This window comes from Pelophylax lessonae (genome assembly GCF_965119305.1).
Source record: "Pelophylax lessonae genome assembly, chromosome: 10".
Classification (NCBI taxonomy): Eukaryota; Metazoa; Chordata; class Amphibia; order Anura; family Ranidae; genus Pelophylax; species Pelophylax lessonae.
Genome location: NC_138777.1, coordinates 94,702,178 through 94,990,535, shown reverse-complemented (window position 1 = coordinate 94,990,535; position 288,358 = coordinate 94,702,178). Strand labels below are relative to the sequence as shown.

General features: G+C 44.4%; 2 protein-coding genes across 4 annotated transcripts in view; both read right to left on the bottom strand.

Annotated features, from left to right (window-relative positions):
• Nucleotides 1–22,776, bottom strand: part of LOC309565748 (malignant fibrous histiocytoma-amplified sequence 1 homolog) — a 40,767-nt gene extending 17,991 nt beyond the window's left edge. Inside the window, exons 1-4 of the mRNA XM_082270730.1 lie at nt 22,736–22,776; nt 9,072–9,945; nt 6,285–6,579; nt 4,782–4,968 (exon numbers count right to left, since the gene is read on the bottom strand). Of these exons, the coding sequence (XP_082126856.1) occupies nt 4,782–4,968; nt 6,285–6,579; nt 9,072–9,945; nt 22,736–22,748 (1,369 nt within the window). The 5' untranslated portion in view covers nt 22,749–22,776. The remainder of the gene's footprint in view (nt 1–4,781; nt 4,969–6,284; nt 6,580–9,071; nt 9,946–22,735) is intronic.
• Nucleotides 22,777–63,538: 40,762 nt separating this feature from the next.
• On the bottom strand, nt 63,539–182,718 carry PHRF1 (PHD and ring finger domains 1). Of its 3 annotated transcripts, none has more exons than XM_082270216.1 (20): nt 182,625–182,718; nt 148,031–148,147; nt 144,834–144,920; nt 135,319–135,527; nt 131,954–132,037; nt 128,770–128,888; nt 116,239–116,333; nt 114,756–114,922; nt 111,832–111,964; nt 111,372–111,466; nt 102,786–102,973; nt 102,338–102,457; nt 101,588–101,742; nt 87,869–90,618; nt 76,476–76,731; nt 72,803–73,137; nt 71,621–71,798; nt 68,723–68,778; nt 66,412–66,540; nt 63,539–64,208 (listed from the first exon to the last, which is right to left on the bottom strand). In XM_082270216.1, the coding sequence occupies exons 2-20, from the start codon at nt 148,122–148,124 to the stop codon at nt 64,059–64,061; spliced, it is 5,400 nt and encodes a 1,799-aa protein (XP_082126342.1). In that variant the 5' UTR covers nt 148,125–148,147; nt 182,625–182,718; the 3' UTR covers nt 63,539–64,058. The 3 variants fall into 3 exon arrangements, with proteins under 3 accessions (XP_082126342.1, XP_082126344.1, XP_082126343.1); XM_082270218.1 differs by having other exon boundaries at nt 76,620–76,731; XM_082270217.1 differs by having other exon boundaries at nt 182,643–182,692.
• Nucleotides 182,719–288,358: the final 105,640 nt, after the last annotated feature.

The following is a 288,358-nucleotide window of genomic DNA, read 5'->3' as shown; positions in this document are numbered from 1 at the left end:
GACAGAAGGTGGAGATAGAGAGCAGCAGGATCAACCAGGTTTTTTGTAAAATACAGAAAATGAATTCCATAGTGATTGAGTGAGTATGAACAGCATGTAATACAGCATTTATTGATCATTTTTTTTTATGATGTGGGTTTAGTGACACTAAGTACAGAACAGCTGCAGTTTCATCCACAAATTGTAGGACTAGCATAGTTCCAGAGTGTATTGCAAATAAATATACCATATGACCAAATGTTTGTGGTCACCTCACCTGACCATCACATCTAATGGGGGACTTGTGTTCCACCCAGTTCGTTTAGATCAGTTTACATCTTTTATAGCAGATTAACTCTTTAGTGTTCCTTTCCATCACCAAACACACAACAAAGTTATTGACCCCTGTACCATGGAAGGTCAAATTTGCATATGTTGTACATTCTCCAAGGCAGACTGCTTTTTGGTTCCTAACCACATTTCTCTGCATCTTGGACCCCGTTTGAACCATAATTAGCTATTACCCTATTGCAGATAAAGGCTGCATATAATGTGCTGCATATAATGTGCTCAATTTTATTTTTTTAATAAACCACCTTCAAAATTAAAAAAAATCATATTTTCAGTTGCTATTGATATCACTTGTCTAAAATATCATGCATCCACCTCTCTGCTTTTGCTGGCAGCAGTAGTCCATCCTACCCATCAGTACACACTCATTATTTATTCAATAATATCAAACACTGCTGAAGTGTGGACTTTTCATGTATTTATGCACTGCATCTTAAAATGTTATTATACCCAAAAGCAAACATTTATTATTTTGTAGCCTAACAATTTGTAGATGTGATGGCTGCATTTGTTTTCTTTTTTAGGCTTTCTTTCTTCTATTTTTATCTGGTGATCTGGCCAAAACGTCTGTTGGTTTTAAAAAGAAAAAGCTCTCTTACAGATTTATCAGGTTACAGGGCTGAAACAAACTATTTAACACTAACAAGGGTGCTTACAATGATCAGCTTTTATTTATGTAAAACCTAAACCCCAAAAGGGAAAAAAAAAACTGTTTGCTGTAACTGATTATAAAGGATTAGCAGGAGTTCAGTTTCAATTTGTTATTGAATCTAAATCTGCCAGTACATATAATACTCCCCTGCCCCTAGACTGACAAAACTGCTATCTAAAGATACCCCCTGTGCTCATTCATCCAGAGTGGGAACACTCTAATACAGGTGGTGTGTTACTGTCCAGATCACCAGGTGAAAACAAAGGGGAAAAGCCTAAAAAAAAAACGAATGCCGCCGCTAAACATCTAAGGACTGGTAAGCTGCAATATATTTTATTTTTGAAAAAAAAAAAAAAAAAATCTGATGTAAAGCCGCCCTTACCCTATATGAAAAAACCGTGCAAATCAAACAAATAAACTAAAACAATAATTAATAAACAAGAAAAAGTCCATAGAATATTATAATAGTTAGGATATGCAAATTAAGCAATATCTCTCAAAGTGCCAGTGCTCAGAAAATGTCAGTGTTTCGAAAATGTATTTATTTTATGACAAAGTGCCACACTCATCACCACCCGCATTCCTCTATGTGCAAATAGTGCCCTTTCCCTGATGGGACCTTACTCACCAAATGGAGGTATATATATGGGCATATACCAAGGTAGGTCTCAAAGGCTTGTTCCACAGCTCTGCTGTGCGTGGCAATATCTTTTACTTGTTGCAGCCTTTATAATAGATTGGTACCGCGGATTGGAACGCACACTCCAGCTACTATACTTGCAGTGGCGGCAAGTCCTAATATTAATGTGGCTGTGTTTTTAAACTTTTGTACATGTGGATTTTAATAAATGTTATGCGCTATGAATCCTATGAATCTTTGCTATGAATGTTTAAATCCTTCCAAGTATGAGAGCCGTGCAATGGACCTCTATTATAAAGACTGCAACAAGTAAAGGATATTGTCACATTCAGCATAGCTGTGGAACAAGCCTTTGAAACCTATCTTGGTATATGCCAATAGAGATGGGCCAAATGTCCCCCTGTTTGGGAGTTCTGCTGCGAAAAAATTCTAACCCGAACAGCGAACCCCATTAAAGTCTATGGGAGCTGAACAGGAAAAATCAAAAGTGCCCATTTTGAAGGCTAAACTGCAAGTAATTGGCCATAAAAGGGGTATGGGAGTCCGGGTACTCCCCTGGGGGATATGTATCAATGCAAAAAAATGTTTTTAAATCTATTGTTTTTTCAGGAGGATTAATTTTAATGATGTCTAAAGTGCAACATCAAAAATTAAATATTCCTTTAAATATAGTGCCTGGGGGGTCCCCTTAGTCTGCCTGTACAGTGGCGCATCTGTAGCATGCATAGAACATGCTGCAGCAAAAATGACATTTCTAAAGAAAAATAAATGAGTCAAATCACATTTAAATTCACTCGCGGTCAAGAGAAAAATGGAGTGGGGTCCCCCCAGTCCATACTAGACCTTTTTGAGGAGAACCTCATGCCAAAAACTGCTCCGCCTTCTATAACGTCTGTTTGCCGAATACCTCCTCCGCACTTTGTTAGTTCTTATATAGGTAAGGGCAGGGCCACCTGGCAATGTCACCTGGTGGCCCCGCTGACTTTTTTTTTTTTTTAACCGTCACTTTTGTTTTTTTGTTTTTTATTCAGCTGTCAGCTAGGAAACCCATTGACAGCTGATGACTCGTCAGTTGTTCAGGATGCTGCGGCTCGCTTCCCAGCACCGCTCCTTAACTACTTGCCTACTGTGCACTTAAACCCCCTTCCCATCCAGACCAATTTTTAGCTTTCAGCGCTCTCACACTTTGACTGACAATTGCGCGGTCATGCTACACTGTACCCATATGAAATTTTTATCATTTTTTTCACACAAATAGAGCTTTCTTTTGGTTGTATTTAATCATCTCTGGGTTTTTTATTTTTTACAAAAAAAAAGAAAAAACACAGAAAATTTTGAAAAAAAAAAATTTTGAAAATAAATTTTTCTCCTTCACTGAAGGGCGCTGATGAGGCGGCACTGATGGGCACTGATAGGCTGCACTGATGGGCACTGATGAGGTGGCACTTAAGGGCACTGATGAAGTGGCACTTATGGGCACTGATGAGGAGGTACTAATATGCCGCACTGATGAGCACTGATAGGCGGCACTGATAGGCGGCACTGATGAGCACTGATAGGCGGCACTGCTGGGCACTCAGAGGTGGCACTGGCAGATGGCACTGATGGACACTGACGGGTGGCACTGATGAGCACTGATGGGCGGCACTGATGAGCACTGATGGGCAGCACCATCAGTGCCCACACTCAGTGCCCATAGTGCTGCCAGTCAGTGCTCATCAGTGCCTAGATGAGCAGGCACTGATGGGCACTGACTGACAGCACTATGGGCACTGATTGTGGGCATTGATGGGGGGCACTGATGGCGGGCACTGTGGGCACTGATGGTGGCAATTTGTGTATGTGTTTTACCTCTAGTAATCAGGGCACTGGTGATCGGTGCCCTGATTACATTTCCTCTGTGTCCTCGGCGCTGTGAGGCTCCCCCTCCTCCCTCACACTGCAGGCTCCGTGTGAGGAAGGCGCGCTGGCAATAAAAGATGATCTCATATGTTTACATATGAGATCATCTCTCATTGGACGGTCCGATCACGTGGTGAATGGCCGCTGTTATTGGCCATTCACCACGATCTGTGATCGGCTGTGTCCAAGGGACACGGCCGACACAGATTTTCCCCGATGCGTGCTTGCGGGAGCGCGCGGGGAGACTGTTTCTGGGAGGCCGTATAAAGACGGCCTTCCGAAAATTCAAGTCCGCGCTGCAGCCGTATATAGGCTCAGCGCGGATGGGAGGTGATTAACAACCAGGGCTCGCAGCAGCTGGTGGTGACGGAGCCGTCCCCGGAAGTAACGAGGGTCCGGAATTTTCACGGGTCCGACTAAATTTTAGAACACCGGAACACAGTGCAGTATTGTACAGTATTGTGCTACATAAAGTTTATACCGCACATCTAGCAGCCTTGCATGTTAGTGAGGGACATAGTTCATTTGGGCCAGCTTGGCCCAAATAGACTATGTAAAGTGTATAAAAATCTGGAGTTCAGCTTTAACTTTTGAGCAACTCAAATTCCAGGTTTGCTCCCCTTAATAGAAGAACTAGTAGAAGAGGGGCCTACCCAGCTAGCGGAAACACATTCTTAGCCCTCCTTTCACACAGGTGCAATTTGTCATAAAATTTTACAGTTTCAAATAGCATTACAAGTCACACCCTATTGCTGGCAAGGGGACTGTTCAAACTTTTAAATGGTTCCTACTTTTTTCTGATTTCATTGCGACTTGCATAGACTTATGTTAAATAAAGTTGCAAGCTGCAATGGAGGTGCAAATCGCACTGATCTGCTGCTTTGAAATTGATCTTATGAAGTGTTCTATAGAGAGTAGCAGAAAACATGAAGACTCATTTAGGCTTTATGTACACTACAGCTTCTAAACTTAAGTTTAGGAGATTTTGGCATTCTTTTGGTAAAGATCCTATACTCGACTCCATAAAAGCCTATGTGTCCATGTACGCATAGGCTTTTAGGATAGTTTAGGAGCTGCTGCGCTTAGGGGAGGTTCAACCTCCCTCAACCTCCCTCTCCTGAACGTGGAAGAATCGCTTTCAGGATAGGAACGTTTTTACCGCTTTTGTGTTTCCCTGCCGCCAATGGTCATAATAGGCTATGTGAACATGAAGCCTTATGATGCCTGAGTTGTTGGTCAATATGATGGACTACTTACCATGTTGAGGACTGTCTTCACTTTGAATCACCTCTTGAATAGACTGTTCCACTGTTTTGTAGACAATAGGCAACATTTTAATAACGTTAGGAAATAGTTCCACTTTTCTCACTGAATTCAAGATGTGGTGTTGCAGATTTTCTATGTCATCATAGCTGTTGCTGTCAATGGTAATAATTGGAAGAACCTAAAAAATAAGAAGTATCAAAATCCCAGAATGCATTTCTGGCAACTGGATGATTTGTGACTTTCCTTTCGTGCTGGAGGGTTGCAGGTTACTCAATTCAACTCATTAGAACACTTGTCTGACTTCCCTACTATTTGAGTAGAATAGCAAGGTCACAAATGGACTTGACCATTGGTCTATGACCAGGAAATGAGAGACAAATGCAGCACTCAAAACAAAGGAACCATTATGCAAACTAAAAAGAGTGGAATCCAGAGGCGGTTGCTCTGGCTCAGATGTTCCTCAAACATCAATCAACAGTGATACTTCAAACGAAAGATAGAGCTGGCAACTCCAAAATCCATGCAAATTTCTTTATTTGCTTACATGATAAGAGTATAAAACAGGGGCTAATACATTTGGCAGGAAGCCTTGATTACAGCACATGTAAGCAAAAAAAGAAATGTGCATGGATTTTGGAGTTGCCGGCTCTATCTTTCGTTTGAAGTATTACATTGTTCTATGACATAAACATATTTTTGTTTTGGATAGGTTGTGGAAGGAATACCGTTCTCTGTCAGGATTTTACTGATGTCTGTATCTCCAATGGGGAGATTTACCCTTTCTAATTGTTCTGATGACCAAAAATACAAAGATGTACATCTCACCAGAACAGGAAGTTAGGGGAAATCCTCCAAAGGGAATACTTGTTCTGGTGACAACTGTCTAAGTGGGGATTTCCCCTATCTTTGGAGAGATGGCCTTTCACTAACGTTTGTCTCGACAACAGGGACTTAGGGGAAGTCTCCATAACAGGTCACAGACAACAAAAAATAAAATGACAGTTTTAACCACACCCTACTAGAAAATGGAGATTTAGATATAATTTATCACAGGACATCCTTACTTCCTCAAAAATGTTTACTTATGAATTCTAAACTCATTTAAAGCTGCACAATTGTCCCTCATTAAAGTGTATGCATATATTAATTTGGGGGTATATTAAGAGTGGGGAAGGGGTAAAACCCCTGGCAGTATATTTTTTGGTGTCTGTGTGCCATTGGGAAAATGACCATTAATTTTCTGTCCCAGTGATGCAACAGGAAAGGAGAGGATATCTTCAAAAGTAAACTGAATTCCCTTCTTGGAAAGTTGTCCCCAGAACAGCCATCCAAATATTTAATTGTACATTATTTACTGAATTGTTATTTTAAAATGTGTTTAGGTTAATTTTTTTGCATTTTGCTCATGTCTATAATGTCATCTGTTCATTTTATTTTTTGTTTAAAAATAAATCCTCCCAAATACCCATGCAACATGAATTTTTTTTTGCATACATTTATGGTACAATTAGATATCTCTCTCAGCTTTTCTGCCTGCTCAAGGTAGAGCTCAGAGTCCTGACGTTCCCCCAGATTGTTGATGAAATGCAAGAGGTTGGCTTTATGCTGATCCAACATGCTGCAGATCTTCTCTTGAATATCTCTACTCTTTAGTTCCGCTTCCTCTGGATGGCATAGGTCTTTGTGAGTCCCCACGGTAAGAACTACAGAATCGGGCACTCTCATGAGCAGGTTGTTAATCCAGAATCCCACCAAGTCTATAAAGCACTGAATATTATCCATCTGGTACCTGTGTGAGTAGATTAAATTGTAAAGTTTTATAAAAAGTAAAAAAATAAATCAAAAAAAGATGGAGAATGCTTGGAGAACTGGTCGATTTTTGCAGATATCCACAGAAGGCAAAGCAGACTGTATCAGTTGATCATATCAACTATAGCTGTATATATAGCTGTATCAGTGGTCATATGAGGTAAGCGACCTATAGTGCACATTATATTACAGTCTCATAACAACTAAAATTCTTTAACCCCTTCAATAACTATGAACTACAAATAGTCGTAACTTCTGCAGCAGAACAGACTACATAAACAATTTCAGATGTATGAAACACCTGCAGAAAACCTGACCCAGCAAAGGGGACAATTGTAGCCTATAGGTGATAAATGTACATGTATAGATGGTGATATAGTAGACATATAGAAAATGCAGATGAGTACCATGTCCTTGTGTCACTAAAAAAAACTCAGTACTGCACTATATAGTGATACCTTTTTACATTACATGTTCATTTTCCAGGGAGGAAAATGGGAAAAAAAGTAGAAACAAATGGGATAGAATGGATATAATAGTCACTAAGTGAAGGTTTTGGGCTAGGCTCCTCTTCATAATGATAGTAAATAGCTAGCTGCAATTGTTGAGACTCAGCATGTAGTTGGTACCTTGCCAAGGGGGCCCACTGGCAAAGCACCTTGTCCCCACATCAATTGGTAAGGCCCCTTTCACATGGAAGTCTGTCTGCTCAGTGAGGAATTTGTCCGCTGATCCCCTCTGTGTAGGCAAATTACTTGTCTGTGTCCATTCCGCTTATGCAGAGCGGACACATCCTGCTGCTCTCCATGGGCAGTCGGATGTAAATGGACCAGCTTGCTGGCAATCCAATCCGCTAGTAGGATGGGGAACGGATCCCCATCCATCTGTTTTTAATGGACAGGATCTGATCAAACGTCAGTGGGTTTAACAGACATGCCTGTTAACACCTGCCGCTCCATAGAGGGCAATGGATGGTCTGATCTGGTCCGCCTACAAAAATTAACAGGCAGACCTGATCAGCCCGCCCATTTGAAAGGGGGTACATAATATCTCTACCCATTCAGAAAAGTCAGTGGTAAAAAAACACACACTTTTTGACAAGTTTCACAGACCCACATGGGTGGGTAAATACCGATTCAAAGTAGCATCAGCATTTACAAGAGTATGGCCACATACAGGAATTCACTTGTATGGCAGATTGTTCATGGCACGTGCAGCTCTCTAATTGCGGGAAAGCACAGGGAAATGTATGCTGGGCACAAAAAATGTATTTAATAGCCCCTGTGCACAAGGAATGCAACAAAAATACATTGTCCTGTAGTCCTAACACATTTCATGTACTATGGTGACTGCCCCTCTATGGATACAACAGTATAGTGATTATTGCCACCCTAGGACAGAATGTGTGTTGCTGGTATGATCACCAGGTAAAAATAAGGGGGAAAAAAAAAATAAAAATATCCTATTCTGAATTACAGAATACCACATGTAAGAACTGGTGAGCTGAGCTATAGTATATCACAATTGTGGTCCTTATTTACTTGACACAACATGCATTAGCTATAGCATGTTTGATTTCAGACCTATGCATTAGGGTGACACGTGGTAAGATTTAGAAAGGCACCCCAATGCAAAAAACTGCATGCTGTAGTACACAGCATTAAAAAAATGCTGTAGGTCCAGTATTTAGTCCATTATCTAAGGGCCAATTTATATCTATTTTTTTTTTGGTGTGTGCGTTAGTGCATTGTGGTGTCATTCATTTTCAATGGTATTGCAATGCACTAAAGCAACGCACCTCTGACGCACATGCAGCACAGTGCACCACAATGCACAGTAATGCACTGCAGTGTGTTGTGGTACATTACATAAGAAAAAAATTCTGCATGTCCATTTTGTGGGGCGTTTTGCTGCAGTGCCTGCCCATACATTTGAATGAGCTGCCTTAACATACGTGTGTTATGGTAACACACCTGAAGCAGAAGCGTAAATGGGCCCTAAATAAATCAGCTGCATTAATACATTGCACAATAAAGTGTGAAATACTATACATTAACCCTGATGTGGTAATGCACTGCAACAAACTAGGTCTGAAGGGGCCCCTAATAAGATACCTACAGAAGTTATCAGAATGAGTTATTTATTGTTAAAATAATGTGACTTTTTATCTTTTTTATAGCAGCGAGAAGTGACAAGGGTTAAAAAAACAGGATACTGATGTGAACACTGAAATGTACAGGAAGAAATGCTTTTGGGAGAACTGTTTTGCAGAAACCCTAAACTGTAGACATTGTATACAAGCTATTCCGCAAAGTGGTTTGCAGAAAAGTTAGTTATACAGGTATTTTAGCACTGGAAAATTCCCAAATGTACATTTGTCCCCACCTATATCCGCCTAGTTACATTTTAAGAGATTTTTTTCCAATCTCAATTTTTCATCATAAGGCCTTAAAAGAGGATATCTGAACTCACCTGTGCAGGTCAACCACTAGGATGACTAAAGCATGTGGTGTAATAAAGACATGATGAGTGACGTAATACTCCAGATGTCCAGCAAAGTCCCAGAAGAGGAAAGTAAAGTCATTAATTTGGAATTCACTGATCTCTATTCCAACAGTCCTGTCCTCCACAAAGACTGGCATTATCTTGCCTCGACTGAGGCTCCGGCTTATAGTTGTCTTCCCAGCCAAGCTAGTACCAATGAAGATTACTTTGACTCTCTTCTCCTCCTTCGCTTGCCCCCTCTGGAGTTGCCCGAAATAGCTCCTGATCTGCTTAAGCCCACCTGCACAGACCTCGTCAGGTGGTTCCTTCAGGTGATTGTAGGAAGCATTGAACTTTTTTAAGGAAAGACTAAGAAAGAGATCTGAGGGGAGCTTTTGCAACTTATTGTTATTCACATAGAGTTCTCTCAAATTCATCAACGTCAGGATAGATTTGGGAATTTCTGTAAAAAGATTGTGAGCTAAATTTAAGTACTGGAGTTCAGAACAAGCTGATAAGTCCTTTGGTAAGTCTGAGAGGCGGTTGGTATTTAGTTTCAGATATTTGAGGGCCTTAAGATTTGGAAATATACCACTAGGAATGGTCTCAATTTTGTTCTGGTTGAGCTCAAGCCTTTCTAGGTGGATCAAATATTGGATATGCAAGGGGAAATCATTTAATTCATTTTTTGAAAGGAGGAGAATTTGAAGTTCTTTAAGACAGCCAATCTGTGAGACACTTCGAAGTTTGTTGCGATCAAGCTTAAGGATCTGAATTTCGGTCTCTAACAGAACCTCAGATGGGATAACCTTCAGTCTCTTCAATGACAGGTCCACCTGCCTCAGGGGCAGCACCTCCTTGCCTGTTTAGTAGAAATATATGTTATCAATATATCATATTGCAAAAAAGAATTTATTTTGTAACAAGCAGAATGTAGCAGTTTAGGCTGTATTCACACCTAGGCAAAGCAATTTTCAGGAGTTTTTTGAGCATTTTTTGCAACTGTATACAGGCATTTTATTAAGTGTATTGCAGGCATTTTACATATATATTTAGGCTTCAGGTTTTTTTTTTGTTTTAGCCAATGAAAATCACTCAGTTAATGTAGGATAAAATATGCCAGAAAAAACGCTTGTATCAAGTGTTTTCAGGTGTTCTCATTGAAGGCTATAGGGCAAAAATGCTCAAATTTGCCTGAGGAGTACCTCATGTATTTTTTTGGAGTGACAGGCATTCAGCTACAATGGAGAAAGAAAAGGAGGCGCAACACCTAGTACATTACCCATGGTCACCGTATAAAATGTTTTATTAAAATTCCAAATGCATACTCACAGACGAGAAGAATATAAAATTGTATTAAAAGATTCCACCACAGATTAACCACTTACCGCCCGCCCGCCGTCATATGACGGCGGGACGGTGCGGCTATTATCCTGGGCGGACGTCATATGACGTGACCCAGGAAATGCACGGCAGGCCCGCGATCGCGGGCGCGCCGCCGTGCACTGCCGGTGTCGGGGTGTCCCCGGGACACCCCCCGTCACCGGCAGGGGGGAAACAGCCACTGGGCGTGGCTGTTTCCCACGTGATCGGCTGTGTTCTAATGACACAGCCGATCACAATGGAGGCGGCCGGGAGATGACCGCGCATGCGCGATCGGGAGCGCGCAGCGCGGTCATGTCGGTGGCACTGTGTTCCGTAGGAACACAGCTGTCACCGGCAGTAGTAAACAGTCACTGATAGTGACTGTTTACTATGTGATCGGCTGTGAATCCATTCACAGCCGATCAGAAAATGTAAACAAAGAGAAGTAACTCAGTGTTACTAGCTCTTCTCTCCTCATACAGTTTCCAGTATGAGGGGAGAAGAGCTAGAAACATTGAGTTACTGCTCTGTGTACCTGTAAAAGTAAAATCACACTAATAAAGGTCCCCCCACACAGTCCTCAGCCCCCCCCCAATGTCACCTGTCACCCAACAGTCACCTCATCAGTGCCCAGAAATTGACACCCATAACGTTCACATGTGAGCGCAGCGATCGCGGGCAGAATCACCGCGATTCTGCCCGCAATCCGGAAATCATTGCAAATTGCGGGACGCCTGTGCGTTGCCCGTTTTTTGCAATAGCACCCCAAACGCTGTGCGACGTTGCCGCCATTTCCGCCTGCCGAATCGCGGTAACATCGCGCAAACAACGCATGACGCCCAAAAAAGGTACAAGAGCTTCTTTGGGGCGTCATGCGTTGTTTGCGTGATGTTACCGCGATTCGGCAGGCGGAAATCGCAGCAACATCGCACAGCGTTTGGGGTGCTATTGCAAATCACGGGCAACGCACAGGCGTCCCGCAATTTGCAATGATTTCTGGATCGCGGGCAGAATCGCAGTGATTCTGCCCGCGATCGCTACGCTCACATGTGAACATAGCCTAAAATTCACCGGTCACCAGAGACTGCCATCAGTACCGCCGTGCACCATCGCCCGTCACCTGTCACCCATCAGTGACCATCGCCCGTCACCTGTCACCCTATCAATCACCGTCACCTGTCACCCCATCAGTCATCGTCACCTGTCACCCCATCAGTCACCGTCATCTGTCACCCTATCAATCATCGTCACTTGACACCCCATCAGTGATCGTCACTTGTCACCCCATCAATCATCGTCACATGTCACCCCGTCAGTGATTGTCATCTGTCACCCCATCAATCATCGTCACTTGTCACCTCATCAATCATCGTCACCTGTCACCCCATCAGTCATCGTCACCTGTCACCCCATCAGTCTTCGTCACCTGTCACCCCATCAGTCATTGTCACCTGTCACCCCATCAGTCATTGTCACCTGTCACCCCATTAGTCATCGTCACCTGTCACCCCATCAGTCATCGTCACCTGTTTGCCATATGCATGCAATCACTTACTGACCGCCTAACGACTATATGCGTCGGCCATTAAAAGCTAAATACTGGGGTTATGGCAGCAGATAGCCCCCATAACCCCGGTATTTTTTGAAACGGCGGGCGGTCGGCTTTCAGATAAGGGTGGTCCCAGTGGCGGATTCGCTGCGGAATTACCCTTACGGTGCAGGGGAAGAGGTGCCCCCCCCCTCCTGCCGCGTCCCAGACGTTTTCCCAGCTTACCGGACCCGCCAGCAGCAGGGAAAACTATCCGGTCCCGGATCCTCAGAGACAGGAAGTCGAGTGAGGGCAAGATGGCCCTCACTCAACTCTATGGTCTTGGAGGACCGGAGCTACGTCAAAAGACGTTGCCTAGCAACCGGTTTAAAGGGCCGCTTTTTTTTTTTCTTTTTTTTTTTCCTCTTTCAACAATTTTTTTTTTCTTTTCTTTTTTAGTGTAGTTGTGAGGTGTGAGGTCTTTTTGACCCCAGATCTCACAATAAAGAGGACCTTTCATGCCTATTTCTATTACAAGGGATGTTTACATTCCTTGTAATAGGAATAAAAATGATCAAAACATTTTTTTTTTTTAAACTGTGTAAAAATAAAAAAATAATAAATAAAATAAATAGGAAAAAAAAAAAAAAAATTAAAGTGCCCTGTCCCCGTTAGCTCGCGCGCAGAAGCAAACGCATACGCAAGTCCCGCCCACATATGTAAACGGTGTTCAAACCATACATGTGAGGTATCGCCGCGATCGTTAGAGCGAGAGCAATAATTTGAGCCCTAGACCTTCTCTGTAACTCTAAGCTAGTAACCTGCAGAAATTTTTAAAATGTTGCCTATGGGGATTTTTAAGTACCAATGTTTGGCGCCATTCTGTGAGCATGCGCAATTTTGAAGCATGACATGTTGGGTATCTAATTACTCGGCGTAACATTATCTTTCACATTATGGAAAACAATTGTGCTAAATTTACTGTTTTCTTATTTTTTAGTTCAAAAAAGTGAATTTTTTTCAAAAAAATCGCATCTGGAAGACTGCTGCGCAAATATGGTGTGATAAAAAATATTGCAACGATCTCCATTTTATTCTCTAGGGTCTCTGCTAAAAAAAAATATATAATGTTTGGGGGTTCCAAGTAATTTTCTAGCAAAAAAAATTATTTTAGCTTGTAAACACCAAGTGTCAAAAATAGGCCCAGTCTTAAAGTGGATAAATGGACAACTTTGTGTAAAGCGCTACTTGGATGTTAGGCCTATGTGTGTGGCCAGGCTGTGAAAAAGTGTTACACATGTGGTATCGCCATACTCAAGAGGAATAGCAGAATGTATTTTGGGGTGCAATTTTTGCTATGTACATGCTATGTGTTAGAAATATTGCATAAATGGACAGCTTTGTGTAAAAAAAAATGTGTTTTCATTTTCTTTCCACATTTTCCAAAAACTTGTGGAAAAAAATGACATATTCAAAAGACTCATTATGCCTCAAAAATTATACGTTGGGCTGTTTTCTTTCCAAAATGGGGTCATTTTATGGGGGTTTCCATTGTCCTGGTGCTCCAGGGCCTTCAAAAGTGCGATAGGTTGTCAGGAAATTATATGTGTAATTTGTGCTCCTAGAATGCCGGACGGGGCTACTTGAATGTTAGGCCTCTGTATGTGGCCAGGCTGTGAAAAAGTCTCACACATGTGGTATTGCCATACTCAGGAGGAGTAGTAGAATGTGTTTTGGGGTGTAGTTGCAAGTATACATGTGCTGTGTGAGAGAAATAACCTGTTAATATGGCAATTTGTAAAAAAAAAAAAAAAAATCTTCATTTTGCAAAGAGTTGTGGGAAAAAATTACAACTTCAAAAAACTCTCCATGCCCCTTATTAAATACCTTGGAATGTCTACTTTCCAAAAAGGGGTCATTTGGGGGGTATTTGTACTTTCCTGACTTTTTAGTGTCTCAAGAAATGAGATAGGCCTTCAGTACATCAGGTGTGAGCAAGTGTGATCAATTTTCAATGATTCGCACCATAGCTTGTGGACTCTATAACTTTCACAAAGACCAAATAATATACACTTACTTAGGTTATTTTTACCAAAGATAAGTAGCAGTATAAATTTTGGCCAAAATTTGTGAAGAAAAATGACTAATTTGCAAAATTTTATGACAGAAACAAAGAAAAATGCGTTTTTTCACGATATTTTCAGTTTTTTTATTTATAGCACAAAAAATAAAAAACCCAGTATTGATCAAATACCATCAAAAGAAAGCTCTATTTGTGTGAAAAAAAGGACACAATTTTTGTATGGGTACAGTGTTGCATGACTGAGTAATTCTCAGTCAAAGTGTGAGAGCGCTGAAAGCTGAAAATCGGTCTGGGCAGGAAGGGGGTGAAAGTGCACTGTAGGCAAGTGGTTAAATGGAACACGTCCTTGTAGATGAGACCGCTAACGCTTTTCGGGAGTCAAGCTCCCTTCATCAGAGCTCTGATAAGCTCTGATGAAGGGAGCTTGACTCCCGAAACGCGTTAGCGGTCTCATCTACAAGGACGTGTTCCATTTCATCTGTGGTGGAATCTTTTAATGCGATTTTATATTCTTCTCGTCTGTGAGTATGCATTTGGCATTTTAATAAAACATTTTATATGGTGACCACGGGTAATGCACTAGGTGTTGCACCTCCTTTTCTTTCTCTTATGTATCTCAGTTGGAGTTCCCCGCCTGAGGAGAGCAGCACGCCGGTCTTCCCCTTTGGAATGAGCGCTTGGCTGAATTGATTATTCAGCTACAATGGACAGGATGCTTTAGAAGTGAATGAGGGCTTAAGCCAGGGCTTGACAAAATTTCCTAAAATCTAGGAGCCAGCTAAAAAAGTTAGGAGCCAGTTTTTTTTTTTTTTTTTAAACTAACAACCAAGCTTTATTTAATAAAACGGATACTAAATTTACACATAAATACGACTAGAACCCCACTCTCCTCTAGCGTAATTGGATGAAAACAGACTGTCTGTCTCTTTCCATCAGATGCCATCTGATCCGATCCACAGGATAGATAGAAAATAGAACCACCATCCGTCTGTTTTTGGAGGACAGGATCAGATGGCGGCAGATTACTGCTCCATAGAGGAGAATGAAGGGTCCGATCAGGTCTGCCTGAAAAACTGACAGGCGGACCTGATCAGACAGCCCGTGTGAAAGGGGCCTTTGGCTGTGGCATGGTGATGAGGAAAAAAAAAAAAAAGATATTATATATATATATATATATATATATATATATATATATATATATATTATTATTATTTTTTTTTAATAGTAATAATTGGAAAAAAAAAATATATTTTTTTTAATAATTAAAAAGAAAAAAATATTATTTCGTTTTTACATTTAAAAAAATAAATTAAATTAATAATAAATAACCACACTCCCTGTCAAAGGTAACTAACTGGACAGGGAGATGGTAATGCATTGTGAACAATCAGGCAGTGGAAACAGTAATTACAACAGTCATTACTCCCGGCGCCAGTTCCCCATTGGAAGCCTCTCATCTCAAGTAGGCCGAAAAGCCGGGGCCTCAATTTTCGGACGGCCTAGAAGTCCGTGCACTCCGTGCGTGGAAGTCCATGCAAAAGGGACAGGACACCTTCTGCAGGGCACCCCAGGCGCCAGGTCGCTAATTCTAGTGGCAAATGCGACCTGGCACCCGGGTTTTGTCGAGGCCTGGCTTAAGCAGTGTAAATAACATTTTTTTTTTTTTTAAATTTAATGCAAACACTCTAAAATTGCAAATTAAAAATAGTCCATGCATGGGACACATGCACACAGGGACCAATGAGAGACATGTCCTAGGTGAGCTCCACACTTCATTGGCACAGGACCATATATATCACCTTCCAGAGATGTTTGATCATTCGCTCCCAACTCATAATTCTCACAGGCCAGAATGGTGCCTGTGGAACCTAAGACCACTACCTAACAAGAAGCTGCACTCCTTACCCTAAAGGAAGATGAGGGAGACAGCACAGTGAGCTCTCTTCCACCATCTCTATAGGCTTTAGCCTCTTCATAAAAAAAAGATGCCATGATTCATAGAGTTCTGCAAATAACTGGCAGCTCCCTAGAGAGATATGTGAGTTGGGCCAGTGCACAGTGGAAGCAAGAATGAATGATATTTACATTCTGATAGATAACCAGGATAAAGAGCTTGACATGCTCAAAGAAGACATACCATGTATTACTTTTAGTCTTTTTAAATCTACTTATTATTGTATATTTCATAAAGGGGAAAAAACATTTCTAAAAAAAAACCCCCTGTGCACACCCCTGTACATTTCTTTTATACAGCTGCAGGCTTTTTTGCAGCCCTCTTATTACATATTGGGTAAGATAAGGTTAACTGTGGCTCTTTAGAATGTGTGTGTGCATATATACACCCGATTGTTAGAGCAGTATTGCCAACCGTCAGTATTTTTACTGGCAGCCAAAAAACAGCCACTTTTCTCCTGCCAGTAAATGCCAATGACAGGAAGAGGTTGACAATTAAAAATATGGCTGGGACGCTCGGCTCGGAACTGCGCATACATTTTTTTGCCTCGCTTACTCCCCCCAACCTTCTTTCTTTTGCAATGTACAGGTTCCCAGCCAGCTTGGAGAGGCAACCTTCCCAGCCAGTCAGTTTAGTGATTATTTGTTACAGACTCACACTTCCGGGATTTCAACATTTATGTGTTTATGTTTTCATGCTTGATGCACGATTGATACATTTTAACTTTGCTTCATCTACTGTGGTGCCATATGTAGATTTTGGTAACTACACATAGCTAGTTTCTTCCAGATTCCACGAGTTGATCTATAGCCCCACATACACCATCCTACCAGATTATACCAAAACTTTTCTCTTACTTGTACAATCACTGTAGTGCTGAGTGCCACTATCTTATCTATCAAAGAAGAAAACAAAAACTATAAACTTGAGGACTTGGAGAACAGGTCACAGAGATATAATCTCTGCATTCACTGTATACTGGAGACAGTACTAGACTTCCAATCCACCATAACTGCCATCTTCCAACAGATGATATTGGCTACTCGAAAAGGCTTCAGTATGAGCACATCCACCGGGCACTCAGCAGAAAACCAAAGTCAGGCTCTCCCATAGACATCTTTGTAAATGATGCTATTACTACACAAAGGAGAGCATTCTTCAAGTGACCCATGGTATGCCCCTACTCTCCTTCCAGAGTTATACCTATCAAATACATACAGATTTGTCTCCCTTGACCATCACCGCAGAAAAAAGCCGACTTTAGTGCTCCTGCAAAAGCATTGCATCATATGCTGGCATTTACTTTTCGCAGCTGCTTCTACCACGGCACCACCCTGACTGAATGCAACAGTGATGTGCCGAATGGCTCTAGGTTTGGGTCAAGCAGGGTTCGGCAAAGTTCAAAGTTCAGATGTCGAATCCAAAGCCTAGTAAAACCTATAGGAGCTGAATCTGTCCAATGGCCAAAAACTGGCTATTTTCTGGGCTAATAGGCAAGGGGGCGGGAACACGTACCAAAAAACATATTTTTTTTAAATTCCATGAGGCCAGGAGCAAATATTTTTTAAAGTGCTGACATTTCCAAAAGAAAAGATTGTTTTAAATTGACAGCAAATGACATCTCCCTCCTGGCTTCTTTTTTTTTTAAAGAAAAAATGGCACATCTAAAATACTTAGCAGGTCTTTTGGAGGGGTCTGTGTGTTTTTTTTTTTTTTTCCTTTTTATAAAAAGTCAACAATTAATTTTTATTTGCTGGCAATTTAAAGAGGAAGTAAACCCGCTTAAAAAAAGTGAAAAAAAAACCTGTAAAGACAAAGGCATAATGAGCTGGTATGCATTGCATACAGGCTCATTATGAAGTACCTACCTAAAAACGAAGCCCCCTCAGTGCCGACAGGACGGCCGACATGTTAGGCCGTCCTGCTTCCTGGATCCTGTCCTCCGGCCATCTGATTGGCCGGGGGCGCGATAACATCACTCCCGCGCATGTGCGTGGGAGCCGCCGTTCACGGCCCTGGGATCTGAAAGAACAGCACGGGTGGCCGTTCCTTCAGAGGCGCATGATGGCGTCATCGGCTGCATGCAATGTAAATATCTCCTAAATGGTGCAAGTTTAGGAGATATTTATAGCACCTATTGGTAGATGTAAACAAAGTGGGTTTACAACCTCTTTAAACTGTTTAGTATGGATTTTCTAATGCATTTGCCCTCAATATTGGGGGGTGCCTTGCTTGGGGGGGACCCCCCTGCATAGAACCATGTACCCATGTTGATGAGGACAAGGCATCTTACCTACCACCCTGGCTGGTGGTTTTGAGGGTCTGCATGCGGGGGGGGGGGGGGAGAGAGCTCATCAGGATCTGGAAGCCACCTTGCCACCAAATCCCTCACCCCTTTCCATCCCAACTCAAGTGGCATGGCACCATTGCCCTCCCCCTTTACCCCAAGCACCATGTTACATCACTTCCAGAAGTATGGATGGAGGAATGTTTTTTTTTTAAAAAACGACCCATCTATGGCCAGCTTTAAAGGGAGGTGCAAGGGAGGGAGCTGGATCAAGCCAAGAGGTCATAGACAATCCTAGATCTTGAATATTAGCTGGGAAACATACTTTTGCAGGTATGCATACATCCCCTTTTTTTTCACTTGCAATTTGAGTGTTTGCTTTAAAATAAAATGTTAGCTCTGCTTTATGGTTACATGGTGATTTTTAGATATTAACCTGCCTCTCATGGGATAAAAAAAAAAAATAATAATTTAAAAAGATAAGCACTGGTGTTGGTCTTAACAGTCAATGCACGTGGAATGCTCTGCATCAACCGAAAATGTAACGAATCTAACATTTTCAAGTAAACTTATCGTGGAACCGAAAGGGATCAAAAGCAAATTTAAATAAAATCAAAATCTGGAGGGGTCTGTCCACACACAACTTCAATTCGACTTTTGAGTGGATATTGTAGGGTTAAATCATCCATTGGCATCTTATATCTCTAGGAGGCTAGCAAAAAGATCTCTGTATCAAAGTCCTAAGTTTGACCCACATGCCACAGCCATAATGAGAGATTCTTACTCAGGGAATTCAATTAATAACCCTGCAGTACGAATCCTCCACCCCAACCATCCTGCAAGGGTTAAAGTGTTTGTTACCCCAACACTTCATATTCCTGATATGTACCTGCTGTAGCATGTACTTGTATGAGAAAGTATCCTTTTCTCTTTGTATTGCTTCCTTTATGTGAAATCCCTGGTAATCCTGCCAGTCCCTCTGCTTCCTTATTAAAAACTGGCTACACTAAGCAGGAGAGCACAGCGTGGTCAGTTCTCTAGCTATGCAGGGAAATCAGCCTGCTCTCCTCCAATGATCAGACTTGTCCTGGCATGCCCCCACTAGCACAGCCATTCACTGGGAAGCTCAGTGTGCCGCTGATTCTCCTACCCCCAGCTCTTAGGCCACTGAGAACAGAGGAAATGTGATCACTTATAAAAAAGGGTATTCATAATTTTATAATATTTTATATCTATACAAAAATGTTTTGCCTTTCATTCCTATTTTAAACTAAATGGGTTGTTTTACATTGTGATTGTTTGCAATTACTTTAAATGCTTGTTTATGGATTTAAGGTACAAGTAAAAAGCGTTTTTACAAACCTCATCCTTTTCTCCCCCTGGAAGCTGGCGCTCAACCCTTCTCTATATTGCTGCAGCTTGTGTGTGGTCCCTCAGTGTCCTTTATGTACAATGCAGGGCTAATAGCCCCCACATTGTATTTAATGACATCAGAGTGCCAGCAAATGCCAGAGCGCCTTAGAGAAGAAGCTGAGGTACCCAGTTTTCTAGCATGGAGGGGGCCTGGGTGAGCGAAGGATTCACAAGTTTGTCCGAATAGAAACCATTTGTACATTTTGGGTGAAAGTTGTGTGAAAAGTGTATAAATAGACCCCATGACTAATCTGTACACCTAGGTAACATTTAAATATACTTTTAAGGACATTTTATTATAGACCACACATTACAAGGTTGCAAAGCATTTTCTTTTCTACTTTTCAAACTTTTTTTTTTTAATTGTATTACTGCAATTGTATCTGACAACAGTTACGCTATTATATAGATGGTTCTAAAGATGAACACTGCAGCCTGAGGATGGCGGTGTTCATCAACAGGCTGAAAACGTACATTTTTATCAATGAAGCCCCCAGTCTGCCTCTGATCACTATGTCCGAGCTGATGTAGTGATCACACGAGCAGGAACCACTCTGACTGATTCTTGGTTGTCAGTTGGGACTCTGGCTGACAGCTGGGATTGAGAGCCTGAGAAGGTAGTTTAGGAACGTATCCTGGGAGCATGCATTGTGCTGACTAACATTAATAAAGAGATTGCAGATGGGAAGGGGTTAATCAGACAATAGGGAACATGCAGCAAGGGGTATATGATACTCTACTTAATGAAGTCATTATGAAAAGCAGAGTTGGGAATGCAAGTTCCTGAGTGATACAATTGTGTTCAAAATAATAGCAGTCCAACATCACTAAACCAGATCAATCACTGTTTTTGGTATAAATTATATTTCTACATGGCAAATAATTTACTAGTAGGTGTAGCAGAGTAATAGAAAATCAACAGACCCAACAGTCATGACATGTATAAAGCTGATTCTGTGTAATTGGATCATTAATTGAAAGGGGCGTGGTCAGGTGTCAAACAGGTGGCCCTTATTTAAGGACAAAAGCAGCAAATGTTGTACATCTGAGTAAAATTGGTCATTCCAGACATTGTTCAGTAGAACAGCGTACTGAATTAAAAAGTTGATTGGAGAGGGGGAAACATAAAGTGCAGAAACTGATAGGATGCTCAGCTAAAATGATCTCAAATGCTTTAAAATGGAAACCAAAACCAGAAAGACGTGGGAGAAAACGGAAAACTACCATTCCAATGGATCGAAGAATAACCAAAATGGCAAAGACTCAGCCAATGATCAGCTCTAGGGTGATCAAAAAGGTCTAAAGTTACCTGTGAGTACTGTAAAAAGCAGAAGACGCCTATGTGAAGCCAAGCTATTGGGTAGAAGACCCAACAAAGTTCAATTGTTGAAAAAAACGGCATGCTGAAGAGGTTACAATTCGCCAAAGAACACATTGACTGGCCTTATCAGAAATGGCATAACATTTTGTGGACTGATAAATGCAAGATTGTTCTTTGGGTCTAGAGTTTGTCGGACGATCCCCAAACACTAAATTCAAGCAAGAGTACACTGTGAAGACATGGTGGCGCAAGCATCGTGATATGGGGATGTTTCTCATACTATGGCGTTGGGCCAATTTATCGCATACCAGGGATCAAGGATCAGTTTGAATACAGCAAAATATTTGAAGGGGCCATCAAGGTTTCAAAAAGACAACGATCCCAAACACATCAGTAAGCAAGCAGCATCTTTGTTCTAGACCAACAAGATTAACGTTATGGGGTGGCCAGACCAATCCCCGGACCCTAATACAATAGAAAACTTGTGGGGTGACATCAAAAAGGAGGTAAAGCCAAGAAATGCAGAGGAATTGTGAAATGTAATGCAATTGTCCTGGGCTGGAATACCTGTTCACAGGTGCCTGAAGTTGGTCGACTAATTCTGAGAACTACTTCACATCATGCAACACAGATGTGAAGTAGTTCTCAGAATTAAAATATAAGTTCAGTGATTCACAGGAAAGCTAAATCTTCAAGCATTTTTAAATTTATACAGTAAATGTTTGGGTTTGTAGAGAAAAATGCAGATGCTATTTTTTTGGAAAAGCCTTATACAGTAAACCCCCCTCCATCGCGGGGGTTACGTTCCAAACCCACCAGCGAAAAGTGAAAATCCACGAAATAGAAAAACCCTATTAAAATACACTGTAGGCATGTTTTTTTTTATCTGTCACTGTACTTTTAAAAGCATTTTAAGGTCTTTAAACACACTTTTAAAACAATAGAAATTAATTTAAACACATAAAAGATAATGAGAGACAGAGCAAGAGCTATGGAAAACACAAAAATATTTCATTTTCAATGATTTAATTAGTAAAATAACATTACAGAAAAAAACGCAATATACCGGGACCGCAAAAACTGAACCGCGATGGAGCGGGGGTTTACTGTACTCCTTTTTACTCACTTTTTGTAAAGTAATAAATTTGTCGCATTTTTCTTCATGTTTTGATTTGGAATAGACTGTGCAGTGTTCCCAATGCATTTGTGTGTATGGAAATAAAACCTATTATAAGGATTTTAAACTTTACTCAACACTGCTATTATTTTTAACATAACTGTATATGTAAGAAGATGATTTAAAGTGTAACTAAGCCCAAGTACAAAAATGAAACATTGCAGCTTACCAGCACTTAGATAGGGTGGCTGCACTGCGTTTCTTTTTTCAGGATTTCTTTATATTCTTCTTAAATGGCACATTTAATACCCTTTAAATGGCACATTGAACAGGCCAAAATTGAAGGGTTCTTAGGGTTTACACATACATTAACTCACTTGCATCAGCTCAATCCTAAAATCCAGTAATAGGCAGACTTGGCATTTAATGCACAGTTCATAAACTGTACTATTCTGCATAGAATATATAGACTGGCCAACATCATTGTGTTGTAACTATTGTTTCTTATCCCTGGGGATATGTTTTTAATAGGTTAGTTAGGTAAAGAATAATTGCCATCACAAATATATTGTTTGATTACTTACGTTTGTCTTCCATGGGTGAGGCTCTGCCTTCAAATGAAGCAGTTTCATTTCCTTATACTGTTGCTTCTTTTTTCCTGTGGTCATTTGCTTGCATCATCAAAGCAACAATAATCAAATTTTTACTTAGATGTCAAGATGTTAACATGTCCAAAGACTTCTTGCCAAATTGCTATCCTTGCCTTGAAAAAGTATTCATACCCCTTGAAATTTTCAACATTTTGTCATGCTACAAACAAAAACCTAATGAATGAATGAATGTTATTGGGATTTTATGTGATAGACCAACACAAAGTGGAAAATGATAAATGGGTTTCAAAATTTGTGAAAAGAGTGGCATGCATTTTTTTTCAGCACCCCTAAGTCAGTACTTTGTAGAACCAGCTTTTGCTGCAATTACAGCTGCAAGTCTTTTTGGGTATGTCTCTATGAGCTTTGCACATCTAGAGAGTGACATTTTTGCCCATTCTTCTTCTTGCAAAATAGCTCAAGCTCTGTCAGATTGGATGGAGAGCGTCTGTGAACAGCAACGTTCAAGTCTTGTCACAGATTCTCAATTAGATTTAGGTCTGGACTTTGTCTGGTCCATTCTTTTTTTTTTTTTTAATTCATATTTCATTTATTTATCAATAAGCATATATATTTCCAATACATTCACATTTAACATTGCTTCTAAATATTGCATATATAAATATAACCATCATAATATGCCCTCCACCCCATCCCTTCTCCAAAGAAAAAACAATTACTTAACCAAATCCCCCCCAATTCTCCCTTATCCTCCTACCATTTCCAAAATCCTAATTCTTATACTTTGCCCTAGTCCGGACCTCTAAAGTCTAGATTACTTATTTTCCTAGGTCTTTACACCCATCTACTCAGCTATCCCACAACTCTATATAGTCCTCCGTTTCTTTAAACTTCATCCATTTTCCCCCTATATCTGAAAATTTCCCACAAGAATCCTCCGCCATCGATACCATTTTGTTCATGGATCTCACCCATTCCACCCTTGCAGCCCAATCCCTCATGCTCGTGGCTTCTGGGGATCGCCAATACGCCTGTATCAGGCTTTTAGCTGCATTCAACTAGTTCTTGTTCCCATTTCCCTAAATATGATGGGTATACAGGTTCGAATTCTCTAATTAGAATATTATATATCTTTGATATGCTATGTTTAATACATGTAGGAGAGCTGAACAATTTCTCCTAAGGTCTCATATTGTCCCTCCCCTGCAGAGGCTGCAGTAGGGAGTGCACAAAGTGTTGCAATTGTGTATATCTCCATTTATCAAGCGGCATATTTCCCCATTTTTGTCTTACCGTAAAATCCTTCTCTCTGATGTTCATTGACAGACACAGCTCCATATCTTCTTTGACCCGTGGGTTATGCTGCTCTTAGGAGTAGGACACTAGGCGGAAAAAGGGTTAACAAAAGTTAAGAAAGCTTAACTAGGCCCATAGGGCAGTCCCAGGCGGTATACTCACACTTCCTGCTCTAGGATCTCAGTTTTGTAACAAGCAGTGTCAGAAGAATACATAACCCAACTTCACAGAGGGGTGGTTGCTATGTCTATCAATGGAAGTCAGAGAAAAGGATTTTACGGTAAGACAAAAATCCAGTTTTTTCTTTCGTTCATTGACAGACACAGCTCCATATCTTCTTTGACCTGTGTGATGTCCTAAAGCAGTGTCAATATGAGGGGTGGGAAGAACACAACAATAAATATACTTCCCTAAAGCTAGACGTAGCCAACCAGGTAAAACAGGAGCTCAACCAGGAACAACTGGAGCTCACCTAACAAAAAAGTATCCCTCAAAGAGGACTAATCCTCTCAGAGAGTGGCATACAAACCCTTGCAACCAAAAGGAGGCATCCACCTTAAAAAAATTGGTGAAAATGTGCACGGACGACCAGGCGACCGCCTTGCAAACCTGCATCACTGACGCCTGATGACAGAAGTCCCAAGAGGCACTAAACGCCCATGTAAAATACACCATAACAAGGAAAGGAGGATCCTGACCCTTAATGGCATAGGCCTGCACCACCGCCTGCCTATCCAACTGGAAATGGTCGCAGCAGATGCGGCCCCTAACAGGGTCCATCCGTAAGGACACATAGGGGATACGAGTTTCGGAACGACTCAGTTGTTGCCAGGTACACCCTGATTGCCCATGCCACATCCAAAGAATGTAAGGCAAGCTCTTTAGGGTACTTAGGCTTTTATGTAAATGAAAACCAGAAACGACTTTAGGAAGGAAACGAAGCACCACTTTATCTCTGTGAGCCACCAAGTAAGGTGAACAACAAGACAAGCTGCCAGCTCCGACACCCTACGTGCAGAAGAAAAAGCCACCAAGAAGACTACCTTCTGGGACATGTAAGCAGAGGAATCTCGTGAATATTTTCCAACAGCGGTTACTGAAGAACCGACAGCACCAAGCAGTGGCGGCCGGTTTGTTAGGGGCGCAGGGGCGCCGCCCCCCATCCATGCCCTATTAGAGCCTCTGGCTATAATCAGGTGATGCAAAAAAAAAAAATCCCCATTGAACTCCATGCGTCCGGCACCCCTGCATGCAGATTAGGGAGCCGGACGCATGGAGTTCAATGGGGATTTTTTTTTTTGCATCACCTGATTATAGCCAGAGGCTCTAATTGGGCGATGCAAAGGGTGGACCCGGGGCGCAGAGCAGTGCGTCCTGAGCCCACCTATTGTGTGACAATAGCGAATGAAAATTCGCTATTGTCACACCGATCCTCCTCCTGGCCAATCAGGAAGCGCGTCCAATACGCGCTTCCTGATTGGCCGCAAGGCAAACCCCATGCCATTGGCCGAGGAGGAGGTGGGAGCGGAAGGACTGGAGGAGACGCTCCGCTGGGACCGAGCAGAAGCCGCTGTTCAGGGGACTGAGGAGAAGCCGATCGCCGCCGCCGCCGCTGCTGCTCCAGGTAAGTAAGGGGGCACGCACGCTGATCTCTGCATTGGGGGAATGTAAAGGGGAGAAGAAACGTTGGCGACTCCAGACACAAAGTCCACACGCCCCCTTACGGAGCCGGCTGCTTTACATTGCTTGATGCTGCTTTGGACAATTGCGGGACGCCGCTACCTGGTCCTGGGAACAGCACATTCTATGTACCTGTTTTTTACCTTCTCATTGTGAGTAGTATTCTTTTAATAAATTGGATTTTATATGTTACGGAATTACGCTATGGGCTTTTATTCTTTTTATATACTCATGCATATATGATGGAGTGATTATGAAGCATTGGAGCTTGACAACCGCTGGTGACATTGGTATAACATCTTGCTGGGAGAGGCTGTCTCATTAAATTGAGTAGCCAAGGAGTTCTGGTAAGCTGCTTGTGATACTTGTGCACAGAGGTGTCCCCATCCTTCACTTTTTCCTGGGTGTCACTGAAAAGGATTGTTCTCCTCAATACCTTGCATGCGGATTCATTTTCATTTGCATTTTTGTTTTGGGACTTTATTCAGTATTTTGGACACTATTTTGCTTATATTGTATATGTTTTTTTTGTGGTTTTCCACTTGCCACATTATTATTCAAATTACTTTAGCGCTGCACTTTTTGTAAAGATTGGGGGAATGTATGCTGGTCACTACATTGGGGGCACGCACGCTGATCTCTGCATTGGGGGCATGTATGCTGGTCACTACATTGGGGGCACGCACGCTGATCTCTGCATTGGGGGAATGTATGCTGGTCACTACATTGGGGGCACGCACGCTGATCTCTGCATTGGGGGCACGTATGCTGGTCACTACATTGGGGGCATGTATGCTGGTCACTACATTGGGGGCATGTACGCTGGTCACTACATTGGGGGCATGCACGCTGATCTCTGCATTGGGGGCATGTATGCTGGTCACTACATTGGGGGCACGCACGCTGATCTCTGCATTGGGGGCATGTATGCTGGTCACTGCATTAGGGGCATGTATGCTGGTCACTACATTTGTGTGCACGCACACTGATCTCTGCATTGGGGGCATGTATGCTGGTCACTACATTGAGGGCACGCACGCTGATCTCTGCATTTGGGGCATGTATGCTGGTCACTACATTGGGGGCACATATGCTGGTCACTACATTGGGGGCATGCACGCTGGTCACTGCATTGGGGGCATGTATGCTGGTCTCTACATTGGGGGCACGCACGCTGATCTCCGCAATGGGGGCATGTATGCTGGTCACTACATTGGGGGCACACACGCTGATCTCTGCATTTGGGGCATGTATGCTGGTCACTAAATTGGGGGCACGTATGCTGGTCACTACATTGGGGGCACGTATGCTGGTCACTACATTGGGGGCATGTACGCTGGTCACTACATTGGGGGCACGCAATCTGATCTCTGCATTGGGGGCATGTACGCTGGTCACTGCATTGGGGGCATGTACGCTGATCTCTGCATTGGGGGCATGTACGCTGATCTCTGCATTGGGGGAATGGTATTCTGGTCACTGCATTGAAGGGGGCATGTATGCTGGTCTCTGCATTGGGGGCATGTACGCTGATCTCTGCATTGAAGGGGGCATGTACGCTGGTCACTGCATTGAAGAAGGCATGTACGTTGGTCACTGCATTGAAGGGGGCATGTACACTGGTCACTGCATTGAAAGGGGGCAGGCTGGTCACTGTGCATTGAAAGGGGGCACGCTGGTCACTGTGCATTAATGGGGGCATGCTGGTCACTGTGCATTGAAAGGGGGCACGCTGGTCTCTCTGCATTGAAAGGGAGCACGCTGGTCTCTCTGCATTGAAAGGGGGCACACTATACCTTAATTAGTGAAGGCCCCTTTCACACTTTTGCAACCTCAAAGTCACGCAATTTTTTACAGCGTTTTTTGCCGCAAAGTAATGCCTATTACATTTTTCTGTTTGCGCCCCCCAAAATTTTTGAGCACCAGCCGCCACTGGCACCAAGTGGATATCTCACAAGGACAATGGAGACCGCACTGGGGGAGCCAAGTGGCGAACCCCACGAACAAAGGTGCGAACCACAGAAAACGTAGCCAAAGGACAATGAAAGGAAGCCGTCAAGGCCGAACATGGCCCTCGGTGGTACCCGAGACCAGATGCTGCTCCACATCTCGTTGGAGGAAACCAAAACTCTGAGTCACCGAAAAGAAGCAGTGGTGAACCCCAAGAGCTTACAGCAGCGTTGGAATCACCGATTTAGCCAACCCTCTACCCTTCAGTACCTGGCTTCTGACAGCCAAGCCATTAAAGTCAGCGACTATAAAGCAAGATGGAAGATTGGCCCTTGAGCCAGCAGATCTGCTCTAAGAGGAAGTCTCAAAGGAGCATCAGTGACCTACCGTATCAAATCTGCGTACTAAGACTGGCTAGGCCAGTCTGGAGCCACTAGGATGGCCATAATCCCTTCTGCCTCAAGCCTACGCAGGAGTCTTGGCAGAGGTTCTAGAAGAGGAAAGACGTATATCAGACGATACTGAACCCAAAGGAGCCACCAGTGTGTCTGTGGCGTTGGCCAGAGGAACCCGAGACCGGGCCACAAACCCAAGCACCTTCCTATTGAGACGAGAGGGCAACAGGCCAACCTCGGGAGTTCCCCACCGGAGACACAACTAATGAAACACTTCCGGAGGAAATGTCCAGTATATTGATCGGTAGTCTGGATTCTTCCAGAGTCCAGACCCCCTGAGCACATTCCGTGCCAAAAAAAGCCACCCCACTTGGACAGGCTGGCATCTGTGGTGACCACCATCCAGTACTGGGGAAGGAAGATTTACCCTGTCGAAGAGCCGGAGAGCGAAGCCACCGAATCAGGGACCATCTCCTACCCTGGCTTAACAGGATCTGATTGTATAGAGACTGTGGATTCTTGCCCCACATGGCAAGAATCTCTCCTTGCAGAGGTCTCATGTGGACAGATTATTGAAACTCGTCCCATGGGAGTAACACCCTGGCTGAGGCCGAGTCCAGAACAGACCCAGATAGTCCAACTAGGTGGACAGAACCAGAGTCAATACCTGGAAATTTAATTTCCAACCAAACTCCTTCAGAGTCCCCACAGTAATCTCCAGGTTGTCCTTCAGATCAGTCGGAGACTATGCTTGCAGAAGAAGATCATTCAGGTACTCCATTATCGCAATTCCCCGCTGGCACAACAATGCCAACACCGAGGCCAACACTTGCGAAAACCAGGGGGGTTGAGGTGAGACTTTTTTGATAATGCTCCTTGCCCACAGCAAGCGGAGGAAGCGCGGATGACTGACATATATCGGAATATGAAGGTAAGCATCCTTACTATCGACAGAGGCCAGAGGATCCCCCTTATGTAGGGATGCCGCTACCATATGAATGGACTCCATTCGAAACATCTGTACCTGCACAAAGTGGTTCAGAGCTTGAGGTCCAAGATTGGACCAACCTCCCTTTCCTTCCTGGGAGCTGCAAACATGAAACCGAAACAATCACCCCGAAAATGTGATCTTTTAGCCGGACCAAATCAGCTTGTGGACCCACTTGTCTTGAATCAGGGAGATCCACGGGTCCGGACAGAAACAAAGACGTCCTCCCCCACCCCAGATACGGGTGAGAGCACCCCTTCAGGCAGAAGGGGTGTTTGTCTGCAGGTCCTGGAAGGACCTGCTCTTGGCTTACCAGAACAGGTCCTCAGGGAGGCTCCGAACAGACAATTCCCCACAAAGGGAAGATCACATAAGGCCATGTGGAAAGTCTGGCTGCTTCACTTCGCTAAAAAAAGTGCAGCACCCCCACGGCGCCCCCCGATTCATATCCATACCCCTGAGGGGGATGGGGAGGCGGACACCTGTCCGCTGCTCCATCAACCCGGTCAGCAGTGGTTATCAGCTCGGACAGCCTGGCCAGCAGCTCAGACAGCCAGCTGCGAGTAGGCCGCAAAGCCGTGTCCTACATTTGGGGCCCGATCTGGCCATGTGAGTCACGAGTCCGTCGGCAGCTCTCTTAGGGGGATCAGCACCTCGGACAGCTCGGTTAGGAGCTCGGACAGCTTGGTCAGTTACCTAGACAGCCAGCTTCGTCAGCCGCGTGTAGCACTACCCCTTGGGGGTTGCTGTTAAGTATATGTTCTTCTGCACTGCTTTCACCCTGTAAACTTTCCAGCCCTCCTGACACTCTAGGTTCAGACATGTTGTATATAAACCTTTAAGTAATACACTGACACAGTATAAATGAGCTTTAACTTTACTTAAAAGATAAACTTGTAAAATTGTATTAGTCAACTAGACCCTGGATAAACCTCCAGGGTTCAGCTGAACTGGCATCAAAAGGACAATGAGGAAACAGGTTGTGATAACACCAAATTATATTAATAGACACAATCTCTGAGCATATGCACGTAAATCTCTCAAATAGCTGTATATTATCACTCAGGCTAAAGGGGAACCCCGGGCTGACCTATACCACCTGTATCCTAATGAGAGATAGGGTAATGTAGATACCAGTAAAATGTCCCCTTTAAGAAGCAATAGTATAATAATGTCCTACTTGCAAGGCCTTGCTAAAGTCTTCACCGGCAGTTGGAGCCCATGAAATGAATAGTTTTCAATACAACTCAGTGTATAGCAAATAATGAAGAGTAGTTGATTATAATCCTAAGTAATCTGATGGCTGACTCATTTGCAGAGAGTCTGTGTTCAGTGTAACTAGAACTGTAATAGTTTCGATCTGAACTCTGAGCAGGTGCCCTCTCACCAAAGTCTGACGCCCATTAATGAGGGTCCTAGGGAAACAGGCAATAGCAATCCTCAATGCTCTGTGGCCTCAAGATGGCTGCGCTCTGCTGTCTCAGGGTGTCTCGTCGACTCCACCCAATCAGCAATGCTGCCAGGATGTCTGCAATGCTGCGATGAACATCTGTTCCGCCAGGGCTAAGTCTGCTGGCAGATGAGGCGGTGTGCAGTAGGCCGCAGTCTGCAATCCCGCTCTCTGTACAGCAAAATGATGTGCACAGGATGGGTTCCAGGAAACAAGAGGCCCCAAATCTGTTCAGCTGATCCCTTTATAGCCTCTCCCAAGATGCCACTCTGTAATCCAAAGCTTGCTGGGAAATATAGTTCTTTTTTTTTAAATCTCTTTTTATTAAATTTTTTATAACCAACAAGTCATTCAATCATAAAAGGAAGAATAATCACAGTATCAACAATCTATGCTCTATAGTAAAACGAAGAGAAAGAAAAAAAGAAAGAAAAAAAAAAGGGAAAAATATAGTTTCTCAACATCTTAACATAGGCTGGTCCGATTGATTAATTTTTGTTTTTTACTATTGCTATTGAAGATGGATATTTCCATGTATATCCTAAAGTGTTGGTCCGTCAACACTACATACATCCATATAATGCCTTAGTATAAGCAGAGAAAAAGTCAGTAAATCAATTTAAGAAAGAGGGTGGTTGTATTGTTCAGGCCTACGGATCACTTATCTTTAATTTTCCCAGAGTTAGTTCTATTTCTGCCTTTAAGTACCAGTCCGTGTATCTGAAAGGTTTCATAAAGTATTGAATGTCCACGTCCACGAGTTCTTGCTCTATAAAGGATTGCCATTTGTCAAAGAACATTTTTGTAGAGATATAGGGCCTGATTCATAGTACGGAGAATTGGCGTTTCGGCGGGATTTTGCGAACCGGCGAATTTTTAAGTCTGAAATTGGTATTCAAAGAACGGCGGGCGGAAAATAACGCCAACTGTGAGATTCATTAAGATCAACTAATGTCAGGACTGGACTTAAAAACAGTCCAGCTAAAAGGTGGACTAATTTTTTCAAAATCACAAAATATGGCAGGAAAAAAATAAAAAATGTGTGGGAAAGATGTGTTATATGATTTTGAGCTAAACTGCTTTTAAACTGTGTGAAAATGTTAAGTAGAAAAAAAGATATTAATAAAAGTGTAAAATGCAAATATAGCTCCAGAGTCAATTTCTGGCAGATAGCCCATGTGAGCATGCTCCAAACCAAAAACAAGGCTGAAAATAACGTTTTTGAAAACGTTAGTGGGAGTTTTATTGAATTTGCGGCAAATACCGCCGCAAATTCGCGGTAAAACGGCGCTATTCCGGCGCTAATAAATTTTTTTTTTTTAATTTTTTTTTTTTTTTTTTGCACATATCTATGTATGTCTATATATATATATATATATATATATATATATATGAATCACAAAAATATATATATCTATACATAAATATATATATATGTGTGTGTGTGTGTATATATATATATATATATATATATATATATAAACACACACACATATATATGTATATATATATATATATATATATATATATATATATATATATATAGATAGATAGATAGATAGATAGATACCCAAAAATAATTATATGTATATATATATATATATATATATATATATATGTATATATATATATATATATATATATATATATATATATATATATATATATATGTTTTATTTATTGATTTGCCTATGTGTATATATATATATATATATATATATATATATATATATATATATATGAAAAGGAACACTAACACGGCTCCTCCCCAAAAATTAAACATTGTATATGTGTGAAATTAATATATTTTTGGGTTGGTTAGATATAGAATGTAACAATAATATATGTTTTTTTGCATATGTGTATATATATATATATATATATATATATATATATATATGCAAAAAACTATATATTATTGTTACTTCCTATATCTAACCAACCCCAAAAATATATTAATTTCACACATATACAATGTTTCATTTTTGGGGAGAAGCCGTATTAGTGTTGCTTGTCATATATAACAACATACAGTTGTAGGTAGCTCAGGGATTCGAACACCCAAATACACTGTTGCAAGGCAGCGGTGCTAACCACTTAACTACCTAAAGCTAATGACATTTTTTTTAAATTTTTTGATGGACTTATTGAATCAAACTATATTAATTTTTAGAGCCCATTCACATTAGCGCGACTTGTCAGGCGACTTGTCAGCCTGACAAGTCGCGGTATGTCGCGGACCATTGAGTAGTACAGGACCCGTTCTAATAGGAGCGACACAAGTCACTCCGACTTAGAAAAAGGGTCCTGTACCACTTTGGGGCGACCTCGGAGCGACTTGCATAGACTTCCAGTATGTGAAGTCTCTGCAAGTCGCAGTGCACAGTGGTGCACGCGACTTCACAGGTCGCCCCCCCGAAGTCGTGTCGCCTCAATGTGAATGGGCTCTTAAGGTGCCAGTGCATGTATGCTTGGTATAAAGATAACAAGAAACAACAAAAAAAAAACCTCAGAGACCACAATTCCCAAATAATTAACCTAGTTTAGTGAAACTGTATAAAATCAACAAATTTTTAAAAATAATCCTGCATGCTGGAAATTATATATAGGTGTTTAAAACATTTATTTCTGTGAAAAATTTGTATTTTAAATATAAATTGATAGGCTAAGAAACTATCAGTGGCATATATTATGAAATAAATGTAACAAAGTGATTATGTTTGTGTAAATTGTGTTTTGCAAAAATGTTGCAAATATGTATTGAGCTTGATTAAATAAACAGACCAAAATATCCAAGTGGTTAGCACAGCTGCCTTGCAACAATGTATTTGGGTGTTCAAATCCCTGAACTACCTACAACTGTCTGTTGTTATATATGACAAGCAACGCCCCAAAAATAAAACATTGTATATGTGTGAAATTAATATATTTGTTGAGTGGGGAGCCATATTAGTTTTGCTTCCTATATAGAGCCACATTACACTCTGAAAAATAGCAGTGTTTGAGCTTGCAAATCTGAGAATTTGCAAATTGATTGAACATATGCAGTGCAACCCCAGAACTCAGAATTCAACAACCCAAAAAAAAAAAAAAAAAAAAAAAAGATAGTGTGTATGGCCCATTAGACTAATGGGCCATACACACTAAGATTTTCTGAAGATTTTTTCCTTTAGATTTACCAAAACCAGATAATATGAGGTCAAACCTAAACACTTTCAATTTGTATGCAATCTGGCAGGCCCTTGCACTACATAGAAAAGGTAAATCTGAAGGAAAAAGTCTTCAGAAAATCTTATAGTGTGTATGGCCATACAATTTTCTGTCCAATTTTCTTGAAATTTACCTTCAAGTATGTAGTACAAAGGCCTGCCTAATTGGATACAAGTGGAAGTGTTGTTTAGCTTTGACATCACATTATGTGGTGTGTGGTTAATCTATCAGAAAATTGTACAACAAAAATTGAACATGTATGGCCATACACACTATAAGATTTTCCGAAGACTTTTTCCTTCAGATTTACCTTTTCTATGTAGTGCAAGGGCCTGCCAGATTGCATACAAATTGAAAGTGTTTAGGTTTGACCTCATATTATGTGGTTTTGGTAAATCTAAAGGAAAAAGTCTTCAGAAAATCTTAAGCCCCGTACACACGTACTGATCGTCGGCCGAACGATCGGCTGTCTTTTGTCCAGGGCTGTCCTGTCTGTTGAAAACTGCAAAAGACTGCACACGAATTTTGTCAGCCAACAACAGACGACTGCAGAAGTGATGTCATGTGATGGTTAACTTTCCCTGTGTTTTTTCTTTTCTGAGCATGCCCAGTCTTGCAAATCAGCTGATTGTCGGCCGAATTCTGTACTGACTGGCGAACAATCGGCCGTTCTGGTGTTGGCCAATAAAAATTTTAATGCCTGCACGACAGATTCTGTTCGGCCGAAAATGCGCTGTCGGCTGTCGGAAGCATCATACTAACAAGCCTACAATCGGCCGATCGGTCGTCGGCCGAATATTTACGGCCGAAGATCGGTACGTGTGTACGAGGCTTTATAGTGTGTATGGCCCATTAAGCTGGCCATACATGTTCAACTTTTGTTGTACAATTTTCTGGTAGATCTACCACAAACCACATAATGTGAGGTCAAAGCTAAAAAACACATTCACTTGTATCTAATTAGGCAGGCCTTTGTACTACATACTTGAAGGTAAATTTCAAGAAAATTGGACAGAAAATTGTAAGAAAATTGGAACATGTATGGCCAGCCTTAAGCCTCGTACACACGTACCGATTGTCGGCCGTAAATATTCGGCCGACGACCGATCGGCCAATTGTAGGCTTGTTAGTATGATGCTTCCGACAGCCGACAGCGCATTTTCGGCCGAACAGAATCTGTCGTGCAGGCATTAAAATTTTTGTTGGCCAACACCAGAACGGCCGATTGTTCGCCAGTCAGTACAGAATTCGGCTGACAAACAGCAGATGAGCAAGACTGGACATGCTCAGAAAAGAAAAAACACACGGAAAGTTAACCATCACATGACATCACTTCTGCAGTCGTCTGTTGTTGGCCGGCAAAATTCGTGTGCAGTCTTTTGCAGTTTTCAACAGACAGGACAGCCCTGGACAAAAGACGGCCGATCGGTCGGCCGACGATCGGTACGTGTGTACGAGGCATTATGCCCCATACACACGTGCAGATTATCTGCAGACTTTTGTCTGCAGACTTACCAAAACCATATAATATGAGGTCAAACCTAAACACTTTCAATTTGTATGCAATCCGGCAGGCCCTTGCACTACATAGAAAAGGTAAGTCTGCAGACAAAAGTCTGCAGATAATCTGCACGTGTGTATGGGGCATAAGTCTAAATGAAAAAGCCACTTTGTGCTCATGCTGAGATTATTGAAAGCATTTCTTATGTGTGTTGACTTGTAAGAAACTTGAATCATGGATGGCCAGCCAAACACTCATGCATTAGTGAACTGGTGATTTTGGTTTAGGAACCAACAGACCCAATTAATTACTTTGCTGGGCGTTTCCTATACTGGGTGGGTGTAGTTTAACCAAGGTTATATAAAGGGATGTATGAGATCATGTCATTTGGCCTGTGGAAGGGCCACAGGTCTTTATGTCCGAATTTGCTTTTGGGGGTGGGGGGTTTGCTGGCATGCCATGCCTAATGATCCATATTGCAGTAAGTGTATTCTGTTGGATGAATACTTTTCATGCTCTAACTGTTTGGTATAGTTTTTGCAAAGTGTGTCTTTATGTACTCTATACATGTTTTTTTTTTTATTTTCATGCCTCTGTGTAGCTGTATGTTCTACTGATTTGATGGTATTTAAATGAAAAGGCAGGCTCATGCAAACAATTAACATAAAAGTATGTTGGGTATGTTTTATGCTTAATACTAAGGTGTCTACAACTTATTTTGCTTGACTTTTGGATATTGTAAGCTCTATCTATCCATCATATGTTGTATCTTTGCACTGTAATTTGAATAAAAATTACTTGATTTGGGGGTTTTGGGGGGGGGGGGGCATTTCACATGCTTGCTTGAGTGCTTACTGATGTTTTATACATGTTCAATAAAACTTATTCATTTGTACACAGCTCCTGGTTTTTTGTTTTCTTGTCTTCATATTTGTCTAGATGTAATTCAGATATCTTTTGTGTCTATTGAATGTAATCCATTTCTTGTATTTGTGTGTGTGCAATGGCAGTACAGTATGAACATGGGTAGGGTTTCTTCCTTTACTCCAGGGAAGTGTGTGTGTGTGTGTGTGTGTGTGTGTGTGTGTGTGTGTGTGTGTGTGTGTGTGGGGGGTGTGTGTGTGTGTGTGTGTGTGTGTGTGTGTGGGGGGTGTGTGTGTGTGTGTGTGTGTGTGTGTGTGGGGGGGGGGTGTGTGTGTGTGTGGGGGTGTGGGTGTGGGGGGGGGGTGTGTGTGTGTGTGGGGGGGGGGGGGGCTAAATTGTAAGAAAAAATGTAAGTGTTTATGTATATATTTAGCTAAAAATATATAAATTAAGGAATAATACAAAATTTCCATTCAGCCGCTGTGGATGAATGTAACCAAAACATTTAATAAAAAAATCACTAAAAATGATTACTAAATAAAAGATTGCTACAGCGCTCACTCACCTTTTTAGTTGGCTTAGGTCAGTGATGATGAACCTTGGCAACACAGGTGTTTTGTAACATTTCCCATGATGCTCATCTACACTGCAGAGTACATGAGCATTTTGGGAAATGTAGGGCAAAAACATCTTGGGGGGGGGGGGGGTAAGGGTTACCATCACTGGCCTAGGTAAAACATTTCCAATACATTTTAGTTGTCTGTGTGTGCCATTTTTAAAATAAAGCAAAATCTCTTTACAATAAATTGCAAATGGCACATTGGCGTTCACCCTGGACCAGAAATGACACCAAATTGGCTTGCACACATTCCAGCAAGTGGTCACAATCAACTGGCTAATCATGGTGAGGGCCACTTTCAGCTGTGAAGAAATGGCATTCATATGCAAAGTAAGTGTGTGTGTGTGTGTGTGGGGGGGGGGGGGTCTGTGCTTGTAATCAGAGCATTGATTACCAGTGCAGACCCTTGGGGGATGCCACTAGAGCCACCAGGGATGCCCACCCATGCCACCATTGATGCCAATCAGTGCTCAGGGAACCTGTTAGTGCCCTCCTCATCAGTGCTGCCCATCATTACCATCTTTCAGTGCTGCCCACCAGTGCCAATCATTGCCCATCAGTGCCACCTATCAATGCTGCATATCAGTGCCACCTATCTGTCTATCAGTTCTGCATATTAGTGTCTCATCAGTGCCTGCCAGCGCAGCCTCATCAATGCAACAAAAAACATATTGATTTACCAAATTTTATTACATAAACAAAAACACATTATTTTAGGGGTCAAACATTTAGGTCTTCTTTTTGCCAATAGAAAAAAACCTTGCAGTGATCAAATACCACCAAAAGAAAGCACTATTTTTTCATGAAAATACTGTCATACATTTGTGTTAGGTACAGGGTTGTTTGACAGCGCAATTGTCATTCAAAATGCAACAGTATAAAAAGCTGAAAATTGGCCTGGGCAGGAAGGGGTGTAACTGCCCTGTAAGGGAGTGGTTAACTATTGAAACATGGGAATAAATATTCCAGGGGTAATCATGCTCAGCTCAATGGTTTAGTGGCTAGTGTTCCTGGCTATAAACACTGAGAGCATGAGTTCAAATCCCAAGTGTGCCATCACCTTCTTAAATTTTAGACAGCTATAAATAAATACTGAAACTTGGCAAATGCATAATTGCACCCTGCAGATATGCATGTTTGTTTCTTGAATATACATGGCCATTGACATGCAATTTTAGATGATGTAGCCAATGTATTACTACGTGGCCAAAAAAAAATGATGGCACACAGGGTGTTATCATGGTCTGGCCTTGAACTCATGACCTAGCAATCGTTGGCTGTGAGCTTAGCCCACTACACCAAAGTGCTGAATACAATCGACATGCCTGAAAGTTTCAGATGAATAAAGAATGAAGACTGCTAATTAGCCAGCTGTGTAGTCTGCTATTAGAAAATCTAAAGGTTAAAACACATAAGATACATAACTATACCTTAAAATTAAAATAAACCATATTAGATGACATTGCTGTGTAATAGTGATTCAGAATAGACAAATTTCCTTTTATGAAAAACACAAAGGGAATTTGGTTAACTCCAAACTCAAATTCAGCCTAAGTTAACTCCAAACCCGAATTCAGTCTAAGTTAACTCCAACTCCGAATTCATTAAAGCATCTAGTTGATGGTTTAACTCCAGCCACTTACCTAATTAGGATGCAATGAGTTTAGGCTGGAGTTATTTCTGGAGAAGTGAGCAGCTCTACTCCAAACTTATACTGAATTAGGCCCATAATGTTGTAGGACTGTATCCATACGTTCCTTATACAATAGTGACCGAAGCTCCCCTTTAAGAGCAGATAAAGTAGGGGGACTAGGCTGGATCCATGATTTTAAGATGGTCCTCTTAGCCGCCAAAAAACATAGATGTGTCCACGGGGGGACAGTGGGTGGTAGGTTTGCCTGAGCAGTATTATTCGGCAAGTTAATTCCAAATAGCATAAGGTGCGGAGATTTCCATAGGTCGGTATTCATTACCACATTGGCATAGTGCGCTACTCTATCCCAGAATGTAATCTCTGGGACAGTACCAAAATCTATGAGCCAATGTGGGCCTCATTGACTTACAGAGAGGACATATAGCTTTAGTTCTCTTGTCTTTGGTGAAAAGAGCTGGAATATAGGCTTTATGGATAAATTTAAATTGAGTCTCTCTCCATATTTCATTCACCGTAAGTGTGCTGATAAGCCTATAGCCCTGAAGTATCAGATGTGAAAACTCTAATTCAGGAAAATCTATATGCCACTTTTCAAAAATTCTATCTGTAAAAGGAGGAAGCAATTCATCTTGTAATAGTTTAAATATTGTAGATATTGAATAGGACCTCTGTGGTGTCAAAGTGTCAATTATTGTATGTTGAAACCCCTCTAACAGGCTTGGAGCACATGACGATATATACAAGGTTGCTTGATGGTAGGCCAGGAAGTGAGATTTAGGGAGATCATATTCTGCAGCAAGATCCTGAAAAGATTTAAATTTGATTCTGGAAGTCCCACTTTCCATTTGTATCAGAGAGTGTGCTTTCACCAAGCCCTTAGATTTCCAATATTCAAAGGCTAGATGATCCCTTGCCTGAGGAAACATTGGATTTCCCACCAATGGTAGATACTTTGAAATGCCTAGTGGTACATGTAATTTCTTGCGGGGTTCCCTCCAGGCTATAAAAGTGTCTCTTAGCAAAACGTGTTGTATAGTTTTTGGTAAAGATGAAAATTTGCTATGCAGAATGCCCGCCAAACTCAAAGGATAAGCTATTTGTTCCTCCAAAGCGTTATTAGTATAGCAATTTACCTCCACAAGCCAATCCAGCCCATACCTCAACAGACATGCAAGATTATACAGTCTAACATCTGGAAGACCAGCCCCCCCTATGTTCTTCGGGAGATGCAACTTTTCCAGTGAAATTCGCGAGCGTTTGCCTTGCCAAATAAATTTTGAAAAAGCTCTGTCCATCGTTTGAACATCTTTATGCTTCAATAGAAGCGGTATAGTTTGTAACTGATACAATAGGCATGGGAAGCTGATCATCTTAATCAAGTGGCATCTCCCAAAGAATGACAGGGGTAATTTATGCCATATACGCAATTCTTTCTTTATCTTTTCAAACAATGGAGTAAAATTTAACATATACAGTGAAGACAGATCTCTGCCAATTTTATTTCCTAAGTATGTAATATATGACTGTACGAGAGAAAAAGGACAGGATGTATCCCAGTGGAGTATAGTAGGAGAAGTTAGCGGAAGAACCTCACTCTTATTGTAATTTACTTTAAGACCTGTAAGTTTTTAAAGTCGTTTAAAATACTTTGTATGGTTTTTAAATCGGCCTGGGGGTTAGTCGTGAAAATCAGCATATCATCGGCAAATAGTGCCGTTCTTATTTCTTCGCTCCCTATTTGGATACCCTGTATTGGAGCCTGATCCAGAAAATATCTAGATAAGGGCTCCAAGGCGAGGTTACCTTTATGTAAAGATATAGAGGCAGACATCCCCGCTGAGGATACAATTCTAGCTGTTGGTTTAGCATACATAGCTCGCAGAAAATCCCAGGCGCATCCTGAGAAACCCAGTCTCTTCAAACTCAGAAACAGCCACTTTGCCCTTTTTGGGGATAAGTTTAATATATGATTCGTACCCTGTTGGAAGATATGTGCCTTTCGTCCATTGTTCATTAAACAGAGATGTAAGATGGGGTAGCAGTCTATCCGACATTTTTTTATAAAATTAATTCGTATAGCCATCAGGTCCCGGGGCTTTTTCATTCGCTAAAGTTTTAATAATGTTGTTTATTTCGCTTTGAGATATCGGTGCGTTAATCAGGCCTATTTGATCCTCTGAAAGGGAGGGAAGATTTATGGTATTTAATAATTCCACTGCTGCCTCCGAGTCTATAGAGCCTCCAGCATATAATTCTGTGTAGTATTTCTCCAATATAGCCGTAATGGCTGCAGGAGAATGAGTGACTTGTCCTTGCAGATCGTAAAGAGAGGTTATTTGTGTAGTGGAGTGAGGCCCCTTTATTAATCTAGACATTAACTTACTAGGTTTGTTACCAAACCGATGAAGTTTGGCCTCTAAATATTAGTGCTTTGTTTGTTCCACCCTTTCTGCCCATAGATCAAAGTTTTGTTTAGCATTATGCCACTGATTTATGTTTTCTGAGGTGTTGAGCTGTGTCATGTTCTGTTGGGCTGTTCGTAGTTGTTTGCTAAGTTGTGTATAGGTCGACATTAAAGTCTTTTTATATCTTGTAGTATAGGATATAATATTGCCCCGCAGAACCGTTTTACCCGCCTCCCATAATAGTATGGGGTCAGTACATTCTTCCCCATTAAATAGTAGATATTCAGCCCAAGAAGTTTGTAAAAAGCAAACAAACTCTTCTCTGTCTGCCAAGTAATTTGGAAATCTCCACATTCTAGGCAGATTCTGATTATATGTTAATGTTAGAGACATCGATATAGGAGCATGATCAGAAATTGCTATATCATATATATTTGATGATTTTATATATGAAACCAGATTTTGCGTACAGAACAGGTAATCCAGCCGAGCCATAGAATTATGAGGATATGAAAAGAAGGTGTATTCCCTTTCAATAGCGTGGCTAAGTCGCCAAAAATTGATTAACTTCATATCTCGAAGAAACGTAGTGCGTTCCTCGTGAGGGGTCTGAGCTAAAGGGGCGGGAAATGGGGACCCTGTTTTACAATCCTCTCGCGAGCACATAACTGAATTAAAATCTCCTCCTACTATATAGTATGTAGCTTGGTCCTGACAGAGCAATGCTGCTGTTTCCTCAAAAAATAACTTGGTGGGAGAATTAGGTGCATATACATTTGAGATTTGGATGGAGTGTTCAGGTAATTTAATTACAGCTGATACCTTCCTACCCAATAAATCTGAATGTATGTTACAAGACAGCGTCTTATTTATGAGAATTAAAACGCCTGCCTTTCGATGTATCGCAGATGAACCTATCACTTCCCCAACCCATAACTTTTTCATGTAATGGAATGTATCTGCCCCTAGATGTGTTTCTTGCAATAGGGCTATATCGGCTTTTAATTGTTTCAAATGTCTAAGGATGCGCATTCGTTTATTTGGGGAAAGTAGCCCCTTCACGTTCAATGATATAATATTTAAGGGGGCCATCTTAGCTGACAATAAGATTCAATATCCCTGTTCATATATAAGGTGCAATATGGATACCTCAATCGGGCGTCTGCCATCTCTCTCAAATATTGTCTATAACGTGTGAGAAATATTAAATAGGGTATGACATAGAAACATAAAAAGAGAAAGAAAAAGAAAGGGAACGAAAGAAAAAAAAAAAGAAACAGGAGGTCCCTTGATAGGGGCATTCCTGTATAGTAAAAAAATTTCTGACTTCACCTTTTTCTACTTGTGAAGGAGTGCGAACCCCAGCGGCTCCTAACCCGTGATATCAAACCATGAGGATGTCATTTACCTTGAGACAGAATTATAGCACATAATCATTGCCCATTACCCATTTTATGGCCGTTTTTTAGGCCTTTCAAAAGAAAAGAAAAGCCAACTGTACTCAAAAGGAGAAAGAAAAAAAAGAAAGAAGAGAGAAAAAAATCAAGAAACCTTTCCTCTCTCCTTTCATCTCTCTAAGCCCATTCTCGACTTTACTTATTCAACACCAGTGTTCCTATTATCTATGTCCAGTGCCAGGAAGGCGAATTGTTATCTCCTCCTCCATGTCTATCCGCTAATGCTCTTTACACCTGTTTTGACCTTTTCTTGGTATCTCTAGAAAGGTCAATCAATATAGTTCTTAAACAATCCAGCCACATAGTCAAAGTATTACAGAAGACTACAGTTCCCACAATGCCGTTCTCCCAATCTCTGCAATATGATGATTTAATCCTGAAACTAACAATAGAAGGACACAAAGACAATCCAAAGGAACAGAAGGTGAGTCTGCACTTTTAGATAATGGTAGTCTGGTCCAGGCTTCATGCGAGTAGGCCGCAAAGCCACGGCCCCAACTTTTGGTCCGACCCGGCCGCACGAGGCAAGCATTTGTCGGCAGCACTGTCTGCCATATCAGCAGCTCGGACAGCCTGGTTAGTCACTCGGACAGCCTGGCCAGACACTCGGACAGCTGCAAGTGGGCCACAAAGTTGCAACCTCAATTTTTAGCCTGATCAGGCCTCGTTAGGCCCGCATCCGTCAGCAGTACCGTCCAGTATATCATCAGCTTGGTCAGGCACTCGGACAGCCTGGTCAGGCACCCGGACAGCCGAGAGTAGGCCACAAAGCCGCAGACTAAATCTTTGGCCTGATCAAGCCACGTGAGGTGCAGACCCGCAGATGATGAGGCATCAGCCCAATAACTACCGCAGGGGGCCCAGAGGACATCCCTGCCCCAGTCACTAACCCCCAGGGGGCCAGGAACTTGCTCAAAGACCCCCATGTGCAATCTGGACAGCTCACTCAGCAACAATCACATCCACCCCTCCGTACAGAAGCAAGTGGCTAAGCCAGCTCCTTCCTTGCCCGGGGGGGGGGGGGGTGAGGGCAGGTTGAGGCCAAAAGACCACCATGACTGTTGGAGGAGCTGGGGGGAATTCGGGGGTCCGACCATTTCAAGGAGGGGTCCACGTGCACCCAGAGGGACCACAAAGGGAGAAGGGGGGACACTACTTACCACACCATGGAACAGGGGGGCACCACTCCAGGCAGACCACTTCCCCATCTTGAAATGGGGGGTGTTGTGGGCTAGAGGTACGCTGCAACTCAGGCCGCGACCAGGTCGTGTGTGTCCTCGCAAGGTGTTTCACTCGCAGGCCAGTCCCCATCCAGTGAAACTATGTCGCGACCAACCTATCACGGAGCTCCTTAAGGATCTAGAATATCCAGTCTGTTGCCTAGTCCGGCAGTTGATTGTAGTTCTCACAGGAACCAAATTGATTGTAGTTCTCACAGGAACAGAAAATAATAAAAGAAGAAAAAAATTCAGTTTAAAAGGAAAAAATGCCAGGAACAGAGATCCCAGCAAGGAGCTAGGTCCTTACTCCTGACTTAGTATGGAGAAAGGGGACAGCTAACCAAAAAAAATATAGATCAAAGAGTACAAGTATCCACGTCCCAATTAAATGTAGAAAAGGAAGACAAATGAGCCAGGGGGACTTTTAGAGGGATACTGTCATCAGGACAAATAGCAAAAAATCAAACATATATGTAAAAGTAAACAAATTTTATTATACAAAACCGAAAATAAGGAAGAGAATCATTAAAAGTAATTATTATCGTGTTGACAAAACACCAATAATATTACAGCATACAGAGCAATTGAAAATAGTCATACAGTACATACAACATAAAGGCTCAGAAGAGCCAAATATCCACGGAGGGCTGGTGTAGATCACGCTGTCCACTGCAGACCTATGCCAGAGATGGTAAGACTGGTGGGTCTGGTGTGTTGGACCTGGGTGTCTATACCTAAACCCAGCCCGACATGTTTCGCGGGTGACCGCTTCCTCAGGGGCAAATAACGTGGGTATGTATATCAACAATTGCTACTACAACATTAAGAAAAAACAAAATCAGTACATATCTATATAGAAGACATATCACATAGTAAATCTGATAATAGTAGGTCAAAACAGAGGTAAGCGCCAACTAACATATGACCTACCTGTGTAGCCGGTTCTAAAAGCAAATAGAGACCTAGGGGATCACGACTGGGACTAGTACCCCCACGGCGGACATGGGAGCAGTCCAAACCAAATAGGGGTCCAAACCAAAACGTTTGAGATGACTGTATTCTGGATAATGAAAATATATAATCAAAATTGGATAATTGAATTAAATGCTTAGTATATGTCAACTCCATGGTAGGAGGAGGACTTACCAAAATAACAGTATACTTATATACGTCCCCTGTAGTGTCTCATGACAGAGCTAGGGGGTGGCTGCTGGAGTAGCCAGGACTGGTGAATGGAAGATTGGGTCGATATCAGGACCAACAAACCCTATGTCCATAGGGAAACAGAAAACGCAGTGTTGAAGTGTTTAATTAAAACCAATGCGTGAACGCAAAAGAGGAAATAGAAAGGAGGATGAACCCATCTCGGTGATTAGAGGATAACATATAAGCACCTCATGCTATAAATAAGCCAACAAACAAATACCAAAACCAAGTGCACACATCACCAAAAGTGACTAAATAAGACAAAGAAGTGAGGGCAAAATGGTTACAAAAACGTGGCATGTAACAGTGGTGGAAGTCAGAGAGTGGAAATGTGAAGGAGGAGTAAGAACGGCAGAAAACAAACACCAAGGGGTGAATACCAAGAGCCTGGACATCTCAAAGGGTGGTAGTGGTTGAATCCATAGGCAATGGAGAATTCAATGAGAAGAGCAAAATAGAGCTATGTGCTATACTTACCTAACACTCCTAACAGTCCGGTATCCCGTAGCCGTGTGAGTGTCTCAATAGGGATGGCGCCTATATGAGGAACCGCTCCACCCCAAACACAGCTGGGTCGGTAATCAGCCGGCCACGTAATAGCCGTGTTCGGGGCAGACGCTCCGAATGCGCTTGTACACAGACGGCTCATCGGGATGCGCCGGATGTGACGTACTGCGCATAGCCAATGGGTGTGTCCACGGCGCCGACGCAGACAGATCACCGGATGTCCAGTAACTGTCAGCAGTGTCAGCACCCGAACACTACACCATGGCTCAGGGACACATACCAGATGTGTACCCAGACGGGCGTCACATGCCCGCCATAGGGAACACCCAGCAGGATCCTCCTCCTGACTTGGCAGAAAAAAACTGAGATCCTAGAGCAGGAAGTGGGAATATACCTCCTGGGACTGCCCCATGGGCGTAGTTAAGCTTTGTTAACTTTTGTTAACCCTTTCTCCGCCTAGTGTCCTACTCCTAGGAAGAGCAGCATAACCCACAGGTCAAAGAAGATATGGAGCCGTGTCAATGAACGAAAGAGAAATATAAGTAGTCTCCTCTAAAATAATTTAATGTGCACGTATGATTTGCCAAATCCCATTTTCTTGTGGAACCCAGACCAACTTTCCTAAATCCACCCTGCTTTGTGCGCATTCAATCCCCACACAAATCTCGCCTTCCTTGTTATGCATCCAATCTGCTATCCATGCTATAGAAATTGCCTGCTATTTTTTAAAATTGGCGCTGTAACCCCCCCCCCCCCCCATCCCTTTTCCCATTTGCTAATGCTGAGGTATGCAATTCTAGGATGTTTGTGTACACATATATATTTTAGTATCATTGCTCTTAGCTTTCAAAAAAAGGGAGGGTAATTGGGAACATTTGAGATATACAGTATCTCACAAAAGTGAATACATCCCCCATTTTTTTGTAAATATTTTCTTATATTTTTCATATTTTCATGTGACAACACTGAAGAAATGACACTTTGCTACAATGTAAAGTAGTGAGTGAACAGCTTCTCCTTAACCAACATAGATGTCCACCTATACTCCAAGATACTAGCTAACCGCCTTACACCATTGATACCAACCTGATCAATCTTGACCAAGTGGGATTTACCCCTGGTAGAGAGGCTAAGGATAATATACTTAAAACGGTTACCCTGGCTGAGTTCGCCCAAAACTGTCACATCCCAGCTGGTTTGATCTCGGTCGATGCTGAAAAGGCCTTCAACCGGGCTCACTGGCAGTTTCTTGACAGTACACTCCATCAAGTGGGTCTGGGACCTAACATTATGTGGAGAATTCGTGCTTTGTATGGGGACCCTACCGCAAGAATTTGCTCTAATGGCATGTTATCAGGTTCCATACGGATACGCAATGGAACCCGTCAAGGGTGCCCCCTTCCACCACTACTGTATATACTTACTATGGAGCATCTAGCTAATGCCATCAGACAGAATACTGCCACCGCCATTATAAACTGTCCTTATTCGCAGATGACCTTTTATTGTACGTCTCTATTCCCTTTAAATCTCTACCCGCCATTACCAAAACGTTCTCGGAGTTTAGCACGGTGAGCAACTTTAAGGTTAACTACAATAAAACCGAAGCCCTTAACGTATCTTTGCCCGAGACTATCTTATCTAGCCTGCGTACTACCTTCTCCTTTAAATGGCAAGCGGCTGCTATCAAATACCTTGGCATCAATATACCTTTCTCTTTATCTACCCTGGTGGATATCAACTACACGCTTCTATTCCGGACGATACACGTGTCTTAAAACATACGATAAGCTGAACCTTTCTTGGTTTGGCCATATTAATGCCGTTAAGATGGACATTTTACCCAAGAATCTATATGTCTTTCAGGCGCTTCCTGTTTTTCCACCCCGAGGCTTTCTACGGAATACCAATAAAGCTATCCGATCCTTTATTTGGCAGCACAAGAGATCTAGAATTAACCCATACACCTTGGAATTGCCTAAAGCTAGGGGAGGAGTTGCTCTTCCCAACCTACAGGTATATTTTCATGTTGCAGTGCTTACCTGGGTGGCTGATTGGTATTATGGCCACTCCACCGAAATATGGTCTATATTGGAGAATGATCTGATACTCCCAGATCTCACATCTCTTCCGTGGACGTCACATAGACCCCCCTCTGCCCTATTGCCTCTTGCAACATCCAACACACTGCAGATATGGGACACATAATTGGCTAAGGGATTGGTATTCTCTAGACCTAGTCCCCTGACCCCTTTTGTTCGGAGTTGCATCCTTTTCCCCTACTTATACCAACACCAAGTTCCTGTCATGGCAGAAATCTGACAATGCTTTGCTGGCACACACGCTTCGTAAAGGTAAAATAATCCCTTTGCTTCAACTGCTTCCCTTAGACCTTAGAGGTCTGACGAAGGGGCTGAGCTCTGAAACATGTAACCGCCCACCACCCGCTCTATTGGACACTGGCCGCTACGTCCCCACCCTGCCTTCAGGAAATCTTATGCCGACTCAGCTGAGACACAGACAAAAGGATGCATCTACAAGAAGCGGATCACCGGATGTCCTCATTGCAACCACTCAGCGTAGCGGATAGGAAGACTCCAGACAGATCTTTGCTATGCCCATGTCACATTTACCAAATGTGAGTGCTTTTACACTTTTAACCTAATAAATACTCAGAGCCTACTGCACTTAGAGGCACCTTGTCTTTTTATCTTTATCACTTTCAGAGCAGCTTCTCCTCTCCAGTGCTGCCGAAGTGCAGTGTCTCACTTAAAGCCTGCTGTATTCCACAGAAGCGCCCATAGAACAAACCCTTGTTCAACTGCTTCCCGACTGCCGCAACCCACCTGGAGCTTGGCTTGAACACACCCAATTAGCTAATTTCTTGGGCAACCTCCATTTTTAAAGTTTCACGCACTGACACAAATGGTGCATCCACCAGTGCCTATTTAAGTGTGGCTAGAAGAGCAGAGGAATCATCCTCACTATGTCAGCACTCTGGGTGCGTGGACGCAGACTCAGTAGGGTCGCTATATACTAAGCTCACACCGAAAAATAATCAGGGGAGGCAGCCGACTGCGATCCCGCAAAGGGGATCGTGGCCAAGGGCCCACAATGAACCATCTATCAGACCCAGCAAAAAAACAAAGGGGGTTGCCCTCCATAGAGGACATAATAGGACATAGCCCCCTTAAAAGGGGGCGGCCCACTTTGACGCAGGGACGGCAGGGTACCCTCACTAAAACAGGGTAGGTGTCCCACACAATAGTGGCAAGGCTGTCATTAAAAAAAATTAAGGAACCCCCACCAGCACTACCCCTTCCAAGGCATTGGTCCTCAACTCCGGTCCTCGGGGCCCACTAACAGGCCAGATTTTAAGTATTACATTGGGGAGATGCAGACAAAAATATTGCAATCACTGAGCAGCAAATGAGATCACCTGTTATGTAATTTAGTTATCTTGCAAACCTGGCCTGTTAGTGGGCCCGAGGACCAGCGTTGAGGACCACTGTTCCAAGGGATGTACCAAGCTTACCACATGGCCTAGCAGGCCACATGCTGCGGCCAGTCCCAGCCGCAATTACACGGATCCTGAGCCCGGCAGGTGCCCAAAAGAAGAGTGGGGGCTTCAGCTACACACACCGAGATGCCCAAGGAGGAGGCAGTGGCATCAACCACCCTCACAGGGGCCGCCTTACATAGTTTCCAGCGAGTAGGCTGCAAAGCCACAGCCTGCATTTTTGGCCGAATCTGGCCGCTGCTCAACCCCCCCTTGCTCCCCAGGAAAATCCGGTCAGCAGTAACTTCAATCAGCCCCCCTTAAGAGCACATGGGTGGGCACCGCTCCATCGTAATGTAGGTGCTATTGGCCAGAAGGAAATGCTGCGACTCAGGCTGAAGCCAGTTCATAAGCGCCCCCGCGAGACATTTACTTGGCAGGCCAGCCGCCGTCCAGTGGGGCCATGCCGCAGCCAACCTAGCGTGGAGCAGTGATCTGCACGCGCTCGCTGCCTGGACCCTAAGGATCTATATTATCCAGTTCGTCACCCAGTCTAGCACTTGATTGTACCTCTCACAGGAACAAAATAACAAAAAGAGGAAAAAAAAATTCATGTAAAAAGAAAAAATTGCTAGGACCAGAGATCCCAGCAAGGAACTAGGTCCTTACTCCTGACTAGGCACAAAAAAACGAAATACCTATAGCAAGAAGTGGTAATATGCCCCAGGGACTTCCCCATAGGCGTAGTCAAGATTTTTCCTGTGTAGTGTCCTACTCCTGTAGGGGGGCAGTATAACCCTACAGTCAAGAAGAGGAAGAGCTGTGTCCGTCAATGAACAAAAGAGAAAATTCTATTTACAATGAAAAAATTGCCAGGACCCCAGCTAGGAATTCGTTTTTTTTTCTGCCTAGTCATAAGGACCTAATTCCTTGCTGGGATCTCTGGTCCTCGCCTATGGGCAGTCCCAAGGGGTATACACTCACTCTAAGTTTTAGGCACTCACTTTTTTTTTCTGCCTAGTCATAAGGACCTGAGTGCCTAAAGCTTAGAGTGAGTGTATACCCCTTGGGACTGCCCATAGGCATACTCAAGCTTTTTCTTGCCTAGTGTCCTACTCCTGTAAGGGGAAGTATAACCCTATGGTTAAGAAGAATCAGGAGCTGTGCCTGTCAATGAACGAAAGAAAGAAATGTAATTCCATTTATGAATTTTCTGCAGATGTGTTATCACTTTGGAATCTTTGTGTTGGACTTTAATTATCTCTTTGCCCTATATACATGCCTCTGGAAATATAGGTACACTTATCTCTAACTGCTGTTCACCCCCCAGCCCGCAAAGGCCCCGAGATATTTTCAGTTTTATCTCAGGGCTTTTGGATACAGCCACACTATGCGTCTACTGGCCACTCCTATTGGTTGGCGCGGCACGCGCGCATCTAGACCCACGTCATCGTTCGGCAACACCACCTCTTGATGCGTGTCAGCATCAAGATTCCCAGAAACAGATCACCCCACATACCGGTCCCTGCAGCGATGCACACGCAGACGTGACCATCTGGACTAAGCCAGTCTTCTACACACCTGCAAGCAATCATCTAATTGAGAGTAAGAGGGAGGAGGGTAGTTTGGGCTTCTCCATACACCCTCCCATTGAGTGTGTATATATACATATATATATATATATATATATATATATATATATATTTTAGAGCTGCACGATTCTGGCCAAAATGAGAATCACAATTTTTTTGCTTGGAATAAATATCACGATTCTCTGTGTAACATCTTTTACATTATAAAAAAAATTGGGATAACTTTACGGTTTTGTTTTATTTTTTTATTAATTAAAGTGTATTAATTGCGTTTGAAAGACTGCTGCGCAAATAGTGTGACATAAAAATTTACAACAATCACCATTTTATTCTGCAGGGTCTCTGCTAAAAAAAAAATATATAAATGTTTGGGGGTTCTAACTACTTTTCTAGGAAAAATAAACTGATTTAACTTGCAAGCAACAAGTGTAGGGAAAAGGTTTAGTCTTTAAGAGGTTAAACTTCCACCGGCAGAGGGAAAGAAAAGATACAATGTAATCATTTGTGTTTACAGTTCAGTGGTAGACTAATGCTGATAGGCTTTTGCGGGAGGCTATTTTTTTTTTGACAGCTGCTCCCTCATAGCGATGTAAAGAATCGAGCAAGTGTCATGTTAAGATCATCAGGGGAGTGAATCGTGATCTCGATTCCGTTACGATTAATTGTGCAGCTCTAATATATATATATATATATATATATATTTTATATATTTCTGCACATGGATAGGTTTTTATACGCCTTTGAAGGCCCTGTCCTGGATAGGACCATAAATTGCTCTACATATGGCACATGCAAGTACACCTTAAGGGAATTTTAGTATGCAATATACTGTATATATTACTGTGCACAGTGGATCCGGCGATTTTACTAGGTACAATCCCAAGTTTACTTTGTGGATTATCCTCCTACATATAGTAGATTTGTTACAATACCTACCTACTATTCTACTATTACTATTTTACCCAGGATCGGTTTTCGCCTTTGGTGATCCCCGTGGGTGTACAACGCGGCAGAACTTTTTGAGCACTTCGCTCCTCTAAGCCTCCGGTATATTTTGGCCTATACATTTATGGCCTCTAATCTGGGGTAATACCTCATGATGTGGTCTAGATGAGGCATGTATTCAGGACCCAAAGTATAAGCTCTTGCAATTATTTGGACCGGTTTGTATAAGTGTGTATACAGCACCATCTATGCCATTTTGAATGTATGGATTTGGTAATGATACTATGATTTCGATACAGATATTGACATCTACACTTTGTACCAGGTACCTTGTTCCCAATAGTCCCTTGAAGGAATTTTTATGTTCCAAAACATGTTGGACATGTCAGGTTGAACACATTTTGGGTTGGATACTTAACCCCCCCCCCCAGATTCAACCGATAGTATACATGTACTTTCACAGATGGTCAAAATGTTTTATAATTTTGTCATGCAATTTTGTCACTTTTAATATGCAAAATAAATCAGGTTTTTTTTATACTCTACTCTCTTCCTGCTTACAAAGTCCCATCTGGGGGTTCCTCTTTTTGTGTTCTAAATCTTTAGATATGTGGCAGATGGTCTTTCAGGCAACACAACACTGAGCTCTCCATAATTTGTTCTAGCCTTTAAATTATTAAAAAAGAATAGCGCGCAAATGCAAAAGAAATTACTACCAAATCTGAAGAGAGTCCATAAATAAAAATGGGGGTTTGGTCCCACCATATGGCCATATCGTGCTCAAGCCCACTACTGCGTCAAAGTACCCCATTATCAGTGGGTCCTACACTATCCATGAAAAAGAGATGAATCCAGCCTTTCTAACCCTTGGAGATAAAACCCCCATTTTTATTTATGGACTCTCTTCAGATTTGGTAGTAATTTCTTTTGCATTTGCGCGCTATTCTTTTTTTAATATACATGTCTTTTGGTTCATAGCTGCAGCAGCTTTGGAAATACATGGGTATGCTCCCCCAAATTTTTTGCCTGTTTATTATGTATTCGGTCTGACCAGACTATCGAGGTTGAGCAGCCCTCCCCACCCCCCACATACACCTGTACTCAATCAGTGTCCACCATCAAGTGGATATAGGAGGAGTCCCCTGTAGTGCATTTGCACATTTTTCCCAGCAAGGAGTATTATCTCCAAGGGTTAGAAAGGCTGGATTCATCTCTTTTTCATGGATAGTGTAGGACCCACTGATAATGGGGTACTTTGACGCAGTAGTGGGCTTGAGCACGATATGGCCATATGGTGGGACCAAACCCCCATTTTTATTTATGGACTCTCTTCAGATTTGGTAGTAATTTCTTTTGTATTTGCGCGCTATTCTTTTTTAATATACATGTCTTTTGGTTCATAGCTGCAGCAGCTTTGGAAATACATGGGTATGCTCCCCCAAATTTTTTGCCTGTTTATTATGTATTCGGGCTGACCAGACTATCGAGGTTGAGCAGCCCTCCCCACCCCCCACATACACCTGTACTCAATCAGTGTCCACCATCAAGTGGATATAGGAGGAGTCCCCTGTAGTGCATTTGCACATTTTTTCCCAGCAAGGAGTATTATCTCCAAGGGTTAGAAAGGCTGGATTCATCTCTTTTTCATGGATAGTGTAGGACCCACTGATAATGGGGTACTTTGACGCAGTAGTGGGCTTGAGCACGATATGGCCATATGGTGGGACCAAACCCCCATTTTTATTTATGGACTCTCTTCAGATTTGGTAGTAATTTCTTTTGCATTTGCGCGCTATTCTTTTTTAATATACATGTCTTTTGGTTCATAGCTGCAGCAGCTTTGGAAATACATGGGTATGCTCCCCCAAATTTTTAGCCTTTAAATTACACCTTTTATAAAAAATATAGGCCCCTAATTTCTTTGTAAGTGGGCAAACTTACAAAATTTGCAGGGGATCAAATAACTGTTTTCCTACTGAATCATTAAAGGAGGAAACGTCTTCAATAGGAGCAGTGAGATGCTTGTTGAGAACTCAGATGACAGGATCTACTACTGGGACAGACTTTCTCATAAATTAATTTTTCATAGGATATAATTCAGTAAAGTGTTTGGGAGGAATAACTACATTGTGAGTATTTGACCAATCCTCATGCAAAGCATAGGTAACACGTGTGTGCAGAGCAAAGGTCTTTTTAGATTTCACCAGCCGCTTAGTGCCCATAGGAGCTTTTTAAATAAAGGAGATTCCAGTGGCGCTAGTCAAAGGTTAGTTGGCACCACATCAATAAGGGAGTATAGCATAAAACCTTAGCCTTTGTTTCATAAAAATGCCAGTGTTAAAAAATAAAAAAGGTAAACATTTCTCTCCAGGATCCTATTCTGGGTCCATTTCTCAATATTGTCTTTAAAGAGATTAGGCGAAACAGGACTACACTCCTGCTATTAGATGCACCTTTGTTTCTCAGGTTTGCTGCACCTGGTCTCAACCATTACTACAGGAGGGGATCCCCCTGCAGAATACTCATGAAATGGATGCAAAACAAGAGGGTATTGGCATGTCCAAGAAAGGAGCCACTATGACACAGGAGCTAACTGAAGTACTTCTCCTGTCGCTAGAGAAGGAAGTAGCATAGAGCAGGCATGCTTGTGTTTTTCAGGGGAACTGAGGCAGTTGTCAGGCATTTGAAGCCGACATCATCACCCCAAGCATCAATGTTGCGTGTGAAAAAAAACCCATCAAATTTGAAACGATAAACCTTTACCTTCTGTCAATGTAGCAGAGACATTTACAGAGTAGGAAAACCACCCCACATGTAAAACCGGTCACGTTTACAGGGATACCCTGTCTTACCTTATCCATGCTGAAGGTTCCCAAAATCACCCATAAGTGTCTTTAGGGTGTGGGTGCCATAGGAATGGACCAGGACCATGGACCTGAATAGCAACCACAGGCTAACTACAAGCATTACCCCATATGCCAAGGTAAGCAGTGAATGCAGGATCCAGTGCCAGAAACAAACATTACAGGCTAGTCTTGCTGATGGTCTGGGTATGGTTTCCAAGATATATAGATCGAGGGCAACCCATATGGAAACTGCTAGCAAGCCCTAAGAAAAAGCAATTTGCTCTAAATAGAAGTGTCAAATGAAGTGAAGAAAATAAAGAGGATTCATGTGGGAATTTCTCCAGAAAGAGGAGATCCATTAACTGACACTAGCAAAAACTAGCAAGGAGTGGGTGGGATTATACAAGGGTACACTGGGGGGCATTCCAAGCAAAGCCTTTGCCAGTGTCCAAACACCTGAAGGTAGCAGCAGCATACAAACCATTGTCTAGGACTACAGATCTGGTGTCCTGTTATTGTACGACTAAGATGAAACAATTTTACATTAAATAGTTCTGATCGTCCCTTCATTTTGCTGTTTCTTGTAAAAATTTTGTATATGTTTCGACTGGAGGGGATGGAGACCTCCCTAAACAAGAAAGCTTAGGCTGAGAAAATAATGGGATTTTTTACTTACCGTAAAATCCATTTCTGAGTCCACCGAAGGACGTAGCTGCTGCTTTAAATAATAGACAGATGGGTAATAAGCCCCTCCCACTAGGAGTGACCAGGTAGAGCCAAAGGCTTCAACATGCCCAAGGGAGCAGGGTCCCTAGGTTATTACCCCTGGACTCCCTGCCGCATCTTCAGTTTAGTTGCAAGCAGAGAACAACCAAAACCCAACTCTTCAGAGAAAAGAGGGGTGGGAGCTACATTAGTCGGTGGACTCAGAGAAGTTAATTTTATACGGTAAGTAAAAAAAAAAAAAAAATCCCATTTTCTCTTTCGTCCACCCACGGACGTAGCTGCTGCTTTAAATCATAGGCGGATGGGACGTCCAAAAGCAGTAACCACTGAGGGGTGGGGAAAGGACAATCTTAAAAGAATGCAATTCCCATGGCAAACAGAAAACTATATAACATGGAGCCCAACAAGCAACAACTGAGGCTCAATTGTAGCAAAACCATAAAGGAGAAGCAAAAGTAGACTGCTCCTTAAATGGCGACCTGCAAAACCTTGTGGCCAAAGGAAGCATCCGAGGATGCTAACACATCCACTCTGTAAAACTTGGTGAACGGATGTACAGATGACCAAGTGGCCGCCTCACAAATCTGCATCACTGACGCCCGATGGCGGAAAGCCCAAGAGGCACTGAACGCCCATGTAGCGGGATCCATGACAAGGAAAGGAGGAACCTTGCCCTTAAGAGAATACGCCTCCACCACCGTCTGTCTGATCCATCGAGAGATGGTCGCCGCAGACGCAGCCTGACCCTTACGGAGTCCATCCGTATTCACAAACAGAGAGTCCAACTTATGAAGTAATCTCCAGATACACCCATATCGCCCAAACCACATCCAAGCAATGCAAGGCAATTTCCTTAGGATGTGAAGGTTTCGGACGGTGATGGAAGCAGTATGTCTTCGTTCAGATGGAAGTCTGAAACCACCTTAGGAAGAAACGACGGACTAAGCCATCACACTACCTTATCCCCATGTATTACCAGATAAGGAGAGCGCAAGATAGCACCGCTAGTTCAGAAACCCTGCGCGTAGAGGTGATAGCCACCAAAAAGGCAACTTTCTGCGGCAAGGTGAGCAAGGAAACACGTCTTATGTTCTCGAAAGAAAATTTCTGAAGAAATGATAGAACCAAATTAAGGTCCCAAGGAGGTAACGGAGACCTCCTGGGGGGAGCCAAATGGCGAACCCCCTGAAGAAACGTACGAATCAAAGAGTGCGTAGCCAAAGGGAGTTGGAAGTACACAGCCAAGGCAGGGATCACAGAATCAGACAGACCCCTGTCCTTTAACACCTTGCTCTCAACAGCCAAGCCGTTAAAGCCAGCGACTGTACAGCAGGATGGAAGATCGGACCTTGAGATAGAAGATCTTCCCGAAGAGGAAGTGTCCACAGACCTGCGACCTTCAGCCGAATCACATCGGCATACCAGGATCTCCAGGTCCAATCGGGAGTCGTCAGAATTACCAGAATCCCCTCCAACTCTACCCTGCGTAGTAGGCAAGATAAAAGTTTCAGCGGAGGAAAAATTAACCCGTGCTTGCTCCAGGGAGCCACCAGGGCATCTACTGCGTCGGCCAGAGGATCTCTAGACTGAGCCAAAAACTTTGAAACCTTCCTGTTTTGTCTGGAGGCGAACAGGTCCACAACCGGGGTTCCCTACCAGAGACAGCTGGTGGAACACTCTCCCTGATCCAGGGTTTGACGACTCAGGTAGTCCGCCTGCCAATTGTCTATGCTGGGAATGTATACGGCGGATAGGGCTGGGACATAGGCCTCTGCCCAGCGCAGGATCTCGGCTACCTCCAAAGCCGCCAGGGCACTCCTGGTGCCCCCTTGATGATTGACATATGCCACGGCCGTGACATTGTCGGACTGGACTCGCACAGAACACCCCTTGAGATTGTCCGTCCAATGGAACAGGCTCAACTTGATTGCTCTCAGCTCCAGAACATTGATCAGGAGCTTGGACTCTTCCAACGTCCAGGTCCCTTGAACATTCAGGGTGCTCAGCAATAACCCCTCCACCCAGCCTGTCAGACAGGCATCCATCGTCACCACCATCCAGAATACTGGAAGGAAAGATTTCCCGTGGAGAAGATTTGAGTGCTGAGCCACCAATTCAGGGAGTCCTTGGATCTCCGACTCAAACGAATCAGACTGTCAAGGGATAGAGGATCCTTGTCCCATTTGACAAGGATCTCCTGTTGCAAAAGTCTGGTGTGGGCCTGAGCATATGGTACGGCCTCGAAGGAGGACACCATCAGACCCCCGCACCTGCATAGATGACCTGAGAGACACCAGGTCGCAAGCCAGCAGCGACAGAATCGCTTCCCTTAACTTCTGTAACTTCACAGGAGGTAGAAATACCTTTGCCGAAGCTGAATCTAGGATCATCCCTAGATACTCCAGTCTGCTTGTTGGAACCAGGGCAGATTTCTGAAGGTTGAGATTCCAACAGAACTGCTTCAGAGTGTGAATGGTCACCTCCAAATCCTGTTCCAATGTCACAGACGAGTCCGCTCGGAGAAGAAGATCGTCCAGGTACCCCAGAATCCCTATTCCTCTCTGTCGCAGCAATGCCAGGATAGGGGCTAACACTTTGGTGAAGACCGTGGTAGCAGAGGTGAGACCAAACTGTAACGCCACAAATTGGAAATGGTCCTTGCCCACCACGAAGCGGAGGAATCATTGATGACCCTGGCATATAGGGAAATGGAGATAGGCATCTTTGATATCGATCGAAGCCAGCAGGTCCCCCTGATGCATGAACGCCACCACTGACTGCAGGGACTCCATGCAAAATTTATGGACGTGCACAAAGCAGTTAGAGTTTTGAGGTCCAAGATCGGACGCAATTTGCCCTCCTTCCGTGGAATGGTAAACAGGTTAGAATAGAACCAACTAAAGCGTTCCTGATGAGGAACTGGTACAATCACGCCTTGTGACAGAATATCCCAAATTCGCTTCCTACAGCCCCCGCAAGGCAGTCTGGGGACAGCTGAAGATTGGAGGGAAAAAAATCTCTCTGGCAGACGGGAACTAAACTATCTTGTATCCAGACTGAATTACCTCATGGACCCACCTGTCGTGCAAAAATGAAGTCCAAGGATCCGGGAAGAAACTGAGACATCCCCCCACCCCTGAAGTGAGTGGGGCACCCCTTCAGGCAGAAGGGGTCTGCTTGGAGGTGCTGGAGGCAGAGGATTTTGGCTTACCAGCCCACCGTGTCCCGGATCCTTTTCCAAGTCTGTTTGGTTTTCTGCGAGACAGTCGCACGAAAAAGATGCTTCTGGGCTGTAAAGGAAGGACCTCGCTTACGCAAGGGAGACTTACCCTTAGTCGAGTGAGGAAGAAGTGTGCTCTTTCCCCCAGTGACCGTCTTGATCAAGTCATCCAAGGAGGAACCAAAAAGGAAATCACCCTGAAAGGGAAGATCCGCCAAAAGCTTCTTAGAAGCCTGGTCGGGCGACCGTCTGATGAGCACGCTTACAACGGACGCTCCGGCCGCAAGCGGAAGAACGTGCAGGTTGGCATCGCATACAAATTGTAGAGTCTGCGATAATTGGTCAGCGAGTTCCATGGCAGATGATGGTAACAGGGTTAACCTCAGCGCCTCTCCCCATCCAAACATAGTCTGAGAGACTAGAATGGTAGTCAGGGCAGGCCTGAGAATAGATCCCACTACCATATACAGGTGTGGTGATAAGACCTCAATACGTCTGTCAACCGGATCAGGGAAAGATGAGGATTCTGCCACCGGTAAAACCGTGGCCTTGTGAAAACCACATATCTGGGGGTCCACCTGAGGGGGGGGGGGGGGTTGGACCGTCCATTTGCATAAGATCTCTTCCTCAAATGGGTAGAGTCTAGCCAAACGTAAGGGAATTGTTGCAAGCGTGCGATTAGGTCGCCGCCATTGTTCCTCCACCAAGATGGACAAGACTTCGGGACAAAGGAAAACCTTGGCCGATTGCTTTGCCCTGAGGTATCCAAAGAATACCAAGGCTCCTTGCGATTGAGAAATCGCATCCATGACTTTTAGGGTATCCCTCACCGAGGATAGCGAAGCATCTATCAGCGCCTTTTCCTGTGCCAAGGCAGGTGTGGAAAAATCCTCTTCCGCGTCAAAAAAGTCTGAATGCGGGGACGCATCCTCCAAAAGGGGGTCTGCGGCGACAGCGACCAGATCGGCCTCAGAATCTGAGGTCTGAGATGAGACAGGCGAGGGCTGAGGGCGTTTCTTCGTAAATGCTGCCGCAATAACTTTGTCCATTTTTCTTGACATTTCTTGCATCACAGACAAAGTCACATCATGAGCATCAGAAGAGGGCCCCAGCGATACATCGGGGGTCACAGACAAACTTGGGGAATCCATGTTAGACATATGGCCAAACAGTAGGATTGCACAGTAAGAATGTAAAGAGCAGACAGGGAAACACCGGAACCTGCACCGCAAGGGGTTTAACAGAAGCTTCTCCTGAAAATAGGAGCAATGGCCTAAGATGGAGCATTCCGCGCCCAATATTAACGCCCCTGAGGCTAAGTGAGGTTAAAAAGGCACACAGGTCCCAAGCAAGTCCACCGCTACCGGCGTGCACTGCGCCTTTAAGAGGCGATCGCGATGCACGCAGCGCTACTCCAGGGTATAATCCTAAGCCCCCTAAAGGCCTAAAACCCCTCTGAAGATAAAGTGAAGGCCAGGGTAATTAAACTCCTCTAGAGTAGTAACCACATGGAGAACACAGCAAGATCCATCAGCAGCATGGAGAAGAGAAGGTAGAATGAAACGCCCCTGGTCCACAAGAGCCAGAAGCTCCTGTGCTGTTTTGTCTCCAGCAAAATGGCCACCGGCATTACAGTGATAGGGACACCCAGGCAGGCTGCAGAGGCCTGTTAAGGCTGCAGGCCACGGCAAAATGGTGGATTTTCGCCGATGAGCATGTGACCTCGGGCCTAGTAACAGGCCTGGGGGCCCTGGTGGGGGTCATCGCGGCGGATGAAAACCCCCCCCCAAAGTACCGGTATGTGGCGCAACCATGTACCCCCCTCCGAGGCCTCCCCCCCACCATCCACTACCCGGTATAGCACCTGAGGCAACTTACATAGGGGACCCCCCCACTAAAAGTGTCCCGGGGGTCCAGAGCCCAGGGTAGGGAGAGGTCAGGGTAGGAGGGGAAGGTCCCAGGTGACCCCTCATAGTGGAGGAGGGTGGTAGGAGGTATGAATACCCGAGGGTCCTACTCACCTATGGAGGAGCCCAAGTCCGCCCAAGGCCCGCTAACCAGACGGGGGGACTGTACTTACCGGACCACGCTGCTGAGGGTGGGCCTCCATCCTGACAGACTGCCTCTGCACCGCAGTGAGGACGCTGTCGGCCAAGGGGCAAGCTGCGACGCTGGCATGCCAGGTGTGTGCGTCCCGGCGGGGTATTTCACCCGCAGGCCAGTCCCCATCCATGGGACTATAGTCGCTATGGAGACCCAGCGCGGAGCTACGGTCTGCAACGGTCTGAAACCCAGCCAGCATTCTACAGGAACTGGAGTCAGCAGCAACAAAAATAAAAAATAAAATAAAAAAAAGGTTCCCTTTAAGACGTTTAAAACAGAGCTAGGACAAAAAAAGGTCCCAGCAGGGAACTGTTTGGCCATTCCTAAGACCAGGCAGCTAAAACTGAAGATGCAACGGTGAGGCCAGGGGTAATAACCCAGGGACCCCACTCCCCTGGGCGTGTCAAAGCCTTTGGCTCTATCTCAGGGGTGTCCAAACTACGGCCCTCCAGCTGTTGCAGAAAAAAAGTAGTTTTGGCGCTCTCAGGTAGTGCTGATCACTGAAGTGGCTGCAAGTGTGGATGGGTGCTGGGTTCACTCAATTGGAGACACCAACTCATGGGAGATGTAACACAAAGGAACTTGATGACAACTAAGCACAAGGGGGGGGGGGGGTATATATATATATATAGATATAGATATAGAACTACACGTCCCATGAGGCATTGTAAATCTCTGGCATTCACAGACTTAACTAGGCATGATGGGAATTGTAGTTCCTGAACAGCTGGAGGGCCAAAGTTTGGACACCCCTGCTCTATCTGGTCACTCCTAGTGGGAGGGGCTTATTACCCATCCGTCTGATTTAAAGCAGCAGCATATACGTCCGTCGGTGGACAAGAGACATTTTTAATTTCTGGGAATCTTTTTTACAAAGACTGTCTACTGACGCTCCACAATCAACGGTGCAATGCTTATTTATATACTCAATGGTATTTACCCTGACTATTGATAATGCTCCCCAATTCTTACTTTAACTTCTGAGCCACTTAAGTATCGTTTTCCCTGTTTGATGCCTCTTGTCACTCCTGGGAAATGAGCCATGCAGCCAACCATCACCTTCTGTCCATCTGAATATTGTCGGCCTACTGAGCTGTTCTCTAAAAGGTATCTTAGTTATTGGTGGAACAGGGGCTTCTTTTTTACCCTCGATTGTATAGCAAGATAACTGCAATTGTGTGTTTTCTTGTCCAAATGTGTGGCCTTTTGTACAATTATGCCATTTCTCCAAGCCAAATGATGCTTACAGCCTTACAAAATGTCATCTATTCTCGATTTAAAAAAAAAAAACACCACACACAAGATACGGTCACTGTGCAGCAGTTGAGGGTAATACAAGATCTGGGGTTATTATGATATACTTGGCTCTACCAGCAATGCCAAAACCAGTGCTGTGGAGCGGAGTCGGAGTCGAGGAGTCGGAGGAAATTTTGGGTACCTGGAGTCGGAAAACAATGAACCGACTAAGACTCCTACTAAATTTAGATTGGAATTAAAAAAAAAAAAAAAAGTAAGTTTAAATTATTTCGCTATTAATGTTAGATTTGTGGATGAAAACAAAAGAATAACACGGACCCTCGGATTAAAGGACACTCAGGCACATCACACCAGTGATTACCTTCAGAAGTTAGTGGAGGGTGTTCTAGAAGATTTTGAAATTACAAAGGAACAGATTTTATGTGTTGTGACAGATAACGCTTCTAACATGTTGAGCACAATTGAGAAGATGAACGCAGATGAAGAAGGTAACAAACCGATATTAGAGTTAGAGGAAGACAGCTCTGCAAGTATTGGAGAAAGTTTAGAAACTGAAGAGAATGCCGACATTTTTTTTAGACAAATTTGTTGAAGAAGCATTGAAGCTTGCTACTATTCATTATATGCGATGTGCTGTTCATACACTGCAACTTGTCATAAGAGATGGATTAAAAGATCGCCATGCAGCTACACCAATTGGCAAATTAAGGCAAGTAACGGTTGCAGCCAGGGCCCCGAAACAGATGCAATTTTGAAAAGACGTGCATGAAAAGGAGCCATTTTGGATCAAACAACTAGCTGGGGAAGCACTTATTTAATGGTAAAGCGTTTGCTTGAACTTAAAGACTTCATAGAAGAAATGGACAATGAAAATCTTGTGGTAATGACATGTATGTTGCCTTTCTTTCCTTCAAGGATTGTATAAAATACATTTGCATATTAATACAGGAGGTGTCGGAGTCGGAAGTAAAAAAAAAAAACTGAGGAGTCAGAGTATTTATCTACCGACTCCACAGCCCTGGCCAGAACAGCATGAAATCAACTCTCCTAAAGTCAACCCATTTGCATACATATAGCCAAGACTGGGTGGGTGAAGAGGGTAACTCGAGACCTTCCCCTTTGACAAAGTCTGGGTGCCAGCACAACCAACTTTAAAGAGGAAGTAAACCCTCCTCTACAACTTGTACCTATAGGTAAGCCTATGATAAGGCTTACCTATAGGTACTGTAAATATCTCCTAAACATGTACCGTTTAGGAGATATTTACCTTACATGCAGCCAGTGACGTCACTGGCGCATGCGCTGTGAAGGAACGGCCGCTCGTGCTGTTCCTTCAGAGTCCCGTGCCGTGACTGTCAGCTCTCTCGCGCGTGCGCGGGAGTGACGTCACCGCGGCTCCGGCCAATCAGATGGTCGGATGCCGCGATCCCGGAAGACGGGCGACTGGACATGTCGCCCGTCATAGAGGTGAGTGAGCGGCACGGCGGGGGCTCGTTCTAAGGCAAGTATTGCATAATGAGCTAGTATGCGATGCATACTAGCTCATTATGGCTCTCTTGCAGGGTGTAAAAAAAAAAAAAAAACACAAAAAAAAAAAAAAAAAAACGAGTTTACAACCTCTTTAAGGCTGTAAGGCAAAAAGAAATTGCATGACCGGTGTGGAGGAAAACTGCACTAAACATATACCTGTAGGTGATATATAGCTGTAAGTGATAATGAAGTAATGATGTTTTATTTATCCATTCTCCATGTCTTGTTTCCCAATTGTGGGGCCCATAACCCACAAAGTGTCTTTCTCTAAGCCAACAATGAAAATGAGAGATTTACCATTTTGATATATTGTTGCCATAAGAGGCTATAGGGGGGGAGACCGAATGAGTATCTGCCATTGCCTTTATAGCATTACTATTAGACAGAAATTTGCTGTGTGATGGACTGTAAACAATTGTCTCCTGAACTATTTCAGATTTATATGCGCACATAGTAAGAAACACCTTTTGCATAAACCCTTTTATGAAAACTAGAATTTGGATATAGTAGCCCTTTAATGCAGGATGTGCCCACAGATCTAAAAAGTTACCAAAAGCCTGTTAAAGATGGACTATATTCCCGCTTACAAGGTGCACGAAGACTATCTTCACAAGAATAAATAAATAAAAAAAAAAAAAACAAGACAAAAACATTGGAACAATTAAAATTAGATTTATAAACTGTCCTTTATACATATTACTTTGTCAAAGGACAAAAACTTTATTCCAGAACATTTTCTTCTATCGCTCTGAATATAAAGCACTGGGTCCCCTTCTCGGTTCCTCCTTTGGCAATTAAAATAAGTGTATCCATAGCCATCAAAAATAGTTGTTACAAATTCCTCCTTCTGTATACACCTCTGTAGCACAGAGAAATTGTAGGGGAAATGACAATGGCCTCCACAGTAACCCCAGTCTTGATGCCAAAGTGTTGAAAAGTCATCGCTCAGGACCTCCTCGGTGCCTTGGCACATAGGTGGGCCACTGTGAAGCGTCACATGACTGTCAGATGATTGGTGTGCAGTTTATGGCAACAAAACCATCAAATCAAATTCCAAGATGAGCTTATCATTGAAAACAAAAAGGACAGTGTCCAGAATCATCTTATTATACAAGTCTTCCACTGTGACATCTAGCAATCTACGCTGTCTAGGTTTCGAATCTGACAACACTTTCTTCATATGGGTGACTCTTGCCCGAAGACATGATCCTCTAATGATCCTGACTTCTTACTCTTACTCCTAATATGTTTGTACTTGTCCACATAGCCTTTCACTAGGTTCACCACCTTTACTGGATTTATTTCTCCACTCTTGCTGTGGCAGATCTAGGAAAGAAGATAAATACAGTGATCAGTCTCCACCAATATAGTGAGGGGTCACTTATAAACAGGCAACGACAAATAATACATGCCAATACAATGATGTAATACTGCCCTTATCATTTATAGAAAAAGTACTTTATTGCTAAAACCGAATATGCTGCAACAACTGGTTTTGGTCAAGGTGTCAGGCACTGCAAAGAAGAATGCCTTTAGAAAGGAAACTATGACAGTTTTTTGGAAATGATATGTTAAACTGGTTTTAAAAAATACACATAAGCTGAAAAACTAAATTTAACATTAACACGATTTTTACAGGATAACATTCTGTTTTCAAAGGCCAACACTTCATGTTTTCAAACAGGTTGTACTGTTGCGGTGTTAGCTAGAAGAGTGAGGGGATGTGTTTCAATTCAGCACAGAAGATAATAGCAAGAGACTTCACTCAGCACAGAGCATGTAAACTGGCTGCAGATGAATATAAAGACAATATTTATAGCAATGCGTCGTATTTGGCTGAATATTAAGCCATAATCATTTTTAAATGTATTTTATGATACCCAATACAGAAAAAAATATAAAACTCTGCAGATTCCCATTAAATCCCATTGAGTTTTAAAAAAGGAAGTGTTGATTGGTAGCTATAAATTGAAAAGAAAAACTGAGCAGTGTGACTAATTGACCTCCAGAAGACTTACCCCCCTTCATAACCAGGCCATTTTTTGCGATACAGAACTGCGTTACTTTAACTGACATTCGCGTGGTCATACAGCACTTTACCCAAATAAAACGTATGTCATTTTTTCCCCACAATTAGAGCCTTTTGTTGCTGATCATTGATCACCACTGCGTTTTTTATTTTTATAAACAATGTTCACACCACACGAGGCATCGCTGCGAACATTAAATCGAGAGCAAGAATTCTAGCATCAGACCTCCACTAACTGGTAACCTGTAAAGGCTAAGATTTTAAGTACACTAATTTGTTGCCATTCCACAGGCTTATGCAATTTGCAAGCATGACATGTTTGGTATCTAATTTACTTGGCCTAACATTATCTTCTATATTTTATCAAACATTTGAGCAGGACTGTGTTTTGTGCACAAAAATGTATTAAAGTGTATTTTTCTCGAAAAATTTAATTTGAAAAATGGCTGCGTAAATACTGTGTGACATAAAAAATATCAACGCCCACCATTTTATTCTCTAGGGCCTCTGCTTAAAAAATAGGTTTTTTACATGTATAACAATGTCGAAATTGGCCTGGGGGGGGGGGGGGGGTAAGTATTTGAATGTTACTAAATCCAGGACCCTGCATTCACTATATCTGGTCTCCCACAGTACACAGAACATGGAAATGCATTTATTTTAGTAAATATAAACTGCTAAATACCTTCTTTCATCAGCAGTATAAAGCAGTTTTGTAACTTCTACCAGTGTCCAAGCACTGGTTAAAGCTTGTATAGGTTTTTATTCTACTCTAACTGTCCTATGAGGCTGCATGACCCCTGACCCTCTGTCTGGACAGTGCTGATTGGCCCTGTGCCGATCACAAGCACCCTCACAAAAGAAAAAAAAACACTCTAGCAATACACACCAAACTGAGCATGTGCAAAGTGACCCCAAGGCTCTGTACTATCAGGAGATGGATTGGGGACTATGAAAGAAGAGAAGGACCAAAGAAGATAGGATCAAATAACCTTTTTATACAATGCAGAGGATTAACCCCTTGAGTACCACAGGGAGTATAACAAGCATGTTTTACTGCATATACAGACTGATTTTACTGTTGTGGGTTTAGTAACACTTTCAATTACCAGGTAAAAATAAAGGGGAAAAAAGAGGCTGAAAAATAAAACGAACACAGCCAAAACAGCTAAGGACTGACAAGGTAAAGTTTATTAAATGTTTTTAGGTTCAGATACACTTTAAGGGTCCATTTATATCTTTGCACTAGGGTAACACATGGTAAATGATAGCAGGCAAATTGTAGTGCAGTTACATTTCCCCATGTCCTGGGATGTACAATGAAATAAACTAGAATTCCTGTTCAGCTGCATTGCGGTCTGTGACTCTACTGAAGATTTTTTCCCTTACTTCCTGTCCTAGAGACAACAGGACAAGAAAGATGGAAACAAGGGTCATCTGGATAGGACAGTTGACTTTATCATCGTGGTGTGATATATATGTATTACAAACCTCACCCACCTTCTGTACTGCTTTCCGTAGGATCTCTTTGTATTCATCCTTTGTGATTTCCCTCTTCTGGTAATATGGTTTGATGGCCAGCTTGACCTCTTCGACTGCACGTTCCTGTATGTGAAGTTTCTTCATGTACTTAAAAAAAAAAAAAAAAAAACCATAATGAGGAAATGTAAGGAAGGAGGAAAACGGGCATCAATTAAAACACTATCTGACTTCCCCAGTGTTCTCATGGATGAACCATGTATTTGCTCTTAAAACGGCTGTTCCATCTGCGCTAAGAATTATTCAGAAAAACGGATATGGGGCCTCAGGTACTCGTTTACAAAGGCCAATAGCAATAGTTTCTCTATGTAGTCTGTAGGGCTATATTTTTTTATTGTATGCTGTATCCAAAAATATATAACCAAAAGAAAATGGTAAATGTTTCATGAGCTATAGAAAATCTCATGACTCAATAGACCATTTGCCTTCATACCTTTATGAAGGCTTTTGCCGCAAATATTAAGACATGGGAAAAAGTTACAGTTTGTATATTTTGTGGCTTCATGCAATCTCCAATAACACTGCAAAGAACATTTTTTTAATACTGAATTCTGTTAGAAGGTCTTTGTGTGGCCTGCCAAACACTACAAGGCATTTTGTTTAAATAAGTGCTTAGGGAAACAAAACTTAAAACCTGCAGGGTTTCAAATGACTGAGAAGGTGTATGCCACTCCCTGGAGTGCTGCTCGTTATTTACTTGCAGCTCTCCAAGAGCCGCAGTGTTCGCACATTTTTCCCACTGTCCAGTCACAGAATGCTTTGCATTTTGTGAATGGGTTTACAGAATATAAAGCGTTCTTTTAATTGGACAAGAGGAGAGGAGAAGCGGACAAAGGACAGGACATCCTACTAATTTCTCCTCAAAAGGACAGGACAGCTACGTCTCCTGTCAGAGTGCTGCAGGTATAATTTCCCGTTTAAGTACCAGAGGAATACCGAAAGCTGAGTACCAGAGGAATACCGAAAGCTGAACTAGCAACACTTTGTACGGTGAAACTGAAAAACAATAGGTAGCAACCCAGGAGGTGGCATGCACTATTTGTAAAGAAAATTAGGAGCCAGTTTTTTTTGCGCATGCCGAATGGCCAGCTTCTATCGCAAAGGTTGCCATGCATACGGGCCGAATGGCGGCCAGTTTTTAATGAACCGGCTGATGTTGCCCAGCATTCGGCCCGTGTGTACTCGGTGTGATGGCTCACTAGGGAAGGACAGTGCAGCAAATTGGAGGCGAAATTAGATCCAGTAACTCCTACTGTCTTAGGCCCCTTTCACACATGCACCGCCACTAAGCAGAATCCGCTTGCTCAATGGGGATTTCTCTGCTAATCCCCGCTGAGCAGGTCTTGTCCGCAGAGCGAACACTGACACAGTCCCGCTCTCTATGGGGCAGTCGGATGGAAATGGACTGCCTGTCCATTCCAATCTGATGCCATCTGATTTGATCTGTCGGACGGATGGAAAGTAAAACCACCATCCGTCTGTTGTTGGCCAACAGGATCAGATGGCGGCGCATGTCAGAGGACACCCGCCACTCCATAGAGTAGACTAGAGGGTCCGATTAGGTCCGCCTGAAAAACTGACAGGCCGACCTGATTTGACAGCCAGTGTGAAAGGGGCCTTCGGCTGTGTGGCATGACAGAGAGAGAATAAAAAATAATAAATTCATTTTAATGGAAAAATAAAAAAAAAAAACAGTTTCCATCTCAGCGCCGCCAGTGACTGCTTGTTGCAGCCCTGGCCACAAGAGAGGGTAAGTTCCCTGATGAAGTGTCTCCCTATAGGCCGCAAAGCCCCCGGCTTCAATTACTGGCCAGCGCAGCATCTTAGTCTGCACAACCGCGGGCGGGGGCTGCAGTGTAGCCCAGGCGCCAGGCCGCTGATTCTAGTCGTCAATGCGACCTGGCGCCTGGGGTTTTTCGAGCATTGGTCTATTCCATTTAGCCACCCCACTAAAATTAATTTACATAAGATTCTAGAAGAATATCCATACTGTGCTGTGCAGGCCACACAGTGAAGATATCCAGAGAGAAGACTAAAAAATGTTCTGCAGTGTTTAGCTTTATCAGACAGGTACTGCCAAATAAACTAGGACCTTGGCTTTAGTAAGTCCTGGAATTTATACATACAAGCGCATGTCCCTGGGGTGGGGAAAGAATACAAAAGCTACAAGATAAGTCCCAAGTACTTGGCATGTTTAAAAAAAGGTACCTTTACCATTGGACACCTTTTAAATAAAAATGGAAATACACAAAAATGTGAGAAGTAATCTTACCTCTTCATTTTTACCCTTCTCTCCTTTTTTCAGTTTTGATTTTCCTTTCCCTTCACCTAGAGCACCATATAACAAAATAATGAATCAAGCATTCTTTTACACATTTTTAAATCATCAAACAACGCACTCTGCACTAATTTCATACATGGCTGTCCTTGGAATATTCAGGTTTGGGATATACCGTGTTTCCCCGAAATTAAGACCTACCCTGAAAGTAAGACCTAGTTTACTGTATGAAAAATCCTAGGATGCACCTTATTGGTGTTTTAAATAATGTCCAATATGTGTTTTTGTAATATAATACTGTGAAATACATTCCTTGCATCACCGCTCTGCTCTAAGCTGATTCTGTCTTTCTCCTCTCATACCGTAGCTGTCAGAGGGGGATCTCAGCCCCTCCCCTCTGCAGTGTAACACAGAAGCGCCGGTAGTCGATTGGAATTGTGGGAAATGCCTTTGATACATCGGCCCTTCTGTGACCCCCAGCTGTCACCGGGGGAGAAGATCAGCTGAGCCCGGAGCTGCGATGAAGAAGGTATTTCACACTACTCTAATCTACCCTGCGCTTCTGTGTAAAGGGGGATCTCAGCCCCTCCCCTCTGTGTAAACTGCAGAGGGGAGGGGCTGAGATCCCCCTCTGACAGCCACGGTATGAGAGGAGACAGTGGAGGAGACAGCAGTGATGTAATGAAGGTATTTTACACTATTGTATTACAAAAACACACACTGGACATATATAAAACACTAATAAAGTGCATCCTAGGATTTTATATACACTAAACTAGGTTCACATTGGATTCTTGGCACACAGGGAGGGCAGAGAGGAACAGGACAGATTATAAGACCTGCCTCGAAAATAAGCCCTACTGTGTCTTTTGGTGCCAAAATTAATATAAGACCCGGGCTTATTTTCGGGGAAACACGGGTAAAAGCAGAACAAAGCAAAAAAAATAAAAAATGTTTCTGAAGACTGACAACATGGTTAATAAATGTACCCTTTCAGGATACCGGAGAAAGTAGATTCAGATGAAATCCCTGTCAAGCTTTTTGACCTCTGATACAAAGCAAGATACTGAAGAGTCAGTAAATTTGCAATAGTGTGATTGCTTAAAGGTAATAAAGAGAAGCACATTTAAGGACAAATTATCACTTCCTACTACTGACAGGGATCAACTGCCCAAGGACCAGTGAGTGTGTTAACTAGGTCACAAAATTTTTTAGATGTCTGCATCAAGCATTTTATTACTACCACCCTACCCGTCAGGCAGGGAGGACGAGACACTACCACATACATTCTGGCAATAACACAGACTGTCTACATGCATTATAAGCAGAGGACTTTCTTTTCAAAATATCAACATACTAATTTATGTTCTTATAAGAGGTTGTCATTGTTAAGAGCAAGAAAGGAAGTGCTACAACCCCAAAACCCCATAAGGATAGACAGGATTTGATCAAGACCTCTGTGGTTGGACTCGCGTAGTACTAACCGTTCATTTTTTTTTTTTTTTTTTAAAGCAACAAACCCCTTATGGGTGGGACTATGCGGGCAACCAGACATCCAATATATGGTAAAATTGTATTTATTTAGATCATATGAAAGTATTAACATGCAGATCATAGGACAGTATTAACATGCATATTTAATGGAATAAATCTAGAACAATCGGACTTTTACAAGCGCAAGAACACTAAAAACATTCACGGCTTGCGAAGGGTGCTTATCCAGATATGGAACTTCAGTGAAAATACAGCCTCCAAGCCCAAAGCATGGACGCATTTCAGGGGAAACCACCTTTTCTCAGGGGTTTGTACCATGAAGCTTTATAGCTTCATATACTATTGTAACAAAAAAACTGATTGTAAACTTTCACTTTACATATAACTGTACAAACATCTGCATGTAAAATATAATCGCAGAGTATTACATACCACGTTATAGAAGTTCCTGATATAGCAGAAGCCGTGTGAAATAAAAATAAACATATTTGTGGAAAAGTGGGAGGAAAAGGGGAAAAGGAATTGGAACAAGGTTCATGCTGATGGATGAAAATGCTGCTACACTCCATCCATCAGCATGAACCTTTTTTCCATTTCCTTCTCCCCTTTTCCTTCCACTTTGATTTTTTTTTTTTTAAACACGGTTTCTACTATATCAGGAACTTCTATAAAATAGCTCGTAATACACTGCAATGATATTTTACATGCAGATACTTATACAGTTATATGTAAAGTGAAAGTTTACAATCTGATTTTTTGTTACAATAGTATATGACACTATACAGCTCCATAGTACAAACCCCTGAGGAAAGGGGTTTTCACCTGAAATGCGTTGGGTTTGGAGACTGCATCTCCTCTGAAGTTTCATATCTGGACGAGCACCCTTCGCCAGCTATGAATGTTTTTATTGTTCTTGCGCATTTGTAGAAGTCTGATTGTTCTAAATTTATTCCATGGAATATGCATGTTTATACTTTCATATGATATATATAAAATGTTACCATAAATTGGAGCTCTGGTTGCCCGCATATTCCCACCCATAGGGGGTTTGTTGCATCTATTATTGTCCATTGAGACGATGGCTACTGTCATACAGAATTTTGAACAGGTCGGGTATTTTCTTCATTCAAAACAAAATTGCGCACCAGGAAGTCTTGCCATTAAAAATGTATATCTTTATTTAATCAAAACGCATTTCAGCCTCCTACCTAGGCCTTAATCCTAATCATTATGACTAAGGCCTAAATAGGAGGCTAAAACGCATTTGATGGGTTAAAGATATCAATTTTTAATTCATAGACATCCTGGTGGTGGATTTTTATGCTTCATTATTTGTATTAGGCCTTAAGAATTGTTGGAAAGTGAAGAAACTAAAACAACTGGACACAGATATTTTACCTGTGCTTGCCGCTTGCATTTTCGGCTCATTAGTTGTAGCCAAACTGCCAGCTTTCGGTGTTTGGCTGAGGACTGCTTGGCTGCTCTGAACCACACATGGCGCTGTGGGCTCACTTACAGGGGCATAGGGAGGAAAGATCGGTGGGAGCGGTAATGGAGGCAAGGTTTGCGGGAATACCTGTGTAAGAACAGGACAGAAATATTAGCAAATATTAACAAGACTTCAAGTAATTCCTACTCAGAATTGAACATTAGGACAGACTAATGCTAAGGAAAAAAAAAAAAATGGGAGTCTTAGCATTACCTGGAAGTTCACTGCTGTATTTTACCTGTTTGTTTAGATACAGAGCAGATTTAAAATAGGGTTCTGTCCGCATGTTCTGTTAGATGGACAGCAACAGCATTTATAAAATTGCATAAAAAAAGTTTGATACACCATATCAGATTTCCACAGTCTAAATAATGTGTAGCACAGTACAGCCTTCCTAGAATAGAAGGTATTTATATGTCTTAAGTCTATAGCATAGTCCAAAAATAAGAGAATTATTTCTTATTTCAGGACTATTGGCAGAGCCATGCAAGTAAGCCAATTAAATACCATGGCTAACTGTGCATCCAGAACCGTTGGGTGTATAGTGCAGATACAAAATTGAAAAATTATAGAACCATTTATTTCGATCTGCATCTTCTTTAGTCTTGTTGAAAATCATTAGTGCAGTGTATGGAAACCATTGTTAGGGAGAGAAAAGTTCTGGGTTATGCTTTCTTGCAGGAAAGCATAAAGTAGTCATAGCTTAGGCCTCCGGGATCTATTCTGTGATGCACATCACATAAATCAGAGTACCAGGGGCTGCAGTAGGTCTGCACACAGCTCACATTGTAGCTGCTTTGACAGTTAAATTAGTTGCTAGGAAAGGTTCTAACTATATCGGTACAGTTTTTTTCTTTGCATGGACTACTTTTCAACCCATACGTATCAGAGCACCTGGTAAATAGGCTGAACTAAGATTTCAGATCTCTGTCAACTGCAAATGTTAAGATAGGGGCTGTATGTCATGATACTGCTCACAAGCTGGTCACCTGAAACAAGGTTATTATGTCTTCAAGAACCAATTTATACAAACCGTAATTTCGTATGAAAACTAGATAGTGTAGTTTTAAAATTAGGCTATGTCTGGGCACCTGCAGGGGCGTATCTGTTGCAATCCAAGGGACTTGACTGGCATCTTTCGCAGGTCTGTCTGGAGCTTGTGCAGCAAGCCGGTCTATCAAAGGGATCACAGGTTTGTCTTCCGGCTTATTCACAATGTGTGTCGGGGATTTGTTGCCAGAATCCCATGAAGGCTGAGTTAAGGATTCTTTCCTGGAGTCTTGGGCGGCTTTGTCTGGTAGTGTCCAGGTAACTGAAGTGGATGTCTCACTAGTTGGGTCAAGTTCATAACTGGATACTTTATCATCTGTATGCTTCTCTGGGGATGACCAAGACTCGTCCTGCTGAGAGTTGTTATAGGGGGAAGCTTTAAAAAAAAAAAAAAAAGTGTTGATAAAACTGATATAACGGCTAATGGCAAAATACATACAACCAAAAAAACTATAAAAAATATACAAAGACAACAACAATATCACTTCCTAATTTATTGCTCAACTACAACCAGTAGTTTATTTTCAAGCAAGTGATTTGTGGTAAAACAAAGCATTTTAATGTACCACAATGCATTATTACACTGCATATTTAAAAAAAAAAAAAAACCTCGAAATTACAAACTTATACTATCTCCCCTATACCTCCCCCAACCCACCCCCCCCCCCCCCCCACCCCTTACATAACTACTCTTATTGCAGTCTACCTCTATTTACCTAACTAAAGATAACATAGGTTAATTTGAAACATTATCCTGTTTTTTCCAAATTTCAATGTAATCTCTGGTCTTTTTAAAGTTAATAAATGTTTCCCATTTGTTGGGGAAAGGTTCTGTTTTTTCTTCATCCAAACTACACAGATATTCCATGTCATAAATATATTCAACTCTACCGCACCACTCCCTAATAGCGGGGACTTCTGTTTTTAACCAGTTTTTTGGAATTGTCCCTTTTGCTGCATTTAACAAGTTTGGAAGTATTGAATACCTATATTGTTTTAAGGGTCTGCTTGTCCTATGAAACAAACAAGTCCAGGGGTCATCTATGATAATCTCTCCCCTGATTTTATTAATGAATTGCTGGCGAAAGATCTGGGGGGCTTAGTAGAAGATAGACTTAATAATAGCATGCAGTTCAAGCTGCAGCTGCCAAAGCCGGCAGAATATTGGCATGCTTAAGGAAGGGGATGTTTTCCAGAGATAAAACTATAATCCTGCCACTGTATAAAATTCTGGTCCGACCGCAACTGGAGTATTCTGTCCAGTTCTGGTCGCCAGTCCTCAGAAGGGATGTGTTGGAGCTGGAGAGAGTCCAGAGAAGGGGAACTAAACTGATTAGGGGGTTGGAGGACCTAAATTATGAAGAGCGCTTACAAGCTCTTCTCCCTGGAGAAGAGACGCCTGAAAGGGGACATGATAGCAATTTATAAATATCTCAATGGCGATATCAACATAGAAAAAAATGTATTCAGTCGAAAAGAATGTATGAAGACACAAGGACATACAATGCGATTAGAGGAGAAGGGATTTAACCTCAGACTACGCAGGGGGTTCTTTACAGTAAGGGCTACAAGATTGTGGAATTCTCTACCACAATTGGAAGTAACTGTGGGAAGTATGGCTACTTTTAAAAGACTCTTGGACGTACACATCTCAAGGATAAAAACATTTGGGGGTATGGGAAATGAATACGTTCCCCACACACCTACACGGGTTGAACTGGATGGACTATTGTCTTTATTCAACCTTAACTACTACGTTTTCTTAGCCAAAGTTCTCGAATCGTGGGACATTCCCACCAAATATGGAGCATTGTATCCAACACCTTACAACCTCTCCAAAACAAATTTGATTTCTCTGGTTGACAGCTATGCGCTATAACAGGTGTAATATACCACCTTGAGAGACATTTATAATTCATCGTAATGGTGTTCACATCCCTGGTCGTGCAGTGTACAGCTCTCAGCACACCATTCAGTTTGTGCTCTCCCAAACTTAACCCCAATTCTCTTTCCCATCTTTCTAAAAATGGGAGTTTCCTCATACCCATCAGATCAGTTATCTTATATATTTGAGACATACTGGGACTTAATTTTGCTGATGGAATGTAAAGCCTCTCCACGAGGTTCAATTCTTTTTCCAATCTGGTGGGTTTAGGAACAGAACGAACAAAGGGTTTCAATTGCCTATAAGTCCATACATTTAATATCAAGCCACCCTTTATTTTTGAGTTCGTGTAAAGACCTGATCTTCCCATTGTGTTTTATACCTTTTAACTGCAAACACCTTAACCAACCAAACTGTTTCTCTATTCCCGGTAAAAAATATTTTGTGTCTCCTAGTGATAATAATGGGGAATTATATTCCCACCCAACCTGCTTGTGTAGCACATCTCATACTTTAAATACCACTCTTGTTAATTCACGAGCATCCTTGTGTATCTCCCTATACTTTGGTGGAACCCAGATATTTGTATCCAAGTGTGATTGACTTAATGTGAATTCTAACCCAACCCATCTTTTCCCCAAGTTTCTACCATTCGTCATATCACTACAGCTGTGTACTATCTATTTATGTCCGGTGCCGCTAATTCTTCCCGTGTCTTATCCCTGCTTAAAGCTGCATACTGCACCCTGTATTTTTTCGCCTGCCAAATTAAAATTTACCAATTTGCTTTATTGTTTTGAAATATGCTGGTGGAATAGCAATAGGTAGTATTAGGAATCAATATAATATTTTGGGCAGGATTATAATTTTAAACGTATTTATTCTGCCTAACCAAGAAATTGGGCGATTCAATGATTTCTTCAAATTTAACTTTATCTCATCAAGCAAAGGTATGTAATTGGCTTGATATAAATTTTCAGGTAGCGGGGTTAGGTTTATCCCTAGATATTTTATTTATCCTTTACCCAGGTAAATGGGAAACCCTCCTGTAGGGGGGGGGGGGGGTGCAAACCAATCAAAATACGCCTATTGCGATTTTTTTTTACCAAAAATATGTAGCAGAAAAACAAATTGGCCTAAAATGTTCACAAATTTAGATTTTTAAATTTTTTGAGAATGTTATATAGCAGAATGTGAAAATATTTTTCACATATCGCAAAATAGGGCCTGGTCATTAAGCAGGAAAATATTCCGGTCTTAAAGTGGTTAATCATCAACCCAGAAGGTCCACGTTTACTGTGCTGTTAAAGGCTTTACCCCTTTAAATGCCAGGACTTTTATAAAAATACATTGGTAGACAAGGGCTTAGACTGTTTAAAACTGTATAGGCTGCTGTTAGCAATTCATGACTCCATGCCCAATGTTATTCCATAAAGCCCAATTCGTTTTTATTTGAACCAGGGCCTCTGTAACTAATGATATTTTCTGAAAGCAAAAAACCCTTTACATTTTGTATGCCACATGCTCATGTTCCTTTACTATATGCTTCTATACAATAAAGATCATTTTTTAGCTGATCATTTCTAGCAGATTTAGGCTTATTCAATAAGGCAATGCAAAGAGCAGGGAGCAGATAGAAAGTAATCGAAAGCAAGGTAATGGAAAACATCTTTCATTCCAGTAAGGTGAAGTCTATTTTGCCTCTTATCGGTTACTACTCTTTGCACATCTATGCATTGCCTTATAGTGGAAGCAGATTTGTTCATTCTTCTAGAAGTACAACACATCGGATCCACTGTGCACCTTGGAAAAAAAGACCAGAATCTTACACAGAGATTGGTCTGGGATTTCCTTCTCAGACGCTTTGTCCTGAAGGTTCCAGGTGACTCTCTTTATCTGAGGTTTGGATTTAGAGGTGGAAGTGGGTTCTTTTTCTTTAAGTTCATCAGACTTGCTTTCTTCAGAAGCCTTACTTTTTGAGGTCTTTTCATTAATGTGATTTCCAGCCTCTGTTTCAACCGAATTTTCGTCATCTTGAAGAAATGGAATGACTGATGTTTTGGAGAAGTTAATTAAAGTCGGCTCCTAGAATATGAAAATATAGTCAGTCGTTCTCAATATAATTTGCCTTACAGTTCAGGTTTGTGCTTTCATCAGAAGGGCTCCATAAGTAGTACTAAAGGTTTATTTTGCAATTAGGGTTCTTATCCTATACATTTCATTTGTTCACACACTACCCAGATATATACATTGACAGGATTTATACAAACCATTTTTTTGAAGCTTACCATTACAGTGGAACTGCAGTCAAACTTAAGGTAGAATTCCGGACAAAACCTAACTATGCTTAAAAATGTTCCTTCCGCCTTCCTAGCACCAATTCTGACTAAAAGAACAATCTCCAGCATTTAAAAGAAGTGCTCCAGTATAGATGGATCACAGGTCTTCAACTACTACAATGTTGGCAAAACTTTGCAGCCCACAATGGGCTGGGGAAGCTCAAGAGGCATGCTAAAAAAACAAGAACAGAGGGCGCACCAGCCTTTCGCATTACCTTATTAGCTTTAATTAGGGATGCACCGATCCAACTTTTTTGGACCCGATACCGTTATCTGGCGTTGTGAAATCGCCGATACCGGAACCGATCGGGTGCTACACAAAGCAAGCGGCTGCAGTACAGAGCAAAGCCGCTGCTTCATGTGTACGCTCCTCCATTCACAGGCAGAGTGCATCTGATATCACTCCACCTGTGAGCCGGACCTATACAGGAAGTAGCGGCTCCCATCCCATACTACTACTGCACCTAGTAAGGGATGGCTGAGCCGTTACCAAGCAAAAACCGGATCGGCAGGTGGATCGGTCAATGTTACCGATCCCCCGATCCATCTAAAATGGCCATATCGGTGCCGATATCAGATCCGAATATCGGATCGGTGCATCCCTAGCTTTAATTATAATAATTTTGCGAGTATGCATCTGTTCTATTATAAATAAAAGCTACCAATTCTGACTAATCGGTGTTAAGAAAGATGCGTATATAGTGGATATAAAAAGTCTAGATACCCCTGTTTAAATGATTCTGTGATGTAAAAAAAAGAGAAAGATAAATCAGTTCAGAACTTTTTCCACCTTTAATGTGACCTATAAACTGTACAACTCAGTTGAACAACAAATTGAAATCTTTTAGGTGGAGGGAAGTAAAAATAAAATATGATATGGTTGCATAAGTTTGCACACCCTTTAACTAATACTTTGTTGAAGCACCTTTTGATTTTATTAAAGCACTCAGTCATTTTGGGTATAAATCCATCAGCATGGCACATTTTGACTTGGCAATTTTTGCCCACTCTTCTTTGCAAAAACACTCCAAATCTGTCAGATTGCAGGGGCATCTCCTGTGCACAGCTCTCTTCAGACCACACCACAGATTTTCAATTGGATTCAGTTCTGGGCTCTAGCTGGGACATTCCAAAACTTTAATTTAATCTTCTTCTGGTGAAGCCATTCCTTTGTTGATTTGGATGTATGCTTTGGGTCGTTGTCATGCTGAAAGATAAAATTCCTCTATATGTTCAGCTTTCTAGCAAAGCTTGGAAGTTTTTGTGCCAATATTGGTTGGTATTTGGAACTGTTCATATTTCCCTCTACCTTGACTAAGGCCCCTGTTCCAGCTGAAAAAAAACAGCCCAAAAACATGCTGCCACCACCATACTTCACTGTGGGTGTGATGTTTTTTTGATGATGTGCAGTGTTGTTTTTGCGCCGAACATATCTTTTGGAATTATGGCCAAAATGTTCAAACTTGGTTTCATCATCAGAACATTTTCCCACATGCTTTTAGACTTCAGATGTGTTTTTTGCAAAATTTAACCAGGATTGGATATTTTTCTTTGTAAGAAAAAGCTTCCGTCTTGCCACTCTACCCCATAGCTCAGACATATGACGAATATGGGAGATTGTTGTCACATGTACCACACAGCCAGTACTTGCCAGATATTCCTGCAGCTCCTTTAATGTTGCTGTAGGCCTCTTGGCAGCCTCCCTGACCAGTTTTCTTCTCATCAATTTTAGAGGGATGTCACTATTTTGCCATATTTTCCCCACTTGATGATTGTCTTAACTGTTTCCATGGTATAGCTAATGCCTTGAAAATGATTTTGTACCCTTCTTCTGACTGATACCTTTTAACAATGAGATCCATCTGATGCTTAGAAGCTCTCTGCAGACCATGGCTTTTGCTGTAGGATGCCACTAAGAAAATGTCAGGAAAGACCTACTAGAACAGCTGAACTTTATTTGGGGTTAATCAGAGGCACTTTAAATGTCAAGTGTACACTGACTCCTATTTAACATGAAGTTTGAATGGGATTGCTTAATTCTGAATCCAGCTACATCCCCAGTTATAAGAGGGTGTGCACACTTCTGCAATCACATTATATTTTTTTACTTCTCTCCCCCCACCCCCCAAAGATTTCAGTTTGTTTTTCAATTGAGTTGTACAGTTTTTTAGGTCACATTAAGGTAGAAAAAGTTCTAAAATTATTTCTGTGTCTCATTTTTTCACATCACAGAACCCTGACATTTTACCAGAGGTGTGTAGACGTTTTATATCCACTGTACTTGTCTATTTTCAGGGCACTCTGATCCAGGTACCTGATCAGCTCACCTGTCCGCCAGCACTGGCAACAACAGATGAGCCACAGAAAGCCAGTGGGTGATGTCACTGCTCCCAGACATTATCGAGAACTTTCTCTGTTCTCCTGCAGCCCCCACTGGCTGACACAGGGGAAGATTACGTGACCAGACCTATACAGCCTGAAAGTGGGTACATATAAAGAACTTATCTTACACGAGTTAGCCAGAATTGGTGTTGAGAGGGGGGGAGCATTTTTTAGAGTAGTTGGGTTTTGACAAAAATTATACTTTAATACACATCTGAAAAATACCTCTTGGAATTTTCATTAGACAAATAATATATAAATCTGTGCTGCTGTTAATAGGAATACACATCTGTCCCACTGCATAGCCAGGCAGATGACAGTTCATTTTCCATGTTCAGCTTTTCAGCTTCCAAATTACTCAGTGTATGAAGATCTACTCCTTTGTTCAGTGAGCAGAAAGGTGACCTGGAAAGCTGTAAACCTAAATCAGGAAACTGAAGGGATCACAGCGTGTTGCAGAGGTGAGAATCACAAATGTGGCTGAATAAATTTGCACATCTGTGAAAGTAAAAAAATTGTTCACATACAGGTTACATATTTTGTACATTAGCTTGGAGTTCCACTTCAAAAAATAAAAAAGTGCACTCACTGATTAAAGGATACCTATTCTCTATAAGAGAAATAGTTGGATTGTCATAGTTGGCCTTTTTATGAATTCTCTTGCTGCCTTGGCTGTCACTGTTTCAGCTGCTTTAATATTTTCTTGGCAACTGATCTAGAACAAATATGCAAATCTAGAGAGTGTTGACCTGTGAAGTGTAGTGAAATGTATAATAAACACTAGCAATGAACTTATTCTATTTGCTCCCTTTTGTTCTGTAAATATACCATTGAAAATTGCGTCATATCGGATAAGTGCAAAAACGTACATGGCGATTCTGCTAGATAACCAGTGAGCTGATAACATCAGGGCTGCATAATTATCTATTACAGTGGTCTCCAAACTGTGTCCCAGGGGCTACATTTGACCCTTTGCTGCTTTCTTTTTTGGCCCTTGGGGCATTAATTTCCCCACTAACCGCAATAGTGGGGCACTATTACTGACACCAATGATGGGACACCATTCTCCCCACTGACACCATTGATGGGGCACTATCACTGAAACCAAAGATGGGGAACTGTATCTCCCACTGATACCAACGATGGGGCATTATTACTCCTCCTAATACCAATGACAGGGGATCGTTTAAGCCCACCGGCACCAGGAAACAGTCCAGCCCCCCTGCTAGAAAGGCAGTAAACTGGCATTTTGTTTATAAAGTTTGGAGACCACCAATCTATTACATGGTTTCCAGTTATTTCTGTGGACTATAAAACACTTCTGCTCTATGTCGTAGAGGAAGGGGGAGGGAGATTCCGTAGTCCTATTCTAGGGAGAAAATGCTGCTACCTCTATAACTACATAACAGAGTGAGCATTTTCAGTCTAGGACAGGAAGTGTTTTTAAAGGATAGGATGACCAGGTTAAAAAAAAAAAAATAAAGATTAAAAAAAACCATGAAAAAGAAAGCTATTGCAGCCACCACATCAAATGAGTGACGAGTGGCAATTACAGTGTCTTGTGAAAATATTCACCCCTGTTTTGTTGCATTACAAACTGGAATTAAAATGGGTTTTGTACCATGTGATATACATAACATGCCTAAGACTTTGAAGGTGCAAAATGTTTTTAGTCCAATATGTGGTTTTATAAGAAAAAAAGCATACAATAAAGACTGTCTGTTACAGTTCATTTGACTTACTGTAAAATCCATTTTGCTGATGTTCATTGACGGACAAAATTCTTCATGTTCAAGACCATTGGGTTATACTGCCCCCTACAGGAGTAGGACACTAGGCAGACAAAAAACAAAAAAAAGAACTTGATCACGCCTATGGGGCAGTCCCTGGGGGTATACTCCCACTCTCTGCTATAGTGTATTCAGTTATGTAACAAGCAGTGTTAGAAGAGAAAAAAAAAAAAAACTCCAAAGGGGGGGGGGGGGGGGGGGTGGGTGCTGTGTCCGTCAATGATCGTCAGAGAAATGGATTTTACGGTAAGTCAAAAACCCCATTTTCTCTTTCGTTTATTGACGGATACAGCTTCTCATCTTCATGACCATTGGGACGTCCCAAAGCAGTGTCAAACATGAGGGGTGGGAACAGCAGAAAAAACTTCCCCAAGGCTAAACATAGCCAACCAGGTAACTTGGAGCTCAACTGAAAATAATAGAAAACACCCTCAAAGAGGACAAGTCCCCTAAATAAAAGTCTGCAAAACCTTGAGGCCTGAAAGAAGCATCGGCAGATGCCAACGCATCCACTTTATAAAGCTTTGTGAACGTGTGTACAGACTACCAGGTGGCCGCCTTGCAAACCTGCATTACTGACGCCTGATGACGGAAGCCTCAGGAGGCACTAAGCGCCCGAGTAGAGTGCGCCTTAACAGGGAAAGGAGGAACCTGACCCTTAATGGAATAAGTCTGAACCACAGTTGGTCTAATCCATCTGGAAATGGTTGCAGCAGAAGCTTTCAACCCTTTGCGAGGTACATCCGTGAGGACAAATAGTGAGTCTGACAATCTAAAAGACTTTGTAGCTGCCAGGTACACTTATTTCCCGAACCACATCCAGGGAATGCAAAGCAACGGCCTTAGAATGCTTAGGCTTGGAACACAGGGAGGGCAACACAATGTCTTCATTCAGATGGAAAACAGAGACAATCTTCAGAAGGAACGACTGACATGTACGAAGAACCACCTGGTAAGGCGGACAGGACAGCGTCGCCAGTTCAGACACCCTGTGCGCAGAAGTAATAGCCACCAAAAAGGCCACCTTCTGGGACAACGTAAGCAGGGGAATCTCCTGAATATTTTTAAATTGAAGCTTCTGGAGAACTGAAAACAGCAAATTGAGATTCCACGGCGGCAATGGAGACTGAACTGGAGGAGCCAAGTGCCAAACGCCCTGTATAAAAAGGTACGCACCAAAGGGCATGTGGCCAATGGGCGTTGAAAGAAAACCGCCAAGGTCGAGAACTGGCCATTGATGGTACTCAAGGCCAGGAGCTGCTCAACCCCTCGGAGGAAAGCCAAGATCCAAATGACTGAAAAAGAGAAAGGCTCTTTTCCACGCAATGTACGTCTTCCACAAACGATGGTGAATCTTCCTAGAAGTAGATTGTTTAGCTTTAAACAACGTAGGAAACACTGAGTCAGACAACCCTCTATCCTTAAGCAGCTGGCATTTAAAGAGGTTGTAAGCCCATACAATTTTTAATTTTTTTTTTTGCAACCTGAAAGAGAAACACATATAATGAGCTAGTATGCACCGCATACTAGCTCATTATGAAATACTTACCTTAGAAGAGCCATGCCGTGCCGCCCGCTTACCTGTATGATGGGCGACATGTCCAGTCGCCTGTCTTCCGGGATCGCGGCATCCGGCCATCTGATTGGCCGGAGCCGCGGTGACGTCACTCCAACGCATGCTTGCGGGAGCCGACGGTCGCGGCACGGGGCTCTGAAGAAACGGCACCAGCGGCCGTTCCTTCAGAGCGCATGCGCCAGTGACGTCACTGGCTGAATGTAAGGTAAATATCTTCTAAACGGTACATGTTTAGGAGATATTTACGGTACCTATAGGTAAGCCTCATCATAGGCTTACCTATAGGTAAAAGTTGCAGAGGAGGGTTTACTTCCTCTTTAACAACCAAGCCGGCAAAGCCAGTGACTGTAAAGCAGAATGGAAGATTGGCCCTTGAGACAGCAGATCTTCCCTGAGAGGAAGTCTCCAAGAAGCACCAGCCGTACCAGAACGGAGTACCAAGACTGATGAGGCCAGTCTGGCTCCACTAGGATGACCATAATCCCTTTGGCCTTGATCCTGAGCAGGAGACTCAGAAGAAGTTTAAGAGGAGGAAAGGCGTAAATTTGACGATACTGACTCCAAGGAGCCACTAAAGGGTCTGTGGTGTTCGCTAGAGGATCCTGAGAATGTGCCACAAACCTATGCACTTTCCTGTTGAGGCCAAGAGATCCACCTCGGGAGTCTCCCACCAGAGACACAACTGATGGAATACCTCCAGATGAAGTGACTTTTCCCCTTGGTCGAACGCCTTTCAACTAAGGAAGTCCGCCTGCCAATTTTCCACTCCTGGAATGTGAACAGCAGAGAGGGCTGGAATGATTCTTTCTGCCCACCTTAGAATGCCGGCTACTTCCCGAGTAGCCAGGACACTACTTCTTCTGCCCCCTTTGTGATTGACATAGGCCACAGCTGACACATTGTCTGATTGAATCCATACCGGACACCCCTGGAGACAACTTGTCCAATGATCCAGATAAAGTCTGATCACTTGGAGCTCCAGGACATTGATCGGTAGCCTGGACTCTTCCAGAGTCCAGATCCCCTGAGCGCACACTGTGCCAAGAACGCCTCCCCACCCGGACAAGCTGGCATCCGGGGTGACGACAGTCCAGTACAGGGGAAGAAATTATTTTCCCTGACGAAGTTCCGGAGAACGAAGCCACCAAACCAGGGAGCCCCTCGTACTCTGGCTCAACAGGAACTGGTTGTCTAGAGACCAAGGATCCTTGTTCCATTTCACCAGAATCTCCTTTTGCAGAGGTCTCATGTGGAACTGTGCAAACGGAACCACCTCGAAAGGTAGACACCATCAGGCCCAGCAACTGCATGCAAGCCCGAAGAGATGACCGTCTACTGGACAGCAGAAACTGAATTGCATACTGCAACTTCTGAAGTTTTTCCAGAGGAAGAAACACTCTGGCTGAGGCCGAGTCCAGAGTCAGACCTAGACAGTCCAGGTTTGTGGATGGAACCAGAGCAGACTTCTGAAGATTCAGAATATAATTGAACTCCAAGTTGTCCAATAGAGATTCTGCAAAAGCAGGCTAGCCGGGTACCCCAGTACCACAATCCCCCGCTGACGCAGTAATGCTAGAACTGTTGCCAATACTTTTGTGAAGACCCGAGAAGCGGAAGCGAGACAGAAGGGTGACACCACAAACTGATAATGCTCCTCGATCACGGCAAAGCAGAGGAAGAGCGATGGTGGGCGACACATATTGGGATGTGAAGGTAGGCATCTTTGATGTCGATGGAGGCGAGAAAATCCCCCTGAACTAGGGACGCCACTACAGTGCAAGTCTTGCACTGCCCCATAGAGATCCCCTAAGCGATCTGGGGATAAGTGCAAGTTGAAAGGGAAGAACCTTTCCGGAGGATATGATCGAAACTCAATCTTGTAGCCGGAGGTAATGACTTGTGGACCCACTTGTCCTGGATCAGGGAGGTCCACGGAACTGGAAACCAGCGAAGATGTCTCCCCACCCCAGATACAGGTGAGGGTGCCCCTTCATGCGGAGGAAGTCTTGTCCGCAGGTCTAGCCCCCGTCAGCAACGAGATTCTTTACCCTTGGAAGCCTGAGAAAGAAGAGTACTCTTTCCCCCTGTGAGGTCTTTGATGATGTCATCCAGGGAGGCTCCAAACAGGCAATCCCCACAAATGGAAGATCGGATAAGGCCTTCTTAAAAGCCTGTTCCGCAGACCAGCATTTCAGCCACATAATACACTGCAGGACCACCGCTGAGACGGATAGTCTAGAAATCAGGGGTTCGGCATCCAAAGAGGTGTCACAGACAAACTGTAGCCCTTGGAGCAACTGATCCGCCGTCTCCGCAAAGGCGGGGGGGGGGGGGGGGAGCAGTTTATCCTCCAGGTCCCGACGTATAAGTTTTGCCCACTCTGTCATAGCTTGCGACACCAGGGCAATAGTAAACAACAGTCTAAGTACTGAACTAGCCACAGTAAACACAGCCACAGGGTGCGTGGACGTAGCCCCCAAAGGGTAACCTGCAACTGTGGTGGCCAAATCAGATTCAGAATCTGATGAGACAGAGGAAACATGTGAAGGAGGGGGACCCTAGCTGGTTTGCCCAGGACCAAACCTACATTGGACACCAAGGACTCCAGGACCGCCGTCAGTTGTTGGGAACCGAAGGGCCCAACAGACTCTGAGAGGGGATCAGGTGGTAAAACATGCTCCAGGGACTCCATGAATGAAGAGGGGAACCAACACAAAAAAGTGTTAACACTAACCGGAATATACCCCACCGCGCTGTTGGCACTTTAAGGCCCAGCACACAGTACTACCGCTGCAATAGCAGAGAGAGGGAGAGAAAAGGACTTACCACCACCGTTAAGGTACTCACAGCCTGATGAGGGGGGGCACAGGCCTGTAAAAGACCACCGAGAAGGTGGGGGGGGGCTGACTGGGAGAGAGGGGAGCCCTGGGGCCAGACCAATTCAGGGAGGGAACCACATCCACCCCAAAACCCTCCAGTTGGTAGCGGGGGGACAGCTCCGGACAGGACTCCACTCCATCGCAATGTGGGGGCTGTCGGCCAGCAGGAAACGCTGCAACTCAGGCCGAAGCCAGTTCGTATGTGCTCTCACGAGACATTCAAATCGCAGGCCAGCCCCCGTCCAGTGGGGTTGTGTCATGACCGACCTAGTGTGGAGCTGCGGTCTGCACACGCTCGCTGGCCGGACTAGGGGGACCCTATGGATCTATATTATCCAGTTTGTTACCCAGTCTGGCACTTGATTGTAGTTCTCTTAGGAACAAAATAAAGAGGGAAAAAAAATTCCATTTAACCACTTGCCGACCGCATACTGTATATACACGGCGGCAGAGTGGCTCTCCCAGGCAAAACCACGTATGCATACGTCAATTTCCTGGGAGGAGCTAGGGGGAAAGCACGTGCCGCCGGCCGCCGATCATCAGCGGGGAAGCTGATACGTGTGTCAGGCGGCTGCGATTGCCACCTGACACACTCGATCGCTCCCCGCAGAGAGAGAAGGACGGTTGGCTGTTGTAAACACAGCCAACTGTGCTTCTCCCTGGGATGCTCAAGGAGCTCATGTGATCCTGCTATATAGGATCACATGTCTCTATGGTCATCTCAGAAGCCCAACCCCCGTACAGTTAGAACCACTCATCTCTAATGCACATTTTTACCACCCAACCGCACATCTAAATAAAGCCTTCCTGACACTTTAAAATACAAAAAAAGGATGAAAGAAGTATCCCAGTGCTGCTGATCATCTGCTGCCTCTTTGCAGGTACTTCCTGCCTACATGTATGTCCCCCTATGGTAATTTTTGATAATACACAGGGCTTTAAAAAGATTCTTCTATCTAAAGCATACCTGCCTCATCTCCCCTATCCACCTCACAGCACACCGTAAACAACTTTCCAAGAAGTGCACTATTTGATACAACACCAGCTCAGTGTGTCACAACATGTACACAGGAACACACAGCCATGTAGCCCCAATGCTCCATTCTCCACCAGAAAACCACCTGCTTCCTCAGGAGTAGCGACAGTCTGCCTGCTGGGTTAGGTAAAGGCCACACAGGGTCCCCCTCCTCACGCTTCACCAAAGTCTTAACTCCCCCCGCCGACCTGTACTGTGTAGGTTGGGCTCTGGGGGGGGGGACGAAGGACAGCTTGGCTGTGACGCACCATGGGAGGCAGAAGAGAGCTCCCCCAGAAAGAAGCTGTTCATCCCAGGACCTTGCTCGGGCAGAGGAGAGGAGGCCGACCCCCTCCCCTCCCATGTCACTCACAATCGGACATCAGATTACTGCATGCCTCCGGGGAAAACAGAGACCAGGGAGGGGAATAGAGCGAATGATTAGCTGCCCAGCACTCCGAGCTGCATGTCCGGGCAGTCAGTCAGTAATTGCAGGGAATGGGCTGGCCGCAGCTCAGGCGCCAGGATGCGGTTTCTGCTCCCAATGGCGACCTGACGCCTAGGGTATGTCGAGCCCTGATTGTCATTTTCTTTATCATTACTTTACTAATTTTTTTTACAATATTTGTGTGATCTCTCCTTGCACATATCAAATAAAAACCCTAAAAACTTAAAACTATTACGTGACCATGATGCAACAGAGGGATATAGATATTTTTTTTTTCCCCACACCTTGCCATCTGTGACTACATTATACTTGGAGAATGATGTCTCATTATACTTGGGCACATGGACCAGTACCACCCATAAAGAGGGCCATATTAATTTGCCCTGGAGGTACAGATTGTCCATGAAGTCTGCTTGTTTAAATCAATGACAGGCTGAAGGCTGCATGGAACTTCATGTACATGTGTGTAGAACCGATGCACAAATCTGAACAAAAACTCACTGCCATTCAGAGCAGAACATCTGCCTGCACAGATGCACAGGCAGGGATGTGCATAACAATCTGTGAAGTTCCATGCAGGCTTTAGCCTGTCATTGATTGAAAATGCAGGCTTCATGTACCACCTGTGATTCCTGGGCAAATAAACATGGTCCTTTGTCCCAGTGTACATATTGGTACATTCATGTGAAGGAGTCCTTACTTTTGTGGAAACCAAAACAAATAAAGAGAAATAGAAACACACACAATAAATAACAGGTTCACAATCCGGAACCCGTAATAAGCAATAGTTTACCTTGTAGTCACTTTCCCGCTTCATTAATATAGCTTCTTCTAGGTCAACATCGTCAGGGCTGGCTGCATCTATCGAGCATACATCATCTGAAAGGTCATTTAGAAGGAGGTCATCTAAATGTGATGGTGACCACTGGAGGTCATCAGGCTCCTTTTTGACTGGTAAAATAAGGGCAGACTGAACAGCATCTTCAACAGAACCAGCATGTGGACTATGCAGCTTTGGACTTTGTATATCTGACATAACAGACATCGGAGAATTCTGAGGACTAGCAATTGCTGAATCAGAATGCAAGTCATTTACAGGAGAAGCATCCTGGGGTGAGGGTGGTTCTGGAACATCTTCACTCTTGGTTTCCGGAAGCAAAGAATCCAGAAGAGACGGTGACCATGGAGGGCTATTAACTTCAAGCTTAATGTTTTCATCACATGAGCGATCAGACAGGTCTGAAACAGATTCTCGTTTAATCAAAACCTTCCTTTCAGAAAAAAGGAAAGGGTCGTTTTCATCTTCCTCCTCTTTTGGTAGATTGAGCACTGACTTTTTTGTCTCTTGCGTAATTGTGGGCGACTCGGTTTTAAAGTTAACCGTACAAGTTATAGTCTTTTCATTGTTATTTGGGGACAAAACGATATGTCTAGTTATTTCGTTGTCTCGAAAATAGGTTTTGTCTTTTGATTTGTGAACTTTAAATTCTTTGCTGACTTGTGGCGATTTCGATCTTTGCTTTCCTCGATCATCCTTCGATTTCTTTTTCTCTTTTACCCTGGAGCTTCCTTCCTTGCTAGAGTAACTCTTTTCACTTTTGTGTTTCCGTTTTCTTTCTTTATCGGGACTAATGGAATAGCCTGGTGATTCACTTCTTGAATCTCTCTTCTTTTTCTTCTTCTTCTTGCTGTTGTATGCTCTGTGGGAAGAACTGCTATGACTGCTTGATCTGGACCTCCTCCTTTCCCTAGACTCTGAGCGTTTTCTTTTTTTCTCTTTCTTTCTTTCTTTTTGGCGCTTTTTCTTAGAACGTTCACAACTTCCTGAGCTTGATCTGTCACTACGTGCTCTTTTTCCCTTGTGTGATTTTGACTTAAATTTTCTATCCTTTTCTTTGTCCTCAATGGACATAGAAGCAGATCGTGAATCTCGTTCTCGGGAATGTGGTCTCAATCTTGAACTTGAGACTTCTTTTGATTCCTCCTTAACAGTTATCTTCTTCGGTGTTTCACTGGGACGGCTAGTGGGTTCGTGTGGGGTTTCTGCATCCCAAATTAGCCGATTGCTTGATGTACTTTGTAGACAAGTCCTATGTGGAAGAACGTCTGGATCAGGTTTAACAGAAACTACAGGGTGTTCATTTTCTACGTCAAAATGAAATCCACGAGTGCCTCCTGCTTTCAGATCAGATGTAATTTTTAGTCCTAATGGACAAGATATCCTAAAGGGTGGATGCTCATTTGTCTCTTCCTGAATTATTTCTTTCTTGATTTCCTTTTCCAACTTTAAAAACGAAGGAATGGTAGGACTTACATTAACTTGGCTTTTAGATTCTTCTGGCTCTTTATTGGTAGGAGACATTCCAGAAAAGTCTGGACCAAGCTTAGAAACACTTACTTTGCTTGAGTGGCTGGTAAATTTAAAGCTCCGAAATGCTCCTACTTTTACCCCACTAGAGCGTGTTGTACTTGGAGTAGTTTCTACAGATGGAGGAGGTGGTGGTGGGGGAGGAGGCGGCGGCGGCGTAACTGGCCTTTCTGGACTGCTAGTGGGAGAACCGGAATCGGAACCTGTTGGTTCAAAAGGATCATAAATTTCATTTTTAACAGTTTTTTCTTTCTTGACTGTTGTAGAATAAGGAGATGTGGCCTTCTGTGGCATTTTGTCATCTGATGTACGAAAAGGATCTTTTGAAACTGGACTAAATTGTCTGCAGGAATTAGTTGAACTTCCGCTAATTGTTATTCGAAGTCCACCTCCTCCAGAATCTGAAGAACCAAGGTTTCTTGCACTGTTAGAATAAGATGGTGTTTTGTTACTGCTTGATGCTGTTTGATTAGAGGATGTACCACCAGTGTTTCTTGAATGTGCTTGCGATTCTTGTCGGGTATTTCTTTCTGTGTTTTCAGCTGTAGAAAACCTGCCTAACTGCTTACTGTCTCCTCGACCAGTTAGTTGGTTCATGATAGGCCCTGAAGAATGAGATTCTGAGCTCTTGTTGGTTGAGGGTTCCAGTTGCTTATGGACTTCATTACCAGGGCTGTTGTCCGTTTCCCTTTTGATCTTTGGTATCCGGGGAAATTCCGAAATGTCCAGTCTTAGTGATGGTGGTTTGGGAGCATACTTGATCTCTGATTTTTTGGGTTGCACAAGATCATTTTTGTTGGGAAGTTCTTGTTTGTGAAAAGTCCCATTGAGGCGTGAAGTCTCTCCAGGCTTAGAATTTAGGCGGCTAACAGAAGAATGTACCTGGACTGCCCTCGGTGTAAAAGCATTCTTTAGTCTGAAGGTGGGTTCTCCAGATACTGAAGGACTGGGACCAGATAACCTATCTAAGCTGCTTGAAGAGGATGAAGGTGGTGATGGTGATAAAGAATAAAGACCAGCTGGAGAAAAGCTGGGTTGGGGTGGATGCTGTTCAATGGGTTTCCATGTACTGGAAGATGATGTGGTTGTTGGGGACCCTGAGTGAGACGGGCTTGGTTCCATTATATCTGCTGGTGTACCAGCTTCTCTAGATTTTCTCTGTGAGGTTCCATCTCCTGTAAAAGAAAAAAAAATAAGATCTGATGCAATATTTAAATGTGAGTAGTTTAACATGTGAACTTACAAACATATGGTTATTTATATGCCCCAAATTTGCTCATAAATCACATTCCTTTACATCCATGGAAAGAGCTCCTGACAGGTATTAAAGCACACACTTACAGACGGACACACATACATCTGCAGAAGCTTTTAGTGCTCTAACTCAGCATGTACTAAGGGCAGGTAGGGATAGGCAAGCACTGAAATTACTACTGTATTTTCTGGCGTATAAGACTACTTTTGAACCTCAAAAAAATCCCCCAAAAATGGGGGGTCGTCTTATATGCCGAGTATAATATCTCCAAGGTAACCTAAGTATAAGTATTACCGGTAGATGTAATCTCTCAAGATGCTGGCTGTGTGGGAATCCTGTACCGGTATACCGTATGTACTTAGGGTACCTTGGAGATATTATGAGAGATTACATGTATTACAGTACTAGGGTACCTTGGAGATCTATGAGAAATCTGATTTTTTTCAATGGTGTTGCCTTGCTTCGGAAGGGGGGTAGTCTTATAAGGCGAGTATAGCCCAAAACCTATGTTTTAACTTGAAAATTAGGGGGTCGTCTTATACGCCGGAAAATACGGTAATAAAAACTGCCCATCATATGTGTAGAGCAGATACACAAAGCTATTGTAGCAATGTGCTGGCACCTCTATGTGCAGGGCAGGACAAATTTCAGGAACCATGTAACCAATTTGCAAGTCCTAAATCGTTTTTGGCACTTATATTACTTCCAACAAACTTTTTTTCCCTCAAATGCTTTATAGCTACTAGATTTAAATAACCGCTTTCCGAAAACATCAGAAGTTTATCCACACAGTAAAATACCCCATCCATGTCTAAAGACAAGTGTAATGAGAGGAATGTTTCTAATAGGTTCAAAAAGCAGCTTTTTGGGTTAAATATCTTTTTATTCAAAGTGGAAGTCTAGCCTAACACAAAAATCGCTACATCTATAGACATCTATAGACGTCCATGATCGAACACTAACCTTATCTAGCCCTGTAAAGAAGAAATCAGTATACAACTATACATACCTTTTCTGAAGCCACTCCAGTCTGGTCCCACACTGAGCTGGCAGCTTTGCTGTGGAGGCAGGTGCAGAGGAGGCAACAGACAGTGGAACCCCTATAGTAACCATATGGGTGACGTGCGTCACTTCCTATTCATTTCACAGCGGTTGTCGGCTGTGTCCTCTGCAGAGCTTCCACTGCTGGAGACCGGACCAAAGCGGCTTAAAAGAAAAAGGTATGTCTACTGATTTCTTCTTTACAGGGCTAGATAGGTTAGAGTTAGATCGTGGATGAATATAGATGTAGCAATTTTAGGGTTAGGCTGGATTTCCACTTTAAGTATTTTAATACAGAAGGCAGGAGATAGTTTAAAATGGTCAGCGAAAGCATGTCAAGGTTGTCTTCCCCCAAGCAGATAAGAGCATCATATCATATCCAAGAAAAAAACAGATGTAACATGTAATGAGTAGAATAGGTTGCTAACTTCACTGTGTATAAAAAAAAAAAAAAAACCACACACACACACACACACACACACACACACACACACACACACACACGCTTTTTTAAGTTTTAATAGAAACCGATTCAGAGCCCATGGAGTCAAAGAGGAAGAGACGGGGGGGGGGGGGGCATATTTAAGACCCCATACAAAGAGGTCCTAAAGAGTGAGAAGTCAATAGTCTCCTAAAGTAATAGACCAGGCAGAGATTTGACGTTTGGCGGGTGCAGACAGCCAAAAGGTGATACAGACCAAACGGCAGGAATGATTTTTCCCACTGAGAAGCTCCTGGAGCGGAAGCCCTGAACTTACACCAGGCGCAAAAATGCGCTCTACCTATGATGATTGATCTTGGGAAGAGTTGACTTCTTAGCACTGTAGGAATCAGACGTCCCTGTGAACCTGGACTTAAACAGACATGCGGTTAAACCAGTGACCAAGAAGAAGGATGGCAAATCGGCACCTGGGACAGTTGATCAAGATGAGATAGACTGCCAGGGCCAACATGCATCTGTGCTAATCTGGTGTAATAAAGATCACCAAAACGTCCTCCCATCGCAATCCTACGAAGCACTAATGTACTAATCACAGAGCATCCACTGTTTTTGCCAGTAGATCCACCTGGGTACAAACCTGTCCAATTTGTTAAACCTGGAGGGCAGGAGGTCTACATCTGGCATCCCCCCACTTGTAACACATGAAAATTGGCAACATCCTGGAGGGTGCTCTGCAGCTAACTTAACCAGAAAGGAATATGGAAAGTGCCCCATGCAAAACCCAGTGGTTGAAGGCAACTTCTAAGCTAACCCCTAAACATCCAGTCCATTGGGGCCTGGATACATTACAGCCAAAAGCCAGGCTGACGGCAACACTGAAAAGCGGCAAATGGGAAGTGAAACCTTCAGCAGTCATCTAAAGAGCCTTGACTGAAGAAAAACAGTCTAGAAAATTACTACAGGCCTTAAAGAAGTGCAGGATTGGAAAAAAAAAAAAAAAAAAAAAAAAACACACGTTACCTGCTACAGCATCAGTCCAATGCTGCAAGCTGTCCTGTGCTGCCTCTAAACCCAAGAACTGATCACTTCATTCTCCGGTCTGCTCTGAACAGTCAGCTGTGACTGTCAATCACTGCTCTCTGCTCTGCCTTTCCAGAAATCACTGGAGTGTCGGGCTGAGGGAGAGGTGAAAGCGGCTGGCTCAGGCTCTCAGTGGTGCGCCAAGAGGCTGAGCCAGCTGCCGGTCAGCAATCTGGGTGGATCCTGACATTGTCGGGATCCCCTCAAAGAGTGGAGTGGGTTTGTGACGTCAGCTGACCGTACACTTTAGCTCACTATCAGGTGACTGTGGGTCACCGGAAAGCAAAAGTGCGTGCATTACTGTGACTCATATGAGAAGTATGGCAAAACATGTTTTATCCACACTTTTATTTTAAAACCACAAAGCTAAAGAAAAAAAAAAAAAAAAAAAAAAGGCATTCATCCTTCTTGGAAACTGGCAAAAAGGGTAGTAGGAGGGGACCTACAGTTTTTTCTTTTCCAGCATCTAATCCTCCTGTAGGCAGCTCTATAACCCAAAGGTTTGGAACTCCCTGTGTCCCTCAATGGACAAGAACAAAATGACGGACACAGCTCCTGATTCTTAACCATTGGGTTATACTGCCCTCTACAGGAGTAGGACACTAGGCAGGAAAAAGCTCGACTACGCCTTTGGGCAGTCCCAGGGGGTACACGCCCACTTTCAGCTATAGGCACTTAGTTTTGTTACAAGCAGTTTCAGAGAAAAGCCAACTCCACAGAGGGGTGGGTGCTGTGTCCATCAATGAACATCAGAGAAATGGATTTTAAAGTATGTCAAAAATCCCATTTTTCTCTTTCACTCATTGACAGACATAGCTCCTGATTCTTCTTAACCATTGGAAAAGAAGAAAAGCGCCACTCTAAGTGCCCCTCTCTAAGATGGCGGGTCAAGAGGCCTGAGGAAGGAGCGCATGCTCCGACAACGCGTCGCCTACGTCATCACGCCCCACGCTTTACGCCCAACCCGGAAGTCCGCCGCCGGAGGCGTTGCAGGTGTCCCCGGGGTCCGGATATCGCTGACTCCCGCAGTCGGACGGATTCGTTTGGAGCACATCAGCCCCTCCTCGCCCAGGCATTGGAACAACCGATCCTTTGAGCACATTTACCATGTTTTTATTCGTTTTATCTTGTGAGTACCCAGTATGGTAGATGTTTAATAAAGTACAGAGTCTACTGCACTTAGAGTGGCACTTTTCTTCTTTTCCAGCATCTTGCAAGTTTTCTTCTCCACTTGAGATTCAGCTGCCTTCTGGAGTGCACAGACCGGTGTTTCTTATGGACTTTTCAGTACACCATCCAGGTCCGTTCATCTTTCCATAATATTTTTAGGAGGCTATTGAGGTTCACTTTTGAGTCCTGTTGCGCCAGTTCATTTATGTTTCTTAACCATTGGGACTTCCCAAAGTAGTATTAAACATAAAAATTCCCAAGGCTAACCATAGCCAACCAGATAACACCTCAACCATAAATAATTGGAGCTCACCTGAAAAACAATAGACCCTCAAAGAGGACCAGGTCCTCTATACAGAAGCAAATATGCCAACACAACCACTTTTACCAAAAACTTTGTAAAAAAGTGTGCACCAACAACCAGGCGGCCGCCTTGCAAACCTGTGTCGCTGACGCTTGTAGACAAAGCCCAGGAGACACTAAGCGCCCTAGTAGAGTGCACCTAAACCGGGAAAGGAGGAACCTGACCCGATGCAATAGGCCTGAACCACCGTCCGATCCATCTGGAAATGGTCACAGAAGAAGCAGACAAACCTGTGGGGTCCGTCCATGAGCACAAATAGAGAGTCTGACTTCCCAAAAGACTCCGTAGCTGCCAGGTACACCTAAATGCCCGGACCACATCCAAGACATGCAAAGCAATTTCCTTCAGATGTTTATGCCTGGGAAACAGGGAAGGCAACAAAATATCTGCATTCAATTGACAGTCAGAGACCACCATAGCAAGGAATGACGGGAAGAGGCAAAGCACCACCTTATCCTTGTGAATCACCGTAAGGTGAACGACAGGATAAGACTGTCAGTTCCGACACCCAGACGAAACGTTGGCGACTCCAGACGCAACGTCCACACGCCCCCTGGAAACTAGCCGGCCTTCACCATTTGCTACCTAGGACTGTTCGCGGGACGCCGCACCTTTATCCCTTGCTTAGTCAATTGATATGCCTGTCATTTCATGATACATTGTGAGTACAATTTTTAATAAATAAGATTAAAAGTTTAAATGGGATTACGCTATGGGCCTCGTTTTCTTTTCTTCACATATTCATTTATGATTGATGAAAAATACTGAGGAGTGCCAATCTTATATTGATCCTTCCACGCATCTTGAGAGGCGGTCCATTAGAATTGAAAGAGTATCCACGTAATATCTGATCTTCAGTGGTTTTGATTAATAGCTGGGAGAGGCTGACTCATTAAGTTGAGCAGCCATGGATATCTGGTAAGCTGCTTATCATATCCCATCACAGAGGTGTTCCCCTTCTTCACATACCCTTGGTGTCACGGGAAGATTCCCCCCTTGGAATATTGTGCATGCGGATTTATGATTTTACCTCACATCAGTTTTTTTGGGACCCCTTCATTTGGACACTTTTTCTCTTTTATACACATTATTGTGATTATTAGTTTTCATTCATTTGGACACTATTTTATCATTTTTGTGATTATTAATATTTTTAGCGCTACACTTTTATGTTTTATTGATATTTTGAGTCACTGTTGGTTGATTTTGTGTTGGCTGCTGATATTTATCATTCTTTCACTCATATTAGCGCGGAAATTTTTTTATTTGCATGTCAGTTCCGACACCCTACATGCAGAGGCGATAGCCACCAAAGAAGGCCACCTTATGAGGCAGCGTGAACAAGCAGGATAAGAGTTGGCGCATCACACATACCTATATAGCATCAAGGGGTATGCAGTTCATGTATAGTCATTAATCTGGTGTAGTTGATGGCTGAAATAGATTACACTCAGGGCCAGCTCAGCTGCAGAGAGAAGTCAGCTCTGAAAGTGAAAATAAAAACAAAAAGCAGAGCGCCTCTAAGTGTTATCAGTTTAATTAAAAGGGTAATGCAGGTACAGGAAAACTGCTCACATTTAAAACCGTATAAAATAGCTCATCTGTTAGGTGGTCTGCGGGAACACAGGGGTCCACGGCTGGATGTTAGTAGCTCCAAGAGATGGTGCAGGGGATGCTGAAGGAGGGAGATGTCTGGAGAGCCAAGAGACCAGATAGTAGGATGGTCAGCAGCTTCAGGAAGGTGTTCTGTTCCTCAGGGAGACACCTGGTGAGCCGAGAGACCGTTAGGTAGAATGGCTGTCGGCTTCAGAAGGGCGCCCTGCTCCTCAGTACATCCGGCGCCAACAGATAGGGGAGCCCAGCGTGACAGATCCAGCAGCCAAACGCACAACGCGTTTCCAAGCGTGCGCAGTAGCCTCACAGGGCGTGCGCGCTCCTTTCTCAAGTGCAGTGGCATGACACAGAAGAGCTGAACAAGTTTATAGGAAGCCAGCACTCAAGCTGGGTGGATACAGATGGACTTAAAGTGGCCATTGTAAATGGGCTGGACAGTGGGACCACAATACTTAAAGCGGCAATAAGAAAATAAACACAAAAAAAAAAAAAAAAAATCGCATACAAATGAAATCGCACTAAAAAAAAAAAAAAAAAAAATGGTTACTCTATGTTGGTCGCACCATCCGCCCACTACGGCAACGATTTGGTCGCCATCGCAGGTTTGTGGAGGAGGGTTGTGACCAACATAGCGTACCACGCTATTTCCTCGAGTTCCACAACAAGTCCACATCAGGATTGGAGGTTTGGGTAATAGAGTCTATCCCCAAACTTCCATCTGAGGTCGAACGATTTGCCAAATTATGCCAACGAGAGACATTTTGGATCTATACCCTGGATTCACTTTCACCCAAGGGTTTAAACGAAGAGCTAGATGTTAACACCATATTATGATTAGAGCCGATGTATGTCTTTTTACCTTGTTAAATAACCATTTTTTTTTTTTTAATGCGATTTCATTTGTATGCGATTTTTTTTTTTTTTTTGTGTTTATTTTCTTATTGCCGCTTTAAGTATTGTGGTCCCACTGTCCAGCCCATTTACAATGGCCACTTTAAGTCCATCTGTATCCACCCAGCTTGAGTGCTGGCTTCCTATAAACTTGTTCAGCTCTTCTGTGTCATGCCACTGCACTTGAGAAAGGAGCGCGCACGCCCTGTGAGGCTACTGCGCACGCTCGGAAACGCGTTGTGCGTTTGGCTGCTGGATCTGTCACGCTGGGCTCCCCTATCTGTTGGCGCCGGATGTACTGAGGAGCAGGGCGCCCTTCTGAAGCCGACAGCCATTCTACCTAACGGTCTCTCGGCTCACCAGGTGTCTCCCTGAGGAACAGAACACCTTCCTGAAGCTGCTGACCATCCTACTATCTGGTCTCTTGGCTCTCCAGACATCTCCCTCCTTCAGCATCCCCTGCACCATCTCTTGGAGCTACTAACATCCAGCCGTGGACCCCTGTGTTCCCGCAGACCACCTAACAGATGAGCTATTTTATACTGTTTTAAATGTGAGCAGTTTTCCTGTACCTGCATTACCCTTTTAATTAAACTGATAACACTTAGAGGCGCTCTGCTTTTTGTTTTTATGAGGCAGCGTAAGCAGGGAACCGCCCTAATATTTTACAAGAGAAGCTTCAGTAGAGCTGAAAGCACCACATTAAGATTCTGGGGTGGCGACGGAGCCTGCACTAAAGGAACAAATGTCGAACACCCTGAAGGAAAAAAAAAAAAAGTTGTTGGAAAAAGACCAAAACATGATACCTGGACCTTGGTCCATCACAGCAGTCGGAAACTATGCTCGCAGAAGATCTAGGTACTCCAGTACCGCGATCCCCCGCTGACTCAAACAATGCCAGCACCAGGGGCAACACTCCTGTGAAGACCCAAGTTGCGGAGGGGAGACCAAAGGTCAGTACCACAAACGGATAAGGCTCCTCATCCACGGCAAAAATGAGGAAGCGCTGGCGACCAGCTCATATTAGAAATGTGCAGGTAGGCGTTCATGATGTTTATGGAATTGAGAAGAAATCCCCCCTGAAGCAGGGATGCCACAACCATGTGAATGGAATCCATGCGGAACTTCAGTACTCGCACAAAGCAGCTAAGCGCCTTGAGGTCCAGAATTGGGCGTACCTTGCCTTCCTTCCGAGGACTGTAAAGAGGTTTGAGTAAAAACCCCTAAAAAGATTTCTGAAGTCGGAACTGGAACAATCACCCCTTGAAGTAACAAGTCTTGCACTGCCCCGGAAGCGATCTGGGGATAAGTGCATGTCTGGAAGGGAAAAAACATTTCCGGAGGACAAGACCAAACTCAATCTCGTAGCCTGACCGAACTTACTGGACCCACTTGACCTGTACCAGGGAGGTTCATGGATCTGGAAAGCAGCAAAGAGGTCCCTGCCACCCCAGACACGGGTGAGGGCTCCCCTTCATGCAAAAGCAGCCTTGTCTGCAGGTCTGGAAGAGCCCGCTCGTGGTTTGCCAGACTAGGTCCCCTTGGAACCTTTGGTGGAGGCCCTGACTTTTGATCCCTTGTCTTGAGACCCTGAGAGACGAAGAGGCCGCTTAGGAGCTGAGAATTGCCCACGTCTACAATGGGGCTCCTTGCCCTTTGCGAGTCCACTACAGGGGGGACCATCCACCTTTAACGCAGTAAATCCTCATAAGGATACCGCAAGCAAAAAATGCTTAGCAACCACTGCGTTTTGGACATCCCCACTGTTTTGTGACAAGTTGTCAAGGTAAGCGGAAAGAGGAACACCTTCGCTGCTTTGGAGGGCCTGTGGGTGCCAAAAGGAACCGCCAATTTAAAAATTTCACGCACTGAAACAAACAGTGCATCCACCAGCGCCTATTAAAGCAAGGCTAGAGGAGCAGAGGAATCATCCTCACTATCTGAGCACTCAGGGTGCGTGGATGGAGACCCAGTAGGGTCGCTATACACTGAGTTCACCCCAAAAACATATCAGGGTAGGCCGCCGACTGCGATCCAGCAAGGGGATGCCGGCCAAGGGCTCACAAATGAACCACTTTTTGGACCCCGCAAAAAAAAACAGGGGGGGGGGGGTCGCCCTTCATAGAGGACATAGCCCCCTAAAAGCGGGCTGTCCGCCGTGACGCGGACGCGCAGGCAGGTTACCCTCGCAAAAACAAAACAGGTGCCCCACACAATAATGGCGGCACTCATTAAAAATTAAGCGCCCCCCACAGCACCCCCCAGTCAAAGGGAGGTGCCAAGCTGACCATATGGCCCAGCAGGCCGAAAGCCACGGCCTAAATTTTTGTGGGGGTCCAGCCACAATTGCACAGATCCCCGGCAGAAGCCCAAAGGAAGAGTGGGGGCTTCAGCTTCACGCACTGGGGCCACCCCCCAATGGCAGCGCCCAACTTGGCCACATTGCCTTGTAGACCAAAAGACCCAAAGTGAACAAAAATTTGGAGGAGCTGGGGGGAAGGGAGGGGAACCCAGGGGACCGACTGTCCCAGGGAGGGGCCCACGTCCACCCCAAAACCCTCCAGGGGTAGTGGGGGGACAGCTACTTACCACACCAGGAACAGGATGGGCACCGCTCCGGACAGGACACCGTTTCATCGCAACGTGGGTGCTGTCGGCCAGGAGGAAACGCTGCGACTCAGGCTGAAGCCAGTTTGTATGCGTCCTCACGAGACATTTAACTCGCAAGCCAGTCCCCATCGAGTGGGGCTATGTCGCGGCCGACCTAGCGTGGAGCTGCAGTCTGCACGTGCTCACTGGCTGGACCCTAAGGATCCATGATATCCAGTTTGTCGCCCACTTGGTTGTAGTTCTCACAGGAACAAAATAACATTTAACCTTCCTAGCGGTATTCCCGAGTGTGACTCGGGGTAAGATTTTAGTGCCAAAAGCGGTAACCCCGAGTCACACTCGGGGTAGCGCTAAGAAGATTGCTGGATGCTAGAGGAGGTTTTACTTACCTTTTCTCCGGGATCCAGCGAAGACTGCGAGCGGTGTGCGGCGGCGGAGCTCTCTCCCGATCGTCTGCGAGCCCCGGCTTCCGTCTCCGGCGACGTGACGTCCGCCGGGGGGTGGAACCGGCGGCAAATTCGAATGTAAAAAGCACCAAACACACTGATATCGTTCAAAATAAAATAAAATAAAATCACATTACATTACCCCCCCAGTGCCCTTTCCTGCAGTTTTACTGTACTTTTTATGTAAATATATATATATATATACACATACATATATATATATACAGTATATATATATATATATATATATATATATATATATATATATATATATATATATATATATATATATATATATATACACACACACACACACATTATATATATATATATATATATATATATATATACGTAATTCTTGTGAATGAGCAGCCCAAACCAACTGTATACATTATATATATATATATATATAATATATGTATACATAATATATGTATACATATATATATATATATATATATATATATATATATATATATATATAATATGTATAATAAATGTATACAGTTGGTTTGGGCTGCTCATTCACAAGAATTACATGCTTTCAGCACCTAAAATAATGGTACCGCTTTCAGCACCTAAAATCCAAAAGAATCATACCGCCAGGGAGGTTAAAAAACCCGAGTGCCTATAGCTGAGAATGTATACCCCCTGGGACTACCCATAGGTGTAATCAAGCGTTTTCCTGTCTAGTGTCCTACTCCTGTAGGGAGCAGTATAACCCAATGGTTAAGATGAATCAGGAGCCGTTTACGTCAATGAACAAAATGTTTTTTCTTTTTTGTATTCAGGGAACCTCATCTAAAAGAAATATTCTGAAAATGCTAGTAGTTGCCTGTCAATCTCGGACCTCAATATTTTAAGACTCAGAACAAGGAAGCATCAAGGAAGGACAAATTCTAATATGCAAACTTCTACTTCCAGTTCATGGCCTAAGTGACTGGTGAAGCCACGCGCTGACGGCAACACAACCAACATTTTCAGGAATGGCATACCACATATTTCTCTCAGCACAGGATTCCTGTAAAGTCTGCATTTGACATTAAATAGAAAAAAAAAAACAAGCAAGACTGTTTTGCCAAATGAGAAACTACAGTACAACTAAATGATTATTAGTGACTACTTGCCATCCATCATGCAAGTTCAGTGTCAAACTCATCTTTAATTCTTCCATAACTGTACTAACATTTTTCATACTAAAAGTACAAGTCACATGCAATTAGCAGCTTACTAGCTCTCTTAGCCATTAATGATCCATCTCTACTAATGACGATATCTGAGCTCTTCATCATCAGTATGCTCTGTTCAGACAGGATGCTTCCCAGAAGATCTGGCACAGGTTCAGCCACGGCCACCGAGCCAAGAGCCAGCGGTGCCACGCCGCCTCTGCAAAACAAATAAAAAAAAAAAAAAGGCAGATGTCCTATTAGTTTACATACATTGTGATAACACTGAACAGGCTTCTTTAACCACTTCAGCTCCAGAAGGTTTTTACCCCCTTAATGACCAGGCCGTTTTTTTGCGATCTCATTGTGCCTGTCTTGACAGGAGAACAGCCTGCCTTTTTAACATAAACTGACAGGAGAGCCGCCTGCCTATCTGAAGATCGCAGGAGGCCGGCGGCGATCGCGCCCGCTCCTCCCATGGTCTGGCTCCCGCTGTGTAATCACAGCGGGAGCGTGGCTCCGGCGGCAGAGACTAAGTGCACATAATCATGTAGATCTACGTGATTATGCACAGCCGAGCCGCCCTGTCATAGTAAATCTGCATGGGGCGGTGGCAAGAAAATGCTTGGACTTTTCAGTTGCACACTAAATTATGCTCACTTCACACAAAGGTTAATAGATGTACCAGTTAACTTAACACTTTAGGAATTAATTAATAAATAAGAGCTAAAGGGTATTAATACAAGGATCATCTTTCTAATTCTGCAGCAACTCACTACACCATGAGAAGATGCACTTGTTCAGATCAGTCTTACCGTGACAGCCCCACAGAGATCGGTCTTGCAACGGGCTGATGCGACCTCAAGGCAGAACGAGACAGGACCCTTCTCTTAGCAGTCAGTGGAGATGATGGACTACTAGCATTATCCTCATTACTGTAAAACACGCACAACCATCAGATGAAAATATAAATCTACACTTGGAAGTGAATCAAGCTTTTATAACTAATTAAATAAGCATAAAAGACAGTTTGCCTATAGACTTACTTGGACCTAATCCTGTCAGGCATTACCTCTTTAAAATCCTTAGCATAATAAAAAAAGGACAGGTATGCAATTGCAAACCCACAATATATTTTTCTCCTTGCACTGCAGTTACCAGGCTTACTAAGAGGTTATTGTTCCAATTCAATATTAGAACAGAGTACCAGTCCAAGAGTGTATTTATCAGCATTATTCCAGGAAAGCAAACTGAGGTGTTTACCTATCAAATGGATCTAGGTCATATGAGTTTCCAAATACAGACAGTGTGGCAGCTCCAATGTCACTTCTCATGGAGCCCAGTGTTTGCTCTGATGCCCTCTGTATACGAGGTAATGTAGTCCCTCGGGTTGGATTGCATAGACCCAAGGATTTAGCTATGCGCCTATGAGAAGTGGGAACTTTTCTATTCTAGAAAGAGAAGAAAACAAAAAAACACATTCATACAGGTGATCAGCATGCAAAAAATAAATAAATCAACTACATTTTTTTACTGTTCCATATCTTAAAAGGGAATGTATAATAGTTTTTTAAGTAAGCATATACAGCATTGATTTATCATTGTATTGTTTTATATTAATAAACCATTTCTCCATAGGTTTGGGATTGTGAAATATAGCGAATTGCAATTTATCCACTAAAATGAGCAAACAATCCATCTGCAATCACTCTAAGAATATAGTCGGGCTGAGCGCTACTCAGCCATTCATGAGCAGCTATTTAAATTCATTGAGATAAAAAGCATGTGTGCAGCAGCTTCCCCCCCCCCCCCCCCCAATACTAACCTGAGCCTCATCCATCTATCCCGTGATGTCCACGAATGCCTTGGCTGTCCAGGATTCTCTGTCCTGATTGGCTGAGACACAGCAGCGCCATTGGCTCCCACTTCTGTCAATCAAACTTAGTGAGCCATTTAGGAGAGAGAGGAGAAGGGGCCAAACCACGGCTCTGTGTCTGAATGGATACACAATGCTGCAGTTTAGCTTGGGTGCCTCCAGAGCAAGCTGCTTGCTGTGGGGGCACTCAACAGGAGGGGGGAGCTAAGAGCTCCAGACAGGGAACTGAGAAGGAGGAGGATCCGGGCTGCCCTGTGCAAAACCACTGCAGAGCAGGCAAGTATAACATGTTTGTTATTTTAACAAAAAATGGGATTTTTGACTTACCGTAAAAATCTATTTCTCTGATGTTCATTGACGGACACAGCACTTCATCTTCTAGAACACTAGGCAGATAAAAAAAGCTTGAGCATGTCTATGGGGCAGTCCCTGGGGGTATACTCCCACTTCCTGCTATAGGTCTTCAGTTTTGTAACAAGCAGTGTCAGAAAAAAACAAACCCAACTCCATAGAGGGGCGGGTGCTGTGTCCATCAATGAACATCAGAGAAATGGATTTTACAATAAGTCAAAAATCGCATTTTTTCTTTCGTACATTGACGAACACAGCACTTCATCTTCTTGACCGTAGGGACGTTCCAAAGCAGTGACAAACACGAGGGGTGGGAACAGCAGAACAAAAACAACTTCTAAAAGGCTAAACCTAGCCAACTAGGTAACCTGGAGCTCAAATGTCAACAACTGGAGGTCTGAAAAAAAAAAAAAAAAAAACACCTACAAAGAGGACAAGTACTCTAAAGAGCAGCCTGCAAAACTTTGCGGCCTAAGGAAGCATCCGCAGATGCCAACACATCCACTTTATAAATCTTAGTGAATATGTGTACAGATGACCAAGTGGCAGCCTTGCAAACCTGTATCGACGCCTGGTGACGGAAGGCCAAGGAGGCACTAAGCGCCCGAGTAGAGAGCGCCTTGACAGAGAAAGGGGGAACCTGACCCTCAATAGAATAAGCCTGAACCCCAGTCTGATTCATCTGGAAATGGTTGCAGCCAGCCCTTGCGAGGTCCATCCGTGAGTACAAATATTAAGTCTGACTTCTGAAAAGACTCCATAGCTGCCAGACACACCACACCGATTGCCCGAACCACATTCAAGGAGTGCAAAGCAACTTCCTTAGGATGCTTAGGCTTGGAAAACAGGGAGGCCAACACAGTCTTCATTCAGATGAAAATCAGAGACAACCTTTGGAAGGAAAGACCGACATGGACAAAGAACCACCTTAACCCTGTGAACCACCAGATGAGGTGGACAAGACAGCACCGCCAGTCCAGACAGCCTGTGCGCAAAAGTAATGGCCACCAAAAAAGCCACCTTCTTAGACAACGTAAACAGGGGAATCTCCCAAATATTTTCAAAATGGAGGGTTCTGGAGAACTGACAACACCAAAATGAGATCCCACGGCGGCAATAGAGACCGCACTGGAGGAACTAACCGTCTCACGCCCTGTAGAAAGGTACGCACCAAGGAATGTGTGGCCAACGAACGTTGAAAGAAAACCGCCAAGGCCAAGACTTAGCCCTTGATGGCAAGGCGCTGCTCAGCCCCTCACTGGAGGAAAGCCAAGATCCAAGTCACCGAAAAGGAATGAGGATGAACTCGCAGGGATTCACACCACGCAATGTACGACTTCCATGTATGATGGCAAATCTTCCCAGAAGTAGATTTTCTAGCTTTTAGCAGCGTAGGAATCACTGAGTCAGACAACCCTCTATCCTTCAGAACCTGGCTTTCAACAGCAAAGCCGTCAAAGCCAGCGACAGTAAGGCAGGATGGAAGATTGGCCCTTGGGACAACAAATCTTCCCTGAGAGGAAGTCTCCAAAGAGCATCGGCGACCAGCCGTATCAGATCAGCATACCAAGACCGGCAAGGCCAGTCTGGAGCCACTAGGATAACCGTAATCCGTACAGCAGAGAGGGCTGGAATGAATAGTTCTGCCCACCTTAGAATGCCGGCTACTTCCCGAGCCGCCAGGACACTCCTTGTGCCCCCTTGGTGACTGACATAGGCCACAGCCGTGGCATTGTCCAAATAACTCTGTACAAGACACCCCTGGAGAGAACGTGTCCCATGATCCAGACAGTCTGATCGCTCGGAGCTCTAGTACATTGATTGGTAGGCTGGACTCGAGAGACCAAACCCCCTGGGCACACTCCGTACCGAGGATGCCGCCCCACCCACATAGGCTAGCATCCGGGGTGACAACCATCCAGTACAGGGGAAGAAATTATTTTCCTTGACGAAGTGTCAGCGAATGAAGCCACTAAACCAGGGACCCTCTCGTACTCCGGCTCAACAGGATGAGATTGTTCAGAGACTGTGGATCCTTGTTCCATTTTACCAGAATCTCCTTTCGCAGAGATCTCGTGTGGAACTGTGCAAATGGAACCGCCTCGAAGGTAAACACCATCAGGCCCAACACCCGCATGCATGTCCAAAGACATGACCGTCTGCTGGATAGCCAAAGCCGAATTGCCTCCTGCAACTTTTTAAGTTTCTCCAGAGGAAGGAACACTCCGGCTGAGGACGAAATCAGAGTCAGGCCCAGGTAGTCTGGGCTTGTGGACGGAACCAGAGCAGAATTCTGAAGATTCAGAATCCAACCAAACTCCCTCAGCGTTTGCAGAGTAATCTCCAAGTTTCCAACAAGGCAGTCAAAGACACTGCCCGTAAGAGCAGATCGTCCGGGTACCCCAGTACCGCTATCCCCCGCTGACGAAATAATGCTAGAACCAGGGCCAACACTTAAGTGAAAACGTTCCGACTTAGATCACCCCTTGAAGTAACAAGTTTTGCACTGCGCCATAGAGATCCTTTAAACAACCCGGGGACAGGTGCAGGTTGGAAGGGAAGAACCTTTCCGGAGAATATGATCAAAACTCGATCATGTAGCCAGAGCGAATGACTTTGTGGACCCACTTGTCCTGGATCAGGGAGGTCCAAAGATTCGGAAATCAGCGAGGACGTCCACCCACCCCAGATATGGGTGAGGGCGCCCCTTCATGCGGAGAAATGATTGTCTGCAGGACTGGCAGAACCCGCTCATGGTTTGCCCGACCAAGACTTCTTGGAACCCCAAGCGGTGGCCCGAAAGGGGCGTGGATCCCTTGTCTTGAGACCCTGAGGGACGAAAAAGCCACTTGTGAGCCGTCTGCGACGGGACTCCTTACCCTTGGAAGCCTGAGCAAGAAGAGTACTCTTCTCCCTGGGAGGGCTTTGATGATGTCATCCAAGGAAGCTCCAAACAGGCAGTCCCCCACGAATGGAAAATCGGGCAAGGTCTTTCTAGAAGCCTGGTCCGCAGACCAGAATTTCAGCCGGATAAAGCGGCGCAGAACCACTACTGAGACAGAGTCTAGAAATCAGGGGAGCAGCATCCAAAGCGGCGTCGCAGACAAATGAACCCTTGGACCAACTGATCTGCCAGCTCCACAAAGGCAGGGAGGAGCTCCTCCAGGTTCCTGCGTAGAATTTTAGCCCATTCAGTCATAGCTTGTAACACTAGGGTAATAGTAAATACCAGCCTAAGTGCCAAACCAGGCTCACTGAACATATGGAGGGTCAAAGCCTCAGATCGCCTATCACACTGGTCTGAGAAGACCGGGGACTTTTTAACCTGGAAACCGGGGAGTTCACTACAGTAGGTACTGTCCATTTTTTTAAGGAGGGAGTCCTTGGAAGGGTACCACATTGCAAAACGCTTAGGGATTGCAAGGGTGCGTTTTGGGCACCCCCACTGTTTTGAGACAATCTTGTTATAGAAGGTGGGAAAGGCGAACACCCTCCCTGCTTTTAAGGGCCTGTGGGTGCAAAAGGCGACCCGCGCCTCTGATGCTGCGTCAGTCGCATCTTCCATATGCAAAGTTTCCCGCACTGATAAAATCAGTGCATCCACTAGCGACTTTTCATGTGCAGCTAGAGGACCAGAGGAATCTCTCTCACCATCTGAGCATGCAGGGTGCGTGGACGCAGACCCCGAAGGTTAACTTAGGTCCGCATCAAACTCTGGATCTGAGGAGACAGAAGAAGCAGGTGAAGGCGGGGGACGCTTTATGCTAGCCCATTTGCCCAGGACCAAATCTACTTTGGACACAAAGGACTCCAGGACCGCCGTCAGTGCAGACAGTCGTTTGGCACAGGTGAAACCTCCATGGATTCCATGAATGAAAAAAGGGGAGCCCACAAAAAGAAGTGCAAAACACTGCAAAAGGGACACCCCACCGTGCTGTGGCACTACAAAGCCCAGCAGAGCACTACTGCTGCAATAGCAGAAGACGGAGAGAAAGCCCCACAAAGGCACTCCCCACCACTGGTCAGGTACTCACAGCCCGAACTATCTGCACACCATGTGGCGATTAGGAGTAAAATCGCTGTATTAGCACTAGAGGCCAACCGCTGAATCACCGCCCATCTGACTCCAAAAACATGACCGCCGCTATTTGCAATGGGAAAATATAGAAAAATGGCCGCTGCACAAACATGCCGCTGATCTGTAGCACATAAGGCTACAAGAAAATGGTAGCACCATGCCCCAGTGGGGACCCCAGAGCACAAAAAATGACCAACAGGAAGGGGGACCCTAGCAGGCGCTACCACCAGACCCATCCCAGTTCGCAGTAGACCACCGAGGCGGGGTGGGCAGATGGAGGGGCACAGGTCGCAATAGACCACGGAGGCGGGGGGGGGGGGGGGGGGGACGCGAACTGGGAGGGAGGAAAGCCCGGGGGTCCGACCATCCCAGGAAGGTGCCCACATCTACCACAAAACCCGCCATGGGTAGAGGGGGGGACAGCTACTTACCACACCAGGAACAGGGTGGGCACCACTTCGAACAGGACACCACTCCATCGTAATGTGGGTGCTGTCAGCCAGGAGGAAACGCTGCGACTCAGGTCGAAGCCAGTTCGTATGCACCCTCGTGAGACGTTTAACTTGCAAGCCATAATGCGTGGACACATTTATGTTTTTTGGCGGCTAAAAGGACTATCTTAAAATCATGGATTCGACCAAGCCCTCCTACTTTATCTGCTCTCAAAAGGGAGCTTCGGTCATTACTGTATAAGGAACGTATGGATACAGTCTTACAACATAATATTCCCACAAAAAGGTTTTTTGACAAATGGCAACCTTTCATAGAACAAGAACTTACGGACGCGGATATTCAATATTTCATTAAACCTTTTAGATTCACGGACTGGTATTTAAAGGCGGAAATAACACGAACCTTGGGAAAATTAAAAATAAGTGTTTCGTAGGCCTGACCATTACAATTACTTTCTATCTTAACTGGATCAACTGACTTATTTTCTGAATTTCCCGTTTATATTAAGGCCTTATAAATATGTATGTAATGGTGAGGGATCAATATCCTAGGATACATATGAGAATACCCATGTCTAGGTAAAATTTGCCAAATTTTCCTATTATAGAGTATAGATTTTGATATGTGATCGTTTTCTCTCTTTTTTGTATGTTTGTTGGTTATAAAATTAATAAAAAGTTAAAAAAAAAACAAAAAAAAAAAAACAAAAAAAAAAAAAAAAAAAAAACTTGCCAGCCCCCGTGCAGTGGGACTATGTCGCAGCTGACCTAGTGCGGAGCTGCTGTCTGCACAAACTCGCTGGCCGGACCCTAAGGATCTAGATTATCCAGTGCGTCGCCCAGTCCAGCACTTGATTGTAGGATTCTCACAGAAACAAAATAATAAAAAAGAAGAGGAAAAAATTCAATTTAAAAAGAAAAAATTGCCAGGACCAGAGATCCCAGTAATGAACTAGGTCCTGACTAGACAGAAAAAAAAAAAAAATGAAAACCTATAGCAGGAAGTGGGAGTATACCCCCAGGGACTGCCCCATAGGCGTGCTCAAGCTTTTTTCTCTGTCTAGTGTCCTACTCCTGTAGGCGAAGTGCTGTGTCCATCAACGAAAGAGGAAAAAAAAGACTTTACACAATCACTTTAAATCCTTTAATCAGCTGAAGTAGAGATGACATCTTCCTGCCCGCTTGTCCACCTCAGCCTTTGCTTTGTGATCATTCAAAAAAATACAAAAGCATTCTGTGAACGGCTGAGCAGCACTCAGCCCGCCTAGATTTTTTTTCCTGGAGTGGGATAGGAACGTCTTGTGTCCCTGCCGGAACACAGCATGTACTCAACACTATATGTAGCTGAGGCTACATCAAACACAAACCACTGCATCCGTTAGTGAAGTAAATAATTGGATTAACACCGGATAGGCTGGCCAAATTCAACCCTTCCCGTAGCCCCACATGCCCTGTCTAATGTCTGATATCCATGGGCAACTTTGGGCACCTCCTCTGGCAATGTCCTTGCATATGTGGGTTCTGGGCGCAAGTCGTCCAGTTCCTCCATGACCAGATGGGTTCACCAGTGACCTTGGATCCCAGACAATTCCTATTGGGCATATTTTCTGATACGGACATAGATAAGCACATGCTTAAATGTATGCAAGAAACACGGTTTTGGAGCCAGAAATGTTATAGCTCGGTGCTGGACTCAAGCTGCACCTCCAACTCTAGCTGCCAGGATTGCTGAAATAAATAACACCTTACCATATAAAAAATGATCTATGTCAACTGGGATAAACAAAACAAAATATGGGATAGGTGGTTACAATCATCGACCTGTGTTCTATAATTTACAGTATATAATTTGTCGTCTTGAAACGAAGTACCATCTTTTAGGCCGTCAACAGAGGATAAAAAGATATTGGTTATTATTCTACTTAAATACATGATACACCAGACAATGCATTGTATGGTCTAGTAGCTTGATTAAAAGATCTGCTCACATATTTATTTTTTTGTTTATTTTGTTTGACATGTAATAAGGATGTCTTCCTTGGAAAGAACTGTCACCATTGCTTATTGAGTCGTGTATCTATGCATCCAATGTTTTGTATAATTGTTCACTATATTTTGTACAAAACTCAAAGCTTGGTTTTTAATAAAAAAAAAAAAAAATTATTGGAACCAGCTTGGTCCAAAGTATAAATTTCACTAAAACCTAGAGCAGGGGTAGGCAACCTTTCAGAGGTTGAGATCAACCTGGACAATATGGAGGAAATCAAAGATCCCTGGATGGGCATTTTTTGCCCCTCAGCTTCCCCAAAGCAGCGACATCTGCCCCCCACAGTAGTGTTCCTGGCAAACCCTTCCCCACAGTAGTGTCCTCTGCTTCCTGCTTCCCCCCAAAAGTAGTGTCCTCTGTCCCCCATAAGTAGTGTCCTTTTCTTCCTTCACATCATCCCCTTAACACAATGCAAAGTAGGTAGCACTGTCCCACCTTACAAGGTCTGTACAGCAGAGGGGAGAGTGAGAGGCAGCACAGTACTAAAGGAGTTAGGGAGCTGCCAGAGTTAACTTTTCATATTAACAAGTTGGTGACCACCTAGCAACCAATCACCTGATGGTTAACTTTAAAGGGTAACTGAAGCAACTCCCGCTCTCCATCTAGTGCTGTTCTGCCTCTTACTCTCTGTTCTGCTGTTAAGATGAGAGTGTGGAGGAGGCTTGTGGGAGGAGAATCGGCAATCCATGTTCATGATCTACCTACCTGTCGGTTGACCAGTAGATCGTGATCGACAGGGGTTGCCAACCTGGGACCTACATTTAGGCTTTAAAAGAGGAGCTCCGCCGCTGCCCCATTTCATTTTTTTTTTTTAATTTACAACGTGCACCATTGTGTTGTGCTGGACTAAATCAGTGTTTTCCATCGCTCAGGAGAAATACTGGGGACAGGTTACACAATTACTACAGTCAACTGCCATTAATGTCCATTTTGCAAATCAATGCTCCCATTCCCACTACTGGGATTACTACAAAGGGCCTCAAAGCAAGTTTCACATTTGGCCCCCTCAAGCCACAGATTGGACTCAAAGGTAATAGACACTCACAGTTTGCCTTCGTCCTTTTCGTTTCCTGACCCGTCGCTTCCGTCTTTTACCCACGCCACGACTCCCTTTAGATACTTTGGACTGACCTTTTTTTCCTGTTGGGGGGAGAGAAAATGGGGAGAATGTTTACATCTACTGCCACAAGCAGTATGGTGTGTGAGGGGACTTGCATGAACAGTAAAAATTGTATACAAGTGCTCTGCTCTTTAGACATATACAAGAGGGTAATAAAAAATATACATAAAGAGGTCGGTTTATATTTGTACCATCTTTAACTTTGAGCGAGAAAGTCAAACATAGACATTAATAGGCATGGAGAGAGAAGGTCAACCATAGGCATGAAGTCAAACATGGACTATTTAGGCAACATAGCCAGGTGTTGGAGAACACACACTAATATTTATAGCTGAACCCTACTGTCCTGATTGGATCTACGTGCGTTTCCTTCTCTGACACTCACCGACTCTCCTTCTCCTCCTGGTAGATGCAGGACGAGGGGTAAGATTGCGTGTGTACACAGCAGTGTTCAGTCCAGCTACAACTGCTTCAATGGTTTCATCAAGGAGAGATGACAACAAATATCTGGGGACATTCTGTGAACAAAATAAAGAGGTATTAGAATTAAAATAGAGAATAGAATGATCAGTTTCTCTGAATGTAACCAAGGTCTTTAACACCACTTGAGTGTCTGTTCTCTTTTCAGGAGACTAGTAGAGTACGATTTCCCACTGCTCTATTGTGGGTTTTCAGGAACCTGGGCACTCCCCTTTACCGTGGCTAAGTATGTTATCTCTCACTTGCTTCTGGGTTCTCCATAAGCACATACAGAGGGCTAAGTAAATTAACTGATACAAAGCATGTACTGATCAGCCATAACTTTATGACCACTCACCTAATATTGAGTAGATCCCCCCTTTTGCCACCAAACCAGCCCTGACCAATTGAGGCATTGATGCCCCTAGACCTCTGATGGTATGCTGTGATAACTGGCACCAGTCCATCAGTGGCAGATCCTTTACGTCCTGTAAGCTACAAGGCTGGGCCTCCATTGTACATGTTTTCCAGCACATTCCACAGATGTTTGACTGGATAGACACCTGGAGAATTTAGAGGCCAAGTTAACACTTTAAACCCATTGCTGTGTTCCTCAAAACATTCTTGAATTCATCAGACCAGGCCACCTTGTTCCATTTGCTCTATGGTCCAGTTTTGATGCTCAATGACCATTTTTGGGAGCTTTTGGCTTCGGACGTGGGTCCATTTTTTCTGCTCTTAACAAGCAACTTCAAAGGACATCATGTATCATGTTCTCCTGCTGTATAATATATCCCACAGACTTTCAGATGGCATTGTAACAAGATAAATCAATGTTATTCACTTAACCTGCCAGTGGTCATGTGGTCAAGTTATAGCGGATGGATGTATATTAGAAATTTTTCGCAAGAGGGGCAAAAAACTGTTGATAAACATCCCTATCAGTACCCAGGCACCGTAACAATTCAGCAGCTTCAGCCACTTCATTCCACCCAAAGAATGAATAATCCATTTTAAATTGAAATGTTTTTTTACTAAAGCTGGAGAGTACAAAATCTGGTGCAGCTGTGCATGGAAACTAGGGCTGCAACTAACGATTCATTTGTATGTCGACTAATCTAACGATTATTTTTTTTTTTTTTGCTTAATTGAGTGTTTTTTTGATTAGCTAATTAATCCTGTAATTAATACAGACCCCTTAGTAAGCCCCCTCCCAGTACAGACCCCAGACTGGGATGGTGGTGTCATTCGGGGATGATGGGGGTGTCACTCAGGGATGATGGGGGTGTCACTCAGGGATGATGGGGGTGTCACTCAGGGATGATGGGGGTGTCACTCAAACTTCAATAAGGAAAGGTTTTATATAAAAAGGTCATTAGAATGTTCATAATGGGGGAGGGGCACCAGGGAAAAGCAAATGACGAGCAGATGACACTTCAGCTATAACACTAATTGCAATGAAATCATAACTGCGCTCCTTGGAATGAATATCTGCTGACATGCAGGGTTATCCTGGTATCCCCGGTATAAGCAGCGCGCTGTAATACTTGCCTGTCCCAAGCTCACAGAAAGTGCGGCACCTCTTCCCTGACCACGTCTGCGTCTCACCGCCGATTTGCGTTCCACCCATAGCAGCTCTCCTATTGGCTCAGAACGCCCCATTCCATCTAAAAACCAGCCAATCATCGCCAGCAGTTCTCCAGGCGCCAGAGATCTAACCTTCCCACAATACCTGAATGTGGCGGAGTAAGGGGGAGCAGGAGACGGTCAGTGCTCACCTCGGTGTGGACGGAGCCGGGGGGGGGGATTTCACCCGGCCGGCAATACTTCAAGCAGCGCTGCAGCCGGCCAGGGGGTGTGCGACGTCACACGTTGACGCGTCGACGCATTTCACGCACGTCGACGATTTTTTGTAGTCGAAGTAGTCGACTACGTCGACGCAGCCCTAATGGAAACCAATCAGCTTCCAGGTTTTTTGTTTGGCAAAGCTTAATTGAACAAGCTGAAGTTGGAAGCTGATTGGTTACCATGCACAGCTGCATCAGATTTTGCACTCTTGCAGTTTTATTAAATCAACCCCAAATTGTATAGGGCTTTTAAATTTTTAAAATCAGTTAACGCTTGCTTGGTCCTGTTTAGTTTCTTACTGAAATAGTAGTTACGAACGACCCGGAAGCTACTGGTAAACTACAATGGGATTCACACTTTTGGCTCTCTGCTGCATCGGAACAGGATTTATGGCATACACAAATTTTGGCGTTGTACCTCCACCCGTCACCATCTGCTGTGCCATTCACAAAGCCCCTCCACAGTGTCATCATTACACTATGCTTTGTGAAGGAGATAGCAATACAGCACCAGAACTATGTCAATCTTTGTGTCAATGCAGTGGACAGAAGTGTTGCTCAGTAAAAAGGTAAAATATTATCGAAGGAATAAACAAGGCTTAGCCTTAACAGCTTTTTAAAAAGGAAAATGCAGCGCTGGAAGTTGGGCTCTAAAATTATATTTCATTTCATAACCATGGAATGGGCAAAGCAGTCAATAAATAAATGGCCAACTGGCATCAACTATGTGTAGCTTACAAAAAAAAGGGACATTCAAAACATATGGGGATTAACCTATTAAAACTGGAGAGTGCAAAACTTAGTGCAGCTCTGTATAGAAACCAATCAGCTTCCAGGTTTTATTGTCTAAGTTTAAATGAACACGCTAAAGTTAAAAGCTGCTCACAGTTGCACCAGATTTTGCACTTTCTAGTTTTAGAAAACCAGAACAAACAAAGCCATGGAGTTATGAGTGAATATGGAAGAGGAAAAAAAAAAAAAAGACAGACAGACATACTATTACCTGCGTATTGCGTGCGGTTGTGCGGATCCTGTTTACACTGGCCCTCACCCTCTCACTCTGCCTGGTCCGTGCAATAGCGCGAGTCCTCAAAATATTGGTCCTGAGCCGACTTGTGGTGGGAATCACATCAGCAAGCAAGCTGGTCACCTCTTCTTCACTCACTTGATCTGCCACAACACATAGGTACAACGTGGACTTATTAATGGGGATGAGGGAGGCAAACCATTAGCCAATTTATCACCTCTTTCATAGAATTAAATGGTACAATTCCCTGATTATTATTATTTTTTTTTTACTGCTATCCAGTGTCTTGTTCGCCTGTCTGTGTTACTGTTAGAGATTATCCCAGATTTCCTTTCTGGTAAAACCAATGTCTACATAATAGTAAGTGAAGAGAAATCTCTAATGGACACTCTGAAAACATTAAAAACCTAATCATTCTATACTCTATCCAATCCTAAATTCTCCAGCAGTTGGAGATGTCCATTATCTATGTCACAAAGAGATTACCAGTCTCAAAAAAAAAAAAAAAAGTAATGAGTGTAGTGTATACACCAAACTCAGTTCTATGTATGGATAAGGGTTTATCTTGGCATTGGCTGGGTGTGGGGAGGAGGGGAGGTATAAATCTCCCAACCCATATTTCTTATGGAAGTAAATCTAAAAGCTACAGAACACTCGCAAGGATGGCTCTGCAAACTTGCAAGGATGGCGCTGCAAACTAAAACAGTGGAATGTCCCTACAAATTGAAACAGAAAATAAAAAGATAAATGCTGGCAGACCCTGTTGCAGCAGATTAAAGTGGTTGTAAACACTTTCATATACCCAGTGAAGTGACTGGCCTCAGGTGACACACAGAGATTAAACAAATCCTCTACATAAGTTGTATCTGTCTGTCTGCAGTTTTTTCTACATCCAAAGTGCTGTCTAAGAGTTCATAAAAAAGGTAGCGGAAAGCTGAGTTAAAATCTGAAGAGCTCACTGAGGAGAGTTCTGAGAGCCGATTGGAGGGATGGGATTCATCTCCCTTAACACAGAACAAAGCTGAGGCTGTCATTCAGCTGGGAGGTCCCTCCCCTGTAACCATTTTTCTCTTAGTGTTAGGAAAACTTGTCGGAAGTGACTTGTGCTGATAGATGAACAAAGCAGCAGACAGAAATGACACTTGGTGCTTTTGAGACAAGTAAACACTATAGAAGGATATGCTTTGTTCATATTTTATGTTTGAGGTTTACAACCATTTAACTCCGGGTAGGAAAACAGCAATTGAAAAAGATTTCCTAACCTAATCAGCTAATGTCAGCAACCAAACAGCTGTCAGCACCAACAATCCGCCTGCCACTATAGAGATATGGCCATCTTTCTATGGCTGCGTGAAGAATAAGTACCCCATATAGGCCAAAACATCTGTTCCAAATACAAACCTATGTCATGACAGAATAATCTTGTGAACTTATTTTGGTGCAGCAATAACCAACGTACCATCATCTGGCTGGTTAGTAGCAGCACACTCAGGACAGAACCATTCATCGACTGGAATAGCATTGAGAGGCGGGGTCAGGCATTCCATGTGATATCTAAAGAAGATAAACATTTTCCCTAAATTAATTTTAGGAATAGCTGTAGGAATGGCAGTAATGCAATCACAAAAGCAGGGAAATTAACATCTGCGATCATTCTGTATACAACACTCCAAAGTGTTTCTATGGAGGGACATGAAGTTTTCATTTTATGTCAGTTTTAGAAAATCATAGGGTGTAGGAAAAAAAATAAAAAAATAAAAAAATAAGAAGAGGAAAATGTGATTTTGACTTACCGTAAAAAATGCATTTCTCTGATGTTCATTAAGGTCCGGTTCACACTTATGCGATGCGGGAAGGCTGCGAATCCGCAGCCTGTTCCCGCATCGCACACGCACCCCCGGCAGTTCACACTGCCATATGCGATACGCTGGGGGTGTCAATGTAATCTTAACGACACCCCCAGTTTGATCGCATATCGCAGTGCGATCTTGCAGTTTGCACAGGATCGGATCGCACAAGTGTGAACCGCTGTGCGATCCGATCCTGATGCGGCTGCCAAAAAGGGTCCTGTGCGAGTTTGCTGCGGGTGCGAATTTAGCCATACAAAGTGTATGGCTAAACTCGCACCGCACAGCCGATCGCATGTAATGAAGGAGCAGTGCGCTCCGACATTACATGCGAACCCCGCACTCGCATAAGTGTGAACCGGGGCTAAAGGACGCAGCTCTTGATCTTCAAAACCATTGGGTTATACTGCCCCCTACAGGAGTAGGACATTAGGCAGAAAAAGAATCTGGCTACGCCTTTGGGCAGTATACTCCCTCTCCCTGCTAAAGGTACTCAGTTTAGTTACAAGCAGTGTCAGAAGAAATACAACTCCGCAGAGGGGTGAGTGCCGAGTCCGTCAATGAACATCAGAGAAAGGGATTTTACAGTAAGTCAAAAATCACATTTTTTCTTTCGTTCATTGACTGACACAGCTCCTGATCTTCATAACTATTGGGATGTCTCAAAGAAGTGTTCAACATGAGGGGTGGGAAAAGCAAAAAAATGCCCCAGGGTAAACAGTAGCCAACCAGGCAACAGGAGCTCAACAAAAACTGGAGCCTACCTGAAAAAAAACAATACACCCTCAAAGAGGATCAAGTCCTCTAAACAGCAGCCTGCAAAACCATGTGGCCAAAAGAAGCATCCGCAGATGCCAACACATCCACTTTATAGAACTGTGTAAAAGAGTGCACCGATGACCAGGTGGCCACCTTGCAAACCTGCGTCACTGACGCCTGATGACAGAAGGCCAGGAGGCCAAGCAGGCACTAAGCGCCCGAGTAAAGCGCACCTCGACAGGGAAAGGAGGAACCTGACCCCTTGACGGAACAGGCCTGAATTATCGTCTGTCTAATCAATCTGGAAATGGTTGCAGGGGAAGCGGAGAACCATTTCCGAGGCCCATCCATGAGGACAAAGTCTGACTCCAGAGCTGCCAGGTACACCCTAATTGCCCAGACAACATCCAAGGCATGCAAGACAATTTCCTTCGGATGTTTCAGCCTGGGACACAGGGAAAGCAACACAATGTCTTCAATCAAATGAAAATCAGAGACAACCTTTGGGGAGGAACGACGTACAGGGGCGAAGAACCACCTTATCACTGTGAACCACAAAGGTGAACAACAGGATAACGCCGCCAGTTCCGTCACCCTGCACGAGACAGCGTAAGTAAGGGAATCTCCCGAAGATTTTCAAAGGGAGGCTTCTGGAAGGTCAAGATCCGAGCCACCGAGAAGGAGTGAGGATGAACCCCTCCTTAGTCGCTTGCTTTGACGGCTTGGCTGTTGAATGCCAACAGCCAAGCCGTCCAATCACATAAAGTCCAATCACAGCCGTCATGTGATATCAAATGTCACGGCGATCGGTTCTGCTACTCCTCACATAGTGAGGAGGAGAAGAATGGGATCAGTGCTGATAGGCGGCGATCAGTGAGTATAGAGCTGTTTTACTGCTCTTTACTCACCGATCACCCTCTGCCAGTGTCCCCAACACATTAAACCCAGTAAAAATACCTGTCCCGCATCTGTCCCAGTACAATAATCTGTTACAATGATCATCTGCCCGTGATCATCTGCCCCATGTGGCCAGGCTGTGAAAAAGTCTCAAACGTGTGGTATCCCCATACTCAGGAGTAGCAGAATGTTTTGTTGGGGTGTAACTTTTGCCATGTACATGCTAGGTGTTAGAAATATATCTTACAAATTGACAACTTTGTGTAAAAAAAAAAATAATAATAATAATAATAGGTTTTCATTTTCTTGGGGTACAGTGTTTGGTAATTGTCATTTAAAGTGTGACAGCACTGAAAAGGGAAAAATGGCCCGGACTGGAAACGGTGCATCAGTTTGGACTTGCAGTGGTTAACCAGGTAACTTAGGTATAGGAGACAAGTCCGAAAAGCTTTGTTGAAGTTTCTAGGGCATACATCTCTTATGCCTTTAGACCCGGTTCACATTGGAACCGCAAGTGATTTGGACAGGAATCGCACCGCATTGCAGATAATGTGCAAGTGTCATTGTGTAATATAGTGTAACGATGTATTAATACACTGCATTAACTAATTAATTTACACATAGATGAAAAGGCATAATAGCAGTTAAAAAGAAACCTTAAAAAAAAAACAACAAATTAGACAGACCTCTAAAACACCAGTCTCAAGTTTCAGATGGAGCCCAGAGCAGAGAAACTATAAATTAAAATCTTGTATAACAATCAGCTTTAAATGGGCTGCCACAGAGATAGTGTCAATAAAAAAATAAAAAAAAAATCAATAAAACATACAGCAAAAAACTGAAAATTTTACACCATTTAGCATTAGGATGTAATAATGACAGATGGTAACTAAAATCAGTGGTACTCTCCGGTAATGCAGAAGATCAAATCTTATAAGTGACTGGGAGCCCTCTATCTTGCATTAAGTAATAATTACTGTGCAAAATGATATAGCACATATCTGCAGACCAGGCCATCCACAAGATCCATTTCAAGGTGCCAGCTTAAAGTGGGATAAAAAAAAATGTTGTAGTGGGCATGGCTATCAGCATGGTCACTACTGACTGGAAAGCCTTTAGCCTATACTCAATACTTTAAATATACATTTCCTTTTAACTGAAATATATTTCTAATTACATTATTTACAGCTGTTAATGAAGATTTCACATAAACCCATTATATGTATGTAACACTATCAAGCAGAACATGGCCACGTCCAGCCCTAGGGATGGCCATACACGGTTCGAATCTCAGGCGGCGTTAATGGGCAAACTGAAAAGTACCAAGTTGATCAATCGATCGACTTAGGTACAACCAGCCTGCCGGATTCTCTTGCGTTATCGCTAGGGGCTATAGCAGTGTATAACAACTGTCTTCTCCCAGCAGGGACAGCTTCCCCTGTCGGGTGAAGACAGTGGCTCGGTTGAAGGGATTCCCGTCGGCACTGTCTGTGTTGATGGGGTAATCAAGCGAATTTCTTTCCTGCAACCCGTGTATGGCCAGCCTAGCTCACTGCTTTCTGGATTGGCAGCGCTGCCTCTGATGCTGAAAGCCCACACTGTGAGCTGCAGTGTCTTTGGGAGGGGAAGCAGGTGAGACATGAGAGGAGGATTTGGCTTAGTCAAAGGGGGCAAAGTAAAGTTTTCGTTTTATTGAGACCTGTGCATGCGGTTTTAAACGTGTACCAATAATATAGTAAAGCCCCGCACACAAGTACCGAACGTCGGCCGAATGATCGGCCGTCTTTTGTCCGGTGCTGTCCTGTCGGCTGAAAAGTGCTAAAGACTGCACACGAATTTTGTCGGCCAACAACAGCCGACTGCAGAAGTGATGTCATGTGATGGTTAACTTTCCGTGTCTTTTTTTTTCTCAGAGCATGCCCAGTCTTGCTAATCTGCTGTTTGTCGGCCGAATTCTGTACTGACTTGCGAACAATCGGCTGTTCTGGTGACGGGCAACAAAAATTTTAAAGGCTGCACACCCGATTCTGTTCGGCCGAAAAGTCGCAGTCGGTTGTTGGAAGCATCATACTAAAGCCCCGTACACACGTACCGATCGTCGGCCGAACGATCGGCCGTCTTTTGTCCAGGGCTGTCGTGTCTGTTGAAAACTGCAAAAGACTGCACACGAAGTTTGTCGGCCAACAGCCGACTGCAGAAGTGATGTCATGTGATGGTTAACTTTCCTTGTACTGACTGGCGAACAATTGGCCGTTCTGGTGTTGGCCAACAAAAATTTTAATGCCTGCACGACAGATTCTGTTCGGCCGAAAATGCGTACGTGTGTACGGGGCTTAACAAGCCGAAAAGCAGCCGATCGGACGGCGGCCGAATATTTACGGCCGACAATCGCTACGTGTGTATGGGCCTTAACTAGATATGGTACAAGATTAGACTGTCATACAGCTGCCTCCAAGTGTACTGTAAATGACGAACAAGTCTATAGTGGTAAAATAAAGCATACTCTGGTCTATAAACGATTTACAGTTCATCTGGAAAGTACTCCCAGCACTTCACTTGTTTCACCTTTTGTTATGTTACAGCCTTATTCTAAAATGGATTAAATTTATTATATTTCTCAAAACTCTACAAACCATACCCCATAATGACAACGTGAAAAGTTTGTTTGAAATCTTTGCAAATTTATTAAAAATAAAAAACAAAACAATCACATCTACATAAGTATTCACAGCCTTTGCCATGACACTCAAAATTGAGCTCCGATGCATCCTGTTTTCACGGATCATCCTTGAGATGTTGCTACAACTTGAGAGTCCACCTCTGGTAAATTCAGTTGATTGGACATGATTTGGAAAGGCACACACCTGCCTATATAAGGTCCTACAGTTAATAGTGCATGTTAGAGCACAAACAAGTCATGAAGTCCAAGGAATTGTCTGTAGATCTCCGATACAGGATTGTATGGAGGTGCAGATCTGGGGAAGGGTACAGAAAAACTTCTGCAGCATTGAAGGTCCCAATGAACACAGTGGCCTCCACATCACCTATAAATGGAAGAAGTTTGGAACCACCAGGACTCTTCATAGAGCAGGCCACCTGGCGAAACTGAGCAATCGAGGGAGAAAGGCCTTAGGGAGGTGAGCAAGATCCAGATGGTCACTCTGACAGAGCTCCAGCGTTTCTCTGCGGAGAGAAGAACCCTCCAGAACAACCACCACGTCTGCAGCACCACACCAATCAGGCCTGTATGGTAGAGTGGCCAGACGGAAGCCACTACGCCGTAAAAGTCCCAACAGCCCACCTAGAGTTTGCCAAAAGGCACCTGAAAGAGTCTCAGACCAGGAGAAACAAAATTCTCTGGTCTGATGAAAGACTGAACTCTTTGGCCTGAATGGCAAGCGTCACGTCTTGAGGAAATCAGGCACCACTCATCACCTGGCCAATACCATTCCTACAGTGAAGCATGGTGGTGGCAGCATCATGCTGTAGGGATTTTTCAGCAGCAGGAACTGGGAGACCAGTCAGGATTGAGCGAAAGTTGAATGCAGCAATGTACAGAGACATTCTTGATAGTTCTTGAGCGCTTTGGACCTCAGACTGGGGCGAAGATTCATCTTCCAACAGGACAACGACCCTAAGCACACAGCTAAGATAACAGGAGTGGCTACATGACAACTCTGTGAATGTTCTTGAGTGGCCCAGCCAGAGCCCAGACTTAAACCCAATGGAACATCTCTGGAGAGATTGAAGATGGCTGTGCACTGGCACTCCCCAAACAACCTGACGGCACACTTGAGAGGTCCTGCAAAGAAGAATGGGAGAAACTGCAAAAAAAAATAGGTGTGCCAAGTCTGTAGCATCATACTTGAACAATTTGAGGCTGTAATGGTTGCCAAAGGTGCTTCAACAAAGTATTGAGCAAAGCATGTAAATACTTATGTACATGCGATTTTTTTATATTTTTAAAAAAGTTTGCAAAGATTTCAAACACATTTCTTTCACATTGTCATTATGGGGTATTGTTTGTAGAATTTTGAGGAAAATAATGAATTTAATCCATTTTAGATTAAGTTTGTAACATAACAAAATGTGGAAAAAATCGGATTTTTGTAAGATCTTACCGTAAAATCCTTTTCTCTTAAGCTCATTGACAGACGTAGTCTTCTTGATTCACAAGAACTGGGTTATGTTGTCTCCGCAGGAGCAGGACTAGGCAGAAAGAAAAAACGTTCTGGCTCCACCTTAGGGGCAGTCCCTGAGGGTATATCCTCCCTCTCTCTGCTACAAGGCATCAGTTCTGTCACAAAGCAGCAACAGAGAATTTAACCCAACCCAACTCAATGATAGAGGGGCGGGTACTACGTCTGTCAATGAGCTTAAGAGAAAAGGATTTTACGGTAAGATCTTACAAAAATCCGATTTTCTCTGTCGCTCATTGACAGACGTAGTCTTCTTGATTCACAAGAACTGGGACATCCAGAAGCAGTGCCACAAATGAGGGGTGGGATTGACCGAAATCAAAATCCAATCTAGAAGGCCCAACCGGTGCCAAACGAAGTTTTAAAGGCTCATTATAAACAAAGAATGAGACTCAAATGAAAATTTCCAACGGAAAAAAACCCTCGAGGCAGACCACTGGTCTCCTCAAATGGCGGCCTGCAAAACCTTGCGGCCAAACGAGGCATCAGACGATGCCATTACATCAACTTTATAATGTTTTGTAAAGGTATGCACCGACGACCAGGTAGCCTTGCACACCTGGACCACTGACGCCTGATGGCGAAAGGCCCATGACGCACTAAGTGCCCGAGTGGAGTGCGCCTTAACAGGGAACGGGGGCTCCCGACCCTTAATAGAATAAGCCTGTACCACCGTCTGTCTGATCCATTTGGAAATAGTCGCGGCAGATGCAGGCAACCCCTTTTTGGGTCCATCCGGAATCACAAAAAGTGAATCCGTCTTGCGAAACGAGTCTGTCGTTTTCAAGTATACCCTGATCGCCCGGACCACATCCAAGGAGTGCAAAGCAAACTCCCGAGGATGACTGGGCTTAGGACACAGGGAAGGTAATACAATTTCTTCATTCAGATGAAATTCTGAAACCACTTTTGGTAGAAAGGATGGATTCGGACGAAGAACCACCTTATCTCTATGAACCACCAGATATGGGGAACGACAAGATAATGCGGCCAGTTCTGACACCCTGCGTGCAGAAGTGATAGCCACCAAGAAGGCCACCTTCTGGGACAACGTAGGTAGAGGAATCTCCCTAATATCTTCAAAGGGAGGTCTCTGAAGAACCGACAATACTAAATTAAGATCCCAGGGTGGTAACGGCGCACGCACTGGCGGAGCCAGATGTCGCACCCCCTGGATGAAATTCCGCACCAAGGAATGAGTAGCCAAAGGCTTCTGAAAGAAGATAGCTAATGCTGAGACCTGACCCTTGATAGTGCTCAAGGCCAGTTTCTGCTCAACCCCTTGTTGCAGAAAAGCTAATATTCGACTAACCGGATAAGACCGTGGACGGAACCCCAGAGGTTCACACCATGCAATGTAGGAATTCCATGTACGATGATAAATCTTTCTGGAAGTCGCTTTCCTTGCTTTAACTAGAGTAGGAATAACTGAAGCTGACAATCCCTTGTCCTTCAGCACCTGGGTCTCAATAGCCAGGCCGTTAAAGCCAGCGATCGTAAAGCAGGATGGAAGATCGGTCCCTGAGACAGTAGGTCCTCCCTGAGAGGAAGTCTCCACGGGACGTCCGCCACCAGTCTGACCACGTCGGCGTACCAAGCTCGGCGAGGCCAGTCCGGAGCTACCAGGATTACTGGAATTCCTTCCTCCTCTATCCTGCGAAGAAGTCTTGGCAGTAACCCGAGAGGAGGGAAGGCATACATTAGCTGGTATTGCCCCCACGGGGCGATCAGTGCGTCTGCGGTCTCTGCTAGAGGATCGCGGGAGCGAGCCACGAATCTCTGTACTTTCCTGTTGAATCGTGATGCCAACAGATCCACATCCGGGGTGCCCCACCGTAGGCACAACTGGTGGAAAACTTCTGGATGGAGGGACCATTCCCCCTGATCCAGAGTCTGACGGCTGAGATAATCTGCCTGCCAATTCTCCACCCCCGGAATGAACACCGCAGAGATAGCTGGAACAAATCGTTCCGCCCAGCGAAGAATGCAAGCCACTTCTTTGTCCGCTCGGACACTCTTGGTGCCCCCCTGGTGATTGACATAAGCCACGGCCGTGGCGTTGTCCGACTGGATCCGAACCGGGCTGCCCTGGAGCTGCTCGGTCCAGTGAATCAGACAAAGTCTGATCACTCTCAGTTCCAATACATTTATCGGCAACCTGGATTCTTCCAGGGACCAAAGTCCCTGGACAGATAACTGACCGAGAATTCCTCCCCATCCGGATAGACTGGCATCCGTGGTCACTATCGTCCAATATATTGGCAGAAATGACTTTCCCTGGCTGAGCATCGGAGACCGAAGCCACCAGACCAGAGACTCTCTGGTCTGTTTGCTCAATCGGATCCGATTGTCCAGGGATTCCGGATTCCGATTCCATCTGAGAAGAATCTCTTGCTGAAGAATTCGGGTATGGGACTGGGCAAATGGGACTGCTTCGAAGGAAGCCACCATCAACCCCAGAACCCTCATGCAAGTTCGAAGAGAAGACCAGCTGTTGGATAGTAACAACTGGACTGCTGATTGACTCTTCCGGAGTTTCCCTACCGGAAGGAAAACTCTTGACCTGACTGTGTCTAGAATTAGACCCAGATATTCGAGCCTCTGGGTGGGAACCAGAAATGACTTTTGCTGGTTCACCAGCCACCCGAATTCCTGTAAAGAAATTATAGTAATTTCTATGTTTTGTAGCAGGGTCTGAGGAGACTCTGCATGAAGTAGGAGATCGTCTAGGTAACCTAGAATCGATATGCCTCTTTGGCGCAGTAGTGCCAACATTGGGGCCAACACCTTCGTGAAGACCCGAGGAGCCGTGGCGAGACCGAAAGGTAACGCCACAAACTGATAGTGGTTCTCTTCTACGGAAAAGCGTAGAAACCGCTGATGTCCTGCGTAAATGGGAATATGAAGATAGGCGTCCTTGATGTCTATGGACGCTAGGACATCCCCTGGATGCAGGAAGGCTGCTACTGTGCGAATGGATTCCATCTTGAATTTCCTTATGTTGAGAAAGGAATTGAGTGCCCTTAAGTCCAGAATTGGACGCACTTTGCCCTCTTTCCTGGGTATTGTAAATAGGTTTAAATAAAACCCTTGAAAACGTTCTGTCCCAGGAACGTGGACTACCACTCCTTGTTGTAGTAAATCCGTGACTGCTCTCCGCAGATCTTCTAAACGATCCGGGGATAGTCGGATATTGGAAGGGAAGAATCGCGCCGGTGGGAGGGATCGAAACTCGATCTTGTACCCTGACCTTATGACTTCGCAAACCCACTTGTCCGGGATTCTGGAAAGCCATGGATCCGGGAACCGGCGAAGACGTCCCCCTCACCCCAATTATGGGTGGGGGCGCACCTTCAGGCTTTGGACGATTTATCTTCAGGTCTGGAGGGGGCGGGCTTTTGCTTGCCCGACCAACGTCCCCTGAAGCCTCCCGAAGGAGCTTTGGAAGACTTAATTTTTTCACCCGCGGGACGAAAAAACTTTTACTAGCAGAGAAAAAGAAGAAAGCAGAGAAAGAAGGCCCTCGTCTTTGACGAGTTCCTTTACCCTTAACATTTTGCGGTAAAAAGGTGCTCTTTCCACCCGTGAGATCCTTAATGATCTCATCTAAGTTGGCTCCAAATAGGCGCTCTCCTAAAAAGGGGATACTAGCCAATGCTTTTTTGGAACCTTGGTTGGCTAACCAACCTTTTAGCCACAGTGTACGCCTGAGAACCACTGCTGAAACTGATGCTCGCGCCAATAATGGAGTGGCGTCTAACGCCGCATCACACACAAACTGTAACCCCTGTATCATTTGTTCCAACAAATCTGATACCGCCTGAGGGACCTCATCTAAGTCCCGGCGCAACCACTTGGTCCATTCAGTTACAGTCTGCGAAACCAGACCAATAGCAATTATAGGTCTGAAAGCTGATCCAATCAAGGAAAACATGGTGCGAGACATAGCTTCTATCTTGCGATCCACTGGATCTTTAAAAGACGGGGCGTCTTCTAAAGGAATAACCGTGGCTTTATTCAATCTAGCAATTGGTGAATCCACCACAGGTGGTTCTGTCCATTTCTTAATGAGGGTTTCCTCAAACGGATAACGCCTGTTAATGCGTTTAGAAATAGCAGAGGTGCGTTTTGGCAGACTCCATTCTTCTTTGATTGGATTGCCAAAACATTTGGGCAATGGAAAAACCTTCGCCACTTTCATGCGTTTTTTAGTCCCAAAAGGGATTTCAGTTTCAGCTATTTCCGACGGAATACCCTGTAATCTTAAGGTTTCTTGAACAGATACAATGAGTGCGTTTACCAACGCTTCCTCTCGGGCTATGGCTGATGCCGAAACATCCTCCTCACTGTCTGAAGAGACAGTACCCGAGACACCAATCCCAGATGAAGTACCTGCAACTGCAGAAATAGGCTCAGAGTCTGAATCCGAGGTTTCAGATAATAAGGGGTTAGGCGGGGGTCGCTTTCTTGCGCCCTGTCCCTGACAAGCCACTTCCACCCGGGACACAAAAGTTTCCATAATAGCTGTCAATGATTCAACCGTCAGTGGGGTGCTGGAGGATCCTGCAGACACCTCGAGGGGATCCGGTGGAGATACATGAGTGGCAGGGTCCATGTTAATTCAGGACACCTCTGCCAGAAAAAACAAAAAACTTTTTTTTTTTTTTTAAATCAAAAAAATACCTTTTTTTTTTTTTTTTTTTATGTGTCTCCCCCTAGCGCAATAGCGCCCCTCAGAGTACCTGCTTCTCGATCCCCAGAGAGAGAGAGAGGGACCCCCAAGGCTCACCACCCGATGCAGAGAAGTTTCCAACCAACTGCAGTCAGCGTCTGTCTTTTACAGACTGGAAAGAGCCGTGTTCGTTTTCCCGGGTAGAAGGAAGTGGCTCTGCCCCCTGTCTACGCCTTCCGGCGTTCCCAGCTCTCCACGAGGTAGCTGGGCTCAAACATGGCCGCCCCCATACAGGAGACAATAGACTCCAAAAACATGGCGGCCGGCGTGACCTGAGGACATACATGCACCCGGTCTATGGCAAAATGGCGGCGGACCGCCGAAATCGTTTTTTCCCAGCACATCCACCTGCATCTCTGCTAAGTGGCGGTTTATCGATCTGCAGGAGGTACACTACAATTAAGGTAGGATTATACCTCCTATGTCTGCTGTAATACTACAGTCTGCTGGGTAGAGTGTTAGCTCTCAAACCAAGTCCACTTCCCACCAAACACATACTGTATTTACAAGGGGGACTTTTAGTGTCAGATATATACTGACCATGTATGGAGGGGCCCATAATTCATACTGCCTCATAACGAGGAAAAAAGGGAACGTTTACTCACCATACCAAACCGACAGGCACCCTCTCTTCACAATACCCTCTCCACCGGGGTGGGGGGTTGTGGACCACTCCGGACGCCTCGACTCTCTGGTTCCTGGCGTCCAAGCGAGACTTTTAACTCGCAAGGTCAGTCCCTCCAATGGGACTCCGTCGCGGCCGACCCAGCGCGGAGCTCTGGTCTGCACACGCTCGTAGGCAGAAACCGGGGTGACCACTGGATCTCAACATCCAGCCCGTCGCCCGGCCCCGCATACTTACTTGAATGTGTCGCGGCCGACCAAGCGCAATGCAATGGTCTGTGCGCGCTCGTAGGCTGGCTGGGGTGACCACTAGTGTCGCCCAGTCCGGCGTTTTTGCTGGAAGATCTCACAGGAAAAAACACTGGAGAAAACTACCTAAAAAATATTTTTTCTAAAGAAAAAATCTTGCCAGGACCAAAAAGATCCCAGCAAGGAACTTAGGTCCTTACTCCTGACTAGACAGAAAAAAACTGATGCCTTGTAGCAGAGAGAGGGAGGATATACCCTCAGGGACTGCCCCTAAGGTGGAGCCAGAACGTTTTTTCTTTCTGCCTAGTCCTGCTCCTGCGGAGACAACATAACCCAGTTCTTGTGAATCAAGAAGACTACGTCTGTCAATGAGCGACAGAGAAAGTGAAGTGCTGTGCATACTTTCCGAATGCGCTGTACAGGTATGAGAACCAAGGTGGTTAATAGGGAACATGTATTAGAGATTTACTTTTTTATTTAGCCCCGACATGCACTTCTTTAATTGTTTAGCTGGAGTTTTCTTTTAAAAAAGGGAGTGTAACTAAAAAAGAAATACACCAATGCATGTCAAATCAACACTTGAAACTTCCACTCTTTTACTGTTCTGGCTACATTTGTAATCCACTAAAAATTAAAATACTTTAGCAGCCCATGGAAAAATAGGATGACACCAAAGTGCTTACCCAGCGTCACAGCCATCACAAAGTAGCAGTCTGTCTTCGCGGTCACTGCGCCCACAAACCTCACAGTTTGTTGGATCCTCATCTACCTCTTCTGTCTGGTTTTTGTTTAGTATGGGGACCTAACAAGGGGAAAAATATTTTGGTAATACATACTATAGCTTGCACACATACACACATTATAATATATATATATATATATATATATATATATATATATATATATATATATATATATATATATATATATATATATATATATATATATATATATATATATATATATTAGCACTTTCTAACAGGAAACAGTTCGCATCACATTCTGGCCAATATAGTTTCCTGGGCAGTTAAAAAGTAAAGCCTAAAGAATAAGTTGTACCTATAGGTAAGCCTACAATAAGGCTATAGGTACTGTAGGTACTGTAAATATCTCCAAAACGTGTACCGCTTAGAAGATGTGTACGCTGTAGATATGAATTAAGTGAAAAGGTGCGCTGATTAAAATTAAAGCTGCTACCAAAAGATCCAATAAACCAATTGGAAAAATAAATAATCAATGGTGGTCTAGTGCGCTAAAAAAAATTGTCCTAATGTACAAAACACAAAGTGCTGTGATGTGATTCAAACAAGGTGCCAAGGTGTACACAGTGCTAATATACAATATTATGGGTTCCAAAGTCCACAATGTTGATAGCAAATCTTCAAATAAATGTGAATAAACGTGATTCCAATTCAAAGGTGAAAGTCCATCTATCCACGTGGCTTGTGCATAAATCCCACCACCTCTCAAGTAGTTCCCTTACCAGACGGATATAGTAAAGGTGCAAATTACTCCTCCTAAGTAACCTCCTACTCTGTGAAAGTGATTAGGTGCTCCATTTCACACTGGGTGAACACTCAATCAAGCCTCTTACCAGATGTACAATAGTATTAGGCATGAACTCATCCCCTCAAGGGTATTCCTTTACCAGCATCAGCTGAAAACCTCAGAGTAGTTCAGTAGGAAATCTAGTTGCCTCCTCCACTCTCTTTATGGCGGCATCTCCAAGATATTCCCCATAAAAAATAAAGTGGCGACCAATAGTGCATTACCTCACATATAACTTTAATAAAAAAAAGGGGGAAGTGCACTTACATTTTCCAACTTCAAAATACAGCAATCCGCAATAACTTGATAATAACCATGGCCGCCTTCCGGTGTCTTTCCGCAGCAAGCCAGCTGAATGAACAAATCCTTGTTTTTTGCGGAAAGACACCGGAAGGGTCGGCTCTTCATTGTGTACTTATGGGACGGAAGGGACGGAAGTGACGGCGCCGGCACCCTCCTGTTTCAGTCGAAGCGCTTTTGAAGGAAACACGTCATCAAGGAGGCACCGCGCCGTCACATACCACGTCTGCGGTGCAGGCGGCTGCGGTTATTATCAAGTTATTGCAGATTGCTATATTCTAAGTTGGAAAATGTAAGTGCACTTCCCCCCTTTTTTAATAAAGTTATATGTGAGGTAATGCACTATTGCTCGCCACTTTATTTTTTTATGGGGAATATCTTGTCATTTGCTATTGATGCGTTTAACGCTTTACATGATTTATTCAAACTAGCGCAGGTTCACTATACATACCTTTAATATCTTGGAGATGCTGCCATAAGGAGAGTGGAGAAGGCAACTAGATTTCCTACTGAACTACTCTGAGGTTTTCAGCTGATGCTGGTGAAGGAATAGCCTTGAGGGGATGAGTCCATGCCTAATACTATTGTACATATGGCAAGAGGCTTGATTGATTGAGTGTTCACCCAGTGTGAAGTGGAGCACCTAATCACTTTCACAGCGTAGGAGGTTACTTAGGAGGAGTAATTTGCACCTTTACTATATCCGTCTGGCAAGGGAACTACTTGAGAGGTGGTGGGATTTATGCACAAGCCACGTGGATAGATGGACTTTCACCTTTGAATTGGAATCACGTTTATTCACATTTATTTGAAGATTTGCCATCAACATTGTGGACTTTTGGACCCATAATATTGTATATTAGCACTGTGTACACCTTGGCACCTTGTTTGAATCACATCACAGCACTTTGTGTTTGTACATTAGGACAGTTTTTTGTATTTTTTAACGCACCAGACCACCATTACATATTTACACTGTATGCAGCCGATGACATCATCAGCATATGCGTTCTGAAGGAACAGCCACCTGTGCCATCCTTCTGATGCCTGTGCCGGTAATGACAGCTCCCCACGCATGAGTGTCGTCATCACGGCCCCGGACTGTCACACAGCCTGAGTCTGAGGACCCAGAAGGAAGACCGGGAGAAAATGGACGCTGCCCCCAGCGACTACATCACATCGCTGGAGGGCTTCGTTTTCAGGTAAGTTTCACATAATGTGCTAGTATGCGATGATCTTGCAGGTCCAAAAAAAAAAAAAAAAAGTAACCAGCGGTTTATAACCGCTTTAAGGGGGTTCTTGCTTTAAAAGGCCATATATAAAAAAGAATGCAATCTGTGAATATAAATGTGTTTATTTTTTCAAAAGCTGCAATTCAGACAATCAACTTGACACAGAGCTGAACAGAAACTCCCCAAAATTAATATTGATTTATTCATCAAAAAAAATAAAATAAAAAAGACAAAAAACCAGAAGCAAAACTTCATGCGATTACAATATTTTTAAAAAAATATTTTTATTTGCAACAACTGCATTAACCACTTGCCTACTGGGCACTTAAACCCCCCTCTTGCCCAGGCCAATTTTCAGCTTTCAGCGCTGTCGCACTTTGAATGACAAATGCGCGGCCATGCAACACCTTTAATGCTTTTTGCATGAACTATCTGCGGTAACTGTATTTAATGGTGCCTTTTATATCTACTTAAATTTCATCTTTCCATAACATTCATAAGGTAGTGCGTGGACAGTCAAAATGGAACCATATCCTGATTGATGCAGACTCTTGAAAATAGACTTTAAAAAGGTGCCAACAGTCTCTATTGTAATTAAAATATCTGTTTTGTTTCAAAAAAAAAAAAAAAGTAAGAACTAGCATGTTTGCATAATGAAGTAATACAAGTTTAAAAAAAAATGCCTTTGTACATTTCAAGAATTTGCATAGTTCAATGATCATACATACATACAAGCAATCAAGGAATAATGTTTTAATTTACATTTCAACCCTACATGGTAAATCACCTTTTTTAGGATCTCGCCACCAAAGTGCGCCCGGATATGAATGCAGGAGAAAGAGATTCTGTCCACAGGGCAGGAATTGGCATTCTGCAGAAAACACAAAGTTAGCAGCAAGATCAACAAGGCAACCTTGTTACCAAGACATAATCATTTCCTAGTTAGATATAGGCAATTGCATAAATTTGGATTGGAAAAACTCACAAATAGGGCCCTCCTAACACCCTTGAATTGTATTGTAACTGTACTGTCTCCCATAATTTTGTAAAGTGTTGCACAAACTGCGCTTTATAAATTCAGTAAAAGAACAATGGATAATATATGCAATTCTAATCTCAACCTTACAGAATAATCCTAGCGCCATCAGAAGTGTAATTAGGAAAAAAAGTAACTCACTGGCGCAAAAGAAGAAAATTAAAGCCCCAAGGTAAGTAAGTCCAATTAGGGAGTATCACTCAGCTCTTCCAGAAGAGTATCGGATGATCTCTGTGCACTACACATCCATCTGTCAGCATTTCGTCCACTTTCCATCAAGTCCAGCTAGTGACTAAAGTCTGATGATGAGCCTGTCTTTCTTCTACTTGCGAGTGATTTTTTAACCATTTTTTAATAAACAGATACTTAGATGGTAGTGCCTACTGCTTTTGTGTTTAGAAGTGTGATTAGAGCTTGATTTACACTGCAGAAGAGATTCCAGTGCAGTGTTATTGGGAGAGGGAAGCGCTGCAACGTTACACTTCCCAATTGTTGAGTGTCAACCAAGCCTTTCAGCTCGGTACACATTTTAGGATCTGCTATTTGCAGGGCACTTGGCTGGAGTAAAAACAGACTGTAAGAAGCCTATTTAAGTTATATTAAAAAAAAAAAAAAAAAAAACAAAAAAAAAAAAAAACCAAACCCACACACGTTATACTTACCGGTTCTGTGTAATGGTTTTGCACAGAGCAGCCCGAATCCTCCTCTTTCAGGATTCTTAAATGGCGCTCCTGGCTCCTCCCTCCCGCCAGGTGCCCATCCAGCAAGCAGCTTGCTCTGGGGGCACCCAAGCAGGTGTACTCCTGCCCGCGGCTCTGTGTCCCCACATACACATTGAGCCTCTCTCTGAAATGGCTCACTCCAATCAGGATTACGAGTCCCCAGGGAGGCAAGGCTCTTGTGGACATCGCTCGATCGAGATGGGGCTTAGGTAAATATTAGGGGGGACTGGGGGTGCTACTTCACATAGGTTTTGCATGAAGGTAAAAAAACCTTGTGCCTTTACACCCACTTTAAATATGCCGCCCCCCCCCCCCCCCACATAAAAAAATAAATAAAAATCCTCTTTCTATACAAAAAGCTTGGATGGCATGATATTTACCGGCCCACAAATAACATTTGACAAAAATTGACATGTATGCAGATGTAATATGTATAATATATAGCCCAGATGTAGGTGATTTCATATGCAAAATATACAATATGTGACAAAATCATAAAATTATGAATATAAAATCACGTGCTAGTGTTCACTCGTGATATAAAATCATATGAACCAATAAAGTGACATGTGCAGTAATAAACTAAGAGCCGTTATCAACCAATAATTAATGGTGTAATATAAGTGCAAAGTGCATAAATGCTGCAATATTTAAAAACCATATCGCATAGTGCAGAGAAAATAAATAAATAGAATCCAATGGGTGATGATAAATATTATAAAATCCAAAAAATGCTGGTGTTAAAAAATAATAATAATAAATATATCAATATGGTGAAACCAGTCTATATATGAAGCACTGGTAAGGTGCTGCTGTGCAAGTGCCAATCCGTGCAATCCCAAACAAATGGCGGGGTGTATTTATTGAAATATTAATACTTGGCCTTTGCTGTGCTCAGTGCGGCGTGTCGTGCCCCCTATAGAAAACGCACTCACCGCAATGATCTGCCCAAAAAGGGGTATCAAGCCTGCACAGGCAAAAGGATGGTCCTGTCCCTCTGGGTCCATGATGTCCTATCGGATGTTAGGAGATGCGTGCCCTCAGAACCTCGGGATGTTCATCAAATGGCCCCAAACACAGAAAGTAGACATTCCATAGTGTAGTATGTTTGAGCGTTTTATTCCAAAAAAGTAAATATCCACTCACATTTAGGTTTTCAATCAAGCGTTGGTGGTATAGCGTCCGCGCATCCATACCTGGACACACTATGGAATGTCTACTTTCTGTGTTTGGGGCCATTTGATGAACATCCCGAGGTTCTGATGGCACGCATCTCCTAACATCCAATAGGACATCATGGACCCAGAGGGACAGGACCATCCTTTTGCATGTGCAGGCTTGATACCCCTTTTTGGGGAGATCATTGCGGTGAGTGTGTTTCTATAGGGGCACGACACGCCGCACTGAGCACAGCAAAGGTCAAGTATTAATATTTCAATAAATACACCCCGCCATTTGTTTGAGATTGCACGGATTGACACTTGCACAGCAGCACCTTACCAGTGCTTCTTATATAGACTGGTTTCACCATATTGATATATTTATTATTAATATTTTTTAACACCAGCTTTTTTTGTGTTTTATAATATTTATCATCACCCATTGGATTCTATTTATTTATCTTCTCTGCACTATGCGATATGGTTTTTAAATATTGCAGCATTTATGCACTTTGCACTTATATTACACCATTAATTATTGGTTGATAACGGCTCTTAATTTATTACTGCACATGTCACTTTATTGGTTCATATGATTTTATATCACGAGTGAACACTTGCACTTGATTTTATATTTTATGTTTATAATTTTATGATTTTGTCACATATTGTATATTTTGCATATGAAATCACCTACATCTGGGCTATATATTATACATATTACATCTGCATACATTTTATAGAGGAGCACCACATACCCATACCATCACATTTTACATATTCTGGCTTCTCACTTTTGGTGAAAAGTTTCTGGGTAGGCAGCAAACTCTCTTTGGATTGCACAGCAAACCCCCCCCCCCCTTTTTCTTCCGGATTACCCCTACATTTATAAAAATTGACATGCTTACCATAGAACAATGACTGCAGCATCAGCTTATCTATTTTTCAAAAAAAAAAAGGGATGATGCATATTGTGAACAGCACACTGTTATACACAATATTTGGGTTGGTAAAAACTCACCCTAAATATGACCTCCTCACATTTTATGCAAGTTTGAAAAAATGTGCAAAACCAGCTAAGTGGCATTTAAATAATACATTAAGTGAAACCAAATCAGTGCACAAAACCTACACCACCAACCATATTTAGGAACAAAGGAGGATAGATTAGCAGTTTGAATAGACTTCATAAGGGAACAGCTCTCAGTGTAGAGGAGTACATGGTTTTACTAACCTTGGACCACTCTACGATGCAGTCCAGGCAGAAGTAATGGTTGCAGTTTTCTGGGGTTCCCACAACCTGGTCTCTGAAGCCATTCAGACAGATGGGACAGTTCTCCCTTTCTTCATCCGAGCTCAAACCATCATTCAAATCTGCTGCAGAAAGAGCAGGTCCTGAGCTTTCTAAAGGCAGCTCCTCCTCTTCATCCTCTTCCTCTGAATCTAACAGATAAAACATTTAATAAAGTCTAAGACATATACATGTTTAACGCAGTTGAAAACCAAATGCATATAAAATTATAAAATGTATAACTTTAACAGCACAATCATTTATACAAAAACTATTTAGACAATAACTAGGTATAATGTTTATTGCAGAGGTGTCAAACTCCATTTCATTGCGGACCATATCAGCATTATGGCTGCATCTGTAAGACATTATAAATGTACCGGTATCTACTCTTTATCATATTCGATAATTGCAAATGCATTTGATAACTGGTTTTAGCAATAACCTAAAACTGAAGCGGTCACGGAGCCCACTCACACTCCTGTAGCAGATGATGCAAGGCTGAAATGGAGGGTTAACCCTCGCTGGTATCATCCACAAGAAACTTTATTAGAGACTGCTCAGGCGAAAGCCATTGTGTTCTGTCAGAGCAGTCTCCAATAAAGTTTCTCGTGGATGATAGCAGTGGTGTGTGATCCCCCCTTTTCAACTGGCATAGAACTGTATTATTCTCATAATTATAAGCAGATGTCCCGAGGAGCACCCTATCCTTATATCAGATGCCAAGAGCCCCCCCACCCCAATCTTGTGCTGCTGGGAACAAGCTGTGGGCCCAGCAGGAAGCAGAAAGTGCAGGGTTTGGAGGACTACTATAAGAGGGCTGGAGTCAGCTGCCAGAGTCTGCTAAATTCTGAGACCAGGGGAGGGGTGAAGACGAGGGGGCACTGCATCTGCACACAGAGAGGCACAGGATCTGTAGGAGGAGTTCTGTCCTCCTATCCGCTGTCGACTGCTGCAACAGAAGGGGCGTAGGGGCAGAGATGAGCCTCACCATGGCTGCATGGAGATGAGAAAGATCTGGCAGATGAGTTCTGTCCTCTCTGCTGCTGACTGCCGAGACAAGGTAGTAGTGAGGACAAGGGGGGTGCCACAGCGGCAGAAGAGGTGCAAGGGCCACATGAAACAGCCTGGCGGGCTGCATTTGGCCTGCAAGCCTCGTGTGTGACATGTGGGCTATGGAGTACGTACGTTCTACCTGTTTTGGGCTGGGTTTCCTCCAGGCATTCCTATTTTCCCTCACAACCCAAAAAGCATGGGTAGGTTCATTCGTTTTCACTCAGCATGGCTGTAGTGCAAAATGTGATGGCAGTAACACCTTTAGGGCTGCAACGAACGATTATTTTAATAATCAAATTAGTTGGCCAATTATTTTTTCTTTTATTTAAAATAGAATGAAAAAAACTGAGTTTAACACACAGACTAAAGAGTAAAAAGAACTCAAAACTTTACATTAACATTACACAAATGTACAATTTAAAAAAAAAATAAAATACAAACATTTTTACAAAGAGGTGGACTATCACTGTTCCAGAAAATTTGCATTGGAATGGAACATATATATTTATATAGGTTAAATCTGGTACATAGATCAAAATTTTTATTTTTAATTTTTCAGATTTTCAGACAGAGCTGTAATGTAATAAATGCACGACGTCCCCTGTCATAGACTGGTAGCGTGATACAAGCTACCTGTGCCTGCTGTCACTAAGTCATTTAGTAGCAGCAGCAGCATACTTTTGCCTGACCTCCCATGATGGGATTAAAAAACAAAAAAATTAGCCCTTTATAGTACAAAAACAAACTGCAGCTCAGCTGCAGATAATCACTACTATAAAAAGGACTAATTTATACTGTGAAACAGTAAAACTAATAATATATATAACTTACATATACGTAGTACTAAAGGCTAAGACTCTTTTGGATAATTCGGTTTAAATATATTGCACAATACTGGTTAACTTTTACTTTAAATTTAATTGTAATGCCTTCATTTACCTTCAGTTTATCAGCATACAGATTCCCTGGGTTCAGATGCTGATCTTCCCTGCACAGATCCCTTACATAACTTCCTTCTCCTGCCCAGAACTACATGTCCCATGAGGCATTGCTCCTCACACATTCACATGTTCTCAGGCACTTACTGACATGTATGGATGGTGTACTGAGCTGTATGTGCGCTGCACTGTGTATACTGACAAACAAATAAATGCATTCTGTATGCAGTCCAACTAATCAGCTGATTAGCTAGTCGATAATAAAAAAAAAACAAAAAAAAAACAAAAAGGATTGTTGACTTACCGTAAAATCCTTTTCTCTGAAGTTCATTGACAGACGCAGCTCCATATTCTTCTTAACCATTGGGTTATGCTGCCCCCTACAGGAGTAGGACACTAGGCAGGATAAAAACGTTACTACAGCTATGGGGCAGTCCCTGCAGACATACACCCACTCACTCTGCTAGAGGATTCAGTTTTGTTGCAGTGTTAGGAGGAAAAAACCCCAACCCACTCAGAAAGAGGGGCGGGTGCTGCGTCTTGTCAATGAACTTCAGAGAAAAGGATTTTACAGTAAGTCATAAATCCAGTTCTCTCTATCGTTCATTGACAGACGCAGCTGCATATTCTAAAGCGGAGTTCCACCCTCATTTTCTTTCTGGCATTTGTGGGGAAAAGCAAGTTAAAAAAGAATTGGGCAATTTTTTTTTGGGGTCACTTACCTTATTTTAGGGGAACCTTTGTCCGACTTCTTCCTCCTGCGGCCGCGGCCCCGGATGTCACTTACGGTTTCGCATTGCGTCCTGGAAGATGTAGGTCATCAATCCCAGGATGCAATGGGCATGGCCGGCCGCTCCTCTGATTGCCGATCGCAATCTACAGCGCATGCGCGAGATTGCGATCGGCATTCTGGGGTAGCCAAGAACCAGGAAGAGGGACACAGCGGCTTCAGATGTCCACACCGGAGATGGCCGCGCTCTGCAATCAATTTTAAAGGTAAGACATTATCTATATTAAAATACTGTACTGTACTTTAATGTGTGAATAGTGTTAGTGTAATTGGCGATATTTTAGGATTACAGGGGTTTTTTTAATCTTAAAAATCTATTTGTGACCGGAACTCCGCTTTAACCATTGGGATGTCCCAGAGCAGCATTTGCATGAGGGGTGGGAAAACAACACAGAGAAAGAACGGAATTCCCCAAAGGTTAAACTTAGCCAACCAGTAAACATGGAGCTCAACCAGAAACACATACACCCTTAGAGAAAATGTTCTCTTTTTAAACAGCAGCCTGCAAAACCTTTGGGGCCAAAAGAAGCATCCGAAGATGCCAACACATCTACTTTTTAGAATTTTATGAACGTGTGCACAGATGACCAAGTTGCTGCCTTGCAAACTTGTATCACTGATGCCTGATGGCGAAAAGCCCAAAAAGCACTCAGCGCCCTAGTAGAATGTGCCTTGACAGGGAAAGGTGGAACCTGGCCCTTAAATTAACACGCCTGTACTTACGCCTGATTCTTCTGGATATGGTCGCAGCAGACGCAGCCAATCCCTTCCGAAGTCCTACTGTGAGGATAAAAAGAGTGACTTCCTGAAAGACTCAGTAACCGCCAGGTAAACCCTAATTGCCTGAACCACATCCAAAGAATGCAAGGCAATTTCCTTGGGATGCTTGGGCTTAGGACAGAGTGAAGGCAGCACAATGTCTTCATTCAAATGGAAATCAGAAACCACCTTGGGAAGAAACAACTGATTAGGACGAAGTACCACTTTATCTCTGTGGACCACCAGATAAGACGAAGGGCAGGATAGCGCCACCAATTCAGACACTATGCGAGCAGAGGTTAATAGCCACCAAAAAGGCTACCTTTTGTGATAGTATAAGCAGAGGAATCGCCCTAATGTTTTCAAAGGGAGGTTTTTGAAGAACAGGCAGTACCAAGTTAAGATCCCACGGAGGTAACAGACCGTATCGGTGGAGCCACATGACGAACTCCCTGGGTAAAAGTGCAAATTAAAGAATGTGTAGCTAAAGGGCGTTAAAAAAAACACCGCCAACACCTGGCTTTAATAGTACCCAAGGCTAACCACTGCTCAACCCCTCTTTGGAGGAAAGCCAATATCCTAGCCACTGAAAAGGAGCGTGGATGCGCCTTAATCGATTCACACCATGAGATGTACGATTTCCATGTACAATGATAAATCTTCCTGGAGGTAGATTTTCTAGCCTTCAACAGTGTAGGAATCACCGAGTCAGAAATGCCCCTATCCTTAAATACCGGGCTTTCAACAGCAACGCTGTTAAAGACAGCGACTGTAAAGCAGGATGGAAGATCGGCCCTTGAGACAACAGATCTTACCTGAGAGGAAGTCTCCAAGGAGCATCGGCGACCAACCTTACCAGATCTGCATACTAAGACCGGCGAGGCCAGTCTGGGGCCACCAGGATGACCGGAATCACTGCGTCTGTGGCGTCAGCCAGGAGATCCCGAGACCTTCGTATCTTCTCGTTGAGCCGAGAAACTAACAGGTCTACATCATGTGAAACACCTCCGGGTGCAGGGACCATTCCCCCTGATCCAACACCCAACGACTCAAATAATCTGCCTGCCAGTTCTCCACTCCGGGTATATGCACGGTGGAGAGGGCTGGAACAAAAATTTCTGCCCATATTAAGATCCAGGACACTCTTGGCGCCCCCTTGATGATTGACAAACCATGGCCGTGGCATTGTCTGATTGAATCCGACCTGGACAACCCTTCAGACGATTTGTCCAGTGACTAAAGCAAAGCTTTATCACTCTAAGTTCCAGAATATTGATCGAAAGTCTGGACTCTTTCTGAGCCTAGGTCCCCTGGACACACAGCTTTCCAAGTACTCCCCCGCCGGACAAGCTGGCATCTGTGGATACCACGGTCTAATACAATGAAAGGAAGGGCTTGCCCTGACGCAGGGCCAAGGAATGGATCCACCACAGAAGAGCACTTCTTGCGTTTTGACTCAACCAAACAGATTGTCCAAAAATTTTGGATCCTTGTTCCACTTGACAAGAATACCCCTTTGCAAAAGTCTTGTGTGGAACTGAGCAAACGGAACTACCCCGAAGGTAGACACCATCAGGTCTAGAGCTCGCATGCAAGTCTGAAATGAGGACACAGTGCTGGATAACAGAAACCGGATAGCCCTCTGCAACTTTTGCAGCTTTTCCAGGGAAGGAGTCCAGAGTCAGTCCCAGATAAACCATTTTGGAAGCTAGGACCAGAGCAGATTTTCTGAAATTGATAAGTCAATCGAACTCTTGCAGAGTCCGTACAATGATTGCTAGATTGCCCACCAAAGCTGAATAGGAGTCTGCTCTGAAGAGGAGATCATCCAGGTACCCTAGTACCGCAATACCCCGCTGTCACACTAATGCCAATACCGAAGCCAACACATTGGCGAAGACCCTGGGGGCAGAGGTAAAGGGTAATGCCACAAATTGATTATGTTCCTCTCCTACAACGAAGTGAAGAAAACGCTGGTGTCCAGCGTAAATAGGGATGTGTAGATATGCGTCCTCGATATCGATAGAGGCCAAAAAGTCCATTTGGTGTAGGAACGCCAAAAGACCACTGTGATTGTTAGAGGGGCTGGGGGAAATGGAGGGAAACCCAGGGGTCTGACCATCCCAAGGAGGGGCCCACGTCCAGCCCGAGACCGCAAGAGCTATGGGGGGAAACTCCTCGCCATACCAACGACAATCGGGTGGGCACCACTCCAGACATTCTACCTCCCCACTCGGGGGGGGGGGGTGCTGATGGCCAAAGAGCACACTGCGACTCAGGCCGAACAAGGTCGTGTACGTCCCGGCAAGGTGTTTCACTCGCGGGCCAGCCCTGTCCATTGGGGCTCTGTCATGGCAAGGCCTAGCGCGGGGCTATAACCTGCACACACTCGTTGGCCGGACTGGGAGACCTTAAGGCTCTTGGATATCCTGTCCGAAACCCAGTCTGGCTGTTGATTGCAGTTCTCTCAGGAACATAACTAAAAATTTAAAATTTTAACAGTTCCCTTTAAAACAAAAAACAAGCTAAGACCGAAGTCCCAGCCGGGAACTAGGTCCTACTCCTAAACTAGGCAGAAACAAACTGAATCCTGTAGCAAAGCGAGTGGGCGTATGCCTGCAGGGACTGCCCCATAGGCGTGGTAAAGTTTATTCCTGCCTAGTGTCCTACTCCTGTAGTGGGGCAGCATAACCCGATGGTTAAGATGAATATGGAGCTGCGCCTGTCAAAGAACGATAGAGAAAAGAGCTAATTTTTACTACCAATTACAGATAGGTTGTCGATATGTTGTTTCAGCCGTAAACACATTAAAATATAAACTACTTTAGGTCCCTTTCAAAATGGCCCCATCTGGTCCAATCAGGGTTATCTGATCTGTGTACTGATCCTGTGCTGAAACTGAGCAGAGCATTTGTGACATCTGTGTCCGAAGTTTAAAAAAAACTGTGTTTTAATGACCCCAGTGAGATCCATGGGTGGCAGGATGTAAATGGATTTGCACCCGGTAAAATGAGATTCCCTCAAATCTATAAATGTCTAGTTACACAAAAAAAAAATAAAACTGCTTTTGTTTGTGTTTTTTCCTCACATCAGAACAGACTTGGAGGTAACCCGGTGTAAACTATGCAAGTCTGGTTACATCCTGCTACCCCCAAAGACTATGGCCCCTTTCACGCAATCGGATCATCAGGTTGGCCTGTCCATTTTTCTGGCGGACCTGATTGCTGACATCCTCCTCCCCATAGAGGAGAATGGGTAGCCCGAACATGTCTCCGCTGAAACCCACCTGGCATCCGATCTGAAAAGATCCGCTGAAAACAGACAGATGGCGATACGTTTGCCATCCAGCCAGCGGGTCGGATCGAATGAAAACGGGACAGGCTGTCCATTTTCATCCGATCTCCCCATAGGGAAGAGCGGGACTTTGACAGGTCCATCTATGCACAGTGAGTGGAGACGGACCTGTCACCTGCCTGCTAAGCAGGGATCAACTGAGCAATCCCCGCTGAGCTAGCGGAGTCCGCCCCCTGTGAAAGGGACCCTAAATGCAGTATTTGATCAGATCGCCTGAAAAACTGATTGGACTGCCCATGTGAGTGGGGCTTTAGAGATAATGGTCTTATGGAAGTGTGCCAACGCATGTACAAATAGGATTATTCTGGACACCAACAGCCAACGAAAATTATTTTTCACAGAACTATGTATGCTACTAAACATGCTGAATTAAAGAAATTCACAACTAAATCTCCTCCATCTGTTAGAGAACAGGTTGGGCATACGTGTCTCCTAAAAAACAAAAATGGAAACATCCTTTAAAAAGCGTATGTAAAGCCAAACCTCTTTATTTTGTTTCTTTAGTTTTGAAGAAAGCGTTAAAGACACCTTCGTTTTTTTTTTGGCTGTATCTTTCATTGGGGAGATATCCATTCACCTCCTGTTATGGAGACATAAAACTAGACCCTTTCAAAGTATGGGGAAATCCTTCTCTCTCTCCAGCAGATACTTCTCTTAAACAGTTACCACTGGAACAGGTGAAATATTTTCCTTTAGCTCCTACTAGAGAATAACATTCTGGAATTTTCATCACTTTCAGTCCCAGTGACAATGGTCAACTGGACAAACAGAGAATGTGAATCTCCCCAGCAGGGACACAGACAGCAATAAAAAAAATCCAATAAGTCATGGCTTTACATACATTTTCAGGGACACTCTACACTTCCCAATTATTACATATGGGTGGATGCTAGTAATGGAATTGGCTTCAACCTAAAGGCCCGTACACACGTACCGATTGTCGGCCGAAAATGTTCGGCCGCCGAACGGTCGGCCGATTTTCGGCTTGTTAGTATGATGCTTCCGACAGCGCACTTTCGGCCGAACAGAATCGGTCGTGCAAGCATTAAAATTTTTGTATGCCAACACCAGAACGGCCGATTGTTCGCCAGTCAGTACAGAATTCGGCCGACAAACAGCAGATTTGCAAGACTGGGCATGCTCAGAAAAGAAAAAACACACGGAAAGTTAACCATCACGACAACACTTCTGCAGTCGGCTGCTGTTGGCCGACAAAATTCATGTGCAGTCTTTTGCAGTTTTCAACAGACACGACAGCCCAGGACAAAAGACGGCCGATCGGTCGGCCGACGATCGGTACGTGTGTACGGGGCTTAACAATCTAGTCCCAAGCTCTCCCTATTGAAATGCATACCTTCACTTGCTGTCTACATCTACTCTCTCCGGTGACATACCAGAGGAACAATTTGTCACCCAACAACAGGAAGTAACTGAACTGAAAGACCTTCATGGCAGGGTCACCAGACGTGATTTTAACCAGTTCTGGACCGGAAGCATTTGCCCCCTTAATGACCAGGCCATTTTTTGCGATTCGGCACTGCGTTACTTTAACGGAAAATTGCATGGTCGTGCGAAGCTGTACCTAAATAAAATGGATGTCCTTTTTTCCCACAAATAGAGCTTTCTTTTGGTGGTATTTGATCACCTGTGCGATTTTTATTTTGTGCGCTATAAACAAAAAAAAGCGACAATTCTGATAAAAAAAAATATATATATTTTTCACATTCTGCTATATAACATTGCCAAAAAATAAAAATTTAAATATCAAAATTTTTCATCCTTTTAGGCCAATTTGTATTCTGCTACAGATTTTTGGTCCAAAAAACAATCGCAATAAGCGTATTTTGATTGGTTTGCGCAAAAGTTATTGCATCTACAAACTAGGGGAAAGATTTGTAATTTTTATTTTTTTTTATTACTAGTAATGGCGGCGATCTGCGATTTTTTGCGGGACTGCGACATTACAGTGGACAGATCGAACCCCTGACATTTTTGATACTTTTGGGGGACCAGTGACATTACTACAGTAATCAGTGCTAAAAATATGTACTGTTACTGTAATAATGACATTGGCAGGGAAGGGGTTAACCTAGTTGGTGATCAAGGGGTTAAATGTAAGCATAGGGGCGTGTTTACTGTGGGGGGTGGGCTTTTAAAATGATCACAGAGACCTGTGATCCTTCATAGAAGGATCACAGATGCTCTGTGATCATTTCAGAGAGAAGAACGGTCAGCTGTGTTTACAACAGCTGACCGTCCTCTCTTAGCAGGGAGCAATCGCAGGTGCCCAGCAGTAGTCGCGGCCGCCGGCCCCGTTAATCAGCATCCCCGCTGCTGAGTGGGGGGCGGGAGCATGGCGGCTGCGGCACGCGCTTGCCCCCCAGCACCACTCCCGCCATCGACGTACCCCTACGTCGGTTTGAGCAGGAGGAGGTGCCTGCTGCAGTATGTGGGGTGGGCGGTTCTTAAGTGGTTAATAAAAGCTTGGGTTTAGATCTACTGGGTAAATAAAAAAAAAAAAAAAAAGTGACTGGATTTTCTGATCCATTTTAAAAACTTACCAGATTCCTCCTCCTCTTCACCATCCTCTTCATCAAGGTTGTCCTCTTCATCTTCACTCCCTGATTCTTCAGACTCTGCAGCATCATCTGCAACAACAAAAATGTAAATTATGCATCACAGGTTATCAGGAGGATTGCACATTCTTTTTTTAACACACACACAGAAACATATCAAAACATAGAGACACACAAAGAAAAAAGCAAAAATGTATTATCAACCACCACAAAAGCTGCCTAAGTATGTGAATCCAATGAGATGTATATAATGCTGCAGCACATTTTAGATACACAGGAGAAATATAAATATATACCGGCCATTTTATTATTTGGTACACCTGGCTAGTACTGGGTTGGACCCCCTTTTGCCTTCAGAACTGCCTAATTCTTCGTGGCATGGAGTTAACAAGGTGTTGGAAACATCCCTCAGAGATTTTGGTCAATATTGACATGATAGCGTCACGCAGTTGCTGCAGATTTGTCAGCTGCACATCCATGATACAAATCTTCCATTCCACTACGTCCCAAAGGTGCTCTATTGGATTGAGATCTGGTGACTGTGGAGGCCATTGGGAGTACAATGAATGTGTTTGACATGTTCAAGAAACCAGTTTGAAATGATTTGAGCTTTATGACATGGTGCATTATCTTGCTGGAAGGAGTCATCAGAGGATGGGTACACTTTAGTCATAAAGGGATGGACATGGACAGCAACAATACTCAGGTAGGCCGTGGCATATAAACAATGCTCAATTGGTACTAAGGGGTCCAAATTCTGCCAAGAAAATATCCCCCACACCATTACACCACCACCAGCCTGAACCGTTGATACATGGCAGGATGGATCCATGCTTTCATGTTTATGCCAAATTCTGACCCTACCACCTGAAGGTCGCAGCTGAAATTGAGACTCATCAGACCAGGCGTTTTTCCAATCTTGTATTATCCAATTTTGGTGAGCCTGTGCGAACTGTAGCCTTGTTTCCTGTTCTTAGATGGCAGGAGTGGCACCTGGTGTGGTTTTCTGATGCTGTAGCCCATCTGCTTCAAGATTTGATGTGTTGTGCATTCAGAGACGGTATTCTGCATACCTTGGTTTTAACAAGTGGCTATTTGACTTACTGTAGTCTTTCTATCATCTCAAATCAGTCTGCCCATTCTCCTCTGACCTCAACATGGCATTTTTGTTCACACAACTGCCGCTTATTGGATATTTCCTCTCTTTCGATCATTCTCTGTAAACCCTAGAGATGGTTGTGCGTGAAAATCCCAGTAGATGAGCAGGTTTGAAATGCTCATACCAGCCTGTCTGGCACCAACAACTATGCCACATTCAAAGTCAAATTCCCTTTCTTCCCCCATTCTGATGCTCGGTTTGAACTTCAGCAAGTTGCCTTCACCATGTCCAGATGCCTAAATGCATTGAGTTACATTGAGTAAACCAAACATTTATATTCATGTGAAAAAACATATCAGCCGCTATAGGCTGATGCAACAGAGCCAGTCCAGGCTCTGCGGGGATCCTGACAATGTTGGGAACCACCCAGATGCCTCAACAGCAGCTGGCTCAGTCTCTCAGCGTGACGCTGACAGCCTGAGATGGACGCTCTCACCACCTTCACAGTACGTGCTCCAGTGAGTGCTGGAGGGGTAGAGTGCAAAGCGGTGATTGACAAATATAAAAACTTGAAAACATGATTAAAGCGGTAGTATACTTAAAAAAAAAAAAAAATAAATAAAAAGAACCCTGCAAGACAAAGGCATAATAAGCTAGTATGCATCGCATACTAGCTCATTATGAAAAATTTACCTTAAAAACGAAGCCCCGACACGGACCCCCGGACACTGCTGTGGGAGTGGACATGATCGCTCGGCGTCTCTTCCGGGTTTGGCGGCTCCGGCACTGAGTGGCCGGAGCCGCGATGACGTCACTCCCGTGCGTGCGCGGGGGATTAACTTTCCGGCAAGGAACTCTGAAGGTCCGCCGGACCTTCAGAGCGCATGCGCCGCTAGCGTCAGCGGCTGCATGCAGTGCAAATATCTCCTAAACCGTGCAGGTTTAGGAGATATTAATTGTACCTACAGGTAAGCCTTATTATAGGCTTACCTGTAGGTAAAAGTCACAAAAATCGGTATACTACCGCTTTAATAATATGCTTATCGTTCTTAAAGCAACATTTTCCTTTGCTTATGACTTTTTTCCTCAGTCCAGACAGTGGAACTGTGCAGAGTGAGAGCAAGATAAGAGTATACGCTACTGGGGGGAAGTAAGTGGCCCGGGTACTTTGTCCTGAGGGACTGGCAGGAACACCAGGGATTTCACACAAAGGAAGCAAACAAAGATAACAGGATACTTTTCCATACAAGTACATGGCACATATCAGGAATATGAAATGTTGGGTTTACATACTTTCACACACTCCCCAGATTGACAATGCTGCTATCCAAAGATGCCCCTGTGCTCTTTCATCCAGAGTGGTGGCACTCTAATGGCACTTTTCCACTGCAAGTACCGGCTCGGCTCTACTCGGCCCTGCTTGGCCCAGTTTGCTTTTCCACTGCGGTACCGCATGGTATAGTGTCGGAACGGTTCGGTACGGTATAGGTTTGCTTTTCCACTAAAGTAGTACTAAAGTTAAGTGGGTGGGATAACAACGGGGTGGGTGTGATTCTCTGACCAATCAGTGGCTAGAAGTGACTGCATGCAAAGGATTGTGGGATATGGTACCAGTTTGGTACCTGTTGGAACCACAATCGAGTAGGTACTGTTTTTTCAGAGCCGTACCGTACCGTTCGGTTCCATGCAGTGGAAAAGCAAACCTATACCGTACCGAACCGAACCGTTCCGACCCTATACCATGCGGTACCGCAGTGGAAAAGCACAAAAGAGTGCTGAGCCGGTACGGTTCTATGCAGTGGAAAAGCGCCATAATATAGGTGTGATACTGGCCAGATCACCAGGTAAAAACCGAGTGGGGGGGAAAAAAAAAAAGCCCAAAGAAAGCTAATGCAGCCACCACATCGAATGATTGGTAAGCTGAAATATATGGTTTGGTTTTGGGTTTAATACCGCTTTAAGCAAACCACTGGTTTCATGAACACAAAACATACAAGTAATGTGCATTTATAAAAATATGTTGCGAGATAAGCAAATGAGGCAGTTTGGTTCAGTGGCCTATATTATTTATCCAGGTCATTACCATCGTCACTTGATGCAAAGAGCCCTTGGTGCCTGTTTTTACCCTGCGAGGTATTCCTGTTTATTAGATTATCTTGATTCTCTTCATCATCCATTGTTCTGCATCAGAAGACACTCCCTGCAAGATGGAAGACACAGTCAGTAACTAAGAACAAGTTTGGAAATATTGCAGACCATATTCTAATCTCCTAAAAAGTCACACAGTCAGATCTTTCAACATGGAGGTTCAGCATCACAAGTGGACATTACCTAGGGGCCTAAGAATACCCACTCTTCCAGACTGACATCTACCCCATGGGACGACATTTTGATATTTGTGTAACTCCTACCAGGAGCCAGCCAACTGCTTCTATCAGGGCTGAGAAATTCTGGGAGGAGTACTGAGCTTGGTGCAAAGAGGTATTCAGGAAGTTATGTACAGCATAATCCGCCAGCACAAAGATCCAGTGATAATATACATGGGTCTAAAAAATAAAGTATGTAATACACAAAAAGGTTTTTATTTAAAAAAAAAAAATGGTCACTGGCACGTTGATTAAGTGGGGAGGAGGAACTGATAAAGACAAAAAATATGAGCATATTCATCTTTAGCGTTAAACATGTTACTGCAACCTAAGCGAATTTAGCTTTGCTCTGGGTGGACAGTGATACAATCTTAAGCTGGATACACACTATACAACTTTTGTTGTTAGATTTCCTTTAGATTTACCTTCAAGTATGTAGTGCAAGGCCCTGCCTGATTGCATACAAATTGAAAGTGTTTAGGTTTTATCTCATTATATGGTTTTGGTAAATCTAAAGGACAAAATCTAAAGACAATTGTATAGTGTGTATGGCCCATTACACACGATACTCCTGTTTGAGCATCTCCTTTTTCAGCCGTAATTTGTCCTATTAAAAAGCGCGCATTTTCGCACATTTGCGTTCGCGCAAATTTGCGTAAATTCGCGCCTCTGAATATGCAAATTTTTTTCCAGAACAGTATGATCGTGTGCGTTCATTTGATCGCTTTTGTGCGCAAATGCGCGCATTAGACGTAAATTACTGTCCAAAAATGCAGATTGTATACAAAAATGCAGATATTTCTATTTTGTTCTTACTGAAGAATACGCGGCGCTCATTTACGCGGCTGTGTGCATACGCGCATTAGAATGAATGGGCTCTATTTTAGCTCATAAAAAAAAAAAAAAGCTGTACAGAGCATTTTTAAGCTGCAGTGTGCAAGGGGCATAAAATCTAAAAGACAATTGTATAGTGTGTATGGCCCATTACATGTTCCTACGGCTAAGACAAGATTCCATTTATACCCCTTTCACACTTATTCGAACCCTAAAGTCACGCATTTTGCTGCGATTTTGACTGGACTTGAAGCCTTGCCTATTGTCTATGGACCTCAAAACGCATTAAAATCGGAAAATCGGCCCATAGTACTGGGACTACTTTGAAGTCGTTGCGACTTGAAGTCGCACATATATGAACGGTACTCATTGGAAATCATGGAGTACGACTTTTCATGCGATTTTGCAGTCCCAAAATCGCAGGACAAGACACACAAGTGTGAAAGGGGCCTTCTGAAGAATCCAGAGGAGGTTCATGAACATAGTACTCAAAGATTAGATTTCAGGCAATGTCTCATCTTCTACCAGGGTAACCGCATAAGTAGTCTGTTGTAAAGGTAGCATGTTCCAATAGATACATGTAGTCTGCCACCGCTCACCTCATTCTAAAAATGCTAGCTGTCTGGATATCATTTTAAACTTTCTGACTGCGCGCTGATAAACCAGGAGGTAGCCACATAAAAAAAGACCCTGTCCCCAAATTATCCATTTAAACAAAAACTGTCCAATAAAATGAAATATCCATTTAAAATGTATTGTCTGCATATATTTGCCTGAAAAAGCCTCCCTTGCGTCGGCATCCAACATTTTGCATGAGATGTCAAAGCTCCAGTAGAAACTTAAGTGACCATATAGTATTTCCCTTCACTCCTCACCTGGAAGCTGCATTAAAGGTTAGGTAGGGAGGTGAAGAAAGGTGCTGGGGAGCTGGGACAGCACAGAGTCAGAAGAGGACAGGGCTACGATGTGAAATTTCTAGCAAGTTTAAAAGGCACCCTACTGCTGGGAACAATAACCTCTCTCCCCACATTTACATTAGTAGATTTTCAAAGAAACGTTCGTACAACCATACCAAAACTCTTAGTATTATTATTATACAGGATTTATATAGCGCCAACAGTTTGCGCAGCGCTTTACAATGTGAAGGAAGACAATACAGTTACAATACAGTTCAAAACAGGAGGAACTAGAGGGCCCTGCTCGTTAGATCTTACAATCTAGAACATTCAATGACTTATCCTTTAAAAAAGGACTTCAAAACTTTGCTGGCTTTTAACATTCAATTTTGAAATGAATGGACTTTCCCCAATAAAAACCACCTTTGTTATAAGAACGTAGTTTGCTCTAGAAAAAAATGTCCATCCTGCTCCTTGGAATGTTCTCATTACTGTGGTTGAAAATAAATGTTACTTTGACAATGGATGAACAGAAAACGTAGGCATGCCATACACAGAGCAAATTCCTTTTCATGAAACCAGTGTTGACAGGGGAATCCCCCTGACCCAGCTATGGTATTCTCCCAGAGGGGGAAGCAATCCCTTCTGGGAGAAGACAGTGATTATTGCTAGCAGCTATACCAGCAGCTAGCGATAATTGTACATATAATCTGGCAGGATGGTTGTACCCAAGTTGACCGGTCGTTCAACTTCAGTACATTCAGCCTGGCCACAGATGGTTAGAATCTCAGCTAGTTCCTGCTGAACCGGCTGAGATTTTAATGGTCTCTGGCCAGCCTCAGATTGAAGTTCCACTAGGGTATGGGCAGATTAACTTTCTTCCTTATTCTCACTAACTTCTGCTTTTGCGTTTTCTACCCATTACCAGCACACTGTAAAATACTTACATTTCTGAGCTTTTACCTAAATTCTTTTTAAAATTCAATTTGAACTCAAAAAGTGAAGATTTGCCTTGTTAATATTTTCCCAGAGCATTTGGAGCAGCCTCTCTCAACCTTTTCAACACAGAGGAACCCTTGAAATAAATTTCTGGTCTCGGGGGAACCCCTGCTAAAAATTTAAAAAATCGACAACTCATGACACATTAGTGTGACAGTCAGCGGGAAGAATGCTCCTTACTCTTGTCATCATTGGGAAGAATTATCCCCTTACAGATAGCTAAAAGGGACAATGGTGTGATTGGAAACTTATCTGAGAGGCAGAAATGTCCCATTGCTCAAGGAACCCCTAGCAACCTCAGGAGGAAACAACAATATCTCTCCTGCGCTCGAGTGGTATGCAGGAAGGTGAATCTTCTAGGCGGTTTTATGACACAAATGAAGTGGTCTTGCTGCCCCCCTCAGGACCAAGGGTATCCAAAAGGCACTACAAGAAAACAAGAGAAGGGCGCACCGACCTTGTGCATTTACCACTTAAAAGTTTATTAAAATCAAAGAAGGGTAGCGTACAATATACTCACAAACGTAGCATAAGAACAATCTTATAGGAAACGGGCACCGCTCGCTTCCAGGACACTTCTCTACTGCTGGATAGCGTGATGGCGTCCTCAAAACCTGATGTGTCTTACGCGTTTCGAGGGAGGACCCTCTTAGAGCCAAAATAGTCACTCACGAAACGCGTAAGCCACATCAGGTTTTGAGGACGCCGTCACGCTATCCAGCAGTAGAGAAGTGTCCTGGAACGAGCGGTGCTCATTTCCTATATGCTTGTTCTTATACTACGTTTGTGAGTATATTGTACGCTACCCTTCTTTGATTTTAATAAACTTTTAAGTGGTAATGCACAAGGTCGGTGCGCCCTTCTCTTATTGTTTTCTTGTAGAACCTCAGGAGGAACCCTGGTTGAGAAACCCTGATTTGGAGTGAAATCTGGTGATGTCACTTCTGTTCTGCTTCACTGTTCTCCTTTCCCCTTGCTGGAGAGGAAGCTGTACCCATGGACCTGCAGTGCAAGGAACCCCAACTGTTTCTTCATTTATTCTGTGGATCGGTTCTTTCTGCACCACTCCTTGATCATTACCCCACTAGCTATCAAAAGATCATCACTGGGGAAGGAGGTCCAACTCTAGGTGAGATCCTCACATTATACCCATTATAAAAATAAAGAAAAAACCCCAAAAGAGAAATGTATAGACAGCTTTTGATTGTAGCGCCTAGACGGGTGATGATATAATCTATCTGGAGAGATCTTGGGAACACCGAGGATTCCAAAACTCACAAGATGATGCTCCTGCACTTAGCTGGAGTATCTTCTCAGGAAAGGTTTCAAGTTTGCAGGATCTCACTGGAAGCACAGTGAGGACATCCCTTGTCTAGGGCACCACATGTAGAAGCCATGTATAATGTACATTTTTACCTTTTCTCACCCAGCGTTTTCTTTTACACAGGTAGTGGTAGAATAAATAGATATTGTCCGCTTTTGAATAAGCAGACCTTGTGCCTGTAAACACGAACTATCAGCGGTTAAGTATTCCTGTCCTCTTTTGGTGGGACACATTGAAGAAATACTGTTCTACATAGCATTTGTAATATGCCTAATATTATAAAAAGAGGTTTTGTTACTCCCTGCTGATTTTTCACACCCTCTGCCCCTGCACCATCTGCAGCCATATGTGGCTTTCAATTTCTCAGTGGGAGAGCTGCTGATAACATTGTCCTTTTAGGACCTCACAACTAAAAGGCCATCAGAATAATTACAATTGCTTTAGGCTTTTTTTAATTGTTTGTGTAAATTGGCACAAAAATGTATTTCATTATTTTCATTTATAGATTTAAATACTTTGTGTGCATCAAATGCCTTTGCAAACCCAGTTATTACTAAAAGGTTATAAAAGTTAGGATGACATCACAATGCTGTGCAGAACACAGAGCTGTAGAAGAGCCCAGCAGGCCTACCCATCACTGGCTGTATGAGGGGCAGATACCAGACCAGCCACCCTGCACAAGGAGAGCAGCAGTGACCAGTCTATCATAGGAAGCTCCCTTACAAAGGCAAAGTTTCAAGCTGGATCACTGCACAGATTTGGAACACACAAAGGACATCATAATTCAAGTATAAATACACATGTCCTGCTTGCATTTACACAATATTTGCTTATCCTGGAGTTCAGTTTTAAAATTGGAATCATTTCAGGAGATTGTCAGCAGAGATCCCATGCACACTGGTTATTTAGCCCTGTTGCATGGAATTTCCAGGGTTTAGCCATGGGTGCCAGTGCACCCTCCAACCCCACTGCTGGCAGCCTGTCAAACTCAGAGTCTGATAACTTCTTCAGGTGCATATGACTGGAAAGTGGCACTCAGTGGTGCTTGTTTGTCCAGGAACCAATACCCAGAACGCATACTGCCCTAAATGTACGTACCGCTAGGTGCGTCAACCAACCAACCACAGCAGTTGTCAGACTCTGAGTTTGATAGGCTGTTGGAAGCAGGGCTAAATGGTGCACCTGTGCCCTTGGTTAAACGCTCATGCATAGGGTGCAAGATATGAAAGGCCCAACTCCAGCTAAAACTTTTATTCAGTTTTGGAAAAACGAGAAAGGGTTACAGTCTGTGTCAGGCTTTTATTAAACAGTAACTCCCTTTTGTTGAGGAAAATAAATCCCCTCTGCCTGAGCTATATATATTGCAAGGTAAAAAATACACAAACACACTTTGTTGCAGATTCCTACCTTTTGTTATTCTGAAGTAATAGCTGTCTGTCCACACGCAAAGTGAATCTGTATAGGAGTAATTTTATAATCAGCTGCTGCACATGTAGGGCTCTAATGAGGAAAGTGTCAGGGTCTGCATCCCTTTAGACGTGATTTCCTTTTGGGAGTTTCACCAAAAATGATATTGTTGCAGGGGATGCTCAAAATCCGATCAGTCAGCCAATCACACAAGCAGGAAATGACATATCTGGGGGGGCGTATTGCATTTAACCGAAAATGACAGCGCTACAGATTGAACAGGAAAGGTCTCTAATAACATTCAGTTGCAATAAGACTTGTGTTGTATATTTATTATTTGCTAATTATTTCCCCACAAAAGTGGAGTTACCCTTTAATGTCTGAAATTTATCCTATCTTCCTGAGTAAACAAAGGCTATTGCACAGGAATCAGGATTTCCATGACTCATCTCCAAGCCAGTACCTTAGACCAGTGCTTCTCAACATTTATTCCAGTCACAGCACCCTTGAAAAGTATTTTCAGGCTTGCTTCACATTACTGTGCATATAAGGAACGCTCACAAAATCGCACATGTTCTCCCAGCATACAAAGGTGCTGCTCTTTGGCAGATACTCAGGGATGCCATTAATTCTTAAAAGTACCCCCCCCCCCCCACACCAAGGCGGAGCGTTTTTTGGTGGAGGATTTTAAAGAAAGGGTTGGGGACTTCTTTCTCTTTGTTTCTGCGGGAAGGGCAGCCCACTGAAATTAATGGGCTGCCCTACACACAGCACGCAGCCGCATAGATGTAAACCAATCGCTTGTTCACACATGAGGTTGGGGGATGGTAAAACCACATGGTATAACCGGAATTTTACCAACCTCAACTGCTCCCCTTTTAATTGCAAAGGTCGTACACATTCTGTGGCTTCAACAGGAGGTATACCCCCAGGTGAATGGGTCCGCGTTGCAATTGCCCCACAAGTTAAAACCAGCATTGAAAAGGTGCCATATCACCCATCGTATTCACTGCCTGTCAATGGTTCTGAGGAGTGGCAGTCCTTGCTTCTGTAGTGAACAAGCCCTTAAAAAGTAGCTCCGATCGTTTGAGTTTAGATGAAAAGTAATCCAAGTACATACACATAAAGCCTTTTTTTTTTTTTTTTTAATTTTCATTGCCTGCACTCACTGATTGATAGTGCACTGTGGGGGGAGGCAGAGAGCTCAGTACTCTAGATGACGCCTCCCCCTTCCTCTGCGCATAACTGCCCAGCGAGGAGCGAGAACTCTGTCTGATCTGAATGCCTTTCTCTTCCGGGATGCCGCGGCACCCCTGACTACCTCAGACGGCACCCCAGTTGAGAGAATGTCTTAGATCCTGAGGTGCATCCTGAACAAAACTAGTGCTGGCCTGCTTACACATTTATTTAGCATGCATGTACATAAAATGATACAACATATATTTAATAAAAGGCCTGCTTTAATGCTTCTTTATCAGTCTAGACGGGTAGGCTGCATACTGATTAACACTGGTTTGCCATTCAAAATATTTCACTACCCCAAAGAGGACAAAAAAGGGCCCTAAAATCATGTATTATTTTTCTACATAAGTTGGACAGCAGAAGGAAAATGCCAAGTAAAGCAGGTGGGTTGCAGATCCATCCTCTCCCCACGTTAGACAAAGATCAACTCAGCACAATATAAAATAGGATGTTGCCCAGGGTGGGAACTGTTAAAGTGGAACTAAACCTACCGATTTACCTCTCCCAAAATCGTTACAACCAAGGCATGCCTCACAGTTGCCAGTGCTTTTATGATGGCTCTCACCCAAACTTTCCCAGAATAGCTGGTGTTAAGAGCAGAACCATGGCAAATGTAGATCTAAATAGAGGTGAAGATGGCATAATCTTAGGATATAAAGGATAGGAGAGCTTTAGTTCAACTTGTAGCCTAAATTTATTAAAAAATGCTTTTTATATAAAAAAAAAAAAAAAAAAAAGTCAGCACAAGGGACACTACTTAGGGTCCTTTATAAAGGGGCGGGCTGATCGGGTCGGCCTGTCAGTTTCAGGTGAGGTGGACCAGATCAGACCCTCCAACCACCTCTCTCAAGAGGCAGGCGTCAGAGGACATGTGTCCGTTGACACCCGCTGGCATCTGATCCAGTCTGCTAAAAAAACAGACATATAGGGATTCATTCCCCATCCATCTGGTAGATAGGATAGCACACATTTATATCTGACTGCCTATACAGGAGAGCAGGCTGTGTCTGTGTCCACTCTGCATTAGCACAACTGACTCAGACAAGCCATTTGCCAGCTCAATGGACAGTTTCCCCCCCTGTGCAGACAAACTCCAACAGAGCCCGTCCCGTGTGGGTCAATAAGAAGTGCCCCTTGTGCTACTGGCTGCAGATTTAGTTGAAATGTTCTCTCCTCTGATTATCCCACCCCTGCAATCTTTCAGTGCAGATGGGGTTAAATACAGCTGAGGGACTTGTCATATGCACTCAAGAGTGCCTAACAAGCCCGTCCTTTCTACCTCCATTCACTGAAGATGTATGATAGCTTCCACAAAAAAACATGATCCACGACTGCCGGTTCACACTAATGCGATCACAGACATTGCATATGATTCGGAGCGCACTGCTCCGAAAATCACATGCAATGTCTGTGCGGTGTGAGTTCAGCCATACAGATTGTATGGCTGAATTTGCACCACAATCCCAGTGAACACCCACAGGACCCTTTTTTTGGTCTACAGCAGAATCAGACCCCATGGTGGTTCACACCAGTGCGATCCGATTTCTGTGCGAACAGCGAGATCGCACTGCGATCTGATCTGGGGGTGTCGTTAACTTTGAACTGACACCCCCAGGGTATCGCATATGGCAGTGTGAACTGCCTGTGCTGCAGATGCGATGCAGGAACACGCAGTATATTTGCAGTGTTCCCGCATTGCAATATTGTGAACTGGCACTTAAGCAGGGGTGTTCAACACATGGCCCTTGACCTCAAGCCAGGGAAGCGCACTCTTGTTTTAACCTGCAGGTTTGGTGCACTTTCTGAAAGCGCACCAAAACATCCAAATGCAGGAGTTTTGCTGCACTTTCAAAAAGTACACTGCACCCACCACATAAAATAGGAGTCTATGGCAAAGCTCAGCTAACCAGCAAGAAAGCTGCAGGTGCACTGCTCAGCACCCAGGGTTCCCTAATGTACATGCTTGAAGCATGCTGCGCATTCCAATTGCTCAGCAGCAGGGGGAAGAAGAAAGGAGATGGAACTTTCAAAGGGACGGCGCCGTGGCACTGTCTCCCGAAGTGGGGAAAGGTACCTGTTTTTTTCCCCCCTCCCCCCTGAAAGGTGCCAAATGTGGGACCGGAGGCAGTGGTGCATTTAGGTTTTGTGCTGCCCTAGGCCTGACTAAAATCGTGCACCCCCTAATTTACATATGACCAACCCCTTCCTGCCTAGGCCACACCCCTTCCTGTTTAAGACCCCCCTGTCATCTGCAAACCACACCCCTTCTTCATCTTAAGGCTTTACCAATGCAGCGGCTGGTGTGAATGGACCCTAAGCTGTGTTAAGAGGCTTTTGCTTGCTTCAAGTAGGTTTTCCATACCTATGCAAGTCTATTGCAAAATATGCATTAAAATTTTGGGTGGAACTCTGCTTTAAGCAGCCCTAACTCTTCAAAAGGTTGAGCACCCCTGTACTAAAGGACGTTTAGATGAATGAAAGGCTCACCTCCTCCATTCAGACTTTACTTTTTATAGATGGAAGCTATAGCGCAGCTTCTATAAATGGAGGCAGAAAGGGTGGGTATAGGTGGAACTCCTGAGGACATAGAATAGGTCCCTAAGCTCTTAACCCTCCAGGCACTAGAACAATGGTTCTTAACCTGGGTTCGATCGAACCCCAGGGGTTCGGTGGGTCAGTCTCGAGGGTTCGGCACACCCTCCGCTAGTAGCACTTCGCTGTCAGGGACTATTTCTCCAGTTTCGGGCATGTCCTTCCGCGCCGTCATCATGGAAATACATAACATCCAGTGGCGTAGCGTGGGGGGGTGCAGGGGGGGCCGGCCGCAACATCTGGGGGGGGGGGGGGGCGCATCTGCTCCGCAGTGTCATGTCACTCACTCTGTCATGATAGGCTGGCTGCCGCCGCCCGCTGAGTCTGCTCGCACTCGCAGCTCTCTCTGCCCCTGGCTCACTCTCACTGCTGGCTGTATAGCTCGGCTCTCGGCCGAATCCGATCCAGCCGGAGCCAGCGTCACCCGCTGTGGATTGGTGGGGGGGAGACAGGCGTGCAGTGCGGAGAGGGACTGTCTGGGGGAGGGACTAACCAGTGCAGCGGCCACCCAGCGCAGCGCGGGAGAGAACCACCAGGCCAGGCAGCCGCAGCAGCAGCAGGAGAAGCCGGCAGGTGAGAGGCCAGAGAGCCAGTGGTGACAGTGGTGCTGCAGCCTGCAGGAGGAAAACCTAGCCTGTGATCGGGAGTCGGGACACAGGTGAAAAAAAAGGTAGGACTGGAGTAGTACTGGCTGTACTAGTCTAGTGACTGACTGTGTGAGAACACTGAGAAGACTATGTAAAGGGGATCTATTTTATGGGGAACCTGGCCTGCTGTAAGGGGGGAGATCTAAATGGGGGACGGGACCTCACCTCACCCTGGCCTGCTGTAAGGGGGGATCTATATGGGGGACATGATCCCCCCTTACAGTAGGCCAGGGTGAGGTCCCCCATATAGATCCCCCCTACAGCAGGCCAGGGTGAGGTTAGGTTACTCTGTGGTCCCCCATATAGATCCCCCCTTACAGCAGACCAGGGTGAGGTTAGGTCACTCTGGGGTCCACCATATAGATTCCCCCCCTACAGCAGGCCAGGGACCGGACCTCACCTCACCCTGGCCTGCTGTAAGGGGGGATCTATATGGGGGACCTGGGATCTATATGGGGGACCTCACCCTGGCTTGCTGTAAGGGGGATCTATATGGGGGACCAGGTCCCGTCCCCCATATAGATCTCCCCCCTTACAGCAGGCCAGGGTGAGGTGACATGAGACATGATAATGACATGAGAGTGGCACTTGCCAAGATAAAGCCAAGCAATTCTGAACTGATCTCTGAAAGACAACAGCAGAAGTCACACTAATTTGCAGTAAATATTCATTATTATGTTTTTGTGTGAAAATCATGTTTTAATGGTTTTGTTCTTTGTTCTAATTGGTTTCATTTTGTGCACCTATGTATAAATATATACCTAAAATAATATATACTTATGTTTTGAATTTGAAAAAAATCATATTTTTTTTTCCAATTAAGATAAGGGTTCGGTGAATGCGCATATGAAACTGGTGGGGTTCAGTACCTCCAACAAGGTTAAGAACCACTGCACTAGAAGATTACAACACTGGGGTGGGGTAATCAGAGGAAGAGAGATTTCAACTAATGCCCCATACACACGTGCAGACTATCTGCAGACTTTTGTCTGCAGACTTACCAAAACCATATAATATGAGGTCAAACCTAAACACTTTCAATTTGTATGCAATCCGGCAGGCCCTTGCACTACATAGAAAAGGTAAGTCTGCAGACAAAAGTCTGCAGATAATCTGCACGTGTGTATGGGGCATAAATCTGTAGCCAGCAGCACAATGTACACATCACATTGACTAAATAATGGCCGCATTTTTATATATATATATATATATATATATATATATATATATATATATATATATATATATATATATATATATATATATATATTTATTTATATATATTTTTTTTTTTTCCCAGGAGGGTCCGTAATGGACTGGAATGGTTCAAGCAGCTACAACACTAAAACATTTACATTCCATTGTTTTTTGTTCTGTTAGTTTGGTAAATGTTAATCGCACCCCGGATACAAGCAGCATCCATGTGATGTACATTGTAATTTGTCATTCCCAAACCTCTAGATTAATGCAGGACAACACCTGCTACACAAGTCATCTCAGGCAGGCCACGTCCTGTTTATGGGCTTCCTTATTACCCCTGGAATTACTGCCTGGAACCAGATGATACTAAACTAGGAAAATGTGTTTAAAGTCCACAAGGAAGACAGGGTGGTGCCAAACGCTCAACAAATTAAACTACAACTTTAAAAAGAAGCAGACAACCTTTTGCTCATAAAAATAATATGACAGACAACAGAGTCCTCATCTGGTCATATAAGGAGAACCAATAGAAATCCACAGGTTTTCTGCATGCATTGCTCCAAAGGCCTCAAGCACACTGGCACGCCTGCATTTAGCTTTTCTAAACGCAGCAGAAGTGCTCTTGGAAGTATAAACCATTATATCTCCCAGATCACATTTTCCTGGGTTTAGACATTTCTGCTTTAAAGCAGACTAGCCAGATTCTTGCCATGAATGACTGATAGATGCAGGTAGTGGCAGCCGCACAGCCTGCGCAAAGTCATGACAGAATGACAGCAGTCAGTCATTCACATGTAGCTGTACACCCAGCCGGTACTTTATGTACGAGCCTGGATACAGTCCGATTCGGCCAGACGGACATCCATACCCAAGAACAGGTATGCATTGCAGGAGAAGCCATCTGGGAAGTATAATCAATTTTGAGGGCCAGTTCACACCACAGAAACGCAGACTGGATGCGTTTCAAGTTCATTTTTGATATGTTTTCAATGCATTTGAATTCAGTTTTTCCCCCAATGTTTCCTGGGGTTTGTTTGCTACTATGCATTCCGGCGTGTTTTTGATGTGTTGAATGCAGCATGTTCTACATTTGTCAACTGTACTGGGACGCACTGCAGTGGTAAGACCTTTCCCATTGAAATGCATGTAACCTACTGTCCATGTATTTTTGATGCAGAAAAAAAAAAAAAAAAAAAAAGCATGCACTGGACTGCATGTGGTTTGAACCAGTCCTTCGGCCTCCCACATCACTATTTTCTATGTTTAGCTGCTCCTGCCTTGAAACAGGTTTATCCACAGTTCGTTATATTCTCATGCGTTTGTTTAGCCACATCTAGGAGGGTTTAACTGGATGAAGTACAAAACTATTTTCTTTGATCACAGCTAAACAGACTGCACATTAAGACAGGCGCCATTGAAAAAAAAAAATGATAAGCATCTAGAAATATCCTCTAAATGCATATAAACAAAGTTTTGGCAGTGAGAACGAGGTCTAAAGCTGCATGCAGATTTGGGCTAAGTTCAGACTTGCGTCTGAAAGAGTGTATTGTATCAATGTGCCTTAATGAAATATTAAATTTCATGATACATTTCAGCTAGTGCCCACTTTCCAATGGAATGTGGTCCCTTGCAATTACATATTAAACACATCTCATTCCTGGACACTTAACAGTTAGGCTCCGCATACAGATTACAGACACATTGATAAGTGTTTACATATTAAAACACATCTCATTCATCCTGGACACTTAACGTTTGCATATGGATTACAGACAACACCTGAACACATTGACAATTACTTACATATTAACACATCAGACAGCTGAGCAGAGACGGAACGGCTCTTCCACAAACGCAATTTCAGACACACGACACCCCACATTTACAGCACTGCGTTAGGGAAAACAAAAGCCTTTTCATGTATTGTTTTAGTAGATATAATCTATTGTTAAACTGACCAATGGATTGTACACTAGTTTAAACTGGTTTTTCCCCTCTCAAATGGCCCATAAATATGTGAGCCGGAATGAAATAAATCAGATGTATCCTCATGAAGCTTAAGTGCTGTATGTCTTTACATCTCCTGGCCGGCAGAAGGAAAATTCACTACACAGGGGAGTTAGAACTGAAGGGTCTTAGGTCCGGGACCTAAATGCAAAATCATCTTTTTGCAATTGCCTCCTGACGTAAATGAGCTAACAGCGTCTAAACTGTCACACATCTGAAAAGGGATTTGGATTGCTTTTCGGAGCAGTTTTGACAGGTGGTGAGGGAGAGGAGACACATCCTCACCTTGCGTTGCAACCCCATAATTGATGCACCAGTATTTTTGGGGAGTTTTTGGAACTTAACCAAATTGCTTGAATAGGTCACTTCTAAGGGCTTACTGGCTGCCAAACGTGAGAGGTGTGAGTTTTTGCCACAGGCAACTGCGACATGTGAACACATCCGTCAGCTGGCCTTTACAGCTTTGAGGGGGTGCTAAAAACATGGCTCAACCGCATGTTAACATCCCCCAACCACAAGTTTAAATAAGCCATAAAATGCTAATAAATGCCTGACTCTGCCATTATATATATATATATATATATATATATATATATATATATATATATATATATATATATATATATATATATATATATATATATATATATATATATATATATACTTTATGTAGTGGCAGATTGATCTCAATGGACCACCTCTGTAAAGGTGGAGGGGGGCACCTCTACACTAATCACCAATGTAAAAGGACTGTCACTGTCCACAATCTAAAGGGACACTACCTTATTAAAATATGCATACACAGCTCAGAGCACAACCTAGAATCTTACTGGCAGGTCAGATAAGATCTACAAAGTCTCTTCTGCAATAAAAACCCTTCCTGCTAACAAATTTCTTTCAGCTAAAGTTCCACAACAATCCAAAACCAAACCAGTTACATATTGTAGCTTACCAGTCCCTAGATGTGGAGGCTGCAGGTTCCGATTAAAGAGGTGCGTTTTATTCATTAGACAGTTTTACAGGCTCTCCACACCTGTCACTCACGGCGCTTCTATTCTGCCAGCTCTGCAGCTGACAATGATACCATGTAACTGAATCTCAAGGGACAGGAGCTAGAAGGCTACAAAAGACACTGCAAGGAGAGACACACAAGTCACATACAGGCCACTCAGCAGGGGGTCAGCTGTTGTGAAATTCTATAGGGCTGTGCTGGGCAACCAAATAGACTTCATTGGCAAAGATGATGCAACTTTTCTTTGTATTTTGGATAGAGTAGGGAAGGGTGAAACCCATCTTTCTTTCTTGCCTACCGTATTCCCTTGGGGAGATTTCACTTCCTGTCTCAGAAATAAACAGGAAGCGAAAGGAAATCTCTACAAGTGAGAGAAGTTTCCTTCCCCAAATGGTTGTACATCTCAGACATGAAATATGAACAAAGCATATCCTGTACGTCTCTATTCAGAGCACCAAGTGTCATTTCTGTTTGCTGCCTTGTTACTCTGCTGTCTGTGTGAGTCACTTCTTTCAAGTTTTGCTGACAAAAAAAAAAGGTTACAGGGGAGGGCACAAACTGATTGACAACCTCAACTCTGTACATGTGTACAGAAGGGGAGGTGTGTTCCTTCCCTCCAATCAGCTCTCGGAGCTCTCCCCAATGATGCAACTTAACCACTTGCCGACCGGGCCATAGCCGAATGATGGCTACAGCGCAGTCGGCTAGTTCTGGGAGGGCGTACAGGGACGTCCTCCCAAAATCGGGCTTCCCGGACATGGACCTGTGAACCCGGTGCACCAAGGATCGTGGTGAAGAGCTGTCGTCATTGGCCAATAACAGAGCGATCAGTTGTCACACCGGCCATCAGGTTCAGTTCTCTCCTCGCCCGCTATACACAGCGATCGGTACAGCATGCGAGGAGAGGAGAGAGACTGCCGTACCGCTCACCCGTGCCTCAATTGCGCCTCATCAGTGCAACCTCCATGCCAGGTCAGTGCTCAACCGTGCCACCTCCATGCCGCGTCAGTGCTCAACCGTGCCACCTCCATGCCGCGTCAGTGCTCAACCGTGCCACCTCCATGCCGCGTCAGTGCTCAACCGTGCCACCTCCATGCCGCGTCAGTGCTCAACCGTGCCACCTCCATGCCGCGTCAGTGCTCAACCGTGCCACCTCCATGCCGCGTCAGTGCTCAACCGTGCCACCTCCATGCCGCGTCAGTGCTCAACCGTGCCACCTCCATGCCGCGTCAGTGCTCAACCGTGCCACCTCCATGCCGCGTCAGTGCTCAACCGTGCCACCTCCATGCCGCGTCAGTGCTCAACCGTGCCACCTCCATGCCGCGTCAGTGCTCAACCGTGCCACCTCCATGCCGCGTCAGTGCTCAACCGTGCCACCTCCATGCCGCGTCAGTGCTCAACCGTGCCACCTCCATGCCGCGTCAGTGCTCAACCGTGCCACCTCCATGCCGCGTCAGTGCTCAACCGTGCCACCTCCATGCCGCGTCAGTGCTCAACCGTGCCACCTCCATGCCGCGTCAGTGCTCAACCGTGCCACCTCCATGCCGCGTCAGTGCTCAACCGTGCCACCTCCATGCCGCGTCAGTGCTCATCCGTGCCACCTCCATGCCACTACACTGCTTATCAGTGCCTTACAGTACCTCACAAAAGTATATTGGGTAGTCAGGAAATTAAATTTGTAATTTTATGCCCCTAGAGCACCTTACGTTGTTCCCTGAAATGTTGGGCCTCTGTATTTGGCTAGCCTGTGTAAAAGTCTCACATGTGCTATCGCCATACTCAGGAGGGGTAGCAGAATGTAGTTTGGGGTGTAATTTTTGGAATGTAAATGCTATGTGTTAGAAACATCTTACAAATGAACAACTTTGTATAAAAAAAAAAAAAAAAAAAAGATGCTTTTACACGATTTTTTGGGTCTTTTTATTTATAGCGCAAAATACCAAAAATTTCATATGGGTACAGTGTTGCATGAGTAATTGTCATTCAAAATGGGAGAGCACTGAAAGCTAAAAAGTGGTATGGTTTGGAAGGGGGTATAAGTGCCCAGTGTGTAAGCTGTTAAGCTCGCTGTCCCCTCATTTTCGGATCTGAGAGATCCTGTGTCTCTGCACTTTGAATGGATGTAGGGTAAAGACAACTGTAGTTACACAAGTACAATGTATGCAGAAGGATTGGTTTCATCTCTGTGTATCACCTGAGGCCAGTCACTTCAATGGGTATAGGAAAGGGCTTACAACCACTTTAAGGCAGTTGTTATTGTTCCCATGGCAAGATTTACCCCACCATTTCTCCTGATTACAACTGTAAAATTTTGCAGTTCCACATCACTTTTACAGCTCCGAATAATGATCACCGGGACAAATACCCTACTTAGGGGAGACTGACTGCAAAAAAAAAAAAAAAAAAAAATCCACCCTACTCTATATATTATATTAAAAACTCCTATACACTCACTTTACCCCTTTGGGGGTCCCTGACAGCTGCAGCACAAGCTTATTTTGTCAGGAGGGCATCTATTGACGTCCTCCAGTGATAGCGCTGCCAGAAGGAAAAAAAAAAAAGGGAGACTATGAAAGGACTCGCAGCCTCCTCTTTGTATCCTGTCCTTCCCAATCTCCTGCAGCAGTCCAACCTAGTCTGCCGAGTGCAGGGGGGAATGAGAGGTATTCAGGGACACCGGCTGTGCTGGTGTTTTGCAGGGCCCAGGAAACTCAAGAACTGAGGGGCTGCCTATATAAATCTTTCTGTGCTTGGGTTTCCTGTAGGAGGTGGAACCTATCTCTCATGTGACCGTCCTGGAGAATGACATGGAAAAAACCATATCAACCAGTAGAACCAAAGAAATAGGCAGCCGAAGTTATATTGAAATATAAATTGTACCTGTAAAGTCGCGTTTGGCTCTGCTATTGGCCCAGAAATGGCATAGGTGACCATTTTAGCTTTATTTATGTGGAAGGGTTTTAACCTGTTACCCTATTTTTCCTAAAGACCAGAGTTACTGGGACAGAAGTCAGCAATTTACAGATAGCACATATAGTTTTAGCATTCCTTACTCTAATCTTGGCAAAAAAAATAAAAAATTAAACCACTGCATTTAGCTAGTTAAATCTCTGAAGAAGGGTCACTATGTAAATGTTTACATCAAAGCAGGAAGTTCCACCAGGACACAAGCCAAGTCTGAGATCAACAGTGCACATGGAAGCTAAAGTCAGGGACTAACATGGCACACAAGCCTTAACCACCTGCCGACCGCTCACATGGAGCGTACTGCAGCAAAGTGGCTCGTTATCGTCCAGCGACGTAGACCTACGTCGCTGGACTCCTCCCCTTGTGGGCGGCGCACGTGCCGCCAGAAGCTCGCTCCCACTGTATTCAGACACAGCGGGAGTCGGTGATCACCGCCGCTCTTCCCCGATCGTCGGGGATCAAGTGAGGAGATCCTATGTGACAGACAGTCACAGATTATAGGATTCAGCATAGCTGAACCTGCAATCTGTGTCTGTGTCACACAGTACCCTCCCCCCACACACGTCAGTAAGCACCAGGCATATTTTTAACCCCTTGATCACCAATAAAGTTAACCCCTTCCTTGCCAGTGTGCCAGTGTCATTATTAAAGTAACAGTGCATATTTATAGCACTGAATACTGTAGTAATGTCACTGGTACCCCCAAAAGTGTAAAAAATGTCAGTTAGGGGTCCGATCTGTCCGCCGCAATGTCGCAGTCCCGCAAGAGGAAAAAAAAAAAAAAAAACGCAGATCGTCGCCATTACTAGTTAAAAAAAAAAAAAAAAAACGATAAAAATCATTACATTTCCCGTAGTTAGTAGCTGCAATAACTTTTGCGCAAACCAAATCAAAATATGCTTATTGCAATTTTTTTTTACCGAACATATGTAGCAGAAAACAAATTGGCCTAAAATGTAAAAAAATTATTTTTAAATTTTTTTTGGGGGGGTGGAATTTCATATAAAAAAAAATGTGAAAAATATTGTTATTTATTCAAAATGGTCGCTCTTTTTTTGTTTATAGCGCAAAAAGTAAAAATCGCACAGGTGATCAAATACCACCAAAAGAAAGCTCTATTTGTGGGGAAAAAAAGACAATTTAATTTGGGTACAGCGTCGCACGACCGCGCAATTGTCCGTTAAAGTAACAGTGCTGAATCGCAAAATATGGCCTGGTCAGGAATGGGGTAAAATCTTCCGGTCTTAAAGCGGTTAAAAATACGCTCATTGAGAATTTTTTTTGTCAAAGACATGTAGCTAAATACATTTTGGCCTAAATATATGACAACAATTGAATATATTGGATATTTTTTAACTGTCAAAGTAGAAAAATATTGTTTAACATACATGAATTTGTAGCGCTTTAGGTTAAAAAAGTCCTTAGGTTAAAAAGGAAACAGTCTTTTTAAGATCAATCCAGGTGTTGGAGAACCACGTGCAAATAGGAAAATTGTGTGAGCAATCCTTCCTTTCTTCAAGGGCTACGTGACATAGACCACCATCAAGATAGGTATCAAAAATACCCTTACCAGATAACACCACAAATTGAGCAATGAAATGGTATGGACCTCAAAGACACTCGATCAACCCTGATCAGGGTTCATACACATTTTCACCAATAAAATTCCATGACTTTTCCATGACTTCACGTAAATATTCAGGACCTAATGTTTCATGAAATGTCTATGTATACATGTTAAATAAGAAGAAAATCCATGTCACACCCAGCATATTTTTACTAAAATAAGGCCCCTTGCACACTGCAGCTTAAAAAAAATTTCTTGGCTAAAATAGAGCCCATTCATTCTAATTTGCCTATGCACACAGCCGCGTAAATGAGCGCTGCGTATTCTTCAGTAAGAACAAAATAGAAAAATCTGCATTTTGGAACAGTAAATTACGCCTAATGCGCGCATTTACGCGCAAATGAACGCACACGATCCCATAGGCGCGAATTTGCGCGAAAATGCGCGCATTTCAAGGAGACTAAAATTACGGCTGAAAAAGGAGATGCTCAAACAGGAGTATCGTGTGCAAGAAGCCTAAATGACAATCTTTGTAGTGTACAGTACCTCTGCAGTTAGGGTTTTGTTTCTGTATACAGCGTGACTCAAAATGGTCCCTTGTTTTACAGTGGATGAGATGGAAGCACCGCTGCCGCAGCTGGGAGCCGGTGCCACTTCAGTCGCACGGGTGAAAAAGCCAACGATCGGATTGGAAGCTGTCAAGCACGCAGCTGCAGACTGGTGCTTTGAACCTTTAGCGTGGCTAGACCCGTGGCTATCAACCCGAAACGGTTACCGCCCCCTTCCGCATCATCATCACGTTCATGCAGCCGGCCCGCCCTCCAGTGACGCTTCCGCTGCCTCATTGGTTGATAATCTCCCGGCTGTTACTGCTGCTGCTAGCCAGTCACAGTGTCTCCAGGCAAACCGCGGCCAGCCCTCCCTGCTGCCTGATTGGGTCATCGCAGCTGGCCAATGACAGCACACGCATACCGCGGACCCGGAAGGACGCTAATACAGCGAAATGTAAATACAGTACGTGGCAATATAATTATCATAAAATAATTAAGCATCCACTCCCCGCTCCTCCACAGTAATTTAATTCCATGACTTTTCCAAAACCTAGTGTGTTTCCTAATTTTCCATGACCTTTCCAGGCCTGGAAAGTGTCATCTAAAAATTCCAAAACTTTTCCAGGATTTCCAGGACCGTATGAACCCTGCCTGATGGATGTCCTGGGAAATCATGAACACCGGAGTCCTCCCGCATATTACTCAGAAACATACAAAAGAAAAGCTCTCATGGTGCAGTAAGCTCGATAAAAGGAATTTATTGGTAAAAAATCCTATAATGCACTCACACGATTGCAGAGTATTAGCAGCGTTTGGAAGCGTGCATCTCCGGATGTGTCCAACCACAAAGATGGCGGCCGCCGTCGTCCACTGCGCATGAGCCCGCCTCCGCCAATGGGACCGCCCGACGTACGTTTCGTCACATGGAAATGACGTCGTCAGGGGCGTGGCCACACGGTGGAGGGACGCAGTACATATAGAGGCACGACGAAGCGGATTGGCCGAGTAGTTTAACCGGAAATATGGAGCTGTGCGCTCCAAAAACCGGAAGTAAACTTGCATAAACCTGGCAGCAGCAGAGAGCCACTCCAAATAGACATAAATAAATATACTATGCCGGGAAAAAGAGAGAAAATTATGAATAAAAATCTCCATTGGCCCAGTATCATTTTAAATAGAAACCTATATTGGCCAAATTAAATAGTAGAAGTCTATAACGACACACATGTACAGCGTCGAGACGGCGCCATCTAGTGGTTCAACAAAACATCACCATGCCAGCTATCCAGAACACTGCCACTAATACAGAAATAAGGCACTAAATAATAACATAAAGCAAACATTAATAAATGAATCATTAAAATGTGGTGCAGGCAGACATATAGTTAAAACAATCATACAAATCATTATTCTGATATAGAATCACAATTCCAAAGTTTGGGAGAATGTCTCATAAGACTAAAAGAAAAAATATATAAATAAAAAATAGATGGAGAAATGGGACTGTCAGGCATTATTTATAAATGCATTTGTCCATACCATTTCATTGTGGTATGTCCATCTAGGATTGCAACCCAAACTGAATATTCCTGTACCCTGCGTTTTCTATACAGTTTATGTGGTATGCTTACTTGCTTATCAATCCGTAGCCTATCCTTCCTATGTTTTCTTACCTTAAATTTACAACCATTATAGCCTTTAACCTTTAGGGGTATCTGCCAGTTATCTTTAAATCTTTGTGAAGTGAAACTGCAGTATATGTCCAGCCCTAATTTATCAATTCCTGATTACTAATTGGATAAGCCCCCACCCCAGGTCTAATAGTATAAAATCAGCACATCACTTGGGGAAGGCACGTGTGCAGGGGGGGCATGTTTGCTCTCGGGGGGCTCTCTTCTCGAAGTGGGGGGCGATTTCGCTAAGTGGGACACACTTCTGAATCTGCACTTCAGAGATTGCACAAAGTGAGGGAACACAGGAAAGGCTGAGATATACACCACATATACTGCAGGTGATCCCCTCCTTTTTCTTTTCTTTTTTTAAATCTCTTCAGCTCTATCCTGGTAAAATGCACTCTCTGGCACTTCTTCTGACTGCCCTATCCTCCATCCTTAAATTCTCTCTACTTCACCCCTCTTCTCCACCCCACATCTTATATATATCACCCTCACTTCTGTCCTCACCTTATTACTGCACTCACCATCTCCTGCTACTTCTAAATCCACATGCACACAAATCCTCCAGGAAACTGGGGCATGTCCCCTCATATAAATCACACTCTCATTACCACCCTCACCTTTCTGCTTCTCCTGGCCTCTGGAGACATATCCCCAAACCCTGGGCCTCCATCTACCCATGCTCAATACACCACGTACCCTACACCCTCTGGCTGCAGTCGCAGTCAGCACAATCTAGTTCCAATCTCTCTTCTTCCCAAAACCGGACTCACCTCTCTCCATGACCTTTTCATCGCTAACTCATTTAATCTACTCGCCATCACCGAAACTTGGCTGCACGAATCCGACACTGCATCTTCTGCTGCCCTATCCCAAGGTGGTCTTCTATGGACTCACTCCCCTAGACCCAACGGACGCAAGGGAGGGGGTGTCGGGATCCTTCTAGCCCCACATAGCTCCTTTCAGGTACTTCAGCCGCCTCCCTCTCTGTCACTCTCCTCATTTGAGGTACACTGCATTCGTCTTTTCTCCCCTGTCTCTCTAAGGATAGCTGTGATCTACCGCCCCCCTGGACCAGTATCAACCTTTCTTGATGACTTCTCCGCCTGGCTACCCTACTTTCTCTCTTCTGACATCCCCACAATCATTCTTGGCGACTTCAACATCCCTGTCAATACTAACACTCCTACCACTTCCAAACTTCTCAATCTAACCTCCTCCTTTGACCTGAAGCAATGGATACACGCTTCTACTCACTCTGAAGGCAATATCCTTGACCTCGTTTTCTCCCACCTATGCACTCCGCACAACCTTTCCAACAATCCTTTCCCTCTCTCTGATCACTACCTTATTAGTTTCACTCTCTCCCTCTACTCCACCTCCTCTCCCTCCAGCTACCGTACAGTTACCCGCAGAAACCTACGCCATCTCAACCCTTCTCTTCTCTACTCTGCTACCGGCCACCTCTATGACCATACTGCACCCCTGTCCTGCACCAACCTAGCCACTTCTGTCTACAACAATTCACTCTTAGCCTCCCTGGACACATTGGCCCCCCTCACCACACACCGAATCAGGCCCCGACCCCTTCAACCTTGGCAAACCGATAACACTAGAAGTCTGAAAAAGCATAGCCGTGCTCTTGAGCGCCTATGGCGTAAGACTCGGTCTCAGAAGGATTTCAACCAATATAAATCCGCCCTCCAAAAATACAATTCCAGTCTCCACACTGCCAAACAGACCTATTTTATCACTCTCATTAACAGCCTGTCATCACGCCCCGGGCAACTCTTTGCTACCTTTAACTCTCTACTCCGTCCTCCACTACCCCCTCCCACTGACTCACTCACTGCCCAGGAGATTGCCAACCACTTCAAACAGAAGATTGACACAATTCGTAAGGAGATTGTTGCTGTTCAGATACCTTCCTCCATGCCTTATGCTTCACGCCCACAAGTGCGATCATTACTTCCCTCATTCAACCCCGCCACTACAGACGAGGTTGCTAAACTACTTGCCAACGTCCACTTAACAACCTGCCCTCTGGTTCCTGTTCCCTCGCAAATGCTACGTTCCACCTTCTGGCCCTATTCTACACTCTCTAACCCACATCTTTAATCTCTCCCTCTCTTCTGGCATCTTCCCCAACTCTCTAAAACATGCACTAGTCAGCCCCATACTTAAAAGGCCCTCACTGGACCCAACCGATCTGAACAACCTACGCCCTATTTCCTTGCTCCCCTTTTCATCCAAACTCCTCGAACATCTAGTCTACAACCGACTGTGCGACCACCTTGCCGAGAATAGCCTCCTTGATCCTCTTCAGTCTGGATTTCGGCCTCAACACTCCACTGAAACTGCACTCCTAAAGCTGACAAACGATCTGCTAACGGCCAAAACCAATGGACACTATTCTGTACTCCTACTTCTGGACCTTTCTGCTGCCTTTGATACGGTTGACCATCCCCTCCTCCTCAAAAAACTCCATGCCTTTGGTCTCCGTGACTGTACTCTTCACTGGTTATCTTCTTACTTATCTAACCGCACCTTCAGCGTTACCTACAATTCTACTTCCTCCTCTCCTCTTCCCTTCTCTGTTGGAGTCCCCCAAGGCTCTGTTCTTGGACCCCTCCTATTTTCAATCTACACCTCCTCTCTAGGTCAGTTGATAGCCTCCCACGGCTTCCAATACCACCTCTACGCTGACGATACCCAAATCTACATATCCACTCCTCAGCTCTATCCCTCAGTCTCCTCACGCATCACTAATTTACTATCAGATATATCGGTCTGGATGTCTCACCACTTCCTCAAACTAAATCCATCCAAAACCGAACTTATAATTTTTCCTCCACCGCGTGCCCCTTCCCCTGATTTCTCCGTCAATATCAATGGCATTACCATCAGCCCATCCCCACATGCCAAGGTCTTAGGTGTTGTCCTGGACTCTGAACTTTCCTTCAAACCCCACATCCAATCGCTGTCCAAATCTTGCCGCCTCAGCCTCCGCAACATCTCCAAAATACGCCCCTTTCTAACCAAAGACACAACAAAACTCCTAGTTCACTCCCTGGTCATCTCGCGCCTCGACTACTGCAATTCCCTTCTCATTGGCTTACCTCTACACAGGCTATCCCCCCTTCAATCCATCATGAATGCTGCCGACAGACTCATCCACCTCACCAATCGCTCAGTGTCCGCCGCTCCTCTCTGTCAAGCCCTCCACTGGCTTCCGCTCACCCAACAAATTAAATTCAAAATACTTACAACATCTTACAAAGCAATCCACAGTCTAGCCCCCAGCTACATCACCAGCCTCATCTCAAAATACCAACCTAATCGCTCTCTTCGTTCTTCTCAAAACCTCCTGCTCTCTAGCTCACTCATCACCTCCTCCCATGCTCGCCTCCAGGACTTTTCCAGAGCCTCTCCAATCCTATGGAACTCCTTACCCTTATCTGTCCGATTATCCCCCACTCTAATAGCTTTTAGGCGATCTCTGAAAACCCTCCTCTTCAGAGAAGCCTATCCTACCAACCCCTAACAAATGTACCTCCTTTTCTCCATCAACCCATCCCCAACAGTTATTGCCTTTTGTTTCACTTGACCCTCCCTTCTAGATTGTAAGCTCTAACGAGCAGGGCCCTCTAGTTCCTCCTGTTTTGTAACTGTATTGTCTTCCTTCACATTGTAAAGCGCTGCGCAAACTGTTGGTGCTATATAAATCCTGTATAATAATAATAATAATGCATTTAAATCCCATTCCACGTTGAGACCATGGGGTGCATAGGCCTTAACCCGGTATATCCAGGAAGTTTCCAACCTGGACACACCCCTCGTGAGATTACTTCCCCGCCAATTTCCCACGTATCTGTCGATTCCAAGGAACAGCGTACCCGCAGGATTCCTATTGTGGTGGGTATCATAGTGGCGGGAAACACTATGTTTAGGGAATCCATTACAGATGTTAGGAATGTGCTTATTCAGACGGACCTTGAGCATCCTCGTGGTCCTCCCAATGTATTCCAGACCACATGGGCACCTAATCAGATACACCACGTGTGTGGATGCACAGGTGATGAAAGTGTTGATTTTATGTAATGGAGGATTAATGGAGGGTAATGGAGGATTCCCACACAAAAATAAAAAATGACATGGGGTTCCCCCCAGATACATACCAATCATTTATCTTTTTTGATGCTCATCAATAAATTTTATTTTTTTTTTTTTTAAAAAATTATTTTTTTTTTTTTAAAAAAATGTTTTTTTTTTTTTCCCTCGTACAAGTAGCTTCAAACTGCTCACACTTTTTCTTACCTCCCGTATTAACCTTGCAGACGCTACAACGCCTGCAAGGAAAAAAAACCCACTTTATTTTGAAAAAAAGATACCCTATTGGGGGGGTTAATAACATTGGGAGCTATTTGTAACCTCAACGGAAGTACACCCCTAAAAACCACCTGGGGCGTTTCTGGTAAAACTGGACCTAGAACCCCATCATTCTTTAACACTGGCCAGTGTTTTTTCAAGATCTGTTTTATGGAGAAATGTTGAGTGGAGAATGATGAAAAAAAGGCATATGAAAAGGAGTTATCTGTATGTTTAACTCGAGGTTGGAGCAACTCTTCCCTATCCTTTTGTTCTGCCCTCCGCTTGGTCGTGCCTCTATATGTACTGCGTCCCTCCGCCGTGCGGCCACGCCCCTGACGACGTCATTTCCGTGTGACGAAACGTACGTCGGGCGGTCCCATTGGCGGAGGCGGGCGCATGCGCAGTGGACGACGACGACGGCCATCTTTGTGGTTGGACACATCCGAAGATGCACGCTTCCAAACGCTGCTAATACTCTGCAATCATGTGAGTGCATTATAGGATTTTTTACCAATAAATTCCCTTTATCGAGCTTACTGCACCATGAGAGCTTTTCTTTTGTGTGTTCATGATTTCCCAGGACATCCATCAGGGTTGATCGAGTGTCTTTGAGGTCCATACCATTGCTCAATTTGTGGTGTTATCTGGTAAGGGTATTTTTGAAACCTATCTTGGTGGTGGTCTATGTCACGTAGCCCTTGAAGGAAGGAAGGATTGCTCACACAATTTTCCTATTTGCACGTGGTTCTCCAACACCTGGATTGATCTTAAAAAGACTGTTTCCTTTTTAACCTAAGGACTTTTTTAACCTAAGTGTTAGCGCTACAAATTCATGTATGTTATGCTCTATGACTTATCAGGGTCATTTTTTGTGTAGCTGCTTTCTGTATCAATTTACTTGATTATTGTGGATTAAGGTCAATGTGAATTATTCATCATTTTTAGCTAAGTGGTGCATAGCGCAGCTGTTTTATATATAGAAAAATATTATTTTTTCAGAATTGTCGCTCTTTTATTAATATCGCAAAAAAGGAAAAGCGCAGAGGTGATCAAATACCACCAAAAGAAAGATATATTTGTGGGGGAAAAAGGACGCAAATTTTGTTTGGGTACGGCGTTGCATGACCGCGCAATTGTCAGTTAAAGTCGCACAGTGCCAAGTTGCAAAAAGTGGCCTGGACGTAAAGCAGGAAATTCTCCGGTCCTAAAGTGGTTGTAAATGCCTAATCTTTTTTTTCTCTTAAAAATAACAAACATGTTATACTTTCCTGCCCTGTTTAATTGTTTTACAGAGCAGCCCGATACTTCTCTAGCCCGATACTTCTCTTAACAGGGCGTGACCATAGGAATCTGCTTACCAATGTGGTACACCAGTGGGCTCAATCCTGGGTCCGTTAGTACAGACAGCATGGCTTGGCCCCTTCTGCCCACAGGATTTGACTGACAGCAGCAGGAGCCAATAGCTCCCGCTGCTGCCCGAGTCCCTGTGAGAAGAAAAAGTTAACCCCTGCGCTTCCCCCGTGTCTTCATTTATACCGATAGCCCCTTGTGCTTCCTCGTTTCTTCATTTATACAGATAGCCCCTGCGCTTCTCCGTGCCTTGGTTCATACCAAAAGCCCCTGCGCTTCCCCGTGCCTTAGTTTATACCGATAGCCTGTGCGCTTCCCCGGGCTTTCATTCATACCGAAAGACCCTGCACTATCCCGTTTCTTCATTTATACCGATAGCCCCTGCGCTTCCCCGTGCCTTCGTTTATACCGATAGCCCTTGCGCTTTCCCGTGCCTTTGTTTATACCGACAGCCCTTGCGCTTTCCCGTGCCTTCGTTTATACCGACAGCCCTTGCGCTTTCCCGTGCCTTCGTTTATACCGACAGACCTTGCGCTTTCCCGTGCCTTCGTTTATACCGACAGACCTTGCGCTTTCCCGTGCCTTCGTTTATACCGACAGACCTTGCGCTTTCCCGTGCCTTCGTTTATACCGACAGCCCTTGCGCTTTCCCGTGCCTTCGTTTATACCGACAGCCCTTGCGCTTTCCCGTGCCTTCGTTTATACCGACAGCCCTTGCACTTTTCCGTGCCTTCGTTTATACCGACAGCCCTTGTGCTTTCCCGTGCCTTCGTTTATACCGACAGCCCTTGCGCTTTCCCGTGCCTTCGTTTATACCGACAGCCCTTGCGCTTTCCCGTGCCTTCGTTTACACCGACAGCCCTTGCGCTTTCCCGTGCCTTCGTTTATACCGACAGCCCTTGTGCTTTCCCGTGCCTTCGTTTATACCGACAGCCCTTGCGCTTTCCCGTGCCTTTGTTTATACCGACAGCCCTTGCGCTTTCCCGTGCCTTCGTTTATACCGACAGCCCTTGTGCTTTCCCGTGCCTTCGTTTATACCGACAGACCTGGCGCTTTCCCGTGCCTTCGTTTATACCGACAGCCCTTGCGCTTTCCCGTGCCTTAGTTTATACCGACAGCCCTTGCGCTTTCCCGTGCCTTCATTTATACAGATAGCCCCTTGCCTTCCCCGTGCCTTTGTTTATAACGATAGCCCCTGCGCTTCCCCGTGCCTTAGTTCGCACCAAAAACCCCTGTGCTTCCCCGCTTCATTCATACCAATAACCCCTCTACTCCGTAACATCATCTATCCCCATATCCCTTCCGCTCTGTGCGATTATTCATACTGGGACAGACCCGACAGGGGCTTTTGGAGGGGACTTCAGGGTAGCCTCTAACCTACTGATATCAGGCCTGGCATTTGAGGGAGCTACAAGCATTAAGGAAGATGTCCTGTAATAGAATGTAAGAAGACATTACCACATTTAACAGTCAAGGAAGCTATGATTGTCTCTGCCAACTTGAAAGTCAGTGAGAAGGCAGATGTGAAAAGAAAGCTGGTTAATGAGATTTGGACAGCCCTTTCCCTTTTGAAAACTGGTGCCGAACTGTCTGGGTGGACACTGACCTGAGTCACCTAGACTTGTCTAGGTGACCAGTTGTTAATTAGCTTACTGGTAATTAGATCACTGTTAGATGCTTGCTGTTAATTAGCTTACTGTTTAGGTTAGCTGTATTGATGATATTAAGGTTATAAGTTTGCCTTGTTTAGGATAACTTGATCAAGCTCTTATCTGATTTTGTGTGGTATAAATTCTATGTGAGTTTACAATAACGTCAGATCCAGTTTGCGCCTATGCTAGTGTCTAGTTCTTGGGTTCAATGCTCAGCTATTATACCTTGCTCCTGGTTCCAGAGTGAATAAAGCTGTATCTTGGCAGAAGCACCCAGGCGGGGTGCCAGGAGGTCCGTCATATGTGGTGGCAGCAGTGGGATCTGCTTCCTCCCTACAGAGCAGATCCAAACTACCACCAGGACACATTCAGGAAATCGCTGCAGTGTGGAACTATTCTTCACAGTGATGGAAGCAAAGTTTACACGGTAGATGCAGGGAGAGCTTACCCGGTTTGGTGGACCTAGTTCTGTATGGGACACACTGGTGTGCAGGAATGTAATGCATCGGGGGCCATGGAGAAAAGCCCTACAGTTGGAGCAAGAGCACTGCGTAAAAGATCTTGCTACCCCAGAGGAGCAATACTGGTTCCAGTGGGACTTACCAATGCCCTTCCTCAGTGAGCAGCCCCAGCAGGAATGGGTGACCTGACTGGAAAGTCTGGTCTGCATCAAGATGATGTTGGATGAAGGATACCAAGTGCTTCATTTGTACATTACCCAAGTTTGTCTGTGGTTGAAGGATGATACTTCCATGGAGGGCTGTGATTTTGATGGTCCAGAACTATTGAGAATCCAGGAAGATCCAGACTTTGGAAGTACAGCTGAGTGGCGGAGAAATGACATCCAGGATTTTATTGAAATGGATATTCCCAACAATCTCAGATTGCAAGTAGATTTTAATTTTTTAATACTGAAAAAGTGGAAGCTGGAACAAGCATATAAAAGACTGTTCAGCAAAGGTCAACAGCATACCCCAACATCCATGGATGTAATGAATTATGAGTCAACCGCCGAAGCGCTGGCACTGGGCCCAAGTGCCGCCAGCCGATGCCTGGATTTTCAGCAATTCCAGAGAGTGGGTATTTAATAGACTTTTCTGCTGAGAAGGAAAAATGCAGTGAACCTCCAGCAGGAGAGTTGGCATGAGGGCAGAGCACCACTGACCTCTGCACAGCACCCACAGCACTTCCGGCGCTCCGGGGAGCCAGGGTGGGCAGCCCTTCTCCCCAGACACAGGCCAATGCAGAGAGGCTTGAACTCCTAGCTGAAGCTTTGGCAACTAGACAGAGGGTCCAAGACCTCTGTCCCTACCCACAGAAGTTTCAGAGGCCCAGGGTGAGGTGGTGGTGGTTCTTCCTCACCAGCAGCAGTCAGAAGGAGGGAGAAAGCTATTCCCCCTCCCCAGTGGCAGATCCACAGTCTGGGAGAGGAGGTGGTCGTCCTCCCTCCCGAGCAGCAGATCCACAGTCCGGGAGAGGAGGTGGTCGGCCCTCCCCAACGATCTGCATTCTGAGCGCAGAGGAAGCCGTCCTCCCTCCCCAGCAGGAAAAAACCTGTCTTACCTCCTCAGCAAGGGTCCATGCACCTGGGAGACAGTACCAGAAAAAGGTCTTCCCCCAGCTGCTGGATGAGAGTACAGGAGAAGTAGCTGGCTCATCTCCCAAATGGCAGTTCAAGGAGTCAGGAGAGGAGGAAGCCATCCTCACTCCCCTGCGGCAGATTAACAGTATCGGAGAAGAGGTAGTTGTCCTCTCTCCCCAGCAGCTGAGCCACACAGCTGGGAGTGGAGGAAGCTGTCCTCCCTCTCCAAAAGTTAGCCAGAGTGGATGATGTGGGGGGTCCACAGCAGAAGAGCTGGCATCAGGGAAAAGTGTCCAGCACCGGCAACAACTCCAGGGAGCCTGGGCAGGTGGTCCCTCTCCCCAGTGACAGGCTGATGAAGTGAACCTCCTACTCCCAGCTGAAGCACTGGCAACAGAGCAGAGCACCGCTGGCCTATGCCTAGCACCTACCACATCTTCATGACTCAAGGGAGTCCACCCCTCTCCCAAACAGCAAACCAAGACCCAGAACGGTAAAGACCTCCCAGCTGAAGTGCTGGCAGCTGGACCTCTGCCCCACACCTACCGATGAAAACTATTATCTGAGGCCAAGTATAGAAATCATGTAGGCCAAACTATGTAGGTTCGCTCTGCCCGAGTAATGCATGCCCAGACCATGTGAAGGTCCAGGACCTGGTTAGTCTCATTTTGTTGGGGGAGAAATGTGACAGACCCAACTGGAACAGGGTCTTTGGAGGAGACTGCAGGGTAACCTCTTGCCTACTGACCCTAGCATTTGAGGGAGCTACAAGCATTCAGGAAGATGTCCTGTTATATAAACGCAAGATTACATTATTTAACAGTCAAGGAATCCTTGATGGTCTTTGCCAACTTGTAACTCAGTGAGAAAATGGACGCGAGAAGAAAGCTGGTTAATGAGAGTCGGACAGCCCTGGGTCTTCCTGAATACTGGTGCTGAACTGTCTGGGTGAGCACTGACCTGAGTCACCTACACTTGTCTAGGTGACTAGTTAATTAGCTTACTGTTAATTAGATCACTGTATGATGTTACTTGCTAACTTTTGAAAAGCTTTCTTTTTATGTTTAGATGTACTGTCAGAAGTACTAATGATATCGCTGTTTAAAGTTTGTCTTGTTTAGGATAATGTGATCAAGCTTGATTTTGTGTAGTATAAATTCTGTGTGAGTTTACAATAAAGTTAGCTCCAGTTTGCATCTAAGCTAATTTTGTCTAGTTCTTGGATGCAATTCTCAGCTACTGTATACCTTGTTCCTGGTTGCAGAGTGAAGGAAGCTGTCTCTTGGCGGAAGCACCCAGGCAGGGTGCCAGGCGGTCCGTCAGACATACCAAAAACCCCTTTGCTCCATCAATCCTCCCCATAACCCCTCGGCTCCGTGCCATCGTTCATACCAATAACCCCTTGGCTCCGTGCCATTGTTCATACCAATAACCCCTCGGCTCCGTGCCATCGTTCATACCAATAACCCCTCGGCTCCGTGCCATCGTTCATACCAATAACCCCTCGGCTCCGTGCCATCGTTCATACCAATAACCCCTCGGCTCCGTGCCATCGTTCATACCAATAACCCCTCGGCTCCGTGCCATCGTTCATACCAATAACCCCTCGGCTCCGTGCCATCGTTCATACCAATAACCCCTCGGCTCCGTGCCATCGTTCATACCAATAACCCCTCGGCTCCGTGCCATCGTTCATACCAATAACCCCTCGGCTCCGTGCCATCGTTCATACCAATAACCCCTCGGCTCCGTGCCATCGTTCATACCAATAACCCCTCGGCTCCGTGCCATCGTTCATACCAATAACCCCTCGGCTCCTCGTTCATACCAATAACCCCTCGGCTCCTCGTTCATACCAATAACCCCTCGGCTCCTCGTTCATACCAATAACCCCTCGGCTCCTCGTTCATACCAATAACCCCTCGGCTCCTCGTTCATACCAATAACCCCTCGGCTCCGTGCCATCGTTCATACCAATAACCCCTCGGCTCCGTGCCCTCGTTCATACCAATAACCCCTCGGCTCCTCGTTAATACCAATAACCCCTCGGCTCCTCGTTCATACCAATAACCCCTCGGCTCCTCGTTCATACCAATAACCCCTCGGCTCCTCGTTCATACCAATAACCCCTCGGCTCCTCGTTCATACCAAAAACCCCTCGGCTCCTCGTTCATACCAATAACCCCTCGGCTCCTCGTTCATACCAATAACCCCTCGGCTCCGTGCCCTCGTTCATACCAATAACCCCTCGGCTCCGTGCCCTCGTTCATACCAATAACCCCTCGGCTCCGTGCTCATACCAATAACCCCTCGGCTCCTCGTTCATACCAATAATCCCTCGACTCCCTGCCATCGTTCATACCAATAACCCCTTGGCTCCCTGCCATCGTTTACACCAATAACCCCTCGGCTCCGTGCCATTTTTCATGTGGAAGAACCTGTTCACTTGTGTCATTGTTCATATTGACACCCTCTAACCTTTATGCCAATTTTGTTATAGATAACTTCCTGTGCCATTTGCCATTGTGGACAATCAATAATCCTCTGTGTCATTGTTCATATCAATCACAAGCTCTGCACCATTCTTCCTATGGATAACCCCTCTGTTCCTTATCACTCAAAATATCTCCTCTTCTCCATTGCTCATGTTGGTCACCCTTCCCTGTGCATTTCTCATATTGATAACTGCTCCTGGTCATGGTCCATATCCCCCCCTATATCAGGGGTCTCCGACCTGCGGCCCGCAGGCCAATGTGGCTATTTGCTTGTCTTTACCTGGGCCTTGGGGCACTACCCTGCCCAATGACACCATAGACAGGGCACTATTCCGCCCAATGACATCATAGACGGGGCACTATTCCGCCCAATGACATCATAGACGGGGCACTATTCCTTCTATGGAAACCAATGATAGGGGCACTTGTCCCCCCACTGACACCATAGACAGGGCACTATTCCTTCCACTGACACCATAGACCAGGGCTTGACAAATTTCCTTGAAATCTAGGAGCCAGATTTTGTTCTGCGCATGCCGAATGGCCGACTTCTGTTGGACCAGCTGCCATACACACAGGCCCAATAGCGGACAGTTTTTAATGAACCGGCTGATGTTGCCCGGCATTCGACCAGTGTGTACGTTGTTTACTTCTGAGAGTTATTAAAGGAACACTCCAACCCCCATGACCACTTCAGTGATTTGAAGTGGTGGTAGGAGTCAGAAAGACTGCACATGCTGGGATATTTACAATTATGTGCTGGGGCTAGTTGCACCTCTAGCACGTGACTTACTGGTGGCGGGTACTACTGGCTGAGATCATGGCAGCCCTGGAGGAAGCAAGCAGAGCCGATGCTTCCTGTAGCTCTCCTGTCACAGGCAGAGTGCATTTGATATCACTCCGCCTGTGATAGGACAGAGCCGGAACTATACAGGAAGAATCAGCTCCGTTCTGTCACAGCTTACAGACACCATTCTTTCGCTAGACATCCCAAGTCTCATAACCCAGGCACCAGGCCGCTAATTCTAGTTGCCAATTCGACCTGGCTCCTGGGGTTTGTCAAGTCCTGCCATAGACGGGGCACTATTCCTTTCACTGACACCATAGACGGGGCACTATTCCTATCACACCAACGTCTTTTTTTTACTCCCACTAACCATCAAGCCTATAATCATTGTTTACTCCCTTTGATGCCATGCTTTGCATTAATATTCACACCCCACCATCATTCATATTGATGACCCCCTCCACTCCATGCTTCGTATTAATAACACCCCACCATTGTTCTTTATGATGACTCCGCAGCTCCGTATTGATAATCACACCCCACCATTGTTTATATTGATGACCCCTACACTCCGTGCCATGCTTCCTATTAATAATCACACCCCATTATTGTTCTTATTGGATGACCTCTCCACTCCATGCCATGCTTCGTATTGATAATCACACCCCATTATTCTTATTGATGACCCCTCCGCTCTGTGCCATGCTTCCTAATAATAATCACACCCCATTATTGTTCTTATTGATGACCCCTCCACTCTGTGCCATGCTTCCTAATAATAATCACTCCCCGTTATTGTTCTTATTGATTACCCCTCCATTGTTGGTCAGCCTGGACTCATTTTCCAGTCCAATATTGTATCATCAATGTGAGGGTCATACAGTCACACAGCCCCTAGCTCTCCCTACACTCTGGGGGGATGTTTGCACTCACACACAGCCAATGAGCCCCCATCAGATCCGCCCCCACATAGGCCAATGTGCAGTGTGTCCCCCTTCCCCCTCACACACATGATAAAGTCGGCCAGCGAGTCGCCCGCACCTCAGTGGCCCGGGGTGAGGGGCTCAGTACAGGCGACGCCACGGGCCGGGCGGCGATCCACGGTGACGTCAGAGGCAGGCGTTCAACGTGTGCACACAGCTCTGTCACTCACCCGCTGGGGTCTCCTCACCGCATAATTCGTGGCCTCGGCCTCACACTACCAATCGGCGTCCGGAAGCCAAGAACACGGGGGTTCTCCTTCCGGGTCACGGCTGTGTAAGTGACGTCACCTGAGCAGAAAGCCCCGCCCCGGGTTGAAGTCATTTTGTCGGTGAGAATCCCTGGTTTCCGGAGGCTCAGCGTAGGGATGTACCATGTGCAGGCCTGAAGGGGTCGCTGAGGAGTTAAAAGTATAGTTCACCTTTTACAGAAATGTAAAAAAGAAAAGAAAAAATACAGCCACACTAATACAATAAAATGTACATTTATAAAATCTTTGCTTTGAAGCATTGCAACCAGGATCAGTGGGTGACAGGTGCAATGCTCAGTGTCCTACAGACTCTCCAGGTTCTAAAGGAGGAACTGCATTGGAGTGCAGTGCAACCCGCAGCAATGTACCAATGCATGCATACCTCCCAACTTTAGAACTTGAGAATGAGGGAGATTTCAGGGAGACCGTGACCCAGAGGCGGCTGGTGCTCACAATTTTTGGGGGGGGGGGGTGCAAAAAGAAAAATGTAATAGGTATTGCTTCGCGGCAAAAAACACGGTAAAAAATTGCGTGACTTTGAGGTCCCCTGCCAGCACAAATCCCCCCAATCCATCCACAAACCCCTGCCAGTTAACTTCCCCACTGGCATGAATGGATGGATGGAGACATGGATGGATGGATGGAGACATGGATGGATGGAGACATTGATGGATGGATGGAGACATGGATAGATGGAGACCTGGATGGATGGAGACATGGATGGATGGAGACATGGATAGATGGAGACCTGGATGGATGGAGACATGGATGGATGGAGACATGGATGGAGACTTGGATGGATGGAGACATGGATAGATGGAGACATGGATGGATGGAGACATGGATAGATGGATTGAGACATGGATGGATGAATCTAGACATGGATGGAGACATGGATTGATGGATAGAGACATGGATGGATGGATATATGGATGGAGGCATGGATGGATGGAGGAAGACATGGATGGATGGATAGATGAAGACACAGATAATTGGAGACATGGATGGATGGATGGAGATGGAGACATGGATGGATGGACACATGGATGGATGGACACATGGATGAATGGATGGAGACATAGATAGATGGAGACATGGACGGATACATGGATGGAGACATGGATGGATGGATACATGGATGGATGGATGGAGACATGGATGGATGGATACATGGATGGAGGGAGACATGGATGGATACATGGATGGATGGAGACATGGATGGAGACATGGATGGATGGAGACATGGATGGATACATGGATGGATGGAGACATGGATAGATGGAGACATGGATGGATGGAGACATGGATGGATGGATACATGGATGGAGACATGGATGGATGGAGACATGGATGGATGGATACATGGATGGAGACATGGATGAATGGAGACATGGATGGATACATGGATGGATGGAGACATGGATAGATGGAGACATGGATGGATGGACTCATGGATGGATGGAGAGATGGATGGATGGACACATGGATGGATGGACTCATGGATGGATGGACTCATGGATGGATGGACACATGGATGGATGGACTCATGGATGGATGGACATATGGATGGATGGACTCATGGAAGGATGGACACATGGATGGATGGACTCATGGATGGATGGACACATGGATGGATGGACTCATGGATGGATGGACTCATGGATGGATGGACACATGGATGGATGGACTCATGGTTGGATGGACACATGGATGGATGGACTCATGGATGGATGGACTCATGGATGGATGGACACATGGATGGACTCATGGATGGATGGACTCATGGATGGATGGAGACATGGATGGATGGAGACATGGATGGATGGACTCATGGATGGATGGACACATGGATGGATGGACTCATGGATGGATGGACACATGGATTGAATGTACTCATGGATGGATGGGCACATCATGGATGGAGGGACTCATGGATGGATGGACTCATGGATGGATGGACACATGGATGGATGGGCTCATGGATGGATGGACTCATGGATGGATGGAGACATGGATGGATGGACTCATGGATGGATGGAGGCATGGATGGATGGATGGACACGTGGATGGATGGACACATGGATGGATGGACTCATGGATGGATGGACTCATGGATGGATGGACACATGGATGGATGAATGGACACATGGATGGACACATGGATGGATTCATGGATGAATGGACACATGGATGGATGGACTCATGGATGGATGGACTCATGGATGGATGGACACATGGATGGATGGACACATGGATGGATGGAGACATGGATGGACACATGAATGGATGGACACATGGATGGATGGTTTTGAAGAGCTGATGGTCAGCGTTCTTGGCAGAGATCAGAGCACGCACAGTAGCACACTGAGACATGCAGCCTGCAGGGGGGGGAGGGACTTGTAGAGAACGGGAGGCTGTGGATCGGCTGCAGAGGGAGAGAGCTGCTTGTCAGCTGCCGGGCCCCACTGACTGTTACTGAAGGGCGATTTTATGGAGCTGGCTGGATCAGGGATTGAGAGGTGACGTTTTGGGAGGGATCATGTAGTTTCACTTACCTGCTCCGGCTGGCACTCGACTCTATCTGTGAGACATCCACGCTGCTCCTCCTCGCTGCTCATCCTCGCTGCTCCTCCGAGTCTGACGGCGGGCGGGAACCGATTGAGTCAGAGTGACTGACGCGCATGCCACGCCCCCCCACGACATCAGACGGGATGTCCTGAATGATTGGTCCAGTCTGGAGTCTGGACCAATCACAGAATTAGAATGTAGAAGTGGGGAGTGTCGGGGCGCATTGCTCTGCGCCCCGATGACACCCAGAACGGCGGCCAATCGGAGCCTCTGCCTGGGCCACGTAGGATGCCAAACCCCACCCCCGCCATAGCCAGCAATAGGTCCGGCGCCCCATAGTGGCTTTAAATGGTAATTTTTTATTTTTTTTAAGATGATTGGGGGGGGGGCGGCGTCCCTGCGCCCCCTATCAACCGGCCGCCACTGGTTGGCAGTGCCTCCACTCAGAACAGGGCCTCTGTGAATAGAGAAGATTTTTGGGGAAATTAATCAGTAATCTAAACAAATTCATTGGGAGCAGAAGAACTACAGCAACCAGCATAGAACATTAACCGTAAATATATAGATGCCCACCAGTATAGAAATAATACAATCTTTAGAAACAGTACATACATGCAATGTACACGCGGGTATTATCAGCAAGGGGGCCCGATAGGAGTTCTAGTGGAATTGTGCACATATACCTGAGTATATATAGTTAACAAATAAGTCTACCCTAAAACTAAAACCCCTGCATCTATAGATCTCCACGTTCTAACACTAACCTATACAGCCCTGTAAAGAAGAAATCAGTATACTTACTTTTTTTGAAGTTGATCCATCCAGATTCCATGCTGAGCTCTTCACTGTGGAGGCAGATGCAGAAGACACAGCTGACAACGGAAGCCATAGTAAGTCTATGGGTGACGTCACGTCCCATTCATTTCACAGCAGTTGTCGGCCGTGTCCTCTGCAGAGCTTCCGCCACTGGAGATCAGGTCGGATTGGTTTTAAAAAAGGTAAGTATACAGAATTTTTCTTTACAGGGCTAGATAGGTTAGTGTTAGAATGTGGAGATCTATAGATGCAGGGATTTTAGTTTTAGGGTGGACTCATCCTTTGAAGAGGTTGTAAACCTCAGAATTTTTTATTTTTTTTTAAAAGTACACCTGAAAGACAAACACATAATGAGCTAGTATGCATCGCATTCTAGCTCATTATGATATACTTACCTTAGAACGAAGCGCCGACCGCTTACCTCTCCTATGGGTGACATGTTCTGTCACCCTTCTTTCGGGTTCGCGGCATCCGGCCATTTGATTGGCTGGACCCGCGATTACGTCACTCCCGCTCATGCGCGCGGGAGCCGACGGTCACTGCACGGGGCTCTGAAGGAACGGCACCAGCGGCCGTTCCTTCAGAGTGCATTTGCCAGTGATGTTACTGGCTGCATTTAAGGTAAATATCTCCTAAACGGTACATGTTTAGGAGATATTTACAGTACCTATAGGTAAGCCTTATCATAGGCTTACCCATAGGTACAACTTGCAGAGGAGGGTTTACTTCCTCCAGGTAAATGTTGCAGCAGAGTCCAGTTGCAGGGGCACCTGAGGATGATGCAGTGTCTGTTTTTGTGTCAGAGACCTGAAGTCAAGATCAGCATTCCCAGGAAGATACTCCAACTGTTGTATGACCAGCCCCGGAATGGAACTTCTTATTGGCAGGAGCTGTGATGTGGCACTGGAACTAAGAGTCAGCCTATCTACTCTGTGCTTTTGTCCCAACCTAGTAGTGTATAATAGTTTCTTCCGGCTTGGAGCATGGACAGGACATGTGGCTGAGACAATCTTGCTTTCCCACTTCCTCCTTCTAGGGTTTCAAAGCCAACAACTCAGGGGCAGGAAGTGCATACATAATATATTTACAGGCATTTACAAATTCAGACAGTAGAGGGCAGCAGATCCCTACACACGTTTGGGGGACATCAGGAAAGCTGGTGATTGCAACCTGATGCAGATGGGGCTCAGACAAAATCGAAAGTACCCATCGACACATGCCTTCAACCAAACCAGCACACACAATAAAGTTAAAATTGTAACAACTTCTGTCTTCTTTGTCAGGACAAAAGGTGTTCTGGGCAGATTGCAATATCCTAAAAAACACTGTATCCAAAATCTTTGTTAACACTACTATGGATACACAATAATATGGGGAGCAGAAGAGGAATGTGAATGAAAATGGGTAATCAATGGATGATATGACATGGTGCCACTTACTTTTAGGGCCTGTTTATTATGCTGCCCTGGGGTAACACATGCTATGTACATTGATGTGAAGTGGTGCCATTCTCATTCTGAATGACACCCCAACACACCTACCCAGGACGCATGCTTTTTTAAGTTGGTTTTTAAGTCCATTGTGGTGCATTAGGCAGCCCATTCAAACATATCAGAGCAGACTGGGCTTATATGACTAGGCCCCTGTACATGAGACCCTCGCTGTTCCTAGAGAAAAGGGGGAGGACAGGACTGCTAGTTTATTATTTTATACTATAAAAATTCTGTGTACCTCAACAGTTTATTGGCATTTATTGTACATAAGAATGCTAGAAATGTGACCTACTAAAATTCACAGAAGTGACTAACGCTGATATGTGTGACAGGTCAGGACATAAGCTTTGTACGTGCTCTCAGTCATTGCTGCTAAACACAGGGCTTAGTTACCATAATGGGTGTGATACAGTATACCTTACTGCAGTTACTCTTATGTAAGGTTAGGTGAAACCTGTAGTCAGGGGCTGCATCTAAGCCCAATTGTTGATTGAATAAAGCTTAGTCCTTAAGTCCCTTTTCACACTTTGCGTAGTGGGAACTTGCGCCCCCATTTGCAAATTTGTGTGACAATTTTCATGTGATTCTGCATGTCAGGTATAGGTCAGCCCATTCACTGCAGTGGTTTGCCCTATTGGCAATTGTCGCCCAAAAGAAACTCCTAATGTCATGTTTTGCTGTGATTTCAGTGCCATTCTGTTGTGCAACAGTCGCAGCAAAATTGCACCGCGTTTGGGGTGCCATTTAGAATGAATTACACCTAAACACATGTTGCACGTTTTGCACCAATTACCATGTGATTTGAAATTGCGGGCAGAATTGCAGGAATTCCGCTGGAGATTTCAAATCGCCAAGTGTGACCATGTTGTGATGCTATTGTGATCCCCTGTACAATCTACTTATCTTAGCAGCTCTACCTTCTCTTACCATCTACACAAAGGAGGTGGATGGAGGAATCCCTCCTGCTAGGACATTGTATTCACAGCAAAAAGCACCCAGCAACATCAGAATACACTAATCAGCAGCTGCAGTCACTGATCGATGGACAATTTTCCAACATGTCTCTTTGAAGGAAGTCAATCAAACAAGTTTTTTTGAGCAAGAACAGATGCACTCTGATCAAAATTTAGCCGGTGTCTGCTGAACCGGCCGCATTTCGATCAGTGTATATCCAGCTTTAGTAAAAATAATTCTTTCTGAATCGCTCTTCAGTTGGAGATTACACAAAAATAGGAGTCTATGCTTCTAGATGTGGGAATGTCAGCTCTTCTGGCAGCTTTGATAGACTGGTAAAAGGGTTTTGTCTTTAACAGTCGATAAAGCAATTTTAAGAATAGTCATTTACTGTATATAAAATTTAGAGGTGGGGGAAACAATGGGATTTTTGACTTACCATAAAATCCATTTCTCTTACGTTCATTGACGGACACAGCTTTGGATATTCTTAACTATTGGCTTATACTGCCCCTACAGGGGTAGGATATTAGGCAGAAAAAAAGTCTGGCTATGCCTATTGACAGTCCCATGGGGTATACTCCCTCTCTCTGCTATAGGTACTCAGTTTTGTTACAAACAGTATCAGAAGAATCACAACTCCACAGAGGGGTGGGTGCTGTGTCCGTCAATGAACATCAGAGAAATGGATTTTATGGTAAGTCAAAAATCCAAATTTCTCTTTCGTTTATTGACGGACACAGCTCCTTTTCTTCTTAACCATTGGGAAGTCCCAAAGCAGTGTTAAACATGAGGGGTGGGAACAGCAAAAAGAAACTTCCAAGGCTAACTATAGCCAACCAGGTAAACAGGAGCTCAAACAAAACAACTGGAGCTCTCCTGAAAAAAACAATACACCCTCAAAGAGGATCAGGTCCTCTAAACAGCAGCCTGCAAAACCTTGCGGTCAAAGGAAGCATCTGCAGATGCCAACACATCCACTTTGTAGAACTTTGCGAAAGTGTGCATCGACGACCAGATGGCCACCTTGCAAACCTGCGTCACTAACGCCCGATGACTGAAGGCCCAGGAGGCACTGAGCGCCCAAGTAGAGTGTGCCTACGGGGGAAGGAGGAAGCTGACCCCTGATGGAATAGGCCTGAATCACCATCTGTCTGATCCATCTGAAAATGGTTGCAGGGGAAACAGACAACCCTTTCCGAGGCCCATCCTTGAGCACAAATAGTGAGTCTGACTTCCTAAAAGACTCAGTAGCTGCCAGGTACACCCTAATTGCCCGGTCCACATCCAAGGCATGCAAAGCATGGGACACAGGGAAGGCAACTGTAACGTTCATGCGTTTTTGTTAGTGGATGGATTTACAGCTGCAGAATTATTACACTCAGTAGCCTTGTAGAGATTCTGTTGAACAAACATATCCAACTCTCAGGACTTCATCACCGTGCACAGCCTGTTATATAATATATATATACTTAAGTAGATGTTTAATGGAGGGATAGAATATATGAGGATATATAGATGAGAGACAGGCTATTGTATGGTGAGCACTAGAAGTAGTATTAGGAGAGTTGCAGGTGATGGTAAAGCAGATAGGTTCTGATGTCAAGTATAGTGCAGATGGTAAGAGGACACAGATGGAGTATACTTAGACAGAGTAACCTAGTGCAAGGATAGTTGAAGGTAGTCCCAAGAACTAACAGTCTATGCAGATGATAGTGAATAGATAGATACAGATAGTCTTGGTAATTGCAGTAGATGACAGTAGGAGATTGGTTAGTAAGAATCCCCTGTGGGGTACTTATCACTTAGATAGGTTAGTAGTAACAATGTCCATTAGAGAGAGGTGATCCCGTAGCGAGATACGGATCACCAGCGAGGTTCCGGCTTCCGTTCAGCAAGGGAAGATGTCAGCAGCTCCGACTTCACAGGAGTAGGTGCGGTGAACATGTGGTTTGAAAGGGTGAAGGTGAAAACAGCATGCCAGGGGTGATCGGGTGGCGAGACACAGGATCCGAAAACAGGTTCAGGTAGCGAGATACAGGAACGTGTAGATCTGGTATTCTGACTTCAGAGAGCGGGACGCTCCAACCATGGCGGTTGAACGAGCCATGAGTGAGAGCAAGCCGGCGATTGAAATAGCCGCTCATAGCGGCGCTCGGCAATGATGTCATCCGGTCTTAAAGGTATATGCGTCTCTTGTTACACAAGATGGGACGCAATTAGCAGAGGAGAAATATGGAAACAAGGGTACCAGAGGTACCAGAACATTACAGCAACACAATGTTTTCATTCAAATGAAAATCAGAGACAACCTTCGGAAGGAACAACGGACGGGGCAAAGAACCACCTTATGTCTGTGAACCACCAAGTAAGGTGAACGACAGAATAATGCCGCCAATTCAGACACCCTGCAGGCAGAGGTGATAGTCTCCAAAAAGGCCACCTTCTGGGACAGCGTAAGCTGGGGAATCTCCCGAAGGTTCTCAAAAGGAGGCTTCTGGAGGGCTGAGAGCACCAAACTGAGGTCCCACGACGGTAGCGGAGACCGCACTGGAGGAGCCAAGTGCCGAACTCCCTGAAGAAAAGTACACACCAGGGAGTATGTGGTCAAGTACACACCAGGGAGTATGTTGAAAGAAGACCGCTAAGGCCGACACCTGGCCCTTGATCATTTCTGCTCAATCCCATGTTGAAGGAAGGTCAAGATCGTAGCCACCGAAAAAGAAAGGATGAACTCCAAGAGACTCACACCACGCAATGTACTTCTTCCACCTACGAAGGTAGATCTTTCTAGAATTAGATTTCCTAGCTTTTAACAGCATTGGAATCACCGACAAACTTCTATCCATCAGCACCTGGCGTTTAACAGCAAAGCCGTCAAAGCCAGCGACTGTAAAGCAGGATGGAAGATTGGTCCTTGGGACAAAAGATCCTCCCTGAGAGGAAATTTCCAAGGAACGTCAGCGACCAGCCACACCAGATCAGCGTACCAAGCCTGACGAGGCCAGTCCAGGGCCACTAAGATGACCGAAATCCTTTCTGTTGAGATCCTGTGTAGAAGTCTTGGCAGAAGCTTGAGAGGAGGGAAGGCGAAAATCAGACGATACTGACCCTACGGGGCCACCAGCGCATCTGTGGAATCCATCAGAAGATCCAGTGACCGAGCCACAAACCTCTGCACCTTTCTGTTTGGCCAGGACGCCAACAGATCCACCTCAGGGATGCCCCACCGGAGACACAACTGATGAAACACCTCCGGATGAAGGGACCACTGCCCTTGGTCCAAAGCCTGCTGACTGAGATATTTTGCCTGCCAGTTTTCCACCCCGGTAATGTGTAGGGTGGAGAGGGCCAACCTTAGAATGCTGGCTACCTCCAGAGCTGCTAGGATAATCCTTGTGTCCCCCTGGTGATTGCCATAAGCCACGGCCATGGCATTGTCTGACTGAATGTGCACTGGACATCCCTGAAGACGATCTGTCCAATGTTCCAGGCACAGTCTGATCGCTCAGAGTTTCAACACATGCAGTAGATCGGTAGTCTGGACTCTTCCAGTGTCCAGATCCCCTGAGCAGAATTTTTGCCAAGGACGCCTCCCCAGCCAGACAGGCTGGCATACGTGGTGAACACTGTCCAATACAAGGGGAGGAAGGATTTGCCCAGTCGAAGCGCCAGAAAACAAAGCCACCATATCAGGAACTCTTTCGTTCCCCGGCTCAGCCAGAGCTGATTGTCCAGAGACTGTGGATTCTTGTCCTATTTGGCCAGAATCTCCCTTTTCAGGGATCCTAAATGGAACTGTGCAAACCGAACCGCCTCGAATGTAGACACCATCAAGCCCAGCACCCGCATGCAAGTACGGATGACCATCTGCTGGACAGCAGGAGACGAATTGCAGCCTGCAGTTTCTGGAGTTTGTCCAGAGGGAGGAGCACTCTGGCTAAGGCCAAGTCCAGAGTCAGACCCAGATAGTCCAGCTTTGTAGATGGAACAAGACTTCTGAAAATTCAAAATCCAGCCAAACTCCCTCACCAGTTCCTATGGTGATTTCCAGGTTTTCCACCAGAGCAGTAGGAGACTCTGCTCACAGAAGGAGGTCGTCCAAGTAGCCCAGTACCACGATTCCCCATTGGCGTAACAAAGCTAGTATTGGGGCTAATACTTTTGTGAAGACCCTGAGGAGCAGATGGCGAGACCAAAGGGTAATGCCACAAACTGATAGTGCTCCTTTCCCACGGCAAAGTGGAGGAAGCGCTGGAGACCGACACATATTGGAGGTAAGCGTCCTTGATGTTGACGGAAGCAAAAAAATCCCCCTGATTCAGGGAAGCCACCACCGTGTGAATGGACTTCATTCTGAACTTCTGCACCCGCACAAAGCAGTTCAGCACCTTGAGGTCCAGAATTGGACGCACCTTGCCTTCCTTCCTGGGGACTGTAAATTGGTTTGAGTAAAACCCCTGAAAACGTTCCGAAGTCGGAACCGGGACCATCACCCTTTACAGTAAAAGGTCTTGCACCACCCAAAAAAAGAGTCTGTAAGCAGACCGGGGACAGTCGCACATTGGAAAGAAGAACCCTATCAGAGGATAAGAACAAAACTCGATCTTGTAGCCGGACTGAATGTCTTGTACCAGGGGAGTCCCTGGGTCAGAGAACTAGCAAAGACGTCCCCCCACCTTAGTCTGCGGGTCTGGAGAAGCCTGCACTTGACTTGCCCGACCAAGTTCGCTTGGATCCTCCAGAGGAGGCCCCAAAGGGCTCTGATCCCTTGTCAGTCCACCCTGAGGGACAAAACAACATCTTATGAGCTGAGAAGGAGGGCCCACGTTTACGACGAGGATCCTTGCCCTTAGTAACCTGCGGAAGAAAGGTACTCTTCCCCCCTGTGAGACCTTTAATGATGTCATCCAGGGTAGCACCAAACAGGTGATCTCCTTGAAAGGAAAGATCAGTCAAGGCCTTTTTAGAAGTCTGGTCCGCAGACCAGCATTCGAGCCAAAAGACACGCTGAAGGACCACTGCCGAAACAGAGAGCCAAGCCACTAGGGGAGCCGCATCCAAAGAGGTATCACAGATAAACTGCAGCCCCTGGACCAGCTGGTCCACTAGCTCAGCAAAGGCAGGGGGAGCTTCTCCTCCTCCAGGTCACGGCACAAAAACCTAGCCCATTCGGTCAGAGTCTGCGACATCTGGGCAATGGTGATATCGGCATTAGTGCCGAACCAGCCAGGGTGTACATATTGCGGGCCACAGCCTCCTCTTTCCTGTCAGCTGGGTCCTTAAATGCTGGGGACTCTTCAACCGGAATCATGGTTGCCTTGTTCTATCTGGAAACCGGAGCGTCCACCACCGGTGGAACAGTCCACTTCTTAAGAAGGAACTCCTCACAGGGGTATTGACTGGCAAATCCCTTAGGGACCCCCAAGGGGACTCTTTGGTCGTCCCCATCCTTTAGTGACAATTCTGTCAAAATAGGAGGGGAAAGGGAACAACTTTTCGGCTCTGGATGGCTTGTGAGTGCCAAAGGGAACCTGCGCCTCTGTCGCAGCTGCAGCTGCATCCTCCATCTTTAAGGTCTCATGCACCGCTACAATAAGTGCGTCCACCAGCACCTGTTTGTACGCAGTTGCAAAAGAGGAGGAATTCTCCTAACTATCTGAGGATTTAGGGCGCGTGGCCGCAGAGCCAGCAGAGTGACCCAGGCCTGTGGTGTCAGAATCCGATTCGGGATCTGATGAGACAGATGAGGCATGGGAAGGCAGGGGGCGCTTTTTGCCAGCCTGTTGCCCAAAACCCCCTCCACCTGGGACACAAAGCACTCCAGGACTGCCATCAGTGCGTCGATGCATGGGACCCGGAGAGACCCGTAGCCTCAGAGAGGGGATCAGGCAGGAAGATGTGCTCCAAAGACTCCATGAGTCACCAGGGAGACCCCACAAAAAAGTGTAAAACACTGCTAAGGGACACCCCCATCGCTCTGGCAGCACCACTCAGTTGCCAATAACAGAGCACCTAATTAATCCTCAGCAGAGAAGGAGAGGACCCCACCAGACTCACCACCTCACAGAAACCAGGCACCACAGCCACCAGGAGAATCTGCACTGCACTTGCAGTGATCAGGAAATTAATTGATCCAGGGGATGAGGAGGGGCTCCCTCCACCAAAATCGCTGCCCAGATGGCTCTACTGTCATGGCCACCCCTATTTTCAATGGCAAACCACCGCAAAATGGCCGCCAGATTACACAAACATGGCCCCCGTGCATTGACAAGAAAATGGCGGCACCATAAGGCTCCCAGGGACCCAGGAGGGATCCCTAGGCCTCAGAAAACGGCAAAGGCAGAAAGGTGGGGCCCTGGCAGGAGCCCCCACCAGGTACAGTCCCCCCCCCCTCCACAGCCGATTGCCCAGTCGCCAGCAGCGCATCCCGCCGCCCCCATCACCAGCACAGCACCCTTTCCCCCACCCCAAGTGGTGGACCAGGCCACCCCACAGCCCCTAGCATTAGTGAAGGGGGGTAGATGAGGGGCAATATGGTCCACAGGGACCACCAGACCAATCAGGGGGGTGCCTAACGGGAAGGAGGGGAACCCAGGGGTCAGACTGTCCCATGGAGAGGCCCACGTCCACCCTAAAACCCTCCAGGGGGAGAGGGGGGCAGCTACTCACCATACCAGGAACCAGGTGGGCACCACTACAGACAGAACCCCTCTCCATCAAAATGGGGGGCAGGAGGAACGCTGTGACTCGGGCTGCGAACCCGGGTGAACCCCAAGAGACACACACCATGCAATGTACATCTTCCAAGTATAATGGTAGATCTTCCTAGAAGTAGATTTTCTAGCCTTTTGCAGTGTAGGAATCAGTGATTCAGACAAGCCACTATCCTGCAGCACCTAGCTTTCAACAGTCAAGCCGTTAAAGCCAGTGACTGTCAAACAGGATGGAAGATTGGTCCTTGGGACAGCAGATCTTCCCTGAGAGGAAATCTCCAAGGAGCATCGGCGACGAGCCGTACCAGATCAGTGTACCAAGACCGGCGAGGCCACTAGAATGACCGGAATCCCTTCTGCCTCAATCCTGCACAGGAGTCTTGGCAGAAGTTTAAGAGGGGGAAAGACGTAAAACAGACGATACCGACCCCAAGAAGCCACAATTGCGTCTGAGGCGTCGGTCAGAGGAACTTGAGACCGTGCACAAACCTCTGTACCTTGAGACGAGAGGCCAACAGGTCCACCTCGGGAGCACCCCAGTGGAGCCACAACTGATGAAACACCTCCGGAAAAAGTGACCATTCCTCCTGGTGCAATGCCTGTCGACTGTGGCAATTCGCTTGCCAATTTTTCACCCCTGGAATGTGTACTGCAGAGAGGGCTGAAACAAAGCGTTCTGCCCACTTTAGAATGCACGGCTATTTTCCAAGCCACCAGGACTCTTCTTATGCCCCCTTGGTAAATAACATAGGCCACTGCTGTGGCATTGTACGATTGTATCTGTACCAGACACCCCCCGAAGATGACTTGTCCACTGATCCAGACAAAGTCTGATTGCTCAGAGTTCCAATACAATGATCAGCAGTCTGCACTGTTCCATAGTCCAGGCCCCTAAAGCAAAATCTGTGCTGAGGATGCCTCCCCACCCGGGCAGGCTGGCAGCCACGATGACCACAGCCCAGTACGGGGGGGGAAAAGGGATTTTCCCAGGCGAAGTGCCGGAGAATGAAGCCACCAAATCATGGACCCTCTGATACCCTGGCTCAACAGGATCAGATTGCCTAGAGACTGTGGATCCCTGTCCCATTTGACCAGAATCTCTTCTTGCAGAGATCTTGTGTGGAACTGCAAACGGAACTGCCTCAAAGGCAGACTCCATCAGGCCCAGCACCCACAAGCAAGTCTTGAGGGATGACCATCTGCTGGACAACAGAAGCTGAATTGCATCCTGCAATTTCTGAAGTTTATCCAGAGGAAGAAAACACTCTGGCTGAAGCAGAGTCCAGAGTCAGACCCACAAAGTCCAGCTTGTGGACGGAACCAGAGCAGACTTCTGAAGAATCAGAATCCAGCAGAAGATTGTCCAGGTACTCCAGTACCGCGATCCCCTGCTGATACAACAAGGCCAACACCGGGCCCAAGCACGTTCGTGAAGACCCGAGGAGCGGAGGTGAGACCAAAGGGTAACTCCACAAACGGATAATGCCCCTCGTCCACAGCAAAGCGGAGGAAGTGCCGTTGACCCGCACATAGTGGAATGTGAAGGTAAGCGTCCTTAATGTCGATAGAAGCCAGAAAATCCCCCAGATGCAGGGATGCCACTACCATGCAAATGTACTCCATTCGGAACTTCTGTACCCGCACCTGCATCAGTGTCCTGATTATCAGTGCAGTCCAAACAGTGCCCACCAGTGCTGCCAATCAGTGCCCATCAGTGCTGCCAATCAGTGCCTCCTCATCAGCATGACCTATTAGTGCTGCCTACCAGTGCCGCCTACCAGTGCCCATCAGTGCCACCTATTAGTGCCCATCAGTGCTGCCTATCAGTGCCTCCAAATTAGTGCTAACCAGTGCTGCCCTATCAGTGCCCACCAGTGCCACCTATCAGTGCTCATCAGTGAAGCCTATTGGTGCCCATCAGTGCAGCCTATCGGTGCCCATCAGTGCAGCCTCATCAGCATAGGGGAAAAATTACCTGTTTGCAAAATTTTATAACAAACTATGAAAATTTTTTATTTTTTTTTCAAAATTGTTGGTCTTTTTTCATTTGTTTAGCAAAAAAATAAAAAAACCCCAGTGGTGAATAAATACAGTACCACCAAAAGAAAGCTCTATTTGTGTGACAAAGGTAAAGATTAAAGTTAAGGTAAACAAAAAAAAAAAAAACTTTAGCCTTTACAACCACTTTAACCACTTGCCGACCAGCTTCCGCAGATATATGGCGGCAGGTAGGCAAGTTCCCGCGAAATTATGTACCCGTATGTCGCTTTACGGGAGCGATCGTAGGGGTGCGCACGCGCCGTGAGCGGGGAAGCTGCCGGGAACCTGCGATTGCTCCCCGTGAAGACAGGACAGCGGTCTGCTGCTTTAAACACAGCAGACCGTTCTTCTGTCAGCAATCAACACAGGGCTCCTGTGTTTCTCCTACTTAGGAACACAGATCCCTGTGTTGATTCCATAAGCCCAACCCCCCCCCCCACAGTTAGAAAACACCCCCTAGGCATACACCCCCTGGGCATACTTTTAACCCTTTGATCACTCCTGGTGTTAACCCCTTCCCTGCCAGTGTCATTGGAACAGTAACAATGCATTTTTTTAGCACTGATTACTGTATTAGGGTCACTGGTCCCCCAAAAGTGTCAAACAAGTCAGTTAGGTGTCCGATCTGTCCGCCGCAATGTCGCAGTCCCACTAAAAATCGCTGATCGCCACCATTACTAGCAAAAAAATATAAATACAAATGACATAAATCTTTCCCCTAGTTAGTAGATGCGATATCTTTAGCGCAAACCAATCAGAATACGCCAATTGGGATTTTTGTTTACAAAATTATGTAGCAGAATATAACTTAGCCTAAAATTATGAAACACTTTGATTTTTTTTTTTTTTTAATTGGGAATGTTATATAGCAGAAAGGGAAAAATATTGTTTTTTTTTTTTCCAGAATTGTCGCTGTTTTTTGTTCATAGCATCGCACGACTACGCAATTCTCGGTTAAATTAACGCAGTGCAAAATAGCAAAAAATGGCCTGGTCATTAAGGGGGAAAATCTTCCGGTCCAAAAGTGGTTATAGTGGAACTGAACTGCTTCTGATCAACACAAACCAAAAATGCTATTTAATTCATTTGTATTATTTAAAGCGGTAGTAAACTTCGCTTTTTAACTTTGACCTTCAGGTAAGCCTATAATAAGGCTTACCTGTAGGTAAAATTAATATCTCCTAAACCTGCACGGTTTAGGAGATATTCACCCTGCATGAAGCCGCTGACACCAGCGGCGCATGCGATCTGAAAGTCTGGCATTCCTTGGCGGAAAGTGAACTCCCTCGCGCATGCGCGGGAGGGACGTCATCGCGGCTCCTGCCACTCACAGTGCCGGAGCCGCCAAACCTGGAAGAGCATGTCATGTCTGCTCCCTCAGCGGTGTCCGGGTGACCGTGTCAGGGCTTCGTTCTAAGGTAAGTATTTCATAATGTGCTAGTATGCAATGCATACTAGCACATTATGCCATTGTCCTGCAGGGTCTGTTTTTTTTTTTCTTGTTTTTTTTGGGGGGGATGCAACTGCTTTAAAGCAACTCCCCCCCAATCCATCTATGTCCCCATGCTTTATTTTGCTCAGATATTTTTAAAAACACCCCCTAGCATTTCTGGTCGTGCCCATCTTGAGTAAGGGCAGACAATTCCTGTATCATTTGCTTCCTGGAATCCTTCTGCCTTTAGCTCAGGCATAGGCTGAGCGGAGAACCCTCCCTCCTCTCCTGAAGACCCCTGGGATGTATGACGTCATTAGCCTAAGCATGAAAACCAGGAAGCAACTAAAGAAACATAAAAAAAATTTAAAAGAAGTAAATATGATATACTTTCTTATCTATTTCCTAATGCTAGCAGCATGAGGTTTGAAAATATTCCATATTGAGAGAGTGAAGTTCCGCTTTAACTTTGTTCAAAGCTGCACAGTTTATTTTTTATTTTCAGGAGCCCCTTACCTGCATAGGCAGTATTTTGGTAAAGGTGAACTAACCCATCCATACAGTACATACAGTCCTCCTGCAGACCCTTGAAGGGAAACTTATGCTGGCCAAACACGCACAGAATTTGGGCTGAAACTGGTCGTTTTCGGAAAGATCATTCGACATTCGTGCCGTTAGTGAACCCAACTTTACTGACAATTTTGACCATGGGCCTAGCTAATATCGATGCATGACCACAAAGGAGCCACTGAGGTTCAAGATAAATGCATTATCCCTTACCTCGATGTGAGTTACTACTTTTTTAACCACTTAAGCCCCAGAAGATTTTACCCCCTTCCTGACCAGGGCCTATTTTGCTATTCATAATGAAGAGGGGTGACCAGCGCTACGGATTTCAAAATATGAAAAAAAAAAAAAAAAAAGGGGGGTGGAAAAAGTGCAAAAACGAATAAATAAAATAGTAAGGTGTAAGCTGCCCCAATCAAACCTTTAAATCAAGGTGAAAGTGATAAATAAAATGTGACGATTGGTGTTGGCGCTACCTTTATGAATACCCCAAAAAATGTGAGTGGGGATGAAAGGGTGTAAAAACCCACAAATGGTGAAATGTGCCAAATGGTGTAATAAATGATAATCAGAAATGCGAGTCTGAGTGTTTATTTACAAATTAAATAATAGTGCTGAAAGTAAAACACGTGAGTGTAATAAACTCACTACCATGCATAGGGTGAAAAAGGATTGGTGATTAATACATAAAACGTGCCACACAAAGTGTGATGATAAACTGAAAATGCAAAATCCGTAGTGGCCACTAGGTGGCGTTTCTTCGGAATACAACCTGTATGATGATGAGGGGTTCCCTTTCGGATAATGATGCAAATAATGGCCGCTGGCGGGAGGCCTAGATGCTCATATAAGAAGAAACCCCATAGTGAATAGTCACATCATACATAGCAAAAAAGCAAGGTGTAGATAACTCGCTCCAGTCGACGTCATTGTGACGAAACGCGTAGGGCGGAGTCTCCGACGTCATACGTCACTTCCGGTTATCGGCCGTGGAACGCGGAAGCATCCCGGCGCACACTGTACTCTGATCTCGATCATCTTAAGAGTGAGTTATCTACACCTTGCTTTTTTGCTATGTATGATGTGACTATTCACTATGGGGTTTCTTCTTATATGAGCATCTAGGCCTCCCGCCAGCGGCCATTATTTGCATCATTATCCGAAAGGGAACCCCTCATCATCATACAGGTTGTATTCCGAAGAAACGCCACCTAGTGGCCACTACGGATTTTGCATTTTCAGTTTATCATCACACTTTGTGTGGCACGTTTTATGTATTAATCACCAATCCTTTTTCACCCTATGCATGGTAGTGAGTTTATTACACTCACGTGTTTTACTTTCAGCACTATTATTTAATTTGTAAATAAACACTCAGACTCGCATTTCTGATTATCATTTATTACACCATTTGGCACATTTCACCATTTGTGGGTTTTTACACCCTTTCATCCCCACTCACATTTTTTGGGGTATTCATAAAGGTAGCGCCAACACCAATCGTCACATTTTATTTATTATTTTGCTATTCGGCACTACGTGACTTTAACAGACAATTGCGCGGTCGTGCGACGCTGTACCTAAAGCGATTTTTTGATCATGCGCTATAAACAAAAAAAGAGCGTCAATTTTGCAAAAATAACAATATTTTTTATACGAAATTCCCAAAAGAAAAAATGTAAAAATCAAAATGTTTTAACATTTTAGGCCAATTTGTTTTATGCTACATATTTTTGGTAAAAAAAAATTGCAAAAAACGTATTTTGATTGGTTTGCGCAAAAGTTATTGCGTTTACTAACTAAGGGAAAGATTTTTGTCATTTTTGTTGTTTTTTTTAACGCGTAATGGCGGCGATCTGCGATTTTTTTTGCGGGACTGCGACATTACGGCAGACAGATCGGACCCTTGACTGACATTTTTGACACTTTTGGGGTTACCAGTAACATTACTACAGTAATCAGTGCTATACATATGCACTGTTACTGTAAAATGACACTGGCAGTGAAGGGGTTAACTTTTTTTTTAGAGGGAGGGGTTGTGTGTGTCCCTAGGGGCGTGATTCTAACCGATTGGCTGTGGCTTGAGGTGTAGGAACAGTGATCAACGGTGCTACATAGTAGAAAGAACCGTATGATCACTGTTCTTACACAGGGGGGAATGACAGGCGGCTTGTTTACATCAGCCGCCTGCCTTTCTCCCGCTGTAACGGACAATCGCGAGTGACCGGTGGACATCGGGTCTGTCGGGCACACGCGCGCGGGGGGGGGGGGGTCCGTGACCGAGCGGGAGCGTGCCTCCAGCGGCGCGCTCGCTCCCCAGAGCCTCACAGGCTAGCGACGTACCCATACGTCACTTTGCCTGTGAGGGACTGACCGCCGCAGTATATGTACTTGCGGCGGTCGGCAAGTGGTTAATTGCTGTATTAAAATTTGATTGCACTCAGAGGTGCTCTCCCTTCTTCTTCTAATGTCGATGGATCTGAAGCGAAAACTTTTACTGTCTCAACTAAAGTGTACACATGTATGTTATAATCGAAACGAAAAGAATATTCTGTTTTATTTGTTTTTATTGTTATAGAACTATCACTACGAACATGGAAACAATCATATAAAGGAGTTTATTCTATCAGTTAGTGGACAATTCACTTTCGAATGACGAATAATCGTTTAGTCTGCAAATAACCGGAATTCCGTCCGTGTATGGCCAGCATTAGCCAAACAGGTTGGGAATTACTGTGCTACATTGTATTTTATTCTACTGAAAGCAAAGCAACAACATTTTGTAGCACAGTAATAAATAATTTCTCAACTCCAGTCTCTCAGGTTAGTTATATACATGTCTTTCAGAATTGGGTGTGAGTTTCTTTACTATGGGGATAGTCCTGCCGCTATGTACAGTAGACAAACAGTGTCTGTATATCAGCCACTGACTGATTGTGCAACCACAGCTTGACTGCTATGGAAATGTATTTAAATATTTATGAGAATTGTAGACGCATGGTCAATCTGAATAGTGAAACATTAACAATGTGCTAAGGAAAAATTCCTGGAAAGTTTATAAAGGTATATTTACCTAGAGTCAAAAAAACATTTCCGACCAGGGTTTTTCTGTCACTTTTTGTTTACAAGTTTCAGTATTTTTTGCTAGAAAATTACTTATAACCTCCAAACATTAAAACATTTTTATTAGCAGAGATCTTAGGAAATAAAATGGCAATTTTTTTTTTTTAATGTCAGACGGTATTTTGGAAAAAATACACTTTAACCACTTCAGCTCCGGAAGGTTTTACCCCCTTAATGACCAGGCCATTTTTTGCAATTTTGCACTGCATTGCTTTAACCACTTTACCGCTGCTCACTAGAGCTCTACTGCGGCAAAGTGGTTCGATAACGTCTGGTGACATAGACCTACGTCGCCAGACATTCCCCTCTCTCGGTGGCGTGCGCGGCGCCGGAGGCTCGCTCCCGCTGTATTCAGTCACAGCGGGAGTCGGGCCAGGGGAAGAGAGACGGTGATCACCGCCGCTCTTCCCCGATCGTCGGGGAATCGAGTCTGGAGATCCGCCCGCTTGTGTAAACAAAGCGGGCGGATCTCCTAAGTGACAGGCAGGGTCAGATTGCAGGATTCAGCATAGCTCAACCTGCGATCTGTCCCTGTGTCACTCAGTCACCTCCCCCCACACATGTCAGTAAACACCAGGCATACATTAACCCCTCCCTCTCCATTAAAATTAACCCCTTCCCTGCCAGGGTCATTTTTACAGTAACAGTGCATATTTATAGCACTGATTCCTGTAGTAATGTCACTGGTACCCCCAAAAGTGTCAAAAATGTCAGTCAAGGGTCCGATCTGTCCGCCGCAATGTCGCAGTCCCGCAAAAAAAATCGCAGATCGCCGCCATTACTCGTTAAAAAAAAAACACCAAAAACGACAGAAATCTTTCCCTTAGTTAGTAAACGCAATAAATTTTGCGCAAAACAATCAAAATACGCTTATTGCGATTTTTTTTACCAAAAATATGTAGCAGAAAAAAAATTGGCCTAAAATGATAAAAAAATTTGATTTTTACATTTTTTGGGGGGAATTTCATATAAAAAAATGTGAATTTTTTTCAAAATTCTCGCTCTTTTTTTGTTTATAGCGCAAAAAGTAAAAATCGCACAGGTGATCAAATACTACCAAAAGAAAGCTCTATTTGTGGGAAAAAAGGACATAAATTTCGTTTGGGTATGGTGTTGCATGACTGCACAATTGTCAGTTAAATTTGCACAGTGCCGAATCGCAAAAAGTGGCCTGGACATAAGACAGCAAAATCCTCTGGTGGTAAAGTGGTTAAAGGACAATTGCACTCCATACCCAAATACAATTGATGTCCTTTTTTTTCCCCACAAATAGAGCTTTCTTTTGGTGGTATTTGATCACCTCTATGGTTTTTAGATTTTGCGCTATAAACAAAGCGCTGTAAAAAAAAAAAGCGTGAATTTTGAAACAAAAAAACACAATATTTTTTACTTTCTGATACAAAACATTCCCAATAAAAAAAATTTCAAAAATCTAATTTTTTTTTATCTTTTTTTTTTTTAGTTTAGGCCAATTTGTATTCTGCTGCATATTTTTGGTAAAAAAAATTCCAAAAAGCATATATTGATTGGTTTGCGCAAAAATTATAGCGTTTACAAACATATAGATAGATTTATGGACTTTTTATTTATTTATTTTATTTTTAATTAGTAATGGCGGCGATCAGCGATTTTTATCGGGACTGCGACATTGCGGCGGACAGATCAGACCCCTAACTGACATTTTTTTGGGGACCAGTGATATTAATACAGTAATCAGTGCTAAATAATATGCACTGTTACTGTATAAATGACACCGGCAGGGAAGGGGTTAACACTGGGGGTGATCAAGGGGTTAAATGTGTTCCCTATTGTGCTTACTAACTGTGTGGGGGGATGGGTTGAACAGAGGCAGGAAGAGATCGGTGATTCAGCTTAGCTTAGCTGAATCGCACAATCTTTCCCTACCTCTCTGACAGAAGACCCACCTGCTTTGTTTACATAAACAGGCAGCTCTTCTGTCATTCTAGCTGAAGATCGCGGGAGGCCGGCAACGATCGAGCCCGCTCCTCCCACGGTCTGGCTCCCGCTGTGTCTAATCACATGATCTACTTGAGTATGTGCAGCCAAGCCGCCCTGCCGCAGTATATCTGTGTGGGGCGGTCGGCAAGCAGGTAATGAATTAGAAAAAAATTTGAATTTAGAAAATTAGAAATTAGAAAAAACAAACGCATTATTTACCCCAATTTTTTTGTATAATTTAAAAGATGATGTTATGGCGAGTAAATAGATACCTAACATATCACACTTTAAAATTGCGCACACTCAACTTTGATGATCCTACAGGGCGCTACAACTTGCTTAATACTCTTTTTTTCAGATATATGCAGCTGAGACATACCTTTTTGTCCCAATTTGTATTAGATCCTCTCAACTTTAAACCTAGTGACCTAGAACTACTGACCCGTAATGACTCCCTAACCAAACCATTATCCTTCATATACAGGTGCATTTAATACAATTACTTAAGTAAGGTGCGAGATCCACTTTTTATGCGGCCCCTCACCTTCGCTAAAAGGCAGCAAGAGCAATAAAAAATATTTCATATTATATAGGTACATCTCATAAAATTAGAATATCATCAAAAAGTTAATTTATTTTAGTAATTCAATTCAAAAAGTGAAACTCATGTACTTTATATAGATGTGTTACACACAGTGATATATTTCAAGCATTTATTTCTTTTAATTCTGATGAATATGGCTTACAGCTAGTGAAAACCCAAAATTCAGTATCTCAGAAAATTAAGTGAAACTTATATACTTTATATAGATGAGTTACACACGAAGTGATATATTTCAAGCATTTCTTTTTTTTAATTTTGATAAAAAATTTGAAAATTAGAATATTACATAAGACCAATAAAAAAAAAAAAAAAAAAAAAGGATTTTTAATACAGAAATGTTGGCCTACTGAAAAGTATGCCCATGTACAGTATAGAATGCACTCAATACTTGGTTGGGACTCCATTTGCAGGAATTAATGCATCAATGCATGTGGCATGGTGGAGTTCAGCCTGTGGCACTGCTAAGGTGTAAGGATGGGCTTTGTGTTCGAGTCGAACGTAAGTTTGACTTGAATATCAGCTGTTCGTGTGATCGCTGAACACACAAACAAATAGGGCGCTCGTCAGGAAGTTCGCCCGCCGATGAGCGCCCCATAATGTAATGCGCTCTTGTAGTGATTGCTGATGATTGGCCAAAGCATGCACCTGACCCGTATGCTTTGGACAATCACAGCACAATGTACTGTGAGAGCCATGATAGGCCAAAGGCAGAGTGCCTTTGGTCAATCATGGCTCAGGGGCTAAGTCCACACCACACTATATAAGGCTGCTGCCTACACAGCAGTCGTGTATAGTGCGTGACAAAAGAGATTAGGCAGGTAGTTAGTGGATAGTGTGTTCAGTCAGTCTAGTGTAGTGTACAGGCATCCCCAATTTTTAAAATGTATGGATATGTTTTAGTCCTGGGTACCCTCTCGGTGCTCCCCAAGTTTGGTGTCCCTGTCACTTATGGTTCTTGAGCAGTACCATGTCAAGCTGACCGAGATTTCCCATAGACGCCAATGTTAAAGACAGAGAGCAGTGCCATGTCAAGCTGACCAATATTTCCCATAGATGCCAATGAGCACTGAAAGCTAAAAATTGGTCTGTGCAGGAAGGGGGTGAAAGTGCTCTGTATTTAGGTGGTTAAGGCGAACCCTATGAACAAATGTAAGAAATAAAAATGTGTGGGGTCCCCCCCCCCAAAAGCTATACCAGGCCCTTTGGATCTGGTATAGATTTTGAGGGGAATTCTACGCCAAAAGTAAAAATTTCATGGGGTCCCCCCAAAATCAATACCAGACCCTTATCCGAGCATGCAGCCTGGCAGGCCAGGAAAGGGGGGGGGGGGGGGAGACAAGCAAGCAGAGGGATGGGGACACTTTAATTTTTTTTTCTTATTTATTTTACTTTTTATTTTTACACTGTACCTTTAATGTTTTTTTTTTTTTTTTTTTTTTTTTTATATCACTTTTATTTCTATTACAGGGAATCTAAACATCCCTTGTAATAGAAATAAGGATGACAAGTCCCCAAATCTCTTCTTTAAAAGCAAAAGATAAAAAAAAATGATTTACTTCCAGCCTGGACCGGAAGTGACGTCATGATGTCATGCCGTCACTCCAGTCCTCCAAGGCCATAGAGGCAATAAAAGAGTACTGTATCTACTTTTTGATCGCCCATGGGAGCAGCCTACCACACCATTGGATCCTTTCTCGGACGAAGCGGCGGAAACGGTAAGCCCGAGAAACACCGGCCGTTTCGGAAAGTGCTCCAGCGGCTCATGATTCGCTCGGACGGGTTTCATGAGAAAGGCAGCTGCAAAAAAATGATAAAACGGGGTTATGGCTGATATCTTCAGCCATAATTCCTGTAAACCACTTGCAAACTGCAATGCATATATACATATTGCTGTCGGTAAGTGTTAGTTCAATTAGTATAATTGCCTGAAACTTGTATAAATCTGTATGCTGAGCTGTCAGCTAAAATCAAGCTTAGGGTGTCTGGGCAACAGAGGGGTACAAAAAAGTTAATCCCAGATGATCAGTGACATGTAATTGCCATCATCCCATATATCGAATAAAAAGGTGACACTGGAAGTGTCGATCTCCTCTTGAAGAAAGGGGGGATTTTTAAGGCAATAATAAACTGAAAATCAATATTTATAAAATAGCATTTATTGGACTAAAAAATGACAAATAGTGCCATTGTTACATAATTAAAGAAACACCACGACCATACGTGGAACACCACCATGGGTCATGGATCACAGAACAAACACACAATGCATATAAACATGAATGATGATATATGAAAAAGAAAAAAATAGGAAAATATGATTGTGAAGGGAAACAAGGGATGGAGGTAAACCCCTCCCACACCGGGGATCAGAGTCCCAGGTGGGGGAGAATGTTCAATCCAACGCGTTTTCGCATTTTGCAGGAGGTAGCTAGGGGTTTCTTATACATGCTCTTTTGCTCTCCTATTTTTGTGCCACTATGGACCCCTTTTTGAGATCCACTGGAGCTGTCTGCTCCACCGTGTGAGGGAAATCCACACCTGTTTGAGTGCACCACCTTTTAAGGGGTACTTTTATTACCATTTGACACCCCGTGGGCCTATCGGATGGGCAGACTGTTTGTTCCAACACTATTTGGGGGACAGCATATCAGCTGCTCCTACCCCTCTCGGGGTCAACAACTGTATCACCAACATTTGAAGTCTGTATCTTCATGGCAATTATAGTCTTTCATTATTACCAAAATAACTTGAAACAAAGGGACTACCAGTTCACATATCCCTGAGGAAGAGTGGAACTACAAAAGTTCAACACAAACATTCGAAACGTGTCGGATTGAACATTCTCCCCCACCTGGGACTCTGATCCCCGGTGTGGGAGGGGTTTACCTCCATCCCTTGTTTCCCTTCACAATCATATTTTCCTATTTTTTTCTTTTTCATATATCATCATTCATGTTTATATGCATTGTGTGTTTGTTCTGTGATCCATGACCCATGGTGGTGTTCCACGTATGGTCGTGGTGTTTCTTTAATTATGTAACAATGGCACTATTTGTCATTTTTTAGTCCAATAAATGCTATTTTATACATATTGATTTTCAGTTTATTATTGCCTTAAAAATCCCCCCTTTCTTCAAGAGGAGATCGACACTTACAGAGGGGTACATAGCTGGGCTTACAGAAGAATGAAAGTTGAAGGCACAGGTGTCACTAGACTCAGGGACCTAGGGGCATGTGTCCTGGGTTTTTAGCAGGACCTCTAAGGCCTGTTTCACACGAGCTTCAGCTTGTATGAGGCTCCATTCACACCTGAACATATCGTTTTCAGGCGTTTTTTTTAGCGTTTGTCATGCTTTTTAAGGCGTGTTTGGAGGCAGGCATTGACATTTTTTGCAGGTGTTTGGAGGCAGGCATTGACATCTAACAAAAATGTTTGTAATCTGCCAAAAAAGAAGTTCATGTACTTTTTTGAGCTTCAGGTGTTTTGCTTCAGACAACAAAACGCTCATATTTGAACAGGGGCCATTGAAATGAATGCGATTTTGCTTGTTGGGCGTTTTGAGACTTCAGAGATGAGCGTTTTATGAGCTGAAAAATGCTCACGTGTGAACAAGGCCTATGAGCAGTGCGAACAGCAAACTATGACAGAGCATTTGCAGAGCTTTTAGCAAGCTTTGTTGAAGCATTTAGCCCCCGTTCACACAGGGGCGACGCTACTTCGGACCGCGAGCTCCGAGGTCGCGGTGCGAGCAGCGCGCCGCGACCTCGGAGCGGCCGCCACGGACTTCATAACATTGAAGTCTATGGCGGTCGCCTCCTGGTCGCCCCAAAGAAGCTCCGGACCCTTTTTCTGAGTCGGAGCGAATTGTGTCGCTCCTATCAGAACGGGTCCGCAGCTTCCCTATGGGAGGCGACCTGTGAGGCGACCAGGTCGCCTCACAGGTCGCCCCAGTGTGAACGGGGGCTTAAAGTATTATTCAACTCCAGTTTGTAAATGTTGAACACAAATCCTAATGGGAGTGTTGATTGCCACTTTAACCACTTGCAGACCTGCCGCAGTACATATACTGCGGCAGGTCGGCATGCGCAGGCACAATCACGTACCTCTATGTCATGTGCCTGCACCAGTTTAAAAGCATGAATTCATTCATAACAGATGTAATGCCTATGCTGCAATTGGCCCACAGCTATCACATGGTACCTAGGGCAATCACAACACCCTGTACCATGTAATTAGCCATAGCTAATCACAGATTACTCGTGATCAAGTGATCACAGCTGTCATGAATGGTTAAAGCGGAGTTCCGGCCTCAAAATCGATTTTGGGCCATCCGCTTGCTGAGGGCAACCTGAAAAAGAAATGGTTACTGGCGATTTATTTTTTTTTGGTCACTTACCTTATTATAGAAGAAAATGTACTCACCTTGCTTCCACTTCCTCCCTCTGCGGCCGCGGCCCGCGCCGTCACTTCCAGTTTGTGATGACTCCTGGGAGCTGAACGTCATCGCTCCGAGGAATCAATGCGCCCAGAAGCTGTGCAGGGATGCCGCGCCTGCACCGGATGTGACGAGCGGGGCCGGTGCAGTGCATTGTGGGACTCCGATGTCACTGAAGAGGACACGAAGAGGGAAGCTGCGGACTCAGCTGCCCACACCTGAGATGGCAGCGCTGGGGAAGAAATTTTCAAGGTAAGTATTTCTTCTTATAGATAAGTGCGACCTGGGACAGTTTAGAGGCTATCCATTATGGAATGTACTAGCCCTGACTGTCCCTGGGGTATTTTTAGCTAAAATTGACCCCCGAGGCCGGAACTCCGCTTTAACTCATTCATGACAGTTGAAAACTTTCCTGTTACAATGATCTTCATTGTAACAATGAAAAAAATAAAAAATAAAATCCCCCCACCAGGGTAGTACAGTACTACCATGGTGACACTGACCTTTTTTAACATACTGTCACCAGTCAGTGTCCCTAAACACTGCCACATCAGTCATTTGATGACGCTGTACTGCACTAGTGACAAAAATACAAAAAAGTGTGAAAAAAAATATTTTTGTTTTCAATTTTTTCATAAAAAAAAAAAAATGTGACAAAAAAATACGACTTCAAAAGCTTAAAAAAGGGGTTATTTAGGGGGAACTTGTACTGTCTTGGCATTTTAGGGTCTCAAGAAAGGAGATAGGCTGTCCTACATAACAACTGATCAATTTTCATTCAATTTTCAAATACTGTATATATATCCAATAGTTGTAGACTCTATACCTTGCACAAAAACAAATTAATTTACACTCATTAATTTACACTTATTGTGATTTTTTTATCAAAGACATGTAGCAGAATACATTTTGGCCTAAATTTATGAAGAAATGTGATTTTATTGGATGTGTTTTATGACATAAAGTAGAAATTTTTTTTTTCCCCCAAATTTTCTGCCTTTTTTCATTTAAATCGCAAAAAATAAAAACCCAATGGTGATCAAAAATGTATTTGTGTACAGTATTGCACGACCATGCAATTGCCAAGCAAAGTGGTAAAGTGCTGAATAGCAAAAAATGCTCTGGCCATAAAGGTGCAAAAAGGTGTTTAAGCAAGCTGCTAGAAGTCTTCAGTGGGCTTTCAACAAGCTTCAAGAAGTGCTGAAGCCTGCTAACAGCTTGCTTATAGTAGCAACCAACACTCCCAATAGAATCAATGTTTAACATTTACAAAATGGAGCTAAATGATTAGATACTTCAACAAAGCTTGCTGCTCCCTCTTCTGTTATACAAGCCGAAGGCCGTGTGAAACAGGTCTAAGGCCTGGTTCACACCTATGCAGGTTGCGGGCGATTTGTTTTCCGGGTGCATTTTGCATTTCTTTCACATGTGTTTTGGAAGCATTTTTAATTAGCTTTGCATTTTTGGAAGGTGTCTGTTATTATGCGGGAGAAACCAGCAAAAACGCAGCAGAAAAGCATCAAAAACACAGGCACTGCATTTTTGATGCACTTCCACTGAAGTCTATAGAACCAAAAGTGCAACCTGCTGCGGTAAAATAAAGTCCTTGACCCTTTCCAAAAAAACGCAACAAGCAGAGATGTAAAAGTAACCCTAGAAAACCATGTTAAATGGACTGAAAACGCCCTGAAAAACACATAGGTGCGAGCCAGGTCTAATAGAACATAAAGAGTAGGTCCATCCTGCAAACATACCTCTCACTTTAGCAGATAGTTGCATGCAGTCAGCGGTGGCCCTGCCAGCAACTCAGAACACGAAAAGGTAATTTCAGCTCTTTTACTACATAATGGCAACCATCAAACATAATGTTTCAAGGACACAGTGCCTCCTGAAGTACTGTGCATCCTTGAAATGTCAGTAGACTGCTATTATGCAGTAAAAGATCTTAAATTACCAACAGATTGCTGGTGTTTTCTCGCAATAAAGGAGAATGTCACTCTGACAGCATAACTTATCACCAGCAACAAATCTGGGTTTGATCCGAACTGTTCTGTCCGAATCTGGAGGTTAGCTGTATTGCTGGGCCAGTAGACTCCCCACCCCACTGTTGCACGTATACAAAGGGAATGCTTGTTACATCATTAACCTAATATGGTGCGACGAGCCAGAACCGCAGGGGCGACACGTGAGGTGCACGGTGGGCCGATGAGAGACAGCAATAATACAGTTCATCGGTTTACTCACGGTTAGCAGAAAGCCTCCCTGGGCTGGTCGCACAGTGAAGAGGAAGACAGCACGAAATCCTCCGGGGCACGCTCTGTGATAGGGAAACGCCAGCCAAGATGGTGGTTGAGGTGCCCGTGATGACAGGGGTGTTTAGAGTGCTTGTGGTGGCTGGGTCCCTTGATGGTATTTGTCGTGACGCCAGTACCGTTAATGGTGGTACAACCAGTTGTAATAGCAATAGTGAAGAATGAGGTAGACAGTGGTAGGATACAACTCACAACTTTTACTGTGACTGGTTTTGATTGCAGCATAAACATCCAGATAGAATACAGTCTCTGGGTAAATAGAGGAATTTTGCTGATCCACTGTTAATAGGTTTTGGTAGGTCTTGACTCAGGCTGTGGTTCAGTATAATGCTTACTTGTTCCTGGTCCCTTTAGAATGCAGTGAAATTTGGTGAGATTGCCAGTGGCTAAGGAAATCCTTCACCTTTATTCTCAAAGGTCTTGCTGCCATTTGGTGGCTTTTACCCTTTGATTTGAGCAGTTCCAATTTGTCCCTTCTCTGGACTGACCTTCACTAACCTCTACATGGAGCTTCTCTCTGTACACTCACTTCCTGAACTGAACACTGACCACAGATAAACCTGAGCTGGGATAGATATCCCAAAGTAGTGCTAACCCCATCTTGTGGTGGGAAGTATGAAGCACACTTGACCAGCCTATGAACAGGGATTGACAAATGTCAAATGCAAAATGACATGCAATATAGCGATGACAAAGAAATAATACATTTGCAGTTCCCACGTGTCCTGAGTGGGACGCTGCATACCCCCATGGTAAAACGTGTGTCGACCTCGACACATTTTTGACTCGATGTTGTGTCTTCCTGTAAGATATAAGAGAAAGGGAAAAGCATGCATGCATAGGAAATAACAACATAACCCCATTCTTGTACTTCTTGTATCTGCAAGTAAAATGGGTTAGGCAAACATATCTCAGGCAACAACGAAATGTGTCAAAAAGGGGTGTAGTTTTTCCTCTGAAGACTGGTGATATATGGCAAAACCAGAATAGTCCACGATGAGATGGAAAAAGAAAAACAAAACAAAAATAACATCTCAGGAGGCTCACAGGGTATGAGTCCGTTCCCTAGGCACAGGAAAAAATGTCAACAGACGAATATCACGGAGGCTCAGGTACGTGAAAGTCTATCTCCGGGTGCAGGCTTGAACGTTGCAAAACAGTAGGTAAGTAGTCCTTTTAAAAAGTCCTTTAAAGGAAATGAACATGACATCACAAGTACGTCTTCTTCTCACTTTGGAACTTCAGACGATGTAAGGATGCATTCAACGATGAGATGGCAGGGCTGGTAGTTGTCTTCTCGGCTGCTGGTGTAGGAAATCCTTAAAACGGACAGGTGGTTGTCCTCTTGTAGTCCTGTCGGATCTTCGTAGTGGCTGAGTTTCTACAGGCCTTGTTTCAAGGGAACTTGGTATCTCTTGAGCTGTAGTAGACACTTCTTGAGATAGCTCCTCTGGTTGAAGTGCAGTTGTATTGGTCTTGGCAGGCACTAAGATATTGAGCCATGGTGTAAGGAACCACTGTAAAGGATCAGAGTCTAATAATGCTTTTCCAAAAGACTGTAGTGGACCCTCTGAATCAGATGATTTTGTAGGCTCTGGTTCTATGGATTGAGTTTCCTCTTGGACAGCTTCTTCTTGAAGAGTTTCTTCTTGAGTACTTTCCTTGAGACATAACTTAAGGCGATTGCGATGTACTACACGTGATTTGTTTTCTTTAGTGATCTCATAAGTATGAGTCTCTGGATTGAGAATAGCTGTAATGGTGTAAGGTTCTCTCTCCCATTTGCTATCTAACTTGCTGGTGCGATGGTCGTTTTTTAACCATACATGGTCACCAATTTTGAGAGGTTCTGCTTTGGCAGATTGGTTATAATCTTTTTGTTGCTTTTCATGAGCATGTTCCATGCGATGTTGAACAATTTCTTGTGCATCAATTAAACGTCTTTGGTGCTCACTCACCCAATCAGTCTTTGGTAGAGGGTTGATTGCATCAGGCACTTGTACGCCCAAAGTATGGTCAGCAGGTAGTTTACCTTGTCGGCCAAACATGAGATAGTAAGGTGTATACCCAGTAGAACAGTGAATGGTGTTATTGTAGGTGTACATCAATTGAGGCAATAGAGTAGGCCAATCACTTCTTGTAGCAGGTGGTACTGCTCTTAACATCTCAATTAAAGTTTGGTTCATTTTCTCACAAAGTCCATTCCCTTGGGGGTGGTAGGCTGTGGTCCTGATCTTCTGGCAATTGTGAAGTGTACACAGTTCTTTGAAGAGTTGCGACTCAAAGGCAGATCCCTGATCTGTAAGGATTCTTTCTGGGCATCCATATGGCAATAGGAAATGTTTCCAGAAAGCATCTGCAGTTGTTTTAGCGGGCAAGTCCTTGACAGGTACGGCTACAACAAATTTGGTATAATGATCAATGATGGTCATGGCGTATGTGTAACCTGAGCGACTTGGTTCCAGCTTAACATGGTCAATTGCAACTATTTCTAGCGGTGTTCTGCTTACAATGGGATGTAAGGGTGCTTTTTGGTCATGTTTTTCATTTCTTCCAACAGCACAGGTGGAACATTCTCGACACCACTTTTCAATGTCTCCTCTCATCCCAATCCAATAGAATCTTCTACGGATGGTAGCTTCTGTCTTCTGCACGCCAAAGTGTCCTGATTGATCATGATACATTTCAAGAATGATTCTTGCATCTCGGCGTGGTATTAAGATTTGGTATAGACGATCCCAGGTAATTGGGTCTAAAGTTCTTCTTAATAGTAGGCCCTTCTGTAGGAAGAGATGTTTTCTGTGCCTCCATAGTTTTGACAATTCTGGATCAGCATTTCTTCTGCGAATTCTTTCAGGTGTTCTTCCGCTGGTGAAGAAATCTTGCAGTTCTCCCAACACTCTGCTTTCATTTTGCAGCTTGATCCACTTTTCTTTGTCCACTTGGGATTTTGGATCCACTTGTTGTTGAAGGTTAAGGACTTTTCTTCCTTTGATGGTGATAATGTCTTGTTGGGCAAAATTTTTGTAAAAAGCTGGCATTTCTACCTCTTCCCAAACATCTTCCTGTGTAGTAGGGTCTTCTTGGGTAGGCAGACGGGATAATGCATCCGCATTTTCATTTGCTTTTCCTGTTCTGTATTTTATGGTGAAATCGTAGTTAGCTAGGCGTGAGGCCCATCTTTGTTCCAATGCTCCCAACTTAGCGGTATTAAGATGTGCTAGTGGGTTGTTATCTGTGAAGGCCACAAATGGTGTTGCGGCAAGGTAATCTTTAAATTTTTCTGTAACAGCCCACACGAATGCGAGGAATTCCAATTTGAAGGAACTATAGTTTTGGTCATTTCTTTCAGTACCTCTAAGAGATCTACTAGCGTAGGAAATAACTCTTTCTTTACCTTCTTGTTCTTGCGACAGGACAGCTCCCAGACCTTTCTTACTAGCATCTGTGTAAAGATGAAATGGCTGCTGGTAATCTGGATAGCCTAGGATTGGTGGTTCTGTTAACTTCTTCTTCAGGAGCTGGAAGGCAATTTCTCTTTCTGTGCTCCATTCAACTGGTATTGGAGACTTTTGGTACCTCTTAGGATGTCCTCTCAGAAGTTCTAGTATTGGCCCCGCAATTTGGGCAAAATGAGGAATAAAGCGTCTGTAGTATCCTGCGAAACTGAGAAAACTCCTCACTTCTTTCACTGTAGTAGGAGTAGGCCAATTTCGAACTGCGGCTATCTTCTCTGGATCCGGTTTAACACCTTCAGAGCTTACAATATGCCCTAAGTATTTGACTTCTGACTTTAGTAGATAGCACTTAGATGGTTTGACTTTGAGTCCATGTTTAATGAGGACTTGAAAAACTTCGGCCAAATGTTTCAAGTGATCTTCATAAGATTTGGAGTAGATGATGACATCGTCTAAGTACAACAGGACGGTTTCGAAATTTTTGTGTCCTAAGCAACGCTCCATTAATCTTTGAAAAGTTCCGGGCGCATTGCAAAGTCCAAAAGGCATGCAGTTGAACTCAAATAGGCCCATAGGGGTGGTAAATGCAGTCTTCTCACGATCTTCAGGTGCCATTGGTACTTGCCAGTATCCACTGGTTAAATCAAGGGTAGAGAAGTAGGCTGAAGATCCTAAAGCTGTCAAAGATTCCTCTATGCGTGGTAAAGGGTAAGCATCCTTGTGGGTGATTTGGTTAATTTTTCTGTAATCCACACAGAATCTGATGTTACCATCCTTTTTACGGACAAGGACTAGAGGTGCAGCCCATGGACTATGGCTGTCTCTAATGACATTGGAGTCCTTCATCTCTTGGATCATTTGCTTTACTGATTGGTACATAGTTGGTGGTATAGGCCGATATCTTTCCTTGATCGGTGGGTGTGAACCTGTAGGGATGGAGTGCTTGATGATATCCACTTCTCCGTAGTCTGTAGAATGCTTACTGAAGGCATGGTGAAGCTCCTTCACAATTTTTAGTACTCCTTCAATTTGGTTTGCTGGTGTGGAAGCATCTCCCACATGAAGTTCTTTCCACCAGGATGTGTTCACATGTTGGTCCTGTGGGTTCTGTCTCTTGGTAATTTGCTCTGTGGTAGCTGTAGCCACACTGATGACATCTTGAAAAGTGACTTGGATTAGCTGTGCAATAGGACAGTGTTTTGTTAGTGTTACACTGCTATCACTCAAGTTTAGGAGTCGTATAGGCACTTTACCTTCAGAGACGGTTACTAGGCTCCTTGCAGCTCTAACTAGAGGATAGTCTTCCAAAACAACAGGCTCTACCAGGGCTTGGTAGTCTTGACCTTGAATTCCGACTACAGCTCGGCACCACAAGAGAGTTTCGGTGTTGGGTTTGAGGATCACAGGTTGCTTATCCCGGATGCGGACACAGCAAATTTCTCCTTTTTCGTTGGTGAATCTCTGTTGCGCATTTAGTACACGGATGGTTTGTTGGATAACCTTCTTAGAATCAGGAGAGGCAGTAGGCACTAACTGGTGCAAGGCTTCTAGCATCTCAACATAACAGTTCCTGAGGACATTCATTCCTAGGACTATTGGAGGGTTAGGGTTATTGTCTCTGACTCGTACCACAATAAGGCCTTGTCGAGGTAGTGTAGTTCCTCCTACTTGAATGGTAGGTTCCCAATAGCCATGGACTGGTATGGGTTTGCCGTTACTGGCTATGAGACTCAGCCAGGATTCTGGAGGCTGGGTAAGCTGATTTTGATCCCAGTATTTTTCAAAGGCTGCTTGTTGGATAGTGGTGACTTGGGATCCGGTGTCAACTAGGGCAATAAAAGGAACTCCATTTATTTGAAGTGCCACTTCTGGACGGGATCCAACGTATCTTGGCAACCAGTGGGGATCTTCTGGACCTATTGGTTTAACTCCTGAGGGGTGGTCCTTGGCCTCGGGGGTTTCCCTGTTTAACTGCCAGCAGGTTGCTTCTGTATGGCCTGGCTTGTGACAGTACATGCAGATTGGCCGCTTAGGGGTACTAGTGCGGTCAGGGGGGCATCCGCCCGAATTTCTGGAATAAGTCTCTCTATAATTAGAGGGGAAGAGTCTTCTGGACACAGGTTTCTCATCCTCTAGCATTAATGGTTTCTCCCATTGTCCCAACTTTTGGTGGACTTTCTCCAGACTTTTAGTCAGGAAATGGACTTGCTCAGTCAAGGCAGCAACTGTGTCAGGAACTGGAGCTTGGGTTGCCTGACTGACTATAGGTAAAGACTTTACAGGGGTAACCAGCTGTGATACCGGCACTTCAACAGATCTAACAGGTTCTGTTGGTGGGCTTTTTCCAAGTATGCTGATGGCTAATTCTTTAAAATCTAAGAAGGTAGCTCCTGGATGTTGGGCGGCTAACATTCTTAGTTGGCTCTTTAGATTGTCTGTATTGACGCCCTCAATAAATTGTTCTTTCAGGGTTTTGTCCTGATTCTCTGCCTCACGGGGGTCTACTTGGATAACAGCTCTAAGGGATTCCTGCAAAGATAATGCAAAATCTCTGAGTGACTCACCAGATTGCTGTTTCTTGCTGAAGAACCTCATCTTGACCTCTGACACGGTCCTGGGTTCAAAGGTGGTGTAGAGACGTTCAAAAATCTGCTCCATGGTCCTTCTCTCTGAGCTCGGCCAAGATTTCACTTCTCTGAGCGCAGCTCCTTCCAATTGCGCAAGAAGAATCTCCATCTGTTGCTCTGAGGATACAGGGTACAATCTGAACAAAGCAAGAATTTTTTCTTTAAAGTCCATTAAAGTATGAATTTCTCCAGAATATCGTGGGAACCAGGGGGCCCCAAAATAATAAGGCATGGTTAAAGGCATTAAGCTTGGTGCTGCAGCAGTTGGTATTGCACTGCGACTTACTGCGGCTGATGCAGGGGGTCCGCTGAGGTCAGGCTGCACGTCATCTTCCTGCACAGACATGGTGACAGCAGGTGAATTATAGTTGGGTAAGTCAAATGCGTTTTTAGACACTTTTTGTGCGGTGTTGCTATGGGCAACCGCTGTCTTGCGGGTGTATGGCCCTTTAAGAATTTAATGCCGGCTGAATACAATGCTGCAGCAAAGTTGATTTTGGGTCTCTGGCAGAGTTCCTGCTATTAGTGCTGCTTATAGTTAGTAGAGGCAAATGACAGGTTGCGATTACTGCTCGGACGGCAAGCCATGCGATTATTTTCTCTTCTTTTGCTCGCATGCGAAGTCTTGCGACTTCTGGGGCGTGCGCTTGTCACACTCTCCTCCCAGGATTGACACAGCAAAGGTAAGGCGGGCTGGCCGGACAATTTTGCATAAATGGGTGGCACCAAAATTTCCCGCTCTTCAGGGGGTGTCACTAACTTATCCACAGTGATGGCGCAGACATTTTTGAACAAGAAGGTCTCCGGCAGCCATTTTAAGTGAATAGAAACAGTCAATTCAAATACAGCAAGCAGTTTTGTTGACACACAAATGTCTGATTTCCTCTCTTTGGATGCTGCGATTTTTATGCTGATAACTGGGATAACACTTCCATGCGACTTTGAAACAGTTTAAACAGTTCTGTGGCCCCACACAGTGTGCAATAAGTAAACAGTCTCTCAATAAAGCAAAGGGGCTTATTCTGATGCAACAGTCTTTTAGATAAGGCGGAGGGGTTAATATCCTGTTCGTGACGCCAAATTTTTTATGCGACGAGCCAGAACCGCAGGGGCGACACGTGAGGTGCACGGTGGGCCGATGAGAGACAGCAATAATACAGTTCATCGGTTTACTCACGGTTAGCAGAAAGCCTCCCTGGGCTGGTCGCACAGTGAAGAGGAAGACAGCACGAAATCCTCCGGGGCACGCTCTGTGATAGGGAAACGCCAGCCAAGATGGTGGTTGAGGTGCCCGTGATGACAGGGGTGTTTAGAGTGCTTGTGGTGGCTGGGTCCCTTGATGGTATTTGTCGTGACGCCAGTACCGTTAATGGTGGTACAACCAGTTGTAATAGCAATAGTGAAGAATGAGGTAGACAGTGGTAGGATACAACTCACAACTTTTACTGTGACTGGTTTTGATTGCAGCATAAACATCCAGATAGAATACAGTCTCTGGGTAAATAGAGGAATTTTGCTGATCCACTGTTAATAGGTTTTGGTAGGTCTTGACTCAGGCTGTGGTTCAGTATAATGCTTACTTGTTCCTGGTCCCTTTAGAATGCAGTGAAATTTGGTGAGATTGCCAGTGGCTAAGGAAATCCTTCACCTTTATTCTCAAAGGTCTTGCTGCCATTTGGTGGCTTTTACCCTTTGATTTGAGCAGTTCCAATTTGTCCCTTCTCTGGACTGACCTTCACTAACCTCTACATGGAGCTTCTCTCTGTACACTCACTTCCTGAACTGAACACTGACCACAGATAAACCTGAGCTGGGATAGATATCCCAAAGTAGTGCTAACCCCATCTTGTGGTGGGAAGTATGAAGCACACTTGACCAGCCTATGAACAGGGATTGACAAATGTCAAATGCGAAATGACATGCAATATAGCGATGACAAAGAAATAATACATTTGCAGTTCCCACGTGTCCTGAGTGGGACGCTGCAATGGCCACATGGGATGCCACTGGATAGTGTGAGGAAGACCATAAGCCAACTGGGTCTAGGAAAGTAGCCTTTTCTAGGAAATAATTTACACTATACAGATGCCTAAAGAAGCATACCTTGCATGACCTCCCATATGTAAACTCTGCATTATTGCATCACATTGTGTTACCATTATACGTGTCTTGCTATTTGGAAATTTACAAGGCGGGGAATACCATGTTGCAACTGCAGATTAGACTAATAAAGACTAAGGAGAAATTGTGTCATTTGTTTCCTTTCAATCTCTGCCAGACAGTAAGCACCAACTAGTTGCACTTTTCTTTTGCCCAGTATCGCCACCTATTATGGTGATGGGTCAGTAGAAAAGTGTGGGAGGAAAGGGCCAGACCACAACACGACAGACAAATGTTCAAATTATACAAATGTACCCGGGGCACTGAATATAGCTTGGGGAGCTATACCTTTTATTCTAGTATAAACTTCTAGTGGTACACATTGAGCTTTCACTAAAAAGACAATATCATAAGCTGCCGGGGCATACCTTTAGTTTTATTGTTCTTCCTGTTGAATGCCTTCAGAGTTTCCAAAAGTTTCTTTACAAATACAGCCTGGTAGATGGGGCATAGGAAACTCTCCTATCCCACACACATCCTACTAAGTAATGTTCAGGGTCTTTGCAGTAACAGCCCTGTGCATTGTCATACAGTAGTTGAACATGTGCTCCAACTTCCTGAAAGATGGTATCTGCATAGGCACTTAACGGGACTCTTTGCATGGTTGGCCACTGAAAGTAAAGATATGCTTTGGCACCTTACTGTGCCTTTTGTCTAAGGAAAGTCTTGGTTTAAACCACTGTAGGTTCAGAGCTAATCTCTAGCTTTTGATACACTTTACATAGTTCTTTTGGGCCAAGCTGGCCCAAACAAACTATTTCCCGCACTAACATGTGAGGCCGCTGGATGTGCGGTATAAACTGTATGTAGCTGAGGCAACATACAGCACTGAGTTCTGGGTGCAAGCCTAGACCTTCCTGCCTCATACCAGAACACAATAGAGTCTGTCTAGTTGTAAGATTCTGGTACCGCTGGTACCCTTAATTTCCATTTCCTTTCAATATGCGTCCCACCTTTCTAATTAGGTGGTACGCATACACCTTTAAGACGGATGACGTCATCGCCGAGCGCCGCTCTGAGCGGCTATTTCAACCGCCGGCGTTCTCTCTCACGTTGTTCGTTCAATGTGCCTGTGCCTGTGCCTGTGCTTATGTGCCCGTGTGTCTACATGCTTACAAGCTTGTCTCGCTGCCGGAACCTCCAGCTATTTGCTTTTACCTGGAACAGACCGGAAACCTCGCTACTGATCCCTGTATCTCGTTACCGGATCACTCCCTCACTACTGGATCCCTCTACTACTAACCTTACTAGTGATAAGTACCCCACAGGGGAATCCTCCATAACCTAACTTACACTACCTACCTCTGCACATTAAGGACTGTTACTATCTATGCATACTAATTCTATCATCTGCACTGTTACATAGATTGCTAGCTCTTGAGTCTACTACCATCTATCCTTGCACTGGGTTAGCCTATCCTGTATTTGTCATCTGCTGTCCTTACCACCTGTTACCATACTCGATTACTAACCTATCTGCATTCTACCTAAATACCATCTAATACTCTCCTGAACATTTCTATCAAGTGCTTACCATCTCTGTCACTGTTCACACCTGTCCCTTCAGCACATCACCTTCATACTATCATATACATCCTATCACTCCAGGAACATCTTATTGAGTGTGTGTATATCTGTATGCTGAAGCTGACGGGCCCACAGTGATGAGTCTGGAGAGTTGGATCTGGTTATTCAACACATCTCTACATGACTACTGAGTGGAGATTCTGCAGCTGCAAATCCAGCCTACTACAAAAACGCAGGAGCGTTACAGATTGAACAAACCCAAAAAATGGATTCAGCAGAATTACCCACTCAAGTGACACAATTAACACAACAAGTAAATGCATTAATACTTGCTCTTACTGAAGTAAAAGAAGAAAATCAAACTCTGACACAGCAGGTAACCCGTCTTTCACGGCTTACTGCTGCTCAGCCCCCTGAACCTAAAATAAACCCTCCTCTAGTGTTTACAGGTGATCGGAAAAAATTTCGTGAATTCAAAAACGCATGCCAATTGCTCGTACATACCCTACTGATCAAATTAAAGTCTGTACCGTTATTTCATACTTAACGGGTGATCCACGGGCCTGGGCAGACTCTCTCTTTGAGAAAAATGATCAGCTTCTCAACTCCTATTCTTTATTCCTAGCGGAACTCGCTAGTTTATATGAAGACCCCAATAGGCAGAGTACTGCTGATATTCAATTGAGGGCTTTAAAACAAGGTAGGAGACCTGTAGAAGACTTTGTAGCAGAGTTCAAAAGATGGACCCTTGATTCAGGGTGGAATGATACATCTCTGCGAACTCAATTCAGACTCGGGTTGTCAGAAGCTGTTAAAGACGAGCTCGCCCGAGCGGATTTACCTGGCACCTTGGATGCCTTAATACAACTCAGTATCAACATCGACAGGCGATTGCGAGAAAGAAAGGCAGAGAAAATGGGAATGCCATTGTCTAGTCCTTCTCGGATTTCGGCCATTGACCCTACTCCCATGGAGGTAGGAACCATACGCCCACCTTTATCAACTACTGAACGAGCCAGAAGAAGATCCAGAAACCTCTGCATGTACTGCGCATCCCCGAATCATTTGATAAGCGTCTGTCCCCTTGTCCGCAAAAAAGAGGGTGAGTGTTCACATGTCTTGCTAGGAGGATTAACGACTTCCTTTTCTAACCCCTATCTCTTTGTTCATCTAACATTACAGTGGGACCAGACTAGGATTACCACCAAGGCTATGATCGACACAGGATCTTGTGGGAACTATATTGATACATGTTTTGTTACCTTAAATAAAATACCTATTATTTCAAAACCTAAACCTGTTTCTGTTAGTTTCATTAACGGTATTCCGCTATCTTCTGGTCCAATCACCAACCAGACACAAGCACTCCTTGTCACTGCTAACGAGTCTCATATGGAGACCACCACTTTTGATATACTACCTTCACCCCATTATCCCATTATTTTGGGACTTCCTTGGTTACACACACATCAACCAATCATAGATTGGAACCGACGGACTTTAACTTTCCCTTCTCACTATCGCGAGATTACGTGTAACCTCCCATCTTTTGGAAAGATCCTGTCTGTGGTGTCAGATGAGATTGCACCATTATGCTATCAGGATCTGTCCGAAGTATTCCTTGAGAAAAATGCTCAAGTGTTGCCTCCCCATAGGGATTATGATTGCACTATCGATCTACTCCCTAACAGCAAATTGCCTTTCGGTCATATTTATCCTCTTTCACAGGATGAACTTTCTCATCTCAAGGAATACTTAGATGAAAATTTGAAAAAAGGGTTCATTAGACCCTCTACTTCTTCCACAGCTGCAGGACTTTTCTTTGTCCGCAATAAGGATTCAAGTCTTAGGCCTTTCCAGAGGTTCCAGCTTTCCAGAGGTTCATAAACGACATCTTTAGAGACTTACTTGATGTCTGTGTTGTAGTATATCTGGACGATATACTTATCTATTCTCGATCTCTGTCTGAACATATAAAACATGTAAGACTTGTGTTATCCAGATTACTCGCACACAATCTATACGTGAAATTAAAAAAATGCCTATTTCATAAAGAAGAAATATTATTCCTAGGATACATCATATCCAAAACCGGAATTAAGATGGATATGAGCAAGATATCCTGTATTCTGGACTGGCCTATACCAACAACTCGTAAGGCATTACAGCGATTCCTTGGATTTTCAAACTTCTATAGGAAGTTCATCAAGAACTTTTCTGCTATTGTGAGACCTCTCACACAACTGACAAGTATAAAGAAACCATTCAAATGGTCAGAAGAAGCAAATCAAGCTTTCTGCTTGTTAAAATCAAGCTTTACTTCTGCTCCCATACTACGCCATCCAGACCCATCCCTCCAATATATTCTGGAGGTAGATGCGTCAAATATGGCAGTAGGAGCAGTTCTCTCCCAACGACCAACAAATACTTCACCACTCCACCCAGTTGCTTTCTTCTCAAAATCACTAAGCAGCCCAGAGGTGAATTACCCAGTGTGTGAAAAGGAGTTGCTTGCCATAAAACTGGCACTGGAGAATTGGCGACATCTACTTGAAGGTACCCGGTTACCAATACTCATATATACAGATCACAAAAACCTTCAATACCTCCAGACTAACAAAACTCTCTCCCACCGGCAGGTACGATGGTCATTATTCTTCCTAAGATTCAACTTCCTAGTGACCTACACGCCTGCAGACAAAAATAAAAAAGCGGATGCGCTATCACGATTAACCGAAGATAACTGCGCCGAAATCCCTTCTATTCCTATAATACCCTATGAACGTATTATTGGTATTGTTCGTTCCTTGAAGGAAGAGATTTTGCACAGTATAGGATTGGATTCACCTCCACCACAACTAAGTACTGATGCAGAAGGCTTCCTCTATTACAACGACAAACTCTACATACCCCCTACTATGCGCACCAAGATCTTGGAGTTATCACATGATGTGCCCATGGCAGGACATATGGGTATGACGAAAACCCTTAATTTGCTTACCAGGCAGTTTTGGTGGCCTGATATGAAGACGTCTGTACAAAAATTTGTTTCTTCATGTGACATCTGTGCAAGGTCCAAAATTGACACTACAAAACCATCTGGTCTACTCTGCAGTCTACCAATACCCCAGGTTCCATGGGAAGTTGTGTCCTTAGACTTTATAGTAGAACTACCACCATCTAAAGGATTTAATACCATTCTAGTGTCAGTGGACCACCTGACAAAGATGGCACATTTCATCGCTATCCGTAGACTACCTTCATCTAAACAAACAGCGGAACTACTGATGAAACATGTGTTTAAGTTACATGGAATTCCAAAGACTCTTTTATCCGACCGTGGTTCACAGTTCATCTCCAAATTTTGGCAAGCTCTTTGTCAAATATTACGGATTGAGCGAAAGCTCACTTCACCCTACCACCCTCAGACCAACGGACAGACTGAAAGAGTCAACCAGTGTATAGAACAATATCTGCGTTGCTACACATCATACCTACAGGATGATTGGGTGGACCTTCTCCCTCTGGCGGAATTTGCTTATAACAACGCAACCCACAGTACTACTAAGCAAAGTCCGTTCTACTTGAACTATGGGTTTCATCCCACACTTCTTCCACCACGCATCCTACCATCAAGTAACCCAGTAGCCTCGGACTATCTTACCCAAATAAAAGACTCTCTGGGTTTACTTAATACCACTATCTCACACGCTCATAGTCAACAAAAAAGGTACTACGACCTTCGTAGAAGACCTTCTCCTCAGTATGCTATTGGGGACCTCGTTTGGCTATCGACAAAAAATTTAAGGTTAAAGATCCCTAGCAAAAAGCTTGGACCTTTATTTCTGGGACCCTTCCCAATTAAGAAACTTATTGGAAAAGCTGCAGTACAGCTCACCTTACCGGCAGATCTCAAGATCCATCCCATCTTCCATGTGTCGCTACTGAAACCCCATGTTCCTAACCAAGGAATAAGGCCTACCATCTTGCCTCCACCTCCAATACAAGTTGAAGGCGGAGAAGAATATGAGATTAAGGAGATTTTGGATTCTCGTATCCACAGAGGAAGACTCCAGTATCTCATAAGATGGAAGAACTATGGACCCCAAGACGACACCTGGTTGGATACCTCTGATGTTCACGCACCTAGGCTTATACGAAGGTTTCACTCGAAATACCCGGAGAAACCAGTGCTATAGGCCTTCCGCAGCCGGCCTTAAGGGGGGGGTACTGTAAGATTCTGGTACCTCTGGTACCCTTAATTTCCATTTCCTTTCAATATGCGTCCCACCTTTCTAATTAGGTGGTACGCATACACCTTTAAGACGGATGACGTCATCGCCGAGCGCCGCTCTGAGCGGCTATTTCAACCCGCCGGCGTTCTCTCTCACGTTGTTCGTTCAATGTGCCTGTGCCTGTGCCTATGCCTGTGCTTATGTGCCCGTGTGTCTACATGCTTACAAGCTTGTCTCGCTGCCGGAACCCACAGCTATTTGCTTTTACCTGGAACAGACCGGAACCTCGCTACTGATCCCTGTATCTCGCTACCGGATCACTCCCTCACTACTGGATCCCTCTACTACTAACCTTACTAGTGATAAGTACCCCACAGGGGAATCCTCCATAACCTAACTTACACTACCTACCTCTGCACATTAAGGACTGTTACTATCTATGCATACTAATTCTATCATCTGCACTGTTACATAGATTGCTAGCTCTTGAGTCTACTACCATCTATCCTTGCACTGGGTTAGCCTATCCTGTATTTGTCATCTGCTGTCCTTACCACCTGTTACCATACTCGATTACTAACCTATCTGCATTCTACCTAAATACCATCTAATACTCTCCTGAACATTTCTATCAAGTGCTTACCATCTCTGTCACTGTTCACACCTGTCCCTTCAGCACATCACCTTCATACTATCATATACATCCTATCACTCCAGGAACATCTTATTGAGTGTGTGTATATCTGTATGCTGAATATGACGGGCCCACAGTGATGAGTCTGGAGAGTTGGATCTGGTTATTCAACACATCTCTACATGACTACTGAGTGGAGATTCTGCAGCTGCAAATCCAGCCTACTACAAAAACGCAGGAGCGTTACACTAGTCAAATAAAGCAATGTATTCTAGCAATGTATACAAAGCTTCCTCTGGTTGGCTGAGTCAGAGGTTGTGACATCATCAGCCCGCTTCTCTGTCTCAGCCATTTAGAGGAAGCTTTGTATTCATTGCTAGAATACATCACTTTCTATGAATGGCTGAGCACAGACTCTAATGTGTTCTGGGTATGAGACAGGAAGTCTCGGCTCGCACCCAGTTTATACCGCACATCCAGTGGCCTCACATGAGGGACATAGTTTGTATGGGCCAACTTCGCCCAAACAAACTATGTAAAGTGTAACAAAAGCTGGAGTTCAGCTTTAAACCCATAGATTTTTCCCAAAAAAGTTACATTTAAAGTTGATGTACAGAGATGACGGGGCGTGGCTAGCCGGCAAGATGGCCGGCCACATGTGATCGAAGCTCTGCGGCCCCACTCGAGCTCCATGCGGTGCACCTTGATACCCACCTTGATCTGGACCTCCATGCGAGTATTGCGGCAGCTTGCGATACATACCGGGCAATATGAGTAAGGAGGTGAACCAAAGTCCATAAGTCCATGTAGAGGAAAGATTCAAATGCTGAAAAAGTGGCCACAAATCCAACAATAATCTTGAAATGGAGTTTCTGGCAGATATCACACAATCAATAAAGGGTGTACCCTTACCGGACAGTTGGACCCCCTGTTACGGAAGGTCAAACAGGCGTGCGAAGTCAGTCACCAGAGACAAGTAAACGTCCAAATTCCTCTCCGAACAGCCACAGAACATCCGGGTAGGACCATGGAACCGGCAGACCTCAATGGACCCCAGGTGTACATAAGGGATGACCTCCAATAATACAAATGGGGGCGCACATGGTGAAGTACGTACGGATTTTATTAATAAAAGAAAGGTAAAAAACTCACATGTAACTGCTTGATACAGGCATGTTAATCGATTAATTGGCCGCAGCTTGAACAGCGTGACTGCATGGGGGCTAGCGTGCCTGACGCGTTTCGTCCTGCGAAGGCGTTTTCAAAGGCAAAAGCCCCCCTCATGCAGCACGCTTATATATGGTACCCCAGATCGTTTGGAATGCGGCCATACAACCACTTCCGGTGCGTGATGACGCACTTCCGCTTCCGGTGTGCGGTGACGCACTTCCGTTTCGTGATGACGCACTTCCGGTCGCGGCGCGCGTGACGACGCACTTCCGGTTTGCCGATCAGTGTCGCTGTGAGGCGAAGCTGAACTAGTAGAAGCCTGGCGTAGGAAGGTCGGAAAAAAAACAGAAAAGACAATCACCAATAGAAGATGGAGGTCCCCCGACCGCCCAAGGCCAGCCAGAAAAGACCCATCAAATTGTAATCTGTCCCTCTGAACATAAACCAACCTCCAGCCAGCGAATTAAGGGTTGTGGTCAATGCACATTACAAACGATCTTATACACAATGTGCAATTACATAATAAAAACAAGTGAGTTTGCAACCAGGTTAAATACAAAAAACACAGATATAAAAACAAATGCATTATGCGTATAAAACCAAAATGAATAAGTTACAAACCATATGTCAGGATCCGGACTTGAACCTAGGACCTCCATGGTGTCTGGCAATGACTCTACTCACTGAGCTACCTGGAATGCTGGACAGCTCCCTGGACAAATCCTTGAATGATCCTGCTGTGAATCTTTATTGCCTTGAACCTTGAACCCTTTGCTCCTCCCATGAACTTCCTGTTATAAACCATGTCTTTGCACTTCCTTGTCGCCAGAATATTGTGCCTTCAACAGCCGATATCTCGCTTGTCTCTCCTGCTGCCGTCTGTATCTTTGCTACCATCCGTTATCGACACTTGGCTTGTTCCTCGACTACTCTTCTGTTTGATCCCAACCTGCAACTACTGGTTACCGACCTTTGGCTACTCCTTGACTACGCTTCAGCTTAATCCCTATCTGCTACTGGACTCTGACTTGCTCACTTCCTGGTGGGGCGATCTTGAGGACCGCGACCTGGTGCTAACACGCAGCAAAATCCATCTCCACCTTCAGGAGCGCTGGTGAAGACCGGTTAGTACTTAGACTCCGCACCTCAGGTGAGCCTGCGTCATCTGCCTGGGTGACCTGTCAGTGTTCCTATCCTGCTGGTTCCTGTGTGACCTGCAACTGCTATAGCTACTGGTCTTCGAGCCTGACCCCGGATCGTGACACCATATTAGGCAATAAAATTCAATCCCATCTGCCCGCAATAAATTGAAAGTCCCTTAATATGTGTGAAATACTATAGTACTCAATCTAGTGCATAGCCCAGTGGTTCCTAAATATCAACTGGGACAGCAATACCCTCCAAAACTGTTCAAAGCAAGGAAAGAAATTTGGGATAAATAAATTTACAGCAAATAAGTAGTGCACACCTAGCGGTATTACATCTAGGTATGCAAAAAGGCTCCCAGACAGTGGACTCAAGATAATATATGCTCAGATATGGGTGCAATGTCGGGCAAAGTGGGACACAAAAGGAAGAACCAATGGACAACAAAAAGGGGAAAAAAGGAAGAGGGTCTAGGGAGTCAATCAGCTGTTGTTGATAAAGCAGTTGACATCCCAATCCACGTTGAGACCAAAAGGGGTGTAACACTTCAGGTCAAAAATCCACCTGGTCTCAAGCCTTGAGATCTCCCTCCTCACATTACTCCCCCTCCAATGTCGGGTAAATTTGTCAATGGCTATAATCCGAGTCCCAGCAGCTTTTTTATGGTGACATTCCAGGTAATGTCTCGAGACGGAATGTTTGGGGAAACCCCGACGGATGTTACCCAGATGTTCATTCACCCTAGTTTTCATGGCACGGGTGGTCCTGCCCACGTACTGGTACCCGCACGGGCATTCCAACATATAGACTACGTTCTCTGTTGTACATGTAATGAACGTGTCAATAGGGTAACTCTTCTGTGTGGCTTTGGAACGAAATGATAGAACCTTTCGTTCCTTAATGGCATTGGCTTTACAAACCACACATCGCCTACAGGGGAAGAACCCTTTAATTTCAGGAAAAAGGTGGGTGGTCATGACAGGAGGGTCCACAATATTTGGTGCCACCCTAAGTCTCAAAGGCGGAGCGCCCTTAAAAACCACTGTGGGCCGTTCTCCAACCACAGGAGCCAGAACCCTGTCATTTTTCAATACATTCCAATGTTGGTTAAAGATTTTCCTGATATCCCGAAATTGGTGAGTGTATGGAGTCACAAAAGCAGTGGTAAATGCTGTATTTGACTCCCTATTAGCCCTAGAACCTGCTAGCATGCTAGTTCTATCTAGGCCAGCCACTTCCTGAATCGCTAAATCCAGTTCAGAGTTGGTGTACCCTTTATCAGGAACCTCCCTTTAAGGACTCGAGCTTGTTGGAAGTAGTCCTCAATTAGGGTGCAATTCCTACGGATCCTTGTGAACTGGCTCTTGGGCACCGACTTAAGCCACGAAGGGTGGTGGTAACTGTCGGTGCCTATATAGCCATTACGATCCGTGGTCTTAAAAAAGGTTGTAGTCACCAATTCGTTGCCTTTGACTGTAATGTTGAGGTCAAAGAAATGAATATTGGATGCACTCGCCTCATGTTGCAGGCGTATCCCAAAGATGTTAGTGTTCAAATCCTCAAAAAACCGGGAAAGGGACTCGACGGTGCCATTCCAAATAAGTAGGACATCGTCGATGTACCTCATCATCGATGTACCTTTTCCACATCACTAGCTCGTCCCGTTGGTCCCTAAAGATGAAGTCCTCCTCCCACTTTGCCATGAACAAGTTCGCCATACTAGGGGCGAACTTGGCACCCATAGCAACTCCCCTGGTCTGGAGGTAGTAAGTACCCCCAAACCAGAAGTAGTTGTGGGTCATGGCAAAGGAGAGGAGGTCTAGGACCAACTCCCTTTGTGCTGGGATGAGCAGTGGGTCCCTCTGTAAGAAGGAGGAAACCGCCTGGTGTCCATGCTCGTGGGAAATGATAGTGTAGAGGGAGGCAACATCCGCGGTGGCCAGCAGATAGCCCTCCCTCCACTGTATCCCATCCAAGAGCTGGATCACCTGCATGAATCCCTCAGAAAGGTGGGGGTGGAAACCACCAATGGCTGTAGGTACCCGTCAATGTACTTACCAACCCTTGAGGTCACAGAATCTATCCCGCTGATGATGGGACGGCCCGGCGGGTTAACCGGATTCTTGTGAACCTTAGGGAGGTAGTACATGACGGGTACCCTTGGAGCCATGGGAATCAAAAACAATTTCTCCTTCTTATTGAGGATATTGTCCTCGAAAGCTTTCTCTACTAGTGTAGTAAGTTCTTTCTTATATTTGTGGGTGGGATTGGATCTTAGAAGAGAATAGGTATCTCGATCTGACAGGATATTAGACATTTCTGTCAGATATGCTGTCTTATCCAAGACTACAATCCCCCCTCCCTTATCTGCTGGTCGAACCACCAGATCATCTCTAGACTGCAGAGATTTTAATCCAACATCAAACCTCTTATCAACATACATGCGTTTGACCTCCAGTTTTTCCAAATCTTTGATCACCAGGTCCTTGAACACGCCCAATGAAGGGGCCAAGGGACCAGGGGGGTTAAACAAAGAAGCATTGGAAAGATTGGAATGCCTGATGCCTTCTCTAGTCTGAATGGAGTTTTTAACAGGGTTGGAAAGAATATAGCGTTTAACATTGAGCTTGTCCAGGGGCTTGAAAGGAACATGTTTCAAACCCCGGTCTAGAACAAATAGTTCGTCCTCTGTGAGTGAGGCAGAACTTAAATTGAAGATGCCAGCACCTAGTTTGTTCTTTTTTCTTTTCTTTCCTACTCCTTCTGCCTCCCCTGGTTCCTCGGCTCGTCCTGTTGGGCGGTCGTAGTCGTACCTGTCCCTCAGGAAAAAATCCGGGTATCTTTGAGGATACTGGGGTCCTCTAGGTGAATCATACCCACGTTCCCTAGGGTAGTTATTTCTTTGAGGGGCCGGTAAGGGGTGCCTCGTGATAAATCTATCATCGTAATGATCATAGTACTCCTGATGATTCTCCAGAGGCGCATAGGAGTTAAAAGTAGGGGCATAATATTGGTTGTTTTGGGGCTTTTTCTGTTTCTTCTTTTTGTTTTTATTCTTATTCTTTGGGGGTCTCGTTGGGGTATCAGCCCTAAATGGCCTCAAAGTGTTGGGCCAAGAGGGTGTCCGATTACCTCTAGGACCAACCGGAGGACCAGAGGGTCTGACCGATGTGGGCGTGCCAGGTGCAAATCGGTAAGGAGTCCTTAAAGGGAGGTTCCTGGATAAAGGGTACTCCAACTCTGAACTGGATTTAGCAATTCAGGAAGTGGCTGGCCTAGATAGAACTAGCATGCTAGCAGGTTCTAGGGCTAATAGGGAGTCAAATACAGCATTTACCACTGCTTTTGTGACTCCATACACTCACCAATTTCGGGATATCAGGAAAATCTTTAACCAACATTGGAATGTATTGAAAAATGACAGGGTTCTGGCTCCTGTGGTTGGAGAACGGCCCACAGTGGTTTTTAAGCGCGCTCCGCCTTTGAGACTTAGGGTGGCACCAAATATTGTGGACCCTCCTGTCATGACCACCCAATTTTTTCCTGAAATTAAAGGGTTCTTCCCCTGTAGGCGATGTGTGGTTTGTAAAGCCAATGCCATTAAGGAACGAAAGGTTCTATCATTTCGTTCTAAAGCCACACAGAAGAGTTACCCTATTGACACGTTCATTACATGTACAACAGAGAACGTAGTCTATATGTTGGAATGCCCGTGCGGGTACCAGTACGTGGGCAGGACCACCCGTGCCATGAAAACTAGGGTGAATGAACATCTGGGTAACATCCGTCGGGGTTTCCCCAAACATTCCGTCTCGAGACATTACCTGGAATGTCACCATAAAAAAGCTGCTGGGACTCGGATTATAGTCATTGACAAATTTACCCGACATTGGAGGGGGAGTAATGTGAGGAGGGAGATCTCAAGGCTTGAGACCAGGTGGATTTTTGACCTGAAGTGTTACACCCCTTTTGGTCTCAACGTGGATTGGGATGTCAACTGCTTTATCAACAACAGCTGATAGGCAGATTGACTCCCTAGACCCTCTTCCTTTTTCCCCTTTTTGTTGTCCATTGGTTCTTCCTTTTGTGTCCCACTTTCCCCGACATTGCACCCATACCTGAGCATATATTATCTTGAGTCCACTGTCTGGGAGCCTTTTTGCATACCTAGATGTAATACCGCTAGGGGTGCACTACTTATTTGCTGTAAATTTATTTATCCCAAATTTCTTTCCTTGCTTTGAACAGTTTTGGAGGGTATTGCTGTCCCAGTTGATATTTAGGAACCACTGGGCTATGCACTAGATTGAGTACTATAGTATCTCACACATATTATGGGACTTTCAATTTATTGTGGGCAGATGGGATTGAATTTTATTGCCTAATATAGTTTGTAACTTATTCATTTTGGTTTTATACGTATAATGCATTTGTTTTTATATCTGTGTTTTTTGTATTTAACCTGGTTGCAAACTCACTTGTTTTTATTATGTAATTACACATTGTGTATAAGATCGTTTGTAATGTGCATTGACCACAACCCTTAATTCGCTGGCTGGAGGTTGGTTTATGTTCAGAGGGACAGATTACAATTTGATGGGTCTTTTCTGGCTGGCCTTGGGCGGTCGGGGGACCTCCATCTTCTATTGGTGATTGTCTTTTCTGTTTTTTTTCCGACCTTCCTACGCCAGGCTTCTACTAGTTCAGCTTCGCCTCACAGCGACACTGATCGGCAAACCGGAAGTGCGTCGTCACGCGCGCCGCGACCGGAAGTGCGTCATCACGAATCGGAAGTGCGTCACCGCACACCGGAAGCGGAAGTGCGTCATCACGCACCGGAAGTGGTTGTATGGCCGCATTCCAAACGATCTGGGGTACCATATATATGCGTGCTGCATGAGGGGGGCTTTTGCCTTTGAAAACGCCTTCGCAGGACGAAACGCGTCAGGCACGCTAGCCCCCATGCAGTCACGCTGTTCAAGCCGCGGCCAATTAATCGATTAACATGCCTGTATCAAGCAGTTACATGTGAGTTTTTTACCTTTCTTTTATTAATAAAATCCGTACGTACTTCACCATGTGCGCCCCCATTTGTATTATTGGAGGTCATCCCTTATGTACACCTGGGGTCCATTGAGGTCTGCCGGTTCCATGGTCCTACCCGGATGTTCTGTGGCTGTTCGGAGAGGAATTTGGACGTTTACTTGTCTCTGGTGACTGACTTCGCACGCCTGTTTGACCTTCTGTAACAGGGGGTCCAACTGTCCGGTAAGGGTACACCCTTTATTGATTGTGTGATATCTGCCAGAAACTCCATTTCAAGATTATTGTTGGATTTGTGGCCACTTTTTCAGCATTTGAATCTTTCCTCTACATGGACTTATGGACTTTGGTTCACCTCTTTTTTCTTCAGTTAGTTAGTTGTTCCATTTAGTGGCGCTGTACCATCTTCACATAATTTTTTGGTTTGATATACTTTGTACAAGCAGCCTTTTTAGCATACTGTTCTTTGTGCGCAGCTTTCTTCCTATTATAATATGAGTAAGGAGACAAGTAGGGAACGTCCCGCTACGGCAACAGAACGTTTGAAGGAGTTTGTGCGGACCGAGAAGCAGGAAGTAGGTCGGAGCCCACCAAACACACGGAGTGGAGGAAGCAGCAGCAATACACAGAGCAACATGCCGGCGGAGAAACCAGCAAAACTCTCACTTGAACAGGTACATTCTCAACGTATGGCTGCTATAACTGCAAGTGATACTATGTTGACTGGTAAAATGGAGAAAATTAGAATGGATATTGGTTTAATACACCATGATCTGCAGGCTGTGAGAGAGCGGATGGCAGAGGCTGAAAAAAGGATATCCTCATTAGAGGATAATTACACTGCAGTGCCAAATCATATATTAGCAGCTGAAAAGCAAGTAACATACCCTAATCAAAAAGTTGATGACTTAGAAAACAGATTAATACGCAATAATATCAGATTTGTGGGCTTCCCGGAGAGGGCTGAGGGGAAGAATCCTGGAGAATTTGTGGAGACATCGATTAAAACCCTATTTCCTGATACTTTCTCCACAGCATTTGCAGTAGAAAGAGCTCATAGAATTCCTGCAAAACCACCAGCCCCTGGAGCCCCTGCAAGACCTTTACTTGCACGATTTTTGAATTGTAAAGATCGGGATCTTATACTACGGAAAGCAAGACAAAAGGGCACCATTCAATATGAAAACACACAAGTGTTTTTTTCCCCTAATTTTTCAATAGATCTACAAAAATTGAGAGCTACCTTTTTTGAAGTTAAAAAAAAATTAAGAGAACGACACATTATCTACTCCATGGCATACCCTGCGAGGATGAGGGTGGAGGAAGATGGCAAAATATATTTCTTCAGTACTCCGGAGAGTACAAGAATGGCTTTGCTCGAAAGGAACTATAAAGTGAAAGGAAAGAAGAATCTTGCCATTTTCTTTTGTTTTTCCTTGTAATGAAAACTTTTTCTTTTTTCCTGGTAAAGCACACAAGAAAGAAAAAGAAGCATGTGGATGATGGAATGACAAGGTGGGGCCAGTGAAGGGACTGGGAGTCAAGGAACTATGGTTGTTTTTTTTTTTGTTTTTTTTATATTTAAATTTTTTTTGTGTGCGATTTTTTTCCTTCTTTTTTTGTGGTTTTTTCTTTTTTGTGCGTTTTTTTTTTTTCGGGGTTCCTCTCCCCCTCCCTCCTCCCACCACTGGTAATTCTTTGAGCCATTTTTTTTTTTTTTTTTTTGATGGCTTAGCAAAATTCCTTTTTTTATTCCTTAGAAGAAAACGTGAAATTTTTCTGAGAGTAAGGTGGGAGCTTGAGTGGAGGCCGCAGCTATATTGTCCATAGATGCAAATGATTGTATGCTCGGGCAATGTCCCATTTTTTTTTTTTTCGAGTAAGACCTATTGGTCAAAATTTTGCTATATGTGCATGATGATTTTTCTTTTTAAAAAAATTATTTTTTTTTGGTAATTTTGTTTGTGATTTTTTTTTTCTTCTCTTTTTCATATTTTTTCTTGTTACATTTGAAGATCGCTGTGTCCTGGTGTGCCCAACTGACCTCAATAATTATATTGTTATAAAATATAAGGAGTATATTGCTATGGGGTATTATCGTGATAAATGTCATAGATAGACGGTTAGATATATGGGTTCCTATTTAGGAAGTGAACCTACAGCTATATATAGAAATAAACCTCTAAGATGACTACACAATGTAGGTTCCTATCATGGAATGTTAGGGGTCTAGGAACCCCCAGAAGAGATCCCAGGTAATTACAAATATATTACAAACTAAAGCACAAATTATATGCCTGCAAGAGACACATATGATTCCAGATACAACAAACCAATTGTGTAAACCCTGGATCCAATGGTCAATACACTCGAGCTATTCAACATATGCAAGGGGGGTTTCACTACTTGTCCATAGGTCGGTATCATGGAAGTGCTTTCAAAAAAAGGTAGACTCTGAAGGGCAATATGTATTTGTACGAGCTCAAGTGTATGATTTACCATTTGTTATTTTAGGTATATATAATCCACCACCTGCTACATTAAGTGTAATTAAAGAAGCTATGCTATTTGCAAGTTTATACCCAGAGGCATTAGTGCTATGCCTGGGAGACTTTAATCTTCTGTGGGACCCGCTGGTGGACAGGCATGGACCCCCCCCCCCCTAAAAAGAACTCGAAAACCACTTATGTTTCGTGAGTTAGGGGAAGAATTTGGATGGAGAGATTTGTGGCGAATGCTTAATCCCCGGACCAGGGCTTATTCCTGGGCCATCCCAGGAAGGGGATGTCTGTCAAGAATAGATCTGGCGCTGGGAAATTATAAAATTATTTCTAGGGTTGTCTCTGTTGAATATTTGATTAGAGGAGTGTCTGATCACTCACCACTCCTGGTAAATATAGCAATAGGAATTGAGGGAATGAAGCAAAACTGGAAATTTCAGCCATATTGGTTATCACAGATTGGAACGCATGATCGTATACCTGAACAATTGCAGATATTTTTAGAAACACATGGATCCCAAAGAGATTTGATCTTTTGGGATACCTTGAAAGCATATCTATGGGGGGGCACTTAGATCAACAATATCATATATTAAAAGCCACAAGGCAGGAAACGGAAGATCTAGAAGAGCAATGTAGAGATGCAGAAGCTGCGTTTTTTAAAACACCAACTGAAATAAAAAGGGAAAAATGGGAAATTACAGTAAGAAAATATACTACAAATATAGCAGCAATAGCTAAATACAAACAATTTGAATATCCAGAGAAGTACTTTGAACAAGGGAATACTTCAAGTCGTCTTTTAGCACATATGGCTAAGCAACAAAGTACAAGTTTAGTTATAACTAATATACAGCGCCCTGACGGGGAATGCGTAAGGGATGTGGCTGGTATTATGTCATGCTTTCACACGTTTTATACTGATATGTATGCCACCTCTCTTACGTATAATGCAGATGAAATTTCAACTTATCTGAGTGAAATAACCTTTCCAGCCTTAACGACCGAGCAGGTTAAATTATTAGAGGAAAATCCAGGCGAGGAAGAAGTAAGAAGAGCAATAACAAGTCTAGCAACGGGAAAGACTTCAGGACCAGACGGACTTCCGTTAGAAGTATATAGTAAATACGCGGATATTCTTGCCCCAGTGCTAGTTCAAGTATTTGATGCAGCTTTCAGGGTAAAAAGACTTCCTGAATCCATGTATTTAGCCACAGTAGTACTAATTCCAAAACCAGATAAAAACTTAACAGATTGTGCTTCATACCGACCCATATCATTATTAAATACAGACTACAAAATTCTTGCAAAAATTTGGGCCCATAGATTAAACAATGTAATACTTAATATTATACATCCAGATCAAACTGGATTTATGCCAGGAAAATCCACATCTATAAATCTTCGAAGAACACAACTTATAGCTCAGCTTAGAGATCAACTATCAGACTCAAGTGTCTTGGCTTCTCTTGATACAGCAAAGGCTTTTGATTCTATTGAATGGCCCTTTTTGCAGGCAGTGCTTAGGGCATTTGGATTTGGGGAGAAATTCTGTACTTGGGTGGAAATAATGTATCTAAATCCAACTTCTCAGCTGTTAGTAAATGGCTTTTTAACCAAGGCCATAAAATTATATAGAGGCACCCGGCAGGGATGCCCTCTATCACCACTCTTATTTTCAGTAGCTATTGAATCTTTGGCACATCGACTTCGGCAAACTTCTTCTGTACGGGGCATTACATTGGCAGAAAGGATACATATAGTGGAACTGTATGCTGATGATCTTGTTTTATATTTAAATGATGCACATGGATCATTGGAAGCAGCTATGCATATAATAGAACTATTTGGTTGCTATTCAGGCCTTAAAACTAATTGGCAAAAATCCTCCCTTATGCCATTGCAACCACAACTACTCACACTAAGCAAGGATTCAAGTTTATTAAAGGTAGTGTCCTCTTTCAAATACCTGGGAATAAATATTACAAGACTACCACAAGCAGCTTTACAGGCCAACCTTAATCAACTCATGACAACAATTAAAACTAAATTAGCTACTTGGGCTAAATTACCACTTTCAGTTGCAGGGAGAATAAATGTAATCAAGATGGTCCTATTACCGAAATGTTTATAGATTTTTCACATATGTCGGTTATAGTCCCTAAAACTATTTTTAAAAAAATAGATGCCCTATTTACCACATTTATTTGGGGAAAGGGTAGAAATAGAATAAAGTTAACCACACTTCAGAGAGCTAAAACAGAAGCAGGTATGGCACTTCCTAATATATACAGATACTATCTCACTGGCAACTTAAACATCTTACAGGATGGATAGTACCAGTAACACCACAGATGGTAGAATCACACCTGGTTCATGTTTTACAAATCGATAATTTACTTATAGCCCTAGAAGCACCTTTGAATAAATTAAAATATAAGCAAATACCAATGTTAACATTAGCTCGTACAATATGGAGAGAGGCAAAACGTATAGAGGGAAACACACAAATAAACATGGATCTCCCACTATGGCGAAACCCAATGTTTAATCAACTGAAAGAATAGGTAGAGTATCAGTTCTGGGAACAAAAAGGGATATCAGTCCTTGCAGACGTATATGACATAACACATATGTACTCTTTTTCAGATATACAAATGAAATATGATATACCACATACCTCATTATATAGTTACTTACAGTTGCGACATGCGTTACAAGCGCAATTTGGAGTTTTAGGACCTGGGATCTCTAGATATCCAATGATTGGTATTCTTAGGTCCCAGGGCCCTAAAGGATTAATCTCTAAAATATATGCACATTTAACCAGGGTTAATTCAGGAATGAATCCCTTGGCAATAAGAACAAAATGGCAGGAAATAATTCCCAATTTAACTGACGAAGATTGGGAAGAAGCTTGCTCTTCCCATTTATATGTATCGCCAGCAGCAAACAATAGGTTAAAACCATTATATATGCTACATCAATCATATCCCTCTCCAAGTAGACTTTATGCAATGCACAGCATTGCATCTCCTAAATGCTTGCGATGCAGTGCTAAGCGGGCAGACTTTATACATATTATGTGGTTTTGTCCAGTGATATCAAGATTCTGGCAGGAAATAATTCAAATATTATCCTCTGTCCTGAAAATGCCTGTACCCTTGACCCCAGAAACCTGTTTGCTGGGTATATTAGATGAAATAACATGGTCTAGATATCACAAGATAATGCTTAGAGAAACGCTGTTAATGGCAAGGAAAACAATCACAGTTAAGTGGATTCAAGTGAAGCCCCCTGCTGTTAAGAACTGGATAAGAGCGGTAAATCAGATTTTACCATTTCAAAAATGATTGTATATGCATAGGGGACGCTCAACGAAATATAATAATATTTGGGATAATTGGTGTCAATCAACATTAACCAATGGTTGAATATAAGGAGATAACCAAGAGGATATAGAGGGATGCACATAGTATGATGAGGTAATAAATCTATGATTGCAATGGAGCAAGGGGTTGGGGCACACTAGGACAATGGCGATCAATTAACCACTTAACGACCAGCCACGTAGCTCTACGTCGGCTGACTTTGAGTGGTTATACCGGGATGATGCCTCTAGCTAGAGGCATCATCCCGGTACCGTTGTTTGAAGCCGGCGGTCGGCTTTCCGTCGGTAACGATCGATGCGGCTCGGGAGCCGCTCGATCGTTACCCGGGGGGGCGGGAGGGGACGTCCCCCCCCTCCCGCCGCCTTCCGCGGCTTTGCTCGGGGCTCCCGTCCCACCGGGAGCCCCGAGCACCCAGCCGGCACGTCCGCCGGCTGGATGGAGTCCCGATGAATGCCGGAAACGGCATCGATCGGGTCTCCGATGACGTAACCCGGAGGCGGCGTCCATGACGTCACATCCGGGTTACTGTGCCGCAAAAGGCGGCAGATTTAAAAAACGGCTGTATGCAAAAATGCCGTTTTCGGCGTTTTGCATACAGGGAAGTGTAGTGGAGGGGTCTAGGGTCTTTTAGACCCTCGATCCCTCCATAAAGTGTACCTGTCACACATATTGGTGTCACAAGGGATGTTTACATTGCTTGTGACAGCAATAAAAGTGATCAGATTTTTTTTTTTTTAAAAAACCTGTAATAAAGTTAAAAAAAAAAGAAAAAAAAAATAGGAAAAAAAAAAAAATAATAATTTAGCCACCCCCGTCACCGTTAGCTCGCGCACAAAAAAAAACGTAAACGCAAGTCGAGCCGCAAATGAAATCGCTGTTCAAACCACACATGTGAGGTATCGCCGCGATCGCCAGAGCGTGGGCAATAATTTAAAAAAAGAGCTACACTCTAACTCTAAACTGGTAACTGTTAAATAAATTTAAAGCGTCGCAGATTGAGATCTCTATTGACCGTAGTTTGTCGCCATCCCACGGGGGGGGCGCAATTTTAAACCGTAACATGTTTGGTATCTATTTACTCGGCGTGACATGTTCTTTCACAATATACAAAAAAAATGGGCTAACTTTACTGTTTAGTATTTTTTAAAATTAGTGAAATGTGATTTTTCAATTTTTTTCCAAAAAAATGGCGTTTTAAAGACCGCTGCGCAAATACCGCGTGACAAAAAATTTTGCAATGACCGACATTTTATTCTCCAGAGTCTTTGCTAAAAAAATATATATAATGTTTGGGGGTTCTAAGTAGTTTTCTAGGAAAAAATACTGGTTTTAACTTGTGAACAAAAAGTGTCCGAAATAGGGCTGGGGGTAAAGTGGTTAAGCTAAATGGATATACATTAGCATAAAGAGATTATGAATACTAAGTAACCAGATAATTATTTGGATATTGTATAATTTTTTATTATTTAATATTGTTTTGTCCTTTTGTTGAAAGGACGTTTGGGTTGTTCGTTTTTATGCACATATTGAAATAAAAAGAATTAAAAAAAAAAAGTTGATGTAAACCCTCACATATACCCAATGTGCCTCAAATGATACACAGAGATGAGACAAATCTCCCTACATAAGTTTTATTTGTATACAGTAAACCCCCCTCAATCACGGGGGTTATGTTCCAGACCCACCTGCAATATATATATATATATAGATATATCGGGGAAAGTGCATATTGGCCCTCAATATATCGGTGTTGCTGATAATCGGTCGATCCCTACTTTGCACCCACCCCAACACAAATTTCCAGCTGCTGTTATCTCCTGTGTCTAAGAACTTGTCAGAAGTTATCATGCTGATAACAGAGGAATGGAGCCGCAGAAAGACATGGGACTTAGGGCTTTGGAGGGAAATAAGTAAAAACTAGGTCAAATTTCATCAATGGGGTTTACATCCACTTAAAGCATTCAAGCAGCGAATAACTGTCACAGTTGCATGTGCTTTCAACCAAACTGTCAAGCCATCAAATGGCTGGTGTCATGGGGGCGTGTCCGACTTCCGGGATGTGAGGAGCGTTTTTAGGCAGCTCCTCCGCCACTGAATCATCCGCCACATAATCCTGCACCATCCGCAGCTATACTCTCCTTGATTTGCCTCATCCATACTCCGGGAAGCTTCCTGACCTACACAGACATGGTAAAGTACGGTAGAGATGTCCCGCTGTCCCCGGCTCGGGTTCCCCGAGCAGGCCCAAGATGCCGGCCGACCTCCGTCCCCGGGCGTGGAGGCCTTGAATAGCCCGCTCCTGCCGTGGCCGGATGACGGGGGGGATTGGCCGGCACTGCAGCCTTCACCTAGCATCACAGGGGGGGCAGGAAGCAAGTCACCTGGGTCAGTTGCACTGCTGTGGATTCGCTTGAATGGGACTTTGAAATTTATATTGTCTGAATAATACACAACTGATTTAATATTAATGTTTTTTTGTCATTTACATGATTTTACTTACTGAGTGCTACATGTTTTATTATAGTGTAGCATCCTCCTAGGTAGGTGCTAGGTAGGTAAAGCCTAGTGTCTCCATCTGCTTATCAGGGGAGCCTGATTGTTAGTTAAGCCTGTTGCACGTGTCCATGTGTGATTCATGTGGTATGAGGGAGCGTCTCCACTGTATTGAATAGGGGAGCCTGTGGAGGAAACCCAGCCAGTGACACACAGGCTTTGGTAACTATCCCAGTGGCGCATCTTGGGATATGTTATAAAAGCCAAGGGCACATGTGACAGGGTGTTTTTGGGTGGGAAGCCAGGTCCCAGAAGGAGGGTGACATTTGTCTCTCCTTCTGCTGCAGTGGATGGTGGTCACAGGCGGTCAGCCTTCTGAGCTAGGAGTGTGGAGCTGAGCCAGGAGGTCCAGTGTATACTGACAAGTGGAGTTGGAGGCAGAGCAACCTTGGGAAAAACAGTGTCCGTGAGTACCGGGAAGCTTGCCAGGGGTCTGCCCAGGAAGGTTACCACTCCAGTGGAGTGTCAGTGGACAGGTGTCAGCGCACTCAGCAAGTGAGAAAGAAAGGGGGTGCCAAGTTAGGACCCTGAAGAGGAATTCATTCAGGAACATATCTTCTACTTCACTTCAGTGGCAAGGTGAAGCAGTGGCCTTGTTGTATGCACTACAGTTAGTTGTCCTCAGAAATTGTGCATACTTCAAGTTGGAGTATCCCACTCATCCCTTCTACCATCCAAGTTCCAAATAAAAACACAAAAAAAAAATAAAATCCCCTGGACTGTTCATTGTCTGAGCCAAGCGTTAAAGTGATACGTTTTAAGAGACTGTTGCTATGGGTAACCCAGGGGAATCCAATATCAGCAGCTCCCTAGGGGGCAGTGCTACAATAGTATTGTCTCATGAGGTGGGTGGACACACTCCTAAAAGTGTAAGCAGCAATCATATAGTTCCTTTTTCGTTTCCTAGCACTTAATATTGTTAAAAGTATAATTTTGTTGTGGACTTAATGGCTTGAAAATTCAGTTGGGAGCTAAAATAAGCCAACTAGTAACTGTGACCATTATTTACCTGCTTTGAGAAAAAGTTAAAGCGGAGTTTCACTCCTGACCCCCTGACATACCACATTTGGCATGTCTTTTTTTGGGGGGGGAGTGGGTACTTAGTTTTGACAGGTACCCGCTCCCACTTCCGCTCGGGCCTTAGGCGGCTTGAGCGGAAGTTCTCCCCTCCCTCCCTGCAATTACGTCACAGGTCCCAGAAGATTGCCCGGCAATTCAGGACGCTCAGCACGTCTTGCGCAATTGCAGTGCACACCCAGCTGTGAATCCGCAAGCTGTCACAGCCGGGTGCCCACACTTGTGATGCTGGGGCAGGGGAGAGGAGAGGGGAAGAAGCGAGGGTGGATCATGGGGCAGGTGAGTGTATGTTTATTAAAAGTCAGCAGCTACACTTTTTTTCGCTGCTGACTTTCAAAAAATACAGAAACGGCTTGATCTCTGCTTTGAATTGATGGGTTTAGTTCCGCTGGAAGCAATGGAAGATACCAGGCTTTTGTTTCTTACAGAAAATAATTTTAAACTGTATGTTATAAGCACAACTGTCAATGTTACAGGATGTGCCTCAACTGTAAGGGCCATGTTTACTGACAAGTGTGACTTGTGGTTGAAAACGAATGTATCTACTGGCAGGATAAACAGGTAATAAAAGTGACAGTTATGTTCAGCAGTCCAATGAGATTAGAAACTTTCTATGTGGTTGCTCAAAGATTCCTTTTGAGAATTCTTTGTAAATTAAAGCAGAAGTAAACCCATCAATTTAACGGTTTCAAAAAACAGTTACATTTCATGCTGGGAATGCTAACTGTCGCATATGCTGCGCTCTCAACCAAACTGTCAAACCATCAAATGGCTGATGTCATAAATGATCACAGGTTCAGCATCATGGCAGCTACAGAGTCATAGGTGTGCCCAGCCTTTTGCAATAGGGTGTGCACTCCAAAGCTTAAACACACAATACCGATCACCCACTGTGTTAATTCAGAAAGGGAGAGGGCCGATAAATTATATATACTCATTCTAAAACATCCCCCTCTGTGTGCCCACAGCAGCAGCTGGTGGGAGTGAAGGGTAGGGAAGCTGGCAGAGTTGTGGGGGGGGGGGAACCAGGGCAGTAGGGGGAATCTGCTCTGCACAGGGTAATTAGGGTGTGCCCAGGCACACCTGGCACACCCTGTGCGCACGCCTATGTACAGAGTCAAACAGAGGCTACTACACATAGAATTTAGGCGGAAACTGTTCATTTTTGGAAAAGATCGTTTGACATTCGTGCAGTGAGTGGACCCAACTTTTTTTTTTTGTTTTTTGTAATCTTTTTATTGGTATAAAGAACATATAACAAAGAAAGAACAAAAACAGGTGCTACAGAGCCAGTGTACAAAGAAGACGTCAGTAAATTAATCAGCATCTTGCTACCCACGCAGGGGTGACTACAAAACTAGGGAGAGAAACAATGTGGCCTAGGTCAAATGCGTCAGAGCGAAGAATATGCCAACCACAGCAGAACAACCATGTAAGGGCATCAGAGTGAGGAACAAGCAGGTAGTAGAATACAGTGCAACGAGACCATGAGCCAGAGGCACAATAACAGTTAAATTTGATAACGCGGCGGAAGAATCCGCCAACCATCGTGCCCACACCCTGTCGTGCTTTTTGGGGCAACCCCTATGGAAGTAGGTATCACGGTACAGTGGTATGACTGAGTCCACCAGGCCCCTCCACTGCAGGATAGTGGGGGGAGCCCGCTGACACCAATGAAGTGCTATATTTTTCCTAGCATAAAAAAGTAGTAAACCTAGAAGGGTACGGTCCGCCACACGGGGAACCAAGTCATCCAAGAGGCCAATTCTGGGAGAGGGGGCCACCAAGATTTGCAGAATGGTGGAGGACACATAAAAAATCCGGGACCAGTAAGCGGAGAGCTCCGGACATGTCCAGAAGATATGGATGAAATCGCCCGGGGCTCGTCCACAACGCCAACACTCCGGGGAGTGTGAGGCATGGATTTTATGCAGACGGTGGGGGGTAAGGTAGGCCCTGTGGGCAATTTTGTATTGAACGAACCGGTCCCTCAGGTAAACAAGGATTTTAAAGGGAGATTCCTATATGTGCAGCCAGTCCAAATCTGGGACATCCCGGGCCCAACCAGCATGGAGGGCAGAGAGCTCCGGAGAAGAGACTCAGAGGAGATGGGCATGAAGCACTGAGACAGCCCGCTTGGGGCAGTCATGGCACAGAACGCGTGCGAGATCTGGCTGCACCAGATGCGAAACATGCTCAGGAAACTGGGCTCTGAAGCCGTGGGACAACTGCATGTAGCGGAAGAAATAGGAGGGCGGAATATTACAGTTGGTGACTAATTGCGTAACGAAAGGGAGGGATAAATTACTCGTAAGATCTGAAATTTTTTTAACATTATGTTTAGTCCAGGCTGCAGGTTCACGTAGGTGAAACACGTGTGGTAGAGAGGGGTTGATCCACAGAGGAGCGCTGGGGGAGATTGCGGTGCCCGGGTACGCCTCCAAGACCGGAGCGTCGTTTTCATTCATTCAGTCAGGGCATAAGGAGCCCGGGGGCCCCTAAACAGCAGGTGAGACAGTGCTTCCACTGACCCCAACACCGCGGCCTCCACCACAGCTGCAGAATTACAAGCCTCCGGGGCCAACCACCAAACAGTGGTGACCAATTGGGACGCCAAAAAATACTTGTGACAATCCGGGAACACCAGGCCTCCCTGAGACATGGGGCGTATGAGGGTAGAAAGTTTGTATCGAGGGGGGGCAGGAACCCCACAAAAAAAGAGGAAAATAATTTGTTAAGATTGAAAAAAAAAGGCTTTGGGATCCAGCGGGGCGAGTTCCCGAAACAAGTAAGTGGGTTTGGGGAGAATTTTTATTTTGATTAGATTAACACGGCCTAGGAGAGAAAGTGGGAGGTTCTCCCACGCCTTCAGTTGGACCTTAATCTCCCAGACCACCGGGTCAAGATTAAGAGCGATGAATTCAGATGGCTCCCGGGACACCCGCACCCCCAGGTAGGTAAAGCTGTCCACCCACTGCAGGGGACATCCGGTGGAGCCCTACCCCTGGCCTCTGGATCTATTGCCAACAGCTGTGACTTGGACCAATTCACCCGCAGACCCGTTACCCCAGAGAAGGCATTCAGTATTAGCAAGGCACCCTCGAGGGGGGGGCCCGCATCATTTAGGAACAACAGGAAGTCGTCCGCATACAGGGCCATCCTCTCCTCCAGCCAGGCCACCCGTAGGCCCTTATTATGCGGAGAGACACGAAGCGCCTCCGCCAGTGGCTCCATGGCGATGGCAAATAGGGCCGGAGACCAGGGGATGGTCTATACCCGAAACAAAAAGAAAACTGGAGTACTAGCAGCTAAGCCTGCAGTGCCGCAACTACTAGAGGCAGGTGTTAACTGCCACAGTTCCAAGCTCAATGGGGAACCAGGAAGTCAGAGCAAAACAAAAGAAAAAAAAGACCCAATAGGTTCAGGTTCCAACAGGGGGACAAAAAAAAGGCACGTGGGGATCGGCTCCTGGATAGTGGGCATCCAACAAAACAGGCTGATATACGGGTCAAGAAACGGCAGGGAAGGAGGTGGAGGGAGAAAAGTCAAGTCAGGCGGATGAAATGGCAGGGCACCAAGGAGCAGAAGAGGAGACCAGGTGTGGGACTAGAGGGTCCCCACCATCTGGAGAGAGACACTGAGGCAAGGGCACGGGGCAAACAAAGTACACAGAGTGCTGGAAATGGAGAGAGGGCCAGGCCCGTATACTTGCAGCAATCCTGGCGATGGTGGGAATATGCAGGGGGAGCAGCTGGTGAAAGGTACATGATTAACGAACATCCAGCCAGGCAGCTGCCTCTCCCGGATCATCGAAGAAGCGGGTACGGCCACCGTCGATCACCCGGAGTCTGCTGGGGTAGAGGAGGCTGAACTTCAATCCCTTGTCTCGCAGCCGCTTGCGGATGTCCGTGAAGAGACATCTCTTGTGCTGCACCTCCAGCGAGTTTCCGGGAACAGTATGATCCTCACATTTTTTAACACATGCCGCAGCCAGCAGGCGATCCCGGTCCCGGTAGTTAAGCAGCTTAAGGAGGAATGGCTGGGGCAGCACTCCCGGGATCGGGGGGCTGGAGGGACCCTGTGCGCCCGCTCCACTACAAACATGGGTGGCATAGTGGGAGGATCCAGCAGGGAGGTCAGGAAGGTCTCCATGAATTCTGCCGGCTTGGAGCCCTTAGCCCGCTCAGGCAGACCCAAGATTTGGATGTTGTTCTGCTGGAGCCGGTTCTCAGTATCGATGGCCCGGTCTTGGAGGGCCTTGACCTGCAGCTGAAGGGCATGTAACTTCCTGGAATCAGCACAGGTGGAGTCCTTCAGGTGGGAAATACGGTCTTCAGCCTCCGCCATCCTAGAGCGGAATTTGTCGAGCTCATGCCGGATGAGGCTGATGTCAGTAGCCAGGTAACCCATCTTGACAGTGAGAGTGTCCTTGCATGCCTTGATGGCCTCTAGGATATCAGATGGAGACAGATCCGAAGGAGCACCAGGGCCCGGATCAGTATGAGTGCCGGCCGACATGCTTGAAAGAAGAGGCCGTGTGTCCAAGATGGCCGCCGTGGGACCCGTAGGCCGTGAGGAACTCCCGGAGGATTTGACTGCAGCTTCCCCGGTGACAGTGGAGGAGCCCACGAGGTGCCGCCCGTCTTCTTGGACCCCAGGGTGAGAGTGAAAGGGGTGCCCGAGAGGAGAGATGGATGCCAATGGACATGGAAGGATAAGTTCAGGATCGGAGCTCGAGCCCAGTGTGTCTGCTCAGCTTCACATCCCGGCCATGCTCCTAGTGGACCCAACTTTACCGAAGATTTCAACTGTGGGTCTGGCTATGTCGATAAATCCGACCAGAAAACTTTTACCGTTTCAACGAAAGTGTATACGTGTATGTTATATTCGAAGCGAAAAGAATATTCTGTCTTGTATAATTTATATATGATTTTATTGTTATCGAACGATCACTACAATTAAGAAAACAATCATGTAAATGAGTTTATTCTATCAGTTAATGGACAATTTGCTTTCGACTAACAAATAATAGTTTAGTCTGCAAACAGCCAAACTTCTATATGTGTATGGCCAGCATAAGATGGCAGCTTCCCTGGCTAAAAAGAAAACACAACGTTTTAACAAATCCTCTCTTCTCTACATCTGTTCAAAGTGCAGAATTTATAAAGCTTGTCTGAGCTGTTGTTAAATGGGGGCGGAGAGCTGAAATAACATTCGTCAGAGCTCAGTGAGGAGAGCTCTGAAAGCCGATTGGAGGGAAGAGACTCACCCGCCTTCACACGGCAAGCAGGAAAAGAGCTGAGGCTGTCAATCAGCTGGAGATCCCTCCCCTGTCACCATTTTTCTCTTAATGTCAAAAAAATTGTCAGAAGTGATTCTGCTTATAGCAGAGGAAAGAAGCAGCAGACAGAAATGACACTTAGTGCTCTGGATTGAGACAAGTACACACTATTAAAGGGTATGCTTTGTTCATTTTTCATATCTGAGGTTTACAACCAAATTATAGTCTATATAAAACTAGGGAGTACCCTGTCCAGAGTGAAAACATTGCCACATGATATATCACTGCAAAGCATGCAACGTAATCACCCGTCTTCAGGAATCGGAAAGAGAATAGCCCACACCTCCACTTTTAGGCCTCGCGCACATGGGTGCATTGTCGCATAAAGCCTAAAAAACTGTTTCAGCTCCCAGGAGTCCACCCTGTAGTACTGTGACCAGGAAGCACTCACCTTTGAGCACTTCTAGTTCAGAGCTGTCAAACTCCCAGGCCAAAAAAGGTGGGAGTACAGCTAACCAAGTACACATCTGTACTCAGTCATCTGTTGCAAAGCACCGGGAAGACCTTAGGAGTCTAATAGACCCATAACATAAGGTGACCAGATTTTTTAAATGAAATCTGGGGACATATTTTTTTTTATTGGCAAATGGCACAGGACTGCATAATACACAGAGCACTGGGAACGGTACTACATAATACACAGAGCGCTGGACACAGGACTGCATAATACACAGAGCACTGGGCACAGGACTACATAATACACAGAGCGCTGGACACAGGAATGCATAATACACAGAGCGCTGGGCACAGGACTACATATATACAAGAGTGTGTTAGGCATAGAGTGCAGGGTTTATGTAAACGGCAAATGACCTGTCACATAGGGGTTTCATAGTTTCCATGTGATAGCAATCAAGTGAAGTGAAAAAATATATACAATGAAAAAGTTAAAAAAAATGTAATAAAAAAAATATATAAAACCAACCTGTTCACCCATGAATGCAAAGTGTCCATGGGTTGTGCATGTGTATGTAAACGGCAAATGACCTGTCACCTTCACAATGCTGTCACATAGTGGTTTCATAGCTTCCATGTAATAGCAATTAAGTGAAGTGAAAAAATATATAAAATAAAAAGGTAAAAAAAAAATTAAATCATAATAAAATTCAATAAAAAAAAAAATATATAAAAGCAACCTGTTTACCAAGTGCATACCCATGAATGCAAAGTGTCCATGGGGTGTGCATGTAAACAGCAAATGCGCCACGTTTAGGGTTGCCACCTCATCCCTTTAAACCAGGACACACAGGTTCTGAGGCTAATATAATGCACATAAGGCACTAAGTGAGTTTAAGTTCATACCCATGCGATCCAATTCCTCTCTGAATTCACAGTTCACACTGCGATCTGCAAACCGATCTGGGGGTGTCATTAACTTTGTATCGACACCCACAGCAGTTCGCAGAGGGCACCAACGAACCACCAGCGATTCAGATGCGGGAACCCACACTGGATTCGCAGGTTTTCCGGCAGCACAAATGTGAACTGGCCCTAAAGGCATGTAAAGCGGTGTCTATTGATAATTTTGGGTACCGCAACTTTTCACAATTTAACAGGCGCACAAAGTTTCAGGCCTGACACATTTGGTATCTATTTACTTTACACTACCTCATCTTTTATTTTGTATAAAAAAATGGATATAAAATTGTGCTTGTGTGCAAAAATTCACTTCAGTGTATTATTTCCTGAAAATATAGATTTGGTAAACAGTTGCGCAAATATCTTGCAACATAAAAAATTTGCAACTACTATCTTTTTATTCTACAGGAACTCTGCTTTCACAAAATATATAATGTTCTTGGAGCTTTGAGCAGTTTTATAGTCAAAAATGCCAATATTACCATGTGTGCAATTAAAATAAAAAAATGCTTTAGAGGAGAAAATGGTTCATTACAGTGCTCTACCCCCTCCCTTCCCCCAGCAGGAGACAAAACACTTGTAGTAGTTTGTCCCATCTTTCTATGTGCTAAGGAAGGGTACCTACATGGTTGATGAGTTTTGGAGGCAGGCAGAGGTAGGGCACTCCAGACTAGCTCAGGGCTGCAAGCCGGCTGCCACAACTTTCCCCAGGACCCAGAGCATCACCTCCCCCAAGAGGCCGTACAAGAACCTGCTGAGCTGCCATCGTGAGAGACCTTGTCACAGCTGACCCCCACATCAGGCTGCATTGATGGGCAATGGTGAGCCTGCATTGATGGACCCTGATCAAGGTGTATTGATGGGCAATGGTGAGCCTGCATTGATGGACCCTGATCAAGGTGTATTGATGGGCAATAGTGAGCCTGCATTGATGGACCCTGATCAAGGTGTCTTGATGGGCACTGATGAGGCTGCATTGATGGACCCCGATCAAGGTGTATTGATGGGCAATGGTGAGCCTGCATTGATGGACCCTGATCAAGGTGTATTGATGGGCACTGATGAGGCTGCATTGATGGACCCTGATCAAGGTGTATTGATGTGCCTTGATGAGGCTTCATTGATGGACCCTGATCAAGGTGTGTTGATGGGCACTGATGAGGCTGCATTGATGGACCCTGATCAAGGTGTGTTGATGGGCACTGATGAGGCTGCATTGATGGACCCTGATCAAGGTGTATTGATGGGCAATAGTGAGCCTGCATTGATGGATCCTGATCAAGGTGTATTGATGGGCAATAGTGAGCCTGCATTGATGGACCCTGATCAAGGTGTATTGATGGGCACTGATGAGGCTGCATTGATGGACCCTGATCAAGGTGTATTGATGGGCAATGGTGAGCCTGCATTGATGGACCCTGATCAAGGTGTATTGATGGGCAATAGTGAGCCTGCATTGATGGACCCTGATCAAGGTGTGTTGATGGGCACTGATGAGGCTGCATTGATGGACCCTGATCAAGGTGTATTGATGGGCACTGACGAGGCTGCATTGATGGACCCTGATCAAGGTGTATTGATGGACCCTGATCAAGGTGTATTGATGGGCACTGATGAGGCTGCATTGATGGACCCTGATCAAGGTGTATTGATGGACACTGATCAAGGTGTATTGATGGGCAATGGTGAGCCTGCATTGATGGACCCTGATCAAGGTGTATTGATGGACCCTGATCAAGGTGTATTGATGGGCACTGATGAGGCTGCATTGATGGACCCTGATCAAGGTGTATTGATGGGCAATGGTGAGCCTGCATTGATGGACCCTGATCAAGGTGTATTGATGGGCAATAGTGAGCCTGCATTGATGGACCCTGATCAAGGTGTGCTGATGGGCACTGATGAGGCTGCATTGATGGACCCTGATCAAGGTGTATTGATGGGCACTGACGAGGCTGCATTGATGGACCCTGATCAAGGTGTATTGATGGACCCTGATCAAGGTGTATTGATGGGCACTGATGAGGCTGCATTGATGGACCCTGATCAAGGTGTATTGATGGACACTGATCAAGGTGTATTGATGGGCAATGGTGAGCCTGCATTGATGGACCCTGATCAAGGTGTATTGATGGACCCTGATCAAGGTGTATTGATGGGCACTGATGAGGCTGCATTGATGGACCCTGATCAAGGTGTATTGATGGGCACTGATGAGGCTGCAGTGATGCATTATTTTTGTTAAACCTCCTTTGTTGCTATTAACATTAAATGATGTTACCACATTGTATCATATTTGTCTTGCTTCATAACATCACAATCCATTATAAAACCAGGTGGACATGGATTGTGGGCTGATTCGGTGGTTCAATGGGCCACTTGATTGGACTTGCCCCCGGGCCTAAGGCTGCCAGCCCTCCTCTGCTTGTAGCTAACCTTCCACAGCATGCAGGCAGATGATGGAGATAGAAATGTATAAAATAATACAGAAAAAAAAAAGATGTAAATGGAATAATTAAAAAAAAAAAAAGGAAGAAGACGAGCCTAATGCATTGATTAGATAATCAATATCTTTATTGACCATAGAAATCCCAATGCCAGCCCAATGTCATCACTCCCTAACCACGTGACGAGCCCAGAGGGCTCAGACCTGACAATGACCCATTCCTTACAGCATCGGACGTCAGAAGCAACAATGGTGTCCGCCCGGACACACTTCTACAAAGCTCAAAGACAGCCAGTGAATAGAATGACGTGCGGCATGCTCCGGATTCCTGTCTGCACACACCTCCCCGCTGTCATCCCATCCTTCCCTTTCCATTTTCCCGCGACCACACGCCACACCCCCCTCACAGATCCACGCCCACAAACGTCAGACAGCTCCTGGGGTACGTGCACACCGACACAGTACTCATGGCAAAGCATTCCTTACCACTGGCCTGGAAACTCCCACTTAAGCGATGGAGGGGTCTACAAACAATATCCCTGACATGCCCTATAGAAAGCTCCTAAAACGAATAATAACTGCTAGAATCATTACTAGGACGCTAAAAGAACCGCTGCCGAGTGCTCCTCCATCCGGGGGCGAGGATTCTTTAATTGGCTCAGATCGAGATTAATCAGGTTCCACCTCTGGGTGGGGTGATGAGTGGTACACTCCTCAAAGTAAGACGTGCAGAAATGAACGCGCCGCACCCCGACCAGTGGGCTGGGCGTGGCTTCACAAGGTGTGACACGCCCGTCTTTAGATAGATTGGCTACTTACTGAAAGAAGGTGGGCTAGTAAGGTGGAAAGAGAAAATCTTATTGGGCTGAACAGCCTGAGATTGAAAAGGGCGGATGAAGCTGTTGCGGGTGGCAGGTGTTGTGGGCAGGGCTGATCCAGCTGCAAGTTACAGGCTCCTTGATGTATCCAGCCAAGGAAACTTTCCGCTTTAATTCTGCTCTGCTATCTGGGTCATTGGGGTGAGATCACAGGACCCATCGACTTGACCATGTTAAGGGAAAGGTGAGGAAGTGATAGCAATATTTTACATTGATTTCATATTGACATTTATTTAATGTTGGTAATGCTGCTGTGTTTTTTTTTTTATTGTATGTGTGTGTGTATATATATATATATATATATATATATATATATATATATATATATATATATATAATCTCTGGTCATGTAAATTCCTGCATTTCCTTGATCTCCTATGTGGGTGTAGCTATAATGTTTGTTAAATATATAAATTCTCGAATATAGATCAACTACATTATTTATATGTTGAAATGTGGGCATTTAATTCCTGAAGAATGTATGTATGTATGTATGTGTGTATGTATGTATGTATCCTCTGATCAAGGTGTGTGTAATAAAAAAAAAAAAAAAAAAAAAAATCGCCTTTTTTATTTTGTAGAATTTTTTTTTTTTTTTTTCTATAAAATATTAAATATATAAAGCCATATTTTAAAGATAACCTCCTATATAGGAGATCAAGGAAGTTCAGGAATTGGATATAGAGATATATATATATATATATATATATATATATAATCTCTAATTCCTGAACTTCCTTGATCTCCTATATAGGAGGTTATCTTTAAAATATGTCTTTATATATTTAATATTTTATAGAAAATAAAAATTACATAAAAGGCAATCTTTTTTGTCTTCTGTAGCACAGCAGTTGGACTTTTATCTATAGCATCTGGATTGCATTTCATTATCTCTGTCTTTTTATTGTCAGGCTTCCATCTTGTCTTGTAGGAATTCTTAGAAACTTCAATGCCTTGGGTCTGTGTTAAACTTTGTAGAGGAAGTTTAGAGGGTGAGTGTGGAGAGTTATACATAGTCAGGGCTGACATGCCTCTAATGAATCCATATGATGCCTGGCAGAGTCCACATTCTCAACCCCCCCCCCCCAGCAGAGGAATGCAGGAGTCCATTCTGCGACATCAGCTCTGGAAAATGAAGGCATGGGCAGAAAGGAAGATTTAGTGTCACTCTGTGAATCCAAATGACACCTAAACCCAATCACTCAAACTCAATTTACACCTTAAAATATAAAGTTTTACATCTGCAGCTTTCATTACTCTCTTCAGCTCTCACACCTGTACGGCTTACAGCAATTGCTGCCGTGGGCCTGTTTATTTTGCAGTAACTTTTAGCCAGCTATACAGATTGTGTTTGTTCGTCCTCTCATGTTGTTCTATAGCGAGGATGGACAAATCTGCAGTGCTGTTTATAGCTGTCAGAATACCCGAACAGCAGTTGCATCTGATTGGATGTGGTTACTGTTCGGACAACAGGTTTTTTTTGTCCGGCTCTTTCAGGCAAGAGGGTGCTGACAAGGCCACCCAAAAAGTGAATTTCACTCAGTGTGTGGCTAGCTTTAGTCATTAGTTAACATTTTTATTTTCGCATGCAATCCATAGATGCCAATCGCAAAACACATTTTGTTGTTGCTGGTTAAGAAAAAACAAATGGTTTTACTGCAGATAAATTTTATTTTACAGTTTGTGCACTCCCTGAACCGCAATGGTATTTACACATTTTTATATGCAAAATGAAAAATTAATTAAATTAAACCAGAACATGTTTAAAAATAGTTTGAAAAATCTAAAAAAATAAAAATCTGCATATAACTGCTTAGGGAAGAAGGTAATGAAGGCTGTTTAGTGTAAAAGGGTTGAATGGAAACAGATTTTAGTTAAAGGAGTTGTAAACTCTCATGGTTTTACACCTTAGTGCATTCTATGCATTAAAGGGGCTTCGGCTGCCCCCCTCAACCCACCTTTTTCTTACCTGTACCCAATCGTTCCAGTGGCTCCAGCCGCTGTCTTGGGTCTACATTGGATAGATTGATAGCGGCTCCCGCTGCTGTCAATCAAATCTGGTGATGCAGGGGGCGGTGTCTAATCTTGCTGTCTGTGTCAATGGACGTAGCAGCGGGGCTTGTGACCCAATGAAGTGGAGGTCGAACGATTTTTCGTATAGTGTATGGCCAGCTTAAGGTTCTTGTTTCAGGCACTTTCTGTTATGGGGTGACCCCTATCTCCCAGTTGTGCTTCTGCATTGTCAGTCTGTCACCCGCACCCCTGGTTGAGACTTAAAGGTGCTGTGCCAACACTCATTGTGCAGGCGTGGTTCACTTACTCAGAAAGCCAATCCCACGCAATGATGTGCATATAGACAAGAAGTTACTAAAAGATGATACTAAAATGGGGGAAAGCGTTATACTTTTGGGAAAAACAGCAATTGTTTGCTCTAGCAACAGAGTGGACTGGGGAGAGGATTTAGATCCAATGTAAAACGTGTTGTTTACAGCCTTTCTGTTAGGCCTCACGTACACTACAGCTCCTAAACTTGAGTTAAGGAGCTTTTGGTGTGTGTGTGTGTGTGTGTGTGTGTTTTTTGCCAAAGCTCCTAAACTCAACTCTATAAAAGCCTGTGTGTCCATGTACACCTAGGCTTTAAGGAGCTGCTGCAGTTAGGGGAGGTTTAACCTTGTCTTCAAAGCACATTCCTTTTCGCAATACATGTACACCGTTGGTAGAAAACGGATTAACTGACAGCATGGTTTAAATCTCTGAGATTTATTGTGTATTGCTTATGTTGTCTGTTCAGATGTTCCATCCATAGAAGCTGCTTCTCATTTTGCATGCAGTTTTTACCTATACAGCATTGTCCATCGTCTGCTGTTCATAGCCGTTCAGCTACAACTTCAAGTGAAGTTCTACATCGCACAAGCAATCATTCAAGTTATGCATATTACACCTGTGTGTGTGTACAATATTTTTTTTTTCCTGAACAGATTTAGGGCTGCATTTTTCAGTAGACAGAATGATTTTCAAAGCAATATTGTTTTTCTTTGCCAGTTTTGGAAGGCTTTCAGAATTGGCACCTATGTAACTATTTGGTAAAAGCTCTAAAGCAGTAGACCAGGCATGTCCAACCTGCGGCCCGGAACCGCATGCAATGCGGCCCACTGCCCCCTGACAATTTTTTTTCCTTCTGAGGAAGGAAGTCGAGTTGGGGGCAAGGCCACAGCGGCTTCCAACTAACTGTAGGCAGAGGCTGCCTTGGAGGGGATCATCCACTAGTTGTGTTAAATTAGTGCTGGGGGGGGGGGGGGTAAGGGTGCGGCCCGAGAAAATTTCTCTACACTCAATGTGGCCCAGAGAAGTCAGAAGGTTGGACACCCATGCAGTAGACCATCTGGCAATCTCTTATTTCTCAGGGACTCTGAGGTGTCTGCATACCTTGTGTAGACAGTATATGTGTTCTATTATCTATATTAGGTCTTTTAAGGAGGAACTTTAAACACAGAAAGGTGTGGTCAGGTACACCCAACACTCCCAAGCAGACTGCAACCGTGCTGGCAATTATGACTGGGGAGGTCTTGTTAAAGACGCATAAAAGACAGGGACTGACTCAGCCTCCTAAAACAAGAATTTGACTTTGAGTGGTCTGGGTAGAGCAAAAACTAGTGTTTTATTGCAGTGGTCCTCAACTCCGGTCCTCAGGGCCCACTAACAGGCCAGATTTTAAGTATTACCTTGGGGAGATGCAGACTAGAGTACTGCAATCACTGAGCAGCAAATGATATCACCTGGGATGTATTTCAGTTATCTTGCAAATCTGGCCTGTTAGTGGGCCCTGTAGGCCAGGGTTGAGAACCATTGTTGTATTGGGACAAGCATGTTCAATGTGTTAGCTTAAAGAGAAGCTTCAGTCCTTTCTGGGAAATAAAGGTTAATAAGGAGGAGGAAGAGCAGAACTTCCCCTTTTTTGGGTGTCATTCCCTCTAACCTACACGTCCACACTTTTTTTTTTTTTTTTGATTTTTCAATTACAGTTAGTAATGTTTTCTCACCAATGCATGCAACTAGAGTATAATATTCGGGCTAGAGTGCAGAATGGTTGTTTCATGCAAACTCCTGGCATACACGCACATGCAGGGCCACCCCAGGGGCCCAAAAAAGCAGCCAGTATGGAGACTCCATTGTCAGTGCTGTTTCCTGCCCCTGCCTCCATTATTGCTGTCTTAGTTGGTCTCATGGACTGCATTTCCCCCCCCCCCCCCCCCCCAATCCTTTCGGTTTTTTTTTTTTTTTTTTTTTGTAAATGCTAGTCTGGAGAGTTTTATAGTTGTATTTTTCTGTCGAGCCAGGCAGCGCTCTTCTTTAATGCACACAAATAGACTACATTTGCAGTAGCAAATGCAGGTTACATAGTTTAGCTTCAGGTTTCCTGACTAGGAAAGGAGTACACGGTTCCCTATGAGGTCCCCGCTAAGGGAGTTTCTGGCCAAATGTGACAAGTCTCTGGACAATCGGATCCGGCTCAGTCAGGGAACGAAGGAGTCCCTGATATGGTGGCTTCGTTCTTTGGTTGGGCAAAGCCTTTCTCCCCTTGTATTGGACAGTGGTCACCATGGATGCCAGCCTGTCCAGCTGGGGAGGCATCCTCGGCAAGCATTCTGCTCTGGGGATCTGGAGGCTGGAAGAGTCCAGACTACCGATCAATGTCTTGGAACTCTGAGCGATCAGACTGTGTCTGGACCATTGGATGGATCGTCTTCAGGGTTGTCCAGTGCGCATTTAATCGAACAATGCCACTGTTGTGGCTTATGTCAATCACCAAGGGGGCACAAGAAGTGTCCTGGTGGTTCTGGAAGTAGCCAGGATTCTAAGATGGGCAGAATGGTTCGTTCCAGCCCTCTCCTCTGTATACATTCCTAGGGTGGAAAACTGGCATGTGGATTACCTCAGTCAGCAGGTGTTGGACCAAGGGGAGTGGTTCCTTCATCTGGAGGTGTTTCATCAGCTGTGTCTCTGGTTGGGCACTCCCGAGGTGAATGTGTTGGCGTCTCGGCTCAACAGAAAGGTGCAGCGGTTTGTGGTTTGGTGAAGGGATCCACAGATGTGCTGGTGGCCCTGTGGGGTCAGTATCATCTGATTTACGCCTTCCCTCCTCTCCAGCTTCTACCAAGACTTCTACGCAGGATTGAGGCAGAGGGGATTCCGGTCATCTTAGTGGCCCTGGACTGGCCCCGCCGTGCTTGGTACGCTGATCTGGTGCAGCTCGTTACCAACGTTCCTTGGAAGCTTCCTCTCAGGGAGGATCTGCTGTCCCAAGGACCAATCTTCCATCCTGCTTAGTCGCTGGCTTTGACGGCTTAGCTATTGGAGGCCAGGTACTGAAGGATAGAGGTTTATCTGAATCAGTGATTCCTACACTGTTAAAACCTGGGAAATCTACATCTAGGAGAATCTACCATTGTAAGGTGGAAGACGCACTTTGCATGGTGTGAGTCTCTTGGGGTTCATCCTCGGTGGCTTGCATCTTAACCTTCCTTCAACAGGGGGCTGAAATTGGCCTTGAGTACCATATTTTTTTTTTTTTAAGGGCCAGGTGTTGGCTTTGGCAGTCTTCTTTCAATGACCTTTGGACACACTCCCTGGTGCGTACCTTTCCTCAGGGTGTCCAGCATTTGGTTCCTCCAGTGCGGGCTCCATTGCCTCCTTGCGACCTCAATTTGTTGCTTTTGGTCATCCAGAAGCCTTTCTTTGAGAATCTTCGGGAGATTCCCCTGCTTACGCTGTCCCAGAAGGTGGCCTTTTTGGTGGCTATCACCTCTGCGTGCTGGGTGTCAGAAATGGCGGCATTATCCTGTCCACCTTACCTGGTGGTTTTTCTCCCCTGTCTGTCGTTTCTTCCAAAGGTTGTCTGTTTTTAATTTGAATGAAGACATTGTGTTGCCTTCCCTGTGTCCCAGGCCTTAACATCCGAAGGAAATTGCCTTGGATGTGGTCTGGGCAATTAGGGTGTACTTGGCAGCTACGGAGTCTTTTAGGAAGTCAGACTCACTATTTTGTGGTCATGGATGGGCCTTGTAAAGGGTTGTCCGCTTCCTCTGCGACCATTTCCAGATGGATCAGACAGTGATTCAGGCCTATTCCATCAAGGGTCTGGTTCCTCCTTTCCCTGTTAGGGTGCGCTCTACTTGGGTGCTTGGTGCCTCCTGGGCTTTCAGTCATCAAGTGTCAGTGATGCAGGTTTGCAAGGTGGCCACTTGGTCGTCGGTGCACACTTTCACAAAGTTTTACAAAGTGGAAGTGTTGGCATCTGCGGATGTTTCTTTATGCCGCAAGGTTTTGCAGGCTGCTAAGAGGACCTGATCCTCTTCGTGTGTGTGGGTGTTTTTTTATTTATTTATAGTTTTTTTTAAATTCAGTGTAAGCAAATTTTACCATGTATTGTAGAATTTAGTACCATTTGAGCTTGGAGTTATGTAGATGACTTTCCTGCTTTTCCTTATTACCTTTGCCGATAACCTGACAGCCAGCTATAACCCGTCAAACAGGCATTATCTAGTTAAGTCACTGAATGTGGTCATATCTTTCCATATTCAATGATAAATGGGCATCTTTAAATGCATTCAGCTCAAATAGATTCAGTGACCCAGTTTAGATGGGTCCTTGTTCTTTTTATTGGTGTCAGGAGTGCTGCAGTGTTCTTTTTTAATATGGTAAATGTATAGATGATTTGAGTAACAAATTAGAATGTATAATTAAATCAACCCTTTTTCCAAGCTCTATTAAATATGGCCACAGATGAGTGTCATTTTGACAAAAAAGGTTCTAAGAAAGTACGGTCAAAGTTTAAAAAAAAAAATTGTGACATTTTCACAAATTTTCTACAGTGAACGTGGTTTTCATTCAGTAAAGTCCGTTTAATCTTAAAAGCAAATAAAATCTAAGAATTGTTGTTTGAAATTGTCTATCTGTTGCCAGCCTAAGGCTCGGTTAACATATATGCAAATTCAGTGCATTTTTAACTGCATTCAATTTGCATAACGTGATCTGGAGCCACCCATGTGTGTTTAAAAAGGGTCTTGTGCGGAATCTTTTAAATTTTTTTCTTTTTTTTTTTTTTTTTCCCAGTTTAGGTGCGATTTAAGGTAAAAATTTGCACCTGAACCACACCAGACTCCCACACTGAAACCCCTGCCGCATATGTGTGAACCCAGCCTTCGAGGAATTCTAAGAATTAGAAGCTTGGAAAAATATCTTAGTTGCCAGAAACAAGCTTGCTTAAAGAGTCAGTCCTACTTACTGTCCCGACGACTCCGTGGTCTTCATTGTGCATCCTTTAAACAAATCTACCAGCAATGTTCCATTTCTGCGCATGCACGGTGCAATCCCCTGCGGAAAGCTGCCCAGCATGAGGACGAAAGAAAGATGGCTTTTCCTTAGGAACAAAGGGGTATTTGCACATGTACACAAGAAGCAGAAGTTGACTGGGGACCTCTAAAGTTTGTGCAGTGGTGGGATGAGGCACATCTGTAGACCTGGCTATCCTTTAAAGTGTACCTCTAAGCAAGACCTCTTAAATTTGGATAATATGGGGAAGGGTTAGATTTTGTGTGGTGGGTTTTTTTTTTTTTTTTTCTGTCTGGGTCTACATTAGATAGTTTTAACACTCTAAAATGTTGGACTTCCCTCTTTTCAGTAACAATGTTCACCAGTACACACAGAGTTTAGGTCAGGGGACCTTTCCAATAGGGAAATCTGCTTCAGGAACAACTGTCGAAGAGGGAAGTTCCCCTCGCGTTAGGAGATAACTGCATCTCTGGGGTAAGGAGTGAAGGGAAATTTCCCAAGCACACGGCAAAATAATCTGGCAGAGGGTTTAACCCTTCCCTACATTTTCTAAAACTAATTTTCTCTTACGTCCTCCGACAGTCGCCGCCTCTTCATATTCGTCACATATGGGGTATTAGACTTTGCTCCGAAGGAGTAGCTAGGCAACAGAATATGTTAACAATAAAGCTTTAACATATCCCACCCTCAAGGGGTGGTCCCCTCAGTCAATACCCTCCTACTTCCTGCAACCATATCTCAGTTTTAATGTCTAGCTTGTCAGGAGTGGCTGGCTCTCTCTGTGCTGGGACTTTTTGTCCCAGACTCTTTCTTCTTTTTGATATTTTGTTTGAGTTTTCTCTCTACCTTTACTTAGCTGTTATTTTTGTCAGCATTAGTTAGTTCTTCGGACGAAGAGGATCGTGCGGACTGGGTCTCGGGCTGATCCCCCTGGTCGCAGGTCGTGGGTCAGTGGCTTCCCAGTCTGCCATCGAGCGTTCAGCCAGGTATCGCTCCTGGCACAGTGAACGACCCATCCCTGTTCGGTGCAGGGATGATTGGTGAGGTGGCTACCTCACCGGACGCTGTGCGGTTTCTGAACCGCCATTGTGTGCGTCTTGAATTGCGACTCTCCCTGCCTCATGTGCAGCGGCTTGTTCGCCTGTGCGGGTTCCCCACGCCATGTGAGGTAAGTGTATCTATGTGGGGACCTGTCTGTCTGGGGGGGGTCTCAGTCTGGGACTGTGTAACCTGCCTTTAATCACACTGCTTGTCTCCCTATCTCTCGGCTGCATGCTGTGGGCTGCAGGGGGGGGGGGAGCTGTATGACACTGAGTATGTCAGGCTGGGCAGTGTGAGGAGCTGTGTGCTGTGGGGCATGTTTTTAATGGCATGTTGGGGCATATACAGCGATCGCTGCGGCGATCTAACATGTATCCATATAATGGGTTAATATTGTGTGTGATTTTATGCACTGTGGAGCGGCGATTTCGGCGCCAAACGACGCCATTTTACCGGCGCCCGCTCCGGCCGCATGGTTTACATGCACGGCGGCCATTTTCTTGTAGCCTCCATAGGCTTACATAGAGCGCCCTGGCAGCATCACTTCCTCTCTCCTGGACGCACCGATCGAGGCAGCAGCAGCAGCGGAGTCTCCTCAGGTTTTATCCTTCTATTCCTGTGTTCCATTGCCTGTATTCAGTCTGTATATTCCCTGTGGGGGTCTCATTGTGCCTGAGTGTGGTGCGGTGGGCTGCGCTTGCCGCGCTTGCTGTAAGGGGGCAGTTAACCCTTGGTTGTCTGGCATACAGGGGCAATGGATTCTCAGGAGGGCAAGTTTCCCACAGTATTGGTGGAAAGCCAGGGGACCGCTGTTTCCCCCCCAGGGGGGGATTTAGCCACTATTGTGGCTGGCCTTGCTGCACAGGTGCAAATGCTGGTGGCTGCTCAATCTACTAAACGGCCCAGAGTTGCTCTGTCCTCTGATTCTGAGGGTGAAGGTGATGGGGCTGTTCTGGCGGGGACCTCCCTATCGGGGTCCCGCTCCTCTCTTGATCTAGTGGGGTCTGAGGTAGAGGCTGAAGTTGAGGGGGTTGATAATTCTCCCCCTGGCTCGCCTGAAGAGCTTGCAATCATGGATGAGTTGATTGCTTCCATTAAGCAGACGCTACGTTTGCAGGACGAGGTGTGTCCCCCAGCTGCCTTGGCGGCTTATGGGACGCAGAGAAAACGCAGGACGCCGCAGGTTTTTCCCTGCAATGCTGATTTTCAGCGCGCTGTTAAGGACCAATGGCGCGATTTGCGCAAGCCTTTTGCGGTGCCAAGTAAATTTAAGCTGCGTTATCCTTTCTCGCCTGCCACTGATGAACGGTGGTGTGTGCCTCCGCCAGTGGATCATGCTATTGCGGTTTTGAACAAAGCCACTGCGATCCCTGCAGAGGGATCCCCTGTTTTCCGTGATGCCACGGATAGGAGACTGGAGTCTCTTGCCCGTCATACTTATTCTGTTACGGGTTCTATGCTTAAGGCTCTGTTTGCTTCTCTCATGGCGGCCCAGGCGATCGCAAGTTGGACGCAGATGCTTAGGCGCGTCCTAGTGGCCGATTCGGCCTCGGCGGCGACCCTGGATATGGTGGATCAGATCCACCAGGGTGTCATGTATCTGTGTGATGCGGACCTGGACCTGATTCCGTTGGCCGCGCGTGTGCACAGCGTGGCGGTGTTGTCTCGCCGCCTGGTTTGGTTGAAATGTTGGTCGGTGGACCAATCTTCACGTAAAACCTTAGCCAATCTGCCTTATGATGGGTCTCGCCTTTTTGGGGAGTCCCTGGATGTGTTGATTAAGGGGATTACTGGGGGTAAGAGCACTCTCTTGCCCCATTTCCCCAAGGCTAAGGGGGCTTCTGGGAAGAAGCATGCTCAGTTTCGGCCCCCTCAGGGGTCCTTTCGTGCCTTTCGGCCGCACTACAAGGGCAAACCGTTCAAGGGCCAAGGCTCTCAGAAGAAGCCCTGGTCTGGGAAACAGAAGTCCGGTCAATCCGGACCTGCGGCCCATAACAGTTCGGCCTGAAGGGGCGCCCTCACCCAGTTTTGGGGTGGGGGGACGCTTGCTCGGTTTTCTTCAGCCCTGGTTGGCCCGTGTGAGGGACAGATGGGTTCTGGAAATCGTTCGATCTGGTTACAAGATCGAGTTTCTCTCTCGGCCGGAGAGCAGATTTTTTCCCTCAAATCTTCAACTGTCTCCAGAGCGCATGCGGGATCTGCACCTGGCGGTGCGGGACCTGAGGGCTCAGGGAGTGGTGGTTCCGGTGCCTCATCGGGACAGATTTCGGGGGTTTTATTCCAATCTGTTCACCGTGCCCAGAAAGGAGGGCAAGGTTCGTCCGATTCTGGACTTGAAAGCTCTGAACCGCTCTGTGCGAGTTCGCAAGTTCCGCATGGAATCCCTGCGCTCGGTGGTGGCTGCCCTGGTTCCGGGGGAATTCATGGCCTCCATCGATTTGAAGGATGCGTACCTTCACATCCCCATATTCGAGGGTCATCAGAAGTACCTTCGATTTGCCATTGCGGAGGATCACTACCAGTTTGTGGCGTTGCCCTTTGGGCTCGCCTCGGCTCCGCGGGTCTTCACCAAGGTGCTTGCACCGGTTCTGGCATTATTGAGAGCCCAGGGCATTTCTGTCCTGGGGTATCTGGACGACATTCTGGTTCGGTCTGCGACCAGACAGGGTCTGGAGAAGGACCTGTCTGTCACAATGCAAACTCTGCAGGAGTTCGGTTGGACGATAAATGTTCCAAAGTCGACACTGAGTCCGTCGGTTCGTCTCCCCTATCTGGGAATGATACTGGACTCGGTGCAGGCGAAGGTCTTCCTGCCGGAAGACAAACTCAGGACTCTTCAGGAGGAAGTCAGGTCCCTCAGGGACGTTCCACACTCGTCTCTGCGGACGGGTATGAGATGTCTGGGATTGATGGTCTCGGCCTTCGAGGCGATTCCTTTCGCGCAGTTTCACACGCGGGGTCTCCAAGCGGAGATCCTGTCCAGGTGGGACGGGCGACCTCAATCTCTGGATCTTCAGATCTCGTTGAGTCATCGCACCAGGGAAAACCTTCTGTGGTGGCTCCAGTCCCCGTTGGTGTCCGGGGGCAAGTCGTTTCGTCCGATCTCGTGGACGATAATCACCACGGATGCCAGCCTGTCGGGCTGGGGTGGTGTTCTGGGCGTTCTGTCCGCCCAGGGGACCTGGTCGGAGGGGGAGTCTTCCCTTCCGATCAACATTCTGGAATTGCGTGCGATAAGGCTCTGTCTTCATCGCTGGACGGACCGGCTGCAGGGCTGCCCGGTTCGGGTGCAGACGGACAATGCCACGGCGGTGGCCTACATCAACCACCAAGGGGGCACCAGGAGTGCCCGAGCGGCTCGAGAAGTGGCCGACATTCTGTCTTGGGCCGAGACTCATGTCCCGGCAATAACGGCGGTTCACATTCCGGGAGTGGAGAACTGGCAGGCGGACTATCTGAGTCGCCAGACCCTGGATCAGGGGGAATGGTCTCTCCACCCGGCTGTCTTCCAGATGTTGTGCGCGAAGTGGGGTCTTCCAGATGTGGACCTGTTCGCGTCTCGCCTCAACTACAAGGTGAAGAGGTTCGTGGCAAGGACGCGCGACCATCGGGCAGACGCGTCGGACGCGTTAGTGGCCCCGTGGCATCAGTACAGACTGATGTACGCGTTTCCACCGATTCAGTTGCTGTCCAGGTTCCTTCGCAGGTTGCACTCGGAACGCAGCACGGTGATTCTTGTGGCACCGGACTGGCCTCGCCGGTCCTGGTACGCAGACCTCGTGAATCTGGCGGTCGACGCTCCTTGGCGTCTGCCTCTTCGAGACGATCTACTGTCTCAAGGACCGATTTACCATCCTGCTTTACAGTCGCTGGCTTTGACGGCCTGGCTGTTGAGACCGAGGTCCTGAAGGAGAAGGGTCTCTCTCCAGAGGTCGTTCATACTTTGATCAACGCGAGGAAGTCTTCCTCGGGGAAGGTTTATTACCGTACTTGGAAGGCCTATTTTGCCTGGTGTGAGTCCAGGGGGTTTTCACCCCGCACGTACTCGGTTTCCCGTGTGCTGTCTTTCCTTCAGACGGGTGTCGATCAGCGTTTGGCGCTGGCTACGATTAAGGGTCAGGTGTCGGCGCTGGCCGTTCTATTTCAACGTCCCGTGGCTTCCAACTCTTTGGTTGGCACTTTTATTCAGGGTGTGCGGCATCTGGTTCCTCCTAGGAGGGATCCTTTGCCCCCTTGGGACTTGAATCTAGTTCTGTCTGTGTTACAACGTGCTCCTTTTGAACAGATCAGGGTGATCTCGTTGTCTATGTTGTCCAAAAAGGTCGCCTTTTTGGTGGCGATCACTTCGGCTCGCAGAGTGTCGGAACTGGCGGCTTTGTCCTGCAAGTCTCCGTACCTGGTTGTTCATTTGGATAAGGTGGTCTTGCGACCTAATCCTTCTTTTCTACCGAAACGAGTTTCGGAATTCCATCTTAACGAGGATATTGTTTTGCCTTCGTTGTGCACGAAGCCTAAACATCCAAAGGAGGTGAGATTGCACTCTCTGGATGTTGTTCGGGCGATAAGGGTTTACCTTAAATCGACTGAGTCTTTTCGTAAGACTGACTCCTTGTTTGTTCTTCCAGAGGGTCCTCGGAAGGGCATGGCGGCTTCCGCCTCTACCATTGCCAAATGGATCAGGCAGACCATTGAACAGGCCTATGCCTTGCAGGGGAAGGTTCCCCCTGTGCCTGTGAAGGCGCACTCTACTAGATCACTGAGTACGTCTTGGGCCTGCCGTCATGGGGCTTCTGTAGCCCAGGTGTGTAAGGCGGCGACTTGGTCGACCGTACACACTTTCACAAAATTCTACAAAGTAGATGTTCAGGCATCGGCGGATGCTTCCTTTGGCCGCAAGGTTCTTAGTGCGGCTGTTCCATAGGGTCCCTTATTGGGGACTCCTGGCTGTTGGGATAGTTTTTTGTATCCCCTGGTTTTTTTGTCTTTTCCTGGGTTGTTGCTCCTGTTGAGCACTTATTTTTGCTGTTGCCCAGCTGGTTTCCTTCCTTTGGTAAGGTTCCTTTCTTTGATGTGGAGACTGCGTTGCCTTTCGGCGCGGATGCGTTTCCCACCCCTCATGTTTGCACTGCTTTGGGACGTCCCCATATGTGACGAATATGAAGAGGCGGCGACTGTCGGAGGACGTAAGAGAAAACGGAATTTTTGTAAAATCTTACCTGTAAAATTCCTTTCTCTGAGTCCTCCGACAGTCGCCGCCCCCACCCCTCTTTTGGGGTTTGAATGTATACTCTACTGCTATTCCACTAAAACTGAGATATGGTTGCAGGAAGTAGGAGGGTATTGACTGAGGGGACCACCCCTTGAGGGTGGGATATGTTAAAGCTTTATTGTTAACATATTCTGTTGCCTAGCTACTCCTTCGGAGCAAAGTCTAATACCCCATATGTGACGAATATGAAGAGGCGGCGACTGTCGGAGGACTCAGAGAAAGGAATTTTACAGGTAAGATTTTACAAAAATTCCGTTTTTTTTTTTTTTCTATACAAACATACTTTAAACCACCAGAGTTTCTTGTATCTCCTGGTAAGATCTCTACTTAAAGCAGAGTTCCACCCTATTTTTCCACTTTTCAGTTTCCGTTAAATGAAAACAACCCGAAAAAGAGTTGGATAGTTTGTTTTTTTTTTTTTTTTTTTTGTTTCACTTAGCTGATCCGGTGTCCCTCGTCACTTCTGGGGCAGGCGCGTCATTCCCTACTGAATGCATTAGAACAGCTTCTGGGCATGCACAGAACCAGCTGCGGGATGACACGCTTGCCCTGAAAGTGACAAGCATGGTCTTCTGGGACTCTGACATCCAGGAAGAGGGACGCGATGGATGCTCCAGCTGCCCACACGGAAGATGGCAGCGGTGGAAAATAAATTTACAAGGTAAGTATTTAATCCTGCAGGTAAGCTAAACGGGGGACAGTTCAGAGGCTATCGTTGCTTAAATGCACTATCCCTGACTGTCCTAGGGGTATTTTTTATCTCAAAAAAATGTTTTGCCCTGAACTCCGCTTTTAAAGTAGTTGTACCACAGACCTGAAATATGAACAAAGCACATCCTTCTCGTGTATACTTGTAACTTCAGCTCTCCACCCCCCTTTTTTCTGAACTCCTCAAACAGGCTTAATAAAAAAGGCACCTAGAACAGATAAAGAAAAGACTGCAGCTAGATACAACTCCCATAGGAGGCTTTGTTTCATCTCTGCATCGCCTGAAGATAGTCCCTTCGCTGGGTATGAAAGACCATTTGCCCATGGGAATGTACAGATTGGTGAGAAGTAAGAATTATAAAAAGTGGATTAAAATGATAGTTATTAATATAAAACTGATGTTTTGATTTACATAAACACACCTCTACATTTCCACATTGGATTGGAACGGAATATAAATAAACTTTTCGCCAGTGTACATTCTAAGTGCCAACATAATTGGTAGATCATGATCTATTTGCTGAAGCTGTAATCTTTATGATTTTCGTGGGATAACGCCCACTTCATCTGGAGACAGCTAGTTGGTTTATGTGTACATACAGAGGTGAAATAATGTAAAAATCAAGGCCATATGGTGGCCATAAAAGGTTTTCCCTTAGCACCATTCTGTAATCGTATATTGGGGACTGAGTGCTGCATAGGCTCAAGCATGTGGTGGTTCACCTTCTCCTTCACTGGGTATATGTAAAGCTGGCCATACACTAGCCAAGAAATCGTTCGAAAATGTCATTTGGTCCATTCGTTTGTTTTTCGTCCAGTTAATGAGCACAAATAGAAAATCGGTTTTAACTTTTCAGAGCCGAAAAATCGAAGGAACAGTTTGGGCAATTCTGCCCACCGAGAGATAAATTGAAAGGTTAATGGGTTTCTCGCCCTAGCTGTTTGCACTAGGCATATGTGACAATCTGAACGAAAAACAGATTAATTTATGTCCATTGAACGATTTACCGATCAAAATTCAGTCATTACATAATGCCACGATCGTCTGCTCTCACAGCGTTCGTTTTTTTTTTTTTTAAAAAGAGTTTGAATGATTTTTCGTATAGTGTATGGCCAGCTTAACCACTTCCATACCGCAGTACGTCATATGACGTCCAGGGCTTTAAGTGGGGATATCTGAATGATGTCTGCAGCGGCAGGCATCATTCAGATATTTTTTGCAGCTGGCGATTCCCCACACCATATGAACAATCATAGCAGCTGTTCAGCTGCTTGATCGTTCTTGCAGGAGGGGAGCCCTTCGGTGCTTCTAGCGGCTCTCCCGTGCGATCAGCGAGCCAGAGAAGACTGCCGATGACCAGATGGTCCCAGGCAGTCTCTGACTCTCGGAGGCCTGGGCGCGAAGTGGTGACGTCATTCCATGAGTGTGCACAATTAAAGTGTGTCATGTGCAGTACCTATTTACTCAGCATAACATCTTTCACATTATATAAAATTGGGCTAACTTTTTAGTGTTTTTGGGTTCTTTTTAATTCATAAAACTTTTTTTTTTTACGCGTTTGAAAAATGTCTGCGCAAATGCCGTGTGACATAAAAAGTTGCAATGACCGCCAATTTAGTGTGTATGTATGTATGTATGTTCTGAGTAATTTTCCTGCGAAAAAAATGATGATTTTTACATGTAGGAGCAAAGTGCCAGACTTCGCCTGGTAAGTAAGTGGTTAAGGGTTTACAACCAAGTTCATGGATCTGCACACATTTTTGAGAGATCACGCTCTTCCTATTTGTTTTATGTAAAGTGCCTACAACAGGTGATGCTGGTACATAACAGTGACCAGTGGGCTTGCCCTTTCTAAAGTTGTTGGAACAATGAGACATTCTAGTTTCACAAGGTTAAAACAATATGCCTTGACCCTCCCCTCCTTTTTTTAAAAAAAAAAAAAAAAGCTTTAAAACCAGCTGTCCCTGACCTCTCTAGCTGCTTGCCCTTGAAGATTACAGCAGAATAGTGTTTTTATAGTCTTTCCAACAACCGTTTTTTTGTCAAACACGAATTTTGTCGGCCAACAACAGCCAACTGCAGAAGTGATGTCATGTGATGGTTAACTTTCCGTGTGTTTTTTCTTTTCTGAGCATGCCCAGTCTTGCTAATCTGCTGTTTGTCGGCCGAATTCTGTACTGACTGGCGAACAATCGGCCGTTCTGGTGACGGCCAACAAAAATTTTAAAGTCTGCACGCCAGATTCTGTTCGGCCGAAAATTCGCTGTCGATTGTCGGAAGCATCATACTAACAAGCCGAAAATCGGCCGATCGTTCGGCGGCCGAATATTTACGGGCGACAATCGCTACGTGTGTACGGGCTTTACATTAAAAGACTAGCAAGCTGTCAAGTTTTTGCTGCAATTAAAGATGAATTGCTCCACAATGTCTATAGCTACAGAGGTGAATAGGGACTTGTGTTAAAATGCTTTTGATACTTGTTCATAATGTGTAGATACTTAAGTGTGCAAAGAACAGTAATACAGCAAACATATCGGAGGTCTGGTAAAGTTTCATTTTTGTTCTTGGGTTGGGATGTGCGATGTAAAGCCTAAACCTGTTTTACCTTAATGTATTACAGTACTTGCATTAAGATAAACTGTTTAGGTGTCAGCATCCCTTCTCCCCCTTTTTGCCCAGAAGCTGTGCAGGGATGATGCGCCTGCACCGGACGTGAGGAGCAGGGCATTCTGGGGCTCCGGCTTCAGCTGCCCACACCTGAGATGGCAGCAGCGCTGGACAAGACATTTTGAAGGTAAGTATTTCTTCAAAAAGGTAAGTGAAACAGGGGACAGTTCAGAGGCTATCGTTGCTTAAATGCACTAGCCCTGACTGTCTTAGGCGTATTTTTATCTTTACCGCTGGAACTCTGCTTTAAAGTGATTGGAAAAGGTAAATGTCTTTTTGCTTACCCCACTCTTTCCTTCATAGTCCTAAAGATGCTTGATTGATCCACGTGTGCATGGTATGAAATGGTAATGCTTTTTGATCTCCATAGCCTATTAAAAAAAAAAAAAAAAAAAAAAAAAAAATTATAAACAGTTGTCTGTATATGCCTGGTGGACATTTGTAAATGTCTTAGTCCCATCTATACAGTAGCAGCTCCTTTCTTTTACAGTGATATACTTTACCCAGGAAGGGAGGAAACTGCTAAACTCTGAAGGATGCATGGAGTTTACATTCTGCAGTGGAAAGTGCTTTGTATAGATAAACATGAATTGTATAATGGTTACTTCACAGGATGTGTAATATTTTATTCTACATCTTCTGTTGCAGGAGAATGTGGCAACCACAGAGCCTGATGTTTGCTATGAAGACCCAAACTATACTGGAGTATTTCTCATCTACAGTTCTGAGAAGATCCTCCAGATGCAGGTGAGCCACTGACTAACGCACATTGCGCTGCTCTGTGAATGCCACTGTGCGTGTGACAGCGGCTAACCAGCTTCTTGGAATGACACGGTGCCCATAGAGCTGTCTTCGGCTCAAGTGATACCAACTAGTGTATGGGGAAGCCTGGATCGAGCATTTTACCGTCTTCAACCAATCCATCAAGATTTCCTTCAAAAATGAACTCTGCTATATTTTTAGATAACACTTTATTCTATCTAAATGGATAAGATTTAACATGCTTAGTAGTTAGATGGGTTCAAGCCTTGCATAGGAACTATTGGAGGTGCAGTTCCACCATCTTAAAAAACAAACTGCCCAAACACTAGACGATCAGAATCCCCACCTGAACACAGTTCAGTTCCTAGATTATGGCTGTGCTCACATTACTTTAAACCCATGACTAGAACCGAGGCTGGAAAGGCAGTTATGCGAGTATACAGAACTTTCAGGTTAGAACTTAAGGCAAGCACAGAGGTTAATAATTGACCATGTCCAGCTTCTTTAGGATTACTTTAATGAAGTTCCTGAACATGGGGATGTGTTTGTTTTTTTTTTTTTTTTTTTTAGCAACAAGGGAACCTCCCTATAGGAAGATTTAATATGCATTTTTGCCATGTTTTCGAGGAATGTTGGACGGACGGGGGGCACATGTGTTATAACAATCATCACAACCTGAATAATTGCTAGCTATTTCTTCATATTGGAAACAACGGAATGTAGATGGTAGTGGATATTCTCTTATAGCATAATGCTCTAAATTTGGGTGATTGATCACTACTATATTTAGCTTAATACCTATCGATTACTCGTGGTAATGATCAGTAGTGAAAATCCTATATGCCTAGCCTCAAAGTACCTATTTATGGGCAATGTTTAGAAAAACAGCTGTTTGAATCAATCTGTATGATTTGTTTGCAGCATTGCCTACAGCAGCAGGTAGGTATGGGAATTCTATGATGAGGCCTGTCTTGGACTGGACTAGCCTCAGCTCCTGAGGTTGACGTCCTTCTGCCAATAGTCATGCAGAACTCTTGACTTTCAAATTTACTAAACCAACACAAGGCTGTAACCAGTGAGGTCACAGCTCAGAAAGTATTGAAGTAACAAAAAAAAAAAAAAAAAAAACACATCCACTAACAGCAAGGTATATAGCATTTTCAGAAGGAGGTCAGCAATAGCATCTTAAAGCGTTTGTTACCCCAACACTTTATATTCCTGATATAAGCCTGCTGTACCATGTACTTGTATGAGAAAGTATCCTGTTCTTTGTATTACTTCCTTTATGCAGAATCGCTGGTGTTCCTGTCAGTCACTCTGTGTTCCTTTTTAAAAACTGATCACACTAAGCAGGAGAGCACAGCGTGGTCAATTCTCTAGCTATGTTGGTAACCCTGCCTGCTCTCCTCCAGTGATCGGACTTGTCCTGACAGGCCCCCACTGCATGCCCCAGCAGCTCTTATGCAGCTGAGAACAGAGGTAATGTGATCACCTAAAAATAAAAAAATTTATGGTGTTTTTTTTTTTTTTTCCCCCCTCTCCTCTATACAAAAATGTTTTTCCTTTCAATTCTGTTTTTAAATGTATTAAGATAAAGTCTTCTGACTTTACAACCCCTTTAAAAATGGCACTATGCTTCTCAACATCAATGTTGCATACCATCTAATAATGGGTAAAGCCCTAGGGGCTAGTGTAATGTTTACTTAGAGCCTGTTGATTCAGCAATACCTTTTTTGTCATCCAGCCAAAAAATAAAAAAACTTTCATTATAAATGGTTAAAGAAGTATAGCCAAAGCTCTTTTGGCTATACCTCTCCTGGTAGTCACAGGAGTGCGATTTGTTCTGCCCTTCTGTGACCTGTTTCCAGCAGACAGTGGGCTAAAGTCAGAGAGCCGAGCTGGTCTAGGCTCTCAAAGGTCCTGACCATATAGTAAAGATCCACCCAGATGCCTTTGGAAGCTGGCTCAGCCTCTCAGAAAGCTGCTCCCGCCCCTCCACAGCCAAGTGCTTCAGTGAGCCCTGGAGGGCCTGGGCATAGCAGAGAGTCGGTGACTGACAGTCCCAGGCTCACTGAGCGCTTAGCAGTCTTTGATTGCTCAGTTCTCAGCCTTAGAGCGGTAAAGGACCAATGGTGCATACTCCTAGGTAGGTATACATTTTTTTTTTTTTTTGAAAATAAACAAAAAAATCACCCTAATCAGTAGAAAAAAAATTGTTAAAGTAGAACTTTTTAGCCTAAGGGAATATAAACGGAGAGCAGGCAATTATGGTAAGCTAATTTGATAAGGGGTTAAATGGAGACCTTTTTTTTTTTCTTTTTTTTAATAAAAAAAAAAAAAAACCCTCAATTTTATGTGTCGCATGGCTTTAACTGACATATATGTAGATTGAAGTTCAACCCGTGGATCACCAAATTGAATAAATAGAGTAGATATAATGGTAAAAACGTTATAAACTTTATATCTCTCTTTTACGTGCATCGTGTTGGCCTTTTGCTCACCCTAGAAGCTACATAGCGGTTACCAACTTTTTATTTTAGGAGCTGGGCATTATTGGTAAGTGGAAGAGGGGGAGGTATAGGGCAGGACAGGATCTACTATACATGCGCTGTGTACTTTGAAAATCAATAAATATATCCTTTTTTTAGGTGCATGTTTAGCATGCCCAGTGTGCTCAACTGGTTTATTAAAGCAGTTGTTACCCTAAAAAAAAAAAACACAATCCTGTTCCTTAACAGCATAGTACGTAGATGTAATTTAGCTCTTGTATTTTTCAAAAAAAAAAAACTTGGTTGATCTTGACTGCCCCTCCCCCTCTGTAAACTGACCACCTTTTATCATGGCTGCTGAGCCCCTGATACTCCCTGATACTGTGGTCACTTTACGTGCCTCCGTCATCTGCTGTCTTTCCTTAGTTGTCAATGTCTCAGTGCTCACGCCCAGGATCGCAGCTCACATGGGCTGGAGGGGTAACCGGTACCGATGGCAGACCCACATCAGGCCACAGGCCTGGAAAACCTGCTACATATTAAAAAAAATAAATGTCACCAAAGCATCAATGAGAGGATTCATCAAAGTTGGAGGGTAAATAGTGTGTGATGCAAGGTCGCCAAATTTTCTCAAAGTTTTTGTCACGAGTGAAAGCTTCTATTTTGGCATGGATCATAGCTTGGTTAACTCTGTTTAGCTTTAGCCGTTATCTGCATTGGGGTATTCCAGGCTTTTGCGATGGTCTGTTTTGCAGCCGTAGTGACCTTAAGAAACAGTTTAAAGCGAGATCGGGTGAGGTTAGCCAGTCTAAGGTTTAGAAATGCTACGAAGGGGTCAGGACGGATGGGATCCTGAAACCATGTAGAAAGCATATGGAATATTTCCTTCCAAAATATTTTAACTACTGGGCAATCCCATCAAATATGTGAATGTGACCAAGGGCAGTACAACCTGGGAAGCAAGATGCAGGGTAACTGGGGTTACATTTTGCAATCTTGACAGGGACCAAATACTATTGTGTGAGTACTTTATAATTTGTTTCTAATGCACCTGTATTTTGCGATGATGATTTTGTTGCATCCCATATCTCATTCCAATGAGTTGTTTCCAACTTGAGCTCAAATTCAGACTCCCATTTAGCTACATAGGGTATAATATTTATATTTTCATATGTTTATAAATCTGTATAAATATATACATTTTGAATGTATTTGAACTGAGAATGTTTGGTGCTGTAGTGACACGATATTCAGAGCCCGTCTCCAGGATCTACTTAAAAAAACCAATAGTAACATTTTCTTGGACTGCACATCTTTACTGCTCACTCATTGGTTGCTAGAGGTTACTTTACATCTTACATCGTTACTGTTCACTGATTGGTTGCTAGATGTTAGCGTGGAAATCTCTCTATGAAGGGGCCCCTGGACTGGGGGATGCAATCTCTCTGTGGGATAAAAGTTTTGCACAAATAAATGAAAACTGATTAGTGTAAGCACTTCTGCCAGTGTTAAATGGTTTGATTCAACCCTCTAACTGCTCAGCTCGTTCTTTTGAAAAAGTAGCGGGAGTCTTACATCAGGTGAAAATAAAAGAAAGAAAACCTAAAAAAGAAAATGCAGCCACACATCTAAGAATTGGTAAACTGCAATATAATAAATAGTTTGTTTTAATAACAATTTTAAGTGGATGAAGTTACTAAAGTAATTCTGTTGTACATCAATCTATTGATAGATGATGGGAAGGAAGCAGTATAATAAACAGACTGGGGTAAAGCAGTTTCCAGTGCTGACAAGGAGAGAGAAAGAGGGGTCAGGGGAAGAGAGAGAGAAAGGGGGGGGGGGGTCAAGGGGAGAGAGAGAAAAGGGGGGAGCAGGGTCTGGTCAGTGAAAGTGCTCACCCACTTGGAATGATCCTGAGGGGCTCACTGGCTCATTAAACAGCTTTTGTTTGTGTGGCTGTCGGCTGGCTCTTTTTAATCTTCCAGCCCACCTCTCCTTCACAGATAGAGCACATGGGAGGGGCAGGAGAAGGGATATGTGTGAAGCTGCTCAGGGCAGGCTACAGGTATGCTGGAGGTGGAGTGCATGGAGCAGCGTGGGAAATGGACAGCTACACTTCCCAAGCCTTCCACACATAGTGACAGAAACAGAGGACAGAATGGCCATCAGAGGAGGGAGGAAGAGGAGCAGGTGGAGGGGACCAGCTGGCAGGTGCACTCCCCCCCCCCCCTCCCTCATTCTACACCAATGGTGGGTGAGGAAACAGCGGACAGCCCCAGACTCCCAGCATGTGCTTGCACAGCAGTGTCCCCAGTGGAAGTGAAGCTGTGTGAGGACAGATTACTTTGCTGTGACAGGCTGCAGTCAGCACTAGGGGAGGCAAATGTGGCCGTGTACAGCAAGGGAAACCAGCGGCTGCGCCCTAGACAGCAGTGTGCCCTAGGCGGTTGCTTAGTTTTCCTTGCAGTAGCGCCAGTCCTGGCTTTCATGAAGCTTGACAGATGCCCTGCCTGTTCATATCTCTTACCTGCAATTTCTTCAAACCAAAGCTAAAGGTAAATAAAAGTCTTCTAAAAGCTTTACGTGCTTCAAGCAAGCTTTGGCATAGACTTCTGTGGAGTCTTTGAAGACGCTTTGAAGCACCACTAAAGTGACATGGGGTATCATTTTTTAAAGCAAACACAAGGTTTAAACAGGATTGTAAGCTAACCATTTTATTTAGTGACAGGGGCTTTGACTGGTGTTCTAAAAAAGCGCGTCCCATGCCATGTTTTGAAGCAAGTGCAGCTACAGCCAGAAATGAAAATCTCTCTGTGCATGGTCCAGAACAAATCATAAACATATGATGCTTAGGTTTGCTTTAAATTTGCACAAACCTAGTGATGTTGTCAGTAGCCAGTGCAGCAAATTTTTTCTGGTGTCAGGCCGACCACCTCTCATTTAAATTGAGAATGCCTCAGCATTGTTAGCAGTTTCCCCTTCTTGGTCATTGCAGTTTTTATGACACAGCACAAAGGACTCCTCTTCTCTCTTCCCTGCTTGTACAACAGGCTTTCTAAAAGGCCTTGGTCACAAAGAAAGAGATGTGAAACTGAAGGTTTTTGGTCACATGACTGCACATAAAGCACCAAAATAAAGGCCAAAAATCAACAATTTTACACTACTTTGTTGGGAAATGACAAGGCATTGTTAGAAGTGCAATGGAGCTGTTGTACTGTCCCTTTCCATCGGTAACCTGTTTCCACCAGCCGTATGCATGTACAGTGCCTTGCGAAAGTATTCGGCCCCCTTGAACTTTGCGACCTTTTGCCACATTTCAGGCTTCAAACATAAAGATATAAAACTGTAATTTTTTGTGAAGAATCAACAACAAGTGGGACACAATCATGAAGTAGAACGAAATTTATTGGATATTTCAAACTTTTTTAACAAATAAAAAACGGAAAAATTGGGCGTGCAAAATTATTCAGCACCCTTAAGTTAATACTTTGTAGCGCCACCTTTTGCTGCGATTACAGCTGTAAGTTGCTTGGGGTATGTCTCTATCAGTTTTGCACATCGAGAGACTGAAATTTTTGCCCATTCCTCCTTGCAAAACAGCTCAAGCTCAGTGAGGTTGGATGGAGAGCATTTGTGAACAGCAGTTTTCAGTTCTTTCCACAGATTCTCAATTGGATTCAGGTCTGGACTTTGACTTGGCCATTCTAACACCTGGATATGTTTATTTGTGAACCATTCCATTGTAGATTTTGCTTTATGTTTTGGATCATTGTCTTGTTGGAAGACAAATCTCCGTCCCAGTCTCAGGTCTTTTGCAGACTCCATCAGGTTTTCTTCCATAATGGTCCTGTATTTGGCTCCATCCATCTTCCCATCAATTTTAACCATCTTCCCTGTCCCTGCTGAAGAAAAGCAGGCCCAAACCATGATGCTGCCACCACCATGTTTGACAGTGGGGATGGTGTGTTCAGGGTGATGAGCTGTGTTGCTTTTACGCCAAACATAACGTTTTGCATTGTTGCCAAAAAGTTTGATTTTGGTTTCATCTGATCAGATCACCTTCTTCCACATGTTTGGTGTGTCTCCCAGGTGGCTTGTGGCAAACTTTAAACGACACTTTTTATGGATAGCTTTAAGAAATGGCTTTCTTCTTGCCACTCTTCCATAAAGGCAGGATTTGTGCAGTATACGACTGATTGTTGTCCTATGGACAGAGTCTCCCACCTCAGCTGTAGATTTCTGCAGTTCATCCAGAGTGATCATGGGCCTCTTGGCTGCATCTCTGATCAGTCTTCTCCTTGTATGAGCTGAAAGTTTAGAGGGACTGCCAGGTCTTCGTAGATTTGCAGTGGTCTGATACTCCTTCCATTTCAATATTATCGCTTGCACAGTGCACCTTGAGATGTTTAAAGCTTGGGAAATCTTTTTGTATCCAAATCCAGCTTTAAACTTCACAACAGTATCTCGGACCTGCCTGGTGTGTTCCTTGTTCTTCATGATGCTCTCTGCGCTTTAAACGGACCTCTGAGACTATCACAGTGCAGGTGCATTTATACGGAGACTTGATTACACACAGGTGGATTCTATTTATCATCATTAGTCATTTAGGTCAACATTAGATCATTCAGAGATCCTCACTGAACTTCTGGAGAGAGTTTGCTGCACTGAAAGTAAAGGGGCTGAATAATTTTGCACGCCCAATTTTTCAGTTTTTTACTTGTTAACAAAGTTTGAAATATCCAATAAATTTCGTTCCACTTCATGATTGTGTCCCACTTGTTGATTCTTCACAAAAAATGACAGTTTTATATCTTTATGTTTGAAGCCTGAAATGTGGCAAAAGGTCGCAAAGTTCAAGGGGGCCGAATACTTTTGCAAGGCACTGTATGTGACTATTGGGTGGGTGGACTGTAATTGTGGACATTGGCAATGGCTTTTCTGTACTGAGAGCGTGCTAACGGTGCGCTCCCAGAGAGCACACAGAGAATTTCCGCCCGAGCCACCTAGGCAGCCTGAGCGGAAGTGGGGGTGGGTACCTGCCAAATCTAGGTACCTGCTCCCCTCCCCCCCAAAAAAAAAAAAAAATGACATGCCAAATGTGGCATATCAGGGGGTCTGGACCACTTAAAGCGGAAGTTCCACTTTTGAGTGGTACTCCGCTTTAACACCACTTCCACCTGAGCCCTTATAAGGTGCTTAAGTGCTTTCTCTCGCCTTTTTTGCCAAGAATGTTACAGGTTGGTCTACACCTGGGTTATCATTTGGTCTCATTTCAGACACACTTACCCTTTCTCCCACTCTACTTCCTGAGCAGATCACCACGATCTTCTGAATTGAGGCAATTTTACGATCCTGCTTCATGGTCCTTACTTCTGGACAGCTTAGACTGTTAGCCCAGGGAATGTATTCATGACTACCTGGGCTCACAGGAAGTTAGATGCCACTGGATATCCTTCAAATGAAGAGTACCAGTGTTGGATCCAAAGGCAATGAGTCTGCTTGTAGCAGCATCGCTGAGGTTGTGAGTGTTTGTACCTGGAGCCTCAGTTTTTATTTTTAAATTTTCTGGTTGGTCAGCGGATTTCCACTTTACATCTGCACTGAACAGATCTGTTAAGAATTTCTGAAAGCTATAGGTAGTGTGACAAGTTGGGGGGTTTTGTAGCTCATTGGTAGTGCAAAATAGGGAGTTTTTTTTTTTAACAAACCGTTTTTATTGATTTTTGTCAGCTTAAGCAAAACCAAACATGAACATATACAGAACAGAGCAAAGGCACAGTGTACCCCCAAAGGGGGTAAAGGTAGTGCAGCAGACAGAATATCAAAACCATACATTCAGTTATTCAATATGATCTTGGGGAAGATAAAAATACAAAACAAAGCAAGTTTGCAAGAGACAAGCAATTACATGTGTCAAAAGGGGATGGTAATCCAAAAAGACAGGGTGACCAACAAAAAGGCACAGAGTACCAGAATTCAGGAGGGGAGGGACTGGAATCAGGAGAGAACAGCCAGAGGGAAGAATACCAAGGGCAGGGGAGCCAGACAAGATATGGGGAGAGAAAAGGAGCAACAGTGTAGGGAGAGGGAAGAAAGAATCCAGGAGTCAGCGACCCAGCTGCTCACTCAACCGCCCGAGAGCCCCACCAGAGGCTCCAGACCTTGTCAAATTTCTGGGGGCATCCTCTGCTCATGTACGTGAGTCTATACAGGGGAAGAACGGAATCAACCAGCTTCCTCCAAGTTGATACCAAGGGTGGATCAGGTGATTTCCACTGAGCATAATAACCTTCCTGACGTAAAAGAGGAGGTAGACCACGAACAACTGCATGTGGACCCGAGGAGAGACCACCTCACCAAGACCCAGCAACAGAACCCAGGGATCTCGGGCCATCGTGGAGACTCCCAGAGACTGAATCTCAGGAACCACCTCCCCCCAGAAGGTCTGGACCACAGGGCAGGACCACAATATATGTATAAAGGTGCCAACCTGACCGCAACCCCTAGGACAGATCTCTGAGCTACCCGGGCAAATCCTAGCCACCCTCTGAGGGGTGTAATAAGCCCTATGGAGGAATTTTAGTTGAATGAACCTGTCCCGATCATCTTTAGACACGTAAGAACCCAACACCTCCCCCCAGTCCTCCCCCTCTAATGCAGGTATATCCTCCTTCCAGAGAGCCAGGAGCCTATCACTGCCACCCCCCACCCTGCTAGCTATCCTAAGGTAGACGGCGGAGAAAATACGGTCAGCGTTTCTGGGGATGAGGAAGCGCTCTACAGTGTGAGGAGCCAGAGATACCACTCAAGGAAATTGGGAACGAAGGGCGTGCTGTAACTAAATATCTGAAAAACATAAAGGATGGAAGACCGAATTTGGAGCGTAGTTTCGGGAATGAGGGCAAGCGACCGGCGGGCAGAACATGCTGGAGTTTATCAATCCCATATCGGTGCCACAGGCCTGGATCTGGAAGGGACCAGAGGTGAGGCCAAAATAGTGAGTTTACTCCACATTAGAAGTACTTTTATTAGGAAGGATGAGTTCATAAATGTGTAGCTTTCCAAGCAGGGGGTTCTCACCATCAATATGACAAAGAACAATATTCAAGCCTCCTGGCTCTTTTTGCAGCTCTGCTGCTCAGGCCTCATGCCTTAGTCCGCCAGACCATCTAGCACCCTTCCCCAGTGTTAGTACACAATCGCTGTGCCTCTTTCAGCTCTGTGTCTTTCCTTTCCAGCTCCCAGCTGTTCTGTCTCTCATAGACTCCCTCTCCAACTTGGGCCTTGGACTTGGGGCACCTCTGACCCCTGGGTGGGACACCCTGTTTCTCAGCTTCCCTCTCTCAGACTTAGGCCTCTGACTTGGGGCACCTCTAACCCCTGGGTAAGACCCTGTCTCTTGGCTTTCCCCTCTCAGACTCAAGCCTCTAGCTTGAGGCACCTCTGACTCTTAGTCTGTCCCGTCCTGGACAGCACTGTGCAGATGTGCACCTCTCGTCTCCCCTACAATCCCTCTAACCCTGATACTAATAAAAAAAACAACACACACCTGTGCCATTAGTGGCCTGTTTTCCCCAGAACCTGGCCCAGACTGCCTTATCACAACGTGATATGGCCTCGCTGTGCCACAAAAGGAGCACCGATTACCATAGAGATGTTTTAGAACCTTGGCTTCTGGGTTGCTAGTGCTGCTTCTCAGTATGTCTCCTAATAGAGAGGGTGTGGACAAAAACTTACCGTTAGTTTACTGGTAACGGTCTTTCTGACGAGCCTTCCAGGACGGCCCAACATGAGATGATAGGCTCCTCCCCACAGGAAACACAATCAATCAACAGTTGTTAAAAGGCTCCACCCTTCCCTCTGCCCCTCCGTTGTAAAAAAGTATCTTCCACAACCATTTCCGAGGGAAGTATTCCAAAAATTCTATAGGTACTTACCACCTATGTTTTATCCATTATTACCCTACCCTTTTAACAGGGTGGGAATAGGCCGGCCATCCTAGAAGGCTCGTCAGAAAGACCGTTACTGGTAAACTAACTGTAAGTTTTCTCTCCTCGCCTTCCAGGACGGCCCAACATGAGAGGATAATAGATTACCCATAGGCCTACTTTAGGCTGGGACCACTGCCTGTAAGACCTTCTGGCCAAAGGCTAGGCCTTGTTGAGACAGTACTTCTACACGGTAATGCTTCAGAGCCGTGCTATGTCTGGACCAGGTGGCCTTATTGCAGATCTGTTCTCCAGATGCTCCAGCTTTTTCGGCCCAGGATGTTTCCAGGGCTTCTTGGCGAGTGTGCTTTTAGCTTGCTGATGCCGGAGCACCTGAAACTTCATAAGACATGTTAATGGCTTATCCAAACCACCTAGGGACTGTAGGCCCGCAGTCCTATTGGTCCAGGGTAGAGGATCAGCGGATGATTAGATCTCCCAAATTCCCTGGTCCTCCATAATTGAGGAGGTGGCTCCTCACATCTAATCAGTGAAATTTAATTTATCTTGCATTCTTAGGGTTACCACTAAAGGATGGTAAACTTATTTCTTGTTTCCTGTTAAAGGAAGAGGTTACCTTGGGCAGGTCTAAGGGATCTGGCCTGCGAATAATCCTATCTGGGAAGATAAACATAAAAGATCTTTTTCTAGAAAGATCTTGTGAATCCCCTACACTTCTGGCTGAAGTGACAATTACAGGAAGCTCGTTTTGAGGACCAAAACTTAAAAAGGAACCTCGTCTATAGGTTCAACCTTATAGATCTGTCCACAATAAGCAGACAGGAGCTAGGTAAATTAATATTTTGGCCCTATTGTAGAGATCAGGTATTCTCCCTGGTGTCCGGCCCTATAAACTAACTCCTTATAGATCTGTTAAGCGGAAATGAGCTGAGCCCTTTCACCCTCCTACCCAGGAGGGATACATCCCAAAATGTAAACCTACAGTGTAAGGTATACGGGTCAGACAGGTTCTGATACTGACTCTTTAGACTACCATGTCCCTTACCCTTCTGGCTGAAGTGACAAACTCCTATGCACAGAGTTCCTAAAGGCCAGAGGAGGATATTATATCCCTCTTTTAGAGTCTTATGACCTTACCAGGTTTTTAAGCAGAGGAAGACCTCTGGTATGACCTAATAAAAAGGGACTGTGTCTTGTGGTATCTGATGCTTCTGCAGTCAGAGCTTCTGGGCCTTCCATTTCCCTGGGGATATAAGGTCTGTGACAAAGGTGATATATGTACAAATAATATCACCTGTATAGAAGACTACTGATTGTGCGTTACTAACGCACTCCCCCAGAGAAAAAAAGATGTAGACATACATTTGTATGTCTGAGGCGCCGCTAGATAAACTAGACCCAGCAAGACACAACATTAACTTTTTAGTGTGTATTTTTTAGAAGTGTAATAAAACACGGATTATAAATTAGGAAGACCCGAGCGTCTGCCTTATTGAGTATACCGAAACGCAGCCACATGTAAAAACGGAAAGACACAAGCACATGTCTGCTGTGTATTTCTAAAAATGTAGCACGATCAGCAATAAGTCCATATGAGGACAGAAGGGATGCCAACTCCCATGTTGTGTATTGCTGATACCTGACCAGGTACCTTCATATAACAAACATACCAGAAGAGATACAAACTTTTACGTTTTCTCGTTTCTGATGAACAACAAGGTATAGTTATATGTCAGAAAACCACTATACTTCCATGCCGTGGATTTTTGATAGTCAACAGAGTACCAAGGACACTAGCCATGTCCATGTTGTGCGTTTATACTTGGCCACCAGGTATAGTCATATGGTGCCAAAACACTGCTAACAACAAAGTTGCATATATTTTCAACAAAGCAAAGTTGCATAGATTAGCAACAAGGTACAGCTTGACTATCCATATTTGATGGTGTGCGTTTTTCATGGTAACATGGTATAGGCATGTACTAGGCAGGCAACAAAAGTTACAACAAAATTTACAATATTGTGCCTTTATGCCGTGCATTTCTAAATGGTCACATGGTATAGCCGTGTAACTGAAATGTTACCAATAAACTTCCAGAGTTTGTGTACTGTCTGAAATGATACTTTGAAATGCCACTACCAAACATAAGGTTGCTTATTTCTGAATAGTAACCTGGTACAGCTGTGTAGCCGAGGTTACTAACAATCGCTTTAAAGTTGCTCCTTTGGTTAGCACCAGTGCAGTTATAATAGACCTGACCCTGGCCCTTGTGCATTTCTAACTTAGCAGTCAGGTTACCACCAAGTAACCAACAGAAATGTTGCTACCAACAATGTAGTGCATTTCTGATATGCTGAAGAAAAAGGTGTAATAGGTTAACCGCAGACACCCCCAATTTTCCATGTGGAGCATTTTTAGTAGAAAAGGTACCATATAGCCGAACTAGACAGACAAAAAGACAGACAACCAAAGTTGCGTGTTTTTGATAGTCGACCACAAATCACTTCAAAGACATCAATGAGCTTCCGCATTTGGTTTTTGTAAGAAGCCACCCACCCAGGCAAAAAGTCAAAGTCTTGGTGATTTCCATTAAAGAATAACCAGCCGACAGAGATGTATAGTAACGAAGTAGAACTACTTAAGTACTGTACTTAAGTACCGAAATGCGGTATCTGTACTTTCCTAGAGTAGAATTTTTTTCTCCTACTTCTACTTTTACTTCACTACATTTTTTTCGATGATTTCGATACTTCTACTCAAGTATTTTTTTTTTTGTGCTGCATAGTTACTCGTTACTTTTAAAAAAATTACCACTGCCAGAACAGTAGATGGCAGGTTGCATAAAGCTCAAAAAAATGTGTATAATGTCATTTGTAAATCAGCGCATACGAAAATAAAGGCTGTGTATAATAAAAGCTGCTATACCAAATCTTTCCAATAAAAAGAAAATATGAAACAAACAAATAAATGGTGCTACAGCACTTAAAGTGCATCAAGAAACTACTAACAAACACAGGTTAATCATTTGAAATAATAAAAAACAATATGATGTTCAAACGTTTGACTTCTTTCTTTAATAACTACATAACACAGTACTTGTACTTCTACTTTCAGTACTTGAGTAGAATTTTTTTTTCAAAACTACTGGTACTTTTTACTTTTAGTACTTAAGTAGCAAATTTTTTTAAAAAACTACTTGCAATACTTAAGTAAAAAAAATGTTGAATACTTTAGTACTTCTACTTAAGTAACTTTTTCTGCGAGCACTTCCACTTCTACTCAAGTCACTTTTTGATCGAGCACTTGTACTTTTACTCAAGTAGAACTTTCGAGTACTTTATACAAGTCTGCCAGCCGAGAACTCTATTAAACCTTCTTCCCCCGGAGGAGAAACCGGGTAGTTCCAAATAATGGAAGTCTAAGGTGGGTGATACATCCCTTAGTAGCAGCTGTTACCTTACCACCCAGGTGGGAATCCAAGTTTTCCAGCATGTGAGATCTTAACAAGCACAGGTCTGGAGATCAATTACCTCAGTCTCTTCCTATGAAGGGCTGGACATAACCTTTTGTTTGAAGGCAATCAGACCCTTAAAGGACTGGACAAACAACCATTAAATACATATATGTAGATGTTGTACAGAGATTTTGTACTTAACAAAAATGTATCAACTAGAGTTGCAGACAGTAAAGCATCTAGTTCGACCCGGGATGGGTAGTAGCCCAAACACTAGGGGTCCCACCCCTTAAGTTTTGTTCTACTGGTGCGACTTGTCATGCAACCTTCCCTGGTCCTGTGCGAATTAAGGCTGCAGCGACGATTAACAATAAGGGTGCCTGCACCAGCCTGACACGTCCTCTAGTCAGAGACTGCAATATCTGATCAAAAGATTGCATAAAAAGGCGTATCTAAGTCGCACTGCAAAATCGCACTGCCAGTCGCGCGACTTTGGCTTTGTACCAGTGTAAATGTAGCCTTACACACCAAAGCTAATGCCCCATACACACGTGCAGATTATCTGCAGACTTTTGTCTGCAGACTTACCAAAACCATATAATATAAGGTCAAACCTAAACACTTTCAATTTGTATGCAATCAAGCAGGCCCTTGCACTACATAGAAAAGGTAAGTCTGCAGATAATCTGCACGTGTGTACGGGGCATAAATCTGTTTTTAATCCCTTAGGAATGTGTAGCTCGCTTAGTGGTAGTAGTAGCCTGTAAGAGATTCTAAGGCTGGATACACACAATACAACCCTTGTTGTTAGATTACTCTCAGATTTATCTTCTCTATGCAGTGCAAGGATCTGCCTGACTGCATATAAACTGAAAGAGTCCATACAGGTACCACTCGTTCGCTAGAATTACCCTTATCAGAGTTAAAAAAGCTCACAGCACCTTCTGATTTAATCAGGAAGCTGTGGCAAAGGTCTAGCTGCAGTCTTTGGGGGGGGGGGGGGGGGGGTGGTGCTTGTTTCTCAGGTCTAAAAGTGTGGCTTCTGGGTTATTTGTACCCAGGGCTTAGGAAACAGATAGTATCACCCTCATTAAGGGAGGGAGTACAACCACAAGCCGGGAAAAACACCTGGCTGTAATTAGGGATCTGCTGCTAAGCTCCCCAGGTAAAAGGAGGTATATACTACCACGGCCCCAGGTTTGCTTTACTGTCCTCCTGAACACATGGAAGGAGGAATCTTACATTAAACCTGAGGCCTCTTTACCAGCCAGCTTAATATCCCATCTGGGGATTCCGCAAGAGCAGAGGAAACCACCACCAGATCGCTCTTCCTGCTCATAGCAAGTCGGCTATATGTTCCGCTGAGGGAACGCATGGCTTTACTATCCTCTGGAAGGAGGACTCTTATATTAAGCCTGAGACCTCTCTATCAGCCAGCTTAATATCCCATCTGGGGATTTCGCAGGAGAAGAGGAAACCACCACTAGATCGCTCTTCCTGCTCATAGCAAGTCGGCTACATGCTCTGCTGAGGGAACGCATGGCTTTACTATCCTCTGGAAGGAGGACTCTTATATTACGCCTGAGTCCTCTTTATCAGCCAGCTTAATATCCTTTTCGCAGGAGAAGAGGAAACCACCACCAGATCACTCTTCCTGCTCACAGCAAATTTTGGCTACAGGTCCCGCTGAGGGAACATATGGGAACTTACCAAGGATTAGGCTGGTATCAGTCCCAAACAGTCAAGGAAACATGCACTTACCTGGTTCCGACTGGGCTTACCTGTAGCCACCTAAACCGACCTTCCCCCTCCTTTCATGAGGTGGGTTGCGGTAGGCCTCCTTGCTTTGCAGCTGTCCGGATGCATCCTTTTCTTAAATTATACATGGACCATAGAAAGGACTCGAAGTAAGTCCGACTAAGGTCAGGGAAACGGGACTCAGCCCCAGCAGTCTTTAATAACATGCAAGGATATGTTCCAGCACTTTACCCGGTTCGACCTGGGTTTGGCTGTCGACTGGACCTGCCTTCCATCCTCCTCCGGAAGGTAGGTTGTGGAGGGCTTCATTTCCCCTGCAGCTGTCCAGGCTCCTGTAGCCTGGGAGTCTGCTTTCCCGCTAGCAAACGGGTCCGGCGTCTCCTCCACACTTTTCCTCTTCTGCATCTTGCAGGTGCGTCCTGACGTCACGCCGGAAGTTCCGGTCTGAAGACGAGGCTTGAGCCGCCCGTCCGGCGGGCTTTTCAAAAATTTTTCTGTGGAGGAGAGCTGCTGGCGCTGGAGACAAGCCTAGAGGGACACCACAGGTGACTGATGGCTTGTATACCTGGGGGCGACCTATGAGAAGCCTGAGGAGGTGGCAGGTAGAGCTCAGCTCTCACGGCAGTTTGCTGAACCTGGCTCACAGGGGGACCATCTGACTTCCAAAGTCTGCAGGTCAGTGAAAACAACAAATGTTTCGTGGGAAGAAACACAATCTAAACTGAGGGGCAGAGAGAAGGGTGGGGCCTTTTAACAACTGTTGATTGATTGTGTTTCCTGTGGGGAGGATCCTATCATCTCTCATGTTGGGCCGTCCTGGAAGGCGAGGAGAGAAAAAAAAATACTTTTAACTCCATGTTCTGTCTCTCGCAGACTCTCTCTCCAACTTGGGTCCTGGGCTTGGGGCACCTCTGACCCCTGGGTGAGGCACCCTGTTTCTCAGCTTCCCTCTCTCAGACTTAGGCCTCTGGCTTGGGGCACCTCTAACCCCTGGGTAGGACCCTATCTCTTGGCATCCCTCTCTCAGACTCAGGCCTCTAGCTTGAGGCACCTCTGACTCTCAGCTGCCTGGCCTGTCCAGTCCTGGATGGTCTCGTCCATAATGCAACTGGAGCTTGCTCCATCCTGAAAGCTTTAACACCTTTTCTTTAGCCTTAGGCCCCTTTCACACATGCTGTCCGTTTGTCCGTTTTTCATCCATCCGTTGACGGATGAAAAACGGACATCAATGTATCTCTATGTAAAAACGGATGACAACGGATGATCATCAGTTAACATCCGTTTTCACCCACTTCCGTCAATGTCCGTTTTTTTGAACGTATGAATGCCCTATTTTATATCCGTCAAAAAAATGGATCGGACGAAAAACAGATGACAATGGATGAAAAACGGATGACAACGGATGAAAAACAGATAACTGACGAAAAACGGATGAAAAACGGATAACAACTGACGAAAAACGGATGACAACTGATGAAAAACGGATGAAAAACAGATGAAAAACGGATAACAACTGACGAAAAACGGATGACAACTGATGAAAAACTGATGAAAAACAGATGAAAAATGGATGAAAAACGGATGGAAAACTGATACGTTTTGACATGACTGAACTGATAAACTGAACGGACCGTATGTGTGAAAGGGGCCTTAGGGCT

Coding starts and splice junctions, on each gene's coding strand:
- PHRF1 (XM_082270216.1), bottom strand. CDS start 148,124: ATGGATGATGAAGAGAATCAAGATAATCTAATAAACAGGAATACCTCG. Junction 144,921..148,030: donor CTTTGCATCAAGTGACGATG/GTAATGACCTGG, acceptor TTGTTGTTGCAG/ATGATGCTGCAGAGTCTGAA. Junction 68,779..71,620: donor AATGCAAGCGGCAAGCACAG/GTAAAATATCTG, acceptor ATGGTGCTCTAG/GTGAAGGGAAAGGAAAATCA.